This window comes from Pungitius pungitius, chromosome 10, assembly GCF_949316345.1.
Source record: "Pungitius pungitius chromosome 10, fPunPun2.1, whole genome shotgun sequence".
Taxonomy (NCBI): domain Eukaryota; kingdom Metazoa; phylum Chordata; class Actinopteri; order Perciformes; family Gasterosteidae; genus Pungitius; species Pungitius pungitius.
In genome coordinates this window covers 367,736-601,928 of record NC_084909.1, presented here as the reverse complement: position 1 = coordinate 601,928, position 234,193 = coordinate 367,736, and the positions used below count along the sequence as shown (strand labels likewise).

The 234,193-nt window shown below is 44.6% G+C and overlaps 13 protein-coding genes across 27 annotated transcripts in view; 2 read left to right on the top strand and 11 right to left on the bottom strand.

Moving 5' to 3' along the window:
• Positions 1-49,074: 49,074 nt before the first annotated feature.
• On the bottom strand, positions 49,075-59,555 carry ralba (v-ral simian leukemia viral oncogene homolog Ba (ras related)). 2 transcript variants are annotated; one of them, XM_037488097.2, is made up of 5 exons: positions 59,422-59,555; positions 52,321-52,507; positions 51,485-51,693; positions 50,439-50,616; positions 49,075-50,355 (listed from the first exon to the last, which is right to left on the bottom strand). In XM_037488097.2, exons 2-5 carry the CDS (start codon positions 52,432-52,434, stop codon positions 50,233-50,235), a joined length of 624 nt encoding a protein of 207 aa, XP_037343994.1. In that variant the 5' UTR covers positions 52,435-52,507; positions 59,422-59,555; the 3' UTR covers positions 49,075-50,232. The 2 variants fall into 2 exon arrangements, with proteins under 2 accessions (XP_037343994.1, XP_037343993.1); XM_037488096.2 differs by lacking the exon at positions 59,422-59,555 and adding an exon at positions 59,293-59,316.
• Positions 59,556-62,677: 3,122 nt separating this feature from the next.
• nepro (nucleolus and neural progenitor protein) lies at positions 62,678-66,116 on the bottom strand. Of its 2 annotated transcripts, none has more exons than XM_037488092.2 (9): positions 65,909-66,116; positions 65,643-65,797; positions 65,403-65,491; positions 65,011-65,139; positions 64,831-64,908; positions 64,341-64,651; positions 64,125-64,183; positions 63,800-63,996; positions 62,678-63,551 (listed from the first exon to the last, which is right to left on the bottom strand). In XM_037488092.2, exons 1-9 carry the CDS (start codon positions 65,991-65,993, stop codon positions 63,212-63,214), a joined length of 1,443 nt encoding a protein of 480 aa, XP_037343989.2. In that variant the 5' UTR covers positions 65,994-66,116; the 3' UTR covers positions 62,678-63,211. The 2 variants fall into 2 exon arrangements, with proteins under 2 accessions (XP_037343989.2, XP_037343988.2); XM_037488091.2 differs by having other exon boundaries at positions 63,800-64,014; positions 65,909-66,115.
• A 413-nt stretch (positions 66,117-66,529) lies between these two features.
• On the bottom strand, positions 66,530-68,038 carry tex30 (testis expressed 30). Of its 2 annotated transcripts, none has more exons than XM_037488095.2 (5): positions 67,889-68,038; positions 67,562-67,798; positions 67,412-67,463; positions 66,880-67,126; positions 66,530-66,771 (listed from the first exon to the last, which is right to left on the bottom strand). In XM_037488095.2, exons 1-5 carry the CDS (start codon positions 67,925-67,927, stop codon positions 66,750-66,752), a joined length of 597 nt encoding a protein of 198 aa, XP_037343992.2. In that variant the 5' UTR covers positions 67,928-68,038; the 3' UTR covers positions 66,530-66,749. The 2 variants fall into 2 exon arrangements, with proteins under 2 accessions (XP_037343992.2, XP_037343990.2); XM_037488093.2 differs by having other exon boundaries at positions 66,912-67,126; positions 67,889-68,005.
• Positions 68,039-68,355: 317 nt separating this feature from the next.
• Positions 68,356-72,989, bottom strand: poglut2 (protein O-glucosyltransferase 2). Its single transcript, XM_037488090.2, has 11 exons — positions 72,825-72,989; positions 72,466-72,727; positions 71,542-71,747; positions 71,232-71,437; positions 70,746-70,823; positions 70,488-70,660; positions 69,514-69,751; positions 69,166-69,375; positions 68,898-68,987; positions 68,645-68,749; positions 68,356-68,507 (listed from the first exon to the last, which is right to left on the bottom strand). The coding sequence occupies exons 1-11, from the start codon at positions 72,853-72,855 to the stop codon at positions 68,490-68,492; spliced, it is 1,617 nt and encodes a 538-aa protein (XP_037343987.2). The 5' UTR covers positions 72,856-72,989; the 3' UTR covers positions 68,356-68,489.
• Positions 72,990-73,503: 514 nt separating this feature from the next.
• stxbp5l (syntaxin binding protein 5L) lies at positions 73,504-151,626 on the bottom strand. Of its 11 annotated transcripts, none has more exons than XM_037487717.2 (30): positions 151,045-151,626; positions 139,393-139,490; positions 119,570-119,651; positions 115,111-115,211; positions 111,792-111,926; positions 106,409-106,472; positions 105,200-105,283; positions 104,123-104,246; positions 102,281-102,356; positions 101,730-101,884; positions 101,465-101,537; positions 100,976-101,123; positions 100,415-100,482; positions 100,032-100,072; positions 99,722-99,936; positions 99,380-99,555; positions 99,003-99,128; positions 98,007-98,158; positions 95,391-95,459; positions 94,092-94,157; positions 90,406-90,510; positions 87,473-87,526; positions 85,189-85,356; positions 80,212-80,316; positions 79,099-79,338; positions 77,917-78,280; positions 77,512-77,677; positions 76,789-76,900; positions 76,377-76,597; positions 73,504-76,270 (listed from the first exon to the last, which is right to left on the bottom strand). In XM_037487717.2, the coding sequence occupies exons 1-30, from the start codon at positions 151,210-151,212 to the stop codon at positions 76,229-76,231; spliced, it is 3,798 nt and encodes a 1,265-aa protein (XP_037343614.2). In that variant the 5' UTR covers positions 151,213-151,626; the 3' UTR covers positions 73,504-76,228. The 11 variants fall into 11 exon arrangements, with proteins under 11 accessions (XP_037343614.2, XP_037343615.2, XP_037343618.2 ...); XM_037487718.2 differs by having other exon boundaries at positions 80,212-80,313; XM_037487721.2 differs by lacking the exon at positions 80,212-80,316.
• An 8,383-nt stretch (positions 151,627-160,009) lies between these two features.
• gtf2e1 (general transcription factor IIE, polypeptide 1, alpha) lies at positions 160,010-168,465 on the bottom strand. Its single transcript, XM_037489460.2, has 6 exons — positions 168,271-168,465; positions 167,709-168,004; positions 167,213-167,370; positions 161,511-161,706; positions 161,079-161,317; positions 160,010-160,767 (listed from the first exon to the last, which is right to left on the bottom strand). Exons 2-6 carry the CDS (start codon positions 167,996-167,998, stop codon positions 160,322-160,324), a joined length of 1,329 nt encoding a protein of 442 aa, XP_037345357.2. The 5' UTR covers positions 167,999-168,004; positions 168,271-168,465; the 3' UTR covers positions 160,010-160,321.
• Positions 168,466-168,552: 87 nt separating this feature from the next.
• Positions 168,553-171,759, top strand: rabl3 (RAB, member of RAS oncogene family-like 3). The gene is made up of 8 exons (XM_037488298.2): positions 168,553-168,694; positions 169,071-169,162; positions 169,415-169,544; positions 169,629-169,743; positions 169,876-170,026; positions 171,059-171,130; positions 171,211-171,249; positions 171,338-171,759. Exons 1-8 carry the CDS (start codon positions 168,649-168,651, stop codon positions 171,392-171,394), a joined length of 702 nt encoding a protein of 233 aa, XP_037344195.1. The 5' UTR covers positions 168,553-168,648; the 3' UTR covers positions 171,395-171,759.
• A 57-nt stretch (positions 171,760-171,816) lies between these two features.
• On the bottom strand, positions 171,817-174,042 carry LOC119228558 (granzyme B(G,H)-like). The gene is made up of 5 exons (XM_037488296.2): positions 173,242-174,042; positions 172,915-173,062; positions 172,595-172,736; positions 172,096-172,353; positions 171,817-171,966 (listed from the first exon to the last, which is right to left on the bottom strand). Exons 1-5 carry the CDS (start codon positions 173,288-173,290, stop codon positions 171,817-171,819), a joined length of 747 nt encoding a protein of 248 aa, XP_037344193.2. The 5' UTR covers positions 173,291-174,042.
• Positions 174,043-175,125: 1,083 nt separating this feature from the next.
• On the bottom strand, positions 175,126-178,296 carry LOC119228556 (UDP-glucuronosyltransferase-like). The gene is made up of 5 exons (XM_037488294.2): positions 177,358-178,296; positions 176,449-176,580; positions 176,265-176,352; positions 175,930-176,149; positions 175,126-175,531 (listed from the first exon to the last, which is right to left on the bottom strand). Exons 1-5 carry the CDS (start codon positions 178,288-178,290, stop codon positions 175,249-175,251), a joined length of 1,656 nt encoding a protein of 551 aa, XP_037344191.2. The 5' UTR covers positions 178,291-178,296; the 3' UTR covers positions 175,126-175,248.
• Positions 178,297-180,493: 2,197 nt separating this feature from the next.
• nxph2a (neurexophilin 2a) lies at positions 180,494-194,070 on the top strand. Its single transcript, XM_037488295.2, has 3 exons — positions 180,494-182,461; positions 182,569-182,718; positions 192,367-194,070. Exons 2-3 carry the CDS (start codon positions 182,674-182,676, stop codon positions 193,099-193,101), a joined length of 780 nt encoding a protein of 259 aa, XP_037344192.1. The 5' UTR covers positions 180,494-182,461; positions 182,569-182,673; the 3' UTR covers positions 193,102-194,070.
• A 4,846-nt stretch (positions 194,071-198,916) lies between these two features.
• On the bottom strand, positions 198,917-207,422 carry spopla (speckle type BTB/POZ protein like a). The gene is made up of 12 exons (XM_037489185.2): positions 207,227-207,422; positions 205,972-206,054; positions 204,241-204,358; positions 203,757-203,878; positions 203,333-203,484; positions 203,103-203,230; positions 201,860-202,037; positions 201,444-201,499; positions 201,239-201,361; positions 199,916-200,058; positions 199,760-199,813; positions 198,917-199,244 (listed from the first exon to the last, which is right to left on the bottom strand). The coding sequence occupies exons 3-12, from the start codon at positions 204,316-204,318 to the stop codon at positions 199,100-199,102; spliced, it is 1,179 nt and encodes a 392-aa protein (XP_037345082.1). The 5' UTR covers positions 204,319-204,358; positions 205,972-206,054; positions 207,227-207,422; the 3' UTR covers positions 198,917-199,099.
• A 20,926-nt stretch (positions 207,423-228,348) lies between these two features.
• On the bottom strand, positions 228,349-231,703 carry LOC119229314 (histamine N-methyltransferase A-like). Its single transcript, XM_037489587.2, has 6 exons — positions 231,463-231,703; positions 230,719-230,771; positions 229,773-229,880; positions 229,495-229,625; positions 228,816-228,909; positions 228,349-228,741 (listed from the first exon to the last, which is right to left on the bottom strand). Exons 1-6 carry the CDS (start codon positions 231,594-231,596, stop codon positions 228,389-228,391), a joined length of 873 nt encoding a protein of 290 aa, XP_037345484.2. The 5' UTR covers positions 231,597-231,703; the 3' UTR covers positions 228,349-228,388.
• A 1,593-nt stretch (positions 231,704-233,296) lies between these two features.
• LOC119228666 (histamine N-methyltransferase-like) overlaps positions 233,297-234,193 on the bottom strand; it is a 5,166-nt gene continuing 4,269 nt past the window's right edge. For both annotated transcript variants that reach the window (XM_037488500.2, XM_037488501.2), the window contains exon 7: positions 233,297-234,064. In XM_037488500.2, coding sequence (XP_037344397.1) covers positions 233,712-234,064 — 353 coding nt within the window. In that variant the 3' untranslated portion in view covers positions 233,297-233,711. The remainder of the gene's footprint in view (positions 234,065-234,193) is intronic.

Sequence of the window (234,193 nt, the reverse complement as noted above, 5' to 3'; positions counted from 1 at the left end):
TCTGCGGTGGAAATGCACTTATTTTAAGTCGCTTTGGAGGAAAAAGCGTCGGCCAAATGACACGTGATGTAACCTAACTTCAACAAATACTTGGATAGGATTAGTGAATAAATTAAAATGGAAATAATTAAAAGCGAAATAACGTTTGCACATCAGCGTCGACGAGAACGCACCTGGAATGAGGATCAATTGAGATTCCGATCACACCACCAACATCAAATGGAAACAGACAATCCGAAGCTCATCACCATATCGCCTTCGGCTACAATATCCAGGAAGACACAAACTAATGTGGCTTTTCTGCTGGAATCCTTCATCAATTTCACAGCAGCGCTTTTATTTTTCCTCTGCCGCTCTCCATATTTCTCCACAGGTGACCACCAGCGCGCCGCGTGGCGCTTTTACCTGGAGGTGACATGCGGGAGAGACTCCTGCTCATGTTTGGGATGTTTGGGATGAGCTCCGCCCGGTAACAGGCTTCGCTGTGGGCCTGAGGCGGAGATAAAGAAAAAAGATGCTATTTAGAGCCGGAAAAGATGAGGCCCTCCCTTGACTCACTGTAAGCTTGGTGGCGGGAGGGGGGGGGGGGGGGGTCTGTGATCACAATCACGGTGTCTTCCCTATTCAAGGTCTGCGTCTCGGACGTTTGAGACTGTGGGAGTCTCTGGGTTGGTGCTTAGTCAGCATCATCGTTACCTAGTACACAGCTCCATAATGCTACCTAGCTAGGCTAGCCAGGCTTTTCTTATTCGATCCGTTCCTCTCATTAAGTTTCCTCCAGCAGACATTCAACCCAGTTTCAGCTTTTTCATCTATTGATAAATTTCATTAAAGTGATGAATGAGGTGTTTTTGATTGTGCAGAAAGCCGCCCCCCCCCCCCCACCCCCCCCTCAGCAGCCTGAAGCCTCCCTTACTTTTAATAGAAGCTCCATTGGGCTGGTCACCATGCTCAGAAACATGTTCTCACACATTCACATGTAGGATCCATACTGCAGCAGCAGGTATTTACTGCTAGTGGCCAGTGTGTGAACATCAATGCTGCTCCAAACCCTCAAGAAGATTTATTAAGAGAAACTCTTTTCTGGCAAATCGCTAAATGATGAACAAAAGATGATGAGGAATGTGTTTTATCAAATTGGTTTTCTGAAGATGGATGGAACACGGAATGTTCGTCCCATGAACTTTACTGAGATCCAAGAAAATTCAGATATCTTTATCTTACTTATTCAAATGGAGTCGTGATGACAGTAATCATCATTAATTGCGGTGGTAAGCAAAATAGCGTCTCCAAAGCACTCCATGGCTGTCAATTAATCATTAGAATTGAATCTTTAATAAACCCGAGGCGTCTCTCGACAAGTTGAAAGTGGTCCAAATGACCGTCTTGGGATGGAGGGCAGAAGGTTTAAATCCTATCGGCCGGAGTCCGTTTCTTCTTTGAACTTCAGATCAGCATCAATTGAGAAGATTAAGATTCATCAAACATAATCTCAAATGTGGTTGGAGAAGAACTTCTCCTGAAGGTAATACATTTTGAAATAAAATGGTTTGCTGTGGTTAATAAAGGATGACATGATAACAAAAATATATCATGTAGAAATAATATTAATATTTAACCAAAGCCATGAGGAATACATGGATCACTAAGTGTGCTGAAATAGTTGGATTGTGTCCTCCTGGTTTATTGAGCAGACTTTTCTGTTAATGCTTTAATGTTTTAATGCTTAATATTTCTCAGACCTGCTTTTGCATGTTTCTACCGGTGAGTTCAACATGTGGTCAAGTGTCATTATTACGTAATATGAGTGTGTTAATTATTAGAGATAATAATAATACCCGACTCGATGAATTTCAGCGCCTCTGTTGAAAGGTGTTCTCAATTTGAGAAGAAGGTGGTTTATCTGACGTGTGAAAACATCTTCCTCACTCGGATGTTTTAGAGGCTTCAACCTGCCCAATAGAGCAGCTGGTATTTGTCTCATGTGACCTTATCTCAGTGCATGCTGGGATGCTTCCAGCAGCACTACACTGGTATTCACTAGTAGTAGCAGTAGCTCTTCACTATCAGAGTGTTGGAGACAATAAACGAGAGAGGCATATTTTAAATTCCCAGCCTCTGAAAAGGTAGATGCTGTACATCAAACATTTCACCAATGTGCATCACGGTTGTCACATGATCAACACCCTGAAAACGCACGCGTTTACATGGCGTTTCTGCTCTGTCCAAACTCTTTACATGAAGAATGAATCACCATCAGAGCTTTTTTGAAGCAGCTAGTTTAGTCGGGCACAGTTCAGTTGGACGTCTCTCAGTGGGGGGGGCACGTGGAGCTCAGATAGGAACCTAAGCTGGTGGGGGACACGTAATAACTTATAATAATACGATACGAGGAGCCCATTAAATACTACGAGCAGAAGCCTTCATTAGGAATTCCGATTCTAAGGTTCCCAAACGGGCTCCTCGCTGAGATCACGTGTAACATCATGCCCTCTGACCTCAGGGTCCTACAGGGCCACGCATCAACGTGCCTCATAACGGCAACAAAACACTTCTCTCCAAGAGCTTCTAAAAGAGCAGTGAGCAGACGTCTCTAACCTCTCTATCACACACACACACACACACACACACACACACACACACACACACACACACACACACACACACACACACACACACACACACACACACACACACACACACACACACACACACACACACACACACACACACACACACACACACACACACACACACACACACACACACACACACACACACACACACACACACGCCGCTTATTCTGCCCGGAACCAAATGCATTTCTGTGCTTTTCATTAAAAGAATGATCAGGTCACCAGACACCTCCTGAATATCGCTCGCACGCTACAGTTGAATGACAATTTTAAAAAAGGGCTCAGAGCGATTATTGTTGCCATCTGAATTATTTCCGGGGAGCCGATCTCTGTGGGAGCAAAGTCTGAAGGACGTTGTGGAAGCCAAAGTTAGGACTGACACGTTCAATTCAACACAGTGTTTTAATTGGGTTTCAGGCTTGTGAAAGAATAACAATGAAGGGACAAAGGACACACTTTTTATTTTTTATTTCAGGGCTGCACTGCAACACCAAACAAAAACTGTGCGATTCCCTGACCACTGCTGAATCTGCTCCTCGGAGCTAATGGGGCTGAAGAGAACACGTCCTCCAGCCCCCTCATCAATGCTTCACACGTCAGGTTGGTGGGGAGGGATCCAGGTCAAAGCCTTGTTAGATCTCAATCTTAGTCAATTTACACAGGATGACGGCTTAGAGCGATACAATCAACAACCTCCTGGCACCGCGGCATGGATTGCTAATTAATTAACTTAGCTCAGGCCTGACAAAGGAGAGCTTATATGTCACCATTGTTTCATCAGTATTTAATAAATGACTTGGCGGGGGGGGAGCGAACAATACGCCGCCGACTATAGATGCAAAAAACACGAGGAGCCGGCGTGAACTTTCATCTGGTGTCCACCGACGTGGGAGACGAAAGGTCTGCAGCGCGCCATCGATCCCCATCAGAGGCCCGACTCACGGCAACGGATGTAAATCCCGGCTGTCCTCGCCACGGAGACCATGGCCCCATCACTGGAATCCGCAGTGAGGGGAGGCGCATTTATTTCATTCTCCGTCCAGAACGTGCACCTCTTCTTCTCTGCTTGGTGGGAAAAGCCACTGCAGGAGAATCAGCTTAACGCTGCTAATTAGTTTGCTCCTTATCATGCTAACAGTTGAACTGCGTTAATCAAAATACCACGAGCTGAGGGGGGGGAGGAGGGGGTGGGGGGGGGGCTGCGTTGCCAGCAGTAACACGCTAACCTTCGCGACTGCTGATTCACTCGAAGCCTCCCGGAGAAACGAGTCCTCGTAGCCGCTTCGCCCCGAACCCTCGATGTCGTCTATTAGCAGGGAATGAAATTCCACCTCCTGAAAACAACCTTTCGGTGACTAAGATGTCAAACCTCTCTGATTGGGTGTGTAGCGGTGCTTTGTATGCAAGCCAGGGCCGGTATTGGGAGTAATAAGAGGGGGGGGGGGAAAGGCCTTTTGAACAATGTCAGCTTGTTTCCGCGGGTGGCCATAGTTTTTGTAGAACTCTGGAAGACTCATTAAATTCATGCAAATTAAATTGTCACTCCTTGAAACATGCAAATGCGGTCCTTGGATTGGGCCGTGGAAGCAGTGCTGTGCAGAAAGCTAAATTGTTTTGTGCTCCTCGCAGCAGGAACAGCGGCGGCGGCGTTTTGGTTGTTGACAACATCTGTCAATACGTGTTGCCGTAGTTTCTCGTTTCCTTTTTTCTAAACAGGTTTCTTTTATTTATAGAAAATGGAGCCGCCCTGTTAAATCGCTTAAGAGAAGCACGAGTGTCCATGCATACAGTGCACATCCCGCTATCTTCACGCATCTCACAATTCTTATCTGCAAACTTGAGTCATTTGCTGCTCTATCTCTGTGATGCTCTTGAGCGGGACGTTTAGGGAGTGAAGGGAAAAAAACATCGATCGCAAACTGCGTGCAACACTTCAGGGCCGTGAGTATAAAGCAGATAATGTGGTGCAAAACAGGTTGATGCCTTCTGCTTCAGCTTGTGGCACAATGCAGTCACCTCTATGCTGGACAGTTCATATTCTAATGAGCATAAATGGTCCTAAATCCTCCTTAACATACGTCCTTAAAATGTCCAAATATGATCATTCAAATGGAAGTTTCTTTTAGGTTTTGTTACTTGTGCGTTGATATTCATGTTGAAGTAGTGATGGGGTTATATTTTTAGGACAGATGGAAGACACAACTAGCCCTTTGTCTTAGTTTAATTGGCCCTGGCTGTTAAGTCCTTTCTTTCCTGCCTGAAGTGCAATTTATCTTTCTTTCTTTTTTGTTTCCACCCCGTCGGTGCTGTGCCATGATCCCGGCATCGCCCCCCGGCGTTTGGCCGTATCCTTTTAACAATCAGACTGTTGATGCCTCCAGTGAAGCTCCAGCCTGAGAATTGCCCGCTGAGCTTCTGCTCGTCCCTCTGGTCCAGATCTGTACGGTCTAAGGGGAGCACCCGTATCTCCAGCCCCCCCCCCCCAGTTGGGCTCTTTTTAAAAAAGGATTACACACGGCTATCGGCCTTTTTGGAACCACGTCTCCATTGGCTCAAACTTATCTGCGATGAGCAGTCATGAACTGATGGTAGAAGAATGTGGAACAAAATTTGCCTTAAGAAAATGGTCCAGATGGTGCACAGGTCGATGCGTAACCTCAATCACACCATCATTTGAGGAATGGAGGTCACAGTGTGTCTAATATAAACACAGAGGAACAGCCATTGCCCTTCTGGGAATTTAAGCCCTGTTTCCAGTTCCATACATCTATACCAGCTTTGACACTTCAATGTACACTTACCAGAAGGTTGTTTTTATCAGTCAACTTGTCTTTTAAGTGACCATCTGAATGGTCTCATTTATTGCATTTCAAAACTGAATGAAAAAAAAAAATCAATAAATTCAGTTTTAAAACAAAAATGGCAACAAAAAAACAAAGGAGCGGTTTGTTTTCTGCATTATTAAAAATGTGGACATGCAACCCGAAAAATTGTAAACCGGATCAGGTTCCAGCGCATCTCATCTCATGAATGGGCAGTATTTTTACTTCTCGATGGTCAGCAGCAGGGCAATTGATGATGATTTTAAACTTTGTTTGGTTTCTCCGACTTAAAATACGTGGATTCTGTACATTATGTTCATCTCTCACAAGTGATTCCTCTGAATTGGCCGAACAACAAAGATTACCCTCCAAAGTAATTAGTGCCACATGTCCTCGTTTCTACGCTCCACGTTGTGTGAGAATTACTTTAAAGCAGCGCTTCCCATCTAGTTAGTTTGCTACTTTGATTTCCTGAACACAAGCGTGGATCATAATGAAGGATTCACAAAATGACATTTACTTTTTCATAAAATAGTGCCTGAATGCAAATGCGTTAGTGAACTCATTTCAAGCGAGAATAGAGGGCATGCGTCGCGTCGAAGGGAAACATCTGACATTTTCATGCGTGTGTATGCGGAGGCAATGAAACCCTGCACAGCTCTATCAGATGATCCAAGGTCAAAAGAAACTTTTTTATTTTGCTCCCTTGATAATATCATCTCATGTTATTGGTCGAGGTAGAAAATGACTTCAGACTATATTTTCTATCAATCCGTATTGTCACATTGACACAATTGCCTCAGGCGGTACTGAAGCAATCATCGTTGCTAGTGAAGCCAGCAGGAACGCGTCATTATTTAAACAGAATAAAATGTACCTGGAGAAATTGTTGTGACCTACATCTGTTGACATTGTAAACAAAGACAACATCAACATTGTTCTGATACTGTAAAATATTTATGAAAATGTAAAATGTCAGTGATGAGCTTCTTTATGAATCTATCAATTGAATACATCTCACGCAAGGAAATCACACTGTGACCCCTGACCCGACCCACATTAACGCCACTCTTAGCGCTCAGTACTCGGAAAGCAGAGTGTAAATTACTTTGATTCTCAAGGTCGTGTTTTTACATTTTCCCATCTGAAATCCTCCTGACTGTCTTATCCATCGCCGCGAGGAGACCACTTGAAAAACCCCATGGATCAGCACATCGGTTTAATGGAGCTCATGGTTGAACATCTGTAAGAGGACGGCCATGACAGGCGATTATGCTGCGCTTTACTTGCTCTACGTCTGCACTGAGACCCTTTACAACAATGACAGGAGCACACCTGCAACCTCACAATGCCATGATGTCATCACGCCGATGTTTATCCACGTAATATTTGTTCACCACCTTAGTTTGGGATGCTAATGAATGCTCATTAACCGACACAACGCACAGCAGAGATGGATGGAAATGCCTTTAGTCAACGAAGGTCGCGAAGCAAAACATTAGTTGACCTGATGATGGATCATGTGATCACCACGTTTTTTTTTCATTTTATCGTGAGTGGGCTTTTCTGTTGTGTGATTTTAAGTGAAAATCTGTCATTTACAGCTCAAAACATCTTTGCATTCACAATAGGGCCCAAATAGCGTTGGGGTATTGAGGGTAAGCCGTTGCTTCTCCTGAGAACACCGTGTTAAGCTCCAAATGAGAAGCAACGGCAGTATTCCTGCTCACATTATATGGTGAATGTGGAGCTTTTGTGTGAAAGTGAGGGCCGGATCAATACTGCTCCTCTCAGGATTTCTTCCATTCAAGATAACCTTATCCCAGCAGAGAGGGCACCTCCACTCCCAGCACTCGCTTCGAATGGCAAGGAGAAAAATAAAAGGAGCCTTGATTTTTTTTGTCATTATCGTTAAGACTCTTTGTCAACATTTAATACACTTAATTTCTTTATAATTACTTCTTTTTATTTAACCAAGGTCATTACATGTGCAGGTATTTGGCTCTAGAATGGCCCAGCGTATCCTAGCAATGATCCTTTTGGTTTTAGTTATACTTAGTTCAACTAATAATTGGCTCTAATTAGACGCCACAATCCGCTTCTTTTTGACAATAATCGTGACTGACAGACGCATTTCTTGTTTTTTTAAAATTGACATGGTATTCCCCCCCCCCCCGATTTTCCTCATGTAGAATTCTATTCTTCTATGCACTGTAGTAACCCACAGTTGGTCCGGGGAGGGCTGCAGGCTGACGTGCCAACGCTGTGACACACGTCACCAGCTGCTTCCTCTCACCTTCCAGCAGTGAGCTCCGCAGGGTGTGATGTACCAAGTCGGTCAGGCTATTTCCCCCCAGTTCCACCCTAAATGTGTACCCCCCCCCCCCCCCCTCACCCCGGGCCAAACAGCCAGTAGTGAGACGCATCGCTGGCTTCCCACCACTGCGTATGCCTGGAGAGGCTTGAATGTGCTTATTTGAGTGATTGATCGCTCATTGACGGCATGGAAGTAAACAAACGTCACAGTGCTTCAGAAACACAACGCGATGCTTTAATGCACAGTTGGTTCAACAACATATAAACCATGTTACACATATGGATCTCACACTAGATGACTGAGTCACATCATCATGCCCCCAGCGAGCCTGTGAGAGGCGTACGCTGCTCACATGTGACCCTCTATCTCCTCATCAGGCGCAATCTCCGCCCAACAGGGAGCCTGATGGGTTTTCACCCAGGGGGCCCGATCGTCAATAACCAACGGCCGCCTGCGCCTCTTATCGGGACTCCCTCATTGCCAGGGGAACGCGCCCCCCCCCCCCCCCCCCCCCCCTGCCCCTCCCCGTCCACCAATGAACATCAAAACGGCCGCGGCGACAGAGTCTTCATTACGGTTATTGTCGAGCTGTGACGGCGAGCGGCCGACGCTCATCATCGAGGCGCGGTCAAAAGCTCGTCAAAGTGTGTTGCCGTTCCCGCCACATTTGATTGGCCGGTATCGAAATGACCAACGGAACTCATTGTTTTCAGTGAATCCGATTTAATTTTTTTCTTGCAAATGATCTGCAGCTGAAAATCAAAGCGTTTCCTCTGGAAGACACAAAGCAATAGACAGACCAAGTAGACTCCTGAAAAGGGCTGTCAGATAGTGACTTGGACTTGGGTTCTTCTGAAAATGTCCCCGGTCTTTGTCATTGTACCCCGAGGCGGAGCCTGAGCCAATGAGATAAAGGCCTGGGTGTTTGTGGGAGCCAATCACTGATACTCTGAAGAACACTGAGCCAATTAATCTCTTTGGCGACACGAGCTTTGGAGGAATGCCCCAGTTAACTCCTGGTGGCATGCTGAGCCCCCGGATCCAAACCCTGCTGTTTCCCTTTCATCTCGGAGCAGCCACAACCACGACGTCCCCCCTGCCCCCCCCGGCCACCCCCCTCCCGCAGCATTGACAACTTTCGAGTGGTTTTTGTCTTTGTTTGAAACTCTACTTGATCTCGCAAGCGCCGAAGAGACGAGCTCTGCCCCGGAATCACTTGAACAATCTTTTGAAGAATCTGCTGTCAGAATAATTCATGCAAGGTGAGCATGTAGACACTTTTTTTTAGCTTTTTTTTTCTCCTTCATTCCTCTGCAGCGACGTACTCGACTAGCGCGTCAACGCCGAGACGCCCTGACGATCAAAGCGAGGGGGGGCGGTTGGCTGTTCCCGGCCTTCAGCGGCTCATTGTTACACCGTCACAGGATCACTGGTGATTTGGTGTCAAACGGAGTGGTTAAAACAACCAAGCTGCTATAGCTGAGCTAGCTGAGCGTCATCCTCCTTCGCCTGGATGCCCAAAGTGGTGTTGTTTTTTTTAAGTGATTGAAATTGGATTGAAAACTGCAATTCCATTTCCAGAACGGAGACAAACGTCTCGAACTTGAAACCGCCGAACGGACTGCGTCTCTTTTCCGGCCCACATCGCAGCCCGAGATTAATGCCGCCAACGCGTCACCCCGAGGGCGTTTCCTGTCACGAACAATAGAGGAACAGTATGTCATTAAGGCTGGCGGCTCGATGCGGTCTATTTGGGTGACGCGAACGCTTCAAACCGCATTCTACAAATGACTCTCTTGCTGAGGGCCACACGCCGCTGGTGCTTCGGTTGAATTTAAAACCGTCATCGCCGAAACGCTTCCACTGGATTCCGTTTAAACACATTAAGGGCGCAGGAAGCAGAAGGGGTCGACAGAAAAAGGTGTTTCGTAATCTTAAAAGTTAAGTAAACACGAGGGCCCGAGAGCTTTCAATGTCCTTCCTCCGAGGCGAGAGTTAAACGGGGTGTGGGGGGGGGGCGGGGTCAAATATCAAGGCGTAAATCCTTTATTCATCACTATTCATAATAACTTAACAACTCCTGTGAGAATTCTTCTCTGATCCGTGTAGCAAACATGGTTTCTCAGAGCAAAAGAGCAAGAACCAACAAACAATGAAAGCAAATCAGCGCATCAAAATTGACCCCTGTGGGGTTTTTATTTTATTTTTTTTTTACGTTCCTTGTTTATTTAAAGACTCAAGCAACGCTCCCCGGACCCGAGTAGTGAGTAACAGAAGCGTCGAGGCGATGTTATGACAGGACCCGAGCCCCCTGATAACCAAGCAGAACACATGGGTCTGCTCCACGGTTCTGCACAGTCTCACAGGCAAATGAGCACCGCTTTCAGCTTGATGCACGGAACCCAATGTGACAGAGGGGGGGGGGGGGGGGGGGTAATGGAGCAAGCGTGTTGTCTTCGTGCATTCAGGCCACGCACACCCAACACTTTTGACGCCACTCGCTCCCCCCCCCCCCCCGCCTGCTGCCCGCCGTCCTGGACAGGACCTGGATCTAAGAGAGGTCACAAGATAATCTTGTGTCTTATCATGTTGACTGTGATGTGATGTGACTCAAAGTGTGTGTGGGGGGGGGGGGGGGGTGAGAAAGAAAGACGCAAATGATGTTTAAACCAGAGTAGAAGCATGTAGCTCACTGGGGGCGTTTCATCTGCAGGAGACAGATCTGCTCATGAAGCAGTTGGGGAGGTGCGTGTTTGTGATTGGTTTCAAACCACAATATCTCCATTTTCTAATCCTTCCCTCCCCAGCGAAGACAAGTAGCATGCCTGCTCTTCATATTTAACACGTTTTTGTCCAGTTTGTCTTCTGAAGCTTTGACACGATACTCTACCTGCAGTACAGACTGTATGAATGATAAAAAAGGGATTGTAATATTCCAAAAATACCCAATTAGTGTAGAGAGCATTATTAAAATCGAACACACTGAATGTTTTATTTAGTCAAGTCATAAATGTGGTGTCAAAGACGCTTTGGGCTGTGAAAATAGACGTTAACATTTAGTCCAGGCAGCCACAGTGTATAGAAAAACCAACATTACCTGACTTCTAGTGGTCAGAAGCAATTATAGAACAATCCTCAACCACAGAGCCACTTAAAAAAAGATCAGTTTATCACAATGTCTTCACCTCCTGGTATTGTTCATGCGATTTGTTGAATGACGCTCAAGCCCCTTCTCCATCACCTCTGCAACCACAAAGCTAATCGTCGGGTAAACAAACAACTCCTCTTTCAAACGTGTTGAAATAGGAGCTCAGCCGTCTGCTGAGGTGCGATTATGAAGACAGCGAATCAATGGGCTCCAATAACACGGCTCTGATTTAAATCCTCTGTATGGGCGGAAAAATCCCCGCGGCCCAACCGGAGGAAACCCTCTTTGTTTCTTGACAATGAGGGATGCTGACGGATTAGCGGCTACCCGGGTGCTCTCTGAGGCCCCCGCCCCGTCAAGTGCAAGTATTCAAACTGCTGTGGTGCAGATGTGTAAGGAGAGGAAGCACAGAAACCACTTGCACAATATACTGTGTGCGTTGCATGTTGTCCTATTCATCGAACCTGACAATGAATTGGCCAAATGTTGAGTATTATTGTTCTTTAACATTCCAGTTGATTTTCACACCGTGATGCCTTTAAATCCCTCCCACATTTGATCAGCCCGATAAACAGTAAATATAATTGCAAAGTCGGGGGTGTGGGGAATCGAATGCTTCTGTCACAAAATCGGCTGTGTGTTGTTGAAAACAAATTAGACTGTGTATTTCTCAGTCACACACACACACACACACACTACAGTTGAACAGCAGTATAGACGCTATAAAGAAAGAACCACAATTGCGCAATGAAAATGTAATAAGAAAGCAGGAGAAACATATGACATTCAAGCCCCTGCGGCAGAGATATGGGGGGCTGCCACTCAAGGGGATAGGTGGGTGGGCAATAATGTTGTCCCATAGGTCCAACCGAGCCCAGAACCCAGACCCCCCCTCAGGGGAGATCAGTGCACACACACACCATAATAGAGTTATTCACCCAAGAGACTCTTGAGCTGTGCAGGTGAGACCACACGTGTATCACTTAAATCCATCATCCTCACAGGAGATGCTCTGCAAACAGACCGTGGCTCCATCAGCTGACGTGAAACAGTCCTCGCTGTCCTGAGATGGCAAAACGGGGGGGGGGGGGGGGGGTTTACGCCATTTGTTGTTTGCACGAATATAAACAAAAACATCAATTTCATACCTGTTCCAGTTGTGCATCCTGGTTCCCATTTGAGCAGACAATTGTGCAATGAAACAAATTCTCCTTCATCAAACATTAAAATTCCAAATTCGAATCAACGTGGGGTGGGGGGGGGTGGGCTTTTGAACCTTAAAACCAACTTTTCTTGAGCAATTGTCACCATCAGCAAAAATGTCAACTCCCAAAATGGGTTGTGTTCCATATGCTTCAGGTTGCACCACTGTGGGTAATCACCACAGGGGCCTCCTGCACCAGCTATAAAATAAACAACTGCATGGATGGATGTGGTTTTATGTGACTCTGGAGTTGGTGGTTTTTTGTTTTTTTTCCTCCTTCTGGTGTTTGTTTCAGCGAAGTGATTCTATCGGGTGGTACAAATGTTTGCTCCCGCTGAGCCCGGGCTGCGGGCGGATATTTGGAGCTCTTTGTATGGCTGGTTCCAATGATCCTTACAAACGCCGCTCAGCTGAGAAGACTATTTTAACCAAACAGTAATTCCTACAAAATGTCCAGGTTTTCCTATGCGGGGGAAATGCGAAGCAGTTAAAGCAAATGGAGGGTGATCAGTTTATGTTTTATCTACCTCACACTGCAAAGTGCCACCATTTCTCCTGTTTTCACTTCACTGCTCCCCACTAACAAACCCTCTGCACTCGCAGCCTTCTATTGTCGGACCAATTAGGGGGAGAGGAGCCTCGCGTGGAGAGGCGGTGCAGTCTGTCAAGTGCACATGTGCACTGATGGAAAAGTAACAATCAATGATTTGAACAACGGAAGAGTAAAAGGCAGAATTCGGTTAAATCGGCGTCATCACAAGACGGTTCTGATAATGGGTTTTTACTGTCAATCACCAGCAGTTGATCAATAATAAAATCAAGCTGACACTTTCGCCAAATGATGTTCTCTGCACATGATGATGATGAGCTATATCAACATTCTACTGCAACATGTGTACCGCAAGGGTGGGTTGTGTGTTGGTTTTGTTGCACCTGGCCCCCACTATTGGCCTGAGATACTTTCCGCGGTCCATTGCAGCTTCATGAACCGGATCAATCGGTGTCTGACGCGGCTGCTTTTTCCTTCTGATCTTGGCCGGGGTCAAAAAGGCCGGTTCTCACGCGCACTACTTTATTTGGCTCCGCTGTGGCAGCACACTGCGAAGAAGTAGCATATAATATAAAATAAGTGGAGCAGTGTGATTGAGTTGATTTTGTATAGTTATTCATTGTTTGCTGTGGTTTTGCGTTATTATATGTAGCTGTGGACTGTAATTGGTATTTTGGGTTGAAGGTCATTACAAACTAAGTGAATCTGGCGCTTCCTTTTCACGTAGTAAACACCGGTCACATGTCCTCACAGCACACTCCTCTCTTAAAGGGGCACTGCACTATTGCGCTTCTAAAACCTCAAAGTGTTACTGGCCTTTATATCAATAGCTCTGGCAGGGAAACATTTGATCACACACGTAAATAAGAAATAGCAAAACTTCACGAATCTGATCTTTTTCCTTTTACTGGCGTTGAGTGCGTCGGTCAGTGCGTGCGGCCTGGTGCTGACCTCTGTGCCCCCTACGCGCCCCTCAGGTTTGGGAACCACTGGGGTTGAGAGGCACTTGTTAGGCTTAACATGAAGACACACTTGAAGGAACCACGTCCTCCGTCTCGTTACAGCAGGAATGTTAAAGCATACGAGTGCAAGTGTCTCAACATGAAACCGACCGATACTGATTCTTTGTGCCAAAGCCCATTTTTCACTGAAACGATATAATATAATATAATACTGGAGGAGCCGTGGTAACAAAGAAGACTCCCAGAAAGCGAAACAATGATCCCCCCCCCACAGTTTGTAAAGACTGAACTTGCCCACAACTTCATTTATTTTTCATTTTTGACACATTGATATAAAACTTCCAGGCAAATTTCACCCTTTATTTGCATGGTGAGAAATGCTCAAACTTTTTTTTTTTCCTCACTTTGTAAATTCAATCCCACACTGCCGACTTTCTCCTAATACCCTGAGAGGGGATTTATCCGTGTGCCAGTGAAAATTAATATGGGCTGCAATTTCCCTGCACCCTGGCCGCTGGGTGTTCACCGAAGGTCTTTTTAAAGCTTTAAAGCTGCAGAGACAGAATATCACCACATAACCAAAAGGTCTCGGCCCGGCTTTTTATTAACACCTTTCAGTTCTGAGCGAGAGCTTTCTGTTTGTTCTCTGCTCATCGACCGCTTTCCGTAACGACATCCCCCCCCCACCCCCCCCTCCAAATCGAGCAAATCATAACAGTGGCGTTCCACCTCAATCACAACTCTAGTGAACTATTTTCCAATAATTGGTTTGTTTTCGTCACGGGCCAGAAACAGATTTCTTCAGTTTTAATGTCATCATTTATTTACAGCAGGGTGTACAGGTGAGGTGACTTTTGCTGTACTGTAGAGTATATTTATATATTTATATACTGCACGGCGCAGTGAAGCCTCTTATTCTTTATCTGTTTATGTATCTTGGATGGAGACACACAACGAGCTGCTCACGTGAGACAGACATGTCAACCCTCCCGATATTTCCGGGACACTCCCGAATTTCAAAGCCCCTCCCGAAAATCTCCCGGACCGACCTTTCTCCCGAATTTCTCCCGATTTCCACCCGGACAACAATACTGCTGCACCACCCGTCACTGAAGCGCCGTTTCACACCGAACAATAATAAAGGTGACCCCTTGAAGTCCAGCGCGGAAATTAGAACGGAAAAAGATGAGACTGGCGCCGCAAAGAAAACCGCTAGCACCCCCCCCGTTGACCACTAACGCCCCCCCCACCGGTCCTTTTGAATATCTCCCTAATTCTGGGGTCTCAAGGTTGGCAAGTTTGTCGAAGTCGAAGTCGGACTCCGCTTTGCTGGTAACAGCACGTTAGATCAATCCGATTGGATATTATCGTCTGGTACGCTGGTATTGATCTGTGCCTTTTTCTTTTTTTGGTAATGAGACGGTGGCTCTTCCAAGACGCTTTGTAGATGAAAAGTAGGGTGTGATTCCAGGCCCTTTAGTTTCTCATGAGTACAATGACTTCTCCTCCAGGGCTCCCGAGTCGTGCTCCCTGGGAACAGGAGGCAGCGGAGGGCTTTTAGCTGCTGATAATCAGACCGGCATGCTCTCCTTCAAGTGCTCCTCTGGGACGTTTACTCCTCTTTAAGCACAGCCTTTGTGTGGAGTAAATCTAGAAAATAATACACATTTGAATCGCATAAATAGGTGCATAGGTGAATTAAAAGAGGCATCGAAAAAAACCCACTAGGGACTTGCTGGAAGTAGTGGGAGGTGGTAACAAAGCCTAAAAACATTTGTATGCAGAGGCAGAGCCTCTACGTTTTAAATAAGTAGGTGTTAAGGTTAAAAATTCCGGACAAAAACACATCCCCCAGATTTTAAATTTCTTACAAGTTCTCATAAACAAATGCCAACCGCAAATCGTGCAACCAAATTCATCTGAGGAGACACAACGCAAGAAAATTCTGGAACAAAAGAGAAGTCATTACAGTGAAAGTGTGTTTATACTGTGTAATGTGTATTTTGAAGCGTTATGTACATGCTGTACTTTGTCCTTCAAGTGTCCTCCTGGAAGAACAGGAAGTCTGTGCGGGTCGGATGCTGCGGGGGGGTTGGGGGGGGGTATAGGGGGGGGGTGGGGGGCTGCCTCTGACATTCAGCCCACTGGGACCACACTGCTTATCAATCTGCCAACAGAGGCAATTACTCACTGGGCTTTTAAAATGTGAGGTGATTAGGATTGTGCATGTCACTGAACTCAATCACTCCCATTAGGAACATTCTCCCCCCCCCCCCCGGGTCGGTCTCTCTTCCTCCCCCAGTTTCTTCCCCCAGACCAACATGCTTTATGCGCATTACGATGATGGCGATGTTCATAAATCCAGAGTATTGCCTGGGACGTCAAGCACCACATTTGCATTCTTTTATTACCAAAACAGTACGGCGGGATTCTAAGAAATGTTGCATTGAAGCTCCAGGACTGTGCGCCCAGGTGGGGCCAGGAGGTGAGAGATAACCTGCACAGATGAAATGACTCCACTTGAAATCCCAGCTTAGAATTTAATTTCGTGATGGAAATGAAGCCTCCTGCCTGGAAGGACCGAATGTGGAGTCGATTTGTCGATCAAGCGCACATTACTGTGAAACTTCCAATATTATAAATGGATTACTTGCCTTCAAAGTTCATAGGGGTGAATTGGGTGATGAAGTAGCAATAAAAATAAAAAAAAGTCAGCGAGGTCGACCCACAGTTGAGATTCTTTTCAAAATCAGAAGGATTTGGGGGGAATTATTTGATTTGATTTATTTAAATCATCTGAGGGCCGGTTGTTGAAGCTTCTCCTCCATTCTTGGAATGTATTGTAACGCGTTACCAGATGCTACGTACAATTTAGGGGGCATTAATAATGTAGGCTCACATTATCCAGGCTTTCGCTCGGCCGAGGGCTTGAAGATTAAATACAGCAAGCGGCCCGAGGCCCGATGAATCGACCTCTGGGGTCAAAGCGGACGGTTATACGAGTCCAAAGGCTCCGCGAGATCACAGGAGATTTATTTGTCTATCCTTCCCATGGTTAAACACAAGGGACCACCTTCCAAACCAGCAACAAATCAAACACAGCTCCTCACCTGGACACCTGGATTTATTTATCCCGGCTCCATCGAATTCTTAAATCGTAGCGGAAATATCAAGAAACAGACAAATTCTCCCCTCAAATCATTCAGCGCAGCGACACACACAAACCAACTCTCTCCTAATCATCGTTTACTTCATCACACCATGAAATGCCATCGCACTTGTAGGAATGATTGACTTGGTATATGAAGTAAGGCACAAAACAAACACGCTCCCACGTGACCTTTAGTGCAATTTGCTTGTTCTGTTCCGTCTCCTCAACACGGCCTGCAGCCAGTCAGCGACTTCGTCACTCACTTTATGTGGCAACGTGGGAGAATTTTTACATTTTAGGTCACTTTCCTTCCACGTAGAATTCACCTCATGGTGGCAAAAAAGTTTTAACGTTTTGTGCAGAAATAGGGAGAAAACATCAGGTTTCTTTTAGCTGATGCTAAATTATAACCATTAGGGTAAAACAGCCATGCATGTGTGTCATTTCAATCACTCCTCTGGACGGCAAAGTAATTGAACGGGAAACTGATAACGTGTAAAACGTCCTAATTTTGTCTGTCTCCACCCCCCCCCCCCCAGGTGATGTGATCACAGGAGAATGCCAATATCCAATCTGCCTTCAGAGCCCAGCAAGGTCAGGAAATACACTCCGAGTTTAAAACACACTACACTGTCAAGGTGGGATTGGATCATAATTGACAATTCAACTATTTAAATTGGACGTATGTTGCTTTCATTTAAATGAGTGGATGTCCACGTCACTCTCTCTCACACACACACACACACACACACACACACACACACACACACACACACACACACACACACACACACACACACACACACTATTTAAATCGCTGGATGCTAAAAGCTGGACGTTTCACAGTTAAATGAAGAGTCCTAATGAACGGATCACGTATGTGAAAGGACACGTATGTGGCCGCTATGAGCCCGTCCAGGTGGAAGCTCTGGTCTTACACCTGTGAACTCTTCCTCTCATGATAAGAATGCACAGTTTTTCTTCGTACATCCAGTTTGACTTTGCAGCACTAACATTGATCGCTTGAGACGAGGTGAATAGGGAGGCTTCAGCAATGAGTTAATTAAACTATGTATATAATATTCTTTTTTATGTACACACACCTTTTCTTTAACTCAGCGTTGTCTTTCGTATTCCATTCTATTTTTAGTCTTTTGATCTGATCTTCACATTAGGGCAGCCAGTAATGTGTAAATTCATTTCTACAGACTCACCTTATTGTCCTTTTTTATTAAATTGTCTGTTATTATGCTCATAGTTCATATATGTTGTCACTTGAATGACTTGCATTGAAATGACTAGATTGTATTTCTAGCTGTTAAAAAAGGTAATGAGCCCAAAAGATAAACACCATGGCAACTAATTCCAGGTAAGTAGGTCAGTTGGTTAAGGAATTGAAGTTATCTGCTGAAGAGTCATTTCATCCGATGAATAAACATTACCTAATTTTAAGTCTTGACAAATCAGTTTAATCAGCTACATTAATGTCATAATATGGTTCCATGAGATGCAATGATTCAACCTTTGTTTCAAGGTGCACTCACAGATATTCTTATATAATGACATGTTTCACGAAATGTCATTTCCAAACTGTCCAAAGCCTATTATTTCAATTTCATTAGTAATGAGGGTGATAAATATGTGGCTGCCTGATGTTTGCAGGGTTATTGGAGCCTTAGTGGTAGAAGAAGTACAATCAACAAACGGATTGAAATCATAATAACCCCCCAAAACCTATTTTTTTCCAATGGTTTCTGGTCCGTTGAGAAGGTTTTCAGATTACTCTGTGCGGATGTTTCAATTCTTATTATTTTTATCCATGATCCTTGATCCCGGTCCACTGGGTTTAAAGTAAACCAAAACAGAAAAGTTAAACCAAGAGCCGTCTCTGTAAAACCAGGTGATAATTCTGTGTGACTATGGTTACAAGGTCTAATTGTTAAAACTATTCATAATAACAGGTGTGAATATTCTGATTAAGTGGAGACTGTGTGTTTTTTAAATTGAGATATTTAACACATTTTCTTGAGTAACTACTACAGTACGAATAGATAACATATTGCTGCCACTTGATGTCAGGGTCTAAAGTGGATTTTATCAGTAGACGGTTGAGCAGCCGTGTGGTTGAATCCGTCCACGATACAAAGTCTGTGTGAAAATCATGCAACACGCAGTGAAACACACACAAGGCCACAGCAGTCAATAAATGTCACAGCAAACCAGTGACACATTACATTCACCCACTGGTTCCTAAAAAGGCCGACACTAGTTGGCTCACTTGAGTAACGCGTAGTGCCACTAACCCCCCCCCCCCTCTGAAGAATATGACAAGGGACGTCCCAACCCTTCTGATGCCCATAATTCATCAGTGATGGCGGGGGGGGGGGGGGGGGGGGGGGGATTATAGGTTGCCTTTTGCAATCGTCCCAGATTAATGTCAATGTCAAGTGCAACAAAGCACAAAGAGGTTCTGCAGGCCCGGGCGGCCGTGGTGACTCACAGTCACAAATCCAAAACTTAAGCCCATCCAACATGGCTTTTTCCATGACTCGAGCCGTCGGATCCTGACAGGTGTAATTAGTAATAAAATTGAACAAACTGTACCACCCCCCTCTACGTTTTTCAATAAATAGAAGCAAATTTAGCATTTGAGAGGAACAGTTGGAAGTTAATTTGAATGAAATGAAAGTGGGGATCTCTGAAAACCAGTACGCGCAGCGACGTAATGGCACAAGCTGTGATTCCCCCCCCCCCCCCCCCCCGAGATGAAAGCACAAAAATAGGTTTGGCCCTGAACCTCTCTTTTACAATGTCACTTCACCACAAGACGTTACCTTGGGATGAAAGGCCTGTAACTGTGGCATTAAAATGAGAAATCAATCAACGGCACTGACAAATAATATTGCCTGTTCTTGGCAGAAGACGCGTTGTTGCGTCGACCCTAAACCACAGGGATCAATCATCTCTACGAGCTGCTGGACGGGTCGCTGGCCAGCAGTGTCGACCTGACAGAGGTGCGCCCATGTTTTCATTGAGGATCCGATGCTACGCATATAGTCTTATAATCGGGTTTTAGGAATGAGCGCTTACGGCTACAAACTATCAATGAGACGCCAAAGGCGGGAAACCACGAAACGTGCTCTTAGAACATGGTGGATCTTACCAGCACCGTGTGGTTGGCAGGGATGTGCTTTCACAGACAAATACAAAAAAGCTTTTTTTTTTTTTGTCATTTGGCTCGCAATAAATGTGTATTGATTCAGATCCAGCACACAGGGATTGGACAGATGGTCTCTTAACAATACAAATATTTGGATTAGAACGGTCCATATACATCACGCCAGTGCCAGCACCACCACTCACAGCCACAGTAAAAGCATTTTGATTTGATCACTAGTAAGAAACTGAAGATTAGCACATTTGAAAAAAAAAAAAAAAAAAAAAACACGAATGATCCTAACGCCATTTTCAAAAGTGTCACAATAGCAGGAGGAAGCTTTGTGACCTCAGATGGTGGGAAGTTGCCCAGCTGACACACAAGCGCCGAGGTTCCATTTCATGGTCTCATGATCATCGTCAAGCTGTTTCACAACATTCTTCCTCCTTTGCTCTTTGTAGTCTTTGTAGTCTTGAAGCTGCACAATGCCACCAGCCTCCCATTTTTGGGGGGGGGAATCACAACTCACGCACAGTCAAACGTAATCGTTTGAGAGTAATAAGCGGTCAGCAGCGGTGGTTTTCAGAGCGGTTCCAAAAAGACGAGACAAAGCGTAAAGTGTTCACACACTTTGTGGATTTGAGCACAGCTCCGTGTTACCAAGTCACTCGTAACTCGAGTCATCATCTGCTTCACGGTTAACTGCCCGCGAACAAGTTGGACGCCAACGAACATGTGACCTACCAATAGCCAGTGAAAAAGCTGCTACAGCGTCACTGGAAGACACAAATCTAGACCATGGCCCCATAATTAGATTGAGAATAAAATATGCAGTGAAATTGAGACTTTCTGGGGTTGGTGGTGACTGAGCGAATGACTTCATTCATTCGTTCATCGCTTCATCTGAATGAGCTTTAGTCAAAGCTCCATGATGACAGTGACCTGTATTTCTACAGGCCAATTGACAGCACATTTACGGATAACGCGGCATCTCCGGAGACTTCTGTCTAACGGCGTGAGGAGCCTCATGCTCGTTAATCTTATTGCAGCACAGGACATATTCTCACTAACTTGTTCAGTATTATGGGACTAATAGGGATCCTGTGTCGACCGTTTACACAACCTGCCAGAAACACTCATTAGTTCATTTTAATTGAACTCACTTACACTTGTAAAAGCGCAGAACTCATGAGAATATACGTTATTTCATGATACATACGGCCATTTAAATGCACCCGATGTGGCGATGTCTGACTTTGTCGGATGTGCACGACGACACATCACTGCATCTCCTTCGTTACTCCGAGTGAGAACACAGAACAGCAATGAGGTGACTTTTTCCACTACGGAGATCCACAGCTGCTGACCCCCCCCCCCCACTTCCCCCACGTCTACTTCACAGACTGTCACTCAATGTCCTCGGGACACGTGCGTCCGTCAAAGCGGCCGTGCGTAACTCATCGTGGTCACGAACACACAAGCGCTGTCAGAAAAGAATGCACCAGGGGGCCGGGGGGGGGGGTCAGGCTGGAACCACACGGAGGAGATCAGGGTAATTCATGTTTCATGCACTAACGCTCTCCAGTAAGACACACTAATGAAAGGAGGGAAGTAACGTTTTTTTTCTTACAGCAACACGCGTGTCGGGGATCATGTTTGGGGTCACTTGGCCACTTGGCCATGATGGTGTGTCACTGTTAATATAAATCACTTTATAAAGAGATATGACATTCATATGTTATACCAAAACAAATGATCATCGTGGAGGGGTTCTGTGACTGAGGCGGTGTGTTGTTGACCATGACGTTGGAGCCATAAAGAATATTGCATGGCATTGGGATCCAGACCCGGGCTGTGGTCCGTTTTTTGGGGATATGTCGGGTCATCTCTCTTAAGACCCAACTACAAAAGGACAAATGCAACGTATTCACCAAGAAAAGTAGACCGATAAGTGTTGCTTTTAAATAAGTGGAACGTGCAAAGGACCCAGAACGTAGCTGTCAGTTCTTCAAGGTCTTTCATCAAACAAATCGTAACACAAAGCAGGAAACCTCGCTCAGTCCAAAGCTCCAGAACTCCTCCAGCCGGGCCCCCGGACTACTCACCGCTTCGTAGTCTCTCATCACGTCCTCTCCGATCAGCTCCCCCTCCTCGACGTTCGTTCCTCTCCCCGATGAGGAGATGCGCTCCAGGTGTGTCTCTTCCCACACCTGATCCCATTGCTCTTCCTGAGGGAGGGGGCGGAGCCGCCTGTCTGCAATGATTCCTCTGATCATGCTGCCCCAGACCCCCACAGGCAGCATGGCCCCTGCCTCTGTGATGAGGAACACTTTGTGTGAAACTGTACACGTTTTGAAATGAGCTTTTCCCTTTTTGTGTCCGAGAGGGTGATACTGGCGATGGTTTGGAACAGTTATGTCACATCGCCTGGGCTTAGCTTGAACCCAGAGGTCCAAAATCAATCCCTCACCAAAGAACTAACTATGTGCTGGGGATAATTATGTTGAGGAGTTTGTGGTCGTTAACGAATGAACAGGATTCATTCAAAATGCATGTGACTCACACTCGGTCATTTCACACTAGCGGGTGTTTTTGAGGTAAGCCTCTTACTGGAATTCACCGTGCGAGAACTCTCATTTGTTTGAGCCTAATTAAACTGTGTAAAATATTTTAAAAGCTATGAGCTCAAACAACAACTGGCTTGTATTTTTATCAACTGGAAATTAATCCATTTAGTTTTTTCTGAATTTAGGTGTCCACCCCTTTTATCCTTCTATTCAGAATAATCCATTTAATATGAACATTGAAAAGTAGATTCAGCTGTGTAGTAAGTCATTTTTTAATATACAGCTAAATGAATTAGCAGGAAACTATAAACCTTTGACTTACTGCTAGTATCCCTGTCCAACCGTAGGATTAAACTCACCTTTTGACTAAATACAATCTTATTTTAAGATTAATAGAAAAACCTGCACTGAAAATGCTTATGCACAGAAATGATCACTTAAAGGAGCCTCGTCACGATAAAGCAAGTCACTGAATCCTCTCTTCAATCTTCATTAAACACTAAGAGAGAGGTTGAACTTCACCAAGCATCAGTTCTTAATCATATCATTAGAATAAACAGATAACATTAAATAAAGCGCAAATACAAATCCATGAATGAGAATAAATAAGTGTAGACAATGCTTTTAAACTTTGTCTTATTTTGCCCAATGGGTTTTGTTCCCCCCCTCAATAGGATGTCACGGCTGTGTGGCTTCCCCCAAAAGGCCCTTTTCAGCTTAAGTTAAGGAATTCTGTGCATCAAGCTGACTTTCTCCAAGTAGAATTCTTCCTTTGTGCCGCTCCACCAAACTCATCCTGAGAGAACATGACAACATCCTTGTACTTATTTCTGCTGCGTGCCGGAACCTTCTGGACCACCTTGAATGTTAGAGTCATTATACCAACTCTAAAGAAAGTAAAAGGGATTTTTCTTTATTTAAATGTGCCACTTTGCTGCTACCTGCCCTGGTAGCAAGAGGCATTCCTGTTCATCATCCTCTAATTTTATATATATATATACATATATATATATGTATATTAATCACATGTTCTCCCCGGAAAAATGTCGACATCAATCGTTTAAACAAGTGGCAACAAAGACCTTGTTCATGGGTCACAGGACAATTCACCTCGGGACATACATGTTATAAATTAAACAGTGAATTATAAAGGTAAATAAAGCCACTTTATTACTCCATTAAACTAAACGAACAAAACTACTCGTCTTACCGGAGACGCTGTGTTCCTCCAACAGTTAATCGGTATCCTCACATTTTGCTCATATAATATAATGTTCTCAACGGACCACGGCCTAAATGAATCTTTCCGTCGGCCCCATCATGCATCGGCCCTCTTGTTGTCTCTATCTGATATTGTTTATTCCCAACAATAACACTGAAGCTCACCGTCACCCTGATTAAAACAAGCAATCTAATTCAAATGAATTTGGCTCGTCTAATGTTTCCGTTTAGAGTTTACTGAGCGGCGGGGGAGCAGCTGGGAGTCCGTAGAGTCGGGTTTTCATTTGAAAACTGGGTGCAACAACAACAACAACAACAACAGCGCTGTGGTTATTGTGGCCTCCGGCTTTCACACTGGACACAAACCAGAAGGGGACCCTAAAAGAAACGATTGCTGCCAAACGCCGTGCATCCAAACAATGAGTCATGTGACACATGAGCGTGGACAGTGCACCACGCCGTTGGCTCATTTTGGAGGTTTCCACACAAAAAGCCTGCACACTTTATGTCTTTGATGTTTCAGGGACGAACACAATGTGTCTCTGATTAAAACCTACTGCCCCCCCCCCCCCCCTGTCTGACATATCTCTCAACAAAGGCCCCGGCAGTGAGAAGGAAAAGTTATTGATTTGTATGGCAGGAGGTTTGCGTTGAAGCTGAAATTGGGCATTAAAAGGACTCGGCCCATTGCTCCTCACGTCGAGGCAGCCTCAGTCAGACGGATGCTTCCTGCGTTCCGGCCCCCGCCGCACAAAGCAATCTTTAATAATCACGGCCTCTAATTACAAACTGCTATTGACATGCGGCTGATTTGTGTCATCACTTCAATGACAACACGGGGGGGGGGGGGAGGAAACGTGACAAAAGACGAGTCCTCAGACAGATTAAATGAGCGTTTCAGCTTTTTTTTCTTCATGTCGTTTCTACAAACCGTTTATCATCAGCGCCTCCACGTTGATGACCTTTCACCTGAAACGTCTCTAAACCGCCGACAACCCCACCCGCCCCCCAGTGGCGCCTAGCGGGGTGGGGCCGGCGACATGTTTTTGTATTCATGTAACAGTCGTGCTTTTGGTTTTTCTCGCGCCACGCGGCAGATCCAATCTCTCTCCAGCTGATGGATTATGTTTATAGGAATGTGTGGGGATAATCTATTAGCCCGGCTGTTTTTAATTCAATACAGCAGAGCGAGAAAAATTGACCCCATGTCCTCTGGGGCACAATAATAAGCATTTAGAGGCTGATAATAGAATATAAACTCGCACGCAGTATACAAACAGCCCCGTTCGATTTTTCCGAAGGCTTCTGTGAGGCTGAGTAGTCAAAGACAAGTGAACGCTTTGCACGGCCTTTGCCTCATGCGGCTTTCCACCATTTGTGGTCTGCGGCATGTTGTTTTTTTTTTTTATTTGATTTCATTGGCCATAACAGCACCTTTCAACATGCACTCAGAAGTCTCTGTTTTTTTGTGCAGTCTTAAACTCTCCAAAGATGCAAACAATGGGAACCATTTCGAGGCTGGGCAGAAAAGAGAGAGGATGGAAATTCATTCCGCACAGTCAAATTGATGTCAAGCCCCTCGACGGCCTGCCATGGAACAGATGGTATTACAATATGAGGACAGCGCTATTAACAGATCCATCCGTTTTGCGCCTGTGTTGGAAGAGTAGCACATCGCTGCAGAGGGACTTACTCAGCCAACGTTGTCAGATTTCATGTGAAAAGGGAGTTGTTGTTTTTTGTTTTTTTTTGCAGAAAAGACAGCGGACACAATGAAACGTTCCTTGTCCTGCCCCCGCCAAGTGGAGTAGTGTCCCCCCCCCCCCCCCCCCCCCCCTTTGCCTCACGGCGTCTTTTGATAATCACGGAGAGTGCGATGTAGAAACCAGACGCAGCGTCTGTCAGAATAATGTGAGAGACCATAAGCCTCCATTCAGGTTTCTGAGGACAGTGTCCACGATGCGTCCAGGCTGAAGAACCACTTAGCAGCTCGCACTTAAGGACTTGTGAATTATATCCTGTTGGAGAAGAAAGGCAAAGTTAAGTGCTGCATGAATATTTCACACCCCCATTGTCTAATTGCACTTAATTAGTGTGATTAAGAATTTAAAGGTTGCTTCTTGTGAATCTGGAGAGGAGCTGGTAGCTGTCCTTTGGGTTGAAGACATAGAAATAAGATTTGATGTGATCAAAATGCCTCCATGCATTTACATTTTAAAGGTCACCCATTGGAGAATGAAGGTTAACAGGTAGAATGTGGGAACTATCTTTGAGATGGAAATGAATTGCAGTTATTCAAAGAGATCCTCTGTACTTTGTTCCCCAAATATAATTAAATGTAAAACTTACATTAATCAACTGCTCACATTCTCATCTTACATGTCTAGACTAACTCTTCTGGTGAATAGCTAAGGCCAACGAAGCTTCTGTGGCTGATGCTGCTGTTGAGTTTTTTTTCTTCCAGCACAATACAAAAATGGAGCAGTAAAACATGTGAGCCTGTGCGTTCTTCCATCCACTCAATTATCCCACCCCCAAACAGAAGGGACCTTGAGTCTCCCGGTCCATCTCGCCCAGCTCCACGGGTTTTTCCGTTGCCTTAGCAACCCTTTCACTTTTGGTATGGATTAATTGTGTAATTGTTCGCTCCATTTCCGACCAAAGCAGATATTTGTCCGTTTCCCCCGGTGGTACGTTACAGGATGTGAGATCTGCTGATCACGATCACCATCCAGTCTATTATTGCATTATTGATTATTATTGATGTTTATTTAATGAGCGTGCCAGGCGGTGGCCTACAAAGACCAGAGGAGGAAGCCTTTTCACCATGATCAATGTCTGCCGCTGCGTCGTGGTCACCTTGATGTGAACAAAAAATCCTTTTAATGTGTCCACTACGCCGAAGACGGAGTCATCAGGTGCACTTCACATCGAGGAAGAGCTTTAAAGGATCAACGTGATCAGCTATACCCGTGACACTGCTGTAGGTTAAAGTTCTGCAGACGTTGACTCTTCCATTTGTTTTAATTCTAACTTTGGTAAAACATTGTTTACCGAGGACAGCGTCTGAATTGAAGCCGAATGTGTCGCTTTGTGTTGCTCGGCTGTTTCTCAGAGGCTGTGCGGTTGTTTCCACTTGATTTCCCTTTTCTGCAGGGAAGGGGAAACATCTCCAGCGATGACAAGCATTGTTCTTGCACCAAAGACGGGTTGACCTCATTAACCCAGTGCGTCCCAGCCTGTTCTGGAAAAGGCTTCACGCCTCACACTTGCAGTCTTAATGGGTGCTTCTGCGCCGTTGGTAATTACCAGAAACCTCTAACGCGAGCAGGGACCTGGAAAGCATCCACGGAGCACACGCCTGAGCATTGGGACACAGCCAGACATTCCATTTAGTGCCATCAACGATGTCTCTGGATTTGTTCTGTTTCCTATAACGGGGAGTCTTTGGTTGGACAATACAGAGGACGCAGCCCAAAGTAACACAGAGGTCACCTTCGCTTTCTGCCGGGACGGCGTGAGAGCGCTGAGGCAGTAACGCACGACGCCATCTGTCACTGCCTTTTCATAACGGACCAAACCTCCTGATTAAATATCGTGGGATCTGAGGCTAGAAACCATCTTACCGGATCCTTTCTATTCTTTTCTTCAGGTCCGAGCCCGGCACCAACGGCACCAACGACAATGTCTTACAGTATTTATTCCCCAGTGGTCCACTGCAGTTCAAATTAGAGAAGGACGGACCTGAATACTGGAGTAGCATCTTCAGCTGCTTCACTAATCACCGTCCATGGAGCAGAGTGAAAGTGAAGCAGAACGTTCTTTTTGTAACGTTGCCTTTGCTTTAGAATCGACTCTGAAGGTTCATATAGAAAAATACCTCATTTTTATGTTGATGGGGGGGGATGATCAGTTTTTATTTATTTATTGCCTAAACAATCAAAGTTGTGGTATTTGGGCAAACAAATAATCTCTTATTCACCAACATAATACTTCATGCAGAAAACATTAAAACTAAATACAGAACCACCAAGTAAACTTACTATTGTGTTTTGTCCTTTTGAAACACTTTATTATAAATGAATTAATCCGACCTGGCATTTCATTTTATCTAGTTTACATTCACAGGATGATTTAAACCAGCTCAGAGTAAGCATGTGACCTCCATTGATAAGATGGATCCAGAAAAGGAATCCAAAATGCTGAAGTTGTTTTTTCATGTAATAATTCTAAAACACAGACATAATGGTGGAACAGTCTGTTATTATTCAGCATGGTCTGCGATGTAGGCCGCCTTTCACCACCGCTTTATTTAAAAGGGACTCAAACTCAGAAGCAGGAGGGAGGGAGGGGAAGTGAGATTAAAAAAGGTGGAACACCAACACAGCCACGATCCGTGGGGAGGAATGGGACGGGAAGGAGCTGGTTCCCCAGAGGGGCCGGACCCTAACCTCTCTCTCATGAGCTGCCTCTGCTCTCAATCACATCCACGCTGCTGGCTGACTCCGGCTCTCTGGGTTCTCTGCCGCAGCATCAGTACCGTATCCAGCCGGCCTTTGAAAGAGGGCCCACTTTCTCCCAAAAAGAATGAGAATTCTTCACAACCTTTATTTAATATAATGAGGGAAACATAAGAGACATTTGCATAGTTATGACAGCGATACACAGCTGTATCATTGGCTCGAGACAACATTCTTCCTGTGTTGGATGAGCAATAACTTCTTGAAAGTAACCAATGGGAAATACGCTCACATGCCCACTAAGCTAAAATATAGCTATTCCAATTGAAACTTTGTGTACAGTCATTTTTACATAATTGGAGTTACATTTAAATCACAATGTCACAAAAAAGTGTCGTTGCAGTTTTAAAGTATTGCTTGTCATGAGCTGCTAGCATTGCTTTGCTGCTGCACTAAATAACCAGATCACTTACAAACATGTATCATATCAATAACTAATGAATCTGTGTTCTGTAGTCAGAGCAAAAGTTCATGCTCAGGGCAGTGCACAGCATGCACAAGAATAGGAAGTCATGAGTCTGATTTAAGAGGAAACAGATCTGTTAGCGAGGTGCTTTACAGTTAGCATGTAGTTTAAATCATTCCACTCTGCAATGAAAAACGAAGTGATCTGTCATTGTGTTCTAGGCGGAGAAAATTCAGCCTCTTGTCGGAAAAGTGAAATTCAATTTTCTCCACAAGTAAATTGTAAGTGATGGGCTGAGGCATGAAGGAGAGAACTCTGTAATAATACAACTGAGAATATGACAGAAAAGCAGACTGATGGACTACACTGACATTTCTTAATGAAACGGATTTTTTCCTTTACACATCCATGCTTCTATTCTTAATTATTCTGCCCCCATGTGTAGTCGTACCGATGGGGGAGTAAATAGACCTCATGCAGAGGACGATTGGCCCACGTGCCGCCACCTGAAGCAACACCTCATCGCAGCTTGTTTGTCGTCGACGTTGAGGCGTTGTGTAATAAGTGTAATAAGTGTAATGGAAGAGAGCCATTAGCCCGTTAAAAACAGGACGTAGAATCAGCCAGATGTTGCTTGTTAGTTTCACTCAGTCTGAATGATCCAACGGATTGTATGGAACAGCTGTGTCACTAACTACAAGGATTTTAATTATTGCATAGTTGTTTTTTTTATTTTGTAAACTCGTATCTCTTTATAAACATTGGCTCAAAATCCGTTGTGTTAACTGAGAGCAGTTTATGCAATTTTATGCCCTAATATTTTTAGAATAATTAAGCCGCCTAATATGTTACTTGGGGGGAGATCATTGCACATCGTAGTCTACATTTCTGAAATCTTGCCGTAGCTTGAAGCAGACCTGATAAATGTGTGGGTTTGAGGCATGAAACAGGTTCAGTGTGTGCGATCAGGCCATTTCTCCCCGTGTCAGTTACACACTTTTCTCTGTTGAACAATCATTCTAAACTAAAATAGACGGCGTTCATGTCTCTAACGAAAGGCGTCTCCACTCTAACGACACATTTTGTGAGTTTGCATCTATGTAAACAACACATTTTGTGATTAAAGGCCTTGGTGTTCAGAGTGGAACTAGAAAAAAGTCCGTTGCTTGGCCAGAGTTGTTTCATATGTTTTAATTATAATCCTGTGAAGTGTTGTTATCACTTAGAGATTTAAAAAAGATCCGCCGTGGTCTCGATCCAGTGATGGATTACGATGGGAGGGGGGCGCTATCAAACGGCAGCTAACCACCACGTCAGGATTCATTTGGTCCAATACTACTGCCAGGATTTCCTTAAATGCGAGCATGTGTTTGCACGCTGCACGCTGCTGACGGCTGGACATCCCACTCACTACTATCACATGGACTCTGAGATGTCATCCAAGAACTGATCTGTTTAGCAAGTGGAGACAGTTTTTAGCCTGAAGACTAAAGATTTATCTTCACAAAAACTATGAATCATTCGCAGTGTAATAACTTTTCCATAATATTCTATACGGCCTCGGTTCAATTCTACTGAGCGGCCGAAAGTTTTCAGTCATTAACAACACACACACAACGAAGGCCGAAAATCGATCGAGGAGTCCTCTGGAGATGTAATCCCTTCTTGCCCTAAGCTCTAATCAATGAGACAAGCAAGCTTGCATTTGGTCCGAGTTAAGTCTGCATTCGATTGTGTTTACCTTACTTAGTCTCCTTTTTATCGTTAAAAACAGCGTTATGTGTTATTATGTGGAACTTTGAGTTTGTTCATTTTCCAACTATGCTCTCGAAGAAAGAAATACAACAACAAGTCTTTTAAATAACCAGCTGGGTAAATGGAGGCTACAATTAAGCTTTGACTAAACGAGAATTAAGTGATTGCCGAATAAAAATGGATTTTAATTAAACCGACTGTTCCAAATATTGAACGGGGGAGGGGGAAGTTAAATATAAGACCTTTGAGTATTTTCCCAAAGTAATACTCGCCCTTACAGGCAGATGTAGGTCACCTTTGAATACGCATTTATTTTGTACAGTACACTTTTTCTGCTCCGTGAACAGAAAACAAGCCCAAACATTATTTGAGATTCTTCGCGGCATCGTCACATCTAACGATGAGATGCACAATATTGCAAATCTATCAGTGGACGTGGTCATAAAACTGCTAATGTGTGCATGTTTTAAACCAGCCCTCTGCATGCGACGCCTGCGAGGGATCCGGACCCCGAGTGCTGAACGCGCCATAAATTTCTCTGAAGTTCAGTGATTGGCAGTGGATGGATGGATGGGTGCAGCCCGAAGGCATTCCAGGGGCTGGGCATCAATCACCATTGATAAATAGCCCTCTTTACCGGACAAATGTCCCCTTATTCTCCGCTGATTTAGACGAATTCGCCATCAGCGTCCAAATGGTCCGGCGTGCGTGCCACTCATCAAAGGCCGCCCCGTCAGCCATCCTTTAAAGGCAAAACAAATGTCCTCGGAAAATACTGATGAGCCTAACATTTAATTTGCCCCCCCCCACCCCCCTGCACAGTCACCTGCGTTAAAAAGGAACCGCCCGTGTGAACACAGGTTGTCATTTCTTACACGTGTTGAACAATGGCACATTCATCTCTCCTCCTCACTGCCCTTATTCCCTCACTTTCATTAGCACACAGAGGCTCCTCTTCTCTGGCAGCAGAAGAGCTGTCAGGGGGAAATCTAAATAGGTAATTATCTGACTTGTGTGAAGAAGCGAGGTCCTCGTGACCGGCCTAAAATCAAGCCCACTTCTCGGCAGCGGAATATTAATTGCAGTTCTACCTGGTGTCTGAAGCCTTCATTACAGCGCCTTGTTTTCCCCAATAAGCTAAAATGAGGGCAGCCTTTTCCCTTCTCATTGATTGTTTACTTAACAGGTTAGCATTTGAAACAGGCTTCATCTCAGGCATCTCATTTTCCTGCATGTGCGAGAGAGAGAGAGAGAGGGGGGGGCTGGTTGCCCTATACTTATCCTTGCTTCTCACTAACTTCTGTTTCTGGTGACTTACTGCCCCCAATAGGCCTTCACAGCGTGGACTGAAAACGTGAAATGGAACATGGATTGTTCAGCTCATTCTACGTTGGATGAAAATGGCACCAAGCAAATACTGAGCTCAGATTCCTGGTTTTACCTGTGACGATGCACACTGCAGGTCGCGGGTCATAGACGGGGATCAAACTGCTGCTACACTGTACGGTGAAATCATTCAGGCCTTTAATTCAGACGTCTGCGTCGAGCTTTTACTTTGACAAACAGGAAATATTCACAGGAGGAAAATCCCCTCTGGATAATAAAAGTATATTTGACAACACACTTTTCTCTCACACATAACCCTGATCGATCACCTCACGTCTAATTTCTCTTCTCCTGAGGTCGTACCGCCTGACTTCCTGCCCCGGTGTGGTCCGGAGCCTCTCGACTGCCCCGGTAACAAATGATCATCCTCACGGCTTCTCGCTGCCGCTGCCTGTGCAGACCTGATGGGGGGGTGGGGGGGTGGGGGGGGGAAATGAATAGAGATGGATTCCCTCTGTCATTTTCCACTCAAGCATGCCAGACTCTCTGTTTGAAGAGATGAGCCATGTTTGAGTCCACGTCTCTAATTAGCCGCATACGCTGTTGCTTTGTTCCGAATGCTATTATACCGCCAAATAACAGCCGCCGCAGACCCTGAAAAGAAAATTACTCCAACTCTAATAACGCTCTCGGTTCAGAGATGGTATTGTCTTGAAGTCCAAAAATAAACGGGAGCACGGAGCAGCATTTTGTAAGGATTTGCGAGTATGCAAATAGCATTAGAAGAAGACGCGGCATGTGTGCATAAGCTAGTGTCCCCGTAACAAAGAGAGAGAAATGCCAGAGAAGTGGGTCTCAGATGATTAAGAGCTGCCTCTTTTTTCCACCCCTCCCCCCCCCCCCCCCCCCCCCTGGGGCGACTTGGTCTCCAGAGACACATCATCTACCTGATGGTTTCCAGGCTGAGCTTCGGCCCTGCGACAGATGACGGGGGAGAGAGAGAGAGAGAGAGAGAGAGAGAGAGAGAGGTTCAGGAGGGCTCGCCGGTGCATCCGGCTTCATTTGTCTCCTAACAAATGGTTCCCTCTCTGAGGCGCCGGCGTTTGACTTCACAGCCGGATGAGGCCGTAGCGCCGATCAGACCGACGTTGTGGGTTTTCCTCGCCGACACCTCACATTTATATGAAGCCTCGTCCCGTTAGTTCAAGAAACGGCACCAGCCAAGAAATATCTCTCTGTTGGTGTTTTTTTCTTCTTCAAAAGACAACGAAATGATCCTTCTTTTTTGTAATTAACCAACACAGGGGCATGTGGGTAGGGAAAAATAGAATGATACACACATTCTCCTCTGAGCAGAAGCAATTAGCACTTTTTCCTCTGCACAGGTTGCCTAAATAGTCGTTTCTCGTTGTGGCATCGCCGTTTCTCGCTTTCTCCTTCTCCTCCTCCAAAAGGAGACTGACCTATATGGGGAAGAAATGTCAAGCGTAAGGCAGGGTCCTGTTGATGAGAGCAACAGCAGAAAAGGGAGACAAAAGCAGACCAAAGATCCACTCATGCAGGGAATGGAAAGAAGAAGAAGAAGGATGTGCTCCCGTGGGTCCCTGGGAGAGGTCACCTCTCGCTGTTACACGTTGAAAGTGATCACATGTGTGTAAGGTGCCACGTCCCTTTCTTTCCCTCACTGTTAAAAGCATCAAGGCCTAATTACAACCAGAGAGAATATTAATAGCTTTAAACAAAATGACCCCTGTATTGAATTGTGATTGGTGGAGAAGCTCAACTGTACAACCCGGGGCTACATCCAGTATGTAGGAGGTAAGAAGTGAGCCGTTTTCTTTGTTATTATCCTGATACGTTATATACGTATCTATACATTAGCATGTTGAGTGCACATGTTAAAACACAAAGTGGATAAAAGCCAACTGTTCATTGCATGGTAACGTTCTGCTAATAGCGCTAATGGGGCTTTGTGTTGCTTAGCTTGATGTCTAAAAGGTAAGTAGTGCATTAGACCACCATTAACATAAAAAAAAAAAAAGACAAGCAAACGACAAGGCTTCTGCTGTTCGTTTTATGGTGTCAATCAAGCGGCGTGGACAGCTTTTTGGTTTCACGCTACAGACTGATAAAATGTGGGACAGAAATGAGAACCACTTAAGAATAAAAACGCGCCCACTTGCACCTAAAGATATACATGGTTGCCACTGGAGATACTTCTTAAGAAAAGGTTTGATATTTTTACGTTTCTCATGGTCCTGTTTTGAAGATGGTTTTCAGTCATTTTAATCCGTCCAGTGTTATTTCATCATGTTTATGGTGTAACGTCATTTCTTTTTACTCTTACTAACGAGATGTGTCTATGGGGTGACGGGGAGTGAAAACGGAGCCTCTGGGATATGGCGTTCGCTCATTATTTTCTTGAAAGTTTGACTTTGATAGAAGACAAACAGGCAAAAATTCATAAAAAAACAAGTAAAAGCTACTCTCATCTCGATTAGCTGGAAAACACTGGTGGCATGAATGTTTTGCAGCAGATATAATGATTATCAATTAATCTTCAACCAAAAAAGCCACAGAGACACTACATTTTGTTTTTATTATTAATAATTAGTAGACTTCATAACTCTGAAAAGAACATAAATATTTACTCATAACTATGGAGAGTATAAAGGGTGAAAATATTGACAGTGTATGTATCTCACTAATTCCACATCAATACATCTTACCTTCAGCGACGTCTTCAAAGGCTTGAGTTGTCGTTTCCGTGCTGTTGTGTTTTGTCATATTGGGTGTTTGAAATAAATATTTAATACCTTTTGGTATAGGTGGGGAGGACAAAGTAGTGTTTTAGTCATACTTTTCTTACATTCAGCTTTGGCGTGTGTTCTTTGGGCCTTAAGTGAATAAGAGTAAGATAATGTCCCACTCCAGCTATAACAATTCATATTTTCAACAAACAAGACCGTTAGGCCGACTGAAAACATAATTGTGTGTCAAAAAATCACGTTCCACTTGAACTTCATCTGAGCCCACGTGTGAAAACGCCATCACGCAGAAAACACAGGTTCATGGCCCGTATTGACCTGCTGCTACTGTTTGTATTGCTAAATTTGACCCATTGATCAGTAATAGGATTAGCTTAGCGGACTTGCTGTTACGGCATTTTGCCACAAACACTGAAAAGCATTCCTTCAAAGTGCTCAGCTGGAGGTCATTTTGCTTTCGAAATGTTTGTATATCACAAATGTATTATAATTCTGGACAGGTTTAGACGAGCTGTTAAGCCCCGCCACCATGCTAAGCTAAGCTAAGCTAATCAATTCCTGGTTCCAGCTTGGTTGTCACTGGACATTCAGTACTACAGTTTATCAGCGGTAGGACTCTAACACTCTATGTGTTTCTCTCTAAATGTCAAACGCAAGAAAAGCTCTCAAATCTTTGAATGTAGAAGTCATTCTGAAAACACATCCTATTTGATGCTTCCTGAATATTTGATGCACCAAGAGTTCCTCTCTTTTACTTCTTTAACAATTATTTTCCAGATGACAGAAGATGTTGTTGTTACCTGAATGGAATGTCCCAAACAAGGCAGAAATGCCTGAGTGCATGAAGAGGGAATTCGAGAGAAAAACAAATGTTTTGATAGAATGAAAAGTTTTGAAAAAAGGACGGAGCTGTGGCACCAAAGCAAAGTCCAAACAACCACAAAAACGAAGGGTAGCACAATCAAACGTGCCTTGGCCTTGCAGCAGAATGATGGCACAGAAATGTGCTGCAGAGATGTTTCTAATAGTCCCACGAATTCAGACGTTCCACATTGCGACACAAGAGACACAGCGCGTCTTGACTTAGTGACGCGGATCAAGCCGCCGTAACACACAAGGCCTGGTCGTCAACCTGCCGCTCAGCCGGGACAGGTGTGCACCGTTTTGCCAAATCTGCCTGACGATTATCCCTCTGTTAAAAGAGGCCATCGGCGGCAGCAGCCCCCCCCCCCCCCCCCCCACCGACAAGCTGCAGGATTAGCGAGAGATGCAATTAATGCCTCAACGGGGAATCGGTGTCTGACGTGCACAGATAGGATTGTGGCTTCATCTCGCCACATGCGCCGTGCTCCAACTTTGAAGTGGTGGGGGGGGGGGAAGCTCACCTTGAGCCGCGTGAGAGAGCGCCGCCATCCGTGCATGTACTGGTTGGGGTTTTAAAGACGGCGGGGGGGCCCCTAATGCTCGGTGACTGGCAGCTACCTGCCGCATGCAGGGCTGCACACGCGTTATATCAACTGAACACATCTGGTACAGGACTGTTTTTGGAAGGATAATTTACAACAGTACTGATCACTCTGATTTTTTGTCATTACAACCAATTATAAACTACAGTAATGTCTGCAAAGGCTTACAGTAACTTTTGAATGAGGTGTCTTTTAATCTTCTTTTTCACCAGACTGAGTCAAAGCTTAAACCAGAAATATAATCCCTCAAGTTGTTTATTCTTCTTCTCGTGGGTTTAGAGACAAGACATGAAGCACAGGGAACATATTATAGGTGGAGCAGGGTCTGATCAATAAGCCTATCAATAATTTAAGCACAGACAATAACATGAGACTTCAATTTTATGTATACAGCTGACAACCGTGCAACCTCGCTGCAAAACCACACAACATTACCATAAGAGTGCATCAGTAGACAATCCATTGTGGTCGTTGTGGTCAACAAGTGGTGCTTTATGGATCGCTGGGGAGCATCGGTTCATGTGAGCGGATGATTATTCACGGCTCAGCGTGCAAAGCGGAGAGCAAGGTGGCGTTGCATTCTCAGGAAGTCCTTTCGACCGCTCTGGCAGCCAACCATGTGCCTCTTTTCACGTCCCCAATGCTCACAACGCTGATGTGTGTGTGTGTGTGTGTGTGTTAGTGTCCCCAATTATAGCCGCCTCGCCGCCCTGTCGACGCGCATGTTTCCATCCCCACTTTCTTCCGCTCCTCTGTCAATAGACGGAAGCTCTTTGCACCGCGAGGAGATGCCACTCATCCCCACGGTAATGACCTCCACTGAGACCCGCTGAAGCTGTTTGCAAATCCCCAGGTTGTTAGTGGAGAGGACTTTGCTGTTAAAGGAGGACTCCGTGTTGTGTGCACATCAGCTCTTTGTCACCGGTACACAAATGCCGCTGCACCGATGCCCGCATGCAGAGGAGGTGTCTCATATGCGAGAAGGTCAAGGCTGCAGTCTTTATTCCCAAAACCTCAGAAAAGCATTATTAGTCCCCCTCGCAGAAGGTCGTGCCACACTCACATCTCAGATACCATCCAATGAAGGTAAAGAAAAACATCTGACCACGGCTTCTTAGTGGGGAATGAATGTACTAGGTTGGATTTTTTGGAAGCCCTACATCTCCCACCTGGTGTCCCATATTGCCAAAGTGTGTCAACACAAGCAGTAAACACAACCATTAATCAACGCATGACAGCTGTCCAAGGTAATGAAAATCAAACGTGATTAGTGATGATACACAACATTAATGCGGTCTGCTCTATTGACCAAAAATAGAACGGACAGTCAAGTTTAGCGCCGAGGGAGATTATCAACTGACAGTTCAAGATATCAGCCCACATCGCCCCCCCCCCCCCCCCCCCCGTTGATAGTTGCCAGGTAACAAGGAGGCAAAAGATGCTCCGAGGCGCCGTAGACCTCAAGTAGGGTGAGGGTAGGATTTCCGGGGCTGGACCGGTTTGATGAGGAGTTTGCATGTTCTCCTCCCACAGACCAAAAACTAGGTTGTCTCTGTGTTGGCGTTTGCTCGATGTTAGATGGGATTGTCCCCCCCCCTGTAAAGGGGTAAGTGGTGGGAGATAATGGATGGATTAGAATGGTTATGATTAAAGAAGCGATGAAAATATTTAAGTAAAGAACATAAAGAAGCAAAGAGCTTTGTTCCCAGTTATACCTTTTGAATTCAACGTCTGTCGCTGTCTTTTCGGGGGGGCGGGGGGGGGTTTAACGGCCTGCATCCCGAGTGCACTTGAAAGTTTCCCAAAGTGGGGAAGATTGGCCTTCTAATAACGTACTGTCAGTAATGAATGTCAGCGGCCAGATGCTCGCCAGCAGCCTGGAAATAAAATTGGCACTTTTCAGCAGCGTCGGCGCCAGGTCCAAGGACTCGCTGCCTCCCATTAAATCCGTCACACCATTACACGCAACAGTGACGATTAGGAAGAAAGAAAAAAAGGATCTGCATCCTTCCCAGGGACCTCGGTGCACTCTGTTGTTGATTAAAATCAAATCCCAGAGAGTCATTGGCATCCATAAGAGTCCTTTCTGGGTTTGTCATGAACCTGAACGCAGGGTAACCCCTAACGACGGAGTCACCGCCATCTTTAAAAAGCACAATCATCCCGGTCAGGCCACGTTGTTGCTGGTGAAATAAACTACATGGAGACAGCCGGGGTTTAAATTGGCCAATAGGATGGCAGCCGCTAGAGGACTTTTCTGTCTACCTTCCTGATTCTAACTACAGTAGTACATTATTTGAGAGTATATCATTAAATAAGGGTTACGATGTTGATAACACAGAAATGGTTTTTAATCAAAAACGAGCAAATGTCGTTTTCCTTTTTGGTGCTTGGCCACCACTAATTACTTTACTTTTCATAAAAGGTGTAAAAGGCAGATCCCGTCGACGCTGCTTCCAGGACATTTTCCTGATAAGACCCTCACTGCCGCCTTAACACCTCCAGATGTTTTCTGCCAGCTGTGTAATCAGTTTTGATAAATGATACATTCCTGAACCAGATACACTGTAAACCTGTAAATCCGTGCCAAAACAGTTTAATTAAAAACACACTGGCTCCGGGCACAGTGTCCTATTCGATATTGGATGAAGTTGAGTGCAGCTTTGTTTTTTCAAAGGTATTTGTAATTAAGGTAAGTAAACTGTCCATGAATGCCATTTAGTTTATTTTAGAGATACTTGCTTTTGATTGGCAGCCATTAAAGTTGACCTTTCGTTAGCGTGCTAATCACCCTGCACATACTTATGCCTGCCCTTGCAAAAGCTGATACAGTAAATCTTAGGGTAGACTTGGCACTATAACAATTAGCCTGCATTTAGTAACTCTTTGACATGTTGGAATTAACCTTTTCACTTGAGATCAAATGTTACAACACCGATTTCAACATTAGCATTTTAAGAAACTAATTTGTTTTTCTCTTGTTTCTCCTATAAACGTGTTGGATTCTTAAGTATGCAGAAGTCGTTGATGCTCTGCTGGGAACATATGAAGCAACTTTATACCTTTCTAATAAAACTGAACACTCCCCTTTCCACATAGATTTAGGTTTAGGGAATATAAAAGCCTCATTGGGTCCTCTGGGTATCTGCCTCCTGCAATAGCTGCTCTCCTCAGCCTATAGCAGGCTGCAACAATCAATAAAGAGCAACTTCATACATTGAAAATATCTCCTTCGTGAAAGCACTCACTACTTACTGTTTTAAAACAGGCTGGCCGTGGTAGGGATATTTGATTTAAATGCGGAACGACGCAACACCGTATAGCTGGTAACGGTAATGGTCCGTAATCCTCTGAAATGTTGCCAGGAGACTAATTGAGTCACACCAATTACCTGATACATCACTCAAATACCCGAGTGCATGAGGTAAAGGACGGAACGAGTGTTTGACTGGAGAGAGGAGACTGCTTTGAGCAGAGGATGGATGACATGAGGTAATATAGTCGATGGCCAGAGAGACAAACAACTTCTGGCAAAACAAACTTTATCTCTATATATTGTTTTGCCACAAACATCTAAAGTCACTGGGGAACCTCCTCCCAGAAGGTACAGAATAGGTGGAAAATATCTATATTCCATGATCCGGAAAGAACTGAATCAATACGTTCCTCACTGACATCGCTGTTGTGCTGTGACCTTCGAGTGGTAAATGAAAAAACTTTAGGTGTAGCAAAGAATCTTGACCTCTAATGTTAAAGATAAAAAATAAAAAGTCTTAACGTGGTCATCACAAAATCCCCTGGCAGTCGCGCAATTCAAAATGCCAACAGTGGCTTTGTAGCACGGTGGCCTTTCTCTGACCCTAACAAAGGGAAGAGATGCAGTGACCTGAGCCAGAGATAAGGGGGGAAAGGTCACTTAGTGACAAATGCTTTTTGCAAATGTTTGCCCAAGTTGCGTAAAAGGGGAACGTAATGGAGTCGCCCACATTGATCAGTGAGCGCATTTACCCGTTGGATAAATCGCTGTCTGCGCCCTTTAATGCTCATTCTGGTTTCATTCCGCACGGAAGGAAGACGGTACGCACCACTTCCACGATGTACAAGCTAAGGTGGTGCGGTGCGGCGTCTCCCTGGAGACCGGATGCTCTTCTCCTCCTCACACTCGTGTCGCCATGATATCTCCATCTCTGGTGCTATCAGTTAATGAAGCCCGGTCTGGAGCGCCGAGCGGCACTAAACCAATTTGCAGGACACGCGTGGGCAGCTGGGGGGGGGGGGAGGATTTGTGCAGAGTGAGACACTCACAAGCACTTAGATTGGGGGGCATTGAGCTCTGGTTGAGAATCGGATACAGTCTCCCTTTGACTACATACCAAATGTAAAAAGTAAACATCAATATTGTGATAGAATTCAGTGCCTCCAGATGTGTTGGAACCGAGGAGGCGTGTCGCTCAAGTGTAAAAAACATCTGCAGTGGAGTCAAGCCGAGACCTCTGAAACCAAGTTTTAAAATCCAAAAGATAACATGGGCAGGAGTGACGTTCCCCTTCGGGGGGGGGGGGGGGGGCGGGGGGTGCTGCTGTGTTCACTGACGTCCACACAGGGCTATCCGTCTGTCTGCGACTCCTCCAGAGGGAGTGGATCCCCCCCCCCCCCCCTCCGCACCGGGCTGTCTGCACTGAGCTGTTTTCCTCTCAGGGGGTCATTTGTGGCAGCACATAGTGAGACATCAATTCTTTCTGACGTGTTGTGCAGAAAATGGGAACATTTAAAAGGCCTGTGTTTGTCATTGTTTTCCCCCTCAGACAAATTTATTAGCATGGAGGTCGCTGGCCCGGGTTATGTAGGTCTTTTTAAGAGGCTCGCTGTTGTTGGGATTGGACTCTGTAAATACACTTTTATTGTTGTGGAGTTGAGTAAAAGCAAAACCTCGATGCAATTGTGTGGCTCTTAAACTTGTTTTCCGTTGGGTTGTTATTTAGTGATAACACAGATAATCGCAGCACTCGGCTTTTCTGACAATCTGCAAAAAACACTTAGCAGCTTCCAGCAAAACATGGAGCAAGGAGCGCTCAACAAAGTCTTCATATTTTAAGTGGGCAGCATGACAAATATCACAAAGTGTGAAAATCACTGAGTGCAAATGAGCAACACTGCCGAATATATTAAACACATTATACCTAATTTCTTCATGTCTTTGATTTCCCAGTTTTTTTTTAACATTTGGCACCAAAGTTTAGAATAAAGACTCGGTGCAGTGAGCTTCCATGATGTCAATTTGACTTGGATTGTCTGAGCTGATCTCAACCTGCATCGGACTCGCTGATGATCCCGCTCCGAGTCGGAGGACCTTCTGGGTCTCAAACCTCACAGAGCACAGAACATCTTTCAAGGTGACCTTTCCATCCGAGCCCCCCCCTCGCAGTGGACTTCCACGTCAGGACTCGTGCATCGTCACCAGCCGCGGAACACGAACCCAGCCTCATCTATCTCCTCCTCCTCCATGCACACATGTACATGCGGAGCGTACACAAAGCTGTGTGCACACAGTCGCGTATGGCCGCAGAAACACACACACACACACACACACACACACACACACACACACACACACACTTTTCCGGCCTCTCCAATAACTAAAAGAAATAAAAGAAGTTCACAGCGACAGTGTGACAGCAGGAGGGGAAATGCCATGTGTCTTATTAGTGGTGAAGTAGAGGTGGCTGGGAATCGATGAGCGACCCCTCCGGTCACCACACAGCACTCCCAGAGACACACATCACTCGCTCCATCACAACAAAACCCAAAAAGAACACTCTTCCACAGCAAAAGACTTTCCATTTCTTGTCTCCTTATGTTCAGTGATTTTATGGGTCCTGCCAGGCCGAGGCACTAACAGCACAAGGGATCCCTTCTCTCTTGCTTTGGTGCTTGGAGAGCACTCCTCTCCTTCAGCCCCCTCCATAGAGAATAGTTCCATTCACTCTATTACTTTTTAAAGCTTTTCTGCTTGAGCCTCTTCACATGTAGCAGTGTAAGAGAAGCACTTGTTGGTATAGCAACATGCTATAAATATTCTTCATGAGTTCAATACTTTTTTGAAAATGTCATGTCAATAGCTCCTTTGGAATTATATTTTCCTGAGAAAATATAAACAACAGTGCATTCGCACAGAGCATTTTCCAAAAAAAAGTAATATAAAAATTAGGGCCGGGACTCGATTAAAAATATTAATCTAATTAATTAGAGGCTTTGTAATTAGTTAATTGAAATTAATCGCATTTTAATTGCATAAATATTTGACCTGAGAACAGTGAGAAGTAATTTTTTTCACATCGATTTTTATTTTTGTTCAACCAATTCCAGCAGACAAGTGTAGAAATAGCATATTTAGAAATATAGTACTTTCAGAAATTCAGGTAGCCTATAGGTAAGTAGACCTTCTGTAAACTATGTTTTTTTTAAGTAGACCAATACTTTCAAGTACATTCAGAACATTGGTTATTTTTTCAGACGTGGACTTAGTTACCCTGGTCCTTAAACCAGTCATCTGGTGCAGTGTGGGTTGGGTGTGGGTCCTTGTACGTCCACGCTAGCTGCTAGTTGTGTTGCGTTGAGGTGATACTTGAGGCTCGATGTGAATTCCTTGTTGCACAGCTTGCACACAACCACGCTCTTATCGACGCTTCCATCCGTGTGTTTATTATAAGAAGATTTCCCATTCACGGGGCCACCCGACACGGTCTCGTCAGCTTCTTCGTTCATGTTCACTGTGTTAACGCGCTAAAGTCCCGGCCCTAATAAGAATAATATCTAGTGTACAAAAGATAGAACTTCAGTCTTAAACTTACTTATAAACACGTTCAATCTAATTGGTTTGCACAAAAAACTGTTAACCTAATATATAGCTAATATACCGTTTAACGTTATCATGATGACGGTAAAGACTGGGGAAATAGATGACCTAACTTTGTCTCAATGAATGAATACAAAAAGTCCACTGTAGCTTTCTTAAAGCTTACTTTACTCCATGTCGACGTATACTATATTATTTGTGTCCAGATTGAACAAAAGGGGCTTGTAAACAAAAAGAGTACATTGCATTTCCAGCTTACTTTTCACTCTGCCTTCAGTGTTTGTGCTAAACTGGATAATCACATCTGGCTGTGCTGTAGCTCTGAATATAAAATACTAAAGGGCTGTCGATCTTCTCGTCTAACTCAAGCCAGAAAATCAAGCCACTTCTCAAAAAGGTGACGCATTCCTGAACAAGGTGTCATCTATTTTCCATCCGGTTGAAAAATAAAAGCACTTCAAAAAGCCTGTCAATTAACGCAGATAGTAGAAAAGAAAAATGCTTCATGTCAAATATGTGTTGGTGGATCTCTCTGATTTGAAATTGACTTGTTTTAAAGGCTCCAGTTACTGCAAAAAAAAATAAAAAAAATACTACGAATAAAAATTGTGTGGTTACAAAGCAGTCAAGATGACACATTTCCATTTTTTCCCTCGTTCCACTGTCCCTTTTAAATCCTTAGGCAGGCTTTGGTGAACAAAGAGACGGGATAAACAAGGTTACCCCACGTGGAAGGTGTGCAGATTATTCGCAGGTGGAACAGCAGGGAAACAGCTGGCGGCTAATGGTGTTTTACCAAAAGAGCGCCGCCCTCTTTACCACTAAGTATGTGACAAGGTCTGGCCTCATCACGACTTTCTGATGTACCTTTGTCCACACCTGCACTCAACCAGAAAATTACCTTCTAAAATGCCACAGTCGCTCAGGGGACCCATTGTTAAGAGATTCAGGAAAGCCTGCAATAGCTGCCTGTCAAAGAAGAAGAAAAGAAAAAGGACATTTTACTGGCCTCCTCGGAGCCCCCCCCCCCCCCCCGGGAACGGCAATGTGAACTTATTTGTGATTTAAATACCAGTATAAAAAATAAAAAAAGTGCGGTGAGTGGTAATAATAATCATATCAAGACACACATTTCATTTGCGCGGCATTGATCAAAAAGGTGTTGTAGCATAAAACAACAGCACTTAGTAAGACTCGTGGAGTACAAGAGTCACAGCAAAAAAAAACCCTGGAAGGTGGTGTATATCTGGGAGGTTTTTCCTCCTCCCTCTGCGTTCATTTCTGTTTCCTACTGAACATGAATTAGTTTAGTTGAGGAAACGCAAAGGTCACCGTTACAGGGAAATCAAAATCCCGCCTGCAGTCTGCGCTACCTTTGGTTTCCGGGTTTCATCTCGCGGGGTCCTGTCCCTCGTGTCCCTGGGTTAACTTCACTTCCTGCCCAGGTGATTCCTCCTGTGGGTGATTGTCTGCTGTGTCCAATCACCTGCACCTGAAGAGGGAGAAGATAAAGTGCATTGTTGTGTTTGCATCGTGTCGCTTCTCTTGCCCTGCCTTAAAGTGACGGTGAACTTCTGTTACTTCACACGTCACAAATCCATCTGCTGCAGATTTCACATTGTGAGACACGCAGAGTCAGACAGTTTGTTTGTGACAGAAAACGTGTGATTTCTCGCTCAGATCCCTCCAACCATTTCTCTCAGCCGCAATAGAGCTGTCATAATTTAGTTATTTGAAGGTTTTGAACATCACTCTGTGTATTGAACATTTTGCAAAATACTTGAGGTGGCACACACACTTTTAAGTGTGATCTGCATCTTGGCAGATGAGGAGGGGGCTGCTCCTCACACGAGTAGAGGCCGGGAAGTTTGTCTGAGGCCATCAAGACGGAGCTCGTTTCCCCTTTCTCAAAGGCTCATTTGGACCCAAATGCCCGGTAACCTGTCAGCCGGTTTTGAAGCATTTGTTTGTCTCTTTGCCCCTGATCGCTGTGTCATGAACGCCGTCCGGATGCAGTTGCATGATTACCACCTTCAAAAAGCCTGGCTGCACATGAATGCTAGAGAGGCCGATCCGGGCACACGATCCCAATGGAATCGGCACAACGTCCGCTCGCACCTTTTTTTAAACGAAGCACGTGAAAACGGATGATATGAATAACTGTGTCCCCCCCCCCCCCCCCCAGATAACAGCTGCAGACTCCATATGAAGCCTGCGACGTAGTGCTCCTCCTTGTGAGACGTGTCTCATGAACACGGTGGACGAAGGGCAAAATGTCCAAATGGACGGCATCATCAATCCCATCATCAATCCCAGAGACCAACGTGAACGTGCACTTTAAAGTGCATGTACCAAACGCCAGGGTAGACGGTTCAGAACCTCTTGTCTTTAAGATGTAATGTATTTACAACCACTTTAAACCGCAGGACTGTGAACAACATTTATTTGGACACATTGCTTATATCTCGTCATGTCCTTCCGACGGATGCAGCATTGTTTCGCCCACGGCCTGCTGTGAGGAGGCTTCTAAAAACCACACCCCTGCAGCCACATGCCATCCAACTGAATCCATTCTTCTTTCATGTCGCGCACACACACACACACACACACACACACGTGATGCAATAATTGCCCGCAGACCTCATGCAGATGAATGTGAGCAGTACTTCTGTGTCCCGCTGTTCTCCATTATAAATAGCCTGTAATGAATGGCTGCTTCCTTACCCAGCCATCTACCTTTGACATGAGTTATGTGCTATTGTTGTACAGAGGGCTGCCACACTGCCAGGAAGCATGAGTTTAATCTCATTTTCTCCTTTTCTCCACACTGTTGCACTGAGATTGCATGGAGGGGTTGAAGTTTACCAGTTTTCTCCATCTGCCTCTCACTTTGTTTCCTGGAGATCATCTGGTTGAGCTCAGCTTTTCTTTTCTTTTTTACCTCATGATAGTTTTGTTTTAGCCTTGCTCCACATTGCTGCATAAACTGTCAATTTCCTTTACCGATTGTCCACTGAAACACCCCGTGACACCGAATTGATTCTGGATCCATTATAATTACATATAATTACAAGGGGTGCGACGAGGCCGTCCCACATCCCGGTTCCCCTTTTGAAGACATACAGATAAGAATGATGAACAGTCCTGTGTAAATACCCGATAGCCGATACTGTCATCTGGGCAGCGGTGAGACAAGATGTTAGTGAACATCGCACGGACTACAGACGAGAGCCCGGTGTCTTCTGATGAAGGCCGTCGACCAAACGCCTCCAACAAGGACAGCTGACGCTCGTCAGAGTCCACGCGCCTGGGAGGACGGAGACAATTTTGGAAGCGTCAAACAAAGACGCTGCCGTTTCCGTCCTGCAGGAGTAAAAGTAAAGCCACACATGCTGTACATGCAAGCTGCTGTGGGTACAGGGCTAGGAACAATTTCACATTAGTATTTCTGTATTTGCATCAACACGTGATCAGAATAATGGAAACGTATAAACCGGGTTCAATGAAACAATATGTTGTTTATTCTGCAAACCCTTTGAAGCTGTGCGGCTACAGATGGTGAAAAAAAACTCATTTAAATGCAAGACTTGTGGTTTGTTAAAAAATAGGTAACACTCCCCCAATGGCGAGTCGGCCTTGAAATCCTCAAAACAAACAGCAAAAACAGATATTAAGGTATGCAGCATTTGTTTACTGTGCTAAGTAGTATCTACACATATTGCAATATAAGGGTGAATGAAAACACACTTGGTTGCACAGAATGACTCGTATGATTTATGTCTGTTCGTCCAAATTACATTTCTAACACGTGATGTCTCTCCTTGGAGGCGGCCACACAACCCAGCGTTTAGTGTGCTGCTGAATGCTGTGGCTTGAATTACTCTGCATGAAAACACAGCCGGATTGGTGAAAAGCATCGGCACGACGGAGGAACGTCACGGCGAGGCGGCTTCGACGAGTTCTCCCTAAATCACGCATCAGGTGGAGCGAGCCGCTATGAATTCATTAGAAAGGAGCAGCAGAAGTCTTACTCTAATCAAAAGACTGCTGCAACGTACAATTTTAATCAGATATCAGATGAAATAGGCCGGTTGATTGGAGAGTTTCACACCAGTCCCTCCGGCTGTCTGTTATTTGAGACGTTTTATTAATTGTATCCGAATAGATCTTTACAAACGTTGCACAATACATTAAACATTGAAAATTACGAGGGGGGGGGGTCACAGGCTAATCAGTTGGGCACACACATTTAACGGGAGTGTGCAAACAAAGCAGATGTAGATAATCAGAATGACAAACTGGAACAGTTCATTTAAGGAGAAAAAACACCATCTCAACATGTGGTAAGTCAACCTGAGCCTCCTCCATCGTTCACATGGTAGATAATGAAGGTGACTGACACACACACACACACACACACACACACACACGGGCCCCCGCCTGCACGGAGCACCCCACTCTCCCAAAAGGCAGAGTGGCAGGTAAAAATAAGTGATGTCTGAGATGGGCTTTCTTTCAGCGTGAAGCCACTGAGAGAAACACCATTACAGGCACACACTGAGGTACCGGGGGGGGGGCTGCTGCTGTTTTCTTCTTCTTCAGACAGCACACAATACATCAGTGTTTCTGACTGTCAATGTCTTCTTAACACTCACCTGTCATTCATGTTATTTGATTTCTAAGCTATTCATAATTCACCAGTAAATTGTTTTAAACACTTTGGGACATCTGCTCAGGGTCCTTCGATAGTAAATGACTGGAGTCAGAACAGCAGATTTGGATCAACGGAACACCAAGACTGCCATCCAATGGTCGGATAGTGAACCTGCCCCCCCCGCCCCCCTAAAAAACAGGACCGGACGCAGTCCCTGAAATAGGAGTTCTTCTCTGTCCATTGCATTCATCTTACGGGTCGTGGCAGGATTCCACCGCGTCGGTTTCTCTCTTTCTGTGTAATGAAGGGCCGCGATGGCGCTTCATCACCAGAACATCCTCGTCCCCAACATTAGCTCGGCTGTAACGAGGGTTACTCAGAGGACGGGGGCCCTCTCCACAGAGTGATGGAAGAGGCGAGTTCGCGCCGGTGACACTGCATCGCTCATTAGCCTGGCTCACTTTGCCCCTTCATATATTTCTAAATAAGTGCCTTCCTGCGAGGTTTAACGGACCCCCTAATCTGCCCGCTTAGGGGGGGGGGGGTGCAGGTGGAGAGGTGAATGTCAGCCAGGTAAATGTGCTTATCACAGGCGTGATGTGTGTAGCTCCTCCGGGGGGCACGCTGCAGGCTTTTCAACCTGGTGGGTGTCATATCAACCGGGCAGGGATTTAGTTTGTTTACATGAGGCAGCCGTTAATGTGGCGGTTTTTAAACCCCCCCTCACGGTTCCCTCTGCACTCCTTTATATTTAGGAATTCACCTCGGGTTTTCACCTCTAATCAATACTTGTAAATATACCATTCCCTCTAAGAGACATGGGGGGGGGGGGCTTATCTGTGATGCTATTGAGATGCACAGAAGCCGCTGCATGGCTAACAAATAGAGGATTGATGCGAGGACACGAGGGACATGCAGTGTTGACACCAAGGGGGGGGGGGGGGGGGCTTAACGCTTAAAAAAAAAAAAAAAGAAGTGCTGGAAGACTTTTTTCCAGAAGCTTCCTCAAACAGCAGCAGCACAGATCCTCATCCATCTCTGAAGGAACAGAGCATTCAAAACAGAGCAGAATAAGGTCCCTATAAACGTGTTTGAGTCAGCAAGACATAAACCACAGAATATGGAAGCTATAGAAGCCCCCCCCCACCCACCCACCCCCCCTCCCAAGGGTTCAGCAATGAGAGTCCAAGACTGGTTCATCTTCAGGGGGACATTACACACTAATCCTGCCATGTAAGAGGAGCCCATGAGGGGTTTCAAATATGTGGGATCACGTCAAAGTGAAGAAAAGCAGCCCGCTGGCACCTTCTCCAGATGGCAGAGGAACAATCAATGCAAAGTGAGGAACTGGGCCACAGAAGGCCCCGAGGGGCACAACAAATGACAACTATCACGTTTTTACCTCAGTGGTTAATGCCAAAGTAACTGTAACTGCTCCATTACCCCCCCGCCCCCCCCCCCCCGCCAGCGGAGGGGGAGATGCAGCAGTGAGTCTGCTGGTGCCCACAAACCAGCTTCAAAAATGCAATTAAAATCAAAGTTAGAACTGCTCCGAGCGACCTTGTGACATACAAATACAAAATAAATGTCCAAGACTTACAAACAAAAGAAAAAGCATTTATTGGGCAACACGCTGGCTGTAGTGAGTGGAGAGCAGAACACAAGGAGGGGGGAGAGTTACAAACACGGGTAGAAACATCGTGTTCGCTCAACAAGTTGGCGAAGTTGGCACCTTCTTCAAAGCGTCACTTAGACACACAAAGACAGTAGGTGACACACACACACACACACAAGCTTTCGTTGGCACAAAGTGTCATCAAGTCTCCTTAGGAATTGGCAATGTAGTGCATGTTATTAAAAAGGACCATGGTATAAAAAGACTAATAAGAAGTTATTGATTAAACGCCATCGGGCCCCAGAACCACGATCCTTTTCCTCCTGGATTGTCGGCGCCGGTCTCACAGTAAAGACTGGACCTTTCAAACGGGAAGTCGTCCGCCATGTGACAAGGATTTCATAAAGTTTACTTCTGTTCACAGCCTCAGAGGGACTGACAGCAAATAAGCTTCCGATGTGTTTTACTGTCACATAAGAGATTACCAGCAGCCCGTCCTCCTGAAAAGATGCAAAGAATCTTTTGGGTTGATTTGCAGCTATCAAATAGGGCCGATAAAATAAAAAAATAACCCCGTTTGACACACGTTCTTTTGTGGAAATCCTTGGGAGACCAAAAAGATAAATGTTTGAAGCTTCCAGTTTCTCTCAAGGTGTGTTGATGAGAGTCTGGACAGATTAGTGAATGAATCTTCCACACACATGACATAAAGAGCCATCATACATGATTACTAAAAAACAACAGACAGCAGCATTTGAGTTTCTTGTAAATCGATGAACAGAGAATCCAGGGATTCGGCGTAGTAAGAATTATAGCCGGCAAAGACATGAATAGCACGGTTAATTCGACAAAGACTCAACAATTCAAGCGTAAAACACACTGAACCAAAGTGGAGGGCAGTGTGTTCGCTGAGCAGCAGAGTTAAGAGTCAGTGGCAGTTTGGTGGTTGGCTATCGAGTGGTTTTCTTCCAATGAAACAGCAACTCAGATAACTCAGATCCATTAAAAACAAAACAAAGGGGTTCAGACTAAACTAAAACCAGCTGTATTTAAAAAGAAAATTAAAATAAATTGAATTTGAATGACCATTGAGAGGTTGCATCGTGGCTTTTGTTAAGGTCCATGACGAGCTCACAGTAAACAACATCTTTCTTTGAAGCTCTTCTTGTTCTTTTTGTTCTTTCCTTTTCCGTTTTTGTCTTTGTTTTCTGACATTTTCTTGCCCCGTACTTCACGCATTAGGTCAAAGAATACCTGGAGAGAAGGAAGGAAAGAAAGGAAAAACCCTGTCAAAAACAGGTAACTGATGGTGATGTGGTTGTGGCGCGGTGACTCACCTTGTCCACGTTGGCCCTGGTTTTGGCCGACGTCTCCACGTACTGGACGCCCCACTCCTCGGCTTTCCCTCGAGCTTCGTCCACTGACACCTGCCGGCGCTCCTCCAGGTCCGACTTGTTGCCCACCACCAGCAGAGGGATCTTGTCCTCCTCTGCCTTCACCCGCAAGATCTGCTCCCTGTCAGCGCAGCATGGAGTTATTATCTCATCATCATCATCATTATCTCGGGGTATTGGTCACCTGTTGTCCATTTGTGAGGAAGTAACTGATGGGAACAGATTTCCGGTTGCTAGCTAGCTTTAGCCTGTAAGCTACACTGGTCCAGCTAGCTAACGGGCTGCTTTGCTAGCCACCCAGTTCAGAAATGACAAGTTTAATAAACAAGTTTTTCTGGTGCCAAATGGAGGGGGGCAGTGGTGCACATCCCCGTAGACAGAACGGTTTTTAAACACTGATTAGGAGGATTGGTATTTTGTTATGTATAATTCATTCTCTCTTTTTTTTTTTTTTTTTTTTACATGTATGCATGTGGTCAGAACAAAAACGTGAGATATTTCCTTAAGTTGTGCACTGAATGTGTCAAATAATGATTCCTTGACAGACATGGCAACTTTACTTGTAGTTCTGCAACCTGTATTGACTGAGAATAGAGGCTTCTATCTAAAACGTTACTGCCACAACAAATCCACACTGACACTCTTCCCTCTCCCCAAATATTATGCAAAGCATGTTGTGCTGGGCGCATTTTGTAAATGCAGAGCTAATAAAGTATTTCCTCTCCTGTATTTGCATTCTAATTTAGGACATGCCACTGGGATTGGGTACAACAACAAAAAAACTGTACTTCTCTCTTCATAAGACCTTGTAGCGTTATGAACCTACTAAAAGGTTCTATGGAAAGCGTTCACAGCCCAATCTATCGGGTCAGCAACAGACAACATGGAGCGGCTGGTATATAATGGATGGCCAGTACCCGTTGCAATAGGTGCACCATTAACATCTGTTCCACTGCGACACAAAGACAGGTGTGGGCGGGACGAGGTACCTGAACTCCACGGTGGCTGAGAAGGACTCTTGCTCTGTGATGGAGAAAACCAGCAGGAAGCCCTCCCCGCTGCGAAAATAGTTGTCCCTGATGGCAGCGTAGTCCTCCTGGCCGGCCGTGTCCAGGATGTCGATCTGGACCTCCTCGCCGTCCAGAACCACCTTCTTCCTGTAGCTGTCTGCCTTTGTGGGCTCGTAGTCCTCTACAAACTGGTGAGGAACAGACATTTCTTTGGAGATTTTTTAAATCCAAAAAGGGGGCCACAACTTAACATGCATAAAGCATCCGATAAGTGTGGAGAATTGTGTGTGTGTGTGTGTGTGGACAGAAGCGTGTCTGAGCCGTCTAATGGACCGCAGACGCATGACACAAGAAAATTGCAGCCGATTACGCTGCTTGGCAGGAGAGCCAATCTGTTGCCGTCTGTGGCCTAAAATGAGTGTTGTTACAGAAGAAAACATCTCTGGTGAAGATAACAATGGACTCAAGAAAAGTGTCCTTTTACACAAGAATCCCTGTTAACCTTTAACAAGTGTTGTAGCACCAGTGTGCTGTAGATGCCACTGCTGATCCCTGTAATCAAGCTCTTATTTTCATAGAACCCACGGAAGCTTTTCACAGTTTCTCATTAAAGCTTTTTATTGGTGAACCAATGAGGGGAAGGCTGTATGTTTGAAGCTTTCAGAAGAAGTTCTGACAACATATTAAACTGCTGTACTCATCTAGATAAAGTCACAGGACAAAGCATTTTAAAAAAAGTGAAGTGGTTAGAGGTGACCAGTGCTTACTGGGGAAAGCCATACTTCTCCATGGCGTGCATAGCCGTGTCGACTCACCTCGTCATACATGAACTGCAGGGTGAGGGCAGACTTCCCCACGCCTCCACTCCCCACCATTATCACCTTGTGCAGTGCCAGAGAGCTCTGGTTTTTACTTTTACCGGTGGCCATTACTGGATTCTTCTTTGCGTCGCTTCCACACACATACGAGCGCACACTTCCTCTGCAGCCAGACGCTCCAAACCTGTGAGAGGAAATAAAGTGGAAGCATGTCAGTATATTCAGTAAATAACCTCCAGAAGTGCGAGGACAAATGACAGTTACTCCTCCTATTGCTGCTGTGCCAAGGCGCTTGGCTTCTCTCCAGCCAATGTTGAATCCTGATCCCCTTCCCGTCAAAGTGCCAAATTGCCTGATCATGAATCCTAGAACTTTGTAAAGTTTGCCACGAAAAGGTCGTTTCAGCGGATCGGAAGTAATGGAGCTTTCATCTTCCACCACGGGACGTCATTTAGGGATGCATTAAAGACAGGGCATTGTGTGCTAACCTTGTTTAAAAAGGAAGGGGGGCGTCACTGGACATCTATCTGAACCATATGAGCCAGCCCTGAGTAGGTCAAAGCTCAGAGCCAATTGCTTTCACCGGACTTCCATCTCTGTCAGAAACAACTTCCCACATGGTGCGACATTTAAAAAAAAAAGGCCTGGCTGCCATGTCCTAACTTGCACAGCTTGCTGATGAAGACAAAATGATTGCACGAGTGTCACATGCACACAGAAGACAAGTCGTAACTAGCAGTACTTCTGTCGACCAACCGCACCAGTTAACATGAAACTGGTTTACTGAAGAAAAAGACAATGAGCTCTTGAGATGACAGCCAGAAATTCTTCACAAACGAACAGCACTTTTATTATTATGCACCTGTGAACGCATGAAGCAGTGAGGACTTTGTTATGCTTCAAAACCTTAAAATAATGAAACGTGTGTCATATACACACACCTAAATCTACTTGTGTGTAGTTCCCTCCCAAATATCTTCCCTTTATTAAGATTCTAAACTTCAGGCTGCATATAAAAATAATACAAGACTACGATTACCTTCCCTTGGGAAGGGAGGGGAGAGAGAAAGAGTGCGTGTGTGAGGCCAAGGTCTGCAGCCATTTATTTATGTGTAGGTAATATGTTGTTGAATATGTTTAAACTTACAAGTAGTTGTGTCTCGTTGTCATAATTTGTCCTGTTATTTACGTCCCTAATGGGCAAACAGATATTAGAATATGTTTGAATATGTGTGGGTTTTTTTTGAAGCGCACGTTGGAGGTACACTGTTGTTATGGCTCCACTCATGACAATCCTACTGGATCAGTCAACAGTAAGCAACCAGTAATCAAACACCCATCTCACAACCGACTATGAACAGTCAAACACACGCCTTGGCAGCTGGCGATAATGTCAACGGATGTTGTATGTCGAGACGACTCAAAAGAGCAGAGGTAAACGTTGAGCGTGGATCCGGGAGAGAAACGTCTGCCAGACGACTCGAAGCCGCCGAACTTTCTCTTTGAAATTGTTTCCCCCAATAATTTCATCTGGATCTGAAAATATCCATCCCATCTCTCAGCATGTCACACCCGTGGCAGCACCGCGCTGATTAATGGCATTATTCACCGCTCCTTCCCAGCAGTAAACATTCCACTCGAGCTCCAGCGGCGGGTGTGCACCGACAGTTAACAAGGCGGAGGGAAGAAAACGCTCCGCTGATGGCAGGGGAACAAAATCAAAACGTATTCCTCCAACTCTGGTGAGGATGAATATGTTCGTTTTTACATTTAGAAATAACCAGCTTCCAGGATCCTGAAATATCTCCATATGGTTTCCAGCAAGCATTTACAAATCCTGGTGTGGATTCATAATTTCCATATGAATGTGCAACTGCGTGTGTGGCAGCTTCTGCTGCAACTTTTCTCTGTGTTGACCAAAGGCAGCAGAGAGCGTTGTGGTTTGTATCAAACTAAGCTGGACTCAGGGTTACCATCCATAGTGCAGTGGATCCTGAGGATGTGGCACCATGCATTCACCGTTCCCAACAAGGAAGTCTGACCTGTGCACTTCCTGTATTTGTTATCAGTAACCAGACCACTGAAGGGGCCCACGCAAAGGATATCCACACAAAACATGCACAATAACACACCTTCTGAGAGAATGCCAAACTCAGCACTTAGGCATAGGGTTCACCATTTTAATGATTCACTTGTATCCCACTTCTCTGTGCGCATGCACACTCCGATCCTAAACACAAAGGAATCACAGCACACAGACATGGAGACGGAAAGAATATACTCGTTTGCACAGGAAAGTGCTTAGTACAACTTTTCCAGAGAAAGTTCAGACCTCGGGGCAAGAGGTTCCACCATATTTCCACCAGCTGCAGTTCACCGCAAGTAGCTTGAAGCGTAATAATGAAAGCCATGCCGGGGGGGGGGGGGGGGAACACTCGATATTTAAGCATGACCTAAATATGGAACCAGAGTCTGATGGGTAGTGGTCCTCTTTTTAAACAGGGTGTAGATTCATGGAGACGCAGGGATTCAGTCTAAAAGACCACTCTGGTTGCTACGCTCCTTAAATATCGATGCCACCAGTGTGTGTGGACCATAAGAATTCATTAAGAGCCCCTTTGGAGAATGGGGCCAGTGTTCCCTCTCTGCTCATTTGACACTTTGGCATGAATGCCAATAAAAGATCACAGCAAGCACAGAGACAACATCTCACGTAAAAGGCTCCCGGGCCTTGTAAATAGTCCATTTACTTCAATAGCACCTCCAATAATCCAATGCTCTTATTTGACCTGACTAATTAAACTGGCATCCATTGCAAAAATGTTGTCAATTAACTGTCATATTCTTAAGAAATTAAAATGGCCCTCTCTCTGCATTCCTCAGGACACAGTGTGAGGGGATTTCCTCTCCTTGACTGATGGGAGTAAGAGCAGGGAGGGGGGGGGGGGGGGGTTGGCCCATAAACAACCCACCAGACTCCAAGGACATGAGATCAGCTCAGCGTAGCCGTTTCTCTTATCATCGGTGGGTCCACAGAGTCTGAGGTGACCTCAGGCGGGTGTGGTTCACCTGAAGCGCTGTGATGCCGTGCAGATGTAAATGGGGGTACCCCTCAGAAGATACAGGATGCAATGCCTTTTGAGGGGAGACCGTTATGGTAAAAGTTGACTAAAGAAAATGTTACACACTACGGAGTGATTCCCCCATTGATTGCTTAGCTGGCAGTGACACGCTACTTCCCCTCTAACACAGCAGCTGCCATGTCTGCTGGCCTGAAACAGTTCTTCATTTATACTGCAGCCACCGTCATAAAAATCAGAGATAAGAAATATGACAGTAGGAAGAGGCAGAAAGCCCACAGGGCTTATTTGAAACCTCCACCCGTATGATATTAAAATATCACATTATTACAATAGGATAAGATATTGATATGTAATAATATGAGGATTGGAATGGGCACATTGCTTCTGGATAGCTACCTTTATTAAGTAGTCATCATCACAGCTCACTGTGGGGATACACTATAATCTAGATAAGTAACCCTCTGTCATGAGGTCTTCTGTAGCACACATCAACAGGGATTAGAGATCTACTTTGTTTATCACAGAGCAGCCAAAGATGGACAATTAAACAGCAAATCCCAGAGAGGGGTTGCACAGATGCAGTCGTTATAATGGCCAATGCCAGTGAAGACGAGTAAATTACTAAACTTAAAAAGGACGGCATAGAGCGGCAGAGAGGACATTCTCAGAAAGCCACCGGCGATGCATACTAACAACCCTCAGCCAGGGGAATGCACAGAGGAGCCTTTGACTGAATCCTCTCTGTGGCACAAGCCTTCCTATCTCAGTGACACCAAGTGTGGCCAAAGTAGGGTTTTTTTATTCATCTGGGAACCAACTAGAAGCTGCAAAGGAAGTCTAATCATCTCATCCAGCTTATAGGACTATACAAAACTATGTTCGCATTTCATTTGGAACATTAATTTATTTAAAATCCCAGTACACCTGTATGGTTAAGGATATGACAGGTAAAACATTCCATGTCAATACGTTTGCTATATGTCGTCTTTCTTGCTTTGTAAAGGAGGAAAAACAATACAGCTCCTTTCACGGTACAATGGAGACACGTAATGGCGATCAATGATTCATTCATACCAATAGGCATGATTCATTTAATAAGCTGACAGACAAAAAAAGATAAACCTCGCTGTTGACAGGAAGCAGGAGATGGCAGAGGCCACGTATGCATCTATCTATGCATCTCCTACGCATAATCACACCAAATGCTCACACAAGTAGCTCAGTCCATTCAGTCCACTTCCAATGCCTACGCCATTAGCAGATAGATTTCTTGAGTCCTGTGCTATTACACACTGAGAGCCCAGGTCAGTGGGGAACCTCTTCAGAACATGAAAACCTGATCAGAAAAGCAGATGGACCTCTTTGTTGTGAGCCAAATGGGTGCAAAATGAGGGGCTGGAGCTCCTGCACAAGATGCTTGTCAATTCTGACGAGTCGCAGAAACAGGAAGAAAGCTGAGGGATTACAATAACGAAAACATTCAAGTGGAAAAAGAGCATATTTGGAGCACAAGGATAAAAATCCCATACGCAATGACAGCTAAAAAGGATGAACGGAGGGACAGCTCTGCAGCATTCAGGAGCAATAGTCTCCAACTATGCAGAAATCTGTATTTGCCAGGATAACAATCACAATTTAACAGTGTTTCCGTTTGTATTAAGCAGATAGAAGGTCTGTAAAAAGCAATGAAGGCACAAATTACAAATTATGTTTTGGTGCCTGTAAACTCCTTAGTTTGGACAATAGTTATAAATGATTTCAGCCTAAAACCATCCACCACTCTTGTAGAACTTCAACAGAGCAAAACCATTGCAGAGCCGTTTTCCCTGGCCGTGCTCCATAGAACCAGCATTGTGCTCATGGGTTGTTTACAAGACGCAGTTGACTGCATGTCCTTCAAGGCATGTTAGCTGCGCTATTAGAAGTCACTGACCCAATCTCAACTCACGGGGTCAAGAACTTAAACAGTCTGACATGGGAAGATTTCAGTATTGAAAGAGCCGTAACATTCAACAGCTTCCGCCAGGGGCCTAGGCATTTTGGGAACAACTCTTCACGAGGGTTGGGCACCAAAAACCCGTGCCATATTGGCACCTGTGCACGAGCACACAGGTGAACACGTTTTCAGGCACCGCTTAGACACCGGTATCGTATAGGATTTTTCTTTTCTGCCGTTGTGACCTGCGGGATTGAGCAAGCTTTGTATGTTTTGGAGAGCAAACGCACAGCGAGCTCCACTGTGGTCTCGGTGCATACCATCAGCTAATGGTTGTTTGCTGTGTGTGTGTGTGTGGTCAGCAGGCCGTGTTTAAGCGCGACCTTCATGTAGGACGTGTGGGGAATAAATCAAACGACCCGTGGCGGGTCGAGGATGCCGCAGTACCACTCAGCTCTCTTTGGCTATTGAGGGTAAAGTCTGAGTTTCAATATTTACCATGAACTCCCACGCAAAACTATATTGGGTTAGTTCAGATTTAGTCCCCAGAGAACAATTTGTTTGTCCAATATTTAGACATCGAATAAACAAGAAGTAATCAACACATATAGGATCCTTTTACGATGACATATAGCCCCAACTGCTGCGTCACTTCAGACATGATTCCCATTGACACGGTGTAAAGCTGAACTTAAATGAAAAATTACTTTAAATGATTTTGAAATACGTTGTTGTTTATTATAAGAAATGTCCCTCTGAAAGGTTGGGTCTCATTGGCTGGAAAATTCATCATGAAGCGAGTGATTTCCGTGTGCTATATGTGTTATATAAGGTCCTCTGGTAAAAAGCAAACAGCACTGCTCGAATGATCAATAATTCTCTCACTGCACATATCGAATGAATAACAGGAAAAATCTGCGGTGCAGCAAATCCCTACATTCACCAAAGAGAATTAAGTAGAAAAGATGATTAAGTAGACGGTTTCTTTCTAGGTTCTTAAACTAGGCTTTAATGACCCTTGGGACGCATTAATCTAGTTGATGAATTGCATTTGTCATTGTCCCCCCCCCCCATACCAAAAAGGAGTATTTTTAATGAGATGTTGCAACAGTTGTATTTCTTAGACAATACTATCCTTAATCCTCTAAACCTGTCCAAAAATATGACATCCACCTGCAAACAGTCACTGCTGCTCACCAAGTATTAAACAGGCACATCCTCTTCTCTGCCAAGAAACTGTACTAGTTTGAACTTTTTTATTTTTATAAGTGACCACGTTTGTTTTTAGCACATTTGCTTTACATGACGACAGCCCAGAGACTTAAATTGAATACACAACAACACCGTGAGGGGGAAACTACTCTGCCAGAGCGCTTTTGCTGACTAGAGACACCATGAGCCAGCTCGGGGCGTGTCGTGTTTTCAGGAGGTGGGAAGGGGGCACATGATTCAACACAAACTCATTTCAACTCCAGCTAATTAAGCTTTAGTGACAGCCCCAGCCCCCCCAACAACAGCTAAAAGATCTGCCCAACATGCTACGGTGTCTAGTTGCAGTTAGCCAGAGTTTACGATAGCTTTATAAGCTAACGCTAGTAAACTGACATCAGCTGACATCAACACCAAAACTCATGAATGTGGACTTTGGTAATAAGACAACCGTGTTTTACTACTGCCGCCATAAGTCACCTGAAATAAAATGCAAACACATTAAAACATAAATGCTCTTTTCATTCACCCCCCCCCCAAAAAAGTCACAGTAAACTGTCCATATCTTTAAAGCTAAACGGTGACGCTAGCTAACGTTAACCGTAAAGATTTATCACAGAATATTAATGTCAGCAATATGTTATAAGCAATGAAGAAAAGGCCCACATGACACGCAAACCACCACATTAAAGCGTCCAACGGCTCGTGGTCAAACCCGATAGGAATTGGGAGTACACGTACATTTCAACACGTCGTTACGTTAAGCGGTCACTCTGACGTTAACGTTAGGTCCATTAGTCGCCTTTCTTAACGGCCGTGTAAATTATCACCGACTTATTCCACTCCACTGAGAGGCGTCTGAAGACTTACCAACGCCGGAGTTTGTATTTCTGCCCTCGGTTAGTGTTATCTTGATGACTGCATTAATAGAGCATTTCGAGGCATTGGCTTCTCCACAAGCTAACCGCTCCTGCAACAAAAGCCCCACCTTCCGGATGTTGAAAAAAAAGTACACGTGACCGGATGTAACGTCGTCGCCGGCTCCCGTTCAATCATTCGTTTGTTCAGACTGTCGCTCAAACCAGTTGAGCGTAATTGAGCGTGTCACATTTGACCCGTCCGATGCCATGAATAACGTTTTCTGAGAGAAGACAAAGCAAACTAAACACACTGGGACATCTGCACATTACATTGGTTAAATGGCATATTATTAACTAAAACCACCTTAAAATAACAACAATAAAATAATCTTTGACAGTGCTTCAAATGAAGCCTGGTGATGCTTTTGTGCCATCTTTTTTTTATTGCAATGTAAAAATCCTCCATGAATAAAAATAAGTCAGTATCAGAAAGGATGGATGGTTAGACATTGAAAGAACAGAAACCCCGCTCTTGAGGAAACATATTATTGCAGAGTGTATGTGACTAAAAATAAGTATATGTTTATATGGAGGGACACAACCTGTTAAACTTTTCCTCAAGAGAAATTTTAGGGAACGAGTGAGATTCAAATCAGTCATTTTACGGTGCTTTGCCTAATATTGCACTTGGGTGGAAAGCCTCCATAGTGAACGGTACATGTGAACACCCAATACCCCAGGGGTCCTATTTTTAGATTCTATGTACCTCACTGGCCTTTATCGAAATGTACAACTTATACGGTGTGCAGTGGCCATTTGTCCTGTGACCTTAAATCCAAGGGCCACTAATGCACCGCCTTGTCCATGCAGACTTTCTGTTTTGTTTGATATTTATTTGGAAAAAAGCAAACTAATACATAATATTAATCCTATCGCTGCCTCCCTTACAATGCTCTCTTACGCTGGTAATAAACTAGCTCACGCTGTGGCTGTAGCTACTCCCATAAATAACCACCAAGTGCCCACAGTAATACCAAAATAATTAGTCAACATTAACCAAGACCACGTGTACATAAATAATTAATATGGTTAAACCAAACTGACAATAAACCTAGATAATTAAACAAAACTATATAAGAATAAATAACTCAATACCAACAAATGAACAGCTCCTACATGCTGTGCATGGCATTGGTATAAATGTATGTTTTAAGATGAAATATTGACCAGGTTGAGTAATGAAAATGCCTAAAGAGCTTGATGCACCAGGTTGGTCTTCTTTTTTTCTTTACTCTCTGTCTCAGTGGAGATAATGACGGCATCGATTGTGTGCACCTCTGAGCATAAATGTTGAGAATCCCTTAATGCCAAGCAATACATAAGCTGGGACTGAAACATTTGGGGCGCTCTATTCCCCTTCTGCTATTAAGGTGAGAGTAAAATAGATTGAAGCGGAGGGGCGGGGGGTGCGAGTGCAGCCCTGTATATTCGTCCTCTTGTTTCAGGTCATAATAAACCCACAGGCCATAACTGATGCTTTCGCAGAATCCCCGGAGAACCCTCTATTTTTACAAAAAACGCAATGCCGAGTCTCACCATGTGGAACTATTTACAATGACAAGATATTAAATACCTCTTGGCTGACAGAAGTAGAGAGCCTGCCTATGGTCTCCCTCTCCTAAAATAAGGCAGCAGACTATGCTGAGGACATGGCCAGATAATGATGCAGACACATGGTGCACAGCTTTAAAAAAAGACATAAACCACAGTGAAGCATTGCAGAAATTGGCCTTCAAATCTGTGACTGGGTAGGCTTTTTATAATCTGGACAGCCAATTCTTCTCTTTTTCTCAATACTGCTCACTGGCTACAAATTACAGCCTCACGCTATCCATCAGTTTACCGGTGGCTGAGGTAACGTCAAGAAATGTTCTTCCTCTACATCACTTCAACAGCTCACAGCAAAATAGTGATGCTGGTGACATTCTTAACAGTTGATGGAGAAGGCTCCTCTGGCTCCTTTTGCGTTGCATGACAAATAGTGTCATTCTTACCCCACAACTCTGCCGCATTGTTTTTATAGACTTGTGGATGAAAATGTTTGCAAGGAAAAAAAAAAAGAAGATTATTTCCACTCTACGCTGTGAACATTTGCGCCCACCGTAGGATAGTAAGGACTTTGCACTAGATGTTCAAAAGCTTGTATATTCCCCCGTATGACTAACGTTCCCTCATTAAGTGTAAAATTCTGGATACTGACAGCATTTGGCACATTCACTCCCTCAAACATCATGCAGAGAAGAAAAAAAGAATACAAAAAGCACACTCCAAGCGCCTTCCTCTCTGCAGGCGAGCACCAAAGCCCACCTTGACTAACTTGTTTAGTTGAAAACCAGAGAGCAAAGAAATCAGGAACCTGCAGACTCAAATGGACAAATACAGCTGGCAGGCTGATGCGAGACCATAGCTCAAACCAGTTAGGGCTCAGTAAGGGTGAAGGAAACTGCACTATTGTGTTTGTGGGAGGACTTTTTTCTTTTTTTTTGGCAGAGAATGACAAAATTGTGGGCGGGAAAAAAAACCTGACTGCAGCAAAACGAACCCTCTGGCTTGTTATTCTGTGCAGAGCCTCCGCGCCTGAACAATCCCGCCGCTATGGGCCATCTCCCACCTGCCCATCTCGGATGCAGAGATACCTGCACAGTTCTCACCCCTCACTCTTCAGAAGCGCTCAGGCCCCCCCGCCTGCTGATGCAAACCACTGCCGCTGTGTCCTCGATGGCTCCGGGCCCCGCCTAGAACACGTTCAATCGAGAAGAGAAGACACAAGAGCTTTTCCTCAGGCTGCCTTCCAATTAGCGAGGCTGAGGTCTGAGAACAAACAGCGTGGAACTAATTGTCGAGCGCATTCACTCATTAACTCCACCAGGTGGAGCCAGAAATAACAAGATTCTTAAAAAAGCTCTTTCCCAATTTGTGTAAAATGTAAGCATTTGCAGTATTTCGTGGCTCATTGAACTGATTGTACTGCATCGGGCATAGGACATCTGTTATTACACCGATGTGCACTTAACGGCCCTCATTTCACCGCTTCAGGCTGCCGGCAGCCAGCGAGTGGATGTCTTTGAGAGACTAAAGCCTCGTTTGGTGTTTAGTATCCAATAAACCTCGGTGCTCAGGACGAACCACAGTGCATCATAAAGAAGTTCCACAGTCTATTGATACATCTCATAAATGTTTTGCAGAACAAGGCAACACTTTAAATGTTCAGCTCTATTTTGACCGTTTCCCCCACACACATGTATAGTATTGGTTTAATAGTTAACAGTGTACAGAATAACATCATTTTCATTCAAATTGAATAAATGTTTATTATAACTTTTGCAGTGAAACAAATGTATGGTGAATCCTCTTTCATACACATGTGAATTCACAGACCATGGATTTCAGGGATGCATTCAAACTATAAGACTACCACGAAGGTCTGAGACAAGCTTTTGTCAGTTTAGCTCTCGTCATTGTGGGACTAGACAAGCAGGAGACGTTCTTGAATTGCCTGCTCGGAGGCTTCTCCCTTTATTATGTTTAAATATCGTATCACTCAGGCCCCGTTAGAGCAACTACAATCTACCCTTTAGGATATTCTTAACATACAATCCACACTTCTAGTTCACGTCTGCATTTAAGTGACTGCTGTTTAGCACGTCAACATCCAATCATCACCCTTTTTTCAAAGCAGAGGCACATGTCACATTATACGCCATGTGATTGGTTTCCTTGCATGGGCCGGGTCCAGGGTGTCACAAACCTACAGAGGCAAATATATCGTCGATGTCATCGTGGCTGTCCCAGCCGGGGGTCTGAGGTGTCACCAGGCATTTACTCCTCTTTGTTCGCTCGTCCCCCGACGGTCCAGACACGGCCAACTCGGCCCTCTTCCTTTGCCCCCTCGTCCGTTTATTTTTCACACCAGTTTTTCGTGTCGAAGACTCAAATCGACTCCTCATTGACTGGAAACGAGATCTCAGCCGAGCACGCCACCTCATTCCCGCAGAAGGTCGACCGGCTCTTGGCTCCGACTTGTGCGGAGATGAAGCCCAGCAGGCTTTCTGTCTGAAGGGCCGCAACTTCCTCTGGACGCTGCGGACCAGGACAAATTATCGAGAAAGGGACAGTCAGTGTTTGCAGAACCTGTGTTACGGAATAATTAAGTATGTACTTAACACATAGTAGCTACTTTATTATGGTAAGCCTGTACAGTCTAATGCAAACCAACACATATGTATGTGGCTTATAATATAAAAGAAGGTGTAGTTCCAGTAATGCTAATTGCATTAGATTGCACAGGCATACCTAAAAAAAAGTATACTCTGCAACGCCTCTCTTACTTGAAACCCGAAGCCTCGAGGCATTTCATCCTCCGGCACCTTAAAAGCAGGAAGGTCAAAAGTCGTTTTTCCTTCACCATCTTCTGAGATCGACACCACGGGACCATTTCTTCTAGATGGGTCACCATCTCTGTGAAAGTCGTTGCCTCCTTCACTTGTCTCTTGAACGTTTGCTTCATGTCAGCCTTCCGTGTTTCCTGTGGGACGGAGTTGCCCTTTGGTAACAAATATGAATCCATTACACGGACGATCAGGTGGACACAATTCGCCATGATATATGCTGGAAATAAGAATTGTAAATATTTCATTGTATTCTCTCAAATACCTCAGTAAAGCCCCTGAGAACCTTGAGAAAGGGCTTCATGTCAGATTCACGACTGACACCTGAAAAAAAATGTAAAAAACAGCAGCAATGTCAATACTGTTGTTACATTGTTCCCTCTGCAGGCTAAATGAGAAAGAGTGTGTCCATTCTAGTTGTGTCCTCTCGCCGCGCTGCATAGACACACAACGTGGAACAAGGGAAAAAAAAGCTCCACACCTCGTTCAATAGCGACACCCAAGTCTTCTCTGACGTTCCTTTTCTCTCTCCGGTTGTTCACTTTCGCCGGAGGTTCCTCTCTCCGCTGCTGCTGCTGCTGCTGCTGCTGGAGGTTTGTAGCCTGGCGACCATGTGCTCTCTTTCTGAGGAGCAAACGTGCATCAGAGGGACCCAGGAACTGCGCCATATCTGCAGGCAGGGAGAAGTCTCTGAGGAAGGGCATGGGATGAGCGTCGGATACTTCTCCGAGGAGCGGCAGGAGCTGCTGATACAGAGCGGACAGGCTGACCAGGATACCATGGAAAACCACCCTGATGAAGCACAAAGGAGGGCAGATTTAGGTTTGAAGAAGGCTGTGGTTTTCTAAAACACACATTTAGCATTTCAAATACAGAAGTGTTGGAAGCATCAACATGGAAAGCTGAATAATTCTGCATTTTTTCCAGCCTTTTTTTTTTTCAGATGTGACAACGAGGACGAGCGCACTCACCAGAGACGACTGAGCATGCTGATTATCACCATATTCAAGACAATAAACTCCTCCCATTTCAGCTGCTGCTTTGAGAGTCTGAAGCATATTTCTCTTAAGGACGAACGCCAATAATCATTTTTAGAGATTTCCGTCAAATGACTCCTGTTATTGAACCGTAAACTCCTTTGAAAAGGATACGTGAAAGCTTTGCTGCAGCGGTTCAGAGTGCAGCTCATCAGCCGCCCGGCTCCCAGCACTTTGAGGCAGAGCCACTCCAGCATGGGCTGACTGGGGACATCACACACCCCCGCCGTGACGCTCAGTCCTCTAAAACAAACACACACACACACACACGTGTCGTTAAATGTAGGGTTGCAGATCTGAACACATTTTGTACTTTTGACACGGCATGGAAAAGTCCTGACCTTATGTGGATGAAGGGTGCCTGAGATATGAATGTTTATTTATTGCTCAGTGCGGTTTGTACATAAAAGCTTTTCCACACGTTGTTTGATATTAAAACAGCAAAGACTGTGATGATTATGTTCACAAAAAACAGCACACTGACCCAATGGATCTTTTCTACGGACCTTTGAATCCTGTTGGGACACAGGTCCTTCAGCTCCTGAAGAGCATCATCAAGCTTCATGCTCTTCAGCCTGTTTATGCATTGTTCCACCTGTGAGGAGCAAGCAGCAATATGAGAAGAACGCACATCAGTTAGTTCTTGTGTGTGTGTGTGGGGAAAAGAGCCTGCAATGACTTGCATGTCTTCCTCCATCACCAATCACACATCCTGTGATATCGTGTAGTGTCCAGACGGTGCTCACCTGCTTCAGGCCTTTGAACGTCTTGTTGCCTCTGGAGCTGTTGTTCAGGACGTACAGCATCTTGTAGAGTGTCCGTACTTCCGTTTGAAGAATCTCACTCCGAAAAAGCTTAAGCACCATCTCGTTTTCCATCAGCAGGGCTTTCAAGCGTTCATCTGCGAGAGAGCAACAACACGCACACGTGACAGTCAGGTGGGAAGCGAGCGGCATATTTACAGTTTTCATCGGCTGTTTGCGCTAGTTTGCACCCGGGTAATGAACCCTACCTGTAGTGGAGGAGAAATGTACTCGGACACAAGAAACGGCCCCGGGAAACGCGATGTTTACCCTGTTCCACGGCTCCGCCGCCATGCTTGCTCCCACACACCCTTTCCCCCCGGAAAACTAACGGAAGTCTGTCAGCCAATCGAATTGGAGCTAATGCATACGTCAGAGTTTGTCTTAAAGGTGCAGAGACACAGTCCAGACAGCGCGCACGAAACTGACCTCAAAATAAGAGTCATGGTCAAGTATCAACACAGAGAATTAAATTAAATAGTGACAGAATTATGAAAAATAATTGCCGTATCTTCAAATTTAATTTACTATCTCATTACTCTCACGACTTAAGATTTGTTTTAAAAGGTCTGATACTAAATTAGGGTTTTCAATTTCAATTAAAAAAATTAATTAATTAATTAAGTTATATTTGAAAAAAAATTTTTTAGATAAACAATAGGTTATTATAAGAAATAAGAACAAAAACAATGTATAACAAATAATTTGAGATTAACTTTAATCCTATGATCAACCCTGCTCTCTGGTCTCAAAAAGTGTGAGTTCTCACTGAGATAAACTATTATGTCAAAACACATAAAAATGACACAGAAAAATACAAAATATGTCCGCACTGTGTGAAAAATAAAATCCTTTATTTAAATGTTTGACAGTACGTTACAAAATAGGAATTAGAAGTAACTAAATGCCTCTATGCAAGCTGCTTAGTGAGCCAGGTGATGACTTGTAAATTGACTTCATCCAGCACAGAGTCCTCCGACCTTCCCTTGACTCTCAGTCCATGATTTCCTCCTTTCAGCCAGAAAACATCAACTTTCGCTTTCATTTCCTTTACAATGTCTTCAAAAAGGACCTGGAAGCAAGTAAAATGCAAAATAAAAACAAAAATTGTATACATATAAAAAAAAGACAAGTAACAAAATTTAAATACACAGGTGTAAATAAAAATAGAAATTCCTACAGCTGTATAAAGCCTTCCACAAGCGTCCTCACCCGGTGGCACATGATGTCCTCGGTGCCTGACACACACAGCACGGGCAGGTGGTCCGGTAGCCCCCTGAGATCCTCACTTCTTTGCAGATGAGCACGCGTCAGTGCCGGGGGATGCAGGGGGAAAGAGAGGCAGATGACACCCCGCAACGCATCCTCAGATTCCTCACTCAGCTGCCGGGATAAAGCTGCAGCAGCACGACATCCCATTGACCTCCCTGTGGAGGGGTCACAGACGAGACAACACACTCAGCGCGAGTGCTGTATGTCATTGTGGGTACACGCAATTTAGGCAGAACCTACCAATGTTTATGGGCAGATTAAATGATATAAATGCAAATGTGCTTTCCAGAAAATTACCCATTATAAGCTATTTTATTGACCCGTGACTGTATTGTTAATTTAACTCCCCACAGCCTAGAAACTGAACTCAACATGTACTTAGACAATGCATTTAATTGTGTGTCTATGTAATACAAAATCAAACCAGCGGTGTTTCTTACCTCCAACAAATATCTGCTTTATGGTAAACCTCTGCAGAGATTTCAAGAAGTTCTAAGGGGAAGCGTGATGCTTAATCTGTTAAAGTCGTACATTGTTGTTGTGACGATAAAACAGCGAATGTCATGTTTTTCCAGCATAGAAACGCTTACCCACACAGCACGGTAAGCCTTCACTTTATAACCCAAGTTTAAACCTTTACACGTGAAACGGAAACAGAGGAAGCCACTCGATGCCAAGGCATGTGCCAGAGAAACCAGATGTTTAAAGTGCATGTCTCCACCCGCCCCGTGTGTGAGAATGACGGCCGTGTGAACATCTGTATCCGACGCGGGGAAACACATGGCAGCATCCAGATGCTTGGTCCCAAATGGCACTTTCACAGAGTCCTGAAGGCCAGAACATCAAAAGCAACAGCTCAAAATAATGTGTTATGCCGTGCAAGGTAATCACACTGTGGGCTAACGTTTGATATTTACCTCGTCAAACTCGGCCATTGTTTTGCAGGTTTGGCGCATGCGCAGCGCACCTGGAGGAGAGGCGTTTCATTTAAAAGACCTTTCTTCAGTCTTTCAGGTCCATTCCGCGGTTGGCGAATAATAAAGTTGTGCACCAACGCCACCAACCGGCATGGAGGGTAAATTAAGCTATTCATTACTTTATTTATTGAAATAACGACAGAAATAAATCAAGTATAAAAAACAACAACAAAGCATGTCAGACCGTGTTATTTGGGGGGGGGGGGGTCCTTCTATGAACGAGGGAACTTGACTCGAGGTGACATCTACTATTCAGGAGGAGTCATTACAGTTTTACTACATGACGCTTACTAAGACATATGAAATGTATCCTGTATACACAGACTTGGCAGCTTGAATGTTTGCTTTACTGTAAATATCCCTTTGCAGTGGGATTGTGTGTGATTATGTGTAAAGAAACAAATCACTTTTAACATACAAAAAATATTTATTTAAAAAAAATGAGATGTGATAATCCTAGTCATACAATTAATAAACATTCTAAAACATTATTTGGCTGTATAGATATGGAGGATTGTTCTGGATCTGGATCACAGGTCAATCAGAGTTCATCCTTTCCCTGAAAAAAACAACAACATTTGAGCAGGTCATCGCCTACATGTCCAACTGGTGTTTGTTCATCAAGCTGCAGTGACACCTTACGGACACCAGAGGGAGCCACATTTTAGGATTAGAGCTGAACGTCAGGGCCCTTACCTTCGTCCTGTGGCAGGAACATGGAAACAGGTCATCGCTGGGCTGCTCCACAAGCTCCATGCCTTCTCGAATTTGGGGCTGTGTGACCTGGAGTTTGGCGTAGTCCTGTAAGAAGAACAATTGGACTCACATAGAGGACTATAAGAGAACAGATATGCAAACAGAACACATATCTGGAAAAACCATCGCATCGACACATAAATAATTGCAGCAGTGTGACGGACTCTGACTCTGAAACTGCCAAAAATGTTACCTGGAAAAGTTTGTAGTAGTAACAAAATATGTTGTTTCCCATAAGATGATTGCGAGCAAACTGCTGACCCGCCTGTGCAATTCTCTTGCTCTGAAAAAAAAAGAATCAGAGAAACTCTATTATTATTGTTATTAATTATACTGCACCAATAAAGTCATCCATGTTCATTCTAAAAGAGGCCCATACATTTCCACTGAATAGAATTACACCACATCACAGCCCACCCCCCCCCCCACATCATACTAGATGTTTCCATATTCGTCATCACCTCTGCGTCGTGGTCACGAGCCCACTGGATCTTCTCCAGCAGGTCTCCCAGGTCCGCTCTGACCGGGATGTAGTGCTCCCACGGGCGAAGCTCGTTGTAGAAGTGCTCGTAGTAGCCAGAGTCCTGCTTTAAGACCACGCTGTCTCCTGCCAGGAGGTAAGGCAGCCGGTACGCTGCCACAGTGCCGTCAATGTTTATCTGGTACTTGTACTGGTGGTGGAAATGGGACAAAGAAAATAAATGAAGGGACTATCCTCAAAATCACCTTCTGAAATACCACTTAGTCCTGCCCGAGGCACTGTATCATAATCAAAATGATCCCTTAAGGATGACTCCTTGAACTCTCACCTTGAAAAAGTCAAAGAAAGAGACGTGTTTGACGAGCGGCCCAAAGAGGCTCTCGTCGTGTTTGAAGAAGAAGAAGTTGGTGAAGGCAGCATCTATCTGGTCGGGGTGAGCCCTGGAAAGCTTGACCAGCTCCAGGCGTTCCTGCCGACTGTCCCGGCCCCTCCAGAAGGCCGTGGCGTTCTTCTCCGGCCACGGGGGCCCCGTGTTGGCCTGCACTGACAGCATGTCCAGGCTCACTCTGTTCATCGGACCGACAGTTTGGGTTTCAGAGTTATTCAGCTCGGCGTGAGTGATGGACTCGTACGGGTAATGGCACGTAGAATCAAAGAGGGGACATCAAGACAGAAAAAGAACCCTGCAGTCATGCAGACAAATAGCGTCATCTAGTTATTTTGCCCGTGTAACTGTTTTTACTTCACACCGTCAGTATTGCAATGCAGAAAATAAGGAAATATCGCTCATTACCGGGGGAGAATTTCTACACAAAGTCATCGTATGCCTGATTTAGAATGCCGTGCTGCTGGCTCAAATCCGAATGCAAAATAAAATAACGCCTTTGCAAATGCATTTCTGCTGTCACACACCAATTGGCCGCGTGGCGCTGGATAAAAATGGCACAAGGCAACGCTGAGGAAATAATGAGCACCTTGGCGGAAGGTTTATTTTGGTTCTACATTATTCTGTCTGGCCTGTGACATTGTCACGGTTTAGTCTGTGGACACGAGCCCGGAGAGCATATTGTAAATCACCTTAATGGCTACCGGGGTGGCAATGTGTCTGAGCGGACCGTGACTCTTGGTGCAAACCTTTCAGAGCTACCAGAATGTGAGCATTTGAAAACCTTTTCAGCGGATGGCTCCTTTTAGGGTTCCCGGGTAAGAGCGGTCACACACACACAATAACACAGTACCAACCGGAAATTGCTGCGCTTAATCCATGCATGAGGTGTGGGTGCCATGGATGGCCAGCCTCACCTTCCCATGGTCTCGAGGACAGACTCGGTAAGGTCGTAGGTGGGCATGACAATGTCCCTGGTATTGTTAGAGCCACACCAGGAGAAGATGGGGTGAAGCCTCTCGGTGGGTTTCCTCTTCTCCAGCGGCCAGTCGCCCAGGTTAACAAAGAACTCCACATCAGAGAGCTGCACCTGGACGTACAACACGACGGGAAACAGAGGCCAGATGAAAACTGTTCAAACGTGTCAGTGTTAGGCGGATTGAAGGAGAAATTACCTTTCTGGTGAGGGACAAGAGGATGGCATCCATGAAGATTCTGAAGCCCACATGCTCTCCAAAGGTTTTCACGTAGACCTGAGAGAGTAAAGGAGAAATGAAAAATCAATACCTGCAGATATTTTCATTTTATAAATACCGATATCAGTTTGGAAGCTCTCAGGTAAGGCCAGCACTGGGAAAACAGGGCTTTACACCGATCACCATCACAGGAAGCGGTAGGAACAACCACTGTGGTCATTAGAGGAGAATGTGCCCTTGAACACCTGGTACATAAGACTGTTTATTACAGGTGTGTCACCGCTCTAGGCTCTCCTGTGCCCGGCCCACTTAACATTTGACCGTAGCTTTAGCCTAAAGAAACGCTAGCCTTCCTGAAACTTCCCTCAGATGGTATTTGAAAAAGGAACTGGAGATATATGAATTAGCTGTTATACATATTCTACCTTTGGCCTATTTCTCCTGTGTATTTAATGTGTGAGGTACCCGGTTGTCTTTAACAGTGTAGTGGCAGAGGCTCTGCCTCTGCCCGAAGCGCTGCGGGATCTCCTGCGCATTAAGATCCAGGTCCACACTTGAGTAGAGGGACAGGTCCCTGTCTATCTGAGGGAAGGACTGAGGACAGTGCATGTGGGCCTCCCAGACAGAACCACTTGGCTGGGGACAGTCGCAGCCTTCGTGGTAAACTGGGCCTGGGGGGGTGAAAACAATGAAGCATCATTAAGGATCTTCTCTTTGATTAAAAAATAAATGAAGAAATAAATACTTTTTCTAGGAAACATGGATGGTGTTCCACCTTTGAGAATGAACGGTGACTTGGCCACATGCTTGTTCTTGAGCAGAACGTTTATGTGGAGGTCCGTGTAGGTGGCGTACATTCTGTAGCGGACCAGGAAGGAGCCATCGCGGCGATCGAGGACCTGGATCCAAATTCTGGCAAACTCCTCCGCTGGAGACACGATCTTCACTTCATACGTCTGCTCGCCAGGTGACGTCGTTAAACTGTGAGGGAGGAAAAAATGTGGATGATGTTCTACGGAGGCCCGAAACATGGAAGGTAAGCGTAAGCCTCAGTGTAACATCACACAGACCCAAAGGGCTTAGTTGGGTACAACATAAGGCTAAGCCATTTTAGGAATATTTAAAATATTTAACCTCACACTTAAAGTCAGATTGAAAGTGCCAAATGATATCACTCCATTCCTAATACTTTCAGACTTTCTATATTGTAATAAAGTATCACAACTTGTGCATTAAAACCAGGAGGTATGGGAGCGAGAAACTGATCCTTCTTGAAGCTCAAAGCCTGCGTGAAAGTGACACCCTAAACACCCCTGGGGTGCAGACCTTCACGCTCCGTCACCATTGAAAAGTTTTACATTTCGTTGGAGGTTTTTTTTACTACGGTGTCATTTCTTTGTTGTCACGCAGTGAAGAAAATACGGCAACATTGTCACTGCGTCAATAACGTTCAATGGAGTCGTTTTTGTATAAAAGCCAGGACAGAAAGAAAAAGACCCACATGTGACCTAATGTGAGATGATATGTTGTTTTGTCCATGGATAAAAAAGTAAGCTTAACACTTATCCAGAATAGAAGAACAGTAGACAGAATATACCTCACACGGGGGCTGCATACGTTTCAAACGTGTTTAACGACAAACCCGAAGCCGGACGCTACGTGGAGCCTTCCTGGAGCAGAAGAACCGAGCGTCACTCACTTTGTCCCGGAGCCGTCCACCGCCTGCACGAAGAAGAACCGGGCCGGAAGCACGACGTCCGCTTCGAGTCCGGGTCCCCAGACTAAAGTGTTGGCAGCACTCGGGGACGTTGCCGGGTCCGCCTCGGCCCCCGGGGGCTCGAGTCCCAACAGACCCGGAGACAGGAGCAGCAGCAGCAGCACCCAGGGCCGGTGAGACATACCTGCCCAGAGTCCTCTGTCCTTTGAGCCGTCACTTTTGTCCACGCAATGAGAGTTAATTGCTGTCATTGATGTTTAAAAAAAAAAAGAGAACCCTAACGTTATGCATGGAGTGAATAAATATAAATAACGTTATATGAATCTGTAATGCTAGCTTACGTTTTGAAGTTAGCTCGTTGGGATAACACATCTCGGAAGTGACATTGCTAATAGCATATCTCTGGTAGCCTACGCCTTGTTTTCACATGCTCCCTGGGTTACGAGGAGTACCGTTAGTTAGCTAGATCCAAAACCCCTGTGCAGTGACGGGATCGATCTGCAAGATTGACACTCGGGCGGGGTTAACGCGTACATTCCAGCAATTTGATTGGTCATCACCGCGGTGAATATGGGTCTGATTGGCTGAGTGAGCAGTTGACTTCTGCCGTCAAGCTGATTGGACAGAAATCCGGAAGTAAGCTTCGTCTACATGCCGGGCATGGGGCAGCTACGGGTGGGGCAGCTGAAGTGAAAGGGACGAAAATGTTGAATGTAGTTTACTTTTGTAAAGTTCTTTCAGGTGGTTGTTTTTTCGGATACATTATTGAAAGCATGGAACATAATGGTGTGACTTTCTATTATATATATATATATATATAATTATGGTGGAAGTAAAACATTTTATAAATTGTGATAGGGTATATGAAATGTAGGAAATGTATTCTTTATCATGGTGATTCATTTAGTAAGAAATGCATTTCTGTGTGATTCATTGCTTTATGCTTAAATTAGTGATGAAGTAGGTAAGTAACGTTTAAAGGGTAAAAATATGATTTATTAAACAAGTGATACAGAGCTCTCAACTGTGTACATCAATCAATGTTTATTTCAGTTTGTTTTAGCATCAACATATGTTCAGTTCTTTTTTTATCAGGTAATTTCTATTACACTAGTATAATATCAATAAGAACAAAAAGTGGTAGAATCCATTTAAATAAGACAAACTTTGCTGCCATCATTGAGAAATGCCTTTTCAGGATACTACAGTGTGAAGAACTACAGAGTTCCAGTGATTTAGATGGAGCCAGAAAACCAGATACAGTACCAACAGGTACAACATATACAGAGAAAATATTCCAAGAATGTCTTTATCTTTTGTATTTTTTTTTTGGTTTTGTTTCACCGTTCTGCCAAGATTGAACTGTACAGTTAATATAAAAACCAAAAACATACTAACAAAACACCCTGTCAGTAGATGTCCAATTTTTTAAACTTTCTTTAGTTTTTTTTTTAGTTTTTTAAATGTGTTTTCTCTGCCATTGAAAGAACTGCACTGAACACAAATCTCATTGACGGTACAGAGATAGTAGAGAATTACATTTCATTTTTCTTTTCTTTTTTACATGATTAAGACACCTCATTAAATCAAATCATGTGTAATACTGAAAGATGTTTGACACGTCTTTAGGATTTCAGGTGACTCGGGTTTGGTGAAAAACAAATGGGTTTGAAGGCCAAGCCGGAGGAATCCCTCGGCAGAAACTAGCAATGCAGATGTTTTTACTTTTTTTTTTTTAGGTTCTGTGCGTAGGAGCCGCTGTGCATATTTTATGTGGGAGTGGTTTCAACTTGACCAAGGCGCAACACCTTAATGCTTTTCTGCATAAAGGCCCGAGGTGTCACAAATGGATATCAATAATCCTGCTTGGTTTTTCGGATCGATTCAAATCACAGACAAATACACGAGTACGAAATATCCTCCCCAGTTAATGCCGATTGCCTGTGTCGTGTGGCTACCCATTGACATGTACAACACAAGCACAATATGATACACCACCATGTATGGCGAAACACACAACAGCCTTCCGTTGAGAGGCCGTCACCATCAAATATAGGACTGTGACAAGCGGATAGCACAGTCATCAAGAACAATATTGAACAAAAAATAATAAATGAAAATAACTACTGACTTACATCTGAACGTCACTGAAATAAATACTGTCCAGACCCGTTTACTGGTAAACATCTCACAAGGGAGTAAGCAGCGATTAAGTGGTTGTGACTCCGATTCCTCTTAATACTCCCCTAACAAAGACTAAGACAATCATTAAAATCATTGTGATCATGAAAAGAGGACCGCTCAAGTTTAACCCCGAAAAAAACTACGTGAACCGCAACTTCTAACAAGTCCGAGGTGGAGAGAAATGGGAGGGTGTCCATCGTGTGCGATTGTTTTGGCAGACAGAGAGAGGTCAGCTGCTTCACACTGTGGCCCTCGTTGTCTCTCGTGCTCTCTCTGACACACACACACACACACACACACACACACACACACACACACACACACACACACACACACACACACACACACACTATGGCTCACTGAACTCATAGGTCTAACAAAGGCAGCTGTTGACCAGCAAACACCCAACAAAAATAAATGAATAAAAACACCGTCATATTTCATTTTTTTTTGCACAAAGAAAACAGACTTTTTTGACTTTTATAAATGCCCTTGAGCCAACTCCAAGTATGGCGTCATCTGTTCTGATCAAACAAAATGATGACAGCCACATGTCAGCTCTTTGTTTAGCGCTAGTAGATTCACTCGTCTTGTTTCGTTTGGCACGTGAACAGTGCTTCGAACACACTGGATCCAGGGTGCTTTTAACTCTTTCGGCCTTCGAATACGACTCACAACAATCGGTTCATGGTTTCATTCAACTGTAGTTGGTACGTTATATATTCCTCATCATCATTAGTGCTTTTGTAAGCAGCAGCCACCAAAAAGTGAAATTATTGTGATTAGACTGTGAATAAAACGTTTAAATACTACTTGTGTTCGCACTGTGCAGCCCAGAGTAATTGGTAAGAATTACAGAATTTCAGCATTAGCATAAGTGTGAAGAGGAAGCTAACTATGTGTATCTATATTGTGGCATTTCATATTTGCTGAAACTTAGAATAAAATACAAATGAACCAAAAATAAAAATAGAAAAAAGGGAAAAGGAATACTAGTTTTGGCTTAATAGAAATGCAGGTATAAGGTTCCCTTTTATATATATTTCTTTGTCAATATTTCAAAAAATATAACGTTTTTCATAGTTTCTGTTGCTGACTTGCATTATTAAAGAAAACGTTTCATTTGTGTATCTTCTGTTAAAGTAGCATGCTGCTTTTTAATATGGCAGTTGGATTTTTTTAATAGTCATCCATTTTTGTTTCATGCATTTCTTGTTGGTTTCCTTAAATTTATAGTATCTACACACTGAGGTCTAGAAAACCCAACCACATACACACACACACACACGCACACACACACACACACACACACACACACACAGACTTGTTGGATATCTCCAATTCCATCTTCGGTCTCATCTTCCTGTCCTCATCCATTCGTGTCTGGACAAGGAACCAATCTGTCCTCTTCCTCCAGCAATGAGACACTGTCCAGAAGCCGTAAAGACAAAGTCCCTCTTGAGACCCTCTTCATTAAATGCTCTTATTAATAGAGTGAAAGTCCTGTTCCGGCACGAGCTCCCGGGCCGTCCGAAATGCAGCCTCAGCCCTTCCTTTGCTATTACAACTGGTACCACTTCTTGTCTTTGCACTTCAGCATCAGCTGTAAGAAGAAAAAGTCACATTGAGTCGAAGTGGTCAGCGCTTCATTTTCACAAAGGTTTGTCAATTTCTAAGGGTTCACGAATCCTCAACCATCGCTCCCTCACCTCGTGGGCGTGTTTGGAGAAGGTCTCTGCGCTGGTCATCATCAGCGCGGTGCGGTCCTCCAGCTCCCCGAGCCTCTGGCCCCTCTCGTCCAGAGCGACGCGGGCCCTCGCCAGATCACCCATGACCCCGCTAGCTGCCACCTTCATGCCCTCCATCCCCACCTGGCCGGGGATGTGCTGGGCCAGACTCCGAGAAGCCTTCCCAGCCGACGCCTCGCCAACTGCCAACAACATCCGGTGAGAGAAGCAAAATGAAGGCATGCAGAGAAATAAAGAACATTCTGAGGCACCGTGATGGACGACTCAGTCCCTCCGGGATATTAGGTAATTTCTGTAATCACATGTGACATTTTCCGGGGGGGTCATTCCACTAAAAACCTTTATACAAAGAAAAGAACATAGAACAACGCACAAAGCTCCTCTCTGTCGAAGTTATGAGAATTCCCTCCAAAGAAGCCCTTTAGGAAGCCTCTGTTCTGGGCCTCTGGTGTTTCTATTGGCGTGAACAGCTCCCCGAGCATCTCCTGAAATGAATGAAACCAGAAAAAGAGATAAACTATTATTACTTTTAAAACTAACACTTTAATTCTGAACCAGTACTGTAATGACGTAATTCCCAAGAAAGATGGAGTCACAATCATCTCCGCTCTAACGCCACCTCTATTAACATAATCAGAGTAAGTGCTGTGGCTGCACAGTAGGTGGCACTATGGCACCATCATGCTACAAGCTCCACCGACATACCCTGTGTATGTGTGCATGTGTGCAGTGATGGCTCTCAGGAAGATACACATGAATGAATATAAAGATGCCAAAGTCTACATGCACATACACACGGACAAAATAAAACTAGATCCACCCAGTTTGAGATTAAAGCACACGCACGACGTGTGACATTTTACAGTAATCGCTTCTGAGGGTGGGAATAATATTATCTACTTTTAATATTGTCAACTTTTCTGCAGTCAGCTCCCAAGATGTGAGATAATACAAATTCAAGCCAATTAGAAAGGCCCTATGGTACTTTTCATTAAAACACAAGCTACATTCTGAGATGGTGAATGTCAGGGAAAGAGACGGAGACATATATCATGTAAATACAGATAGAATGAAAGCACAGGAGGTAGATGGGTACCTGCAGGTTGTCACACATCTCCTGGCTGTATGTAATTCTCTGGATCTCTGTCGGGGAGCTGAGGTATAGGGCCTGCCCCCCGTTGGTGAAGCAAAAGGTTCTAGCGATGCGCATGTCTGTCAGAGGCAGGTAATTCACATCCATCAGCGGCCTCAGACTGGGCAAACTGTGAGAGGAGCCATAGTTATAAAATAATAATTAGACACCAGAACACCTGTATCATAACAACTACAAAAGTAAACCGCCATAAAATCAAAGCCAAACCAGGCAGAAAATGGGCGATTCCTAAATTCCGACCTCAACAAACCATATGATTCATGGTGTAGCCTTTGTCAGTACACAACAAGCCTGAATGCATTGTTGTTGTAACTTGAGGACGCGAGCGCGTCATCATCTGAGTCGTACCTGAGTGTCATGACGTGTCCGTTAGCACAGAAGCAGGCCAGGCACACGCTGCTGCACAGCGACACCACGTCGGCTCGCAGCACAAAGGATGACTCGGTGATGTTGTGGACGAAGAGGCAGGACTGCGAGGGCATCAGCACTACTTTGGCCTGCTTCTCGGAGCACACCACGGCCAGGTGTCCCTCCCCGCAGTTGTCCTGCGAGGACGACGGCGAGAAGTTGACCAGCTTACGCCTCCGCGGCCGCTCGGGGTCCTCGGGGGCGTTGGGGTCGCGCCAAACCTCGTGGGGGCTCTGGATGAGCGCTCCCGTGCAGTCCAGGAAGCTGAAGCGCAACACCGAGCCCTTCAGCATCAGGACCGTGCCTGGGAGGGTTGGAGCCAACGGACGGAACACAACAGAAGAGGCAAGACGTGGGGTCGATTACTACAGTGGTCAAACTTACTGTGTCGCAAGATGATCCTGAAACGCTGGTCAGATGCAACATTTACTGCGTTAAGAAACGATCCACATGAGCTCTTTAAAAACACTTGATGAATGGCACAAGATCTTCCCCTTTAGGAGTATTTTTTCCCTAAAACCGAACATTTCCCTGTGTGCATTTGATGGGTCAGAACCATAACTCCATCCCTCCATATCAACATCGGGAGGGGATGTGATGTCAATACTGCAAACGTATAGTTCCAGCCTTACACCTGATTTGAACCTTGGTGTCATGCAAAATACCTCAATATGAGTTCAACGCATGTGGTCTGGACATTTAGTTCTGAATTGATGCAAATAGTAAGTTGGGCCAGAAGTTTAGAGGAACTTCCTCATGATCTAAATCCACTGCGTGGATGTGTGAACAGGCAGAAAACAGCAAGAAAAACAATATCTTTGAAAATAATCATGGCTTCTTTTAGTGATGAGTGAATAGTTTAGATTGACATAATATGTTTTTTTTTCTTCTTTTGATTCATTAAGTCTTTGTCTTGCCGTTGCTGCGGGGATCTGAAGGGATTCATTAATGGGATTTGCAAACTCCGTTACAGGCCAAAGGTCGAGCACTTTATTCGGTCGTAGGGTAAAAACAATGGCGACCACACCACAAATGTTAGTAATAAGACTGACGCACGTCACTGAAGACCCCTGAAAGGTCCGTAAAACCTGTGTGACGAAACCCTGTCCTGGTGGGACTCACCGCTGGGTCCGATTGTCACGGGCTCATCCATCCTTTCCTCCTGGTCGGTAGGAATGGACATGGGAATGAGAAGGACCACGCCTAGGCTGGTGCCCACCCACAGGCACGGGGTGGGCATTGCGTCACCCTTGCGCCCATAGGACTCGCCGAACTGCAGCGTGGTGACGGCCTCCTTGGTGTCCCGGTCGATGCTGCAAACGCTGGAGCTGCGCGAGCGGCTGAAGGAGTTCTCGCGGCTCTCTGTGGGGGCCACGGGCCCACAGAAGCACAGAAGAGGAGGGGGGACGGCGAGAGAGAGAAGGCGGGACGCGGGGAAAGGACGAGTTGCCGCAGTTGATGAGGGGTGAGAGAGGGAGGGAAAGACAAATACTCCTATGATCACAGGCTTTATAGGTAAAAATGCAACGTGGGAAAATACGTGGTACATTGAGAAGCAAAGTGACATTTGTTTAGTAAAGAGACAACTTGACAAATACAGATTTTCAGTGGCCCGGTAGCACAGTGAGATGTGCTACACATGTCTTTTCACAGCCCCACACACACACACACACACACACACACACACACAGACGGACACAAACTAGAATGCAAACACACACACTGGCTGTTGCACCAAATTTGACCAAATTTGGGAAATTCCTTTAACTCTGTTGGAGTGCTACCCATTCGCGCCCTGCATTGTGTGCTTACAGCCTCCATCAGTAGTATTTCTGTATTGCTGCATTTCTTTCTGAATTATTCAGAGCCAGGCAATGTGTGCAGTGCCTCATGCCCTGATGTTACTCAGAGTGCAGACTTTACGTAACAGCAACCATACAGATGCGTGCAAAGCGAACACATCAACCTGACATGAAAAAAAAAAACGATCATGACAGAAGTTCAATGTGTGCACTTTACGAGGCATGACGAGGGCCGCAGGTCAAGGTTTGAGGTGTTCACGGGGCTCGGGGTTATCAGCCATCACACCGTGGGGCGTGAGTGCGCCATTCGAGGCGTCTTTATAGACAGGGCCACAGGACGGACTGACGGACTGACATAGGGACTTGACGGACGGACGGACGTGTACTTTCAGCAGGACAGCAGTCGGTGGGTTTGTGGCCGAAGCCCCCTTACCTCTCTCACTCCAGCAGTAGGGGGCGCTGGTGGGGTGCTCGTCGTGGGAGTACATAGTGACTCCGTGAAACTGCTGAAGCATTGCCCTCCTGGACGCATAGCCTACTGGTCCCCCCACCACATGAAAGCCCATATAACAAAACGACACCCCGCCATGGCCGAAGGAAACCCACACACACACACAGACCAGGGCCAAAGACCGGACAAGACGGACAGATGAACAGCAGAACCGGAATGAAAGAAAGAAGAAGAGAGAAAGGTCCAGCTGAGTGTGGAGCTCTTTGCTTCAGATACATACAGAGACACAGGGGGGGGGCCTGAAGAAGGAGGCCCCTCCTTTATGTTCCTGGTGGCCACACAACCTCCACTCGCGTATCCATCGTCCTCTTTAAACAACGCACATCTGCTCCAACTCAAAGGAGCGAAACAACGTCTGACACACACACACACACACACACACAAGCATCCGCACTCAGCGATCCAAACAAAGGTGGAGCAAGGAGTCGATTTTTTCAACCACGCATGTCAAGAAAATGGAACTTCTTATTGTTATACATTTTGTTATATTATATATTTTTATTTTATTTTTGCTGTGAGTCCGTGTGGCGGCAGCTCGGTTCTGCGGCGTAAGGCGGTTTTGGCGTGTTGACGCCGTGTGACAGAGCCTGTGGGGTGCCGGGCTAATGAAAGTCAGGCACAGTGGTGCTCTGAAAGGACACAGGGACCCCCGGGGGCCCTGACAGGGAACTAGAGGCGGTGCCAGCGAGGTGATAAGGGCAGGCAGGCAGTCTGAAGCGTTGGGACGGACGTGAGTGTGAGATTTATAAAGTGGTGCATGCGTGCGGCGTAGAGACACAGGGACAGACTCCTGGAGATCACACACACTTTTAAACATTTCTATCTACAACCAATGGACGTACAAAGCTTTGGGCTAAGCTGTGCTTTAATGAGAATTAACCTATCTAAAGAATTTGTACCGTTTCAGATACACTCTTAGTATTTAATTGTGAGCTTAGTTGGGAGAAAAGACATATTTGACCTCAACATTTTAAGACAATTAAGATTAGTTAGTAATTATTGCAGTGATCCAACAGGGACATATTTTATTACACAGCTATGAAATGTTTTTTTTAATCTTGGTTTTATGGATGTTGGTGTATTTGGAGGCGGAGCCTTTTCAGCATCTGGACAGGTGGCCAGTAGGGCGGAGTCAGCTCAGCCGCGTGCAAAGGTGCTGTAAAATACCACTGTGGATGTTATGTAATTCTATAACATGTGGGTTATACTAAATGAGGTATACAACAACAACAACAACAACAACCCCTCTCTCTATGCAAGGAGTCTATTGCATGATCACATCTGCACAAGCTGACAGCGGACTCATGGACTTCTGCCTTCAGTATTTAACGAGTGTGCTGCCGAACCAAGATGGGAGGCAGGGGAATGTTGCCTGTACGTTGAGGGTGTCTTCCCACGCCGTTTGCCTCCTCGCCTGCCATGCAGGCCTCATTAACATCGGCCTCGTCTCTCGCACCGTTCCGTGACCTTTAATTATTCTAGTAAACCTGCTGGCTCTTCACTGTGGTGACCCGGTGCCACGGATAAACAACGGTGCCAGGGGAAGGCGACCGGTGGAGAAAATGCCACAGTGTGCCCGAAAAAAAGCGACTGTTGACACATAAAACGCACATTTAAGTGCAGACAAGGGATGCTGTCAGTTTGTCATTTGTTCTAAACAAATAAGAAACAAATCACATGCATCTCTTGTAGCATCTGAATTACAATTTAAAAAAAGATGTTATTTGAGTATAGCAGACATTGTGAGTGATGGATTCAATGGATCAGGAGAAACTTTAGGAACATTTGTAACCCAGATTACAAGCTGCCAAAGGGTTTAAATGTAAACACAACAGAGTGTAACCGTGTCAGAATCCACCGGTTCAGTTTCTGCAAAGCTTTCTACAAACGTTCCCACGAGTAGAAATGTTCAAACGCCGACACTAGTGTTAGAAAGGGCTCCAATACAGCCCAAAAACTCTTTATTGGGCAAGGTCGCCATATGACCTGAATAATCTGATTATTCATCATCTTATTTACGTCACACAGGGACAACACTCTCCATCCAATCTCTTCATCCCGATCCGACGGCATCCAATTTTCAATATTGTTCTAAAGCCCTGCGACGTGTACCTGGCAGCTATTCATTACACCCGACAACACGGTAATGCTGGAAGCATGAAGGCACTCAGCAAGTTGCATACAAAGTGATGCAATACAATGTGGGACTAATTCACATTATGGTCCTGCGAGGGGTGTGTGTGTCCAGATTGGAAAAGATTCCTCCAATTACATCCAAATAAGTGATTAGACAGATTAATCATAACTGATTAAAAATGTGAGTTGTCCTTGGAACATTTTAAAGGGTGAAAATGAAAATGAAATCCTCAGCCAGCTGAATGGCAGCAATTTATTCTTCGCACTACAAAGGGAGCGTCTGTCCATCCCTCTTTTAACCCACAAGTCCCACCATGTTACACTTTGATGACCTTTGTCAATTGATTTAAGCCGGAGCCACATTCTGCGAGTTATTTCAGCCCAACCAGAAGGACACTGTGTACCACTTAAACACACAAGGGCACGGCTGTTATCCCCCAGACAGACAATCACATGCTCCTCTGGTGTCAGACGGCAGCCGCGGGGCGTCTCCCTCTCATGAGAGTTTTGGAAAAAATAAAACTCTAGGTTGCCATGACCTGCTGCGTCTAAGCAAACGCCGTCATTCTCACGAGAGGCCAAACTCCGTACCGCTAAGGTATCATTCGTGTTGACAACAATGACCCGAATGCAGCCAATCAGGATTTAGCACACAGTCACTCAATCACTGAGTCAGCGTGGCGTGGGAGGGGTACATCCGTCTCTGTCCGCCATGAAAGATTCTCTCTTTTGGTTACCTTAAATAAACCAAGCTGCCACCTCGCTGAATCCAATCGAGGAGTGAGTTTCATATTCCTAGATGCATCCAATCAACTGTGGAAGAGAGCGAGCAGGCGGCCATGCAGCTACATGCGCAGGAAGTGGCTTCCGTTTATGCAAATGAAAAAATGGCCTCCCACCCCCCTCCAGGTGACTGTTGCATAATGAGGTGGATGAAGATGAAGTGATGACAACAGAATAGCACTGCACCCATCCTGTCTATTATTTAGAAGAAATACTGTGTATTGTGTTGCTTCAGCCCTCCTCAAAAAATCCCTTGAATCACTTTTAAGACTTGAAGTCCGGAGCCAAAAAGTATTTTGATGAGATGTTTTTCCACTTTTTCCTAAATGTTTAGTTTAGAATATAGAGATAAAATGTCCTACTAGGACAAAGCCTAAACTACGGATCCTTTAAAACCTTCCTTAGAGAATTAAATCTTCGTAGAAACTATTTCTACAATCGACACTTGAAATGATGAAGGCTTGCAAATTTCAAGAATTCATTGCACATCAACATTCATGTTTTCACGGTGTGTTTGGCTTAAAGCTAACTAGTTGATAGTATAACACATGTTCACTCACCCACACATTGGATTTCTATCACGCACACACACACACACACACACACACGCACACGCACACGCACACGCACACACACGCACACGCACACGCACATGCACACACGCGCGCACACACACACACACACACACACACGCACACGCACACGCACATGCACACACGCGTGCACACATGCACACACGCGCGCACACACACACACACACACACACACACGCACACACACATGCACACACACGCACACATGCACACACACACACACACACACACACACACACACACACACACACACACACACGTCCAACGGGAGTCAATCGTTTTTTGATGGTTCATATTAACGTCAAATGAAGGAAAACAAATGTTCGATTTGTCATTGCGAAATGGAGATTATGATTGATGTTCTCTTGTACTACCTAATAATCACTGATTGTATCCGTGCGTATATCGACAATGGTGATTATAGTAAGAATAAACAACACGTTTTTGTAACGAAGATAAATTGTATATAATTACGCACAAGCACGAACAAACACTAAATGAAAGCTCAAAGAACGTGGATTTGGAGAAAGTCAGGAAGTGTGGCCACACTACATCAATATTTTGTGCTTCGTTCCTGTATCCAAACTAAAATAAATAATTAAAAAACACATCCAGAATCTATTGACGAGAAGGAATAAGAAAACATGGCTGGAGACGACATCACTTGGTTGGTAAGTGCGGCTTTTGAAATCAAATTTAAGGATATGCAGAAAAACACTGGAGAAGAATAAAATTAATTAATTAATTTATAAAAATGTTATTTTTTACCAACCTTCAGGAGCAGAGGAGCCGGTGGACACAAGCAACAACGTTAATGGGCTCAATGCAAAGGTTATTTCCTGCATTGAGCGGAGGCGGAGCCGGCAGTCCACATGTGTCGATGTGATGCTGATGCAAGATGCTGTATGTCAGGCCCATGGCTGGTTGGCCCTGCTGTAACTGGACAACTTTCAAAGCCTCAAGCTGAATTGTTAATTAGTAGAAATAATCCTGTTAACGGGATGTGAACGTAAATCTGTTATTTTTTTTTTTTTTAATCAGACACTGGTGGGGGCATACTACTCTACACAGTATGTATATATACTGTATATATATATACAATTTCTTTTTTGGTGCAAAAGAAAGACACCAACTGCCAAACTCCAGTCAGTGGCCTTCTGAGAGCTTCACAGACCTTTAGAGGTTTAATCACTGACAGAAGAGCTCCACGAAGGTCACGAAGGTCCACTATGTTTTACACTGCCAACTTGCATTAGCACACGCTCGTCTTTTGTTAACTATGCATCAGGACTTCAATCCACTTACCCCCAGGGTGGTAGCATAGCATGCACTTATCGGGAGGGGGGGAGGGAGGGGGGGTTAGGGTTAGGGGAAGACAGGCACACACCTTCAGTGTGGGACACAGGCAAAGAGACCTCCATGCAAGCAGCGGACTGGGCCTTGCGGAAGGGCGGTCGGCCAGGGCCTCTGCGGGTAAGCCGTGGCCCCTCGGGGCCCATCGGGACGCGGGGCTTGGCCTGGGAGGTGGGGCTAGTGCAATGTCCATTGACATGATCTGTAACAACGGCAAAGCATTAGCAAACAACACCAGGCGGGCAATAAAAAAAACGTTCATTTTCTAATCCACCACCGCAATATCCATCTTCATGTCATCTAGAACATCTTCACATGAGGGCAGAGAAATATACTTATTTATAATGCAGTTTTTAAGGATATAGCTCGAGCTTTCTCTCCCTGCATGGATATTTGCTTTCTGATTAAATAAAAAATAAGACTTATTACTATATAAGAAGGCTACTTTTGCAGTGTAAGTGGAGCAGGCCAATGTTGGAAATCTGATAGTCAAGGAGAATCACTGGTGGTGAGAGAGAAAGGGAAAGCGAGAGTGAGTGACATAAGGCTGGAGAGTGGTTTGACGACAGTATGAGCGGGGAGGAGAAAGAGAGCAAAATGCAGAGAGCCAGAATGCAGTTTCATTTCTGCTGTGTTTTTTCTGTTTGGAATTGAGGTTTGTGTATTTTTTTAAGGCAGGACGCTTTGTGACATTACTGGCTAATGACCAGTTTTTTAAAAAGCTTTTATATAGGATTCTATATCTTGGCGACAGGAAACTCTTGTTTTGTCCTACATGGCCTCCCCTCAGGGACAGAGTTTGTTACTCAATGTACAGTGCAGGCAACATAATTAGTTTACAGCCAAAACTCGTCAATGCGCAATTAACATTAAATGGAACCTTGCCTGTGAACTCACTTTTTTCGCTTGTGTTGACTGATGAGTAAAAAAAAAAAAACCTTTTCTTGAATGACATCTCTGTGACAGTAAGTACGTTAAAAGCATTTATTTTTTGTTTCAGCTATCGGATTCCAAAAGAGAATCAAGGATAATTAGGATAGTACTAATTCACCACAACACAAGAACGTGTCACTATCCGCTCAGCATTTAGCTCTCATCTAATGCCTGTCACCTCAAAGCCAAGAGTCCTGTCAGGCCATCGGATGCACAAATAATTCTCAATTTCCACCGCGTGCAAACACTCGTCTGGTTTCACAGCAGGACGTGCCGGGGCAACGCAGCGACTGGAAGCTGCAGGTTGTGTTGAATCGACCAAACAATCGCAAAAGCCATGTGAGTGTTGTGAATATTAAACAGACAAGCGGTAAATCAGCCACTTCCCCCCAGAACATTCTGCAGGAAAGTGATACAAATCAGAGGGAATAGCACAGTACCTCACACACACACACACACACACACACACACACACACACACAGACACACACACACACACACACACGCAGCACGGATTACCGACCATGCAAACGTTTGCACATTTATCCGCCCCAAACACGGAGAAAAAGTGTTTTGACCAAATATTTGGTTGTCATGTCCCACAGCTGATGGTATTGAGGTAAAAGATGAATTATGCATTCCCCCTTGTCTACTGACCACATGCATCCTATTAACACTTCGAGGGCATGTTTGAACCTTCTAGAACTCAAAATGCTGTTTTTAATCAAACTGAAGGCTTGACGAAGAATCCAAGTTTAAGGTTGATCTTTTGAGGTATGGATTTTTTATGCATGTTGTAGTTGTAATTGAGAAAATAAAAGTGAAAGTTTTTTTCCATACCTGTCAGGTATAAAGTCCCAGTAATAAGTAGACATTTTATGTTAAAGAAGCAGCAGATTTTGAAGTGGACAGCATGTATGAAGCAACAGTCTGCAGGAGCAGAGGAGTGGAAACCTGAGATTGTGATGTGTATGTACAGTAATAGAGATGTATGGGGGGGGGGGTGATGATCCAGTCCAAATGGAGACAGGACTGTTTAAAAGCTGGGCTGTTGATGGCGGAAAGGTTGTGTGAAATCAGAAGATGGTCCAATCATGATAAAGCCCGATCAAAGCGAATTTAGATACAATGAAATCACCTTATAAAACACTTGCAAAATGTAGAAGGAACAAATACAGAAGATATAAATCAAATCAAAATGCATTAAGGGCTAAAATGGACACCTTCGTCAGGCAGCCTCGAGAGTGACAAGGAAACTGAAAGAGGAAAGTTTGAGTGAGAATAAAAACTACGTAAGCAACACAAAAGACTGGAAAACATGATCAAAGAAAAAAAAATGGCTTAAAGGAAATCAAGTGAAAACTGCTGGCTTTCGCCTACCGTACCAAGATCAGTCTTAAGATCTGTTGGCAGACTTAATTTTCTGCCGGGTCCCTTTACTGAAACAAAAGAATAGGAAACAAAGCACCAGTTAATCCCTATAAATAATAAGATGAAATAAATAATAATAAAGTTATGGTAGGTAGTGATCTAAATTAAACAACGACAAACAAAAGTGCAAAAAAAGAGAATAAAAAATACTTCAAATCAAACATAATGGGAATCACTCAAATGAACAACGAACCACAACATGCAAACGGGTGCAGTTGCAGGCATTTGTCAATGTGCACGCTGCGCTGTTGTCCCAGACCAGTGCTCCCAGCTGCCTGCAGGGTCACCTTTTTGTTTTGTTGGTCCCCCTTACTGCACAAGTCTAAAGTCTGATTAACCATAGCAATGTCCTTTCACGAAATACGTCACTTTTGCTGAAGTGAGGCAGTAATGTGGGACTAATGCCTGGGACGTGTGACACGGGGGGGGGGGGGCCAACAGAGCCACAGGTTGTCAATGCAAAATTCACAGTTAGACACCGAGGGCAAAAAATGACTTCTTTTGAATAACATTTTGCAAGCATTCTGCAGAGAACTGCAAAGGTCAAAGTTGAGATGTCACCAGTCAGTTTTCCCATCAGAAAGAAGGCAATAATGAATTGTTTCTTTGTGTGCGATGTGGAAGAACGAGGATGGTGATTACATGAGAAGGTAAACATTCCAGAACCACGGGGAAAACCTGCAGGATCATCACTTTACTTTGTAATTTGAACCGCTAACTTTACAGTGTATGGACTTAAGGTTTTAACTCTTCTGCTTTTGAGAACCATAGAAGGAAATATGCAGAAGAAATGGAGCCCACTGGGGGAAATGGTGGAAGTTTCTTTATTTCCCAGAAAAAGCGGTTGCATTAACGCTTCTTTCTAATCCATTTCTACAGTTGATTTGCTGTGAATGACCATGTATGCTGCTCAGTGTCAAAGGTCATTTTGATGAAGAATATACCTCTGTCATTGCAGTGGGTAAATTGGGGTATTGTGGTGCAGTCATTTCATTTTTCAATGAATACATTTTATGTTTCCCTTTTTGTAGGAATAAGTAGGACCTATTTCAATAGTTTTGTGTATTAGATAAAAGATGAGCTCTTTGTGTGTGTGTACCAGATGATAAAATGATCTCATGATACACCTGGTGCACCTGCATTAACGCTTTATGTAATAAAAAGTATTCAAAATGAATGTGTGGTCGGCGAGGGGTTGTTTATTTTCAATATGAACAATAACCGGCCAAACATGAAGCTTTTTGTTTGGTGCTCTCTAAACTCACCTGGTCACTTTGGTGTTATCTAATTAATCTTTTTTAAATCGAAGTTGACAAATAATTACCATTACGTTCCATAATTCTGGTGATTTCTTTTCATAGTTAAAGAACAAATGAAGCCAAGATGTTGTTGTTATTGTCTTTATGTGAAACGAGCCTCATGTGTGAACTCAGCCGTCTGATTTTCACTCTGTGATTTGGTCACATAGAATTAGTATTGCAAACTTTGGGGCTTTTTTTTTTTTTTTTTTTTACTATGTATTGGTCACTGTGTCTGAAATGATAAAATGTAAATCCAATATTTCCACAGACTGTGCTTCTTTGCTCTGCTCCTCTTGTCCTCTGCACAGGCCTAAGATTCATTGAATTTAAAATGTTGTTTTTTCCCCCCAAAGGGCGACAGTAAAAATACTGCAGGAAGAAAACAGAAGGCAGTGTGAGTCTCTCCTTCCAATCTGAAACCCACCGTTGGATGGAAGGTAAACAACACTGAGAATCTGCATCCAAAGCTGTGAGCTAAATGCAAACTTTAGTTTACGCTCATCGCAGAGCCAAAGCTAACAAGCTGCTGTTTTAGCTCATCGGATGGAGGCTGTGGGTGGAGGTCTCTGCTCCCCTTCAGCTGTCTGCGTGTTTATTTTTCAGGGCACATTCAATCAGAACGACGACATGTCTAAACCCAAACTTTGTTTAAGTTGTTAAGGATCGTTCACCAAAAAACAAAAAAAAACGATGGTGGTACAAGAGGTTCAATGAAGGTCGGCAGTTAAATATTTTACTGATCATGATTGTGTGCAAATCTTCCAATAATTAAATGAAATATTTGTCCTGACCTAAGTGGTGAATTTGCAGCGTCAAACTTACGCCTTAAAATAATGATTTTTTGTGTGACTTGAACTTCATGTGATTGAATGCTGAGGTCACAAATGTTGCTGAACCTCGAACTCCATCCGGCCCAAACACTGATGACCAGCCGAAGCAGGCTGGGGTCGCACCGTACTGAAGGTCAGCCCCCGACACAATGAGGGGCGACGCGGTGCGGCCCGGTGAACGTGGTGCGTTGCCCCCTCCTCGTCACAAAGAGCGAGCGGCTGGGTCCCAGAGAGGAGAAGGAGGGGCCCGGCTGGAACAGAACCCCATTCCTCTGCCCGAGACCCAGGTGAGGCACGTACAAAACAAGCATAACCCCCCCTCAGAGAGCTAATGCAACACCAGCCTACCTCCCCGGTCAGCATGTCTACACTGCAAGCCACTCGCTCCGTGGGTCACCTGCATCATTGTTTATGACAGGTGTATCATTCACCTGTTTTCTTTTCAATTAAAGTCAGGTTAAACCAGCGAAGCTTTGAATGGTTTCAAACTTTTACACCTGCCGCGGAGATGAAAAAAAAAAGAGAGATTAAAGAGATTGCGCTTCACTATGTATCGTAGCTCTGTGAGGTTTTCTCAGTGTGGAAGCGGAGCAGACATGCAAGGAGCAACATGGAAACGACTCACCTGTGCACAGACGACCCGATGACCCCACCCTACGCCCTGGTTGCATTATTGCCAATACAATAAAAAAAAAAAAAAAACACAAGCAGATGTCCATGAAGAGGCTGAGATCTGTGAGACGACCCTCCTCTTACCATTGTCCAGCAAGTAAAAGACTGGACTGCAGTGGCTGGCTCTCAGACTGGCCACGGGCTCTGGGTGGATGCGGGGCTCATTGTGAAGGGAGGTTGGGTAATGAACTGGAACAGGAGATCCGACAAAACAGAGACTTTTCAGGGCAACAAGGGGACACACACACTTACACACACACACACACACACACACACACACACACACACACACAGGGCAAAGTACGGAGAAGAGAGACTTGCAGGTAAAAAGAAAAACAGGAATGTAATAAGAAGGTTAAGGACCATCTCACCAGCAATACAATACTCAGAAGAAGAACTTTGATAATCACAAACAACAACACCACGACTACCACGAATGCTACGACTATAAAACACCACAGTTACGGATCAAGTATTTCAGCAGTGGATCCTCCAGATGCATAAAAGCCGAACGCACCCTACCTCTCCCTCTACATTCCAACAAGGCTTTCAAGCATTTCACTTTTCAGACATCAGACGACGAATCGACTCCATCATTTCACAGTCCCTGTGCTGCTACCGCTATCCGTCATGGGTCATGTTTAAAAGGGAAACTCATGTGAGTGAGCCAACGATGGCAAACCGCACAGTACCGTGCATATAGAGATATGGATATATATATATAGATACACATCATGTATAGCTTTATACACTTTATTTTATCCAAGCTCTCTGGCGCTGCACTCTCTGCTGCTGGGGGAATGGCAGCTTAGCAAAAGGGACTCAATATCTTATAGTTTATAGTATATATAAATATTGTTTTCTAACAAATCATCATTCTTTTTTTGAGGGGGGGAATCCTTTTTCCAACGTTGTGTGCAGAACAAACTGGTTATTTATGAATGTGAGTGTGAATAGTGCATCAACACTGACAAATGTTTTCTGTATAAACCTCGATTCACAAAAGGTTTTTCCACTGTAGGATCACAGGCATTTCTATTTGTCATAATCAATATTTTATCCAGACAATTTTCATTATACTTTAACAATCCACCATGCCTCTTGGTAAGTATTCTGTTGTAAAAAGCAGCGCAGCAGCAACATGTTGTTGGGAAAAGCTTTTGTTTGTTTGCCTTGAGCAGGTGGCACCAGTTTGACACGCTGTAAAAGTCTGTCTGTCTCTCTCGTCCTGACACGCTCACCGCTAAAAATACCCGGCGGGGGGGGGGGGGGGGGGTCAGAGCCCCGACCGCCGGGGCATCGCGGCTCCCTCGGCTCGCCAGTCCGGCCCAGCAGCCGGGACCCGGTCGAGCAAACGTGACGCGCAACCACGAGACACAAAAACAACAGACCTTAGGATAGGAAGAGAAGAAGAAAAAAAGGAAGAGAATGGGAAGGATGTGGAGAGAGAGAGAGAGAGAGAGAGAGAGAGAGAGAGAGAGAGAGAGGCCAATTACTGGGCCTAATGACGAAAGGAAAGATTGGGAAGGGGGTCACGTAAAAGAGAGGGAACAGCGTGTAAAGGAGAGAGAGAGAGAGAGAGAGAGAGAGAGAGAGAGAGAGAGAGAGAGAGAGAGACTGCAGCTGCTGACACGTGAGGCGGATTAGGACGACGGCGTCTTCCTTAACAAGCTGTCCACAGCCTGTGTGTGTGGCCTTGAGAGGACACGGCGCGCCAGGTGGGCCAGGAACAGCCACACAGCCACTAATGGCCCCGCAGAAAGGTGGAGGTTGATATCCAGCAGAGGGGGGGGGGGGGGGGGGACTCTTCGGCTGTCGAGAGGCGCACAGCTGGGCTCCCTAATTTGTCTCCAGCCACGAGCAGCGCACACGCATGTGACTCTTGCGTCATTGTATTGAAGATTTATTCGTGGTTGATGAAAACATTCACGTTGGGCCACAATGCCGCTGTTAACATTTCCATCTTCAATAGAGACGTCATCCGCCTTCTCCTGCTTCACTCGGTGCTACTGCGTCATGCTGAGTCTCTCCACATGCTTTTCATCCAGTGGCTCCATAATACTTCCTTTCTTCCGTTTCTCTAATTAGCAAATGACAGGCAGTGGTAGCGGGACAGAGTGACCATGACCTAGTCCCAGTCACAATGCTGCAGGTCTCTCTGCCAGGACACCAAAATAACATCTTGTCCTGCTTTTGTTATTCTGTTCTCGTGCTCTCCTCACGAGGCTCTCAGAACGAGCACAAACCTGAAGGACTGCTTTCAGAAAGAAGAACTCCAGCGTGAGACAACCGATCCTGGACATTTCTGATTATTAATTGATTCATTCAAAAATAGCTTTTAGCTAATGAATTAGAGTTCATGCTGCATATAAAAGATGGACATCTAAAATAAGGTTATTTGAGGCTGGAAAAGAAAACCTGCAACATGGACACGTCTTTGGCATAAATATCGTCTCAGTTCAGGTCCAGTTCATCTGTTTTCTGCCAGAAAGCCACAGGATGAAATAGCTCTGCTCTGTCATTCGTTCCACCAAAACGTCTCAGAATGTTTCGAAAAAGCCAAAAATGGAACAACGTGAAGAAGTGATTTCTGAGTCACAAAGGCTGGAATATGAGGCATGCCTGCAGTTAAGCATCAATTGGAAAATTGATGTGTCTGCTTGACCACCTTTGGTGCAAACCTTCACACGTGGTAGATCCTACCACCTCCTACCAGGTCCTCGTCATCCTGTTCACACCACTCGGGATGAAGGTAGGAATTCAGCCATTGTCTTTTGCACAAAGATCAGTTGCGGCGCATCGATGTTCATGACAAATAGCACAAGTATGAGTGTATCCCTGGTTCAAAGACACGTTATGTTTGATTCCCCAAAAACCCCAAACTCCACCTTTGGGAAGATCTTTCCCCAGAACTTGGATGATAGAATGGCAGAGTTTCTGTTCTCTGCTGGCAGGTTTCACGGATGCACAGAGAGCTATTTCTGGAGGCTCAAAAAGATGTTGTAGAAGAATTGTTCATCTTTTCCTTGAAAAACCCTCTCCAAAGCACAAATGTTGCCTTGAAGGCAAACATCACAAAGGGAGAGTCACAGAGTGTGACAGAACTATGGCTCAGACCTGTGTTGAAAAGGTTCTTCTCATACATTTCGAAGGTGTTATTATGTAGAGAGAAAGCTGCAGAGGTGGTTTTCTATATAATGTCAGCTACACTCTCTCAATTTGACTCTCAGCTTCTACATTAGCTGAGAGTGTTTTTCCCACAACACCTCAAAGGTTCCTCTCAATAAATCAAATTTATTCTCTTTTTTCTGAATTCTTTTCTAATTTAATCTACGCCTTCTCCAAACAAACAGATCTATTGCATCCAAACTGGCATCGTGTCACCTAGTAATAAATATGACATTAACTACAAATATTGATTACATTTATAATCTATGCCTCCCAACACCATTTCTCTCTAAAGAGACACGTCTGGTTAATCATGCATCCGATGGCATTTAATGCAAGTAACACACTGCTACACGTGCTTTCTAATGCGGTACGAAGGAGGCCTTTACACTACATTATGGATGATGCAAATGAATAATTTAACCAGATGTGAGAACGGTTCCGATCTGGGCTCCTGCCACATGTTATGAACTGCAGTTCATCATCCCCCCCCTCGCCCCCCCCCTGAACACTGAAAGGTGTATTGCTCAGTCTAAAAGAAGACGAGCTCTGTGTGTTCTCCAAACACATTTCCCCCACAGGTGAGTGTGTCTGCAGCTTACCTGAGGTGGGCGACTTGCTTCTCTCCATGTCTACGGACTGCTGGTTGTCGGAGAGCTCGGTGAGGCCTGCCGCGCACAATGGTGCCCGAGAGGAAGGAGAAGAAAAAAAAGTAGAAAACAGTCGATCCGTGAGATTATTTTAACCTCGTCGGTGTCACGGATTTAACAAAAGTCACGTTGGTCGATCTCAGCCACGCAGCCTCAGGAAAAAGCTTCTTCGCTTTTCTGATTTGATAAAACTGCAAAATAATTACTGGTAATAAACTCATCATTTGTGAAGGGTTTTATGGGGATTTGAGGTCTTTCATTTGGAGAACTCTTATTCACATTTCACATTTCCCCTGTGAAGGTTTCTTAGGAGGTATTTTTGTCTTCCTGTAGCAGAGTGACTGACACCTGATGCGACCTGCACTACGATCTGCTCAACGCAGCCAATGTGAACCTCGCCTTTTCAATTGATAGACAGATTGCACGCAAAATGGAATAAATGTCTTCTACTGCGAGCAGTGCAGATCTCATGAAAAAAGTAGCACACACAATAAAAACACTAAACAGGACAAATACACATTTGATCAGGATCCGATCAAATCTCATCACATGCACATGCCAGAATCAGAAGTTAGACGAGCTTCTGCTATAGAAACCTCTTCATCCTTTTAGTCTGACTACAAGTATAAGACTACAAGGGGCTTAACGCACATTCATTAGTTCTTCATTAACTGCCTCACTGAGTCGTCACAGTTCAACAAATGTGGCTTCATAAAATGATGTGTCTTCGGTAAAAGTTTGCCGGAAAACTTCTTAATGCAAAATTCCTTCTATCAGTTACAAATGTTTTACAGAGGATTTAAGGCCCTTGAAGGGAGTCTCATTAAACTTTTGTTGTAGTATAAAATGAACAATTCCTTTGTCATTAACCAAACGCACATATTTTGTAGTTTCACTGGGCCCAGTGGAAAACAAGGTTCTATTCGCCCCGCTATGCGTCTGTTAAAATATACATCACATGGGTCATATAAAATTCATAACTGCCCTTACTTACAGACTCAAAGGAGTGTCTCTCTGCAAAGGACGTACCGTTGGACATGACTGGAATAGGGCACTTCTCTTTTTTATGCTAAAATATAGATAAAAAACAACCTCTTCCAATCCAATCATCTCTTTTGGTTTGTCTCTTTGCTCCTGTGGTTCACACTGTATAACACCCCCCCCCCCCCCCCCCCCCCCCAACCCCCCCGAATCACCCACCCGCCGCACACAAACACAGAGTCCCCCGGCCTTCATGAAGGCCCGACTTACTCTGATAGGATGTGCGGATCCTTTTCTTTGAATCTGAATAAAAGTTAGACAGGCCGCGCATGCAAAACTCTGTCAGGCCGGCCCGCATGCCCACAGAGTCACCCAAAGGTGGGAGGAGGTGGGGGCGGGGGAGGGGGAGGAGCAGGAGAGAGGATGTTGGGCGGGGAATGAAGGGTGCAAAGTGTGGGTGGAGATGCAAGGAAAGGGCAGATGAGTAAGGGGAAACAATCGTGAGCGTAAATTAGAAAAAAAGGAGGTTGGATGGAGCAAAGAAATGTTAGGATGGTGGGGAAGGAAGGGGAGGAAAAGGGAGGGAAGGAGGGAGGGAGAGAGAAGAACACACAAGCTTAGAGAGGAAAATAAAGTGAGGGCAAGCAGCAACCGAGTGTTAGTGTCAGGGGGAGGACGGACAAGACGTACCGCCGCTGCTGCAAACCCCACAGGCCGAAGTGATCGGCCATTTGCAAAAGAACTAAACCCACCGGGGTCACCGGGGTCACCGGGGCGACATATCGACATATCGTTACTTACAAAAAGCATCAAAATCGATATCCTGTTGCCTTCGAAGAATTGCTTTAAATTGCACTTAACTTGTTTGTCTTTGGTCGTAGGCATGGATTAAATAATGCATCACACTACAACTTAAGAAACACACCCAAAAAACTATTTTATGAAATGAATACACTCAGTTTGATTGACACATATATATATTATACACACGTGTGTGACGACAGCTAAAAGTGTTGTTTACGGACAGTAAACGTTGTTCCGATCCTCCCGTATTGGAACAGTACATAAAGAGAAGAGACCAGTGCCTTGTAGTTGGCGTGGCCTTCTGGAAATGTCTCCAGAGTGGTATCAACTTCAGCATCATAACGCCACCACCTGGGGCCCGACCAAAGGGCACAGGTGAAAATTCCTTCCACCTTCAAATTGCTCCGAATTGATTTTGAAGACCCAACGCTGAGAGCCTTTTAAGTGTAAAAAAATACAATGCTGTGGTTGTCAATAAAAGCACTTATGCATCAGCATGTGATTCTAAGTCACATCATATCAAAGCTACAGGGGGGGGGTCATATAATAGGAAACCTCCGTACCGTACGTTACTCACAGACCTCACATCTAAAATATCAAGGGTTATTTTAGTGTCAAATGAGCGAGGTGCAGCTTGTGTATCAGTAAACGCTTCCTGTGTGATGGATACATTAAATAAAAGCCTTCAGACACCACCACCAGGGACGCTCAGTAGCAGACGAACGGGAGGGGGGGGTCACGACGTACAGCGAGACCTCTGTGGCTTCATGGCTAAAACTCTACGCTCAAGCAGGACCGAGAACACAAAGAACAGAGGAATCAGAGGACAACATGCATAGTGATGCCAACGTGGAGTGACACGCAGCCTGTTGACATGCACTTCCTTGCAGAGTGCACATCTGTGCCAGGCAGAGACAGGTGTGACAGGTGTGTTTCTGTCTCTGTGTGTAACTTTGTGTGAGAGGAAAAGAGCAAAGAGAGCAGAGAAGTTGGTTGGACTGATGCAGGTTTTCTAATGCGGATACACATCATGCTGATGTTTGGGGACTTTACTTGTAGCTTGTACTAATAGACTAGTAAACGTCATGTAAATTGTCTCCTTATGGTTACATATGTTTACCAGAGATCTATAAGTCTTAATACATTAATACAAACACTACCGAGTTAAGCTCATTTGTTACTAGGAATTCATAGCATGCATACTTTCAATTAAGTAAAGGACCTGATGTTCTACCACAATATGGTGAGCATCAAAAGTACATATGATCCACCACAATATAGTTAGTTGGTCTCTAATACATTGTAATATCGTGACATCTTTTCTATTTTTTAAACAGGGACGGAAGCAGCATTCAGTCCTTTGTATAATTTGTATACAAGTAAAACTAGCAATACCACACAATGCTTGGTTGCTTATATATTACATTTAACTAGGAAATAGTTGGTAAGAACTGCATCATCATAAAAAAAGTAGTTATTATCTGAAAACTATTATTATTATTAATTATTACTTATTATGCATAGATTTGATACTTAAAGCAATCCTCTCATAAACTTAGTTTTAACTATACAAATGCATTTTAAAACATTTAGTTTGAAGTATGGTTAATATAATACACAAATTCCTTTGCAAAAATATTTATATCAGTAGTATAAAAAAAATACAATTGCAGTTGTAAATCAAAATATTATTATGTATTTAAATAAGCAGACTACAATGCAAGAACTGCTTTTCATAAAGCATTTTGAAAATAAACAAGAACTTGTTTAGAAACTGAGTTTATTACCAGCAACTGCAGTAAGAAATTAAGATTAATGGGATCTGATCAAAATGCCCCTAGTGCCGGGGAAGCTGTCAAACCCCTGTTGAATTGTATGGATCATAGTAAGGGCTTAGATTAGGTGGTATTGATCAAATATACAGATTGTGATTGATTCCCCCTGATAGATCAGTCCAACATTCAGAAAGACGCAGAAAAAAGGAGAGGAAGGAGACAGAGGTGGAGGACAGGAGAAAGTCTGGATCGTTGGATAATTGGTTGTGTGTGTGTGTGTGCGTGTGTGTGTGTGTGTCCGTGCTACCTGAGGTGGACTGTCTGTTCCTGCGGGGCGAGCGGGTAAGGCGTTGGTACGGATCGGCAGCTCCGTACAGATCCAGCGTCGACGCGCACAACAGGATGGTCTTCTGCAAGTAGTCCACCACGGCGAGGCCGTTACAGTTCCCCAACGCCAAACTGGACACACACACACACACACACACACACACACACAGTCACATTGGAAGATTGTTGGCTGTAATTTAGCCGTTGCAGGCCCAGCCAGCATTAGATGACGTGCACGATTTGACAAACACCAGGCCGTCGCCTGTCACCCAAGCTTGTTGTTGCCCAGCAAACGATTGGTGCATCCGTCTGGATCACTTTACATTACTGTCACATGGTCGGACAGCAGCAGTGTTGTCTGTGATTTAGAACGTTTTACAGAATGTTTGGAGGGGGCCGTGTGTCACGTATTCTATACAAACCACAACGCGACAAACGCGATTACTGCAGTACTGGAAAACCGCTAAGTGCGAAGGCGGCCGCGGTCAAAAGCCCACACTCATCCAGCCTTTCAGCACAATGAGAGCCTCGTTACACAAACAGCCAAAAAGACAATCATCGATCAAAGCCCGAAGGCTCTTCAGGGCTGCACCGCTCTCCTTTCACGTGCAATAACACCATTACGCACGCACTCACGTGACCGACTGGCTTATTGATCTCTTTGCTACTGCAATGCACACAAGTTAGTATTTGACATCTACCCTTGTCCATGACGTTTTTACATCAGCAACGCTTGCTATGGATTAGCTTTGGCTAAGCTAATGATGCTGCTATAATATCTGCGTGTTGTTACCGGGGCAGAAGAATGGTGGTAAGTTTAAGCCTCCATTGCACCATGGAAATAATCAAAGATTTCTGAGGCTTTGATCGTTATCAATTTGTGCAAAACGTCTCCAAACTATTTATCTGGTTTTGCCGCCCTGATGTGGAACCGATCGGCGCCACCGGTTCCGAATCAGCCGAGGGACTGACGTACAGGCCGTAGGCCGAGTTGATGTCCAGGCTGGTTATCTGTTGTGGAGGTTCTCCGTCTGCCCACAGCAGCTGGATGACCAGCTCCGCCTGGTAACCCGGAGGGACCCGAACCATCCGGTCCTTCACCCTGAAAACGATAGGGAGGAGAGAACCGTGGGGTGATCTCAATGATCATTCAGTGGCAATAAGTAAAAAGACCAAAAAAAAGACTTGAAACTGTTCAATTGGCGGATAATGCATTTACTGTTATTTCTACTGAGCACCGATGACCAAACGATTAGTTTAAAAGGGATTTTTGTTGCAGAGACATTGCGATGGGGTTAGGGTTTAGGGTTTAGGGTTAGGGTTAGGGTTTAGGGTTGTGCGAGGGGATCTTACTTGATGCACGGCACGCTGTCTCTGTTCCCCTCCGGCGTGGCGCTGCCCGGGCTGGCCGGGTGTTGGTGGTGGGCTTGAGGTGAGCGGGAGCCGGCCTCGGAGAAGCAGGGATGGTTTTCACTCTCAGACGGAGTGACCATGTCCTCCGTCTCACATTGTAGGCGGACCTCTAGTGACTGCGGATGACACGGACCAAAAGAACAACAACTTAATCCTGCAGCAATGAACTACATCCATTGAAGTAGCGCCGCGCAGATGCAGGTTCCCGACTCTGTCTGTAAGGCGGACTTCAGAAGACCCACCCATGAGGACATCTGGACTCGCATTGGTCTCACCACTCACCACTATCTGAGCGTTGGCCTCGTATTTGCTGAAGCGGTACAGGATGATGTGGGCCGAGATGCCAACCACGCAGAAGATGCGACTGTGGGGGCACCAGCTGACCATCTGAACAGCAAAGGGGTCTTCTTCCACCATCTCGGCCGCCCGGCCTTCCGCTGGCTTCGGCTTCTCAAAGGCTTTGGAGGTCTTCAGCTTGTACAACATCTGTAGTGTGACTGATGGGAGAAAATGGTTAAGGTTTGGTGCAAAAATCCTGCTTTGAGCTTCAGTTCAGCTCGGAAAGACAATACAGCTTCAAGATGTGACTCACTTGCAGAAGCGTCCCAAAACTTAATCGATCCGTCAGCGTGTCTGAATAAAGAAAAAGAAAAAAGAATAAATGTTAATTGACTCCAAGCTTTAAGAATTAACCACGTTCCAAATTCCCAACGTCATAAAAGTCACAGCTATCTTAGATGTGTAGCTACCTTTGATCTTGGGCGGTTGGTGATGATGATGATTACGGATTTTAAAGGTTATTCAGTGACGATAGAACAACACCCACATGCTTTAGCACCGATCAACATCTGTAAGGCCCAATGCTGTTTCCCTTTACATCCCTTTATCCCTCCCAGCAGCTCGGGCCAATGGTGGCTGTTGGTTTGGGCTTCTATGGGATTTCTATACGGGGGGGGAGGGGGGGGGGGTACGTACCCCGTAAGGATGATCTCTGGGTAGGTGTTGGAGCCTAACGTCCACAGTCCTCCGGCGACTGGCCACTCCTGACACGGTGACAGACACAGCGTTGATTACTTTAACAACTCGATTCCATCATCTTTTCTCCCTCTGGGCCTTGTTCATGAGATATTATTATATTCAAAAACACAACATAATCATGCCCGGGATTTCTGCTCTAATTTCCAACAAAACACGCTTTCATCCGTTCTGATTATAATGACTCACGTGTTGATGATAACCCATAATTTGCTTCAAGTTCATAGCAGCAATTATTTTGTCAGGCTGCTTTCTTTTACATAAAATTGGGATAATTGTGAACGTTGCAGTAACCTTGAGAGGCAAAATAAGTGGCGCGCATTGGGTGAGGTTCGCCTTCATAAAAGCCCCTGCTAACTTTTTCACAGTAACTCAAAAAAAAAACCTTCACTCAAAAGATTTTTAGATTTTCTTTTACTTTATACTTGGTTAAACGCACCTCAATTAGAGTTAATTCAGGAAAAAGAGACAGCAAGCTGATATTCTGTCTCTGTCTCTCACCTTATGGCTGTAGCCAGTCTTCTTGTGTTTGGCCCCCATCGAATAGAGGATGGGGATGATGTCGGGCGGACAGTCTGCAAAATAGGCTGTGCAAGTCACTGGAGACTCGTGGATGTCCATGGGGTAAGGGTTCTCAAAGACTGGGAAGCTGCGAGATGACATGCACATGGTTATAATGCTGTGCGCCACCTTGTCAAAAAGGGGCGAAAAGGGGATTTGAAGTAAACGGGCAGATCGTTGTTTGGTTCATTTAACGAAAGCAGAAAAACACCCACTTAATGTGCTCACTTCATCCACCATGAATAATTCAATAAGAACAAGAAATGAATTATAGGATCAGCATTACTAAAATGTCTAATCTATACCTCTCTGGCATTATAGCATATAATCAGACAGTAGGTGAGGTAAACATCATTTTATTCAACAGCTTAAATGTAGTAATCTTACTAAGGCCACCTGTCATCACATGCAGCTCTGACTGATACATACTTGCTCTGGGTCAGATCCACCACAATTAAGTCCTTCTCCAAAAGCACCACCACCGCGTAAGGCTCTTGGACCTCTGTAAGATACAAAGGCAAACTGAAAAGGATAATCCTTAATCCACATATACGTCTCAATATGTCAACTTCTCCTAAATGTGTGAAATATATTCGTTGTGCATCGGACGGAACGTGTTTCACCTCCTATTCCTTGGGCTCATTTTTGATCCACTCAAACCATAAGAAAACACGTGACGTGGTTATCGGCTTACCGTTGTTGTACGGAGTCTCGCAGAGGGCCATGAACTCCACGATGGGATGGTCCATCTCAAGCACAGTGATGGCCTTGCCGTGCATGATGGTCAAGGTGGGCCGGCGCCCCGCCTTGTCGTATGAGAGCCCCCCAGAGAAGATAACAAAAGGCTCGCTGTTGCAGCGGGAGTAATACATTAATTAATCAATTAATCAGTGAAACAAATATAATCCAATAATCCAATCAATATGTGTGTACAAATCAGATATAGTACTTTCTTCAATTTGAATCACAATGCTTTTTAACTAAAGTGTTTATTATTAATAAATGATTTAATTACACTTGCAACTCCCCAAATTAATAAAGTCCTTTTTTTTACCAACCTTTGTTGGTGTTTTTTCATTATTGGGGCGTCATAGTCAACCTTCTTGTTGATTCGCTACATGCTAAAATAACCATGTACTCCCTGTGGTTGTATTCAAATCATCATTTTTGGGCAATCACTCCTCAATCAATTTGGTATTTGAAATCAGGAAATCTGGAAGTGAGCTGTTACTTAAAAGCACGCACCTGTTCCTCGAGGTCTTGAACTCCACTTTGAGGATCGGTTTACACGACTCCTTTCTCCCGTCCTTCTGTATCTTCCCTTAAAAACAGGAAACGTCACAATAATGAATGACATTTCAATTTCAACACATTTACTGCATACTTTGGAATGTTGTTTGTTGATTTCCGCACTGAACAAATCACCAATGGGAAACTGATTGATTGACACACACACACACACACACACACACACACACACACACACACACACACACACACAGGACTCTGTGTCCCGCTCTAGAGGGAAAAAGCTCATAAACGGATGTATTTCTTAAGTAAACTTGAAGAAGGCCAAATTGTTCTAGCCTGGCTCTTATTAACTTTATTAAAAAAAAGCAGTAGAAAGCGTATTTGATGGAGATATTAAAATCCTGGCATGGGATGTGCGGTGCCCGGGTGGCTGTAGCTCTACAGGCGGTGGATTGAAACTTTGTTTTAAATAGAACCATCCAGAAGAACTTTCCTTTGAACGAGTTTCACTTTCTGAAAGCTGCCTGCTGGGTTTCATATGTCCGTTTTTGGGGAACCGCGGACCATTATCCGAGAAAATAACACAGGGTTTTTTTTGTTCTTCTGCTTTACAAAAGCGCTCACGATTATGGCTTTGATAGAAAGAGGCCGTCTCCCGGTTGGAGGTAAGTGAGACCGTGGGTTTCACCTGGTGGGCAAAGTGCTCTGGACAAAAGCCTTTCAGCCAAATGGAGAAAACATGAGAGAAAAATCACTTCTGAACTGTGATAATTGCAAAATGCATAATAACTGTAATATGCATGATTGGGCAAGTACATAATATGGTTAAACTAATTAAACAACCTTTAACAATGCTAGTGACGTGCACCTGTTCATGTACCACAGCTCCATCTTCATCACATCTATTATGTCTGTGTTTAAATCCCTATTGTATAGTTGCTAAATGTTTATTTTTACTGTACATCTGTTTTAATGTTTTTTCCGCTGTCAAATTCCATTTTATTCTCAAGAGCTGACATAATTACCCATCTTTCTTTTCCATGTGCTTTCAGCTCCGCCTTTGCATCCCCTTTCCCCTCATCCTCTGTCATGTGTAATTCAGAGTATCTGACATATAAACAATCTTGTGGCATTTAACCACATCCCGGAGCCTTCCGTCGCCCACGCCTTTCCGCTCTCGACTTCCTGTTCTGTGATTTATCCCCAGATCACTGCCAACAACGAGGGACTATTTGTCACCATAGATCTGACAAGGTCAGGAGGCCCTGCCGATGTGCAAACCACACCAGAGGATGACATGAAAAGGAGGACCAGTCAGAGGAAGAGCACATCGATTTATATCTGGCATAGATTTGTTTGTATTGTTCATTTTTGCTTGTAAACTTTTATCTTATTTGATTCCATTTCATTCTTATATCGCTCCGATCAACGAGACAAATTCCTGTGTGCGTAACATATGTGACAATAAGCGGCTTCTGATTCGGATCTTCTGAGATTCAATCAATAAAGCCATTGGGGAAGAATTTCCCACCTGATCACCCAAAATAAAAAGAAAACGACAAACGTCGGCCATCACAGCGACATTTTCAGAAACACATTCACTCACAAAAAATGTGTGTAAAAACACAACTTCAGCACCTCATTCACTCTGAAGCGGCTTCGTGTCGAAACTAAACACAATAAAACACAAACTGCTGTTGGATGAATGCGTTCCACCATGAATCCGTTCAATCAGTGCTGTATGTTTGACTTGTACTTGCTTTGGACCTTTATTTAAGCCCCAATGGGCTCACTAGTGGAAAACAGAAGGGAGAAAAGTGCGGGTGAGCGTCTCACCATGAGGGAAGGTGACCTGGAACGGCTTGGTGGTGTTTCTGAGGTTCCACATGGACAGGCTGCCGTCCGAGTGACTGCACATGAACTGCTTCCCTTCGTGATGCCAGCTGACGGAATGGATGGCCTGCACCAACGAGACGGGGGGGGGGGAATGGCTTTCATCTACCGTGTTAGACATCTAGAAGGTATGGTCACACTGTGGCGCTGCCTGATGAACCCAGCCAGCCGCAATCATACACGTTTATTGGAAAAATGTTCCCATCTGGATATTAATGTATGTAACTGTGTTTAGAAATAATCATGCACAGCTGCTCAAGTCGAAGGCGAATGAAAATGTAATTCAATACAGCCAAACGCTGCTTGTGACTCGACAGCAAGGGTCCAAACGTTTCATTAGTTAGAGTGGTCCTGCTGAAAGGCCCCTGTCCTTTTGTCCGTGGCGTTGCTTTAGCAGCCGTCTGCACAGGTGTGAGGCAGAGAGGCCACGGGACATGAAGCTAAGTGACTTCTCTCAGGAGACCAGGGTGCCAGGAGGGGAAGACGTCTACTGGAGCCTACGTGAGAATCAGGTGTATGTTTGAGTGTGATCATATAATAATAATTCTCAAAATCAACCAGAAGTCTACTGTGTATAGTGCATTTGACCAATTTAAGGCCATTCAAAGTTGAACCTTTTCCCTTAAAAGTGACCCATCCTTTTAATATTATTATCATAAAGAGTGTTTTGGGTTGTATATTTATTGTAATATTACAGACCCCCAAATAATGTCGGATAGTTTTCTTCAAATGGAAAAGACAGAAATTATAACCCCCTTAATAAATGATTATCATATGTATATGTAGAGGCATTTTAAACCCTACTCTGCATGAACATGGCTCATTTCTGTTGTAATTTCCTGTTATCGACTCACTAATGTCAAATGTGTCATTCATGCGTCCTTCTTGCTGCTGCTTTAACAAGGACTTCACACAGACATCACTGAAAGAGATCAGATGGTTTTACAAAGAAAAGGAAAAATGTTCCCTTTAGTGTTTGTGTGACCTCACGGTTGGTTTTCTTAGAACGGGGCAGCTTACCTCATCGTAGTAGATTCTGAAGTCGGCTTTCTTGCCCCGCAGGTCCCACTGAACGATCGTCCCGCTTTCAAAGCCTATGAGCAGCTGCAGAGACGAATGATCACAACGTGTCTTACTCCTCTGTCACCTCTTTTTCTTATTTAGAGTTTCACAGAGAACACCGATGTCAGATCGATCTCCGGAGCGTCATGTCTGTCCGGGAGGGGTGGAGTGGGGGGGGGGGCGACGCAATCTGATCACAGATCCGAGGAGAACGGGAGTGAGGATGGGAGAGCACGGTGGAGAAAACAGACGCGAGTGAGGTAAGAAAAAGAAAATGTCCCTCAGAAATCTGGCGGCCCGAAAGCTTTCCATTAGTCACAGAAACAGCTCGGTCCCTCCAAGACGCTCCCGCTAACACGCGTAAACGTCTTTTTGCTGCAGAAAGGGTTGAGCGTAGTCATGGCGGCATCAGAAACATGTCATCGTCACTAAAATGCTCTGTTTGATCCATTCCCAGGGTCATTGTTATGATGAACACTCGAGGCTCACTGAGACGCCTAAAGGTCGCCTAAAGGTCGCCTAAAGGTCGCCGAGGCGTCGCTGGTGTTGTTAGTCACACCTTCTCGTTTACTGGGGGGCCATTTGAAGTCATTCTCCAAGGTCGATGGTTTCTTTCTATCAAATGGTCGATTCTGATTGCTTTAGTGAGAAGAGCGCGCGTGACGTCATCAGCGCTTAACACGGTAATTTCCAACGTTTTAGGGCGGGGGAACATCAAAAGAAAAGGTTTTAATGCCACTTTCAGGAACAGTGTCTTTCGTGGCGGTGACTGACGGCAGCGTGCGGCTCGTGTCTCGTTTTCATGCTGCCATGTTTCACACAGAGGCAGCGAGATGCCCCCCCCCCGCAGCAACCTCCACCTGCCACTACTTCTAAAAAATGTGCCCGAAGCAGCGGCTTGACGCTTAAAAACTCAACTCTCCTCAAAGGGACATTAAGGGATGAGGGATGCCCACGTCGTCACTGGATCGTTTGGTGGTTGTTGTTTTTTGTTTGTGTCATGCAGGAAGGGGGGCATGCTGAGAGGGGGGGGGCTCATACAGGAAAGGCAGAGCGGGAGTTGAGGAACAGGTAAGTGAAATGGGAAAAAAAGGGGGGCATTGATTTAACTGGAGGCAGAGACCCGGGAGACAGAAGAGGACGTGTTCCTTTGATCTACCCACTCACCTTGCCTTCGTCCTTTGGGCTGTCACTCAAATGGACCACGGGTCCCGGATGGGTTTTAGTTGCTCTGGAGGAGGAGGTGAAAAAAAAAAAAAACAGCATCATTAATGCAGAGAGAGAATTCAACATGAATGAACACAGTATTAGACACGTCAACGTTGGCTATTTAGGCAGTGAATGGAGTTTCCTTTCTTTTTTAATTTAACGTATTAGCAAAGCCCAGTCTCATTGATCACAAATCAGAAGATATAGAAGATTCATTGTATGCAAAATGCTCAAAAAACAGAGGGAAAAATGAATAAACACTTACAGTATATACATATATATATATATAAAAAGTCTATTCATCTTCATTCAATAATAATGAACTAAAAGCAGAATTCTCATGGATTCATCATAAGCTATAATTACTGTGCAGTTTAATTTGACTTCTCTTTGAAATGTACTTGCGGTGCATTAGGAAAGGATGTTTCATTACGAGCTGAACAAAGAGCACCCTGGTAACCCGGGAAAATATAAATATATATATATATTTCCACAAAGAGCACCCTGGTAACCCGGTAAAATATAAATATATATATATTTCCACAAAGAGCACCCTGGTAACCCGGTAAGAAGAAGCCCCGCAGTTTCATATTATGCAAAGTCGACCCTAAATCTTCTCACTCAGGACCTAAACATCACCACCATGTCACAACCTGCCTTTTACTGCTATACAACCAAGAAGAAAAGATGACTTAATGCTGGATTGTATAGTAAAGAAATCACCCCAGAAGACACATTTGTTACTGATTGATCATCCGTCAATGAATCAGCTGATCTGATGTACGAAGCTAAAGTTAAAGGGTGACTGTGTTTTCGCTCTTTCAGTCGTTCCTGCTGCTTGAAGATTAAATTAAAACCTGAAACCACAGTAAACTCTTTATACACTTATGATCAGCAGCTAAGAAGTCATCAACGAATCATCTCCAATACCCAATAAGGGAATGTCAAAAGCTAATCCTAATCCTGCTCCCACGCACACATGCTACTGAGGCGTTGGGGAGGAGAAGCTGGAACGGGAAGCGAAGGTTTGCTTCTGTGAGACGAAGGCCGTTTCCTTTCAGACGCTTCGCCCGACTCTGGATAAAGTTTCTCTTTCAGCCCACAAGGCCGGCCTTTAAAATCCACACAAAGCCAATAACAAATGTTTTTAAGAAAGAGTGATGAATACGTTATTGAAGGCGGATTGCTGAGGCTGGCCATAGAAATGCATTCAGAGAGGTGTTGAACACAACTCTTAATAATGGCTGGGACTGTATTTCTCAAAGAAATCAGCCATTACTTTTTTAAAGCTTTCCTTTGAATATGAAAAAAAGGTTCTTTTGTTTGTCTACCCAACAACATGTGTTGCTGGTGAAGTGTTTTACTGCTTTATTTGTTTATTCTGCTGTGGCACCAGGAATTTAAGGGCCTGTTGCTCTCAAAGATGATGAGAAAGTGATCCAGTGGAGAAGCGGTCGTTGAAGGTGCCGGTGTCTCTGTGTGAGGACAGCGACAAAAAAAACAACACAAATTCTTCAGCATCTTCTGCCTGATGCTTGGAAAAAAGCAACTCAAATAGTATGTTTGAAGGATCTTTTTGTTCATCGCAGTCACCTAGAAATCGAAAACCAAGGTCGTTGAGACGTCCGGAACATGCAAAACATAGAACCATCACAGAGATTAACTCAAATGTCAAATTGAATTCTTGAATTAAACTCGGTGGAGGCACAGAATGAAAGTGCAACAAATTGTCCTCGACCCCACGACCTGTGAAGAACCAAGAACCATTTCATCTGGAAGCACCACGTGGGCCTCATGGCTGCTGTTACTGAGATGTTTGCTGTATATTTCTGTAGGAAGCATGTTTTCCCCTCCCTTCATCTTTTATTTTATTTCACTGAGGTGCTATAGAAATACTAATAACAGATTAGCAACGACTAACAGAGCGAGATTCCAATGCCTGCCTCCTCGTGGACCTTCAGCGGCCCCCGGTTCTCTTTCTGCAAATAGAAAAGGTGACTAAAAGATCCCAAAAATGAGCCATGAGGGTCTCAAGGTTTTCTCCAAACTTTTGTTCAAGGAGCAAACTCTCTCTGAGCCCCCGGGGGACACGACATGGAGACAGGTAATTGCTTTCATCACCAATCCCGTCTCCATCATGGCTTCAAAACGGAGAAGGTGCCCCGAGTGATTCTTGAGTATCGGAGCAGGAGGAGACGGCGTTCCGACACATCGGGGGCTTCTATGGTACAGAATGTGGGGTCTCAGTAATTTGATCCCCACTCACTGCACGTTTCACTATTCGTCTGGTAAGAATAATCTCAGCTTAGAATACAATTTAAATGTTAACACCTGGCGCATTGAAGCAGACGGCGTTGCTGTTGACGTGCATTTCTGCAGCGTATCCTTGCATTTTAAGGATGATAATGAAAAAAAAAGGAATGAAAAAAGGAGAATCAGGCCGAACTCATTGCTTATTTTACAATCTCAATAACAGAAACAGCAACACATGCACATGTTGGACAGAATTCTGCTCATCGCCGTGTTTTCCCACTCCCCCCCCCCCCCCCACACACCTCCCCCCCGGCATCTCGTTTTGGAATGAATTTCCCGAAGATGAAATTGTGCATTAAATATGTTGCGAAACCCCATTTGAATATCAATGAGGGGCCCCGTGCGCTGCTGTTTGGGCGCAGCGGCCCCCGGTTGAATTGTTGCTATAACGGATTACTTTGAAAGGCAACGCGCTCCGGTACGGAGGGAACGCATCAGAACAAAGACGAGAGCGAAAGACACAACTGCACACACACACACACACACACAACAAATACTGCGTGACGCACACACACACACGTAGAAAAGGTGTGTTCCGTCGCTTATTGGATGCTCACACAGAGAAGTCCCCTCTCATCCCTATTCATGTTGAGTGGAAAAACTCCCCAGTCGCTGTGGTTGAATATTAATTCTCTCGTTCTCTTCAGAAAGGTGCTGACTTGTGGAAAATTACAAATAGAGAATACATTACGGTGTATCCTAAACCAAACCCCAACACGCAGGGGGGGGAGAAACCTATTGCTAGGATGGTTGTTGGCTTTAACCACCAGGTCGGCCATCTTTGATGTGTGATGTGTGATGATGCTGAATGCAAAAGGTGTTTTTTACTTTCTATAATAAGTATATAAATACATGATGCCATCTGTCTAATCAGCATTTAGCCTGCAAACTTCCAAAAGGTCAGTAAACTGGTTGTAAAAGGTCGTGCCAGTCGACATGATATTATCGCTTTGACGCATGAATCAATTAATCCTTATGAAATGATGATTATTTTTGCTCTGAATACACATACAGACAAACCACAGGTCACAGGAGGGGAGGGGGGGGGGGGGGGGTTGTTGATCTGTATTGGCTCGGGAGGAGCGCCGTTACACACCTCAACCAATGAGAGCGTTTGGGGGCGGGCCTTCTCCCGCTGTGTACTCTGTGATTGACCTCCTCACAATAACAGGGACACTTGCTACTAAACATCGATTATTTATATGTCGATGGATTATTGATCAATAGACAGACTGTGACTAAAAGTGCTTATGTATCAGAAAACAGATTATTATGAATGTTAACCTGCCTGTTGTAATGTTAATGTTACGAACTTGTTATCCTACAAAAGACAAGATGAAACGTCAATGAATGGATGAATGAATTAATTAAGATTAATTGCAGAGATTAATGCAATTAAAAATGATAATCATTGCCCAGCACTAGTCAGACCACATGATGCACTATAAAGCGTTTCAAGCTCAGGGCTACAGAAGACTTCCACCCTCCCGATTGTGCTTTTGGGGGCTCCTTGGCTGCAGGATATTTATATCTACTGAACATCTGCAAGTTTCATTTCCTTTAATCAAATATAAAGCTAATTTAATTCAATACTCTCAAGGAGCCAACGCGCTTAGGCATGTCTCTTTCTGGCTTGACAGTTAATTTGTGCTAAAAAAGAGCAAGTTGCCCCCGACTCCCGCCGTGCAAAGAACAAAGCGTACAACAATTTGCCAACCTAATTTCCCTCAGGAAGTTATTAAGTAAAAGTGATGGTAAATGTGAGGCGTTTCCTTACCGGACTAAAGGGCTTTTACCAACTTACAATGCAAAGCACCTGGGAGCGATTAGTGCCTTGCTCAAGGGCACTTTGAGACGTGCACAGGAGAAGCCGTGGATCACAGCAATCAACTTTCTCACTAAGTGTCAAACTATTGGAGTGGGATTATACATTTGAACAACCCGTCTGATTTACTTCACATTTGTGTTGCGGTGAATTTGGTGCAAGCGGGAGCCACTCAGAATGTTTAAATACAATGGAAGGAGTTAAACATAGCGTGCTACAAAATGAACAGGTTGCACGATGCATTTGATAACCCATCGTCACTTTAGTCAGATACATTGTAACGCAACTCTTTTTTTTCCAATTATGTAAAATGTTAGCTTTCATAAAGATTAGATCTAATTTAGATTTTTATCCATCTTTAGTCAACAGACCACTTTTACTGTATTGTGATTTCCTTTTGCAGTAAAATAGTATTTGCTCGTAATTAAGACTTAAGAATTAAGACTACTCACATACCCAATCCAAGCAATGAAATGATGGAATGAAAACCGTTATGAGCAGAAAAAAGTTGTTTAAAACAAATGCAAAACCAAAAAATCGTGGCGACGAATCAAAACAGACCAAATGTCCGGTTCAAGTCCCTTTCCCTGTCTAAGCCTGTGAGGCTTTATCTGAACCCACCGGGGTCATGACCGCTCACTGCGGTGTGTGCTGTCAGGACGGCTCGGTACCAGAGTGACTCGCAGCTGACACCGCGGCGGGGGGCCGGGGGGAGGCTGCGTAGGTGGGTGAAACCAAACAGACACGCAAAGCGTTGGTGTTCTTCATGGAGCTGTTGATCTGCAGCATATTTCAGCCACAGACAGACAACAGTGCATGTTGACACGTGGAGGAAGGCTTCTGATGATTGACTGATGACGTTCCGCCTTGACGTGAGGCTTCACCTCATCTTGATGATGCGCACGACCAACTAGTTTGAGATGAACCTATTTTAACAATTAATTGGTATGGGTTGGACTCGTATTACATGTATATTTATAGATGAGCTGCCTTAACATTAGGAAAAATCTCACCTGTTAACTAATTAACTTTGAGCTGATTCACGAACGTGCCGCACCCGGAGGTGTCAGAAGGTTATGACGAAACATGTTGTAACCGTTTAAATATCAGATTTGTACCATGAAAGACATTTGACCAGACTTTAGACATCTAAACATGCTTTTAAAACGTAATTCTGTCCACTGCCCGCGGTGTGAAACTTACAGTTCTATGGCCTTGTTCCACATGATGACGTATCCGGACAGAACGAAGGACTCGATGTTGACGATGTGCGTGTTTCCGCGCTCCGTCCCCACATAAAGCCATTTACTCATGAAGGGAAGGTGGCAAAACGTGATCCTGGAGAGGGGGAAACAGAAGAGACCACAAACAGTGATTCAGTGTGTTTTAAGGATTACGAGGATCACCAGAACTGAGGTTTTCACTGATTTCTGACACTATTTTTGGGAGCAGGTGTTGTTTTTCATAAGAGTTCTGTCCACGCTGACTCATTCGAGGAAGTCATTGCCTGAAAGTGCGATCCTATTTCCGTCCTCACGAATATTCACGTCACCTCTGGCCTCCGTTTATAATGTTTATAATGAACTCCGGGATTCGTAATTAGGTATAAACAGCTGGAAATAGCTATATTATTTAAACAGTATTTTCTAATACCTTCTCTAACATGCAGGCATATCGAAAGAACTCATGATGTGAGGAGTCTTAAACCTTTATTGCTCTGACATTAGCAACCTTCATCTTCATAACACACCAAGTCACTCCTGTCCATGCTGATCACCTCATGGGCTCCAGCCCCTCAGCCCCCCCACCCAGCGAGGGGCAGGATTATTAGATTGAAGACAAATGAGATGGCAGACAATTCGATAAGGATTTTAGGTGCTCGGGGAGATGACAATATTATAACTGGCGGGGGGGGGGGGGGGGGGGATTATGCAGTCATTTAGTACTGGCACACAACATTTACATATTTCTTTGTTTGATGACCTTTGAGGGTGAGAAGGTCTAATTATTTTTACACAGATAGCAACAGACGACATGTGAGACTCTTCATGAACTTCCTGGTGTCCGGGCACAGGGGGGGTCTGAGGGTGATCAATGTTCTGTCCCTGTGTGCAACTGTTCATCAATGGCCGCCCTGTTTAAGACATGCCCGCAGGAACCCAGTGAGTCATAATGTTGTTCCAGTGAAATGAATGGGGCCTCCACAGAGGAGCCTCTTGGCTCCGGTTAACTCCGCTTTGAGAAAAATGTCTCACGAGGGGTCCGATAAAATATGTGGGTTTTGTGGGGGAAAACTTCAATGAAAGAAAGGATAAGAAACATGAAATAGAGACGGAAATTGGGAGATAGTTGTAGTTTTGTCAGACCAGGCACCATCAATTGTGGGGACGTGGGTCTGGCCGCCAGCTGACTGCTACCCAGGAGCTTAATTAAGTAAAGAGATTTAGAGATGAATTGAATTGGTGACCTCATGTTGGGAACCTGGTCATTTCCTCTGCAGGAGACGTGACACAATAGCTCCGGGAACTCATGTTGGATAACGCAGAAGCACAGAGGCTTACATTAGCTGGAAAAGGAAATACAGAAAGTTGAATGTATTAGACGGAGGTGTTTGTCAGTGCAGTGTTTCTCGAACACGAGACGCTGGCAGTTATCACACAAACGATAAGAAGTCATTCTTTGGGGGGGGGGATCGTTGGGGGTGTGAGGGCGTTGATTGTCAGATAGTCAGCCCGCAGAGACGGAGCCTAAACGGCAAGTCGCCTCTCGCAGGATGACTCACGCTGCTCTTTTTCTTCTGTTCATCATGAGACTGAATCGGCTTTTAAATGCAAAACATTCCTCCCCACCTTCACCTCCCTGCACCGTCTGTGTGGGCATGTGCACAGTCAAGGGTTCAGAGGGTAGGGCAGAGGGAATGGACCGGTGGATGTGATGATTCAAAGGAAAAAAGGGATGTTTCACTGCGAGCAGGACGAGGCACGGCAGCGAAATATGTTTCAATTAATTGCATCCTTGAAACAGAACAAAACGTTTGAGGTGAGTCACTGAAAAATTAGTTTTAGACTGTAAGTTATTTAAATAATTACATCCATCAGCACCGTTCTGAATCCTGGAAACAAAATAACTAAATGATTCATTCATTCTTTACTTGTTTTGTTTAAAAAGGCGTGCAGGCGTATCCGTCCCAGATTCAGCCGTTCACGCGTCTAAAGTTTAAAGGACATAAACATAAATAAAGCAGAGTGCTGGTTGGAATGAACGCGGCCTCGGTCCACATCGTGTTTAATGTGTTTTTGCAGTTGAGAGAAAGCTTTCTTTTTTCTTCTCTCTCTTCTGGTGACGGAAGGTTCCAGTGGAGGAAAATTACAGCCTGTGACTCCCGTCTTTGAGCTGTAATTGCAATCAGGTTACGTTGGCAATCACATGCTCCCGTCAAAGTTAAACCTGGAATTAATTCTGCGATAGTGAATTTTTCATGACATTGTCCTTCCCTTTCTGCAGCTCATTTGCCTTTTGATTGCACTTTAAATTCCGTCACATTTCGCTGGCAACGCTGTCATTAAACGTCCCACGACTCCGACATCACACGCAGCAAATCATCTGGCAGCTCCCAGGAATACAAAAAGTAGAGACTGACAATAAATTATTTTTCAGTTTAACTTAAATATGAAGCACTTGAGGAAGAGTAATAGAGCAGACAAAACACTGGTCAATGAGCCGAATGAATGAACCCAATGCACTTTTGGAGGTGAGGCAGTAAACTAAATGAACTGTAACCCATCATCTCTACGTTTAATCCTAAAACATAACACGAGATATACTCAACCCAACTCGCACCGACACACACCTTCAGCCTTTGATATTGCAAACAACACAAATAGTGGGGGCTGCTTGTGGGCTCTGATGGACTCCTGCCTCGGGCCGGGCCCCCAGACTCAAGCAGGACATGGGGGAAGGTTGTTTTTTATTATAGCGCCGGCACAACTTCCCACGTCTCCAAGCCAGAGTGCTGTTATCCTGCATGTGTCGTATGGCTGGTTTTTGGAGAAGTGGCTCATCCCCCCCCCCCCGTAAAACACACCAACCCGTGTGTGTGTTGTCAGGATGGCGGGCGGCTGTCGACGCGTCGAGGAGGGATGGATTCAGCTGCCGGGAAGTCAGCTCTCGCAACCCCGCAGCGGTGTTAAGGAGGTGGGGGGGGGGGGGGGGGGCGCTGAGACAGAAGAGAAAGCTTCAACTAATTAAAAGCATCTTGGAAAATCTCGGGCCGATGCCGCGGCTGAGGGATGGTTCGGCTCCCAGTGCATGCTGGGTAATTGGGGAAGTGGTTTCTGTGTAGCTATCTTTATATTTATTATTTGATGCTATAATAAAAGAAGCATCGTAGCCTTTTGTGTGTTTTTGGACTCCTGCAGCTCGTGGGGTTTTGGGGGCTTTATCCCTAATATCTTGTGCTCCGACCTCATTCGTGACATGTTCCCCATGTTTGTTCTTTTTAGCCAGTGGGTCTGATGCTTACCTCTCTCTATTGAACTTCAGTGAATGGAGGACAGCCGGTCGCCTCTGACGGAGATTCCACAGGTGAAGCGTGTCATCGGCACAGGCTGTGACCAGCGCTCCCTGAAGGTAAAGAACAAACAAGGACACAGAGCCTTCTATTAACCCACCGTCTGGAGCCCTGGTTAAACACGCTGTAAAAACATGATCCAAAGAGAATACATTCTTGTGAATTTAGTAGAGATGAATGCAGGGACCCGTCTAAACACCAGAGAAGAAGACACAAAATACACTTGTATAGTAAATACTGCAGCTTCATACATTGTAAAAACGTTGTTCTTTGAAGAGATTCAGAAGATTTGAACAAATCAAAAGAACAGATCCATTGAGCCCGTCTCTGACCTCATAAAGTCAACGTCATCTCTTGTGACATTTGTTGGTTGGTGCAAACAAACATTGTGGCGTGTAGGACTGACTGAGAAGAAGAAACACTGCGCGGTGGACGGTGCGGTTATAAGCAGTTATAAGCGGTTATAAGCGGTTAAAAGCAGTTATAAGTGGTTATAAGCGGTTATAAGCGGTCTTCGCTTCAGTTTGGAATCCCGTGGAATCTTATAAAATTGGATGAGGACTGCAGAGGGAAGTGTTTTTTTCTGAAATGATGTCAGCTGGTTTGTCAGCAAATGAAATTGCATCGCTGTAAAGACGGCAGCCCACAGAGAGTAAGCTTTAGATTACACACTTAATAGTGGGATTAAAGGCGGCACACTGCGAGGGAGGTGGAAATTATTCTTGCCAGGGTTTTCCATATTGGGGGAATGTTTTATCCCCGGTCCCTGAATCTCTCACTATCGATTGCAAAAATATTTATTTTGTTATAAAAAGGTAAAATGTTAACTGGGCCGTTGTGTGAAGGCCTTATGAGAGGATTAAAAAACACAATTCTAACACACAATCCTCCTTTCGCCCACAACTACATGTAAAAGAAAGAAGCTTACCTAAATCTCACATCTGACCCTCAACTGAGGCTTCTTCATTAAAGCCAAAGTGAGCAAAGAAACCTCGTTCATGACACTGAACACAAACAGGTTTCCTAAATCAATCCAACAGGAAATGAAGCATGTAAACATTTGCAAATTTTCCTCCTACTGCCTCATATTTCGTTTGATGACTCTCTCCACTGATATAAAAAATAACACGATTCATTTTTGGCCTCGTAAAGCACTACTGATGGGGGATGCGTGGATGATTACATGGAACCTATTAGCCACAAATTGGGACATGAGAATGCCTCGCACAGGCTTAGTCGTCCCCTTTTTGTTTTTTTTTCCACGTACAATTTTAATGAATCTCTTTCATATCTGCACTCTGATATTCTCCTCACTCGGTAATTTGAACAATTAAAATCGAATCTCCTTTCACAGTGGATCCGTTTGAACATTTCCTCCCTGTGCCGACACAGTTTGTTTCTGTCGCCTGGAGGAGCAGGAAGTCACACGTTTAACCCACAAACCACCAGAACCACAGCTATCCAGTACTAAACTGCATGGATGCTGATCGTGAAGAGTCACACCAGGCGGGTAGGAGGGACGACGGGAGATGGCCAACAGGGTGGCGGCCAGGTCCACATCTGTAGGATAATTGTCCCGATGTGACAGGCGTTTACAATACACAGCATGGGCTAAAAAGGACAATCAGGGCCAAGAGAACAATCCCATTACCTTCCTTCTCTGAAGTTAAATACCGATGAAGAATGTCATATTTCTAACAAGTAGGATTCTTGAACCTTGATGTTACTTTATTGCTCGATCTTTTGTGCATCCTAATGAAATATAACAACCACAAACCTTCGATAAGGGGATTTTAGGGAAGTTTAGAGATTCCAATCCAGCCACCCCAAAGAATTTAAACAGTTGAAAACAACATCTGATCATTTTTGTAGGTTAATATCAGGCTGAACCATCTATGAACAAACATCTTTAGGGTGCCCCTGCATACTCCACCTTCAATCCATCCATCCAAACAGCCCCCCCCTCCACCTCCTACACCGCCACCCCCTCCTCTCTCTGACCTCATCTGACACCAATCCACAGCTGCCCCCTCACACTCCTTAGATGTTTTATTCATTCAGCAAAATCAGGAATTCCGAAGAGGGAAACAAACAAATTAATTAGCCTCTTCATTCCCTCGGCACACAACCGTGACATGTTATGAGAGGACTGAATGATAAAAGGATTGAATAACTACGCGTGTCCTGAAGAGTCCTCTCACGTTGGCACATCGTCGCATGTCAGGAGGCCGCTCAGAACATCTAGTCATTGTCAAACAATGAGAAGAACTTCAGAAGTCACTGTGATTTGCTTTTGTTTAATACAATAGAAACACAGTGTACACTGCAGACCCACACACACACACACACACACACACACACCGCATGCAGAACTCAATTAAAAATGACACACTTAACCCCACTAACCCTTAAGTTCTGATATCTTTGAACTGCATTATAAATTGTATTACATTAAATTCAGGCAACAACTCAATCGGGTTTAGTAAAGAAAAGCAGAAATAAGACCCAATTCAATTTCTTCTCCCTCCGGAGTTGCAAAGGATCAAATCTCCAGCCGGAAGCTGGCGATTGTAAAGACGAGTGGAGTGCAGCCGGCTAGGGACCTCTGTGACCTCCGTGACCTCTGTGACCTCTCCCAGTTACCATTACAGTCGCACACTCAGGCCTTCCAAACAAACGGAGGGGGGGGGGGGTTTGTGGGAGAAGAAGGAGGAGATTGATTGACGAGCCCCATTTTCCCCGCCCGGTGAGGAGGCTGCACAAAAAGGCCTCGTCTGGACTCCAGCTTCTCAGAGCAGACGGAGCTCCAAGCCAAGTCTGCGAGTCACACCCACCCCTACAGCGTCTCCCCGGCCTTCTATGCACCACCTCTGCAGCACAACCGCGTTTCATGCGAAGCTTCCGCTATGTGTTTCTTTTTTTTTCTTCTTTTTTTTTGGCCCGGAGCCGCGCGTCGTCATAAGCAACGGCAGCTTTGGCTCGCCTCCGGCGCTCGGCGAGGACACTCAGACGCCGTCGCCAATCCTCGGCCGATGGGCGACAAGGCACTCCATCACGTTTGTTTCATCAAAGGCAATCATTTTTAATGTTCTACCACCACATATATATTGCTTTTTTTGTTCTGTTTTATTAGTTATTGACACAAAGCCAAAAGCAACATTTCTGCACAACGAACGACAGAAGAATAGAACGCTAACATTTTCCAGAGCAGCATTCACGCTCACGACCAAATACACAGTTTAAAAGATACTCAAATGTGTTATTAGACCCACACACACTCACACATACAAAGCCAATACCTGTCACAGCAGGACACACACACACACACACACACCCCTGTTCGTCATCCACCTCCATTTACCTCATACACATCACGAGTGAGCCAATGAGCAATGCAGAAGTGGGCTGAAAGAGCCAGTGGGCTTGAAAAGGAATAGAGTGGGAAGAGGAAAAAAAAACAAAAAAAACTGAGAGAGGCAGGAAGGAAACGTAGATTTGGTCAGAACGAAGGTGAAGAAGAAAGAGACCCAACGAGAGACCGCTTTGTGCTACCTTCTTTGTGACAAATACACCTTCAGTGTTTTGTTCTCAAACAGAAGATGGCAGTGAGAAAGCTGCTGTTAAAGAGCTGAAGAGTGAGATGCGTCAACCCACACAGAACCGGTCCGTCAGGAGACAAACGAGGACGGAGGAAAAACAGTTTTAAAGGCACAGAGGAAAACTTATCCTGAAAGTCATGATCCTGAAAGATGCTTCAAGTTCAAATGTTTTTAAATGTTTTTTAACTCCAGCAGCCGCCTGGTTTGTTACACACAAATACCTGAGAGGCCATGATTGGGTTGTGGTTTGTAAAGAGCAGGAGTTTCTTTCCGTTTTGACAGTCTGCACTACTACATAGAAAGTTGAATGTTAAATATAAATTCAATTTCAGTTTCTCAAGCTTTTAAGCATTGAAGGCAAAGCTTCTTATGAATTGAGATTAAATCCATTTAAAATCATTCAAGTTAAAATAAACCCACCAAGAGTAACATCTTTCTAATCCCGAGACCTGGTATACTGCTACTGATATATGACCTGATTGATCACTAACCATTCTGGATGTACTGGAAATGTATCCAATCCTTTTTATAACCAAACTCATTTAAACTCATATCATAATGTGGTGTTACTATCATGAAACGCCACTAATCCTTAATCAGGTATTTGAACTCCACTGTCAACGAGAAACGGTAAAACAAAAGCCACAAAAAAAAAGTCCTACTATTGAACTGGATGACGTCGTGCCTTCCAACGCGCTGCTGAAATGAAGACGCCTCCAGAGGAAGACTGTGAGACGACATCTTCAGTGTGACAAAAGCAGCCTTAAACCCCGCAGATGTACAAGAAGCCTTTGTAAAGGAGTGTGTCTTACCTCGTTGATGAGGAACTGTAGCTGGAGAACTGCTGCCCCGCTCTCATGCTGACAGTAGCAGTCCACGCCGGGTCGTCCCAGTCTGATGACATCACAAAGTCAAGGAAAACGTGCAGAGGGAGACTTAACGCTAAACACAGTGGTGCGCGATGAAGTATAAAGTGACTTCACTTTGTTTTTTTTCCCTCTTCCCACTCTATTCCTTCATCAAGATGTTTAGGTCCTTTGAGAATGCTCCTGATCCAAAATAAAACCATTCGCTATTTTGGATCGCTGACATGAAGCATCTGGACTATAAAGAATCTCCATATCACTCACACTGCACACATCTGCACACATAAACACGGATAGATGGCAATTTTAAAAGTCTGCAACTTTATTTTTGCACTCAACGGGAAAACTTAACACTGTACCAATGCTAAAGAAGAGATTATTTACTGAATGTGGCTCTATTAGATCAAATGTACGGCTACCAGAGGAAGTAAAATCCTCAAGCACATCTCTCCAAGCAGGTGGAAATCAGCAGATAGGAGCCAGATATTTAACATGTAAAGAATTCAGAATGTTCCCCAGATGGCTCCAGGTAGAGCATGAACTTTAAAGCAGGTAATTAGCAAATGTTACCTGTGTCACTTGTCCTGTGTTCTATTCCACAATCAGGGCAGAGGCGCTTTGGCAACAGCGTTTTTGTGTCACATGATCGAGTGCACGCACACTGGTCCAGTACAGTATTCAGCAGGCAGCCACGTTGCCCTCCCTTGTCCCTCCAGGGATTTCTGTCCCCCTCAATTAGCATCAACGCTAACCTACAAACAGATCAGGGAGGGCAAGGGGACTGTGTAGCATTTATGAGCCACTAACACATATTTCAGTTCAGTCTCGTACAAACAGTGCAAACAAAAGGCAAGGCGTCGCGTAATTGTATCCAATTAGAAATTGTGTGAAATTATGAGATATTGATCTTTAGAGGTCAGAGTTACAATTGTCCATCAGAGCAATATTAGTTTATCCCAGTTGGTCATTTTGCTTTCCAGGCATTGAGGTAATATTATTTCCGAGAGGCAAAAAAAAAGAAGACGGTTATTTGTTCCATATCTGTAAAGGTCATATTGTAATTTTAATAACCGCACAGCACTTGGATTCCACACAAACAACAGCAGCTGTGTTAAAACCTGTTTTATTCCAGTCTACTGCAGACGTGATAGAGAACTCAGTCACAGGCTGGCAGCAGCTTGATAGTATGTAGGGGGGGAACGTCCTGCTAGGCCGGATTCTGGTATCTAGTGCGCCGTGATCCGGTGAATCGTTGAACCAGGCCTCAGAGCTCAGGTGCACTGGGGAGGAAAGACTTAGAAAGAGCTGAGGGGCCCGAGGCAAAAGTTCAATTTTTGATCTTTTATTATTTTATTATCTTTTAAAAAAACTTTTATTTCTCTGAGGACTTTTTCTGGGTACTTTGTACGAAATGCAATGTAATGCATGCAATGTAAATACATGGATAGCTAATGCTGGATATGGTTGTAGATTACAATGTGGTGCTTAAAAAACAATTACTGTTATCTTTAAGTCTTTTTGAAAGTATAAAGGTCTGTTTGGGGACATCATGTATACTTTATAATACAGTAAAGTAATATGTACTGGAAAATATATGTTTATATTAGGGCCGGGACTTTAGCGCGTTAATTACGATTCATTAATTACAATGTGAATTAAGATTAATTAATTACACAAAAAATAACACATTAAACATTTTTTACGCATTTTTACACTTATCTTTTGCACCGCGGAACGTTTCTCACTGGATGAGTTTCGGAGGACCGATTATAATGGAGCACCAACTAGCGTCCATGACTTCAGACAACAACAAACCACAGTGAACATGAACGAAGAAGCTGACGAGACCGTGTCGGGTGGCCCCGTGAATGGGAAATCTTCTTATAATAAACACACGGATGGAAGCGTCGATAAGAGCGTGGTTGTGTGCAAGCTGTGCAACAAGGAATTCACATCGAGCCTCAAGTATCACCTCAACGCAACACAACTAGCAGCTAGCGTGGACGTACAAGGACCCACACCCAACCCACACTGCACCAGATGACTGGTTTAAGGACCAGGGTAACTAAGTCCACGTCTGAAAAAATGTTCTGAATGTACTTGAAAGTATTGGTCTACTTAAAAAAACATAGTTTGCAGAAGGTCTACTTACCTATAGGCTACCTGAATTTCTGAAAGTACTATATTTCTAAATATGCTATTTCTACACTTGTCTGCTGGAATTGGTTGAACAAAAATAAAAATCCATGTGAAAAAAATGACTTCTCACTGTTCTCAGGTCAAATATTTGTATGTATAATATATGCGATTAATTTCGATTAATTAATTACAAAGCCTCTAATTAATTAGATTAATATTTTTAATCCCGGCCCTAGTTTATATATATGTCTGAATCTATTATTTTTATGATATTTTTGTAAGGTTGTTTTGCAAGGGCCAAGAGGCCTTATTTAGGGCCCACTGCTACACACTTACAAGTAATACAAGAATCTCGTTTGAAGTTAATATACATCAGAATAGTGTTGGTTAGCCACCATGACACACACACACACGCACACACGTGAACAAATACTCTGCAGATTTACAATTGGTTTGGGAATAAATTAATATTTGGTCTGATCCACCCAACCATTTGAAAAATAAATCTCACCAAAATACTTGATAGTGTTATGGTGATGGGACGCCCATCTGTTGCTGATATTTCAAGCCATGGTGTCTCTATTCATTTTGAGATTAATTATTATGGTTCAAAGAGACATCAAACAGGAATGTTCTAATAGATGTTCCAGCCTGTCCGTCTCTTTTTGTCACACAAATCTAAATCGACTGAGCTCCGAAAAAAATCAAACACGGAACACTGCCGCTTACTTGGAGGCGAGAGGCCTTTTGTCCTCTCACGCTCTCGCTCTCGCCCCACATAACGAAAAAATCGTTTTTGCTGAGCACAAGGAACTGGCCCGTCCACTTAGTCAAGCTGCCTCTGTGCACTCTTTCCCTTGAATGCCCACGCAGTGGGTGACTTCCAGTATGAAAGGCTTGAATAAAAACCAGTCAATATTGAGAATTTGAGTCCTGGCTGTCAGCGTGGGCGCTGCAGACCCTTCGGAAGTCCACGGCCTCAAAGATACGCACGAAAGGGGCAACATTCTTTTGAAAGAGCTTTAAACGTTGAATCCAAACTGTTGCCAGCATCAAAATGTCTGTTGTTGCATTTCTGAATGTTAAAATGTATTTCAAGTTCCACAGTATTCCAGCAGGGTGGTGAGTGTTTCTGCTCAACAAGTCCCAAATGCTAACTGGTTAACAGCCAAATATCACTACATAATACATTGTAATATCTTGCTATGGTCTGATTGTTATTTGCGTTTTCATGGAAGGAAACATACGGGTTGCCTCTGGAAACCAATAATCAGCACATCAGCACTGAGGCCACAGAAACCTACCAAATAAAAATGAAATCTAATTCTCAGAGTCCAGTCAATCGAGAAAGCTGCACGGATGGGTGCGTGGGTCCGTGATTCAAGGGGCTGACTCAAAAGTGAATGGAGGGAGACAGACTCAAATCATCTCTCTGTCAGTCTGGATCCTTCTCCCCCCGACCGGCGTCTTTGTGCACAGCGCATTTAAATTCACGTCACACTGGGGACAGCTTCAAAGCACGAATGGAGCCGTCCAAAAGCACAAAGCTGATGTGAAGGTGAGGTCGTCTGCGTTCATATAGGAGACAAGAACTGCATCGCTGCTAACAGACACTGTTTCTGCATTGAAAGCGACAGACAATAAGTGTCATGAATTGATGTTGTTTGGTCGGCTGATTCAAGCAATCCGGGGCCTTGTTTCCTCAAAATATGTTAAAAGTAAGCGAGCTGCTAAAGCTCCTTAAGATCCAGGTGTGTTGGAATCCGACAGCTGCCCTGTTGTAGATGAACGACCACTCGGCTTAAAAAAAGAATCCAATCAGGACCACGTTTTTATCTGGTAAACACTTCAATGGCGCATGTTTCTGTTGGTTGGGGATGGCGATGGACCCGGAGAACAGTGGAGGAGACGGAGCAGAAGGAGGAGAAACGTATTGCTTCGCTGTGAGGTGGACTGAAAATGGCTCGTGCCTTGATAACTTACATTGACATTTAAGCCAACTTGCATCGGTGAGGAAAGGGCAATGAGCTACTTTTAGATGTCTCTCCTCTACGTGGTGTTTGATGAGCAAACAGCCAGACAAAGAGCTTCTGGTCGGGCGTGAAGATAAAGCAAGGAAAGAATTGGACTCCATGTTACACTAAAGCTCTTTGTTTATCTGCAACTACTCTTTGTTCTCTGCTCCAATGCCTCGGTATTCTTGTACGTACTTTCTCTTGAAATATTCTTCCTCTATCTTCTGAAGCCTTTGAACTTGTTTGACTGCAACATTACGCCGAGCTCCTTTTGGCACGCTTGTCTTTCCAGTCATGTACGACGGCTCGGTCAAAACACAAAAAAAAAACCTTTCCCAGTTGGTCTGGATTATATTTACACTCAGTGCTAAAAACACTAGGTGTCGTCCCGTTGTGAGCAGGCATGTATGCATCACATCCATCCTCTGCAGTTCACTCAATGAGGAGCAGTAAATCTAGATTTTTTTGCATGCATACAGGTCAATGTTTTGCATCACCACTGACCGCTGGTGTTTTAACACGTCATTTAATTTGAACGTGCAGTAAACGCCATGCTGTGAACGCTACACTCTCTTTCATCGATGCAATGTGAAACACTATTTGCTGCAGGGGTATTGAACTCAAATTCAGAGAGGTCCATGTCGAGATCATTTCCTCAAGCAAAGGCCCGAGACATCTCAATGCTGTCTGAGGTGCAGAAACAAGCCACACCTCAAGCATATTAATAAAAACACTGATAAAGTGAAGTAAAATAAAGAGCAATAACCCATAAACATCTCCTTTTACCATTTAATTAACCAACTGAATCTGATTAAATGTGTGAACAACATAGCAGTGACATCGTACGGATTAAAAATAACTAATTAGACCAGGCCGTTTGGAAAGTGCTGACTCGTCCTAAAAAAGGTAATCAAGAGACACGATGCAAATGGAAAAGGACGCTCCGTCGCTGCGGCCGAAGCGCGTTTCCAGTGGCGTGTAATCCGCCGTGTTTCCTTTCAATCTGAGGCCACTGAATCACAGACTGTGACGGACGCGTCTGCATCTCCATCCTGCTCCGCCACCCACCATCAGCGTGCACGTTCTAAGTGGATGATTTACAATAAGGAAATTAGCTATATATATATATATGTGTGTATATATATCGGAAGATAAAAGGTGATAAATCACGATTCCTTATGGAATTAACACCTTGATTAGTGTGATAACGCACAGAGCATGTAGCATGTCGATGAACGTTTCCCGTGTCAGAGGTCAAGAGTCTCTTCAGGGAGGAGTCTGAACCTGAAGCAATAACTCAGCGAGACGGAGTGTAATGACTGCACCTCTTAAGGAAACGCTCCTCATCCACAGCAGCACCAGCTCTCTCCACACACAACAATTAACACAGGACACACAAACTAATCCTCTAAAACTATTAAATTACATCACAGGTTTTTTATTATACCATTTGTAAATTAGATTAGCCTTTTCAATGTTTTGATTGAATCCCAGTTTCTCTCAGACTACGGTCTAATCTCTGTATTTATAAGGAGCGTATTATTAGAGGGTCTCACTTACTCATCATTATCAAGGGAATAAGACACGAGCCATTTAAATGTGGCTGGAGTCTGTGAATTTAGAAACGAAAGGCTGTTAAAGGCTGTTCCATCCACAGCTTTCTGCTGTCTGCATGTCGGAGAGAGAGAGAGACTCTTGGAGGCTGGAGACCCTTTGAACGTAGACTCCTGCAGGAGGAGCGTGCAACGTGTAGCCGTTTGACGCCCGAGTCACAATTACAAGCACACAAGTTGAGCTGTAAGTGCAGTTTTTTCATGTCCGCCTGTGGGCCACGTTGTTGTCACAGCTCGGCCCAGACGTTGGTTTCCTGTCCCCCAGGTGGAAGCCGTACACCCGAACGAAGCAGAATACAAAAGCACCCATTTGAAATGATTACGGATATTGTGTTTTTCTATAAAGGTGTTAGAAAAGTGCTGCCATTTACAAAATCATGCAATTCCACAAAAGTAAACCATAGTTTGTCTTAATCTGACTGACCTTCTGTCCACTCTCCTTTTCTCTGGCTCCCCAATCCACAGCCTCCCTTTCATCCAGTATGAATCACAATTACTCTTGACTCATCCATTACGCTTTTCCTCTCCATCTCTCTGCATATGTGTGTGTGTGTGTGTGTGTGTGTGATGTGGGTGTATAATAACTGTTTTGTGTGCTTTTAATAATGCTGGTGGAGCAGTGGGGGCACAGCTGGGCATTTTAGATCAGAGTATAAACATCTCACAGCAGAGTAGATCCATAACCAGGTGTGTGTATGTCTTTGTGTGTCTGTGTGCATTTGTGCGGCTGGCTGGTTTTGCGGAGAAAAATAAAACAAAAACTCTGCTCCCAGACACTATTTGTGTGTCTAAACAGGACAAACAAATGCCTTTTTTCTCTTGTTCTCAGCCGTACACTCACACATATACTCATGCATCTGTCTCCCTCAGGCTCTCGTCATATGAATACACGTGCATACATGTGCAAGCAGTTGACTGTTTCACATCACTGATATTAAAATGCTAGATGCCCCCCCCCGTCCCCTCTTCCATTAACATCAACGCTATCTCTCCCTGTCTCATTTAAAAAAACGCCCCATTACTGGGGTCATTATTTCTATCATGACCTCCTATTAAGCTCTTCTGGACTAAATTGTTGAATCTTTGTGCTGAATATTAATGTTTCAAAAGAAATTGTTAGAAAATTGCATTTCACTGACCACTTAACCATCTCTAACAAGATATTATTGATTCTATCAACATTTTTCGATGCCGTGTAACCGAACGTAATGCAAAAATAAGTGAAGAAATAAAGGAATACATTTATTTTTTACAACAGAATCCAGTTCACTCAAAACGTTTTCACTTCTAGAAATATATATGAACAAAAGTAGCAGGCGTGAACACAATGTACACCCCCCCCCCGCGCACTGCTGTGTACTGCAGTGACAGCGCGGTGATGAAATGAAATGGTGCGGTGTTGCAAGGTCAATTGCCAAGAACGGCTATTGTGGGTAAGCAGTTACACACATGCACACGCACACCCAGGCTGCACACAGCTTCTACACTCCTGGCTGCATCTTATCAAGCAGCTCAGTGAGTAATTAACCTGCAGATAACCTGCTTTGAGGCAATAAAAAGGTGGCAACATGTGTGTATGGAGACTATTACAGGTGGAAGAAAATGACTGCAAATGCACCAGCAAGGAAGGGATGGAGTCCTAAAAATGGTAAAGATTGTCCCCAAAATAACTGTAAAATGTGCTAATGCATGCTTATATGGCGGACAGTAGGATAATTAATGTGAAATTTGAATGTTTATCAGCCGAACGTCTGGTTAATGCAATTCTCTTTCTCTGTTACTTTTTTATTATTCTCCTTTAGGCAGTTTGCTTTATAATCGTGATTTACTTTCCACTCAGTGCTCATGTGGCTTTGTTAATTTAGCCATGACTCACCCACCATGTGACATCCAAGCGAATACCTGGCAATAACATATTTAAATACTGAACAAATTGCCTCCTATGTATTTATTATATTTTCATATAATTTCCTCTCCCGTAGAATGTAGGGTCGTAAAGGGGGGGCTGCTGTGGCCAAGCCTGAAAGGGTCCACACACACACACACACACACACACACCTCAGATGCAGCTGCCAGGAGACACCCAGGACTTTCAGTCCCTGTGGATAAGGTGCATTTGACAACAGGAGCTATTGATTCAGCTGCCTGGAGGCTTTTTATAGAAGCATCACGATGACCCGGAGCCTCTTCGCCTGCCCTACTGTCTCCCCACATTGAGAGGTGGAGGAGAAAAGGCAGAGAGAGAAAGGGAAGATAATGAGGCAGATAATAAACATAATTAAATGAAGGGGAATGGGGAGGAAGACAGAGAAGGGATGGAGGGGAGCGGGAAGGTGAGATGTCTCAGACGAGGAAAACAAAATGGAGGGTGAAAGAAGGTGAATTCAAAAGCATCGGAGAGGGAGATGTGTTTAGAGAAAATGATGGACCCTGATTGTCTGTCTACACAGGCGGTTTAACGGTTGAGTGAAGGGGAGAATTAGAGGCGTTAATGCCACTTCATTTCATCCAATATTTTCCTACCAACCGAGTCCTTGAGGCTAATTATTAAGCAGGATATTGTAGCAGAAACTGGGGGACATATTGTTTAAAATATGTGATTAACGTCTGAAAAATGTCCCTTCTAATTAAGACAGCCATTACTCGACTAGTCGACTAGAGAGAGTTCTAAACTTCCATTTAAAGATCAGCCACATCTGTCTTTGGGAACAAAGCCGTGTCACACTGAATGACGTGTTGTAATGGCGAGTCGGCCCGATTACAGGCCTACGAGAATGTATCTCAGCACATCTGTGTGTGTGTGTGTGTGTGTGTGTGTTTCCAACAATTCCCCCTCTTGGCTGAGGCTTAACCTGAAAGATGCCTGTGATCCATCCACAGCCGTTTTTATCACTCAATAAGAAGTCTGCAGGAGCCCGAAAGCCGCTGCCACGGTGAGCCGTGAAAAGCTCTGACAGAAATAAGGCAGAACAATAAAAAGAAGCAGGACCTCTTTGCTCTGTCTGATGAAGGCCTCTGTGCTGCACGCGCATGTCTTGTAGAAACACTAAGTGGGTGTTTAACTATGTGAGCAAAGAAAAAAGAGGCTTATGGGGATATCATTGGTTTAGGTCACTTGACCTTTGCCCCGCAATCCGATTAAAAAAGAAACTGATGGAAAGGATATTATTCCGTAGTAGGAGGGTTCACTCATCTGTATCCCCAAAAACCCAAAAAGTGTTTTTATTTTGGCCTTTTCCTCATTTCTGCTTCCATCAACACGGTCCAAAAGCTTCTTCCCAACCTGCAGAGAAATATGGGATTCTACCCCTTCCACCCCCCCGAGACAAAATGTCAAAACTTTGATGACCATAATGGGCTCTGCAGGTGTATTTGTCCATGCCCCCCCCCCCCCACCATTCAGTCTGCATATCGATCCTCTCTTTAGCCGCCGAAACTCCTGTCGCGTATTTTAAAATGTTGTTACTGTGAATAAAAATAACAAATTTACAAATTACAAATTTTTCACTGAAAATACTAAAAAAAGCGATAATAAAAAAAAAGGCAGAGAAGAAAATGCTAAAGGTCCGTCCAGCTTAACTGAGCTCAGCGGTTGTATTGTTATTTTTTCTTTAATACATTATGGTTTAGGGCGTGAATATGTTATGATTGACATGAAGACGCATTGAAATCAGCCGACCCGATGTCTAGAGGACACGCCGCTCCGCCCCGGCGAGGCGGAACGTCGTGTCGAATGTTGAATGATGCCGATAATCGACATTCTGGGTGCGAGGGTTCAAGCACGCGCCGTGAGCCGCAACCATTGACACATCATCTAAGGAAAAAGGCCTCAAGTTGTGAAGTTAAGTGCTCTGAGGTCCTCAACGGGGGCTTTAAGAGTCAAATGTGAAACACTGAGTGCAGGGAAACGCAGCAGGCATCAGGCACATCCGAAATGTGCGCGATTGTCTCGTTGAGTACATGCATTACTGACACATGAACACATGAAGAGGTCACGTACAAACACACGACTGACACACAGGCCGTCATTAAGAAACGTGTGCTTTTGGTTTTGCATTCGACTGAAAACATGAAGCATAAACCTCTAAAACCTTGTCAGTGTTACACGTTTTTCACAAAGCGCACGACGAGGCAATCTGTGCCAGGGATTTACTGTACACGTTTGCGATAGTGACACGTTGTTACGTGCTAAGTCGCTGGTGCCCAACACTGCGGTCCTCCCACGGACAAACAACATGTCTAACAAGGTTATATTTTGCCATCCTGCTGCTCTGGGGTCTGCAGTGTGAAGTGGATGTTTAGGGTTGATTCCGTCCATCTTTACGCAGCGGACTGGGATCATCCAACCAGTCACCAAGGCATTCCACCAGTTGAGATCCACCTTCAAAACGTGATGCCCTACTTTCTACATCGCCCCCCCCCCCGGTCCCCCATTCTCCATCTGCCTCTTTCTCCTTCAGGAACCTTTTTTTTCTTCTTAAACGTAAACTGTATAGTTGACAAATAGTGACTCCCAATGTGGGAGGATAAATCAGCCCAACTTTGCAACGCTGCCAAGATCCCTCCTTCCGTCCTCTTTCTCCTCCTCCTCCCTCTCGCAGGCATCTCTGCAATCTGCCTCGTGCACGTGCACGTGCACATGCACACCTACACCCATCGCTCGCTCACGCTCGCAGGCGTGCATCCTTTTTAGAGTCTAAAACACCCCCCCGACCCTCGCTCTCACGCCTTTTCTCTCACTCGCAAGCGCACTGAAGTGTGCGCGCGTGTGTGTGTGTGTGTGTGCGTGCGTGCGTGCGTGTGTGTGTGTGTGTGTGCCTTCATGCCACAGTATATCTATGAAGCTGCAGGCCGAGTGCTGCTGGATCGACGCATTACTCATTCATCCCAGAAACTACAAATGTTAAGAACGAGCAGGTCCAAATATCAAATAAAAAATGGGAGCAAATGGGGGGGGGGGGGGGGGGGGGATAAGGATAGGAGTAGTGATATGAAAGCATAAAAGGCCATTTAAAAAAAAGAAAAGGAAGGGATGGGGAAGAGGAAATGGAGGATAAGAAGATGACGTTGATGATGGATGATGATGTTTTACACAGTAACTGTGATGAATATCAGCAAAGATAAGTTTAGTGAAACTATGGGGACCCTGTGACTCCCCAAGTCCTAAAACCGGACGTGTATAGAAACTGGATTTCATTCAAATCAATTGCACAAAAGTAAAAATAAAAAATTGATCGACTTACCAGGAAGAAAAGAGCTAATAAGTAGCATGGATACAAGCCAATCCTCATGTAAATAAGACAAACATTCAAGGATAATGAATGGAATGTAAAAAGCAGGAGGCATTTTCTGTCTCCTGAAGTTAATCAATATGTTGCAGCACACGTGTGTCTGCGTGTGTGTAATTGTGTGCCATGGACACACACAATTATAACCTCCAATCTAATCAGGCAACAGCAACAGCAAGCCTACAGAAATTTCCATTTAGACGCAATTCAATTCCATGTAACCACCGTTCATCTGCTCATCAACGCTCTCCTGCATCCACACCTCGTGTTTTGCTCTCTTCAAGTCCTTCTTTTAGCTTTTTTGTTTCTACATCTCCCACCTTTCACAGCACCGGCCCCCGCAGGATCCTCTTATCGGTCTCTGGAAATTTGGTTCTCCCTGATCTGCCCTTTTTATCATTCCTCTTCATCTTTCCGGGGGGGGGGGGGGGCTGAAGAGCAGATGAAATAGCCCCCTGATTGGTTTGAGCATGAGATGGAGAAGCCGACAGCGCCGTGTCCTCCAAGCGTCTCCGCTCTGCTCTGAGTGGTGACCTCATAAAAAGACGGTTCGTCATGTAGCAGGAAAATCTCCAAGAGGCAGCATGAATATTACATTTTGGATTTTTTATATTCAATCAAACGCCAGCTGTTTTCCAGCCGTGGTTATCGGGTGTCGGCGTGTTGGTGAAGGAGCTGGCGGAGCGGTATCTAGTGGTGTGATATGTGTCTGCTACGGTGGGGGGGTGTGGGCTCACTGGGACACAAACACCTCATTTATGAAATCCACGGGAAATTGGATCAAATCCTTTTCAAATAACTCATGGCTTCATCTGCTAGTTGTACCACAAAGGTCATGATGCTCATTGTGTACAGCTGAAGGAACAAAATGTAATTTATCATCTGACACAAAAAGGTACAACGTGGGTTAAGAGAAACTAGATCACTGAGGGGCTCCGTCCACTTTAAAACTCAACTTGTGTATTTCAGGTTTATGCCATGAGCCAAACACGTCCTTACAACGCGCCGTCTTCATCTTCTCTGATCAGTCCTACACCTCATCAAGGTGTGACAAAGAGGGGGGGGGGGCACCAAAGCAGGAGTCTAGAGGAACACCTGCAGCTCGGTGGCCCACAGTGAGCAGAGGAATCGGATTAAGCAGAGAGGCAGCTCTGGCTACGAGCCCTTTGGCTAATGTCTGTTTCTCTGTTGATGGACAGACTGATACGACGCCGCACCGACTCCAGGACGTCGCCAACCAGGACAATTATTTTATGGTCGTGTCCTTGAAAAATAAACCAAAGGGTCCTCAGCTGTTTTGGCTCATTGAAAACCGTTCATTTTTAGGAAATGAGTGTGTAGCGCAAGGGTTACCATGGTGTGCAACTCAGGCTGGAAGCTTGTCAGATATTGAAGTCTAGAGCACACATTTTGGTTTAGACACTTCAGGCATAACAAACGCAGGTCAGCTTTTATTAGTTCTACTAACCTTAGAAAACGCTTCCTATATAGACTTAAAGAACAAAACCCATCCAGGCACCTTTGTGCCTTTATATAATAGTCTAAAATATTAAGATGAGTATTGGTTGAAAGGTAACACACTATATATATATATATATATATATATATATATATATATATATATATATATATATATATATAGTATATTATATATATTTGAATCCCCGATGAATAACTCATTTAAATCAGAAATGTCACTCAGATTTAACCATTTCTAAAGAAATGCTGTTATTCCAACAACACACACACACACACACACACACACACACACACAGGAGAATACAATGCATGTTGCATCACACAGAGCTTTCCTATTGGATGAAGAAATAGGATTATGATGTCATCATGCAAAATGCAGATAATTTCTGATGAAATGAAGAATGTTAAATATCCAAATCCAGTGCAGCAGACAAGCAGTTATGTAACGTGGTGCCGCTCACACGCTCAGTGTTACAATCCCTTCAAGTTCCTTGGGCTGCTGTAAACGGAGAGGAATTGTTCTGAACCGACCCTCATTACCGCTTCTATCTCTTCTCGACTCTTCAGTTGGGCTGTAATGCAACGCCGAGACTGATCCAACAGTCCATTTCCTCGTGTCCCACGTGACACGACTGGGTGCAGAGATAAGAGCGCTGAACAGCTCGTTGTCTCTCATCCGTCACACAGACCCCCAAAAAAGCACCTCCACTTTTCTCTGTGATCCCCCCCCCCCCCCGCGGTGTCTCTGCATCTGATGGATTGAGTGATGGTTTACGTAATGTGTAAACACGCAGCGACACAAAAAAAACATGCTCTGTGTGCATACAAACACACGAGGAGTAAACATCAAGACGTGCAGAATCACGTAATGCGAGAGGACGTGTAATCTAATCTAATTAAAGACTTTAAGATTACACGAACCATTGCACTGGCAGTGCAGCTAATTGCATTTTGCAGATTTTCTTCGCGGGCCTGTGATTAAAGCAGCACACCCACCGATGGAGTCCGACTCTGCCTCCATTTGTGTTCTTCCCCCTGAAATACAAACGGGGTAAAACGTGAGAGAGAGAGAGAGAAGCAGAGGGGAAACAAAACTGCAGGAAAATAAAAGCAAGGTGAGGATGATTGGAAGCCTCGGTGTGCGAACACGGTCCGGACTGCAAATGGAATACGTCGGGTCATTAGAACTGGGGCAGCTTTAACATCCCATTCTACTGGGGAGGGTGGAATAAAAGAGGTTCATCCAACAGGTGGTTTTCTAACATAGCTGCCTAAAACACGCGTTGCCAAAAGATTGTGTGTTATCAATTTTCTACATTGTTTTGTACAGCGACAGCGTCCAACCCCCCCCGGGTCGATTGACAGGCTGTTGTCAGGAATGGCCCAGATGTTCGTGTGTCGGTCCGACGTGCATAATGGCAGCTTGACGACGTGCCCGACTCCTGTTAGAGGCGCCAATTAGAGACCGCAGCTGGACCCCCGGCCGGGTTGCCTTCATACAAGATGGAGTGAAAATGCCACTTGTGATTTGGGCTGCACAATCCCCCCCCCCCCCCCCCATGTGCTGTCACAAAAAATGGACATTTCAGCTTCTGTGGCTCCATCATTCAATTATCTGTATCTTTCCGTCTTGGTCTCTGTGCTTTCTGTCCACTAGTTTTAACACCTGTTACAGAAGGGTTACACACATGCACGGACATGTGCGCACACAAAAGACTGCAACCGGCCTCTTTGTACATTTCCTTTTCCTTTCAGTACGGTCTGTGAGATGGAGGGCGAATTCTCTGGAAAACATCAGACGACTTTCAATGTTTGTGTGTGTGTGTGTGTGTGTGTGTGTGCGCGCACATGATAGTGTGCACAGCCGCATGAGCCGGAGGGCCGATGAGTAACACATCTCAGAAACACTGTTACTTCACTCAGAAACAAATACTATTTTATTTACACAAGTCAAAGCCAAATGTGCAAGGAAACAGAAGCTGGAGGTCAGGTGTCCACGGGAACGGTTTGTGTTGATGTTTCAACTATTAAATAAAACATCATCTTTTGGTACAGGAGAGGATTTCTTTTACTCCCTGATCCCACAGTACAGTAATCACAATCACTTTCAGGGACCTTTGTGAAGAAAAGGTTCTGAGCCAAACTAGTAGCCGTGATGCCCGTTTTGGAAAACTATGCTTTTGCATTTTTGTAGAAAAATACAACGCTTTACGTTACACACCCCCCCCCATGTTTCCATATGCTGATGCAGCCCGACACGGCACCGTTGTTAATGCTCACTTACACATACCCGCTGCCTTCAGCACACACACACGCACACACACACACACACACACACACACACACACACACACACACACACACACACACACACAGTCGACAGCGACAGCCCGCTCTGACCCATATTTTTCCATACAGCTCAAAGTGCCTTTCAAACAATGAATGATGAGACATTACAAACCTTTTGTGTCAGCCCTGAGTAAAGGAGATTTGAAGTATATTCAGCTAATGACTTGCAAATTCATGTATATACGCCATCAATTGTCTTCGTGGACTGTAGCTACTCTTCCTCCCACTTTGACACGGTATCATTTGGCAGAAGCTAGACGGTGACCATGCACCAGTGGCATTTTCTAGACTATTCTCAGTGCTGCTATTAATAAGCAGCTGACCTTTCATCCGTTGAATACCTCCCGGTTCATAGCAGGGTGGACCAGAAGAAACAAACAGACTGGCAATGTCTAGTCATTGTGAAGGCAAAAAGGATCCAAATAAGTTTTGAAACCATGCTGAGGTAAAATCATAGAGAATAGATATAAGAACTAGAGCAGATAACTCACATTATTAACTTGGTTTGTCCAAATGGTAAATCTAACATCAAACATACCCTCAATCCCTGTAGATGCCGCAGTGAGCCTGGGAAATGTTCTTATTCTTAGATAGACTCCTTTTATTTGAATTCAGCATGATGGGGAGGATTGATACAGTTAGTAGTGTTCTCCACAGTAATTCTAATTTGCATCAGTACAAAAGGCTTCTTGCCCTCCAGCTGCTATTTAATACTTGTGTGGCTAAAGATGAGAGGAATGCAATCAAGCAGCTCTCTAACTACGGAAAGTATTGGCACACATATACGTGGATTCAATCCACTGTCATTATAACTCCCACAAAATCAAACTGTCAGGTTTAGGTTTTTTTCTATCTGCCAGCCATCGGGACTATATCTCTTACTGCGAGCATCTCGATGGTATTTGGTAATCCATTATATGCACTACGTTAGGAGCTCTTTCTGTTGTGTGCGCTGAGATCAGTGCACTTTATCCTCCTGCTTCCAACTATCACCAGCTAACCTGTACGAGATAAGCTATAGGCCATCTCTGCTTTTTGATTATATGTGGAAGCTCTCGTAAAACCAGTGTTAAGAAAGAAGAAACCATGTGAAGCAAAAGTATCAAAACATACTAATTCGTAGAGGACAATAATACTTGTGTCACTTTCCCTTTAATCCAGGGGGCGGAGCCATTCATCCTCATAATGTGCTACGTGGCTAAAGTGCAATTTGAGGTTATGAACAGATTCATTTTGCATCTTTATCCCCTTTCAGAGGAGCAGCACTTTTGCTTCTCACCTTTAGCACCAGAGAACACTGACGTTACTCCAGTTTACAAATAGAGGGCTGCAAATCCTATTAGGTGTAATTCAATCAAAGCCAAATGAGAAGCTCGGAAAGAACTAATGTCCTTTTGTGATTATGTTGGCCTGTGCTCGTAACCATGGCAACGGGTGTGCCAGCTCAAGTTGGGAAATAGAGTTTGTGCAAACAGTGGTGAAACCCTAATTAGAGCATGGCGCGTGTGTGTGTGTGTGTGTGTGTCTCGATCCGGGCAGCGTCTGATTGTAGCCCCTTTCCGTAGAAGCGGCGCTATTTATTGATTGCTAAACATTTGCAGCCGCCTCACACAGTCAACAAAGCCCAGTGGCACAGCGTGATGATGATTAATGTTTAAATGATAACTATCTGATGGCATTGTTTGCCTAACTGCCACCGCACAGCTGTCTGTGATTAATACTGTGACAGTGGCTGCGTGTTTGCTCACACTGACCTCCTCCCCCTGTCCTCTCATGTTCTATTTTTCAAATGAGGTTTAATTGTTAACACGTGGCTGCCGATGAGAGAATTGACCCTCAAACGTAAAGCTGCGGTTTCCCTCCTATGAAGGAGGGACTGTCCACTTATAGCGGAGGAGAAGTCTTGCCTTGAGTCTATTTATATTTACAGTGTTTATTTCACATTCATTGGATTTGAGTCTGGAATTCATGGAATCAATATCAACGGTTTTTAGACATCGTAGCCAGTTCATCAAGTGCATGTTCACTAGCAAAATGATTGCAGTCTAATGCAACATGTTGCCTAGTAATGTCTCAAAAATGATGTTGCTATGATTTACAGATGTGAAGTCACACATTGAAGGTGATTAATAAACACGGTTCCGATATCAATAAAAAGCCTAAGACATTATTTATACCCCTATAGACATCCACTGTTCTCTTTCCCCAGTCCTCTCATCAGATTGACTGTTATGAGAAGTGACTGTCCGTCACACTCTGCCCCGCTCATATCACCTGAACCCTTAAGTGAAAGCAAGTCCTCTGTCACTTCACCGGAGCACACGCCAACAGCGATGAGAAACGAGCACACGTGCAATTTGTGCAAAACATTATTGACAGACGGGTTGAATTCACCCTCAGCAACGAGCAACGTTTAGTCGACACACACAGACACACAGACATGCGCTTCTTTCTTTCTTTTTCATTTGCTCTCAATAAACCAAATCTCAGCATATTTTGGTAATCTCGCCCCAAGCAGGAGGATGGGGCGGGGGGGGGGGGGGGGGTGTCCTAGGAGCCCACTGCAGAGAGCCTCATTGCCAACCCACTGCGCCAACCCCGATGACATCGTCACTATGCAGCACTCACCGGAGCGGGACCAGCCCTGGTGACACTTTGACACGCTGCAGGCATCAACAGTTCTTATGGTGGGTTTAAAGATGATGTGACATGCAGGAAATTACAATCACGCAGAATAGTGTTGGAGTTTGCCAGACAGGGTTATTTTTATGCTTTTAAATGTTAAAAGATTCAAAATTCACACTCGGCGGGCTGTTTCCTATTTGATTTATGTGCGGAGGAATGATCCCGTTTGAAGTCTTGGTAAAGTTGTTCAATGCTTGGTCGCAGTGAGCACATCGCTTGTAACATCCTTTGCGTGCTAAAGTCTTGCTTCTGACAACACCAACACATGTTGAAAATACGTTAAAAACAACAACATGCATTGATTCCTTTATGATCCAATGTTTGGTCCGGTTTACTTTTAAGTGAAAAAGTTGCTTTTCATTCTAACATGGTTTTTACCAATAGTTCTTCCACAGTGTGTGTCGTATTCCTCTGGATCGTGAATTAATCAGTATCAGAACCAATATTTGACCAAGTTGGAACCAACTGATTTCGCCCCGATGGGATGAACTAGTTATTTGTGGATTTACTTCACGAGATCAATCACGTTACCTCAAATGGAACCACAATCAAGAACATTGACAGGTTATTGACTAAACGCTTTTCTGACGAAATGGACCGAAGACAAATCAATCACTCGTATGCTGACAGGGACACAAACGTATCTGCAGCCAGAGCTCTGAGGGACAGGAGCACGTCGACACACCCGCAGCGAGCCAACACGACGGCACTGATGTCGCTGGAATGTTTAACACGGAGCCCCAGAGGAGATTTTCTCAACAGGAACGTGAAGGCTCATTTCTGACAAACAATCCCATCTGACAGAAGACCGGTTCCGTTCATGGTACTGGGTCAGATGCAGCTGGTAAATTGAGGAGAAAAAGACGAGCGAGCTTGAAATTGCCTGTTTTGCAAGCTGCTCGAGAGAAAAATCAAATGTCTGCAGGTGGGTGCCAACCTAAAATAGTGTAGATGCAGAATGAAATAGAAAAAGGCAGGACCTTCTATTGTACCATTTAAGAGGTAAAAATTGAGCAGGACAAACGCGTGATATGACAACCAAAGGAAGGAAGGATGAAAACAGAAGGGAAACACATTTGAAAATGATAGAGAAATAAAAAAATACTATGCAATGTTAAGACAGATGTTGGCTGGGAGACATTTGAAGGACAGCGAAAGGGTGAATTGAATAAATGAACCGTAATAACAGAGAGGTGTGACAGAAAGAGATGGAGGGCAACGGAGAAGTGTGTGCACGTGAAAGCATGCGGAGAGAGAGAGAGAGAGAGAGAGAGAGAGAGAGAGAGAGAGGGGCCACATGGGGGAGGATGAAGGTGGTGCAGCATGTCAATACAAACATTCAGTCACTCAGCGGCTTCCATCCTACAGTCAGGCTTTTATTAAAGAGAGATTCTTTATTCCTTCCCCTCTCATGGGGATATTCAAACCTCCCCGTGTCTCTCTGCAGGGTAAATCACTCCGAGCGTCCATCTGCTACCCGAGCGGCGGGAAGCAGAGGCGCTGCCGCGGCATCAGTAGCTGCTCGCGCCCCCTGAAGGCGTGTCCATGACCCCGTAATCTCCTACCTGTCTCGCACACACTCGTCCTCGGTGACCCGGGGGCGGGCGGCCCGTTGCGAAGGAAGGCCCCTTGCACGGAGACACGCCGTGGCAGTGCTATAGCGGTGCTACAGGGGGCTGAAGTGCGGATGGTCGCCGAGGGAGACGATGTATGTTCACGTGCGTCACGCTAGATGCTGACATCATCACACACTGGTGCATCATTACGCCTCAAAGCAACGTACTCTGGCAAAGGGGCCCGAGTCTGTGAACAATACTGGAAAACTCCTCAAGTTACTACAGCAACTTACCAATATCAGCGTTACTTATAAGTGCCTTTGGAAGAATTGATTTTTTACATCTAATTGACAACGCATCAGGTCCATATTTTATGCACCTTTATTAATTCATTTTGATGAAGAAATTCCACTTAATCTTTTGTTCCTAATGAAGACCAACCAATTTTAGTTTTGACCTAGTTTTGAGGGACACTTTTTGGGGGATAAGTGCAAGAAAATTCCAGCTCTAATTTATATTTAATTAATCACTTTTAAAATAAATATTATAATGTGTTTACTATAATTCGTATTCATGCAGAGTTTTTGTAGTGTGTCTCCAGACATGGAGGCAGCGAGCTGTCAAAGGTCAAAGGTCAAAGGATACATCCGTATGCCGCCTGTTCGGGAGCCGACGGCCAGGATCTTCTGCACGGGGTCAAAGGCCAAAGCAGTCGGCTGGTAAGGAAAGCCGTGACGCACCGTCTGTGGAGAAGGACACAAACATTTAATGACATGACTATTTCAACTCTGTGGTGAACCAAGTCATTTCAAAAAGCTAATTAGCATTTTCTAAAAGATAAAATGTACCATCTCGAGCATTTTTCTTTTCTAATTTGATAGTGTAAAAGAAAACTCATCATTGTCAGGAACTATTTCAAGGACACCTTTACTTTTTATGTCAAGAAACATTTTCTCTAGTTTTAAAACCACTTTCCTCATCTAGGATGCTAAAGAATGCCGTCACTTTGGCTGATCGCTTCTGAGACACAATTATGAACGCTTCAACGCATCAATGCGTTTGGTCATAAGAACACACGGCTACTACCTGCAATTGTGGGTAGAACTTGTTCATACAGAACAGATTAATGATGCTTCAAAATCTCAACAAACTCCTACGGATGTGACACGGAGGCTTCACACCGTAACCACATCTTCTGTTAATATTGCATCTGGATTTAATTGAGGGGAAAGTCGACTCAGCAAATGCCGAGGCCTGACTCAGCAAAACGACACGGTCTCTAAAATGCCTTTGCGTGCGCTCCCAGCTGTCTGCCATTAGTTGTGTTAAATTTCCCAGCAGTGCCTGGAATACAGTTATCTGCTTGGAAAGTGATGCGAAGACATAAAGGCTGTTGAATAAAAACGTGTGGAGGATATTAAAGTTTTACCAGCCGGACGCAGTCGGAGAAATGACTGTTGTGAGCGCTGTAATAATGCTTCAGATGATAATAAAATGTTCTTTGTATTGGATTCTAATGACTACCCCCGACTGTCTGTCACAGCATTCCTGCTTTGGCAAAAGTAATAAACATTTCTGCTGTACACATAAAATACGTAAAATGAAGACGTTTGCGATTAATCCTACAATGATGATCCTTAAATGAATTTAAATGTAAAGGAATGGTGATGACTAAAGCCAAGCCAGGGACTTCATTAAAGCCCCAGGACACCAACCTTCAATCAGAACATTTAGTTAGCAGTAATAAAAGCCTATAACTGCGTATTACTTCTCTGAGAATGCCAATAACCTTCATGACCAAATGTTGGAAAAGGCGCAGTATTTATTCTGGGAAATTGTTGAGAGAAATGGGTCAACAACAGATCTCCCACAATGAAGTCATCAGTGGCTTTTTGGTGGATAAAACAACACCTCACCGTCACAAACACCGTTGTTTGGCTGCCTGAGTGGGTGTAACCGGGGGTTTATGCTCTCATTAATGCTGGACAGGGTGAATGTGGAAAGAGAACACAAGTCTGTGCACCAACTAAACGGTATAAAACTCATCCGACTCAACGAGGGGAAGGAAGAACAAAGCGGAGACACACTGAGCGCGTGCAGAGTGTGCACTCGTGATATCTGTGTGCACGCTTTGCACACATTTCTCATTCATAAAACGGTGAGCAAGAGCTTTTGGGTGTACAGGCTATATGTGCATCACTATTATTATTTAGACAGATTGCATATTTATGAGTGCATGAGGTTGGTGCATGGCATTATAAATTCATAATGTAACGAGCAGGGGGCACAGCTACAGCATACTAATTACTGTGGAAGTACCCAACCTTCAAATGGATACATATTAGTCACTAGGCTAATTAATACATGCGCAGCAGGGTCCCTCTGTTTCATATGAGCTTATGAGGGACTTGAATATAACCTTAAAGGCAGGAAAGCTAAATGCACCGCTGTTCTATTTCCCTTTTCTAGTTGTTCCAATCTCTCAAAGCGCTCCAAGTCATCATTCACCCATCCACCCCCATTGATACAAGGAGCCACCTGCCCGTCAAGACTATCCAATCATTCACACACCGCAGGAGCAGCCTGTGGGAGCAATTAGAGGCTAAGTGTCCTGGCCAAGAGGACACATCGACATGGACAGAGCCGGATATCGAGCCTTCGATCCTCCCATTGAAGGACGACCTGCTGAGCCGCGCCCGAAGCCCAACAATAAACAGTGAGTACAGCATCAAGGCGTCCAGATCTCTGCTTTACTTAGAAAAACCGCTGTATAGTGGGAGGTGGCGCCGTGTAACGTTATAAAAGCAAAAAGGTATCAAAGTCATGGCATCGCACACAAAATCGTCTCAGAACAAAGATAAAATCACAGGGCGGACCTGCTGCTTGGAAGCCGTTGGGTGGCTGTAAAGCAGGTGTGCACCCCGGGGGCTGTTAGCTCTTTGGTCCAGAAAATAAATAAAGTGGAGCTGAGAAGCATTCAGCCGTGTGTCCGCTGGTACATCAGCCAAACACGTCCAAAACAACAAACCGTTCCCATCCCACTGCGTCTCTGGCTGCAGAATAGCAGCTGGGGGGTCAGAGGTGCAACCAGCTGTTATCTGACCAACATCCCCTACTCGCCAGGCGCCATTTAAGAGGGGCGAACTGAGGAGGGAGGCGGCAGAGCTTGAACGAGGTGTTTGGAGAAAGTGGGACCCGGCAGAACCACGTCAGACCCTTGAGCAGGTTCTGCAGCGGGAGGCTAGATAGAGACCCTTTAATATATAGTCCAGTGTTTGTAGTATGAGGATTTAAAGGTTACTGTACACTAGTATGAAGCAGAAAGTATGTTAGGACAAAGTTTGCCCATCTTTAAGAATCACTGGCCTTTACCATCACCCCCATTCGCTGAAGATGACAAAGAGGACGTCACGTGTTTTATCGGAGTTACCAGGAAATAAAGGTTCAAGCCGCCAGCAGGATAGAGAGCTGGAGATGATAATGGGAAACACAATGAGTCCCCATTCATGACTGTGATTAGATTTCCTTTTTGTTACTAAACAAACCAAATGCATCAGCACATTAATGTACAAATAGAGAAATAATTCAGGCTTTCATTCACATTCATAGACACAAATCCTTCATATGTAAGTAGCATGCACACGTACTGGGGAATAACACATTGAGGTCACACAAACAATCACCCATTCATCCTCCAGGTCTCTAGCCTAAATCTGGTACTGGTACACGGTTGCTGGGATACAGAAGATCCCCCCCCCCCCCCCCCCTTCTTCTACATATCCATACAAGAGCCTTGACGTGAATGAGTAACACATTGACTCTGGTGAATCTCAGACCTGCTCATATATATTTCAAAGAAAAAGCCATAAAGCCATTTCTTCCTGTTTTAGTGTGTTTGTGTGTGTGTTCAGGTTAACACATACTTCCACCACACACACACACACACACACACGATGTGATTAGTCCTGTGTGAAAAAAAATGAACCCGAAACAATAAGCCCAGACTTTACACATGCTGTTGAAGTGGCTGAAGGCTGCATTCAGAGACCAGGCAACTGTTGACCTGCGGCTCAGGAGCTGCGTTATTGCTGCATCGCATCAACCCTTCTTCCCATCCGCCCCCTTCCCTTCCCACCTCCCCCCCCCCCCCCCCTCCGCAGTGGCGTTCTCTGTGCTGCACGCGATGTTTAATCAGACAACCCCAAGCACTATCGCCCTCGCCCTCCAAAAGACGGCCACCACCCCGTGCCACCCCCCCGCTCTCTGTTTTCACACGGTGTTGCGCTGCAGAGCTGGTCTAGACCCTTTCGTCTATAAATAGCAAGCAGCAAACATGTCTGCCACGGCCACAGAGCTGAGCCTTCAGCGGCTTTAGCTCCGAGCCCGGATCGGCACAGTGAAATATGACAGGGGAATTCTGACGGGATTGTATTAATTGCCTTTCAAATTCGGGTACCGAAGCAAATGTGCAACAGTTGTGATGCAGTTTCTAATGATTAATTCACGCTGAAGGGGAAAACGCGTTGCTTTGGCCGTGGCTGCAGTCGACCCGCGTGTCATTCTCTCCAGGTCTCTTTGTCAGGTCAGCGAGCTGAACTCCATTGATGCAACTTGAACGCGGCGCGCTGCAGGACCTCAGGAGATGCGACTGAGAGCGGGGACCACGAGATCCACACAGGAACAAAATCACGAGTTAAACATCTCAGGCACAGAAGGAATAGATTTAGGATCGGATGAAAGGGGCCATTTGTGGTTTTTGGAGTTTACACCTATGCGTGTCACAAAAGATCAGACTCGTTGAATAGCACACGGCCCATTGAGACCGGTAATCAAAGGGGAACGTTTCAGTGTTGCCATGACAACACTGTTTGTCCATAGATGAGGGCAGATCCACCCTGAGTGACAGAGTACAGAGTCTCTTGTTTGTAGGAGCACACAAACCCAGTAAGTGCTGTTGGAGCGGGTTTTAAATTAGGCCCCACGCGCACAAAGTGCTGCATCCAGGGAGCGGCTTTTAATAAGCAATTCAATTCATTTCACTCGGACAAATACGTTGTTGTGTTTTAGAAGAACAAAATTTGGAGTTATAAAATCGTATTACGGTTTAGTTACAATAATATCAAGCTATTTAATAGAAATTAAATTCTCACATATAATAATTTGTACAATTAGAGCACTGACCAACCAACTATAAGATTTAAAGGTTGTTCACGGTTGGAGAGTTGAAGGTTTTTCCAAGCAAAGTATGAATATTATATAATTAGAATTTCTTTGTGTTAATTTATTTACTTTCTTGAGGTTGATAGAAAACTGACTTGAGTATCATTTTTACATTTCAGTGGATAGTAGTCATCATTTTATAATATGAATTAAAAAGCGTTTTACTGCATTTATCATGAGACACATTTGATGTAAATGTCACTCGTCAAAACAGCTGGGGACCAAGAAAAGAGCATCGAGCTAAACACGAGTCCTCCTCCTTCACTCCACGAACATATAAATCACATTTTAGAACACCACACGTGATGTGCATGTGGGATATTAGGCGCGTTGCCTGTGTGCATCAATAATGCCACCGCAGCATCCAGGTGTTTCAGCATCTGTCCCCTCAGGCGAAACATCAGGGCGAGAGACACAGAGTCTTCCCGTCATCTCCAATTTAGAGAGACGTTAGAAAGTCAAAGCGCACATCAAACAAAAGACACATGATGCCGCCCCCCCCGCCCCCCCACTGTCTGAAGGGAGATATTTTGAGGTCGCTCTAAAATTCCTTTGATCTAGTTAAGAGCAGCCCAAAAAATAAAAAATAAAAATCAGGAGGAGGCAAACTAGAACGTGTGGAAGAGGAGCGGAGACCTCGGGCTCGTGATGCGTGTGACGAGTTGAAGGGAGCCTCGATTACGCAACACAGCAGGACACTGTTCATCTCATCAGACTCTCCTGCCTCTACTTTCCAGCCAATTGTCCATTTTTTGTTGTTTAGTCTACCTGGGGGGAAGGGGGGGGGGGGGTCGATGGCAATTTTCATACCAAATTTATCCTCACCTGAATATCCAATCCTTCCCAAAAGCAAGAGTCCTTTGAAAGGGTTTTATAATCAGCTCTTCATGGTGATGTGAATAAATACATGTAGTATGTATACCTGTAAAGGTCAAGCTGACCCCGGAGGGAAGTACGTGGCTCTGTTTCATTTTGTCAGAGAAACTGAAGTAGTTTTAGTTTGGAGAGAACGCTGCAATCCACGCTGATGGGGCCGAGTGGAACGACACGGCGGGAGCTAATCATTAAGGGATGGTTAAATGTAGAGGTGAAAGCCATGGTCATGTGACATAAACATTTAAATCACAGCAGAGGACCTCCATTCATCACAGAGGCTGATGCAGGTTTCAGGAGCCCTTCCTCCACACACAGAACAGAGTGAAAGTGAATGAGCCCCCTCCTCACTGTGGTGGCCTCATTTGTCGGATAGTTGCAGATAACACAGTGTTTTATGTGTAGAGGGAGAAATATAAAGTACTAAAGTAGTGGTTTTTTTGAGGATTGTACAATTACGTAACCAGGACAAACAAACAATGCAGGGTTAGGTGGGCCAGTCCTGTTTTTTTATTATTATTATCATCTGGCAGCGTTTAACACAAACCCTTCGAGGGTCAAATGTGTCTCTTCAAATGAAAGAGTGGGTTTAACAGCCAACTCCACGTCATTTCTATTACGCAAGTGTGAAGCCCTGTTCGGAGTTTGGAGGCTACGGAGGAGGAGGAGGTTGTTGTGATTGCACGCTGGCGCATCATCTCGTGCTTTCATGCAGGCGCACGTGTGGGTGTGCACGGTGGATGTGTGGTTTAACCTTTTAGCCGCAGCGGCCACATCTCATCGGCGAATCAGACACGGCGCCATGCCTTTGGCGGCATGGAAAAATAGTCGCAACATTGCAATGTCACTTCTGCCTCGAGAGCGCGGCGAAGAACCCACAAGGGGAGGCTTTTTTTTTTTTAAACAAGAGGTCGAGAGAAGACCTTTTTCTGTAGTGTTTGGTTTGAGTAGTTGGTGATGTTTTGCTAACGTGGTTAGCTCGATCGATTAGCTTCACCTGGTGGATTATTCCCCGAGTCTCTTTCACGATTGCATTCAAAATGTATGAAATCCTGTCTGCACTTTTCACCTGAATTTCAGAAACAAAGAAGAACCTCGAATTCTCTAACGAGCACTTTTAATATTAAATAAAGACGGCAACAAAAACCAAAAAAAAAAAAGAAAACCTAACTCTTCTTAGGCTTCTTTATTCCCGTTTGTGATGCTTCCAGAGAGACATGAAGTAGATGAGGTTTGTCAAGTGCTTTAAAGTAGCACTTAAGAACAGAGGATCCACCAACCACTCAGAGGCCGGGGAGAAAATGTAAGTTGGGTAAAAGCTTTGAAGCATCGCACCTCCAAGAGGACGCATTTCAATCATAAACTCTGTGGCCTTGGCACTTAAACACTGTTTATTTTAGCTGATATTTCATCCGACAGTAAAATGCAATACATGTGGGAAATTTTAAGGAATATTTTCTCTGCAAGAAGCCACATTATAGGGAAAGATTAAGGAGGCAGGAACAGCAGGAGATGCTGTGCTTCGCCCACGAAGACATGAGAAGAACGGCTCAAAATCCATGTTGTGGATCAACAGTGGATTTCAGACTAAAAATCAACAACCATGTTTTGTACTCAGAACATCGATGACATTAAAAACTCACTCTAATTCCATTGTCTTCCCAGAACAGCATCATTATGACTTCACTGGTGAGGACTAACAAGTAAAACGTGTTTTCACCGGTTTTCTCTAAGAAATAAAACACGGCGGCGCATATGACGCAAAAGAGCCATTACAGAGGTGATTGATTATTCGTGCAAAACAGACTTCATGAGTAAAATGATATACGGGTGCAGGGGAGTAAAGGGTCGTTCCATCATATTTGCACAGCGCGAGGAGAGGCAGGCGGTCTGCCGTCCCCTTGTCACAACGGACAAAGCGGTTGGAAAGCCCTCACAAAATGATTTCCCTTCTGTCAGAAATGTTCCGCGTTTCTGTTGCACCGTCGCATACGGGGTCTCATCAGGCCCTACAGCTGCTCCTTTTAACACTTCAACAGCCATCATTTCACTTTAATAATGCTCTTACTCATGCCACAAAGCCAAGGAACGCATAAAATACAGAGTCAGACAGATGGATTTTCTATCACAAAAGAAAATAGATATTTCATCCTCAACACACACACACACACACACACACACTTTACTTATCGGAACCCCCCCCTCCTGCGTCTCACTTGTATGCGGCTTACTTAACATTTTCCAGGACTATTGCTTCTTCAGCGTCTTCTCTTGTCAGCCTGACATCAGCTCCCCCATAATTGATGCTGCGCCGTGGCTTCTGACAGGGGGTTGACACGCGGTAATGTGAGACTAGCTGGAAGTCAGCTCACTCGGGGGAGGGGGGGGGGGGGGGGGGACGTGGTGACCGTGAGTTCTACACAAAATCTATTCTTCAATGGAATGTTGACACTGGACGAACTAGAGTATTACACTAAAACCATTCCTCAGATGGTTAGACATTCTGCTGCTGATGATGATTCCAGCATTTACTCACAGCCGCTGTTTGATAACCAGGAAAAAATATGTGAATTGTCAGCACAGCAATTAATGAGACTCCAGGATAAATAGACTGAATACAGTGTGTAAGGAGGGCTGACATTGTTGTTGTTGCTTATATTCTTCTTCATCAAGATAGTAAATAGGTTCCTTGCATCACTGGATACAGATGCTTGTGTAGAATTAAAGCAACTATTTCATGAGAAACAATTCCCATTTTGGAGTTTATAGGGACTAAATCTCATCAGGTTTCATCATTGGTCATTTGCAGTCATAGAAGTTCACACTTTCACTTTCAAATACAATGACACAAACAAACATGAATTAATGGCCATGGCCAAAAGCGCCACAAAACAATGGTGGCTATCAAGGTAACTATGACAACCTCATATATACTGTCTATAAGAGGCACAGTTCTACTAACACCAGAATGACATGACATTTCAATACTGATGTTTTAGTTTGGTGTGTAGGTAAACTTTGTCAGTCAGAGGGATTCATCCTCTGAGAAACACACATCTCTGTATCAACATGATATGGAAATCCATTTGAAAGCTGTTGAGGTATTTTCTGTCTGGACTAAACTGCCAGACAACCAACCGACTGACGTCTTGCCGTCACTGGGTCCCACGCTCCAATAATTGCTCAAATTCCTGAACTGAAATTGGTCCCAACTGGTTAATAGAAAAGCATAGATGATAACTTTCATTATTCAGGCCTTTTGTCCTATGAAAATGTCTAAATGAGTCGTTCTGTTTGTCCTAATGGCCATGCTTTTTTATAATGTGAGCGTTTTATTGTTATGGCAAATCAAATAACCCCTTTTGAGATTTTAAGACTCTGTAATGTTCTCCTGACAAGGTCAATAATAAAAAATATTTTTTTGTTTTTTGGCAAGCACTTTTTATGGATTCAAAGTCTATAGATGAGACTCCATTTTAAATAAGTGATGGGCTAAAAATAATAAAATATGCTCATGCAACATGAAGGAGGTCAAATGAGGTAAACGTTCTAGAATGCAAAACACTGATGAATTCTACACATCCAACATCTGGCTGCAAGTGGTTTTCCAACCGCTAAGCGGATCTTTTGTCACATACACGGTCTGTAGCTTCTTTTGTGGAGTTTAGACGTATTTCAAACATTGTGTTGACACTTTGTGGTCGACTTATCTCACTTTGAGCTGATGTTTTGCTTTCTTCTCTCTGCAAGTTTTTATTTTCTGCAGTCTGCTGATTTGAGAGTGTTTGGACACGAATGTTGAGAGTTTGACCAGAAACAAATCTATTTTTATTTTAAAATCATCCAATTTAGGGGAAGAAGAAAACGCAAGATTGTTCTCAATCAAACGTAACAACAATCCACGAACCTGGAGGCTCAGTCAGGGGGTTTTAAGCAAAGCAAAAGAATAAATTCCTAAAATATGCTTGGTCTAAATCATCATTTAGCCAGCTTCCTTTCTTCTGCCGCCCTCTTAAGCTTGATTACATCATAATGCCAAGTGAACACTGACATTTGGAATGCTGGCTACAATAATACTGTTTTCTTTTTTTTGCTCAAATTAGCAGACACAGAATTCAGTTCAGTTTCTCTTCTCACTATGTTTCTACCACTTTCTCACTCTAACAGAAGAAAAATAATTTTTTTGCTGTAAATTGAAACCAATAGAATCAAAGACACTTTCAGCCATCCGGGTGCCGTCTGGTTTGCTCTTTTACTTCTTCAGACCGATTCAAATTTCACCAGAACCTATTTTCAGCACCTCTGTTAATAGGTCACATCACAATTACACTATAAACGCACCAAAAGGATGTGGAATCCAGAGAATATAACTTGTTGCATCTTCGTACACGGCACAATGAGGACAAGAGTTATGACTAAGAATTTAGGCCACAAAGTCTCTGACACACACACTGCACACAGATTCACAGCCCTGTTAAAACAGAAGATCCAATTAAGAAATACTTGGGGCACTACTAGGAAAAGAAAATGTAGGTCATTAAGTTGTATTGATCTGTTCTGTATTAAAAAAAATGTATTTCATTTGTTCAAGGTGGACTACTATCCAGATTGAGGCATGTATGTATTAGATATGTTTTCAGGAAAACGCTTATTTGCTTTAACCCAACACCTCCTCGTTTACATAAAGCACATTTCCTTGAAACCGGATCGGGAACTAACCAGCTGCTGAATCTGACCGCAGGTACGTGTTTCATTGCCTAACAAATCAGAGAAAAGTCACATGAGACATTGGATGGCTGTGTGTGTCTGGGTGTGTGTTCATGTCTACATTCCATGCAGAACATCTGAGAGACATAACACGGAAAATTTCCACTTTCCACATATATACATATGTGATGAGCTCTATAGTTTGGCTAATATGTGATATTAAAAAGAAAATAACACAATATCATGTGTTTGTCTCTGCCTTAAACCTGGTCCTCACCAGGAATATAAAGTGACAGACGTGGACTTCTGCCCCTTCCTCTCCCTCTGGGCCTACCTTCCACTCCCCGTTACACACAAACACAGACAATCTTTTGAAAAAACACCGTGTATTTAGCCACTCGCTGGCGGAGGACCAGTTTCCTGGACGGGCCTCGGTAATCATGCTGATCTTTTCCAGCACTCTCCTCCCTGTCTGGCTGCCTGCCTGCCAATGGTTCTCTGCAGCATCCCTTTACAGCTTGTAAATCAAACTCCCTCCTCATCCTCCACCAGCTCTGCTCTATGGTAAAAGAGCCCCCTCCTCCCACCACACTAATGTGGTTCTGACAAATAATGATATTGCCTTGTAAACTGTCCAAATTCTCCTCATTTCTCAATGGAAATTCACAGTTGTATGTAGAGTCCTTCAAGGGTGAGGAATAATCATTGCAGCCAGTTCTAAAATTCATCCAGAAAAAGGGCTGCAATGAGCGGCATAGGTTGCTATAAATACCCACCCCTCACACCCCCCTACCAAGCATCCACATCCCTCCCTCCTTCTCCCTCCTTCTCAATGAAGAGCACATGAGCTACTGCAGGGTCCCTCCGCTGGCTTGCTGTGTACTTCTCTTTTTTTTCATGCAAGGGAGGGACACCAGTTATGTCATCGCTCCTACACCATCCATGCTCGCTGATGCAACTATTCATCGACTGCCTTTGGTTTGTTTATATCACACGTGTGCAGGCTGCTGCAGCCTTATGGCGTGCACTCCAGCTAAACAGCACGTACACAAATAACACCGCACACACTTGTCATCTTCTGCCTGTCGTTCACACGTGTCCGCGGCGTTGGGGTGGGTGGGGGGGAGAGGGGGGCGGACTAAGCCTTTCCCCGGACTAGAACACAGTAATAAAAATTAAAAATGAACTAAGAAGAACCCTGGGGTTTTGTCCGAAATGATCTCCATGGGAAGAATAATGGACGCGGAGCTGTCCGTGGTGCTGAACTGTCAACACAATCGGGGAACAACAAACGCACACAACATTTGGCAGCAAAATAACTCATTCCCATAAACCAACTTTTACGATCCCTCCTCACTCCATGATTGACATCTAACATCACCATCACATATGTGCACCAGGGATGCGGGGGACGCCGGAATCCAAGGTGTTGCACGGTAAACTGCCTGTGGACATCCGCCCTAAAAAAAAAAAAAAAAATCCTCTGCATTTACCCACCTTACACAGCTGAAAGTTTTCCGACACCAGCGTCTCCTGGACGTCGATTTCCTTGGGAGTTGGCGCCGATGTCGGAGTCCCGGCGGCGCTGCCGCTCGATGGGGATCCGATAGTCCCTCCCGGAGAGGAGGTCGTCAAACCGTCCAGTACCTTCCGAAACTTCTTCATTTTCTACCGTGCTTCTGTGCTGGAGAGAAAGAAGGAAAAAAACCGCTCTGTTTCCCCCCACAGAGTTCACTGTCTCTTCTCTGAAGCAAATTCCCAGCTGGGGAAAGAAAACGTTGCTCCCTGCAGCAGCAGCAGGGTAGAAGACCCTCTCTTTTCTCTCCTACGTGCAATTTGAAAAGTCATAGAAACACCTCATCTCCACCAAAAAAGAAAAAAGACTTCGGCTGAGCCACTCTGATCTGAGTCTCCTGACAGATGTTGCAGATGCAGATCAACTATCTCACGTGTGAGCGTGGAGCGACGCAACTGAAACTACTCAACTTCATCGTCGTGAGAGGAATCCCACACCTCCACACGACCAGTGGATGCATCAAAAGAACTTCCAGCAGGTCGACCCACTCCGCCACCCCCCCTGCCCCCACGACCAAACACCCTGCCCCCCCCCCAAAAAAAGCACTTTCACGGGGTTGTGGTTGCCAGTGACAGAGATAAGGAAGGAGGAGGGGGGGGAGAAGGACCGAAGACGCAGAGGCAATGCAGTTAAACGCGGATGGACTCCACAGTCGGGCTGAAAAGAAAAATCCAAAAACAAAACGAAACGACACAACTCAACCGCGGGGGGGTGAGGGGGGGGAGAGGGAGGGAATCGAAGAGGAAGACCCTGGAGACGGTGTGGACCGGAGGTGGATCCGCGGATGGATGGGAGTCGTTGAGCCGTCTTCTCTGCAGCCCAGAGACGGGAGACTGGAGGTGTCCGCCGTGGTGAAAAACCATGACCCGCCAGCCCCGCCCCCTCCTTCTCCCTCTCTCTCTCTCTCTCTCTCTGATCTGAGCGAGTGATCACGTGACACGTATCCTCCTTGTGGAACTAAGTACCAAACAAAACACTAAGGAGGCGTGAGAAGAGACGGTGGATCCTGTTCTGGATTGTGGAAGAATGAATGAGTGAGATTGATATCAAACACCAGCCAAAATCTGAGATATATTTATATATTATAACATCTCTGTAGGATTTTAATTTTCTATTGTGAAGTCGCGAAGCTCCATGAGACCCATACTTGCGTATGAAAATGCATTCAATGTTTTCATCATTTTTGTTCTTTCTGTATGTTTTTTAATCTCTCTTAGTTTTGGGTTATGTACAATAGGTCCAGACAGAATACACAAGACCCTGACACTGATACACTGTGAGCAGAGTGGTGCTCAAACAACAACCTATTGCTCAACTTCAGTAGAGGATCATTTTTACATTACATATCAAAAACAATTCTAAACAGGGGAACCTAAACAAACATGGATGTTGTAAAAGACATTATGTAAATCTTGAGAAATCTTAGGATTAGCAACCCATCACAAGTCTCAGATGTCAGCGTGTCCCTGAATCTACCGACACAAAGCCGTACCATGCACAGCCCGGGCCTGCAGGCTGCCATGAAGAGGAAAAGTATAGAATTCAAAAATAAATAAACCCACACTTGATGGCAGAGTCAGGTCGGAAATAAATGCATTCAAAAATTGAATGAAAGTCAATTATTCCACGGAAGAAAAATAAAGAAGTACTTCATTTGAATGTTCAGGCTATTGCATAAGCACTTACATCACCGGCTTCGGCCCTCTGGTGATACTTGATGTTCCGCAGTCGGAGCACAGCGTGGTCGGTCTGTCCCAGTCTCCAATATGAGATAAGAAGATAAAAAGACTACACATTTCCTATTGAGCCCCCGAAGCTGTCCAAATTGATGGGGTGATAACGCCGCTCCCCGACCCCGGGTCGGGTGGGGGTTGTGTTACTGTGGAGGTGTAGAGGCCAGCCGCCGCTTATTTCCCGTGGTGATTGGGTTTTTTCTCGTCCTGATTCAATAGTTCCATATACGTTTTTTTTCTCGACACAATTCAACATGGCTTGAAAAACAGTCGGATGATTAAGAGAAGCTCCTGTGGTGTGTGGGTACCATGAAGTTACCATGTACCAATACTCAGCCATACTCACCAGTGCTCATAATAACAGGCCTTTGATGGCATATGGAAAGCATCAGAAATACATCATACGTTTCTTTAGAGTAGTGAAAGCAAATCAGAAATGGCCCAGCAAATACAAAGCATTGTGGGGGGTGACTATAATCTTCTGCTCACACAGGGCACAGTGGATCACGTTCACATTTTCTTGCACGTTAGAGGCTCCATTACGACTAAATCACATAATGACTAAATCATGCCACTTTCAAACCGTGTTATCAAACTCCATTCATTTTATTTTTATTTACCTCGAAATGGTCATAATTTCAGTGCACCGCTTCAATACATTTTCAGCAGGTAGAAGAAAAGAATTACATTCAAAACAAGTGTTCTCACATTATATTATTATCTTATGGTCATATATAATATTTTCACCTACAGAGGGAATGTCTCGGCTCAGAGAGGTGTGTGAATATTGCACTGAATCCCAGTACAATGTGCACTTTTCTCCTGTTGGGGATGAAATGAAGTGTCAATAAGAGAGTTACTCAAACGTCTCTGGTTCCTCATGCACAGCGGAGGTTGTGAGCCGCACACAAAAAGCTGCCCTCACACGCAGTGATGTTTCCTGTCAGAGGAGATACAAGGAGGTAGTTGTGTGTGTGTGTGTGTGTGTGTGTGTGTACGTACAGTTTGTTCTGTTTGCAGCACCTCAAGCGATGTGTGAGGGACACAAATGCAGAAAGTGGGCTGGATATTGTGTTCAGCACAAACATGCACCCACAATGAGCTTTGTTCTGCATGGAACATGGTAATTAGGCTGCTAATATGAGGATGAAGATCATTTGTGGTTCTCACTGAAGAAAAAAAACAAAACAGGACTGAAAAAAGGAGTATTTCAAAGAAGATGGTGATTATTAATTAAATTGTTTTTTAGTCAGATGTCATGCGTCTACCATATTTCTCCCTGCATGAGTAAACAAGATGGCACCCAAGAACAGTGTTAGGGAGTTCCCAAAGACCATCATGAGGATTATAACTCACTAGTAATTGAGGAAGAAGGACATGTTTTACCAATGGTTCCACAAGTGACCTGCTGGGAAACAGCAGCTTCCTCTCAAGACAGGGTTTGCAGAAGCCGACTCGTTTAAGAACAGATGTAATTAAAAGTGTGTTGATTCTTTTCAACTCAGGGGACACACACACACACGACTATTGATTAGAGCAGAGTCTGAAGGTGATTGAAAATGACAAACAGTCTCGTGAAAAACACTGAGGTAAACTCAACATAGAGCTGGTGCCTATAAAAAGTGTGTATCAAACACACTGCACAACATGTGGGGCAACTCCATTTTCTGCTGAAAGCTGCACACGAGCGCAACACAAACATTGCATCCGATGGGCTGCGGGAGAGAAATGACTCGTCATAAAGATTTAGAAAACCAGAGCAACTGTGTTTTGCACCTTCCTGGAAGGACTGTGAAGCCTTGACTGACAGGTGGAGGCCACTCTTCCTTTTGATTGGACGGCTGTAAGACCATCTGACATCAGATCACAGACCTTTTCCCCCCTTTGCCCAAATAAAACCCAGGTTAGTTGGATTGGAAAATATTTTACTCCCGCCCCAAAAAACAACTTAGAGTTCCTGTTATAAGAACCCCGAGGTGTAAAGAACATGGATTATTTGAACTCAACTCGATTATTGTATTCCCTGAATATATTCACCTTTTTATACATTTTAGATTCACAAAACAATGCAGGAATCTGATTAATGTAGGCATCCACGTGCATTATGTACATTAATTCTTAAAAATGCAAATAACTAAAACATTTAAAGATCTCACATCTAGTCAGAATGTTATGAAGATGTGTGAATTGTTAAAGTTGCTTAAATACATTATTTCACTATTTGGATCTTTCTGAAAAAGATATCCTACTGAAAACAAGGTTTATGCTACAAGTAGTTTTACAATGTAAAATACAGATTTTGGTGACACTCCTGATCAGGAAATGAACAACATCCATCATGTTACTCATTTGAACTAAGTGAAGAAATATATTAACCAGTTGGAAATTAGCACGTGACAACACAAACTCAAGCTCCAACTTTTATAATTACTTGTGGTACCCAGTGGACACCCCTCCATGTCGCCCCCCCCAAACCGAGCCTGATTAACACAGACTCAGACCACCCACCAATCTGTTAAGTCACTTTGGCCAAATTAATACCTGCAGGTGATTTGATAAAAGTGCACAGGAGCAGAGTTTAGAAGCAAAGTGAAACCACTGAAAGTTATTTTTTTAATCAATTTCCAATTAAGTATTCATTGCTGTCTGTGGGACCACAGGTAATTGAGTCAAGTGGAGGAAGTTAGGGCCAAAGAAGCAGGGCTAATCCTTCAGGGGCCGCTCATTTCCATATAAATAAGATGCTAAACGGAGGCCTGATTTTAACGATTCATTATTGACCGAAAGGCAAATACTAGTAATGACCACTTTCTTTATTTCCCATATGAAAGATTCCTGCTTTCTTCATTTCAAAGCTGAAAATAAAACTGCTTGATATATTTCTTTGAGAGGTTGCAGAGTGCAGATGATTTTTATGACACGCCAGGGCAGAGCAGTCACTCACTTAATTAAACCAACACAAACCCTTTAGTGGAAGAGATGAGTCTCCACCAGCCTGAGGACCGCTTACTTCCAGATATACGAGGAAATATACGGTTATATTTGTCTCTTTAACAGTAGTTAACATTTCAAATGTTACATTGTTATGTATTCAATCTTCAAAGACTTGTTTTGGGATACAAAACTGTTGTGTCGCAGTTAAGGTTAAGGTATTGATCCAATCATTCTGTACCGAATGGATCGATGCGGCACGTATGCAGCATATTTCCAAAGCACCAAAGCCACCAAAGCCCAGTATATTACCAACAAATCTGAGAAAACCAACCAGTTATATTTCAATACAATCATCGCCAGTTTTATTTGAATTGGAAGTACCTGCATCTTTCACCCAAATACAAACTGCAGTGTTTGAAGATCCCTGCTGCTGTGGTCTGGACCGCTGGGTTTCTTATTGATGCGGATCAGTTTCTGTTAGAATGACTGTGAATTATAATAGAACAAAGATTCTCTTTAATGAATGGTTCTGAACGCTGCCTCTCAGGACTATCAAATCTCCACTTCTGGCATGACACCGTCGACGTAAAGCTTTGTCCAGGAAAGCATCTTTTTTTTTTTTTTTTAATTCCATGGAGTTTCAGTGGGGTTTCCCTCATTTTCATGAAAATCTTTCGCTTTGTTAATCTAATGGTTTCAAGGTTACTTTGGAAAATGTAGTCACGTGCAGTGATGTCGCATACAATTAAATTGATATATTTATGATTCTGATAATTGGCTCTTCCTCACCGTTGAATATCTTCACATGCATGAATAAATACATGAAAATACAGGGCTGGAACAGAAAATGTCATCTACCTTATACTCTCAGCAACTTTTCAGCATTAGGCACCAAAAGCCAGACACCATGAGGACAAAAAGAGGGAACCAGATTAATCAATCAATAAATCCTTCCTTGTATGAAGAAACATGCCCGACGTGTTGGTCTAATCCTGCAGGGCGGACCTGTCTGAAGAACCACGTCCCTTTGAGGTGCTTCGTATGGCAGTGGACGTTGAAAACAAGCGCGTGTCAGCCATTTGTCACGGAGCGTTCAGGAGGTTTCCCTGTGGCTCCGATTGTTTCCTGCTTTTGCTGATTTCCGTCGCGTCCTGATCAGCTTCACCTGATCAGCTTCACCTGTCTCACGTCCCCCTTGCAATCACTGGTGTTCCTGATCACCTGTTCCTCCTTCCCCCAGTCGCCCCTCCCCTTTTCGATCTCCTCAGTAGGTCAGGAATCAGGAAACGTTTATTGCCATTTTATGTTAGACATACATGGAATTTGACTTTGGGGAAAAGGTGATGTTACAGAAGGTCATTCTAGTGACATGTAATGTAATGTAATGTAGTAGGATAAAAAGGCCAAAGGGCAGCAAAACAGGAATAGATTGAAGAGATAACTTAAAACCTCACATTAAGACATAAGCATCCAATGAGAAGTGTCATAGATAGAGTTTGATGAAGCTTCATGTACACCCTGTATCGTGTATCCTTTGATTAGTTTGTTTCCGGTCATATTTTGGCGTCCTGTGGCAGCGACTTTAATGGGGTTTTCCCTCCTTTTGTCTGTGATCACCTGTGTTCTAAAGTGTCAGCATTGCTCTGTTTCCTTGGGTTCCTTCCACCAATCAGCTCTCAGGCCGCCCTCCCCGTCTGGCCACCTGTGTCTTATCACGCCCCCCCCCCCCCCCCCCCCCCTCTTTTTCTTTCCTTCCTATTTCTTCTCCATTAGATCCGGAGCAATGGATTAGAAGCCGTTGCTAAATTGTAACACCCTTCAGAGATGAAGGAGTCACCCGCTAATGGGACCTCACTCTCCTCGGGGGGGTTCGAGTTACATTTTGCCAGGAGCCAGAGACAAGAGGCTTTTGTCTGGTGGCATAGAAACAAGTCCCTCTGTTGGACAACAGTTGGCATATTGAGGACGTGACGTCAGCCCCCCAGACTCATGGGCCTTTTCCCGTAGGGGCCTGGAGGTGGAGGAGGAGGAGGAGGAGGAGGAGGTGTGAATTCCGCACCATGAAAGAGAAACAAGACAATTAAATAACAGAGACACACTGTTTACAATAAAATCTGCCATTTGTTTTGTGCATTTCGTGGTCAAAGACAGACGTGCAGCATTAAATGAACATTAAGCGGTTGCGGTTGTGCAGAAGTGAAAATCACTCTGCTTGAGTTACAGGAATATCGACACATGGTGACATATAGTCATGCAGCGGTTTCATTGCGGCATTTGATTTAGTCCTTCCTGTGTTGAATATTTGAATGCGTCTGAGTGTCTTGAGCATTTTGGTCCTCGTGTCTTTCTTTAGAATGCACCGTTATATTGGAATGCTAAAATAAACTCACCTTTTACTTTCACTACATGAATAACATTTACCCTTTCTGACACTAGGTAAGAAGTAGGAAGAAGAAGAGCCATGCTGTTACAATACTGTTCTAGTTTAGGTAAAAAAAAACTCAAATAACATGAAGCATGTTACTACTAATTGGCCGGTTTGGTTTGTCTCACTGAAAGAGATCCACCTCCTGAGAAGCATCACTGTCCTGCGGATGGATGAATGTGGGGACTCTCATGAATAAATAAGGTGAATAATTTGTTGTTCGTTTCAACAAGGATTTGAAATGATTGCACACAAGGTTAACAGCTCCTAGATAAGGACAGGTTTTCTTTAATATGGTTGCTGTGATGGTATTCAGCAGCAGAACCAAGAGATTATAAAAATGATCAAATGGAAAACACCTTGACTCTTTTCCTGAAGAAATGTTCCAACTAAGAGGTATGTAGAATTAAAACATGTAAAAAAGACCAATTTGAGATTGCACGGAAAGACCTCTAATCGTACACCTTATTCACCCGCGTGTCCCAGATGCACATAAAGATGAATGGATGAATTACATAGTCTCGCACCTCAAAGACAATCAAAGACAAACCGACAAACAGGGTTAACAAATGAGTCGTTAAACTAGAGCGACAGACGCCTCTCAGCTGTCTGTCATCTTTTCAGGAGGAACCTCGCGAAGCATCGGTCGTACACGTCTGCCTTTGGAGACTCCACCCGCACAAAATGAACATGCCACACCACGCCCTTCTGAACCCCGTCCCAGTGAAATCCGCCCGCTCCCCGGATGTCGACCTGTTAATTCTGTTCAATTATTCCCTTTCTTTCTCAAATGAATGAGCTCACATGCGTCCATGAATATGCGTCCCGATTGGTAGACACAATAATGAAGGCGTCCCTCCAGGAGAGAGCGGATATGTGAGACTTTGGTATCTTTGTTTAAACTCTTTAAAGGCCAAGTAATCTATTACTCCCTGTCAGCATGCTCTATCGGATCCTCAAGGTCGCATGATTTCCTTTTTCTTTTCTTTTTTTTACAGCTTTGTAGATTGCCGACTGAGTTGCGTTCACCCTGCTAACCCGGCCCATCACTGGCAGATCAATAGCACAGCATGAGGGGAGGTTTTAATTGAGCTGTCTTGAAGGGTGGGGTATGTTTTAATGAGGCCAGGGCCTGTTTTCATCCTGACCTTTCAGGCTCTTCCCTACAGGTGTCCATCCTCTAACTTAAAAGGAATATATGGACTTGTAGGGCGTCAGAGGTGAAGGGCCTCAGAGAGCACTTCTGCAGAGCTCGATATTTTCACACAAATCTGATGGACCCATAAATGTTTCTTTGTTTTTCTGTAATAACACAGGATCTGGTGTATCTATCGCCATGTGGTTCTGTGGTCACGTATGAATGGTATTTTATGCAAAATAGTGGTATCTGGAACTTCAGAATAAACACCTATCGCTGATCACCAGATGTTGGCTGAGCAACCTTACCTGCAGGTAAGTTCCAATTGTTGTCTAGTAGCTTCAAGGTAAGCCGACCAACGTCAAGCACATCGATGTTTGTGTTCTACAAAACAACCTGCTCGTCAAATTGCAAACACGGTTTTGAGTGTCCCGATTTGTAACTGCCCAAAGGAAAGCCATGACTCACAAATAAATGAAAAGGAAAGAGTCAACTAGCCGGTGTTCCTGTGTAATTCATCTTTAGCTTCTGGATATGTGTGTATATATACATATAAATACATACATACATACATACATACATATATAAAAAAAGCAACACAGAAAATCTGAAATGGGAAGCATATCTGATGATTGAGAGAAGCACGAATGGACACGTTTAAAACACGACGGTTTTTATTTGAGATTCAGATTAACAAAAAAAAAAAAGGAATTGGCACTCAAAACTGCTGGCTAGTTTCCTTCTGGGCCGATGACAAAAAAAATACTGAGGACAGAATACTACAGGCGCAATCACCTATGCAACACTGTCAAGCCATGTCTTTTCTATCAGAGGAGCATGACGCTGACTGTAAATACTTCTTGAGCAGCATCTTGGGGGGGGGGGGGGTATGTCATCACTGGTCGTGAGCATCAAAGTGTGTGAGTGTGTGTGTGTGTGTGTGTGTGTGTGTGTATGCGGGTGTGTGCTCAGAAGTACATGTCCTGGAAGAGGTTTTGTCCCATTTCAATGTAGGCCTCCTTCTCCTGTGCAGACATTTGCGCCACCAGCTCCGGCCTCTGGCTCACCTCGCGGTAGGAGAACTGCCGGCCGCCCACCATCACCATCGGCTCATCCCCCACCTCCTCAAACTCGTCATCGTCATCTTCCTCCTCCACCCGGTGCTGAGCAGCTGCGGCGGCGGGGACGGCGGGAGAGTCGTCGTCCGACTCGCTGGTGTCGCTCTCGGAGTCGCTGGCGTTGGCTTTGGAGGAGGTGAGCTTCCTGACCGCGGCGCTGGCTCCGCCTCCGCCCGGCGCCGCCACGGCTCTCTTCTCGTGAATGAGCAGGGCGCGCATCACCTCCTCGTTCTCATCCGCCTGACCCACTCCATGACCTGCTGTTGCGTCCTGGGCCACAGGTGTGACGTCTCCACCTGGCAGAACAAAACAATGACTTATTCAAAGTGGAAATATATTCAATTCCGACATAACATTTGTGTTACTTCTTGCAAAACTACAAACATTGCCGAGTAATTCTAAATTGTGTGTTAAGACGCGAGGCTCCTGTTGCTAATTGCAGCCCAGTATCTGAACGTTTCCTGTTTCCAGGTTTCAGGAGAAAACGAGATCGTCACAGAACGATCCACAGTGACACAAAACAAAACAGTTTGCCTTCGGAATAATGTGAAATGTAGGAATTGGCAGGTTAGTGCTTGGTGGGTGTTTGGTAAGAAAGGAAACTCACCGCTCTTGATGGCGTCGGGCTCGCTGTAGGCGCCCTGCACCGTGCTCTCGGTCAACCACACCGGCCTCTCCTTCGGGGCCTTGCCTTCCATGGCCTGCCTCTGCTGTTCTTCCTGCTCCTCCATGCTGATGACCACATTCTGGGTGTACATGTCAGCGTAAGACGAGCCTTTGGTGGACCAGGCCTCGCGGTGCGGCCCAGTCAGGTTCTGTCCGGCCGCGGCGGCGGCTCGATCGCGGCTGCAGGAAAAGATTCAGCAAGTATTCTTTAAACTGCAAACTCCAAACTAATAAAGTAAGATATCTGTTATTCCAGTGTAAAGGTTGCTCTATTGAGAACACCATTGAAATGATGGTGAGCATGCCGACTCCTGAGGTCTGGCTGACTGAGGGGAACCCGTATCGGTCAGTAGTGAGCGGCGCCTGAGCTGACCTCTGTTTGAGGGCAGGGATCTCAGCCGGCTCGGGCTCCAGCAGATCCTGAGACAAGTTGACATCTTCGGTCTCACGCAGCAGCGCGTAGATGGGCTCGATCTGCTCGTTGAAGCGCGCCACAAGCGTCCTGCCGTCGGGACAGACAGACGCGTCCTCCTCCACCTCGGTCTGGCAGAAGGTGCAGCGAAATGTACCTGTGGAGACGGTGCGGCGTTTAAAACAAAAGCCACAGCCTATAAAACAACTTGACAAAACAGAACTCTGCCCCATTGAGCTCAGCTGAGAATGTGCTGTGTTTTCCAGAGGGAAGGGCATGTTGATTGGGAAACATTGCAGCATTACACACATCCCCAGTGTGGACCCACGATTCGGGTGGAATTAGTAAAGAAACATGTGTGGTCTAAAGAGAGAGAGAAGGTTGAGAGCAGAAGGGTTTCCAGCTCGACTCTGTGGGTCACCACGACCTTGTGAGGTAGACCTGAGTGTTGCTTTGTATCAGCATCTTTCTCAGGGCTCCAAACGTTTCAGAACGAGTGAGAGATGCTGACAGCCTCAAGCAGTACTATTAAGTTGGGAATTAGAACTTATAACAGACTGTAACTTACAATGGCAATTCAAATGTATCATCCATAGTGGTGGTTTCTGGGTAATCATTCCCTCAAATGAGTGTTGCATTTTGAGGGAACTCAGTCCTGAAAATATGAATATGCCCAAAATGCTTGTTTTTCTTTTACTGAAATATCAAGCATCACTTCAGCATTCTGTTTGAAGAGCAGATGATATTCACAATTTTTCACATCAGGCAACTAGCAGCATTGTTACTTAGAACCAGTTTCCATTCCATTAGAGTTTTGCTGTGGTCCGTTCTGGCCATCGCGACGGCATTTCAGAATGTGGGGTGCTGGGCCGAGATCCTCCTGGTGGCACAGAGGCAACAGAGTGGCACCGTGTGGCTCGCAGTGAGTGGCATTGCCAGTAATTCAGTGGCAAGTCCGGCGCGAGCGGGATATAAAATTACTTTAGTTAAAATACAGTAGCTTCCACTGGGTAAAGTGACATCGGACAGTGGATATTGTTGGGTATTAGCAGTGCGCTGATATTTCTGCTTTCTTGTGGAACCACACTGTGAAGGGGTTCACTCTCAGTCTTTGCTGAATCTCACAAAAATGATGGCGTAGTCGTAGGGATTGTAAGTTGGTGCATTTTTATTCCTCTTCGTGGAAAGTGCCAACCAGTGAACACAACATTACAGGCTAAGGAAACTCGGTCAAAATACAAACAAACAAAAGAAATAAATCAAAGTCACCATCTCGCTCTCTCAATGGCCTTTTCACATAACCCACCACAGCCACCTTTCAACACAAAAAAAACCCCACTGACTCTCCTGCCATGAGGAAGTCCCCTTAAAAACCCTAAGCCCCTCCCATCAGGCTAATTGACAACCTCTGGCAGTGATTGCAGGCAATCACTATACCTGCTGGTCATGTTCTAAACTGTTTGGTGGTGTGTGTGTGTGTGCGCATATGCAGCCAGTGACGGCCGCTCCGTCACACCATCCCTCTCCTCCCGGAGGTTGGCGATGTACGGCAACCGTGATAGGTAGTCTGCCGCCAAGTTGTTTCTACCCGATCGGTGTCGGATGACAAACTTGAAGGGTTGCAGAGATAGATACCACCGGGTGAGACGGCTGTTGTGGTCCTTCATGGAGTTTATCCAGGTTAGAGCCCGGTGGTCTGTTTCAAGGTCAAACTCTCTGCCCAATAGGTAGTACCGCAGACTCTCCAGAGCCCATTTGATGGCCAGACCTTCCTTTTCTACTACTGAGTACCTGGTCTCCCGGCCGAGCAACTTGCGGCTTATGTACAGAACCGGTTGCTCCTCCCCTTGGTCTCCCTGTGTGAGGACTGCACCAAGGCCTACCGCTGATGCATCCACCTGCACCAGGAAACGTTTGCTGAAGTCCGGACTCTTAAGCACTGGTGGGGAACATAGCACAGCCTTTAACCTTCTGAAGGCCTCCTCACATTCTTCCGTCCAGACGATAGGATTTCTCTGCTCCTTCTTTGTCAGTGCCGTAAGTGGGGCAGCGATGGTGGCAAACTGTGGCACAAACCGCCGATACCACCCAGCCAATCCAAGGAATGCTCGTACCTCCTTCTTGGTTCGAGGTTTAGGGCAGCTAAGGATAGCCTCTACCTTGTCTACCTGTGGCCTCACCTCTCCTCTTCCTAGCTGGTAGCCTAGGTACCGTGTCTCCTGTCTGGCCCACTCACACTTGGCAACATTTAGCGTTAGTCCTGCATCCTTGATCTTTCCCAAGACTTCCCTAAGGTGTTTGATGTGTTCCTCCCAGGTGCTGCTGAAAATTACCACGTCGTCCAGGTAAGATGCACTACAGTCTTCGCAGCCTAGGAGGACCTTATCCATAAGTCTTTGGAAGGTGGCTGGAGCACCATGCAGTCCAAATGGCATCACGGTAAAGTGAAACAGTCCAGCCGGTGTGCGGAATGCTGTGTAGGGTCTGCTTGCGGGCTCCAGAGGCACTTGCCAGTATCCTTTGCTGTATAGGCTTCCAATGCCCTCCCAGAAAGCAGTGGAATAAGTCTGCATGCCCACTCAGCCGCTGGCCATCTCCATGTCTTGGCTATGCGTTCAAAGCGTAACAAATAGTTCTCAATATCCTCGCCCATTTGATATGGGGGAATTTTAGGCTCTGAATAGGGCCTCCAGTCCTGTCTTGGTGGATCAGGCCTGCCCTCTGAGCCTGAATTAGGTGGCGATGGCAATGCTGACCGGTCCCTGCCATGGCGATGAGTGGTCGGCGTAGGCAGGTACATTCTGGGACTGCTTGCTGTCATCGTGCTTGGGGATGTCGCTGGAAGTTGCGGGTTTAGCAGGGGTTGAGCTGCTGGCTGCAGAGACACCCGGAGGCTACGTAGTTCCTCCAAGAGGCCCTCTTCTCTTCCCTGCTGTGCCGTCAGAAAGTCCTTCATTATGGACACCAGGTCTCCCCCTGAGCCGCTGGATGAGCCAGGTCTGGGCCGCTGTCGTTCCTCTTCCTCCGCTGAGGAAGACGTTGAATTTGCGGTCTCCCATGCAGCCTGTTTGTCTGCTTCTGACGCCAACTCTTCCTCTTCCCGAAATGCCACTGGCTGAGAGCGCAGACCAGCTCTGCGTGGTCTGGGAAGTCGACCTGCCCTTCTCCGACTAGCCATCCCACTTCTGACACCATATGTGAAGGGGTTCACTCTCAGTCTTTGCTGAATCTCACAAAAATGATGGCGTAGTCGTAGGGATTGTAAGTTGGTGCATTTTTATTCCTCTTCGTGGAAAGTGCCAACCAGTGAACACAACATTACAGGCTAAGGAAACTCGGTCAAAATACAAACAAACAAAAGAAATAAATCAAAGTCACCATCTCGCTCTCTCAATGGCCTTTTCACATAACCCACCACAGCCACCTTTCAACACAAAAAAAACCCCACTGACCCTCCTGCCATGAGGAAGTCCCCTTAAAAACCCTAAGCCCCTCCCATCAGGCTAATTGACAACCTCTGGCAGTGATTGCAGGCAATCACTATACCTGCTGGTCATGTTCTAAACTGTTTGGTGGTGTGTGTGTGTGTGTGTGTGTGCGCATATGCAGCCAGTGAGGGCCGCTCCGTCACACACACAAACTGATAATTACTGTAAATTCACACAATCAATAAAGAAGATTGGAAAAACATTTGCTCGTTTCTGATTGATGAACCGCTGTGGTCACACAACGAGCTACACTTACAGTCCTATAGCCGTCAACCCCTCGTTAGATTTATCTTTCTTGTATTAAGGGTTCAGATAACTTATGTTTTTAAATACATGTATACTGCCACCTGGTGGTATAAGTGCTGTTTTGGTGCTTGGAATTGGTTAAATTACGTTTTGTCTTCCCAAAAGTAATGCAAATATTAATTAAATAGTAGATAAATGTCTAATAAATGTATAAAAACACAGTTTGTAATGACATTTATCACAGTTGAAGTGTTGCCCGTAACTGTCATTTCTAACAAATGTTAGATAAAAGTGGGGAAATAACACACTAAAGATCAAGCTTCATGTGTAGAAAGGATTCATTAACATCAAAAGTGTTATTTTTCAAACCATATATTTACTAATTATAAAAACGAAAGATGGAGACCATTCGTTATTTACATAATGGGCATGTGTCACAATGACAAATTACCATTACAACAACACATGTAGTGTATATACACAAACAAAACAGAAACAACTATTCATGGATTTAGTTTAGTTTCACTTGTCCAAACACAAGAGGCACAGACTGTGACTTCAAAATGTTACAAAATCAGCATTTTGCACAAATAATGTGATATTACAAAACAAATGTTTTTGTAGATAACCTTAACCATCTTCAAACGGATCACTGGTTTCATATTCATATTAACCGCAACCCCGGCTCGCCGCTCCCACCCCCCACCCCCACACACACACACGGAACCCGCCGACCCCTCCACAACTCCGCCGACCCGCGGAACCTCCACACGGACCCCGCACACATGAGATCGAAGTGGACCACATCGGATTCAAAGCTCTAAGAAAACGAGGCCTCACTTGTCTCAAATAAAAAGAAATAATATGTAACGTATTAACTTCGGCTGACCTGGCGTACACACAACGGCCGTTTTCTAGGAAAACTTGGCTCCGCCCACTCAGCGTGCCGTTGTGATGCTCGCGCCGGACTTGCCACTGAATTACTGGCAATTGCCACTCAGTTGCCTTTTTGCCACTGACGTGCCACGAGGTGCCACTCAGTTGCCATTGCTGGTCAGTGCCACAAGGAGGATCTCGCTGTAATTGACCTCCGCTGGTTGAACTTGTCTGCTTGCCGCAGTTAAGAACAAGCGGACTCGAGGACTTGGTGAGAGGGAATGACACTTTCTACCAGAATGCGTGGCAAAGGCCTCCTCTTCAGCCAGGTGGCACACCCTATTTGTTGCCTAGCAACGGCGTCTGTTGACTGGTCGTCAACATTTGGATTGGCAGATAATGAGAGCACAAAATGCTGCTTATGAATGAGCACAGCGTAGTATGGAGAACAGATTTTATCAATAGTACAATATTCACCTGGAGCATTACTTAAATACATATTTTTTGTATTTTTAGTAAACCACAAGCAAATATTTAAAAACCTAAATACCATTGGGCAACTTGCAGATAATGAAATGCAATGTTAATCCAAACAATATATGGACGAGATTACTAATCAGTGATCAGATGACATAGATATACTGAATCAAAGATTTTAATTATGTTGTTTACTATAATACTCAGTTCACTTTTTTGGTTGGAATTAGAAGAGACCAATGACACTTTGCAAATTAAATCTAAACTAATCTTTTGTTGAACTAGGATTTATTTTGGAAGCTAAAACCTGCTATTTGATCTTGTGCAGTCTCTTCACCGGTCACATACCTCCCTTCGGTCAACTGCTGTCAGTGCTGACAGAATATTTCTGTGTTCTTTGAAACTTATCTGATCTTTCTAGCACGTACAATTGTACAATCTGGGCGCGCTCATGGGAGAGTAGTCATTGTCTTCTCTAGAGACAGCCACATTGTCAAGTAGCACTAAAGTTAAACAGTGTTTTCTTTTTACTGAATAGCCTCATAATAATAATAATAAGGATAATTAGACGTTTACCTGTCATTGGGTCAAACAGCTGATTGGCCTCTAGATCTGTGAAGGTGGAGAAGCAGCAGGGGCACCGGAAGGAAGCCCGGTTGGTGGAGTCTCGCTCATCCGTCTCAATGCGCCTCCGCATGTGATCCAATTTATACTTCACCACGTTGACCAACACCCTAAAAAGCACAGCATGAACATTTTATTGGACCAAAAGAAACACAATTGCACATAATCCGATTTGCGATCTTCCCAACCGTCAGAGAAACCATGATGTTATCTCCGTTTTGGAAAAAGATATTAATCTGTAGGTGAGGTCAACTTTTGAGGGGCCCCTCTCTGCAGTGAATCAAATCAAAGTTTTAACACCCTCTCATAAAAGCTGCCATGTGGATCCAAGTGTGTGGAATTAGAAATGTGTGATGGCTGGATTTCTGATGCCATCTCTTATTCCTACAGATTACGTTAAATACATGAAATGATGTCCGCTACAAACCAACGAGATTAAAACAAACACCTGTAGTTGATGAAGTAGTAGTTGTGCCGTGTTGTCTTGCCATCGGGGGCCGTTTCCACCCGCATGCGACACTTGACAAACTTGTCTGCCTTGAGGGTGTTGAGCACTGAGCGCAGTTGTTTACGGTCGAACTTGAGCAGCTCCAGCATGTCCTCCTCACGCACACACGGGTTGCGAATGAGAACGTCCAGGGCCAACGCATGCTCCACTCCGAAGAAGCCCCTCACGACCTGCTTGGCCAGCCGCTTCAGTGCTGCAGGGACCTCGGTCAGTACCTCTGGTTCTATCATCTTCCGCTGTGGAGAGAGATGAGTGACTTATTTTAACGTTAGAAAGTTCAAATAAAAGACAAGCAACAGCAGCTAAAGCAAAATTAGCAGTGACGAAAGCTACCGGTGACGATGGAACAATTGCAGTTAACGTTAAATTCAATTTGGATGTACGGTAAGCACTTTACGCTATCTTTAAAATGATCCGACTAGCTTGCCGATAATGCTTCATGCTAACTAACGTTACATTTAGTTAACACCTTAGCTAACACCAACACTGCCCAATAACTTACTCTCTAACGGTATATTCCACCACGCCAAAGTCACCGCTTCATTAAGTCATTGCGGCGTTTGTTTCTAACAAACACAGCGCGAAAGAAACATTCGTAGGTATGAGTTTTTAAACTGCTAGGTTAGCTTTTTATATATATATACATATATCTATGGATTAGCTCGCATGCTTCATCGTTCATTTGAGAAGTCAACCCCGGAAGTAATACCCAAACCACAACAAAAGTTTACCAGTAGAGCTCAATAGCCAATGGGAGAATGAGATTGTTGATGGACAGACATTTTTGACCAATGGCTGTGCTTCTTTCCTAGTTTATCGGGAACCTATCAGATTCGGTGTTTCCACTATTATCTTCCGGGACGCCGCTGTCGTGAAAAAAATGGCTTCTCTTGACAGGGTAAAGGTGTTAGTTTTAGGAGATTCCGGTGAGTTTAATACCATTTTAGAATTAATTTTAGAATCGTTATTTGTCGATATATACGCTTGTTATAGGTAGACATCCCTTTGGTTGCAACCCTTGGAAAATTGAACAAGACCTCGAGCTCTTGTCAAAGTCCGCAATAATTTGTCACTTTAAACTTGCATACGCAGATCTGTTCTCGTGGCTGTCGCCGAATTGTGACATCCAAGTGTTTCACTGAACTGCTTTTATAATTGCTGCATGCGCCATCCATAACTTGCGTTAAGTAAACCATGTCTTCATTGTGCTGTTATCAACAGTAGTAACTGTATACCAAGCCAAAATGACCATATGTATACACGCAAGTCATCCACCTCCTGTATCTTACGTATATTTTTCAGGGGTGGGCAAGTCTTCTTTGGTCCATCTGCTGTGTCAGAATCAGGTGTTGGGAAATCCATCGTGGACCGTTGGCTGCTCTGTGGATGTCCGGGTAAGCAGCTCAACATGCTGAACATGTTTGAACCATCCGAAAAAATGACTATGCCAGGTATTTCCTCCACGGACTGGAAAATACATTATTCATTTTGTTCAAACAAATTATAATAGGATTCGCATTTACAGTTACTTTCCTCATCTGATGATTCAAAATAGCAGATGGAAATGAATAGAGAACTCACACGTCACAGATGCTTAACTGCGATGGAAACATATTCTAAGAATCCCAATAACTATTTAACTCCAGGTCCAAGACTATAAGGAGGGAACCCCGGAGGAGAAGACCTACTACATTGAACTCTGGGATGTTGGAGGATCTCTTGGCAGCGCCAGCAGTATCAAAAGCACCAGAGCTGTCTTTTACAATTCAGTTAATGGTAAATAGGAGTGTATATGATTATTTAAGGAAATCTGGCATCATTAAGGTTGCTAACACTTGTGTCATGTGCTTCTCTTTTCAGGAATTATGCTGGTACACGATTTAACAAACAAGAAATCGTCTCAGAATCTCTACCGCTGGTCTCTAGAGGCTTTAAGCAAGGATTCTTCTCCAACAGGAGTTATCGTCTCAAATGGGTGAGTTAGACGTGTGGTAGTTTGTTTACACGCACACACACACACACACACACACAGCTGCTAAAGCTCTTCCGTGATGAGGGGGCATGTTGCGTGTGGAGGTGTTGGGTCATCTTCTTTTCTCCCCCACAGGGACTATGACCGAGAGCAGTTTGCTGAGAACTCGGTGCCTTTGTTGCTGATTGGCACCAAGTTTGACCAGATCGCAGAGACCAAACGCAGTGAAGTTCTCACACGGACGGCCTTCCTGTCTGAGGACTTCAACGCGGAGGAGATAAATCTCGTAGGTGAACTTCTTAATTCCACAAGCTGTCGTCTTAAGCCCGTTTTATATCCAATCCGTAACATTACTGGCTTCCTCTATGTGTGGAAATATCCTCTTTCTGAGAATTCAAACACAAGTCACTGTCACAGAAGAACATTGTTTGACTATAACAAGACCACTATAAACACAGCTACAATGCTTCAGTGGTATTGTGGCATCTGATACACAAAGGAGAACCCACAGCTCTGCTGGATAAATGAAAGCAGACGAATGCACTGACTGCATCAGTGATGGAGAACCTTTTGCTTATGTTCTGTTGCTTAATAGGTGATCGTTACCATCGTGACACTTGTCCCTGATCCTTACTACCGCATGGCTTAGTTGTCAAATTGTTGGTATGTTTTTTTAACCGGAGAGGGGGATTATGTAAAAAGGAAGCTGACATGTGAGAAATGGCTGTCACAAAGTATGAGTTTAGTGGTGGCGGGATAAACAGATAAATTGAGAAACCAGAGGACTTGCATGCTGGTGTATCTCATTGAATGTCTGAAGACACAGAGACACTCTGCAGTTAATTGTGTAAATGATTGGAGTCCCACCAGCATATTGTGATTTTTCTGAATCTTTTGTTTTTATTCAGCAATGCCTCCTTTCAAGTTTTCAAGTGTTAAAGTCACTGAAGCACATGTCAAGTGTGGCGCTACAGTAGTCATGTATGGTGTAACGTTTCCTCCTCGTTAAAGCTTCAAGGTTAGGAGACACACAGAGTTATTTGAATAGTCATAATCTCTGTGTATAATATGTCACAAAGAAGGAAATGAGAGATACCCATTGTAACATTATAGCCCCTTTTATTAATAATTCTGAAAATCTCTGACTTTGCAGACTGTGTCAACACCTTTTATCAGGAATGTTTATTTTAAATGCAGCAGAGCAATGTGGAAAACGCTACATTCACGATCTCATTCTATGCAAACCGTTTCAACACTGCAGCAAAGAAAGAACATTTATTTTTCGGTTTGATGACTGAGGTGCTGTTTGGTTTCCCAGGACTGCACCAACCCGAGGTACCTTGCTGCAGGCACATCCAATGCAGTGAAGCTCAGCAGGTTCTTTGACAAGGTGAGAAACCCAGCGTGCTGGTTATATATATTTATAATATATATTCAGCCTCTCAATCTCAACCTAAACGTCCTTCGCAGGTAATCGAGAAGAGATATTTCACAAGAGACCCGAGTCCGGTGAGTCTTTCCTCTGTTTTGCTGATAGGAATTCAAAGGAAACTCTTCTTTTTTTAAAACCCACACAATTCTTTCACTTTCTCTGCAGATGATTGGTTTCGCCGACAGGAAGCGGTTCAACTTCAAAAGTTTGCACTATGACTGAGAACAGCTGTGGTCTGTGGTGCGTTTCGGCCGTAATGCCTCTGAACAACAACAACAACAGCAAACCATCACGTCTCCTCCATCTTCTAATGTTATATCCCAGATAATGATTTATTAATATTATGAATATTTAATAGAATGATATAAGTACTTTTGTACATAGTTTCGAACGTTCCAAAGCAATTTAGCAAAAGGCAGTTAAGCACAGAAATGAAGAAACTCTCTGTATAGTGAAATGATTTAAAAGGTAATGGGCACATGCTGTGAGTGTATGTTTTTAATTATATATATTTCTTTCATACTGTCTGTTGCTTTTCTCTTTACATGACAAACATTCAGTTGCACCACCTTCATGATTTATTTTTTTTATTTTTTATTTTTTTCAAAACCAACACAAAGTGAGGAAAGGACAACATTCCCCAATCATTTCATCACCTTCTTAATCCAGGGCAGAAAGGTACTGACTTTGGTGAAGACGTGTGGATATTTGGGATCACTGCAATCAGCTCCCAGGGTATAAGCTGTCAGACCCTGCAGCCCCGTGTTGCAGATAAGTGGCCCCCCAGAGTCGCCCTGAGGAAAAAGGTCGATCAAACATTATGCAGACAAAACAAGATTGTACTTGTTTTTGAATAAAAATATATGGTTAACCTATAATTTCATCTTTATAATGGTTAGTTGCTTAATTTACTGTTGCATTACCTGGCAAACCCCTCCATTCTTTTTGTCAAATGTGGTGCAGATCATGTTCTGAGGATTGAAGTATTCTGCCCATTTATGTTTGCACTCGAAGCTGAATTGCATCACTTCCGTGGCGTCTTTTAGCACATTTGAGGACGGCGTTTCGGCGGTTTGGCCCCAGCCGGCAGCGACGCATTTGATGTTGGCGGGGACTTTTCCACTTTTCTTAGGAAGCTTGATGGTCTTCACCGAGCGCGTCAGCGTGGCATTGTTTTTTAACTGAAAGAGAACCTTGTGTTTCATGAAACAGTTCCACCACCTGTCAAACAATTTGATTTTGTTCATGTCCCTTTTTTTTTTTTTTTCTTTCCAAATGAGCAGCTCAGCGGTAACGTGTGAAACCACGTTGCAAAAGTGAAACTGGGACAATGGCATCGAATACATTGCACGCATTACTTTATAGAGACTCTGTTTTCCACACACGGGTTTTGATATTAACGTTTACACAGTTCTGGTTTACCTCAAGCAACATGATATCATAGTCGTATTGTTTATCGGTGAATTCTGGGTGCGGGTGGTACTTCGCTACTCGGATCTTTTGCTGACTTTTCTCTTCCTTGCTGATGTCATGTGCTCCAAGCACCACCGTCAACGGCTCATTTCTGTTACAATTCACATGAACAGATGTGGTTTTATTAAACAACGACACAGGTAGCACATTGACTTAGAAAAAGGAATTATGATAAAAAAGCAAATGTCGTTTTGCTCAAACGCAGGCTGTGACAAACACGTGTGTGACACCGACAATAATCTTTATTTCTTTTTTGATGAGGAACTCACTGTTTGCAGTGTGCTGCTGTTAGAACGAAGTCCTCCCGAATGAGCATTCCGCCACATAAATGTTTGCCCCGTAATTGGAGTGATGCCATGTAGGGCCTAGAATGAGGCCTTGCGACCTTCCCACCCACAATGCCACTCTCAGTGGCCCCTTACAGGGGGGGAGAAGGTGAATTAATACACAAATTACAAAGAAAACATCGTTTTTTATGATCACAGAATCCTTTCCAACCATTTAAATAGCTTCTGAAGATCATCTAATGAGTCCTAATAAACTGCTATCATTATATAGTCATATCTCGGCAATGAATACATTTAGTTTCATCTTACCGGTGAGGGAGAGCAGCTGGAACAGGATCACGCAGTACATGTGGAACATGGTCGTTGTCCGGAGTTAGAAGATGATCAGCGTTCACTCCGCTCCACCATTTATAGTCGACCCTCTTAACTGCCACAAAGGAAATGTTGTGGGAGTTTGAAGGAAACTGATACGTGTGTGGGGGGGGGGCAGGTGTCATTGTTGCACAAAAGAGTTCACACCTTTCTCTCTGCAGGATGAGACCACTCAGCTGCAAGCCACTTGCTTGAGTTGGCCCTCATTCATTGGTGCTAATCGATAAATAATCTAATTGTGGAGCACTTAGCTGAATTAAACTCTGCATGAGTCCCTGTGCCTCTACAATAGAATAGTGTATTTTGAAAAGAGGCTCCTGTCCACTGGCACCATTTATATTTCAGAATCAGAAAGGTTCATTTTTACTGCGGGCCACAACCAAAGTTTGGCCTCGACTGCTTCTTGCAGAGGAAGTCACACCTCACACTCTGAACTTCACACACACATAATGCTCTCAGTTCCATCACATTTGCTCAGTCAAAATCCTTTTCATGGTGGTTGAAAAAAAAAAAACACCTGCGTGTTAGCATTATTTTCACAGAGCTCACTGATTTGAATCTTAAGTAGACGGATTTAAAATTCACAAATGTGTTTGTGTGCACTGACCACTAGATGGAGCTGTAGGCATTTCGTCTGGACAAAACACTCAGAAGACAATTAGCTTCCAGGTCCTCTTAGACCACACTCACCTTCCTCTTAGACCACACTCACCTTCCTCTGAGACCACACTGGCACCGACGCATGTGGATTATGAGGACTGGCGTTCCCAACCAATCCACTAAACTGTCTCCCTGGTGTGACGGCTTGACAAGCAAAGTGCTTTTTTGGGGAAGTTGAAGACATTTTCATTTGAATTCAAGTGAGGAGCAGCTAGAAAATGTTTTAAGTTACACAAAGCAAAGGGAGGTTCACCTGCTCTGTGTTCTGCATCCACCCTCAGGCCAAAGTTCATCCTTCATGTGTGGTATCGTTACTGCCTTTGCTCCGATTGAGCCGTGAATGTCAACGCTGAATTCATTTTATCAGCCGGTCCAGCCCAACAGTTTTGACGAGTATTTTGAACAGTGTCGATCATGACATGGAGAGCAGATCAATGGTCAACATGACCCAACGTCTCTCCAGCTTAGAATCTACTCTCTGCAAAAGTGTCTTGAAAGTGTTCTACAGCTGCAGTATATCCACACCTGCCTCAAAAAGGTGGCGGAAGTGTAGACGTAAGGCATTTCTCAAAATGTACTTTAAAAGTACAGAACGATGAACAGCTCATAGATGATGTACCGAGTTTTTGTTGGAAGCAAAGTAAAAAGAAGCCTGTGAAGGTGTCAAATTGAACTCTTTGTGAATCACAGTCAGTCGTGTGTGGATCTAAAGGCCTCTGAGGGCCCTCTGGTGCATTCCGCAACCGTTTGGTTAAACAAGTGGAGAAAGCAGATCTAAAATGAGGGATTCATTCAATATTGTAGTAACTGGTGCAAGTTAAAACGAAAAAGAACCAAACAAAACATTGATGTACAGTTAGCCAACCAGTGTAGTGTCAACAGTCCTCTGTATCGGATCAACTGTGGAGGTCCATATGCTACGTTAGCGTGTCGTTAGCTTGCTAATTCAGCAAAACAATATCAGTGACTGTTTCAGCTATATTTCATTACATTTTCCCACTTAATCAATAACCAAAATGAACAATTTCCCCCACAATCCCAGCATTGGATTGTCCAACTCGTAGAGAAACTCAAATGTGACAAATGTGTCTTTTTTTATTAAATTCTATTCATATTCCCCAATATCACAACCATTTAGTTTTGTTTTCTTTCAAAAATGGATTTTTAAACACGATTCCAGATAAAAATCAAGACAAAATGTACACCACGCACACACGTGCACACACATACCCTCGTTCACAAATTCAATTCATTACTAAATGACCGTCTGTTGCCGTAGAAACGCTACGCTTGCTTCCTCTTTGGCGTCCCTCTCCTGAAACAGCGGCGTGTGCAGAACAAGCAGCCTCTGAGCGTGAGCCCCAGGGCGCTGAGGAGGAGGACGGCAAAGAAGACAAAGACGTCCAGGCTGTGGTACTGAAACCAGTTCAAGTCATGTGCCGCTACCCTTAAATGTGCAGCTCCTTTGTGTCTCATGACGAACTCGGTCCAGAAGACGGCCAGGTCCAAAGGCTCAACGGGGCGGTCCAAGTGTATCTCGGACAGCGTCACTATCTTCTCTTTGTAACTGGGGGAGGAGAAGTGATATTCAGAAGAAACAACGTTAACGGGACGACCTCCACTATTTCCAGAAACAGGGCCTGCAGGTCACATGGGGCACATGTGGTGTCTTTGTTTTGTTAGCAGCTCGAGTTTGGACGTTCAAGCAAAACATCAACGTGGTCACTGTGGAGGAGTGAAGTCTACAGAACACACAATGTGCTGTAAAACCTCAAAGGTACCTTTTAAGATTGCGTAAGAAACTGAGGGAAATGTCAACCCAGCACTCCCTGCCTTCACAGTCCAGATAAGAAGAACAAGGCTAAATGTGAAATAACATGGGTGTGGGAGGAGCCGGAGTTTCAAAACTAGGAAAACAGAATGAAAGTTAGAGACACAGATGTGACTGTGTGCACTCAGTCTTACCTTTTGTCATTGATGATTTTCTTAAGTGCCTCCAGGAGAGTTTCAGTCGTCATGTCATAAATGGAGAGTTTCTCCGCAACACCACGGGACACCAGGTGATGCACGTTGTCCCCCTGGTCCCCAAACAGCGGGAACATGAGCATGGGCACGGCATTGCAGATACCCTCGTAGATCCCATGGGTGCCGCCGTGAGTTATGAAGGCTTTGGCCTTGGGATGGGCTGAGGAGCACACAGGTAGATTCAGGTCCAGTCCAAAATGCCAGAAATGTTCTATAATACTAATGACTGGAACTGCATGAGAGCCTGTTTTATCACATGTCCCAATCCAACGCACCCAGGAGATCATTCTGAGGTAACCACTTCATAAGTTTCACATTCTCGGGTACATCGTCAGTGAAGTTTCCAGTGTATCTCCAAACAACCTGAAACAGAGTGTGAGGAAGCAGTGATGAAACAACTCCTCCGTAAACTCAGGGTCGGTTTTTTTCACATTGAATCGCAGTAAAATGCCGTGTTACCCTTTGAGGAATTTGCCGAAAGGCGTCAAAGAACTGTTTGGCTTTATTATCGGGCATGTCGGACACCATGGAGCCCAGGGTGAAGACGATGAAGCCGTCGTCCCCAGAGCCCTCCACAAACTCCTCCAAGTCCTGCAGGGGTGGGGGGGGGGGGGGGGAAGACGACAACGTGTTAGATAATGGCCACATCTGCCGTGTGTGTACTGCATTTAGTGTGGTTGATGGATATGGTTCTTTGTGAATTAAATGTCTAAAGCATTATTTGGTCAAAATGCATCATTTTTAACGGCACGTTGGTGAATTTGTGTATTTTCATGTTCAGTTCCTGAAAACATTTTCAAAAACCTGCAGATTTTTTTCCCCAATTCCAGCCGGGACGTGGTCCTCATATATGAAATGAATCCAGTGTTTCCTCTACCATTGTTTAGGGTGGAGAATTGTCGGAACTGTGTTGGGGGGTAGGCGGGGGGGGCATGGCGATGTAGGGGAAACTCCCACCCAGCAAACGAGTCGTTTTATTTGAGTATAAATGCATTTAAGCAATCGTTTAAAAACACGCAGGGTGTTTTCTCCCAGCGTTTGGCCGATGGTAGACACGCCATCCCGTGTGGAAGACCAATCAGAGTGGAATCTTAATTACATGCCCCCTTTAACACAACAAGGCCCCTCCCTCTTTTTATTATCTCAGCTGGCCAGAGTCCATGCTTTCTCGTTGTCAATCATGATAAATGGCCCAAAGAATGCTTACAAGGTTTTCAGCGCCTCGTAGCACTAATGAATGTTTGGTGTTTTTTTTTCTTCTTATTGCTTTTGCCCGACTCAACAAAGAGCTACTTGCCTTAAGTGAATCCAGATGTGATGCATGCTTGTTTTATCTGGCATTCATTCATTCATTCATTCAATACTCACCGCTGGAAGAGGAGCTTTCTTTGCACAATTGATCCCTCCAATAAAGACCATGTTTGGCAAAAGAGGTTTGGGCCATTCAAAAGTAAAGTCATATCTGAGGAGCCAGATCGCTCCATTACCAAGCAGGCCCTTGTAGGTCATGTCGTTTCCTAGGTACCTGCTGACCAGATCCTCAAAGTGGTAGTAGATTACTCTACACAAATATGACTCGAAAATGGACATGAACATATTTTTGACCCTCTGTGGGAAGTTCATGACGTCTGTATTGCCAGAGAAGGCCACAGGAACGTAGGAGGCGGGAGCCGGGCAGTGGTTAGCCCTTGAATCCAGCTCACACGGAAGACCCCGCAAGAAATAAACAGCTGGAATGGAGAAGACGTGAGACAGGATGGAGCCGCAGGGCAGGAAGGGGTCCGTGAGCACCAGATCGAAGCCCTCGCTCTGCAGTTTGCTCATGAGAGGCTGGTTGTTCAGCAGACTCTCGCAGGCTTTCACCTGCATCGACGTGAAGTCGACCAGACGCTGAATGTTAACGAACATGTCCGTGATGGCCGGCGGCTTGAGGAAAACTCCATCCTTCAGCTGGCTGAACTTTCCGTCCAGTTGGGCTTTGGTGAAGGGCACCTGGTACATCTCAGTCCTGTAGCTCCCTGAGCCATGGATCAACAGGCTGGTTTCAGGCACCAGCACGACCGCCTCGTGGCCCCTGCTGCTGAGCTCCTTCACCAGTATCTTCATGCTGAGCCAGTGGCTCCCATCCACAGGCACAACCAGTACTTTCCCCCCCTGAACGGGTCCCGAACCGAGGCAGCACAGCCAGGCCACCAGGCCCAGTGCAGGAAACCACACCTCGCCGCTCATTGCCTCCGTTCTGCTGTGCGAGCTTGCTCGCTGTGAGAGGCAGTGAATGCTGCTGGTAGGAGGTATAACCATATATGTGGGGGGGTGTGTGTGTGCGTGTGTGCGTGTGCTGTAGTACTGCAGGAAGTTGCGTAAGCGCAGGAAGACAGAGTGATTCCCAGGGGAATGGGTCCAATGGGGTTTGTTTTTGGATAATCATTCACTTGTGTGACATTGCTTTTTTTCTTTTGACCTCATGTCTCTCTTTTCATGCTATGCTCATTTACATTCGACATAGTTGAGATTACATGGCGTGACATTCCAAAACATTCCAAAAGTGAAATTTGTTAACAGAAATGAGTTGAGCGGCTTCTGGGATATCAGAAGTGTTTGGCTTTCTTTGTACATTCACTGGTGCACTTTATTATTTTAAACTAACCCATAGCATTATATTTTATTACATTTGATCCTCTTCCTTGCATCATGTTGTCTGGTTGTCCATTGTCAAACTGTCTGCTGTCATGCACCAAGCGCCAAGTCAAATTCCTTGAATGTCTGACATGTTTTGGTAGTAAACGTTTCCTGATTCCTGATTAATCGATTTACAGCAACTGCAGTTTCATTTTGCATTCTCATTTAATGAATTTAATCTCACCAGGAGTGGTTTTTAACTTGAGACTTGCAAGTCACGATGGTTGTGCAAGTGGTGCAGCTTGTGCTGGCTGCTGATAGGTGCAAAGTCCTCCATTTACTTTGGCTGCTTCTCTTCTCCCTTCACCCAGAAAGCTGGAGAGGCCCGCACACAATGGGCCACTGCGTGTGACCTCTTTTTCAACTTCTTTCTACCCACTTCAGTCACACGCACATGCATATCTTCAACCAAAGATAAAAGACGCATAGCGTGCGAAGCCAGCCCGTCGTAATCGGAAACCAACACCCTCCTCTTTGGAGGGGGGGTGATGACACAAAAACAATGATGTAACCCTTGGGTTACCCCCGGTTACAATTTGCTTCGTTCTAGGAAACCAGTTATGAAATTGACTGATTGTGAAAGTAAGTAATTAAAAACAGCTTCAAACTCGCTAAACCGAGAATGTGCTGGCGTTCACGGAGTAAAAGAACTGACTGTGGAGTCCTGGCACATGATTTAACGTAAGAGCCAGTACTTCTTAACACAGATGTAGGCCATAAGCCATCTAACTTGTTTCAATGAAAGGTTTCAGTTCGTCAGATTGTTAAACTAGCATTCAAAGGTCCTCCCAGTCAGATTTGGGGGGGGGGGGGAGTTCCCAAAGTTCCTGTGACTTAGTTGTTGCAGAGTCTTGTGAAACTTGTATGAACTTGAACAGCTATAAAACAGAAGCCAGTGTCCTTTTTTTTTTTAAAGCACGGCCACAACGTGATGGACGTTCTCACTGCAGAAAGAATCTCATGTGAATGAAACAGTGTGTTAGAAGGTCATGATTCAGTGTGGTAGCTGCACTTTGGCAACCTTCTCATCAGTCTACCAGGTATTGGCACCTAGTTTCTTCTATACAGACATCTTCATCCCTGCGCTTTAATTACAGTGAAGACCAACATTGAAGTCGATAGCAGACTGGCCTTGATTGTAAATTCCCTGCAGCTGGGGATCGGGATCAGATGGAGGGAAGAGATTCCCCTGATCGGGGAGAAGAACATAGGTCAAAGGTCAACAGGGAGGATGATTAGACAGGAGCAGGCTGAGAGGACGTGAGGGCTGCGGGATGAAGAACGGTGGTTGGTCCCCAACTCCTGGTCGGCTTGAGACTTGAACAATGGGCTCAGGCCTGATCTGCAGTCTTGGTATATGTTTTACAGAACAACCTCTTTGATGTATCTCTATGGATTAAGTAATGCTGCACTTTGTTCTTTGAAACGCAGGATACGCCGTATGGCAGCTCTTATCCAAATTGTAAATTGGCTTATTTGATGAAATTGCACTTTCTTGTTTTTTCTTGGGTTTGTAGGGTACGCACTTATTGTAAGTCGTGGATAAAAGCATCAGCTAAATAATGTAATGTAATTAACATTTGTAGCTTCCAACAACATGTTATGTCTAAATCCTCAACAGGGTAAAAGTGCATTTCTAACATGCTCATGAAACGCGATAATGTAGCTGTAAAATGAGCAAGATGAGATGAGAACATCATGACTACCTTAAGACATGTGCCATTTGGAAAATAAAAATGCTGTATTTATCATTCAGCAGCATAGCAGCCTGCTTCCTGTCAACTATTACAAATAAATAAGAAACATAATTTATTTCAGATGCAGACTGCTGTTAGGTATTTTGTCGATTTACTTGCACAATTTGTGTGGGATGTGTTCCGATGTCAAAGCATTTTGTGGCAGACGTATTTCCATTTACAGAATCATTTTAATGAAAATGTTCAAACAGAAAACATCTGACTTTTAAAGTTCTTTGGCCACATACAAAAAAGAAAACAGAGCCTTCAATGAGCTTGAGCTGATTTAGTTTTAAAGCTACTTAAATCCCACGATTCTGCTTCTCCAAAAATCCCATTCATGCAAACTCCTGGACTGTAGTGTTTGTGGTGGCCTTTACATTCAAGCTTTGTAGAAGAAAAAAAGACAATCAATATTGTGTACGTAGCAGGCAGCGCGCACTCCTCTCTCGTCTTTCTCCTCCTGCTTCCACTCAAACGAGTCAGATTAAATGTGGGCGAGGCCTTAATGACACTCTGGAACCGAGAGACCAGTGGTCCACCACAGCGTGCTTGCATTTAATTTGACGTTAAATAAACAGCAGAATGAGAGTACAGACCGTTGTGTGAGGGAGTCCCGGAGAACTACATTTAGGCTTTAAAGTCACACGCTCTGGTCTTATTTCAAGGAACGCTCCCCATCACACTCTTTTTTTGTGCATGCATGCAAACCCCTTCTCTAAATGGCTTTGTATGTATTTCATATGACTAAGTGAAACTTTAATTGGTGGTGAAACTTCTCAATTAGTATGAAGTATTTTTAAATTGGTCGGTGATGTTTTATTCGTACCCTACAACCTTTGCCACAGAAGAGGCGTTAGGCATTGCACGTCATTTAATGCTGTGTTATGGGGATGAGAAAGAAAAGCCCAGTAAGGAGATATCTTGCATGATTTCTACTGAGTGCTGCAATCAGCAGCATTCTTGTGTTTCATTGTCTCCTCTTTATCTTTAGCCTATATTGCCTCATAGCCTTTAACACAGCAACAACCCCCGATATTAAAGCTTACTTGTTGAAAAACGTTTACAATGACGCTTGGGGCACAATATGTAAATTAAAATGATTTAACTTGCAGAAGTATGACTTGATTAACCATTCTCTGTGCACGATGCAAACGTGACACCGCAAACTCTTCTGCGTAAAAGTGAGGCGTTTGGCTGTAACCACGTGGTGGTGCCAAAGTCACGTGCATTTCTGCATCCCGGACTCATCCACAGTGGAACACTGCATCGCCATCCGTGTAACGTTTGACTCTCCGCTGCGTGCACGTTGTGGTCAGGAATGCTTCTCAAGTGAATTGAAGTCACTCCCCGTTGTGTTTTCCACTGGCACCATTTAAACAACCCTGTCGATATTCGAAATCCATATAATGAGGGCAACATTAAAAATAATAATAAATAAAAAAACAAAAAAAGTTTTAAATGGGATTCTGCAGACAGTAAAAAACATCTCTAGACGTCCATCGTAGCCATGACGACGTTCTTACTCCCGAACTACTGAAGTGAAGCCAAATGCCCAAACGTTGGATAAAGGGTTAAAAAACCAAAAACGCGAACGTGTCGCGGAACAAAACCCAATAACAGCGACACGGAGGCTCTTACTTGCCTGAGTGAGTCTTCACGGAGAGACCTTTGGTCCGACTCTCTCTGCGAATGCGCGCTCATCTCGGAGTCTCCAGACGCACGGCGCAGGATTTTGCGCACCGGATCCAAGTGGAGCAGCAGAGCGCGCGGCGAGCGGACTGCTGTCGACTCACCGCGGTCCTGCCGATCGGATCCCGGGTCACTTTGCTGCACCCGAACGCGCACGTCGTCGTTCCGTGCACGGGTCTCTAGACACAGTCTTCAGGTTATTTCGGTTGATTCCACCTTGTTTTTAGAGAACTACAAGTGTCCCAGCTGCTCGGGGAGAATTTACTCAACATTCCCGAAGAGGAGGCGTTTGTGAGGATTTTAGGGCTCTTTCCTGGATAGAACGAGGGAGACTTCAACAAAGTGAGGTGTTACATAAAAACAAGGTAAGGGGAAGTTTAATTGTTCACATACGAATCAAATGGACCATCTATGAAGTCCTCCCATATTTAACAAAGCGCCTTTAAGTGAACACGTTTCTTTTTGCTCGCAGGTGATCACAGCAATGCTTCAGCATCATGTGCGTCTGTGCCTCTCCAAATGCTCCAGAGAGGATTTAAGCGCCGCTCATTTTGAATAAGTCGAGAAGGCATCAAAGATGAGAACTCTGCAAACATTCCTGTTTCTTTTCCTCCTGCACCAGGTGAGGTGTGACACTGTTGAATGGCAATAGAATATGTAGAAATAGTTGCTTCTGTCTTTACTCATATATCATATATTGTTCATATTTAAGCATTTTGTTGATTTGTCAGTTTTTCTAGACCTGCATCATAGTGCAAGCGATGTAAAATGTGTCCCTCCTGATGCCGAAAGCAGCTTCCACCAACTCCTGCATCCGATTTAGTTTCATAGTCGTCGGCAGAAGATGTGTTGGTGGAAACCCTAACCCAAATATAACAAAATACTATTTTAATGATTAACTTTAAATATGTAGAATATATATATATATATATATATATATATATATATATAGAGAGAGAGAGAGAGAGAGAGAGAGATTACAATAAACAACATCACCCAATTTCTGCCGCCTATGTACTGAACACGTATTATGGAAACATAGTTAAGTTCATAGAGTCTATTTTGACTGTGACTTTGGCTGTGGCCATAATGTAAATTACAATTATCTAAATTAATGTATTGCTCATATTTGTAATTGTGGAATTTTTATTGGTATAATTATACCGAACATCTACATTATGTTCCGAGCTAATGTGAGCAGACGGCTCATTACTTTATAACGACCAATCCTGCACTAATGTAGGAGTGGAGATCATGTAAAGATTCACTGCATATCAAGTATAGATGTACCTGTTTTCAGGTTTTAGTGGTTTTTATTAAAGTGCATCATGGTCTCGATATTGTTTCTCCGTCACTTATTGCTTAGTTAAATAACAAAAAACAACAACTACTCATTTATGTGGCTACGTCACGTTGGTTTTTGTGGATATGTTTCATTTGTTTTACGAGGTCTGACCTCTGTGCCACCCCCTCACACCCGTCAGGTTTCTCTCCCCTGCTATCAAAATGTTAAGAAAAATAACAATTGAGAAGAATAGGTGTAAATTGCACAACCCACAGATTTTCCTTTATGACTTAAACAATGTGATGAAATCTCCGTGCCTTGTGAAAACATGTGAGATGAATAGTATTTAGCAGAGATTGGAACATGCACAGAGTCTAAGTCTTTTATTATTAAAGGAGTAAGCTCTCTGAAGGCAGATCAGCAGCTTTAGGGAAATATAAAAGTCGTTTCCCTCCTTTTTTTCCCCTCTTAAACTGCCGTTAATGGCATTTGAATAAAAAGTGGGTGTTATCGTGGTCATCCTCCCTCTGGAGACTCTGGACGTGGACAGAAAACGCTGCACGATTGAAGACGTTCTTCCTCAAAGAGGACTTTGTGTCTAAAGATCCCCTCGAACTGGCGTCAGTGTTGTAATCGGCCTCGTGCCTATCGGGGGGGGGGGCTCTGCCTGCAGGGACGGAGACGGACTGGGTCGCATCCCTGGAGAGCTTCCCCCTCCCAGCAGGCCCACCCCACCCCACCCTAACCCTAACCCTAACCCCGGGACACACTGGCCATTATCAATATTCCCCCACCTTCCATAGGGTGGCACGTGTCGAAACGCCACGCCGACGCTCACTTTTACTTTGTCTTTTCTATTTTGTTGGGGGGGGGGGGCATAGTTTACTATGCAGGTAACTATGGATGCCAATGGGTTGACATGGGGTCACTTCTAGCTTTTAACCCGTGGCGCCACAGGATCACTCTCAAACAAAAGAGGCCCTTGTCATACTGAGAGATACTCCGACATGTTTCTTCTTTTCTTTTACATCTTCACTTTACTTACTAGGACAAAACAACCCCCCCCGAACATGAATCAAATGGTGGAAAACGTAACCGCCGGCCTCGTAGCATCTGTGTCGTACCCCGGGGACAAATAAGAGGGTCAAAGCCGTCCTGAGAGAATCCATCCTTCCCCATGACATCTGGTGCAGTTACCCCGTGCGCAAAGGCAGCGGCACAATGGAGATGGAGATGGAAAACCGCACTTGAGAGCCCTGTGTGTGTGTGCGGGGGGGGGGGGGGGGGTCACTAATGCTCGGGGATTACGCGCGCGGAGACGTTGACAAAGTGTTTTATTGCACCGGGGTTAATGTTGTGTCATGACAAAAAGCATCGACGCCCCCCCCCCCCCGGTTGCGGTTGAGGAGCGGATCAGTGGCGCACACGTCTACCTCCTGCGCTCGGGGGGTTTGGGGGGGGGGGGGGGGTCGGAAGTCAGCGGCGCCGCAGAAGAAGCATCGCGACGCGACACGAAGCTTCGGCCGGTCCCCCGTGAGCTGAGTTTAGTTGTTAGAAATGTTCCGTTTCTTCTCCATCTCGTGTTGCTCCTCTGCAGGAACCGAGCAGACAGAGAGGCTCAAGGACAACAGTTCTATCCCGGTCTTCTACATAAAGTCCCTCCCCAGGGGGCTCTGTAACCCTCTGCCCCTTCCCCCATGCTCAATTAGGTCTGCTTTTATTATTTATTTATTGTACATTTTGAAGGCAACTAACACTGGGAAGAGTAATAAAGTGTACAGTTGGGGGATTAGGAGCAGCTCTTTAATCTCGGGCTTCTGATAATACTGCATGGGCTGATTGATTAGTTTTTCAGGAAGCTTATGTCAGAAAAACCTAATCCGTCTTTGGATTGTGCCAGCCTTGTAAGGTTTCCCCGTGCCGCCACTTTATCATGGCGGCGAATTACAGAGCTGCTGGGCTGTGATAAGGTCCTCGTCTCTTCACAGACCCCCCCCCCCCCCCCCCCCCACCCCATACCCACTCCTTCCCTCTGGACAATAAAAAAAGACGTGTTTATATTCTCCACATCCCTGCTCTGCCTGGTCCTTACATCAACCTCTCGCAGGATTTGCCTTGCAAGAAAAAAAAAAGCAGTGGAACTTAAAGTCTTCAAGAACCAGCCAGAAAAAAAAATATGTGTGAAAATGTCAGAGCAGAAATATCTGTGGAAGTGATTAAACATGGATTTCGGGAGTGAAGGGGTCCTTGTGTGCAGGTTTTAGGCTTTACACGGTGCCGATGTGTATCTGGGCTCGTATTGGGGGTCACAATCCTCCTCCACCCAGAAGGCCTGACTAGATAATCCCTCATAAACAATGCTGTCTGTGGCATTTGGCCGGGCCTCGCTCAGTGTGTCGCCTCGGACCTCTGAAGGAAAGGTCACCCGTTCCTGCCCGTTAAATCCCTCAAATGCATCTCACAAAGCGCTACAGGTTGTATTGACTGCGTCGAGCCCTGCAGCCTATTTCACCGTCATCAATCATAATTGTGTGGCAAAAAAAAAAAAATCCATGATAAATTACCCTGAAAGTTCCAAATGATTGATTGGCTGTGAGGCTTTTGCCCTTTGCATTGACAATAACCATAATCGGGCTTCTGGATGGACCATTAAAGACTTTACTCAAAACAATTATGAGCAGCTTGATTACTACCCCCCCCCCCCTCGTGATATGAGCTGTTAGGATAAAGTGAAGTTCTTGAGCCACTCGGAGAAGGACGCGTTATGAGTCCTCGCGGCAGGTGTTACCTCATCACGTTCCGCAGGGCGAGGGGGGGGGGGGGGGGGGGGGGGAGCTCGGCGTCCTGCAGAGACGACGGAAGAATCGCTCGAGTCTCGCCTTTTTCTTTTTGGATGGCATCAAACATGGCGCTCGATCAGCGTTGCGTCTTTACGGCTCTGCGCGTCCTGCCTTCCTTTGAGGCTGAGCTGCGTCAAACGGACCGCGGCTCCATGGTTTCTGCCACCCCCCCCCCCAGAACGCTTTGACGTGTAAAGTTCTTAATTACCACCCTGTTTGGTACTTTGAAGACGGCACGTCAGAGCTGGGGGAAAATGATTGACCTATTTAATTAAAACGGTGTTGCTAGGGCAAGGTGTGACAGCGTTAGAATAAGTACAATAAATCTATTTTTTGATTATTCTCACTTTTACCTTTTCCTCCTCCGCCTTTGAGGCCTCTCTCTCAGCTTGTCATTTCCAGGCCTAACAAAGCGCTGTCAGCTCCCCGAGAGGAAAGGAAGCAACGTCTTCGCCTTCTTCTCTTGTTTCTTCTTCAAAGGGCGCCGCTTCTGTGAAATCAGTCAAAGGCGGGAAATCTGCTCGAAGAAACAAAAAAAAACAACAAAAAAAAACATTTGCTCCGTCGAATTTAACCGGACGAACATTTGAGGCGTCTTGAGCTGAGCAGCTTCCCCATTACGCCGTTCAAGGTGTTCACGATTGGTCAAGAGAATGATAATTACACCGAAGGCCCGCCGAAGGCCCCCCCCCCCCCCCCACACACACACACCTGGGATCCCATCAGGCGCACGTAGGTGAGCCGGAGCAGGAGTTGGCGCTTTGACCGCCTTAAAGGGGATTATGAAAGTGATGACGCGTTAAAAGGAAAGCGAAAGTGAAGCTTTGCCGCTGACACGTGTGGCAGGTGAAGAGATAACACAAGTACCCCCCCCCCCCCCCCCCCCCCGCCCCCCCTCAACACCTGTCGCTGCATTTAAATGTCCCGCAGCGAGTCACTAACATCTTTCACCCAAATGCATGTTTTCAAAAGTCACAAGGGAGGCAAATATGTCCAGAATGTTTTTTTAAATAACCAATGAAGTTGGAGTTAATAAAGTGTTTTGCATGTATTGTGTCATTAGTTCATTTTCTTACTTTAATCCACTGGAGCAAGTCGCTTTGTCTCAAGAATAATATCATCAATAATTACACGGGTTGTAGTTTCTGTTCTAGCGTCCCGTTGCCTTAAAGCTGTTTCAGACCCCGTTTGGAGCTGATTAAACTACAATAGAAGAAGAACTGTGTGCAGGCTAATGGCCTCATTCAGATCAAAACAAATGTGACACCTGTCGACTCCCAAGTTTCTCTCGCATTGGACCGACCACCGAGTCCATGCAAAGCTTTGCGAGGTAAATAGAAAAAGGTGACCACTGTGAACATGACCAACTCACTGATTCCTGACGCAGGAGGGTTACGTCATGTGCTGTAATTGATCGATTGACACGAGCAGGTAGATGAGATGTTGCGTGTGAGGAAGGCACCTTTACTTCATGATTTGATAGAAACAAATAAGAATAGACAGAGAATCTCCTCTGAGCACCTAAGTGGTCTGAATATTTATCATTTCTTAAGCAGCAATAAAGTGTGTACAGCACATTGAGCTTAATCCGCTCAGTGGGTAGCTTCTGTTTAAATTCCTCCCCTGGGGGGTTTGTTTTACTGTTTGTCTGTTGGTGTTCAGACAGTTTAAAAGTGTTTCAGTGATCGTTAACACATTTAAAGCAGGAGAGGACAGTGGTTGTCAGAGTTTGATCATTTCACTCTGATCACTCACCTCCTGCCGGGGGGGGGGGGGGGGGGGGGTCTTATGTCATTATACATTAGATACTGGCTGCTCTTAATAATAATGGAAAATGAATTCCACCACATATTGGATATTGGATCTATAACATCTTAAGCAGGAGTATTAAGATGTTACGGCAGTAAAGGTAAAAGGTCACAGTGTGATGGCCTAAAGGATTACACTGGAGGAGGTAGATATGCTGCACACACACACACACACACTCGAGTCACAGCCTGCTGTGATTGGTATTGGTACGGCGCCCCCCCCCCCCCCCTCCCCCGATCCACCACAGGGCAGGAGCACCTGTCATGTGTTTCCCTGGACGGCCTCTGATTAAAAGCGATGGCTCTGGAGCGTGAGGCGGTCCCAGCGATCAGAGCACCAATCTATTCTTCAGCGGCGTGTGGACTTCGGGCTTCGGACCCGCCTAAGTACCTCCGCCCCCCCCCCCCCCCCCCCTGCTCCTGGAACCGGCTGTGGGTGTGAATCACTACAAATGACGTGCCCTGTGGCATCAGTGGGAAGGCGGCTGGGGGAGGGACGCGGGCTGTGAATGGTTTTTAATGTGAGGGGAGCGCGGATGCGAGACAGCAAAGGGGGGGCGGGGGGGCGGTCTCTGTTGAGTGCCGGTTTAGGAGTACCTGCGAAGCCTTATATCCGGATTTTTACTACGTGGAAATCAGGTTAATGAAGCTTCAGCCACAGAAAATTAGCAGAGAAATGAATTGCACCCCCAGAGTGAGGTCAATTTGCACAGATACGTCCGTGAGGATCATGTGATCCGCTCTGCTCGCACTGCTGAGCAGGTTAATTGCCCATTTTGTTTATTGTGAGGAAGAGGCCTGAAGCCAATTTCCCCCAGACGCATATCCCAACCTTATGAGCTGGAAAAAGATCAACAACGGACCCCCACCCCCACCACACACACACCTACACCACGAAAAAAAGCAGATTTTAGCTGACTGATGCAATGCGGATGACAGAGAAGCTCTCATCGCGACAACAGATCCCAGATCCCATCACATGGGGGGCCACACTGTCGACCCCACCAGGCAGAGAGACACCATCAAAGCCCAGAACCCCTCACGGCCGTGCACGCCGCCGCTGCATTTTCATGACGTCTCTTCAGGCGATCCAGAAGCCAGGTGTCACTGGAAGTTCTGGATAACTTTGGAGAGGCCAGTTCTGGTCACCGTGGCAATTACCTTTATGTCGGGCCCCTGAAAGAGATGTCGACCCGCGGGACGACAGCCAGCCAGCGCCGCCATGCTCATTACGGACCGACGCGGAGGCCGATTCCTCGCCACTCGCCGTGTGGCCGTTTTTGAGTTCAGCTAATACCTCAGGATGCTATTGATTGACACAACATTGAATGAACTATATCCTGTGTGTGTGTGTGTGTGTGGGGGGGGGGGTCAAACACGTTTAACCCTACATTTTACACGGATACTGATGCCGTTGTTAAAATTATTCATTTCACCATAAATGCATTACAAAACCTTGTTTCTGATATTGGTTCTTTAAATTTGGTTAATACAAAAGTACATTTAACGGCTGAATTGTTTAAACTATTCTTGAATTATCTCAATTGTATGTTTGGCCCAAATAATAGTTGTTACTACTAATGGGACATAAATATTACAATATATCCGTGATGAGTTGACACTGCTTGATACTATCAGCGCTGTGTCTTATCAGCACATGAGGCCTGATTTAATAGCAACACAGAATCGCCCCGAAGCATCAGCCATTTTATTTATTTTTATATTTCAGGTTGGGGAAGCAAACCTTAAAACATCTCACCAAAAAATAATTAAGACGGCTTAAAGGTTGGGGATTTTGTGTCTTGTCTGCTCATCATAGTCAGTGTGAGAAATCCATGACTCCAAATAGAAAATCTGTGCTCCTGAGATCTGGTTTACTGGTGATTAATAAATCATCCACTATTATATAAAAACTATATTTTTGGATACATTAAAAGGTGAATATGGATTAGAATTCTAACATATTTTATAGCTCACTCTGCTCTATGTTTACTGCTGTATCGCTGCTCTTTCATAAGCCACATGTCACCTGTAACTGCTGTGGTACGTGGAGGTAATGTGGAGTTCAGACGTCTCTTTGGGACCAAGCTGAACCACACGGACAGATAAACGCCACCAGCCGCTCCGTCGAGCTGTCGGAATGACGTCTGGTCCTTTCAGCTCCACAAGTCTGCAGTTATTATCATAAGAACGTCTTGTTTCAAGTCGCCCCGGAACGCCTCCAGCACAGCAGCGCCGATTAACAAATCTTAATTAAGCTTTTGTAGATTCTCCTTCATCAGACCTTGCCTTTTTTTTTGTTCCTCCACAGAGTCTTGCTGTACAAAAAAATGTGGATTCCTATTCGTCTGTTTTTAAGAGATTCCGCTTCTGCCTGAATGAACGAGGTGTTCTAGTCTGTGTGTGTGTGTGTGTGCGTGTGTGTGGGAAAAGGAAAAACCAAAGCCCATGTGTCAAAGCGGGCTTTCAAGTTCCCAGTGCTTCATCTCTCTCGGGGCACATAAGTATGAGATATTCCTCTGATGATCCCCTTGTTGTCACAGCAATTTCCCCCGTTGCTCATCATACTTAAACTTCTCTCATTTCCATTAGAATCATCCCATACAAGAGCTCACCTGAGATTTACACTGAAAGACAAAATTCAGGCTTCACCTCTTAAGCCTCCGAGTGCTTCATCCTCCTCGTTCGCAGCAGTGATGAAATGTCCCCCCCCCCCCCCCCCCCACAACCCCCCACCCGGGTTGTCCGGCATCGCCTGCCGCCGCGATGCTGCGAGAGTCTCAATGGAAAGCCGAGGTATCACTAAGTGGCTGATTAAACGACGGTGGAGGTGGGCGAGCTGCGCTCAGGGACGTGGCCTCATTCATCCGTGTTTACAGGGAGCGTCTTAATTAAGCAACGTGAGGGCTGACGGATGGCTCCCTCCCTCTCTCCGTGGGGGAGACACATTGATTTCACATTACGTATCCAGATGGTCAAGCCATTAGGCGCGGCTTGCAAGTACATTAAGGCTCACACAAGCAGCCCCGGTAAAGGAAAGGCTCTAATTATACGATTCAAGATGCAAGTCCTTTAAATGTGTCGAGTGCAACGGGAGGTGTGAGCGGGACAAGAGCAAATTGCAGCAGACGGAGCCAGTTTGTTAGTATTGTACATATGTGCCTCAGTTGGGCTTACAGCGGAATTATAATTAGTCTGCAACTATGGAGTGAGAACTCAAACATCTGCTTCTGCCGGTGATCCCTACAACGGGGCCCGGGGAAAGCCGCCACTGCTAATTACCAATAAAACTATAAAACTAGCTCAGCTTATTGCCGTGAATTATTTAAGCTTTATCTGAAGTGGACCAGGAATTGCTCCAGAGGCTAAAAGGCTTTTTGGGGTGGGGTGGGGGGGGTGGGGGGGGGATCACAGTTCGTTGCCGCGGTCCGGATTAGCACTTGGCGCGCATGCTTCACCGCAGCACGTGTAGCTGTCGGGGAGCCGTGGCGAGCTGGAGTCCCTGCGCGCGGGGCGCTGACGTGACGATGATGATGATGATGATGATTTGCATTGTCGTGTAATCCCAAAAAGCTTCATGCAAATACGGGCTGAAGTTTATCACCGCATCCAAAATGATACCCTTAAATACTGGGATTTTAGTTTACATGTCTTTGGCTTCGTCATCCTGACTCATCCTGAACAAACAGGGGGATTCTCCACTGACATCCAAGACTTTTGGTTCGGATAGTGATTCAATTGTTGAAATGTGTAAAATGTGCAAAAAATATAGGTAATATCTATGTTCACCTGTGTTTTGGTAAGAAGTTGAATACATTTTTTGTCATTACCGAGATGATGGACTAGTTGTGTCCCTCGTGTGGTACACACGTCTAAAGGATGCAAACTGCTGATGTTCCCACATTTAATGTAATAAGTAAATTACAACAATGGATTTATGCAATTTGGCTTCGGTGTGAAGTACATGAATTTCAGCGAGGCTATAAAATTAACTACGCCAACACATCTGTGTGAGGGAGCACTGAAGAGCCAGCATCTGTTTGGAGCTCTTGTAAACAGGTTTTTTCCCCCCCAAACAAAATGCTTCCCAAGGGGATCTTCGCTTTGGTTCCAAATTTCCTAAAGTAAATCTTAACTTGAGTGGCAGATGAGTGGCTCGTGTTTGAGTGTTTTGGCTTTCCCTCCTTTGTCCTTTGTGCCGAGCAGCTGCCTTTTTATTTATTCACCTCGGATTTCCATTTACACTAAACACTGTGCTCCCTTTGATGAAATGGTATTTTACCAAAGCCGTACCTGATGTGCCTTTTCCTTTCTCCCCCCGCTGTGCTCTGCTGAAGGTCACATGCAGGAAGGAGCGCGGAGGAGTCACGGACCTCATCGAGTGGGCCGAACACAAGGTCTCTCCCACGGGGGCCAGTCCGCGGATCCTCAACCCCCTGCGTTTGTTTGCCAGGGGGTCCCCTGGGTTCAAGAGCAACATGAGGGAAATTACGTATCTACAGAACATGGAGGACTTCTGGGACTGGTTATCTAACCAGACAGATGCTCAGGGCGCCCAGGCCAGAACTAAGCGCAGGCCCATCGTCAAGACTGGCAAGTTCAAAAAGATGTTTGGCTGGGGGGACTTCCACTCCAACATCAAGACCGTCAAGCTCAACCTGCTGATAACGGGCAAGATCGTGGACCACGGCAACGGCACCTTCAGCGTCTACTTCCGCCACAACTCCACGGGCCTGGGCAACGTGTCGGTCAGCCTGGTGCCGCCCTCCAAGGTGGTGGAGTTCGAGATGGCGCAGCAGTCCACGCTGGAGACCAAGGACACCAAGTCCTTCAACTGCCGCATCGAGTACGAGAAGACGGACCGCAACAAGAAGACCGCCCTGTGCAGCTTCGACCCGTCCAAGGTGTGCTACCAGGAGCAGACGCAGAGCCACGTGTCCTGGCTGTGCTCCAAGCCCTTCAAAGTCATATGCATCTACATCGCGTTCTACAGCGTAGATTATAAACTGGTGCAGAAGGTGTGCCCTGACTACAACTACCACAGTGACCAACCCTACTCCTCCACAGGATGACACCCTGGCCGGCCTCCCGTCCACCCGTCCATTCATAATAGTACATGTCAGCCCGAAAGCTCCTCGTCCCGCAAACACCTAGGTAGCTGAGACGCGTCGGGGGAGGAGCTACTTATGCTGGGACACACTGTGGAGGGATGTGATGTGGTGTTAAAAACTAAAACTAAATGCAATGTACAGATAGAGCAGAAAGAAGTTCAGATAGTTAGGTGTCCAGGGACGTGGGCTTAGGGCTTGATTGGATTCGGTGTATCCGCCCGGTGTGACTCCTCCCCTTCACGGCGGCCCGCGTCCTCCGTAAACCACTGGTGTAATTAGCGTGTTGTCCAGATGTTTTGTTCGAGGCTAGACCACAGGCGAGGAGCCTCCCGGTGCGCAACGCAGAGCCGGCTTCTGTGCCAGGCCTCAATTCATGCCAACACTCTCAAACAAGTCTTCATATCAGCCAATCAATTATTGGATGAAATATTACAAGACTTTGAATCACATAAAGAATTACAATAGAAAGGCATTTTTCAATTAGATAGTTCACATTTCAAACCCATTTTGTCTGATGTTCTGTTCATAGCCTTTAAAATAGAACTATTATCCATTTGAACAAAGGCGGGACACTGTCTATTGTTTCCCCAAGTAGCTCGGAGGAATTAATATGCATTTACAACCTATATTTCACCTCCCTATCGTTCTAGAATAGTGACCTGATCGACTTTGTGCCCAATAACCCGTGTCAAAATGAATGGATCCAACGCACCTGGGAATAGTTGCACGAGCATAAATCACCACGTGCACACGTAAGGAATCTATCGGCGTGAAACCAGGCTGCCGCTTTTTTTTTGTACTCCCAAAAAACTTCTGCAGCAAACCTCTTAAGGCAAACGTAAGCTAACATCTGTGTTTCCAAGATGCACTTTGAGGCATCAGCCTGAGTGGGTCCCTCAGTGGATTAATGTGTGTCAGGAGGAGGGGGGGTGGGGAAATGAGGGGGGGGGGAGGAAGGGGGGGGGGGGGGGGGGGGGGGGGCGATAATTGCAGGACAGGTGGATTTAGCGAGTCTGGCAGACAATTATCAGCACTTTGTCATGGTCCTGCCACCAGCCCTGACATTACCTGTCTTTAATAGGCTTTAATTAGCCTGGGAAATTTCATTTAACCATGACCAGGAGTGGAGAAACCAAACGGGTAAAAAAAAAAGAAGAAGAAAAAAGAAAAGTGGAAATACAAAATCCTCCTGGAGTTTTAATGAGAAACGGGAGCTACGTTTGAAAATGTCATACATTTCCCAATTGCACAGCAGGCTTAAATTGACTGACTTTTTGTGTATAAGTGGGTAACATCCTGTCTTGTTGTAAATGGTGGAATATGCTGTGACTTTTTCTTTAAAGCAGCTTCTGTCGAAAACCATCCACACATGAAATAAAATTTGTGTTGATTGCAAATAGCCAGGATTCCTAGACTAGGGCACGTGCCACTGACTAATCACATGACAATTACCTCTGTGGATGTCACTTCACTTCCTGTATCTCCTGTCACATTGTGCAGCAGAGATGTGTGATGAGTTGATCCATGTTGATGTTTTAGTTCTCCTCCTTTGTGCAGATGCTGTGTATTAACGTGTAACTCTGAAACTAAACGTGATTGCTATTTCTTTTTTCCAGACAAATGTATCAATAAGTATACTGTTCCTTACTTTTAGTGTTTGTTGATCAATATCATGTAGATACGCGTCATATTTATTGCTAGTAGTTATAGATTTGCATTCTTTGTAATCCTTGCAGATTGTGCCTATTTTGATTTAACCGCTTGCTTAATCTCATTTCAACGTTTCCCCTGTAAAACAGCAGCTAAAAAAGAAGTGTTGCGTGCATAGTGTAAAGTACAGATGTTCATTTGGGAAATATTTGATTTCATAGGGGGTGGGGGGGGGTCATTTTGTTCAACCCAAATTGTAAGGATCACGAGCAGGTTTCTATGGCATTAAATCTCCTTTGAATGGGCTCACAGCGTGTTAGCTCCAGTCTGTTGCCAGTCGTCTGGTTTCTCTCCTCCGAGCGGGATGAACACCGCGTTTTAAGAGGTACATTTCAGTGTCGCTTCTTAATGGGCAATAAATCTGTGTCCACGGGCGTGGATGATACCAGAGGTACACCTCGGGGAGCACATCCATTCCGCCGTGGCAATCAGCGACAGGGTTCTCTTCATCGCTTCCATTACTCTTATCTGATCAGGGTGAAAGGCACCCGCTCCTCAGGCCCCCCCGAGTCACGCCGGGTTTTCACAGATCCCCGGGAAAACTGAGGAATGTTTATTTTACTTAAGTTTATTTCACGGCTTTCGCTGGTGAAAATAAGACACTCAAATAATAAATAATAAATCATTTTGGTTCGCTGCCAAAGGTCGGCAATTTGCACCAAATCATTGAAAAAAAGGATGTAAATCTGCCTTCAAATGACTAAGAGGAAAATCTGCATTAAACTCGTGAGGAAACATCTGTCGCGAGTAGCATTACTGTGCAGATCAATAATACAGTATATATATATATATATATATATATATATATATACACAGTATACACTCACCGGCCACTTTATTAGGTACACCTGTCCAACTGCTTGTTAACACTTAATTTCTAAGCAGCCAATCACATGGCGGCAACTCAGTGCATTTAGGCATGTAGACATTGTCAAGACAATCTCCTGTAGTTCAAACCGAGCATCAGTATGGGGAAGAAAGGTGATTTGAGTGACTTTGAACGTGGCATGATTGTTGGTGCCAGAAGGGCTGGTCTGAGTATTTCAGAAACTGCTAATCTACTGGGATTTTCACGCACAACCATCTCTAGGGTTTACAGAGAATGGTCCGAAAAAGAAAAAACATCCAGTGAGCGGCAGTTCTGTGGGCGGAAATGCCTTGTTGATGCCAGAGGTCAGAGGAGAATGGCCAGACTGGTTCGAGCTGATAGAAGGGCAACAGTGACTCAAATAACCACCCGTTACAACCAAGGTGGGCATAAGAGCATCTCTGAACGCACAGTACGTCGAACTTTGAGGCAGATGGGCTACAGCAGCAGAAGACCACACCGGGTGCCACTCCTTTCAGCTAAGAACAGGAAACTGAGGCTACAATTTGCACAAGCTCATCGAAATTGGACAATAGAAGATTGGAAAAACGTTGCCTGGTCTGATGAGTCTCGATTTCTGCTGCGACATTCGGATGGTAGGGTCAGGATTTGGCGTCTACAACATGAAAGCATGGATCCATCCTGCCTTGTATCAACGGTTCAGGCTGGTGGTGGTGGTGTCATGGTGTGGGGAATATTTTCTTGGCACTCTTTGGGCCCCTTGGTACCAATTGAGCATCGTTGCAACGCCACAGCCTACCTGAGTATTGTTGCTGACCATGTCCATCCCTTTATGACCACAATGTACCCAACTTCTGATGGCTACTTTCAGCAGGATAATGCGCCATGTCATAAAGCTGGAATCATCTCAGACTGGTTTCTTGAACATGACAATGAGTTCGCTGTACTCAAATGGCCTCCACAATCACCAGATCTCAATCCAATAGAGCATCTTTGGGATGTGGTGGAACGGGAGATTCGCATCATGGATGTGCAGCCGACAAATCTGCGGCAACTGTGTGATGCCATCATGTCAATATGGACCAAACTCCCTGAGGAATGCTTCCAGCACCTTGTTGAATCTATGCCACGAAGAATTGAGGCAGTTCTGAAGGCAAAAGGGGGTCCAACCCGTTACTAGCATGGGGTACCTAATAAAGTGGCCGGTGAGTGTATATCTCATGATTAACTTGAGGTCAGGTTCTGTGGAGGAAAGAATCGGACTGGACGCTTCCTCCAGCTGCATCTCAAGCATCACTCTTTATACAAAGCAAACTTGAATAAAACATCAGTCTGAAATATCGAGAGGACTTCAGAAAACCTCCCGCGAGCAGATTCATCAGCAGCGTTTCTCTCGGTCATTAAACCAACGTCCCGTCGTTACAGGCCAACACACGCACGCGCGCACGCGCACGTACACGTTTCTCAAACGTGACGATGCCACCGCGGGCAGCTTGTCTTTCAAGTGTACCAGCTAGAGGGGGGGGGGGGGGGGGGGGGGGGGGGGCGACGCCATCAGGTCATTTCCTCGGATCTGCGCTGAGGGGCGGACGAGGAATCGGCGAGCTGCTGATGAAGAAGAGGAGGAAGAAGAGGAAGAAGTGTCTGTTCCAGCGGGAAGGGGCAGCCTGGCGTTGGGGGGCTTTAATGAGTTTGTGCTGAGCATTCACACATAAAACGGGGGGGGGTCTTTCATGCGGCGTGAGAGGTCCGACGTTAAACGCGTTGCTGTGCTCCAGTTTAGGAACAGTTTTCTTTTGATTATTTTTTTTTTCTAATCTTATAATTAAAAGAAAACCTGCGGAGAGAAAGAAAAGAAAAGAAAAGAAAAGCCCTAATCACCTGAACCTGGCACTCCAGAAAGAAGCGTTTGAATGACACCGTGCAGATTTTAATCACCAGTCCTCCGGCTCACATCTCCCGTCACTTTGAATTAAAAAAAGAAAAAAGCCTGGGCTCCTTCAGACTGCTGGAAAATGGTTTAATGGGTTAATTCTTGCATTCTTGCAGACCACAACTTCCTCTTTTCTGCTTCCAAACAAAAAGACGTCTCAACATCTCAACATGACTGAATGATGAGTAACATCGCGTAAAACGATGCCACTTTTTTAATTTACAAAAACCTCCGAAGTGTCGGTCACACCACACTACGTACGAGACGGACTGAATAAACATGACAACCCCCCCCTCCCCCTCCTCCATTCAAACACAGAATAACATTGCCAGTAGAAGTGATGCTCAGCATCCTACAAATGTCCAAGCATGTTAGAGGATTCTTTTTTTTTGCACACTCAATTCATTTCGTTCTGCACAAAGATGTCAGATAATTGCAGAAAATAAATTGTTAAAACAAAATTGGTACTTGGACACTTTCTTTGACAATAACATGACCATGCATTAGTCTCTCCACTTTTAGTTACCACAATATAGTGAGAATATATGATATTTGCAAGTTGGCGATACTAAAGACAGAAATTCTCAAAATTGAATCTAGAACAGTTCACAGACGTATGATCTGGAATATTTCATCCGAATGGGAGACTGAGTAAATACTTCCAATGTTTTAATACAGCAGGGCCAAAGTATGGACACTTTTCCGCCTCACGTGTTTTATAGGGATTGATACTGGGACTTCATAAGGGCAGGTTACAGTTTCCCCCACAAATATGGAATAGAACGGACTTTCTTGTACACTGGTCTTCTGAAGATGGTTCAACTGTCATTTACATAGAAATGGTGCCATCAATATGGGGCATACACATATTTTAAAAAGTGTAAAGAACTGACCTTGCACTGAAAGTGTTCATGCTTTTTAATGTCTAGTCACAAAACGGGCTAAACATTACAAATATATAATATTTCCCATTTAATTAAACCTTTGTTACGTTCCTATAGAACTCCATATCAAAATGACTATTCATGGGAACTAGTGCAACCTGGAGGTGGCCTGGTCTTTGTGACAAGGCAGGCACAGAGTAAAATACACAAGAGAACTCCGGAGCAGCTCCAGAGCAATGGCAGATATATTAAGGCCATTTCTTTAAAATTACAGGAGAGAAAAAAAAAGAAAAAAAAAACCAACAGCTTGACTCGCTACTCGGGCTGAACAGAATCCAGCTGGGGCAGCAAAGCAAGCCACACCAATTTGACCCATTTTTGTCTTTTTTTCCTAATCCATTGATGTCGGCCCCCCCCCCCCCCCCCCCCCCCCCCCCGCGGGGCGCTGGCCAGAAAGCTCCACTCTTCCTTTATTCAAGTGTGTTCAGTTTTGGTGGAAGGGAGGAAAAAAACAAAAACAAAGAGTGGCGTCCTCACTAGTCCGTCCTTCTGTGAACCCACGCTTCACACCTCCAGTAAAGTCCTGGGGCACAGTGGGGGCAGTCAGGACTGTTTTAGGCGCTTCCTGGGAAGACCAAACTGTGGGCACTGTGCTGAAGCCAGGGCGCGAAAGGCCTCGGCTACCAAGTGAGGATGGGATTGGATCATTGACTTCCAGCCCGCAGTCTCCATTATATCAGTAGCATGACTGTAAGCAAAAGGCAAAGTGAAGTCAACACTAAGACGCGAAAATGTGCACATTAAAAATCAATAAGCACAAATGAGATCATAACGACAAAGCAAATAAGGGGCACTTGATTTCCGAGTTGCACGGTAAACTTTGAAAAGGGCCATTAGTGGCGTCTGTGCATGAGCAGAGGTGGAAAACGGATGTGGAATTAGAATGTCTTCACAACACGACAGACAGGGACCACATGAGCTCCAACGTTTCAAGGTGTCTCAATCGGAGAGAAACCACTTCCTTTCTTTAAAAACAAAATGAAAATAGAAATAAAACTATTTCGACAAATATTGCGTTTCCAAGGTTTATCCAGGTAGGAGTCTATTAATAACTTGAATACAAAGATACGGCGCTTCAAACTGAAAAGGCAAGTAGCACTCTGTCTGCCACGGCAAAAACAATGAATTCTAATGCATCTGGTTGGGGGAAAAGATAAGAGGGTGTTATTACTCTCGTGTCACATATATCAGCTAATTACATACTTGCTATTCCAGTTCTTTCCATCTTTACAGCCCAGCTGTCTCAGGACACTGCACCTATGGCAAGGAGATAAAAAGGTAAGCATTCAGGGCTGGTAAACAGAAATGGCAGCAGGAATTTATCACTCCAGCTTTTCTTTTTTCTTTTTTTTTACTTGCCTGTTGATAAAATCTATGGCTTGTGCTTTGAGCTGCTCGGCACTGTGCAAGTCTGCTAGGATGAGGGTGTCGGCCACATTCTCCACTGAAAGGCCGTTGCACAAGGCCTCTTCACACATGACCTTTAAGCGCTCCAGAGCGTACTGGGGGGGGGGGGGGGGGGGACAGACACAAAAAAGCTGTGGTTACACCCTGGATGCTCAGCGGATCCCACTGGTTCCAGGCTTTGTCTCAACTATCCTCAAAATATTTGATAGTTTTAAAACTCTACTGGAAAGAGGTGAAAATTATCAGGAACAATTAAACCAATGACGTATGAGACGTAAGCCATAAGCAATGATTGAGATGATGGAGGTGAGGGAAATCTGTGCCTGCTTGTGTCCGTTTGGCCCAGGACGTCCTTCTACTTTAGTAACACGCCGCCTGCTGCCAAACGGACAACAAACTGCCATCGTTTCGCTTACTACGCCGTCCCTCTGCTAACCCCGAGTCAGCGCTGCGCACGGATGCTGAGTCACAAGCGGCGCGTGTTGAAGAGCGACCGAGCTCTATCCGATTCTAGATTTTTCCCTCCGTGTACAAGCAGCTCCGACGCTGGGAGAGGGAGGACTGAAGCAGACGATATTTTTTTTTATAGGTTATCAATAGTGAAATGATGTCAGATAAGATGCAGGCCGAGTAATTCCACAACAGAACACATTAGCCTTTAAGCCCCATTGACTCTGCAGAGGTACATGATGTTATTACTAGTCTATCATAATCCCTACTGTTAAACTGTACTGCAAAAAAAATCAGTTTTAAATAAAACGTGCCAGAAAAAAATGCATCTTTGGTCGATGCGTGAAACAGTAAAGTGTTTGTTCAAATAAGTCGTGTGCAAAGGTAACTTCAGGCTGCGGCAGGTGGCTGAACCGTTATTTGCATCACATTCAACTGGACACTGTGTTCAAAAGGAGGAAAATCATCAGCCAAACAAAGCTAATGTGAAGCTTCCTCTGTGCCATCAAAAAGAAGTGGAGAGCAGAAGTGTAGGAGCCCCTCGTTGTACAACGTGTTTGTATTGGGGGGGCGACCTCACGTTGACCTCAGGGGGCAGCGTGTCAAGGACATACAGCCAACACCTGATGGTTTTACTGCTAGCTCAGACACACCAAGTTGTGTAGAGCTGTGTTTTATAAAAGGGTTACAGACGGGACGGTGACCCAAAAAGAAGAAAGACCTGGAATCTCGGGGAAGGCGGATCTTCTCCTGCTCACCAGAACCTGTCACTACAACAAGGTTTGTGAAACTACTGCTATTACCAACGTTTCACTTCCTACGTACTTTATCTGCAGCGGCCAGCAGATTGTCTGCCATCTTCTCCAGGTTGGGGGCTTTTCCTGTATAAATGAAGCCCATCATTTCCTTAAAGACATCAGGGTCTACGTCACTGATGTCGACCCGGTTCTGCAAGAAAAGAAAAGAGGTTTCTGTACGACTCATAAAGGAAGCAATGGTTCCTGTGTAGATGGTAGCATTGTGTCCGTACCTTTTTACTCTCCTCCATTTCATGTTCAAACATAGCATTAAAGACGGGTGACCTCGCTGTCAAAAAAAGAAAAATGCAACACTTATAAATAACATCTTTAGGAGCAACATTAGCCGACCACAACATCAGCATTGAACTAGGACCGATTTAGAATCTCACTAAATCCCTGTGGCTCCACACGGTCAGCGTTTCTCCCTCTGACCAGCGTGTCTAATGGAGGCCGCCGTCACTCTAAAGTCGTCTGGGTCAAAGGGCCAAGCGCAGGTGGAGGGATTAGAGCCCATCGCCAACTGCACCCGGATCGAGTGGAGAGCACAAGCCCACCGTAGCATTTTCAGGCATTTCAAGCTCTCCACGGGGGGGGGGGGCATGGCGGGTACTCGCTCACGCGTCGGGTGGCTGGAGGCGGGCCTTACCTGCGAGGATGGATTTGTGGGCTTTGAACTCCTGCCCCCCCACATAGAGGCTGCAGTCGGTGAAGCGCGAACACTCCCACAGGTTCCCCAGGTCGTCGGACAGCTGACACTCGGGTACCTTCAGCATGTTCATGTTGGACTGGCCCGAGATGTTCACCGAGTCCTGGACGACGCTTACCTGAGCATCAGAAAAACCAACAGGTTGAAGCAGTGTGGACACAACAAGAGAATCAACAAGTGCAACAGAAAGTAGGTTGGAGGGAATTGGGGAGCAGCATACTTTGTTTTTTAATTTGTTCCTTCTCGAGCACATTTTCTAGATTGGTGGACCTGCAAGGGGACGGACTCTGAAGACTGGAAACTAAAGTGAATTATCTTCGCTGAAACATCTAATTGCTGAGTAATGGCATTTTGTCTTCAATTTGTTGATCAAAGTGGCAATTTCCCTGGAATTGTTGAATCTCTAAGTGCTTTCTGGCACACTCTCTGGCAGGATTTGGCCAAATGCATTTTCATCAAAATCCACTGACACGTCATTTAACTTGTCTACTGAACGACCATTTTAGGAGACATTTAAGCTTCTTGACAAACAGAATTCAATCATTTTGAAAAACAAGCAAGGTGGAATAAGCGTTTCATTTCCCAAGAACCTAAAGTCATTTGAAGCAAATGCCAACGGTGTGTTTGTAGTTAAATGGCACGACACCCAGAGACGAGCTGGTCCAACAAGAACTAATCCGACTACAGGCGGGATTCAAATGAGGTTACACCGGGGGGGTAGAATGTTTCAGTCCAACAGAGAGGGGGTTTGGTTGCTTCTCATCGAAGAATCAATACAACTATTTAGTCATTTGTGTTTGTGACATCCAGGACAACAGTCGCCTTGTTACAGAATGCAATGATGGAAAATGAGGAGAACACACACACACACACACACACACACACACACACACACACACACACACACACACACACACACACACACACACACACACACACACACACACACACACACACACACACACACACACACACACACACACACACACACACACACACACACACACACACACACACACACACACACACAGGGAATGTGTGCCAGCCCAAATCAATAGTCTTTCAAAAGCATTCACCAAAACACACAAAAAAAAAGTTCAATACACCACAAGTATTAATGTGTGGCTCTGCAATATAATTTGCAGAAACCTGATATTAGCTGGAGAATGAAAAGGTGAATTACCTCACAGAACAGGGTGAGCTTGTCGTCTGGTAGGAGTCCGTTGGCTTCATCCAGGAGGAAATCTCTCCTTATGAATTTTTTGAAGCCCCAGTCTTTACCTTGGACAAATCTATACGCTCTTTGGCTTTCTGCAACAACAAAACATAAATAATCCAGTCGTGATGATGCTTTATGTGCAAGGATAAAAGCAACACCAAATGTTCAGTGAGGCTCCGATTGCTTGAACTCACCCATCGCTTTTGTTTCTTCTCTTTTAGCGTTCAACAAAGAAAACTTGAACTTTGCTCTGACTTCACTTTTTGGACAACTAACAAGAAGTAAATACAATGACAGATAATCTTTGCTTTCATCATCAAGTCCCTTTGGATTGACTCGCAGACACCTGGCAAATAAAATTTAAAAAAAAAGGAGAAAGAAAAGTGCACATCAGCTGCATTACAAACTGGAACGACTTTTATCACTTTAGTGCAAACACAACACTGTGAGAAGCCTTCAGGGGAATTCTCTCTTGCTTTGAGAGAGCGTAATTATCTCTTGTGTGCAGAGTTTCCACAGTACAATAAAGGTAAAAAAAACCATACAGAGCTCTGAATATCATTTGTTTGAACACACGGACAGGAAGGATAGATTCATGCAAAAAGCATGAATGCTCACCATTTCATCTTGTCATTGGGGCCAGAGGAGAAGGTTGAGCTCTTCAACACCTCACCCATTTCTTCTCTGCAAAAACTAAAGTTGTTTATGGTCCACATGTATGAAAACTTTACAACTTTGACCTTGGAAGAAAAAAATATGCAGAAATATTTTGATCAATTTTTAAAATATAGCAAAAAAGAAAAAAAGTGACTTTTTGACATCTTCGCACTTGTAGATGTAAATGAATGATTGTGTTCCATTTGGCCTCTTTTGTTTTAGGGACATAGTATTGTTCCTGGTGGAACTGAGCCACTGTTAAAGTTATTATTTAACAGGTCAAATCGCTCACGTTGCCAGCTAAAATAAAAGAGCAGAAATGGAAAAGGCTGGGATTTAGATATCAGTGGCTTGATATCATTTGAAACCTTTTAATAAGCCACGGTACGCACGATCCCCTTTGTGTATAGAACATGGTTCAATGAGTTTAGTTCTGTCTTCATACCTGTGTGTAACACCAGCTCTCTGCCACAGGTCCACTTGACATCTCCCCAGGAGGAGGAGGGGTGGGAACCCGTGACATCACTGGCTTTGGAGTACCACTCACCCTGGTCCTTTAAGAACTAATGAATCCAAGAAAAACAAAAAGGTTGCATTTATTCTGCACAAATAAGCAGCATCAGTTATACAATCATTTCCCCATTTACACCACCTGGTCAAAATAATAAAATAAGCACTAACCAGAGCGCTTCTGTCGTTTCACAGTCACTATGTGGCCTTGTAGTAGCTAATCATCCTTTCACCCAAATTATTCTCAATCAAATGCCAGCATGACATAGATTTTTTGCAGTCTGGTTCCTCCGAAAAAACAACAAGAAACTTGCACCTGACCGGCGCCGAAGACTTCTGTTTACTGATGTAAACTCAGACAACAGTGTTTACCTGAGGGGAACCTAACAGGTGGCCACTTTCCTTCCAAAAAAGTTATCATCTTTAAGAACCAGCTGAGCTGACTCGCCAGCCTGGCAATGTCAACAAAGCAAGACTTCAAATAACTCCACCGTACCTTCAAAGAATTTTAGACACAGTTATAACAATGACGCGTCAGGAAACCTCATTTTATTTTGTGTAATGAGCAGAGGAAGTGGGACACACATGGATCCAGCTAAACTGGAAACACAGAGTGGCAAAACCACTTCTCTCATCACAACCTTAACATCAGTCACTGAACGGTGATGTTTAGCAACAACCCTGAATAATGAAGGATAGATGCTACATTCTAGGCTACTGCCAATCAGCCTGCGGATATTTAGTCATAGCGGCTAATGTTCATGTACAAACGTGCAAAGTTCATTTAACTTGAGCAACTCAACCCAACTCTTAAGCCAGCAGCACGTTAAGCAAACACGAAACCGCCCACGTTCAGACACGAGAGCTCTAACAGCAGAACTGTATCTGCAAGTTTATTCCCTCATCCCTCGACACTGAGGGGACACACACACCCTTCTGAGAGCACATTTCATTTCACCCGTCTCAAAAAGTCAAGTTCACATCTAGGCCTGTAAACCCCTGTCATCTCTCAGTCGGGTCTTTCAATTCATCCTTAAAAGCTATAAACTCACAAATTCTTTGGAAATCTTAACATGTCTTTGGACATCTTTTTAGATGAGGACAGAGACAAAAACCTACAAATATCAGAATTATTCATTCCGATTGATACAGTACAACTAGTTTTAAATCATACTGTATGATGGCAGGGAAGAGATGGAACCACTGCTCCTTCCTCCCAGGGATTTACAGTATAGTCGCAGAATCCCCCGGTTCTCAGAGTAACACTGTAATCACAGTTTGTTTTAGTGCGCATGTACTTATTTGGCCACTTTACAGCTTGGGTTTACATACAACATCCCTTTTGTTCCTCTGGATATTTATGCGAGACCATTATAAATATTTAAATCGTGACATAAAGTGCAATCATAAACATGTAAGCAGGGACAATAAAAAAGGACATTTAGTGTCTTTGCTCGTAGGTCACAGGAAGGAGGCATCACCGGTTAAATGAATGAACAAACCCACAGCTAATGAGGGCAGCAAGTACACAGACATTTGCTTGCAATGACAAGTTTGACAACTTGTTCTGCAGTAGACCGCAGCAACTGAACCACCTGTGGCAACAATCCCAACAACAAAAACTAAATCACTCTGCCTCCGCAAGGAAATAAAAGCTCCTAATCACCTCTTGAATGGTTGAAATCTACGCAGATGCAGTTTTTCTAAGTTATCACAGGATCCTTCATGGCCCCATCTTCATGTTCCACTCTAGGAGGAAAGAAAACACACGTTAGACCTCTTTAGAAGAAATGTAAGTTGTTCACTAACAAAACTGGCAATCAAGCCACAGCTCCAACAATGAACCAGACAGGTCTCATCTACCTGCTGATGTAAATAATGACAACGAGGTGGCATTCCCCTCAAATGGGGGCTTTCAAAAGAGTCAATGCCACCTTATTTTTTTAAAAATGAGGGCAACAGTTAACGTTGAGATAGCTGGCAGACAGTCGGCAGCAGCAGTGTTAGATTCAGGGACGCTGGACGCTTTACTGAATGCATCAGGACGCAAACCACTGTCGGCCTGTCTCTTAAATCAGATCAACTCGAGAACCACCGGCAACTTTGTTTGGCGCACAGATCAACGCCTTTGACGTAACGGAAATGCCGCTGTCAGAAGAAAGCATCTAGCTAGTTTGCATCAACTTAGTGCAAAGTACAGCGATGATGTATTTAATTGACGTCGCAGCTTGCTTTAGCCCGACAAGCTATTTGGATTATGAGCTGATGCGACTCTACACGTCGTTATCAGCAGAGAGCAACAGCTCAATGCTGGCGTAACATCAGCTAAATTGTCAACACTCATTTACAAACAATCATTATTATCTTCTAAGGACACATTTCCACACGTTCTTTAGAGTGTTAGCTAGCTTAGCTAGCGTTACCCCAGAATAGGATAGTTCATTTGAAAAAGGAAAGGAATTAGATCATGTGAATCTGTCAGAGTGTGCGATACGTATTTGGCTAACCGAAGCTAACATCAATGTCCCCACTAGCTAGATTAATGTTAACTTTAGCCTCAACGCTGTACCGCAAATGCAGCTAGCACCGATCGGCTATCTTAGCACAAAACATGTCACCATTAAATCTGTCCACATATTGCCAGGATGACTTACGGCACTCATCATTGCAACACGAACTAGCTGAGGACCCCTTAAGTTGAATTGATAATGTGCTGTTTAGACCCCGCATCACCCGGTGTAAAACAAAGGGCCTTCGCTGATTCCTGTGACAGGATGCTAACCAACAAAGCTAAATCAAACCCTCACGTTTTGGTACAATCTGCTGGTGGGAAAACAACAGCGGCTAACTAGCAGCTAGCCAAAGCTAATCTGTGCACTGACTGCTCACAAAAAGTTTAAAAAGACATAGTGACGGCGTACCTTTCAATTTCATACTTCCGTATGTATCGAATAACGCATATAGCTTTGTGTCACAGTCGCTCCTGTCACCCTCCGTTACTTTGAACTCTTTTTCACTCTGTCTCTTCACAAGGTTTCTTTGTCTAATTTATATCTGTGCTAGCTTACATCTGTCTAGCTGCCTGGTAGCTTAAGAGGCTAGAAAATATATCTGTTGCGCATGCGCGGAATTTGGATAACATCCTGCTTCATCTCGTGTTATCATGGATGCGTGAACTAGACAATGAAATCAACAATAATAACAACGAAAATGATTGCAATAATAGTTTTAAATCAACGTATGTATATATATACTCACATTTTCATTCATTCACATCATCATTTTTTATATATACAAATTATATCATATCATTTTACTTTATCTTATTTTATTCTATTTCATTCTTATATCGCACCAATTCACCAATGCAAATTCTTCTATATGTTTAACATATTTCTCAATAAATAGCTTCTTAGTCTCATTCTGAAGCAGTAGATAGACATTGTGTGCCTTTGAATTAACTTAGTATTTCACATGTCAGACGAGGGTCCTCACATGGGAAGAAATGCAAAACCCGTCTTCATAGGCACATTGGGGTATAGCGACAGATAAAAGAAAAAATAAATTAGACTTTTTTATAATGTATCTCTTATTAGCCCAAACTGCAGCTCATTCTCAGCCTTCCTTCACACTGTCTCTTCTGCTTCTCATGTTTCTCATCCAGCGTATACAAAGCAGCCCGGGGTTAGCCACTGAAACAATAGTCTATAATGGCTCCCTGTAGGCCTGTGATAACTAATTCCCTTTCAGATGGATAGACACTGTTCTGCAGAATGACCGATAAATGTGTCCTCTGCACCAATTATGGTTGTACAAGTACAGTACAGTCTGTGAATTTGTGCGTTGTTAAGCGACGACCAACACCAAAAACACCCAGAAAGTCAGTTTGGGTTTGTAACTGTAAGCACAGCAACAAAATGTCACATTTTAATACCCGCAGCCCACATCAAATATCTTTGATATCCTAGTGAAGACACGCTGACCCATCTTGAAGTAGAAGGGATAGATGATATGATCACATTTGAAGAGATACAGCTAAGCTTATCGGGAATTTAAATCGGTTTAATTTAAGGGCAGGAGATGTGTCTGCCGAATGTGTCTGCAGACAACAAAATCCAACAATTCACCAATCGAGAGACTGCAGTATAATCATGGAACTGTATTTATCTGTTATAAAAGCCCAAAGCCTGAGCACCGCTAAAGTTGTTTTTTGTTGTTGCGCTTCATATGTTTGATTGGCACAATTGTATTCTTGTGGCGTGCCTGGCTTCAGGATGAATGGCGCTGAATGCCTGTTCGGTGTCTTTGTCCTATTTGATATGTTAATCAAGCATAGCCCTCAGCATGAATATCTCCCTAAACAACGAGTGGGATATTCTCTTACCTCCGACCTGCAATGCTGTCAAAACACTACTGATATCATTCCTGACAAGCATTCAGTGCATTCAGTGATGAGGACTGGTACAGACAGAAGTCATCAGCAGGAAGAAAAGGGCTGCGGTGACAAGGCGAGGCCCGGTGACCTCATCACAACGAGGTACAGCAGATGTGGAGGGGAAAATTAAGTCTGACGTTAGTTATACGCTTTTCTTTCAGGGTTGTGGAAATAAAGTCGTAACGCAGGAACAAAGGAGATGGTAGAAAAGCTCAAATATTCCACTGTCATTTAATTTGATTAAATCTAACCAATAAGATTTATGGTAATACCCCAAATATTCAGAAGATGGAAAGGGAAAAATAGCTTATATATATATAAATGTATTATTATTCACTATAGTTTCCAGGAAAAATCCCATACAAATGACAAATACATATTTTCTTTTGAGGCAGTGTATTGTGATGAAGTGTTGGCTGTTTTTGTTGTATATTGTTACTTGCCTTGTCTGCATCTACAGTACTGCAGTCCCTCCCTACCTGTCTGTAAATAACAGTTTACGCAAAACACAACCAGAATTAACAGAATTCTGAGTTGTTTTGATGAATTGTATTGACATGTAGGTCTCATCTGTGAGAATAAGAATGGCACCAACAACAAATAAACCTTGAATAACAGCATGTACTGCAAGTGGAGCTGACATGGAGCAGTGGATTTATAATTTGAATATATTAATGTAATCCCAACTACAAATCAGATCCCAATGGTTCTGTAGGCTGTCATTAACATGTCTGCTGTATCACCTTGAATCCCCTTGCAAAACTAATCTCACAGAGAATGTATGAGATATTTCATGAAAAATATGCAAAGTGGAAATGAGTCTTGCCTTTCATGGAGAGGATTTCTTTCTTCTTCTCTGACACCCAGTGTGTCCTTTACCACCTTTTAGTGTGTGTCTTGATTTTGTGTTGACACAGTGAGGAATATATGTGACACACTTTTAAGCTTGATCATTTGCGCCGTCTGGTTTCACGTGGACCTCGCAGTGAGGTTTGGGTCATTTACGAGGTACCAGTTCCGTCATGATTTTAGCTCTTTAGTGCTGAACACTCAAAGACGTGGTGATTATGGACAGTGAATTCCAATTGGTTGACGATTATTACTCCGTTTCCGTTTAGGGAAGCGCAGTCTTTACTCTGATTTTCTTCTTGAAGGTTTTTTTGATGCACCACAGTCAGAAGTCAAGCAGCACTTCTATGTCTCGCAGGGATGTCCATTTCGCGCATGAACTACATTAGAATATATCTGAATGACATCAAATATAACGAGCGTGATACAGTGAAACTCCACCAATGCGATAGCAACGAGTCACAGCGATAAAATAGTCAGACGTCAACCAGTGTGGTTAAAAATCCAGCCCTTAAGTCACAAAATGTAAAATCACTGAGCCTGACGGAAGGTCACTTTCATTCATTGAATAGGCACAAATAATTGCTTCTTGTTGCATGTCCTCGACAACGATATGTGTTTGAACATTTTTCTATCATTGAAAAACTGTAAATCCAGAACAACCCTCTCAGTGCCCATATTTGAAAATGTGCAGCTCCATCGAGAACCACTGCAGCGAGACTCTTCAAATGTAATCCCTGAAAAAGCTTCTGAGCTCTTTTTTTCTTCTTCTTCTCACTCCGATGGCGAGTTGTTTAGATTCTGCAAACCAAGCTGCTAAGTGAACATTAATACAGGTAGGGTGCGATTTCCTGTGGTGCTGTAGCGTTTATACTATTATACTCTGTAAAATAAGAGAAGTGCAAAGAGCATCTCGTCTCTTATGTGAAGCCCAATTAACGGAGTGGTTCTATAACCCTTTTTGTGGCAATGCAATGCGTACATTACAAGCGTTTTGACGAATATCTCTGGGGTTTTAACACCAGGAGTAAACTGTGTGGTTGGTGCAGGAGGAAGTAATGAGAGGAAATGTGTCTTTTCTGTTTCTCTCTTCCTTTTCCCAACAATCTGTGAGTCTTTTCAAGATTTCGACAGGGATGATTATGCGGCATGAAGCAGATCCTCCGTTGCCACGATGTCCATTATCAATTGTTGCTATTCTTCACGGCTCATTTCCCACTTAGCAGTGAGAGAAATTGCACGCGGCTCCGAGATAGTAGTGCCTTGAATGGAAATGAGACATTTATTCGGGTTTATCAAATTAACTATGACATCCTCGGAATAATTGTGTTGTATTTAATAGTTTTGACATCAACACATTTCCACCATATTTTCTTGCATATTTTCGTTTGATTAGACGGAGCAAATAGATTGTGACAATTTGTCCATTATTCTTTGTGCACTTGACAGGATGATGTTGTGTTGCATGCTTGTTTGTGTGTGAGTGTAGCTCCAGCAGCATCATACAATCACTTCTGGTGACTGGTGTCACATCTCTAAATAAACATTTGCATTCATTTTTTGCATGTATCCTGATACTTTAAGTAAGAACTGTTGTTTTTGTGTCATTTGCCTAACACACGTGTTGAATGTAACAATCATTTCAGCATTTCATTAAACTATCTCGTATTAACAAACAGCTAACCCCTCCCTGGAGTCTGAGGTGCGGAGGATGGCGTGCTTGGATTGAGGGAGGAATAAAACATTAGGTCTCATTTCTCAAGCAGGGAGCTGACGATAACCTGCCGGGGCCCGACTTCCTCTCCTGACGAGCCACTGTCTTCTCCGGGCTTTCATCTACCCGCTCGACAAAAGGCAGTTTAGAAGTCTTATTATCGACGCCTGGGGGGGGACGGTTCCTTGTCTGCCAAGAGACAAAACTCCACCAGTTAAGCCGGTGTTTCTGTGCACATGAACCACGCACCGCGGGGACGCTTGACTTCATTCCACTCTGCGCTGCTGGCAGACCTCGTTTGCTTCAAACCAAGCGTTAGATTTAGAATTGAACACCTCCCCGATGTTTGCTAAATGTTTGTGATCACATGTTACGTTGAGGGTTTTTTTTGTCTGAAATTGTAACACCAAAAACAGGAGAAATATAAAAGTGCTTCACACCAAGAGATATTTCTCATTTCATTGGGTCATTTAAGTGGAGTGAAGTGCATGGCTATGTAACAGCAGCAGAGATGGAGCATGGCGTGTAACCCTGATGTCCTTGATTTCAGCGTTGCTCTCTTCTACTGCATTCCATGGATCCTTTCTCTCTATACAATGAAGGGAAAATGCCATTCCCGCCCCAAAAAACGTTTCCTCAAGTAACATTTTAAAGAAAAATTATCCTTCAGGATGGTACTTGAAATACTCGAACCCCCGCCCCCCCCCCCCCCCCCCCCCCCATGCAGTCTGCTCGCTTGTATTCACTCCTTGTACATTGCATTTGCAAAGCACATGCTCTGAGAGATACCCAGCATGGATGCATTACTGAGGGACTGTCGGTGAGCAATTGCTGATCTTGGGGAGTGATAAAGAGAGCCGGGCTGTCTGGAAGCTGGAAAAAAAGAGAAGCTGGAGGGAGCCATGGAGCATACAGACCAGGAAGGTCGCCAGCTGCCAAAGAAGGGCCAGACAATCTCCAGAATGCCCTCGGCTTCTCCTCTATTTACTGACACTTACAACATTGGGAACCTGCGACGGTCCAGCATGTCGGAGGCGGGAGGGGTGGGGGTGGGGGGGGGGGGGGGGGGGTTAAAGTAAAAAGTATGTCTAGGACAAAGAGGACTGCAGACTGACGTGAATTAACCGGGGGGAAAAAACAGTTTACATTAACTGAGACTGATTCAAAAAGCTGTCACGGCGGCGTGGGCCTTTACGCGTGAACCCTGCATCGATCAGAAGATATGCAAACACGATAATCCGCTGCACGCCCTCACTATCGCTACCTTTGCATATGGTCATTCTTAAGGACCACGCTTATCTCTGCCAACAGAACTCACCAGACGGATCGAGTCGTTTCCTTACAACCCGTCACAATCCCATTTGCATTTGTTTGGCGCGCTTTAAAGTCCGTTGACTCAGAACTCAGAAGCTTTACAACTTTTTGTCAGAAGCACAGTTTCTTAAATCATTATTTCAAAAAGGATTTCACATCCAATTTTTCCATCATCTCACTTTCTTAGGATTTTATAGAAAATGGATCCGGTTTTGGGTTTCTAGCTTCCGGATTTCCAACAGTGTGCAGTCATTTATTTATCTGCAGTCTTTCCCCAATCACATTACTCGGCAGGTGCCATGGCTGCCCTCCACAAATTACGTCCGGGATAATTTCCTATTGATTAATGCAGATGCGTTCCTCTTGGCTCTCTTGCCATACCTGCAGTCTATTTGGTGTAAATTACTGAAGCCGTTTTGCTGCACAAAGCCAGCCCTCCCCAATAAGGTGCTGGCTCACGTGTCGACTGGGGCACCCAAACTACCCCTCTGCCTGCAGGAACCACTAAAGCTTTTAATTGCCTTCTGTGCAAATGGTCCTTATGCACTTGATAAAGTATCTGGGAAGTCAGGCACGGGCTGGTGGCGTCTTTGGGGAGTCTGTGCACTTGCAGTAAATGTGAGTCACACAGAGTGTGTGTGTGAGGGAAAGGCAGAGAGAGAGAGAGAGAGAGAGAGAGGTTCTGGTAAACAGAGAGCGAGACTTGGCGTCTGGTTGGTGAATCCCGTCCACCACAACTTTCATGACGTTACCCTTTGGGATTCACCACTCAGCAAAAACACTTGAATGTCCCAGCGAGTGGCCCACAGGATTATTTCCTTCTGTGTACATGCGCTACAGTAGAGTGGCTGATAACCTCGGGTAAAGCGATAAACAATCAAAGTGCGGCTTCAGTGGAAATGATTGCATTCTGTGCCCTGCCCCAGAGATGGGGGGCCATTATTAACGTGGGTCCCCTCCTGACAATGCTATTTTCTGGAAGGTAATTGCAGATTCAGATCTCTGAGAGGGCCTGACTGAGAGTAAATGCCACCTCTTTAATTATGGTCTCCTTCACGTCTCCTCTATTGAGCCGCGGAGATGTCTATCGCTCCACGAGATCCCGGGGAAAATGACTCTAATGGGAAATGACCAGTGTCTGGGAAACCGACTCAGATTAGAAGCGACGTTTCTAATTGATGGCTAAAGAAATCCCTGGCTGGATGACTGGGAAAAGTCACTTTGGAGTATGTGTAATTGGAGTGATTGGAGTTCTAACAAGAATCAGGGGATAATCTCTCTGATTTAAACGCAGACAACAAGCTCAGCACCACGAAAGCCTCGCCCTCCCTGCTTTGCTATCGTGTGGCGCCAAGGCCACGTCGTGAATCATGACATCCTCTCAGAACCAAGTAGAAATCACACATTCACACATGTCTTTCGTTAAGTTGACCATTAAACGTGCAATTACACATCTACCTCAAGGTAGAATCATCATCAGGTACAAACATTTCACTGTAGAAATAGCTATTTGAACAGGCACTGCTATCATACAACATGGGGAACATGAATATCTTTTGAGTTTTATTTATTTGTGCTTCATTAAATATGTTGTTGTTTGGGACGACGTCATATTTGTCCATATTTGACTCTCACATTATTTCAGACTTTAATTGATATTTATTCATTAGCTCGTGTAAAAACAAATGTCAGATTTGTTCATTTGATTATATTTTTTGTGTATTTATTTGTAATGTAGATTGAACACACATCACAAGTGAAAAATTGTAAAACGGTTTAATTCTAATTCAAAATCTCAATGGATTATTGAAGTCTTGCAATAATGCGTAATACTGAATTCATGTTCAAAACGGTGTTTATGAAAATATTCAGGATCAATTTGTTCAACCTTCAGCCGGTGCATTGACTGTGTCAGAGGACCTTTAAGGTTGTCTGCAGCTTGTTGTTTGGTGGATGTTCAGCAGCTCTTCAATCCATCACTGCTCCCAGTCAGCAGTAACAGATTCGCTGCTCTTTTCCAACTGTCCGGTCATTAGTTGACATTCTGGTGCAGGGCAACAGGATCTCTGAGGTTCTCCAACTGCTGCCAAATTTTGAAATTACAAAATAATAACAACATCTGTCTTGTGTCCAGCGGTATTGACATAACATTACAGGTACTAAATTGTTTGTGTTTTTCGTGTGTCCCACAGATACCTCGAGCTTACGACTCCCGAAGCTGATGGCAGCTGGTTGACTGGCAGACAAATAGGTAACGGCAACACTGGATTTGACAGTGCACATGTGGAGAAAACAGCATTTCTTTAAAATATATATATATACTCTGTATGAATGTAACATGACCTATGTATTTTACTAGGTGCATGTATAGCTTTTGCATTTAGCCAAATTGCCTATAAAATAACGATGTGGGCTCTGACATTTAATGAAATTGAAAGTCTGCCAAAATGATCCACCTCCAATAAAAAAGAAAGGAAATAAAAGCTTACTTCACAAGCTCTGTCTTTGCTTAACACCCCTACAAAACAGCTATTTTAATGCTTTGCAATATGATATTGGGATGTCTTTTCATTTTGAATTTCCCAAAGCAAAAATGCAATGCAATTTCATCTAATCCAGTAAGTAGAATATCTTATGCTCGATATGTTAACTTTGGTGTCACAGACTGCTCAAAAGAGACGAGCACATCAGCTGTGTACTATTTAGCATCTGGTCTCAGACACTTTGTCACAGTGGACAATGCATCATGTTCAGGGTTGTAGTTGTATTTAAGTCTTCTGGTAGAACAGAATGAGAACAGGTTTTCATTAGTTAGTGTTGAGAAAGCAGCCATTATCCCAATGTTTGAATGTGAATGTACTGTCTGATATGCATCATTATGTCTTCTGTCTCAGCAGCAAACCAAAAACCAGCGGCTGGGAAAAAGTGAGGTTTTATGTTCCTTAAGCTAACATTAGTGTCTCTCTCCTTACACTCGATTCCAGGGTGTTTACGCTCCATGAACCCCGGCCATCATCATCTTATCTTTGGATTGGTCCTGCAGTGCATCCACAGTTAGAATCGGTCACAGCGCAAAGGCAGGGAAAAAAATATGATATCAAAGATTTGAAGTATTAAAACCTGGGTCCAGAAGAGGTTTGCTTCACCCACACAGTGTGCTGCTCCTTTAGCCCACAGCAGACTTATTAGATCATTTGGCTCTGTTTGCTGTTCACTGCACTCACCTGGATTTACCAAATCTGCCAATTGTACTTGTGAAAGTGTAGCCTCAGTCAAAGGAAACTGCCCCTCAGTGCAAAGACTTTGTTCTTTTCCAAATCCCCAATATGCAAACCCTCTCAAACACTTGATTTTGAAATCATTCTCATTTCCACCTGCTCTCAAAGGTCAACACTTACGTCGCATTCAAGTCTTGAGAGTATTTACTGACCTTGTCACCTGCTCTCCATCGTGTGTGGACAAATGAATTAAGATTCAAGGGCCTCTGTAATGGAAAAGTGTTTTAATTTCCCCCTGACATTAAGGTGTTTTGCCTCATAGGCATTCGGCGGCACATTACCAGGCTGTGCCACTGCGCCTCGTGTTCCACTTAAACACTTCAATCACAGCCAAAGATCAAAGGAGCTGTTAAAACTAATCAAGTGGAGACACAGGAGATGAAACTCCCCTTGTATTCAGTGGTTTTTCCTATTAGCTTCCTCCCCCCCTCCCTCCCTCCCTGGCTCTCTCCCCCCTCCGTCTCCTCCTGTAACCTGCAAATGCAAGTAGGAGGTTGGCTGGCTCAATAGTCTGCAACGTACATCCGACTGGGAACCAGCACCAGAACCACCACCAGAACCACAGCACAGGGCGGGATCCGCATCCGCACTCCGTGGGACGTCATTTGAGCTTTTTATTGGTGACAGCTCCGTTAAAAAAACGGGACTTATTGAGGGTAGCTACGGATCTACTGCATCGGATCAAAGGAAGCGAGTACTTTCTGCTGGTATTAAATCGCAATAACACAAATAAAGCCATCGGCAATGATGAGCAAAATGAAATCAACATGTCTGACAGTAATGTATTCATGGAAGTGTGATGTACATCTCCTCCCAGACAGCAGGAGTAAGAAAGAAATCGTCCTGTAAAATAGGAAACTGTAAAGAGACGAGACCCAAAGTGCATATGAAGCAATGTGGTTTGATAATAAAACACTTTGAGGTTGAAGGACAGTCTCTCTCAGTCCTTAAGAGACTCCAGCTTAATAACACAGACCCTCAAAAGGCTGCCGTATTGGATAATAACTTGTTATCAAGCAGCCGAAAAACAGGTAGGTTTTTGGAGGGAAAAGGTCGGGGGGGTGAGCTCCCTTTTATTTTCTCCCTGAAGAAAACTCAGAGATCCAACACATCTCATTTTTCAGTTAATTCAAAAGAGGTTTAATGGAGGTTTTAAGATACACTGCAGTTTCTCAAAAAATAACAAACTGAAATGCCAGCTTGCAACGGAATAATCTCAGGAAATTATCATAAACTGCTTTTTTGTTGAAGCAGGGGCTTAATAAAGCAAAGAATATTCAATGTATGTGTAATTGTGCACATGGGGGCATCTCTGGATGCATCATTTGTTTCAAGTGTGACACACACAGACATCTTGGGTCAATGTTAGAATTCATTTTTAATTTAATGCAGAAATGTAATGTTCTGTAAAAAAAAGAGGGGTTGAATTGACATTTCTTTACATTTCAATCACCAATCAAGTGGTTTCATTTGGGAGTCTAAATAAAGCACAATATGACTCTGCTATTGCAGAAATAAACATCTGCAGCATAAATTAAATGAAGCAATTAATGGTGAGAGACAGAAAGTCATTAGTTTAATGGGGGAATGACAGAGTAGTGCCGGGGGTGTTTTTATTCTATTTTCCGTCCGTTTTTACTGATAATAAATGTGTCTGCGTTAATAACGTCACCACATTTAGTCTTTCTTTACATTTCTAGCACGTCCTTAGCTCTGCATTCACAACAACAACAACATGTATTGTGATTAGATCCATTTATTGATTTCACAAAACATTTCTAAATTTCAGGGAACGGCTTTTCACCCACGAGCTTTAAAACGCCTGCAAACAGCGGCACGAGGACGAGTTTGGATCCTGACGGGGTAAAACTCTCTGGAGCCCCCGCTTGTCGTCCCCTTCCACCGGCCCCCTTCACGAGGGGAGTTAATGATGCCGGCAAGAAGATGAATCACCGCGGATGGCACACAGAGCAGCTCCTGACAAGTGAGCCCCGGCGAGTCTGACACCTGCGAGTACCAGAGGAAAGACTAATAGTCATGTCAGCTGTTACCTGTAGGAGTTGAGCTATGTCCGTCTGTGCCCACAGACACGGCCCCTCTTGTTCTAAGTGAAAAGCGGCCCGAGGGATTCGGCGCCCGGAACCCGAGGAAAAGGGCTTCAGTCGCGTGAGCCAATGAGAGGAGACCGCACATCTCACAACCTGTCGTTATTGCGCAGCTCTAATTCCTTTGCAAAATGATTTATTGCTCATTTTCTTATTGCACATTAGGCAAAAAACAAATGTTCTCTTTTGTATATATTTTGTTTACCAAATGTGCACCGCCGTATTTCTGCTGATGGAGATTCATGAATTGAAATCCACAAACAACTGACAGACCAATGTTGTGTTTCATTTCACAGTCTAAACACCAATCTGCCGTAGTTCATCTTCTTTAACACACACCTCTGACACCATTTTTAAAGAAGATTCAGTGTGGAGACAATCCGCAGATGACGTGTCTCTCTTAACAGACCAAAATGATGAGTCATTAGAAAAAGGTGGAGTCTCGTCTGACTGGTTGTGAGAGAATTCGCTCCGATTTGCAGGATAAAGTGGTGAAACTGTGGAAAAGATCTAATATAATGGACAACAATGATTGTGACATTGCTTTGGGGAATGACTATAAGTGCTAAAGTGTAAATATGAAACACATCCTGCTTTTACAGCCATTATGAATCACACTGGCATCTAAAATGAGTAGATAAAGAAAACTGGATGAATTCAGGTGGGGTTGGTTCTACTAAAACCAATATTACTAATATAAAATATGTGGCTCCTCCTTTCTGTGGCCATTCTTACAATTATCTTGATGTAAGTGGAACATTAAAAATGGAATAATAATCGATGCGGTTGAATCAGCGCTTAACCCAAACGAAGCCGAACCCACTCATTATGGGCTCATTCAGTGGGTTCTATATGACTTATGAGTCTATTGTATGCATTTGATAAAAGACTCCATTCCAACCAAAGAATGAAACCGAGTGTCCAGACCGCTCTGCGGCAGGCTGCTATTTTTTTTTAACATTAGAGGATTTTCTTCACAGCTAAAAATCACAGCCGCGCGTTAATGAGAAAATTCCTGCGCGTATCATCTTTTAAAAAGGGAGCCGTTATCAAAAGTGGTAAAAACAAATGTGACAGCGGCGAGAGCGCACTTTCTCCCCCCCCCGCCCCCCCGGACCCTCGTAAAGTCCCCACGGGGGCGGCGTGATGAACAATTCAAGGCCAGCCCCGGCCCAGGGATGCTCCACTGAACCACGCTCTGATCTATCATCCGGCCTTCCCGTATTAATGATGAGGTCACGGCGCTGAGGGTCACGGCGCCGCTGATAAAAGCGCAAAGACGGCTATTTGTTATGGGCCCCGCCTTGACTGATCATAACTCTTTTGATGAAAGGGGGATACGAGTTTACAGCCGTCAGCCTGAGGACGTGCCCGTGTTCCTCATGGGGTGAATGGGGGGGGGGGGGGGGGGGGCTATCATTGTCCATGTAGAACTAAATGAAAGTGGCTGTTATCACTCAGGGGACAATGAGCGTGGTCTTCAAGGAGCATCTCACAGCAGGTCAGAGCTCAGGAAGAAACGTCTTGAAATCATGAAGATAACTGTGAATGCATAGAGGTCATAAGGGGGGGGGGGGGGGGGTAAACAAAAGGTAGATTTAATGATGATGAAAATATGAGTAAATGTAAATACCTCGACTTTCATAAATGATCTGCAGGAAGTGTATTTTCTATTTTACAGACAACAACAAAATACACAATGATCACCATAAATAAGGAACACTTCTGGTCTGCCTCTAACTGCAGATTCAACGTGCAACTTATTTACGTCTTTGACACCTGAAGACTTTCCAGACAGTTCTCTCTTTTAATAAATATGAATGGATCTCTGTTGCATTAGTTCACACATTTTAAACATTCATAAGTCAAATGTCTCCAATGATGCAATAAAATGTCACTACTCTCTGGATGAGTTGCATTTTATTAAAACAGTTTCAGTCTTTATTTGTCCATGACGTTGGTTCCCAATGTTCACGGCTGTAATGTAGTGCCAAAACAAAACATAAAGCAATCCCAATATTATAAGTACACGGCATTCAACCTTTACCACCTTAATATTGGATAATTATTGTTTTAATAGTCCACGATTCGAGTTAATTGATCTGAAGAAAAGCATTTGATCTCAGGGTGATGTTGACAATAATATTAAGTTTGCATGCACACAGCGAATCAGAATCCATCAAAGCAGATGAAGGGTTTACAGATTTTACAATGTTAATAAGCAAAGAAAACCAAACTAGTCCACGAGTCAGCAGGAGCTGCACCGCCTGCAGGGAGAACCTCCCCGTGGTCAGCTGGCTGCAGCTCCACTGCAGCCTGTGCAAACATCTGGGCTCCTCCCCCAGGACCCAAGTCCCACTTGGATTGTTGATGAGATCCGCTGATGAATCCTGAGTAACTGCAGCCGTTTACATTTGGAGTGAATCCAGTTCTTGTTTGATTGTACTGACCTGAAGGTGCTGCAGAACCTTTTGATAGCTACAAATCCATTTCTAAAGCACATTTGATCGTGTTGCGCTAATAAACCACCTGATCTGTTTTGAAGTGGCACACATCTAAATAATGCTGTTTCCACCTTTCCTCCCTCCACCCAGCGGCACAGAGCATGTTTGTTACTCCGTCTGCTAATGAAAGGATGAGCGTGAAGTTCTCTAATGGCTTGTTGTGAATGTCAGCAGGGACGAGGAATTAAGCCGTGATTTAGCACTCCGACCCAGACAGGCATGCGTTCCAGTGAAATGGGGGATCATCTAACAGTATCCGTGCAATTAGCAAACATTAAGTGGCTGCGTTGTGGAATATTCAGCGTTGAACATTAATTTGTCGTGACGCTAAACTCTAAACTCACCCATCAACTTGGAACAAAGAAAATCTAATAATTTAGAATTGCCACCATTGCAAGTTTGTTGTTGTTTGTTGTTGTCCTTCATGCAGATTAAACCCTGTCCATGAACTGCAACTCATTGAATGAATCTCACACATCAAAGCAATCACTGTCCATGCCGAGTGGCATTTCTCCCCCCCCCCCCCCCCCCCCCCCGTCCAGCGGGCCGCGTTCCGCTTCATTTGAGCCCACCGTCCGGCGGGAGAAGGATCCGAGTCTTCGCGGGCCGCTTTGTGGGCGTCCGGGGGCTCCTCTGCATTCATCAGCAGGCCGGGCACAGCGGCGCGGTGGAGCGTATCCTCTCAGAGGCCCGGGGGGGGGGGGGGGGGTGGGGGGGGGGATCTGTCTGAGCGGAGTGGCGGAGACGGATCGCAGGTGGACCGGGCGGGGGGACAGCGCGGCGCCATTTGTTTTCAGCTGCACAGATAATTGTTTTAATTAAAACCTTTGGCTCGACGTCGCATCGAGAGGACGGAGCAGCCCTCAGACTTCTTAGCTCCCCCCCCCCCCCCCCCGAAACGGGGGAATGTTTTAGGAGGAGCGGCCCTTGAACTGTGAGTGGTGGCCCCTGTGGTGCAGCCCGCTGAGGGCCTCCGTGCACCAGGGACTCAAATGAACACTATTGGAGTTAAATCAGCGTTAAATCAACACTCAACCACAATTTAACTCTGAATCTATATTACAGATACATTTCAATCCTATCAAAGAGCTCATTTAACTCTACTAAGTGTTGCAAATGAATCTGGTCTTTACTCTGGACGATGACTCCAGCTCTTTCGTACAAATTGACTGTAAGAGTTGAATCAACTTTTTACAGTGTGATTTCATCTCTGCACTTCAACACTTTTGCCGAACACTGGAAATTTAACTCTGAGGATGTTGCTGCCGGATGTGCCCACTGCAAAAGGTCAGAAGCAATTCTAGTATTAATCCAGCGTGTGCTGAGGGACGGAGGAGTCATCGTGGATCATTTTAAACAGACACTAACTGGGGAAACAAGACGTCAACAGGAATCCAAATATGTTGGTTTTGAAACAAAGCTTAAAGGAGTTGTTCAACATTTCAGTAAATATAAACCGTATAAATGTGAAACTAACCAAAGATTGTGTTTATGAGTAATAACATAGAACCAAATCCTATTTACAGCGTGATGGGGAGGTTTGTGAGTTTTTCTTATCTATAAGCAAGGAGGCTCAGGACAGTCATTGTCAGCTTCATATTTACCATCACATGTTACGCCCGGGGGGCAAGAAGCTGTCTTCTCTGAGAGTAAATCCAAAATGGCTATCCCAAGAAGATTTCCCCAAGCCTGGAGAGGTTGGTGCTTTAGATTATAAAATGTGTAATTCCAGAGCCGTCTGGCCGGAGTGTCGGAATTTAAGGGCCGAGTGGATGCCAGAGCGCCGCCGCCACGTCTTGGAAGCGTCAATTGCTTTCCAAGCGCCTCTGGACTGTGTCCCCCTCCGTGTATTTGTGCAATATCATCAGCCCCCCCCCCCCCCCATCCCCCCCCCATCTCTCCCTCCAAAGTTGATAAAGTAATCTTTTCTGTGAGCACGGCTGTGTTTTGATAAGGAATCCAAACTAGGTCAAGGACTCGGAGTGAAGTCATTGAGCAGTAATTAAAGCAGCCGGCGATTCTGTGCAGTTCAAACTCCCCCCCCACCACCAGCTTTGAGATAGAAATCCATCCAAGGATTTGGAGAACGATGCTTTCAGTTTCCTCATGAGTACAATCATGTTCCTGCTTCTTTTTTTTTCTGGAAAGCCGACTGTAATTAAGAAGGCTGAGTTATTACCAAACACTGGAGGGAGGGAGCCTGTTCACCTGCAACGTGCAGTAACTCAAGCACGCTGGTGATGACGCAGGAGGCCCTAACTGCAGCATTCAAAATAAACCGTGCGTTTCCAGTGGGTCACTCTCTCCTTCCACGAGTCCGGCAGGAGGCCGCCTACGTCGGGATGTCATGTGACTGCTGGTCATAGTATGTGCCATGTTCCGTAGTTGCTTTACAGTAGTTTATTTAACATAAAGGTCTCGAGTGTGCATTTAAATATGAGAAGAAAAAAAATGTGTCGGGACAGGAAAAATGGGAAAATAAACTGGAATGTATGCAGATGTAGAGAACAATAAGTGGACTAATATTCCCCCCCCCCCCCCATGGGACCACCAGAGCCTTGTGAAAAACCCTAATCCCTCTCTGTAAGAAGATAATGTTTGGCAGCCACCTCCATCTACAATAGCTTTGTGCCTGTGCTCTTTTTGTTTCTGGAGGAGAGCCTCTGGCTGAGCATTTGAAGTTTTTAATCTGGCGCTCCAGAGACTAAGGTCACCTTTCACTACCCCCCCCCCCCCCCCCCCTCTCTCTCTCACTCTTTTATTTGCTCGAGCTTAGTTCTGGCAACCGCGCTATTTCACACACTATTAAAAGGAATCTGCTAATGTAAGAAGCGAGGTCCTTGGCCTGTGGAATGGAAAATGATGGCATTTCTGAATGCTGTCTCTCCAAAAAGGCCGAAGGCGCCTTGTGCGAAGTTTATGACCCTAAGATTAGTCACTTTTTGGAGCTGCATGTACCGCCTTGGGCTATTTCTGCCAGAAACTGATTTTCATATTGATGTGCAACGTTGAGCCCTCTCCAGTCCACATATTGGCTCATGCATCACCTGGACTCTGCAGCTGTCAAGCCTCAGTGATAGCAAGTGATTCCTGGAGTTCATAAATGAACGAGTGAGACGTTGCTTGTAACCAATACGTTGCTGCGGCTTAAGACGCCCGGCCATTAACCTCACATTTCATTACCGTCACCTCCGTCTCAATTTCAATGTGCAGTGATGACATCTTGTGTGGATTACCATTGAGCAAATGAACGCTTATGCAGCTAAAGACATTTAGTGTGACTTTCCAAGCATCAATGGAAGTAAATAATACACAAATCATTTTTTAAATTAGGAACGTTTAAGTTACATTGGACTGCAGAGGCAACATGCAACCCTTTCCATACTGGCCCTTTTACCCTTGTCAGGGGGGGAAAAGAGCAGTGGGGGAATTACATGGAGCAGAGCTTTGCATGTATTACACAGTGGAAGAGATTATCCAAGGCCAGATGTGTCTTTCCAAGAAAAAAAAGAGAAAAGCATCCCGCCGCTGGTGAGCATCCAGCAGCAGGGCGTCTGTCTCTGAACACGCGAGATTTAAGGGTTTAGCGAGCGGCCGTCAACGCGTCGTCCATCAGACTTAGAGCAACCTTTAGCGAGTTGACTGATTGGCGGCGCTAAGCGCCTGTTTGCTCAGAGGCAAACACCTCGTGCCTGTTTACGCGCTTGTGAACCTGTGAAGCCCCCCCCCCCCCCCCCTGCCCCCCCTGCAAGATGCCCCGCACCTCTCCCAACCCAAACTGATGCATCACAGAGAAGGACCTGTTGTCCCTGAGCAGCATCCCGGCCCAGCGGCATCCAGAGCATGATTCTCTCGCTACAGATTGAATTTTATTGAACCGGGGCTTGTCAGCATTTTTGGTGAGCTGGTAAAATATAATTGTGTCATCCTTTATGAAGCGGTGTCGGGGTGACAGCACCCACAGAAGCTTCATTACTCTGCTTTTTATTGGGGTGTGAAGAAGGGACATTCTCTCGGGGATGAATAGCGTCTCTCTGGCGTGAAGTCAAGGTAAAACACAGTGACGCGGCTCCGCTGGATGAACATGGATCATTTCAAATGAAATCAATTCAGCTGAAGATTTAGAGCTGGTGGCCATAATGGTTTTTATCTGAGGCCCATCAATACCTGTATTGATTTGCTAGTACAATCGAATCTTATGAGAACTGAGGCGGAAGAGGAAAGAAACGCTGCACACAAATAAGTGAGCGTCGCTGCGTCGCCTGTGTGGGAATTTAAGAAAGTAACTCTGTGAATGTTTTACATTAACGACATCGGACACATGTTCACATCTGGTTCCCCTAATTCTATGTGGCGCAAAGCACTGCGGGAATTTAACCGCTGTGCAAAGCTCTCGGTGGATTGGAATAGAAAAATAAGAGTCCAGGGAGAACATGGCGGCTTAGAAAGAGGCTGCAGACCGTGTGAGTGACACGTTGATTCTCAGTCAGCGCGGCGTTTGTTTGAAGTTTCAGCTGCAGCTTCCCAGTGAGTCACAGCTCCTGATGGAGACCTCCTCTAATAATGAATCAGCAGCTTACACAACAGAGTTCTAAACAGAAAGATTTGGGCAAACGTTTCATTAGAATGGGTTTAGTCACGAGGCAGAAAGGAAGAACCCGAGGATCCCGATGGCGTGTTATTAAGAGGAGGGGGGGGGGGTCGCTCCAGGGACCTGCAGAGCTCCAACGTTTCCAACTTCCTTTCCTATGCACAATCAAGCTGGCGACCCATGGGGGAGGATATTTAAGATCCAATGAATGAATGTGGGCCAGAAACGGCGTTTAACAAAAGCAGAAGACGAGACATCAGCTGATTAATGCGCCGAAGAACAATCACGCCGCCGCACATCTGCAGGGAAATGAAAGGTCTTAGTTTATTTTTCTCATGACAGGGATTAAGTGCGAATACTCTAATGCTACCGGTATTAACTTGTGGGAGGACTGCTCTGTCATGATCACTTTTTAAGTCCGGTATCTGTTGAGTCGCAGAGCTGCAGGAGGGACACACGGCGTCCTCAGCGTCACACTGATGAGACATTAGCGGTTCAACCAATAAGAGCTTTTTAAAGGCCTCTCAGGTCAGTTGAAGCCTACGGCCAAAACAATGTCTTTAATTTGGACATTTTCATTCTGGGAACGCAGTGTTTACCGAAGACATCCGCAAAAGCTCTCAACGGAACTTTTTTATTTCCTTTGGAACTGATTAAATTCTTTAAGTGGGAGCAGTAACACACTTTCTCTGGGGTGCATTAAAGGGGAAATCATTAACAAAACCCATTGTTAGATAATTTACTCAAAGAAAAAACAAGCAATGGACCAAGAAAATGTAACAAATAGAGATAAAGTTGTTTTTTTTATCGTGGTGGTCAGTGGATGGATGGACGGATCCATCCATCCATCCATCCACATCCATCGCTGATCTCCAATTTATCAGCCCAACCTCCGTCCGATGAGCAAAACCTGCAGCTGACACACGCCGGATGGTTTCTGGTTGAGTAAAGACCAGCAAGGAAGTTCTCACCCTCAGGAAAATGAAACCCTGTTTTTCCAATGAGAACTTAAAGAGCTCAGAGTCAATATCCAGTGGTTTCTCCAAACTGTTATCGCTGTTTGTCAGGCACACAGGAAAATGATCCTGAAGGAGCCTATTTTTCACATGAACTTTGTTTTCCCAACAAGAGGAAGAAGAAAAAGGCCTGAACTTGAATATATGATTCATAAATTCACTAAATGTTGTCTGCTATCTGTAATTAATCCCAACATGAACACAAGGGGGTCAATTAGTGATCTTTTGGGCCTGGTTTATCTCTCACACTAATATGTAATGCATATATGTGGCATTGCTTATCTGTGGTAGTTGTCCATATCCCAAGTCTGGAAATCAGAATATAAAGCCTTGAATTACTAGATCAAAGAGACCAGGTAAATTCACGTAGTCCATCCAGATGAAGAAGGAAAATAAAAATCCTTGGAATTATAAATCAAATAGCCATATTTGTCCGGACCAGTGGAGGACAGCTGCTTTATAACAGGACTAATTCCCCTGAATGAAACAAGCTGCGCAGAGGGCAGCCATTTACAGGCCGGGTATCACAGCTCTGTTTCAAGGGATGTCGTGCTCCCGTCTCAAAGGGGTCTGCACGCCGACACCATGCCGGCTCAGAGGAACCAGGAGAGAAGCTATCAGTCCAAACCATGAATATCCAGCTGTGATGATGGTTGTGGTTTCACAGTTCTGCATAATTTAATTATTGCATATTCTCACAAGTTTATACTAAAGGTCGTCATTTAAAGAAAGCAATTGTATAAATGGCACAGGTTGCTGGTAAAGATAAATAGTAATACGAGAAATAATGGTGGTTATGCTTTGAACTGATGCGTGTCTCTTAGAGCCAGAGGCAGGAGCTGCAGCCCTAGAAGATGCCCAGATGGACTGAAGAAAACGGAATGCTTCTTACAAGCATTTAAGCACAACTGCAACATCTGGCAGTGGCAAAGACGTATTTCTCTAAATTGAGCTTGAAGAATGGATCCACTGTTGTAGCAGCAGTGCCTGCACCAGTCCATGGCGTTCATGGGGAAGCTGAGATGTCCACGAGCCCCTCTGGGTGAGCAGCGCATCAGCTTAAAGGCAGAAAAACAAGATGCAGCTAACAAAATATTGTTTTTAATCCATCACCTCGATAAACAAGGTGTCCCGTAAAACCTTTCGTCCCATTTATCCAGGAAAACTTCTTCCACCATCAGACACCAACAGGCAGGAGTAGTTCTTGAAGAGCATTAGCGGCAAGCTGTGTCTTGAGGTTGATTATCTGAGTGACTAATGCTCTGTCACTCCGTGGCATGAGAGGGCCCAGCGAGGACCCCCAGTAATGGAGCCGGAGCAGGTGCTGAAAGCCCACAGACAACAGGGGGGGGGGCCCTCTGACACGAATTTCTGATGAATTTCAATTACTGATCTATTAAAGCTAATGAGGTAAATGAGCAGCCAGAATGCATTTGCAAGAAAGCTGGAGACGAGGCACCGGCGGCTCGGCGGGGTTCCTCGGGGCCGCAGTGGAGTCCAAGAGGAGCCCGAAAGGTACGAGACGGGAAAACAAGGCGCGAGGCGGAATGCTCTCATTTCCCAAGCATTAGGCGGAATGCATTTCCTACCTTTTTTGGAATAAAAGTTAGTTTGCTCACTCTTTGCTGTAATGCCATGAATGTAATGCAGAGGATCACAGTGAGACTCTCGGGCCTCTGCTGCCATCTGCTGGCGTCACGGTGAACTGCAGCGTGTGGGAAAATGACGGTGATTGCACTCCTCAAGCATGACACTTATCATGAAAAGCAGGGCTTTGGTTATAAATTTGGAGTCAGGTGAAATTAAAATGCAAATATGTGTCCGTACCATTTACACCTTCACTCTGTGGGATCTTAAACTGAGCCTTGCATTGCACGCTATGTAGCAGTTAGCCTCACTTTCAGATTGCAATGAGGAAAAACTGCAACAACAGGGTGTTTCCTTTTATATATTATGGCTCAACCTTAAAAGAAAGACAATTTCACCATTTAAAATAATGGCAATTTTCACAATGTTCAATGGTTAACATATTTTAAATTACAATGAATTGCGTTTTTGTAAGCATTTTGAATCCATCTGTATGAACAATGCTTGAATAGAGGTATTCTGTCTTATATGTATTCATCAGAAAGTTATTCTTGGCTGCAAAAATACCAATAGAGTTGACAATATAAATTAGTTGAAAAAATGAATTATCTTTCAACTGTTGAATAATGAGAGTCGAGGATGAAATCGTCTTATCGTCATAAGACATTTATTCATAATGTTGGTTTCCACTCAGGCATGAACCAGGATGCATCTCAGATCACTGTTGAACAGCACCCTGCCGTCTTTCTCAGTGCTGCACTTGTTTCGGAGAAGGTCTAGAATCTCCGCGATGACCTCCGGGGTGAAGGACCGCCAGAAGCTGTCCTTCGCCGTCATGAAATCCAGGAGCCGCTGTCCCGTCTCGCTGCTCGGATCGAAGCACTCGGTGATGTCGAAGGCGTTGGGCACGGCGTGCTCCTCGTACTTCAGGCCCTGGCTCTTCAGGCACTCGATGACCTCCGCCGACGAGCGGTACTCTGTGATGGCGCCCACGGCGAGCTCCTTCCTGTAAGTCTTCCACAGGACGTCCCAGCCAGAGCCGGCTGGATGTGTGGAGATATGTTTAGGAGACAGGCTGGGACGAAGAAGGCCTGAAGATGCAGTCTGGGTAACGTACCTGCTTCCACCATGATCATCAGCCTGCCGCTGGTCTTCAGAAGGCTGTGGTAGAACGCCATGGTGCCGGCCAGATCATCCACGTAGTAGATCATCTGTTGAGGAGAGAGTTGATTTCCATGGTTTGGATTAAGGAAATGAATGAATCACAGATCCAATCTTCTTCAGCAACAAAAGGTTTAAAGCAAACAAACAAATAACCAGATTCTGTGATCTTTATCAGTGCTGTACATAAAAATCCAACTCAAAGATCTTAATATTTTCCCTGCACACCTGCTCTACCTCACTCCAGCATGACTGGTTCTCCTTTAATGAGAAACCTGTGCCTTTGCTTGTTGGTGCACAACAGAGCGGATGTCAATGCATCCAATTCGCATCTGCGTCTGCTCAGGAGGCGCCACCCAGTGGAGGACTCTGGTATTACAACTTAAAGGTGCTCTGTAGAGGACACACTTAATTAGGAAAGGAATCTAGGGGCCTCTCCGAATGAGGGCCACTAGTTGCCCATCCCTGGTCTGGATGATGCGTGCATCCATTTAATGTTTGGATTATGTTTTTCAGAGGAAACAGCATCATTTGACTGAATGAACGGATTTAATCTCATTGCCTATAAAAAAAAAGTGAGCCACATTCCTCATTACGTCACTCTTTAAATAAAAAGGGAAAAGAAGTCATAATACCTGAACCATCTGTATGAAGTCAAACTTCTTGATGTCTCCTTTAGCTTTGACTTGTTTCTCATAGTTCTCACTGGTCATCAGATGCCAAGTGAACGGGATCTTCTGAAGGTTGGGGCTCTTTGCTACCAAAGCTATTCGTTGATAGATGATGCAGACAGTAGCATTAGGAAACACCGTGTATACACGTGTAAGAGAAGGTGCAGATGGATTACGATCAGATGAAGACACACGAGGCACAAATACACAATGTAGAAATGACAGAACTTCACTTTGGATACCTTTGAAGCTGTCTGTGAGGTCAGCGCTGCCCTCCACTACATCAGTAGTGATGGGGACAGAAGGGAAAGTGGACTGCAGCACAGTGAGGATGTGAGCATCCACCTCACCTGCAACAGAGCATCTTTACACTTTACACCTGACGACACACTGAGCACATGAAATGCTGCTGGAGTGTGAATTCATCCGTTTGGAACACAGAAAAAATGTATTTAAACTTTTTTACACAAATTTTCTCGTTTTGTAAAAAACAGTGGAAATGTTATTTTTCTTCATAAACCGTGTGTGTGTGTGTGTGTGTGTGTGCGTGCGTGCGTGCGTGCGTGTGTGTGCGTGCGTGCGTGCGCGTGCGTGCGTGCGTGTGTGTGTGTGTGTGTGCGTGCGTGCGTGCGTGCGTGTGTGTGTGTGTGTGTGTGTGTGTGTGTGTGTGCGTGTGTGTGTGTGTGTGTGTGTGTGTGTGTGTGTGTGTGTGTGTGTTTGCTCGGCAGTCTTATCGTTTTGGATCAGAATCGACGCCTTTGATGTTGCCGCTAACATCCGTGTAACCCGTGACCTTCTTTGACCTTGAGCTTTGCACATTGTAAACTGAAAGAGCTTTGACCAAAGTGTCCTCCCATCATGTCACATGATGTCACATCTCCTTGTTGCCAACAATCGATTAAAAGGGCGAGTGACAGTTTTGACAATTTCTCCAATCTGTAATCCTGAAAATATTTGATAAATGTATAAGTAAATATGAGGTTTTTGACTGATATTTAGTAAAAAGTGTCAAATAATCTATAACGTGAATTACTCGACTCTGAAAACCATTTCAATGGGTTATTACACAAATCATGGGTTACGATACTGGAATCTCCTGAACTTGTGGATTTATTGCCAATAAACAGTTTGTAACGGAGTCCGAATGTCTCTAACAAACCAGAATGTGTTCATTTAACGGTCACGCACCTCCTCCACTTCCAACACCAAGAACATCCAGGCTGCTTCGGTTTAACCCGATTCTAGATGGAAAAGGCAAAGAACATTTTGGTGGGGGGGGGGTCTAAAACAACAGGTTGCTTTGGACGTGTCACCCAATTAAAATCGCAAAAGTTTTATTAGGAATGAAAAATCTCATGAATGTTCTCGAAAAATTAAAAATAACATTTTTACAGTCACAAATTAAACAAGATTCGGTTCAATCTTTTAATATTTTAAAACTGGATTTTGAAGGTTGACGTCACGCCCAAAGGTTGCTTTAGATCCCACAAAACCAGAAGGTTTACTCCATCCATTGTGTTGTGGTTTAACTTGATGGATGAATTACACAAAGGAACTACGTGACTCCTCGTGGCGAACAGCATGCAAAGTGGAATTTGAATGATTTTGACTCACGGGGTTCGAATCCCGATTTTTAAATATATATATTTTCTTAAATGTTTTCATACGTGGCTGCGATGGATCTGTGATTCGCTTTGTAGATGTTCAGCAATATGTTTAAATGTTTGTGAACGGGTGAGAATCAGGAAACAGACGTAAACCAAACAGGTGTAGGGGTGTAACACCTGGCCAGGTCCTGTTGGCCACCTAACAGCTCAAAATGACTTCAAAACTACACTATGTGTACATGTTTCTTTTTTGATACCAAGGCTTCACTTGAATGACGTGAACAGAGAGAAGAGAGTGAAGTTCAGCAATCAGCCCGACTTTTACCTTCTGAATTCTCCCGGCAGGAGGTCGTGGAGACATTTGAAGATGGCCTCGTGCTCTCCAGAGTGCTGCAAGTAGAACTGAAAGCTTTGGGAACAACTCCCATCATAACAAGTCGTCTTTGGATCCACAGCCATGACGCATAAGAATAGCGATCTATGCAAAAACCTACTGGATGTGTCAGTATTCACCGATTGGCCGTGTGCTCTCCAGTAGACAGACTGAAATGCGGAGTTGAGGTGGGGCTCTTCCCTCCTACAGGCTGGCTGGTATGAAAAAAAAAACCACGTGACCGTTTGTTACGCAACTCTTAAAGTGTCCAAGGCCTTCAGCAGCTGTGCAGAGTGCACTGACTGACCTGTGGATCCCAACGAGGGAAAAGTGCAGCTCACTCTGCTGCAAACTCACAACAAAACATATACCCTGTGTGTTTAAAACCCCTTTTGGGTCTGCATGGTTCCTTTCACATGGTTCCTTCACTGAGTAACTCATGCAATGCGTGATGTGTCAGTGTAGCAGGGACGCTACGAAATGACATTAAAATCATGCAAATATTTTGCTCTTGCAAAAATAATCTTCTGTTGAAAGGCTTGCTTTTGTTTACTTTTGAATAATAATAATAATCATCTCTACACTTTGACATTTGACATTTCTCTGAGAAAACACAAAGAAAGTTTTAATGACTGAATATCACACTGACAGTACACAGATCCTCTGTGAGGACAGAGTTGTTGGGACCTCTTGGACTCTCAAGCGGGTCAAATAGTGTTGAAGCAGTTCGTAGCACTAACCAGTCGGGGGGGGGGGGGGGGGGGGGGGTAACCCAGGGGGCGACATGATAAGAACATGCAGATCACAGGCTCTACTGTGTGCATTGAGATTTGAAATTGAATATCCCCAAATCTATTCATAGCACTCATTGCTACGCACCCCCTCGGTTGGCAGAGACGTTTCAGTTGATTTGCTCCCCCCCCCCCCCCCGTATAGAAGAGGGTTTAGTTTATTACCTGAATATATTATATTATTTCGTTCACTCAGTACATCACAGGTTCCAAAACATTAGTAACCACCCCCCCCAACCACAGGCCCCCCCCAAGCACGGGCCCCCGCCCTGCGGGTTTATTCCACAACAACTGCCAAAATCCCTTTGAGGCCGGATGACAAGCAGGAAGAGACGTTTGTTTAACTGCAATCAAATCAATGAATGACTGGGATTCACCTGAAGCAGATGGAGGTCCACTATGTGCCACCAACTCAGTTTGCGCCCTATGATCTCTCCAAATGGTTCTGGGTCTTGGCCCGGTGGTCTCCTGCCAGTTGGACCCTAAGCCCTAAACCCTCAAAAGGGTACATGTACCATGTACCATGTGTCACGACCATGTGTCACGACCATGTGTCTATTCATCAACTCACCATCCAGCACTTCTGACTCTGGTTTGTTTCTACCTGTGAGCTGTCTGCTGCTGTCTCCTCATGAGCTGTTACTGATGCTGCCCTCAAGATGGAGCCAGGACTTCATACATGACGGAGATGCCTGAAGGAGAATAGGGGAGCTGTCATGGCGCCTGTGTTCATCTCATGTGTCACGTGTCACCGTGTGAGGCCCCAGAGACACGGCCCCTCTGGGTATGATCACATGACGTTGTGTCGATATAACAAAAGGAACCTGTCTGATGGGCTGAGAGGCTTAATGTTGCATCTACAAAGACCACGAATCACATGGAAATAAATAATGAAGCAAATCAATTAGCGGAACATGGTGGGCTTTATTCTTCCACCTTAACTTTTATGTTAATAGTGTTAAGTATGACACTAAATTGAATAATTATGAAAAGCCTTTAATATCATTTTGTTTATTAAGGTCTAATCTGCAACAGTTCTAGTACATAGGCACTGAAACAGGAGAGTCCTTTTTCTCCAAGTTCTCGATCTTGATGGAAATGTATCTTCTTACTTCCACACTAATGTGATGCAGTGTGAGGGCTGGTGGTCCAGGGTACCAGCTGTAGACCATTAACATGCCACCATGATGGAATACGGGGCTGGTTCACATTTTCCGGCTCATGACACTTGAACAAAGTGTGTTTGAAAAAGAAAAATCACAATCCATTCATTTTCATTTTTTGTGCAAATATGGAACAAATCAAGAGGGGGGGGCAGAGGCTGACGAGTCGTTCCTCATGTACATTTGACACGGTACAATGTGTGGAAACCAGCAACTTGACATTGACTAAAAGAAGGGCTTAGTTCTCCTAATCAACGACGATCACCCCGAGGTTGTTGTTAAAGACGACTTTCCCGCCGGACTCCACGCTGCAGTCCGGGTGGCGAAGGAGCTCCAAAACGCCGGCCCTCAGCTCCGGCGGCGCCGTCTTGCTGAAGTCCAGCACCTCGGTGAGGAAATCGAGCAGAAGTTCCCCCTTCTCGTCGCCCTCGGCGAAACACTCGGTGATCTCCATCTGCGAGGGCAGCTCGTAGCTCTGGTAGCTCACGCCCTGGCGGTCCAGGAGGGCCGTGATGTCCCCGGCGGTCACGCACTGACTGATCTCCGTGTGACACAGGTGAGTCCTGTAGCGCCGCCACAGCTTCCCCCAGCCGCTCGCACCTGGAACCCGAGGGGAACCAGCGTGAGGGACACTCGATGCTTTTAACACAACTGAGCAACAAAGTAATTACACACATAAAATCCTAAAGTCTTGTGTAAAACATGGATGTGTGTAGTAGGAGGCCTCAG

Bases quoted from the DNA above. Each gene is read 5' to 3' on its own strand.
- ralba (XM_037488096.2), bottom strand. The intron at 50,617-51,484 runs GTACCTCGTCCC...CTGCGCTGACAG, and splicing joins TCAGCCACCGTGGAGTTCAG to GGAGCAGATCTTGCGGGTGA. The intron at 50,356-50,438 runs GTGAGTCACCGC...CCTTCTCTCCAG, and splicing joins CCAGGGCCAACGTGGACAAG to GTATTCTTTGACCTAATGCG.
- nepro (XM_037488091.2), bottom strand. From the start codon at position 65,993: ATGGCGGCGGAGCCGTGGAACAGGGTAAACATCGCGTTTCCCGGGGCC. The intron at 64,015-64,124 runs GTATTTGAGAGA...TTGTTACCAAAG, and splicing joins TTCTCAGGGGCTTTACTGAG to GGCAACTCCGTCCCACAGGA. The intron at 63,552-63,799 runs GTAAGAGAGGCG...CCTGGTCCGCAG, and splicing joins CTCGAGGCTTCGGGTTTCAA to CGTCCAGAGGAAGTTGCGGC.
- tex30 (XM_037488093.2), bottom strand. From the start codon at position 67,927: ATGCGCCAAACCTGCAAAACAATGGCCGAGTTTGACGAG. The intron at 67,127-67,411 runs GTAAGAAACACC...ACCCCTCCACAG, and splicing joins AAAGCAGATATTTGTTGGAG to GGAGGTCAATGGGATGTCGT. The intron at 66,772-66,911 runs GTGAGGACGCTT...ACTTGCTTCCAG, and splicing joins AGGACATCATGTGCCACCGG to GTCCTTTTTGAAGACATTGT.
- poglut2 (XM_037488090.2), bottom strand. From the start codon at position 72,855: ATGTGTTATCCCAACGAGCTAACTTCAAAAC. The intron at 71,438-71,541 runs GTGGAACACCAT...TCACCCCCCCAG, and splicing joins GTCACCGTTCATTCTCAAAG to GCCCAGTTTACCACGAAGGC. The intron at 70,824-71,231 runs GTACCTCACACA...TTACTCTCTCAG, and splicing joins ACACTGTTAAAGACAACCGG to GTCTACGTGAAAACCTTTGG.
- stxbp5l (XM_037487717.2), bottom strand. From the start codon at position 151,212: ATGAAGAAGTTTCGGAAGGTACTGGACGGTTTGACGACCTCCTCTCCG. The intron at 101,538-101,729 runs GTAAGCCGATAA...TGTATCTTACAG, and splicing joins CGAGACTCCGTACAACAACG to AGGTCCAAGAGCCTTACGCG. The intron at 98,159-99,002 runs GTACGTCAGTCC...GTGTGTGTCCAG, and splicing joins ATCAACTCGGCCTACGGCCT to TTTGGCGTTGGGGAACTGTA.
- gtf2e1 (XM_037489460.2), bottom strand. From the start codon at position 167,998: ATGATAGAACCAGAGGTACTGACCGAGGTCCCTGCAGCACTGAAGCGG. The intron at 167,371-167,708 runs GTGTTTGTTTTA...TGTGCTTTTTAG, and splicing joins TACTACTTCATCAACTACAG to GGTGTTGGTCAACGTGGTGA. The intron at 161,318-161,510 runs GTCAGCTCAGGC...CTTTTCCTGCAG, and splicing joins ATCCCTGCCCTCAAACAGAG to CCGCGATCGAGCCGCCGCCG.
- rabl3 (XM_037488298.2), top strand. From the start codon at position 168,649: ATGGCTTCTCTTGACAGGGTAAAGGTGTTAGTTTTAGGAGATTCCG. The intron at 168,695-169,070 runs GTGAGTTTAATA...TATATTTTTCAG, and splicing joins GTTAGTTTTAGGAGATTCCG to GGGTGGGCAAGTCTTCTTTG. The intron at 169,545-169,628 runs GTAAATAGGAGT...TTCTCTTTTCAG, and splicing joins CTTTTACAATTCAGTTAATG to GAATTATGCTGGTACACGAT.
- LOC119228558 (XM_037488296.2), bottom strand. From the start codon at position 173,290: ATGTTCCACATGTACTGCGTGATCCTGTTCCAGCTGCTCTCCCTCACC. The intron at 173,063-173,241 runs GTAAGATGAAAC...CCCCCCTGTAAG, and splicing joins CCAGCTGCTCTCCCTCACCG to GGGCCACTGAGAGTGGCATT. The intron at 171,967-172,095 runs GTAATGCAACAG...CTTTTTCCTCAG, and splicing joins AGAATGGAGGGGTTTGCCAG to GGCGACTCTGGGGGGCCACT.
- LOC119228556 (XM_037488294.2), bottom strand. From the start codon at position 178,290: ATGGTTATACCTCCTACCAGCAGCATTCACTGCCTCTCACAGCGAGCA. The intron at 176,150-176,264 runs GTGCGTTGGATT...TGTGCTCCTCAG, and splicing joins ACCTCAGAATGATCTCCTGG to CCCATCCCAAGGCCAAAGCC. The intron at 175,532-175,929 runs GTAAGACTGAGT...CTCCTCCCCCAG, and splicing joins AAAATCATCAATGACAAAAG to TTACAAAGAGAAGATAGTGA.
- nxph2a (XM_037488295.2), top strand. From the start codon at position 182,674: ATGAGAACTCTGCAAACATTCCTGTTTCTTTTCCTCCTGCACCAG. The intron at 182,719-192,366 runs GTGAGGTGTGAC...GCTCTGCTGAAG, and splicing joins TTCTTTTCCTCCTGCACCAG to GTCACATGCAGGAAGGAGCG.
- spopla (XM_037489185.2), bottom strand. From the start codon at position 204,318: ATGTCACGGGTTCCCACCCCTCCTCCTCCTGGGGAGATGTCAAGTGGA. The intron at 203,485-203,756 runs GTGAGCATTCAT...TTTATTTGCCAG, and splicing joins CCCAATGACAAGATGAAATG to GTGTCTGCGAGTCAATCCAA. The intron at 203,231-203,332 runs GTGAGTTCAAGC...TTGTTGTTGCAG, and splicing joins AGAAGAAACAAAAGCGATGG to AAAGCCAAAGAGCGTATAGA.
- LOC119229314 (XM_037489587.2), bottom strand. From the start codon at position 231,596: ATGGCTGTGGATCCAAAGACGACTTGTTATGATGGGAGTTGTTCCCAA. The intron at 229,626-229,772 runs GTATCCAAAGTG...ATCAACGAATAG, and splicing joins CCTCACAGACAGCTTCAAAG to CTTTGGTAGCAAAGAGCCCC. The intron at 228,910-229,494 runs GTATTATGACTT...TCTCCTCAACAG, and splicing joins ACTTCATACAGATGGTTCAG to ATGATCTACTACGTGGATGA.